This window comes from Hyla sarda, chromosome 5 (assembly GCF_029499605.1).
Source record: "Hyla sarda isolate aHylSar1 chromosome 5, aHylSar1.hap1, whole genome shotgun sequence".
In the NCBI taxonomy this organism is placed as follows: Eukaryota; Metazoa; Chordata; class Amphibia; order Anura; family Hylidae; genus Hyla; species Hyla sarda.
In genome coordinates, this window is record NC_079193.1 from 211,436,046 (window position 1) to 211,703,671 (window position 267,626).

Below are 267,626 nucleotides of genomic sequence, written 5' to 3' on the forward strand. Positions count from 1 at the left end.
TGGGAGTGTCCCCTATTCGGAGGGTGCAAATACATTAACTCTTATGGGACTCTACAAGGGAATAAAAAACTATTCGCTATTGGAAGGTGTCCCCTATTGGGAGGTGTCCGTTAATGGAGATTATGCTGTACAACTCCCACGAAATCACCACTGCTGGCTGATCGCTGGCTACTATAACTTCGACCAGTCTGCCACTGCCTGCTGACTAAAACTCCCACCAGTTTACCACTGCCTGCTGTATGCTAACTACTAGTATCCCCACCAGTCCACCACTGTCTGCTGTCCTGTCTGCTGGCTACTACAATCAGTCCACCACAGCCCATTGTCTATAAATACCACCAGTCCACCATCACCCTTGCTGTGATTTTTTTTCTAATCAATTAGTGCCAGAAAGTTAAACAGATGTGTAAATTACTTCTATTTAAAAATCTTAACCCTTCCAGTACTTAGCTGCTGTATACTACAGAGGAAGTTGTACAGCTATTTTCTGTCTGATTACAGTGCCCTCTGCTGACACCTCTGTCCATGTTAGGAACTGTCAAGAGCAGGAACAAATCCCCATAGCAAACCTCTCCTGCTCTAGACAGTTCCTGACATGGACAGAGGTGTAAGCAGAGAGCACTGTGTTCAGACAAAAAAAAAAAAACTATACAACTTCCTCTGGTAACCCTAGTAGGCTTTAGAGCATTAAAGGGGTACTCCGGTGAAAACCTTTTTTCTTTTAAATCAACTGGTGGGAGAAAGTTAAACATATTTGTAAATTACTTCTATTAAAACATCTTAATCCTTCCTGTACTTATTAGCTGCTGAATACTACAGAGGAAATTATTTTCTTTTTGGAATGCTCTCTGATGACATCACGAGCACAGTTCTCTCTGCTGACGTTATTATAATAATAATAATAACGCTTTATTTATTGCTGTCCTTAGTGGGATTTGAACCCAAGTCCCCAGGACTGCAAGGCAGCAGTGCTAACCACTGAGCCACCTTGCTGCCCTTAGCATACATCTGCTATGCATGGTTGCTAAAATGGACAGAGATGTCAGCAGAGAGCACTGTGCTCGTGATGTCATCAGTGTTGCAAAAAGAAAGGAATTTTCTCTGTAGCATTCAGCAGCTAATAAGTACTGGAAGTATTAAGATTTTTTAATAGAAGTAATTTACAAACCTGTTTAACTTTCTGCCACCAGTTGATTTAAAAGAAAAAAAAGTTTTCACCGGAGTACCCCTTTAAGGAAGTCTTAGACACGTTTTTAGGCTGAATTTATTGCCGGTTCACAGAGAACCTGTTTGGCGTGAACCAAACTCTTGAAATGTTTGCTCAACTCTATTAAGTATGAGCAACATCGGAAGTTGGCACCTCCCGACATGCAGTACCTCCTGCTGCTTACCTTGGCAGAGCCGCACACGGCTTTTCCTCCTCGCTGCAGGCTCCAGACTTCTTTCTGTATTGTCGCAGGCTGGGGCTGCATGTAGTGTCTTTAATGAGTTTCCCCGCTCCCCAGCATCCGGAACATTAAGTTCCGAACGCTGTGTGCGGGCTTCTGTGTTCACGACCTCCCCGTCGTGACGTCACGTCCCGCCTCCTCAATGCATGTCTATGGGAGAGGCTGTGATGGCCATCGCCCCCCTTCCCATAGAGGGGGTGGGGTGTGACATCACAAGGGGGTGGGCGTGAACACGGAAACCAGCACCCAGCATTTGGAAATCAATGTTCCGGACGCTGCGGAGCGGAGTAACCCTTTAAGGGTTAATGCATATCCCTGATTCCTGCCCTCAACCAAACACTGCCAGACTCCATCTATATAACTCTGCATCATCCGTTCTCTCATGCTTGAGTAATATTATGCACTCACATAGCGAATGTATCTGTCTGTTGTTCCTGTGATCCTGATCTGAGCCTCTTTTCTTTACCCTGCTTGCGTCTGATCCCTCAGTACCTTGCTGATCTGATTCTCTTGTGTAGGACCTAGACTGTCAACAACACCTCTGCATTCTTAACTAGCTACCACCACCTAGCAGATTCTGAGCTACTCAGCTCTGCTACAAACCCCAATTCAGTTCTGCTACATCAGACTCTGTTTACTGCACTATTATCATTTACAGCATCAGCTTGCCCTCTTCCCCCTTGTATCACCGATGTCAGCTGCCACTTAACCTGGACCCGTCTTGCGGTAGCGACCTGGTATCTCCCTTGCAGCTAAAGTCCAGCTTCCGCATCCTGTGGGAGTGGGAGGTGTAAAAAGCAAAGGAATACTTAGATTCTGTGGCCCAAAGCCAAACCGGTAAGTGGCATAGTGGGGCCACACTGGTTGGGGTGTTACGTTATACAATAGCAAAGTCTAAACACAGGATTTTTTTTTAATTAGAAAATGTATACTTTCTATTATCAAATATTTTGTTCCTTTAGTGAAAATTCCTTTAGTGTAAAATGAGAACACCATACATTAAAGGGCATTGTTCCATATATTTCTGTCATTAGTTCAGCTTTAAAGGAAATCTGTCATCAGAATCACCCGCACTAAACCTGTTACACAGGCTTGTAGTGCGGGTGATCCTGATTAAAACGCTTCTTACCTCATTAAAAACTGTGCAGCGGTTCGCCAAATATCTTCATTTTTAGTTATATGGTATTCCCAGGCTTGGGACTCAGTGGGAGGTCCGCAGCATCAGCACGGACTCGCTTACGTCATTTTCACCGGGCGGAGCGGCTGCCCGGCTCATGAATATTCATGCCTGCCTCATCGCAGTCTTCCTCCTGGTGTAGGTCACGTGGGTAGCTCCGCGCATGCGCCGTACACCCGGAAGCGGCGTTCTCCTGCATAGATAGATAGATAGATATGCAGGAGAATGCCGCTTTCGGGTGTACGGCGCTACCCACGTGACCTACACCAGGAGGAAGACTGCGATGAGGCAGCCATGAATATTCATGAGCCGGGCAGCCACTCTGCCCGGCGAAAATTACGTAAGCGAGTCGGTGCTGATGCTGCGGACCTCCCACTGAGTCCCAAGCCTGGGAATACCATATAACTAAAAATGAAGATATCTGGCGAACCGCTGCACAGTTTTTAATGAGGTAAGAAGCGTTTTAACAGGTTTAGTGCGGGTGATTCTGATGACAGATTTCCTTTAATGTTTTGGACTTCCTGCCTAAATTACTTGAACAGAAGTTACTTGAAATGCAAAATATTGTTGGAAATGTTTGATTCTTTGCTCAAAGCAATACACAAGTGAATTTTGCCAGTGTAAAAAAAGCAATTTTAAGAAATTCTGCTGTGTTTTCCATAGACATTTTTGGTGTCTACCTCTGCCTTTCATTGCATTTTCATCAAAACCCATTCTTCAGGTGATGAAAGGTACATAATTACAGTGCTGAAAAGCTCAATGGCATCACAGTTCTGTCAGTATTGCTGTTCTAGATATTCTGAATAATGAAATTCTAATAAATATATTTTAGGGGAACTCAATTTGTCATCACTTTCTGACACTTCTACAAGGTATGCTGCATTAATACTTCCTTTAAGACGGGGGGGGGGGGGGGGGGGGGGGAGAGAGAATTTCCATGATATTATTATTTGTTCACAAGCAGGTTAAGTGTGTATGTACATATGAAGCCTCCATCTGACTGACTGTGGACAGATATTACAAATAAAATATTCAACCAATAGGGCTAGGATTGTTTTCACTGGTCAGTAGTGGAAGCATTATATTTCAACCACAAAGCCATATATTGGGTTATATTCTCATAGTTTTTTTCTGCCATTTTTTTTGAGCTTCAAAAAACAGCTGAAATTGCTTATGGTCTATTTTTTTAATGCGCAATTTGCTTACTAAAGTGACCAAAATCTATGTGTTAACATTACCTTACTTTGCAAATTAAAGGGAACTAAACCCAATACACTGGGTTATAGCGTGGGTGAACAGGAGTACATAGATTTTGGTCCAGCCATATCTGAGATATAGCCCCCATTGCTAAAATGCTAATAAATTTCTTTGCGCAACAGAGGCGGGAGCTGCTGAGCTTTCCCGCCTCTGTCCTCTTTGCTCAGCTAAGCCATTTGCTGAAATGGTTTTTGGGGGGGCATGTCACATTTAGAAAGCCCCTATGGTGCCATAACAGCAAAAAAATCCCCCACATGGCCACTATTTGGGAAACTACACCCCTCATGGAACGTAACAAGGGGTACAGTGAGCCTTAACACCCCACAGGTGTTTGACGACTTTTCGTTAAAGTTGGATGTGTAAATGATTTTTTTCCCCTAAAATGCTGTTTTTTCCCCAAATATTACATTTTTACAAAGGGAAATAGGAGAAAATGCCCCCCAAAATTTGTATCCCCATCTCTTCTGAGTATGAAAATACCCCATGTGTGGACATCAAGTGCACTGCGGGCGAACTACAATGCTCAGAAGAGAAGGAGCCACATTTGGCTTTTGGAAAGCAAACTTTGCTGAAACAGTTTTTGGGGGGCATGTCGCATTTAGGAAGCCACTATGGTGCCAGAACAGCAAAAAAAAAAAACACATGGCATACTATTTTGGAAACTACACCCCTCAAGGAACGTAAAAGGGGTCCAGTGAACCTTAGCATCCCACAGGTGTTTGACGACTTTTCGTTAAAGTCGGATGTAAAATTATTATTTTTTTTCACAAAAATGCTGGTGTCTCCCCAAAGGGGTAATAGGAGAAAAATCCTCCCAAAATTTTTAACCCCATTTCTTCTGAGTATGGAAAAACCCCTATGTGGATGTAAAGTGCTCTGTGGGTGAATTACAATGCTCAGAAGAGGAGGAGCGCCATTGGGCTTTTGGAATGGAAGTCAGGGGCCATGTGCATTTACAAAGCCCCCCATGGTGCCAGAACAGTGGACCCCCCCCCACATGTGACCCTATTTCGGAAACGACACCCCTCACAGAATGTAATAAGGGGTGCAGTGAGCATTTACACCCCACTGGCATTTGACAGATCTTTGGAACAGTGGGCTGTGCAAATGAAAAATTACATTTTTCATTTTCATGGACCACTGTTCAAAAAATCTGTCAGACACCTGTGGGGTGTGAATGCTCACGCTACCCCTTATTACATTCCGTTAGGGGTGCAGTTTCCAAAATGGGGTCACATGTGGGGGGTCCATTGTGCTGGCACCATGGGGGCTTTGTAAACGCACGTGGCCTTCAATTCCAGACACATTCTCTCTTTCCAGAGATGGCGCTCCTTCTCTTCTGAGCCCTGCAGTGTGCCGCAGAGCCCTTTACATCCACACATGGATGCATACTCAGAAGAAATGGTGTTACAAATTTTTTTTTTGGGGTGGGGGAGGGGGGGGCTGGGGGGGGGTTCCTATTACCCCTTGTGAAAATGAAAAATTTGGGATAACACCAGCATTTTAGTGAAAAAATACTTTTTTTTAATTTTCACGTCCAGCTTTAACGAAAATTCTTTAAACACCTGTGGGGTATTAAGGCTCATTATACCCCTTGTTACATTCCATGAGGAGTGTAGTATCCAAAATGGGGTCACATGTGGGGTGTTTTTTTTTTCCATTTAGGTCAGAACCGCTGTAATGATCAGCCACCCCTGTGCAAATCACCTCAAATGTAAATGGTGCGCTCTCACTCCTGAGCCTTGTTGTGCGTCCACAGGGCACTTTACGCCCACATATGGGGTATTTCCGTACTCAGGAGAAATTGCGTTACAAATTTTGGGGGTCTTTTTTAAAAAAAATGAAAAGTATGGGGCAACACCAGCATGTTAGTGTAAAAAATAAAAATATTTACAATAACATGTTGGAGTAGACAACAACTTTGCCTTTTCATAAGGGGTAAAAGGAGAAAAAGACCACCAAAATTTGTTAAGCAATTTCTCCTGAGTACGGAAATACCCCCATATGTGGCACTAAACTGTTGCCTTGAAATACGACAGGGCTCCGAAGTGAGAGAGCGCCATGCAGATTTGAGGCCTAAATTAGGGATTTGCATAGGGATGGATGCAAGAATGACACTTCAATCCAATACTAAAATTACCCTACGGCAGTGTTTCCCAAACAGGGTGCCTCCAGCTGTTGCAGAACTCCAAGCATGACTGGACAGTCAATGGCTGTCCGGCAATACTGGGAGTTGTTGTTTTGCCACAGCTGGAGGCTCCATTTTGGAAACAGTGCAGTACCACGTTTTTCATTTTTATTGGGGGGAGGGGGGGGGCTGTGTAGTGGTATATGTAGTGTTTTACTTTTTATTTTGTGTTAATGCAGTGTAGTGTTTTTAGGGTACATTCACACGGGCGGGGGTTTACAGTGAGTTTCCAACTGGAGTTTGAGCTGCAGCTGAAAATTTGCTGCATCTCAAACTTGCAGTGAGAAACTCACTGGAAACCCGCCTGCGTGAATGTACCCTGTATATTCACATGGGGGCCAAACCTCACGCTGTCGCAAAACTACAACTCCTAGCATGCCCTTTGGCTGTCCATGCATGCTAGGGGTTGCAGTTATGCAAAAGCTGGATGCACACTGGTTTCATAACAGTTTGTTACTTAACTCAGTGTTTCGCAACCAGTGTGCCTCTAGCTGTTGCAAAATTAGAACTCCCAGCATGTACGCTTTCAGTGCATGCTGGGAGTTGTAGTTTGCAACAGCTGGAGGCACAATGGTTGCGAAACACTGAGGTAACAATGTTTCCCAACCAGTGTGCCTCATGTTTTTGCAAAACTACAACTCCCAGCATGCCCAGACAGCCAAAGGGCATGTTGGGTGTTGTAGTTATGCAACAACTGGAGGAGAACAGTTTGGAGACCACTCTATAGTAGTCTCCAAACTGTAGCCCTCCAGATGTTGCAAAACTACAGCTCCCAGCATGCCAAGACTATCCAGGCATGCTGGGAGTTGTAGTTCTGCAACATCTGAAGGGCCATATATTATAGAACTACAACTCCCAGCATGCCCAGACAGTCCAGGCATGCTGGGAGTTGTAGTTCTATAACATATGGCCCTTCAGATGTTGCAGAACTACAACTCCCAGCAGTTATACAACATCTAGAAGGGCACAGTTTGGAGACCACTGCACAGTGGCCCCCGCAGCCATCATCTTCCCCTGCCCTGACTTCCAGTGGAGGGCGGAGCAGGGGAAATGAACTGTCATCCCCTCACCCCTGCGATTCGCTAGCCAATCGTAGGGGATAGGAGGTGGCTGCACCCCTGCCACCTCGCTACTATCCTTCTGTATGGTCAGAGCTGTCTGACAGCTCGGATTATCCCTATTTTCCGGGTTATCGGGGACCAGAGACCCGATCAGCCCAAAATCACCGATCTCCCCTGCCCCCCCCAGGCATTTGCACTGGATGCCTGCTGAACCGGACCGAAATTCCCACGGGCGTACAGGTACGTCCTGGATCCTTAAGTGCCAGGGACCCAAGGTCCTTAAAGGGTTAAAGGGGAACTCTGGTGGAAACAAGTAGAAAACAAATGTTTTCAAATCAACTGGTGCATGAACATTAAACAGATCTGTACATTAATTCTATTTAAAAAAAAATTATCCTTTCAGTACTTATTTGCTGCTGTATACTACAGAGAAATGTGTGAATTTCTTTTCTGTCTGATCACAGTGCTCTCTGATGACACCTCTGTCCGTGTAAGGAACTGTCCACATTAGAAGCATATCGCCATTGAAAACCTTTCCTGCTCTGGACAGTTTCTGACACGGACAAAGGTGTCCGTAGAGAGCACTGTGGTCAGAATGGAAAGAACTTCACCAATTTCTCTGTAGTATACAGCAGCTGATAAGTACTAGAAGCGTAAATATTTTTAAATAGAAGCGATTTACAAATCTGTTTAACTTTCTTGCACCAGTTGATTTGAAAACTTTTTTTCCACCAGAGTACCCCTTTAAGAATTATAAATATTCACAAAATAGGCAAGAAAAGCTGAGCAGAGAAGACACAGGCAGGGGAGCACGGCAAGCCTGCCCTCTTATCCATTGCACATAGGAGGTAGTTTGCATACTAGCAACATCTCAGATGACGGGACCAATTTTAGTAAGTAAAACATCTTTTACTCAGGTTCACCTGCACTATAACCCAGTGTGTTGGGGGGGGTATGGGTGATGAGCAGTCTGCTCCGAATATAGGGTGTAGCAAGGAGCAGAGTGCTCATAATCCCACCCCCACTCCTCCCACAGACTCTTATGTCACAGAAGGGGGAAGGCAGGGGAGTGAATTGACGAGGCAGGGGAGCTGGTTAAGCTGGCTCCCCTTCTCTATTGGGCGTTAGAGCAAAATATAAATAAAAGCACAGGACTCTGCACCCCCAAAAAGAGTAAGTGACCCTTTATTTTAAAGCTTTTCACTGGCACTGTAACCCAGTATATTGGGTTTAGTCTGGGTGAACCAGCAGTCAGATTCTCTTATGGGATGGGAATGAGGCACGACCAAGCAAAGCAAAATTTGCAGTAATGTGCACTGTATGTCGCTATTTCTCTATAAGATGGGAGACAATGAGGTTTTCGGGCCAGGGCTGCTTTTTAGTCCCACTCCAGCCCTCTTAGGCCATGTTCACACGGCAGAATTTCCATGCGGATTTCTGCTGCAGCAGTCCCATTGATTTGAAAGGGATTCTGCTGCACTGTGCAGACAGCGGAATTTCCCTATTTCGGAGTCCGCACGGAAATGCATTGCAGTCTATGAGACTGCACATTTCCGACCAGTCCTAGCATCGGCATGTTCTACTGGAGCTCTGCTGTTGGTGAAATTTTTTGTTTGGCTATTCCACTGTCTGAACATAGCCTTAGTCTGTATAGCCAATGCTGAATCAGAGTACAGCGCAGTGTCCCCCATACACCTCTCGTACAGCGCAGTGTCCCCCATACACCTCTCGTACAGCGCAGTGCCCCCCCTCCCCCATACACCTCTCGTACAGCGCAGTGCCCCCCCTCCCCCATACACCTCTCGTACAGCGCAGTGCCCCCCCTCCCCCATACACCTCTCGTACAGCGCAGTGCCCCCCCTCCCCCATACACCTCTCGTACAGCGCAGTGCCCCCCCTCCCCCATACACCTCTCGTACAGCGCAGTGCCCCCCCTCCCCCATACACCTCTCGTGCCTCGCAGTGCCCCCCATACACCTCTCGTGCCTCGCAGTGCCCCCCATACACCTCTCGTGCCTCGCAGTGCCCCCCATACACCTCTCGTGCCTCGCAGTGCCCCCCATACACCTCTCGTGCCTCGCAGTGTCCCCCATACACCTCTCGTGCCTCGCAGTGTCCCCCATACACCTCTCGTGCCTCGCAGTGTCCCCCATACACCTCTCGTGCCTCGCAGTGTCCCCCATACACCTCTCGTGCCTCGCAGTGTCCCCCATACACCTCTCGTGCCTCGCAGTGTCCCCCATACACCTCTCGTGCCTCGCAGTGTCCCCCATACACCTCTCGTGCCTCGCAGTGTCCCCCATACACCTCTCGTGCCTCGCAGTGTCCCCCATACACCTCTCGTGCCTCGCAGTGTCCCCCATACACCTCTCGTGCCTCGCAGTGTCCCCCATACACCTCTCGTGCCTCGCAGTGTCCCCCATACACCTCTCGTGCCTCGCAGTGTCCCCCATACACCTCTCGTGCCTCGCAGTGTCCCCCATACACCTCTCGTGCCTCGCAGTGTCCCCCATACACCTCTCGTGCCTCGCAGTGTCCCCCATACACCTCTCGTGCCTCGCAGTGTCCCCCATACACCTCTCGTGCCTCGCAGTGTCCCCCATACACCTCTCGTGCCTCGCAGTGTCCCCCATACACCTCTCGTGCCTCGCAGTGTCCCCCATACACCTCTCGTGCCTCGCAGTGTCCCCCATACACCTCTCGTGCCTCGCAGTGTCCCCCATACACCTCTCGTGCCTCGCAGTGTCCCCCATACACCTCTCGTGCCTCGCAGTGTCCCCCATACACCTCTCGTGCAGTGCCCCATACACCTCTCATACAGTGCAGTGCCCCCCATACACCTCTCATACAGTGCAGTGCCCCCCCATACATCTCATGTACAGTGCCCCCCATACGCCTCTCGTACCTCGCAGCGTCCCCCCCATACGCCTCTCGTACCTCGCAGCGTCCCCCCCATACGCCTCTCGTACCTCGCAGCGTCCCCCCCATACGCCTCTCGTACCTCGCAGCGTCCCCCCCATACGCCTCTCGTACCTCGCAGCGTCCCCCCCATACGCCTCTCGTACCTCGCAGCGTCCCCCCCATACGCCTCTCGTACCTCGCAGCGTCCCCCCCATACGCCTCTCGTACCTCGCAGCGTCCCCCCCATACGCCTCTCGTACCTCGCAGCGTCCCCCCCATACGCCTCTCGTACCTCGCAGCGTCCCCCCCATACGCCTCTCGTACCTCGCAGCGTCCCCCCCATACGCCTCTCGTACCTCGCAGCGTCCCCCATACGCCTCTCGTACCTCGCAGCGTCCCCCATACGCCTCTCGTACCTCGCAGCGTCCCCCATACGCCTCTCGTACCTCGCAGCGTCCCCCATACGCCTCTCGTACCTCGCAGCGTCCCCCATACGCCTCTCGTACCTCGCAGCGTCCCCCATACGCCTCTCGTACCTCGCAGCGTCCCCCATACGCCTCTCGTACCTCGCAGCGTCCCCCATACGCCTCTCGTACCTCGCAGCGTCCCCCATACGCCTCTCGTACCTCGCAGCGTCCCCCATACGCCTCTCGTACCTCGCAGCGTCCCCCATACGCCTCTCGTACCTCGCAGCGTCCCCCATACGCCTCTCGTACCTCGCAGCGTCCCCCATACGCCTCTCGTACCTCGCAGCGTCCCCCATACGCCTCTCGTACCTCGCAGCGTCCCCCATACGCCTCTCGTACCTCGCAGCGTCCCCCATACGCCTCTCGTACCTCGCAGCGTCCCCCATACGCCTCTCGTACCTCGCAGCGTCCCCCATACGCCTCTCGTACCTCGCAGCGTCCCCCATACGCCTCTCGTACCTCGCAGCGTCCCCCATACGCCTCTCGTACCTCGCAGCGTCCCCCATACGCCTCTCGTACCTCGCAGCGTCCCCCATACGCCTCTCGTACCTCGCAGCGTCCCCCATACGCCTCTCGTACCTCGCAGCGTCCCCCATACGCCTCTCGTACCTCGCAGCGTCCCCCATACGCCTCTCGTACCTCGCAGCGTCCCCCATACGCCTCTCGTACCTCGCAGTGTCCCCATACACCTCGCGTACAGTGCAGTGTCCACCATACACCTCGCAGTGCCCCCCTACGCCTCTCGCACAGTGCAGTGTCCCCCATACACCTCTCGCACAGTGCAGTGTCCCCCCCATACACCTCTCATACAGTGCAGTGTTCCCCATACACCTCTCATACAGTGCAGTGCCCCCCCATACACCTCTCATACAGTGCAGTGCCCCCCCATACACCTCTCGTACAGTGCAGTGCCCCCCCATACACCTCTCGTACAGTGCAGTGCCCCCCCCATACCCCTCTCGTACAGTGCAGTGCCCCCATACCCCTCTCGTACAGTGCAGTGCCCCTCATACACCTCTCGTACAGTGCAGTGTCCCCCCCATACACCTCGCAGTGTCCCCATACACCTCTCGTACAGTGCAGTGCCCCCCTACGCCTCTCGCACAGTACAGTGTCCCCCATACATCTCTCGCACAGTGCAGTGCCCCCATACACCTCTCCTACAGTGCAGTGCCCCCCCATACACCTCTCATACAGTGCAGTGTCCCCCATACACCTCTCGCACAGTGCAGTGTCCCCCCGCCATACACCTCTCATACAGTGCAGTGTCCCCCATACACCTCTCGCACAGTGCAGTGTCCCCCCGCCATACACCTCTCATACAGTGCAGTGTCCCCCATACACCTCTCCCACCTTTCAGTGCCAGCCCATACACCTAACGTACATTACATAGCTGACACACAGCGCCATATAGCGTCATTCTGTAGCAGACAGAGCCCAGGCAGCCGCCCGTCCGACACCACGTACTTCACCCACATCCCCTCACATAACACTGAGCAGCTGCTGCACGCTGACCAACTCTCTACTGATGAGCGGTCACATGGAACGCTCGTAGTAAGGTCACGTGGTGATGATGTCATCAAGAGTCTTCTAAACTACAGGAACTACGGCTGCCAGTTTTCCAAAAGGTTGTCACATGGTACACTGACATCATGGTCATGTGACCGGACGTCATCAAGGTCCTAAACCTGGAGGATAGAACCTAGCCACTGCCTATTATTTACGTTTTAGCTCTAGTTTATTTCCTGCAGACATGTCCCGGGTGCGGCAGCCTCCTCTGGTGACTGGCATCTCCCCCAAAGAGGGCATCTCCTGGACCAAGGTTACCATCAGAGGGGAGAACCTGGGCACCGGCCCCTCAGATCTCATAGGTAATGTAACAAGCTGTCACTCCTGGTGGATCCCCCTTATCAGCTGTCTGCAGATCCAGGCCTATGAGGTGCTATCCTATGGGGGGATCTGAGGCCTCATTGGGGATCCCTTCTGTCTTGTGTTATCCCTTTGGTAATGGACATTGTCAAAAGGAAATGTTATTGATTCTGCATTCTTACTATTTGATCAACGAGAACTTGCAGCCGTTTCGTGTTTACAGCTCCTGTGCAGAACTATGTGTCTCTGTGGCTACAGAAAGCTCGGGTACATTTATTACAAGTGTTTAAAGTAAAACCATGTCTGTTGCCCATAACAACCAATCACAGCTCAGTTTTCATATCTTAACTGGTAAAGTGAAAGCTGGGCCCTGATTGGTTGTTATGACAGTGTTTCTGTAAGACACTATTAATCTTCTCCACTGTCATGTTGTCATGTTGCAAATTTGCAAAAGGTTTGTCTGGTGTTCAGAAAGAAGTCCTTTCCGGTCCAGCTCATATCTCAAGGGATATTTCAGTAGAGCAGCTATTTCTCCATCTTTTCCATCTTCCTCTCCTCAAATTTTATCTTGAGGAATATTCCAGAACACAAAAACCAATATATATATATATTTTATTTTTTTATTTTTTTTTAAACCAAACTAGCATGAAGCAAGATTAGCCAATCACCCGCTGTAGTAGTGACCCTTCTCATCCAGTAGTTTCCTGCATGTCCAAGATGAAAGCATTGTGCAGCATCGAGCGTCCAGGCAACAACAACAAGGGTTTGGGGCAGGTAGGTATAATGTGGGGACACCTGTCCAGAGGAAAAGTTGCTGAGTTGCCCATAGCAACCAATCAGATTGCTTCTTTTATTTTTCAGAGGACTTTTAAAAAAATGAAAGAAACAATCTGATCTTTTGATTGATCTGGTTAATATGGGCAACTGGCCAACTTTCCCTCTACGCAGGTTTTGATAAATCTCCCCCCATGTCTTTGTTATTTTTAAGACCGTCTAGGACAAAAAAACATCAACCCTTTTAAGTTGGTCCTACATTTCTGCCAACTGCTATCTGTACCCCCCTCGTAGACTTGCATGCTGACTTTATCCTGCATGTGTTATGAATGGATGGCGGGAAAAGGCTGCTGCCAGACATCTCAGGACGCGGCTTGTCATGCTTGCAAACAATTGTCTTGGACATGTTGTAATACAAGTGTTTGATCCTGGGGGTCTGTCCTCTGGGATGTCCATCTCGATCTCCAGAATGGGGCTCATTCCACCCGCAGCATGTAGTGTTGGGTCAGCACATGCACAAGCACTGTACTCGGGCTGTGAGCAGCCACAAGAGATCTGGTAGGTGATGATGTCATCCTGTAGATGACAGGAAGTCAGCTGACCTAGGACTGACTTTCTTTGACACATTAAAGGGGTTATCCAGGCAAAAACTTTTTTTTTATATATCAACTGGCTCCAGAAAGTTAAACAGTTTTGTAAATTTCTTCTATTATTTTTTTTTAATCCTTTCAGTACTTATAAGTTGCTGAAGTTTAGTAGTTCTTTTTCTATATATGCAAATATTCATCCCCCTCCCTCCGGCTCTCCCTCACCCCGCCGCTCCTAACTGGTCTTCACTGCGCTTGTGCCCCTTCCTGACATGCGCAGTGGAGACCAGTTAGGAGCGAGAGCTGGAGGGAGGGGGATGAATATTCATAAGCGGGCGGTGCTGCGGACGGGCGGCACTGACATCACTGACGTCACGTGCCACTAGGCGCCTGAAAACCGCGCCCGTGCCAGTTTCAGCCACATTTGCATGTATAGAAAAACTAAGATTGCGGGCGAACGGTCTGATGGATCCGGGAAAGGCAGGGATCATATGAATCCGCGTCCCCCACACTATCTGTCAGTACATGTGGTTAGGAGTGAACATGTGACAGTTTTCCTTTAAGGGGTACTTCAGTGTTAGGATGTTTTTTTTTTTTTTTTTTTTTTTTTAAATACCCAGCCTGTCCCTTTATTAAAAAACAAACAGACCTTGATTTACCTCCTGCACTCCTCTGGTATCTCTTCTCCAGTCCCCTGTGCAGTCCTTTTTCTGGTTTTGGTGGTTGATGCATCACAGTGCAGATCAGCTAATCGCTGGCCACAGTGGTGTCCCGAGAGATTATATGATGGAAAGAAGACCAAGGCTGGGACTCAATAATCACATTATCTCTTAGCCAATCACTGGCTTAGGTGGGACACCATTATTCGCACTTTGATGCCAACCAGCACCAGAAGAGGATCACACCAAATGCTGGGAGCAGCGATACTGGAGGCACTGGGGATGCGCAGGAGGTAAGTACAGGTTTGTTTTCATTTATAAGGGACAGGCTGGGCATCTTTAAAAGGAAAAAAACAATGCCCTGCTGCAGGAGTATCCCTTTCATTTCACATGCAAAAATGCAATCCTGTTCAGCACTTCTGCCAGTGCTTAGAGCAGTGCCACAAACTCACTGCAGCTTTCTTAAAGGGGTACTCCGGTGGAAAACTTTTTTTTTAAATCAACTGGTGCAGAACGTTAAACAGATTTGTAAATTACTTCTATTAAAAATCGTAATCCTTCCAGTACTTATTAGCTGCTGAATACTACAGAGGAAATTATTTTCTTTTTGGAACACAGTGCTCTCTGCTGACATCATGACCACAGTGCTCTCTGCTGACATCTATGTCCATTTTAGGAACTGTCCAGAGTAGCATATGTTTGCTATGGGGATTTTTCTCCTACTCTGGACAGTTCTTAAAATGGACAGAGTTGTCAGCAGAGAGCACTGTGCTCGTGATTCAAAATTCTGTTTCTGTGTTCCAAAAAGAAAAGAATTTCCTCTGTAGTATTCAGCAGATAATAAGTACTGGAAGGATTAATATTTTTTAATAGAAGTAATTTACAAATCTGTTTAACTTTCTGGCACCAGTTGATTTAAAAACAAACAAAAAAAAAGTATCCACCGGAGTACCCATTTAACCCCTTAACGACATGTGCCGTAAATGTACGGCGCTGCATAGTGTCACTTCGCACACAGCGTAGTACATTTACGGCACGGCTGTCATGCGAGCGCAGGAGATGCGCTTGCTTCATTGCCAGTGGGTTCCGGTGGCTGTCAGCAGCTGTGGACCCATCGGTAATGATGAACATCAGCTGATATCTGCCATTAACCCCTCAGATGCCTTGATCAATACAGATCACGGCATACGCGGCAGTGCGGCATTTATAATAGTTGATCTGATCCCCGCGGCACTGCCGTGGGGATCAGATCAGCCAAGATGGCGGACGGAGGTCCCCTCACCTGCCTCCGTCTGACTCCCGTGGTCTTGTGATCTACCTTTCAGCAGACCAGAGCAGAAGATCGCCGATAATACTGATCAGTGCTATGCCCTATACATAGCACTGAACAGTATTAGCAATCTAATGATTGCTATAAGTAGTCCCCTATGGGGACTGAAAAAGTGTAAAATAAATGTAAAAAAAAGTTAAAAAAAATAAAGTGGAAAAATCCCCTCCCCCAATAAAGTTTTAAATCACCCCTTTTCCCCATATTAATACAAAAAAGTGTAAAAATACAATAAATAATAAAAATATTTGGTATCACCACGTGCATAAATGTCCGAACTATAAATATATAATGTTAATGAGCCCGAACGGCGTTAGCGTAAAAAAAATAAATAAACATTTTTGCAAATGTGGTACTAAAACAAACTACAGATCATGGCGCAAAAAATGAGCCATCACACATCCCTGAATAAGGAAAAATAAGAAAGTTAGAGGTGGTCAAAATAGGGCAATTTTAAACATACTGATTTTGTAAAAAAAAAAAAAAGTTTGAGATTTTTTTTTACAGCAGTGCAATAATAGAAAAGTATGTAACCATGGGTATCATTTTAATTGTATTGACCCAGAGAATAAAGAAAACATATCATTTTTACTGCAATGTGAAAATGAACCCCCCCCCCCCCCCCAAATTAGCAAAATTAGATTTCCGTTTAAATTTCCTTACACAAAAAATATTTTTGGGGTTTACCATACATTTAAGGATAAAATGAGTGATGTCATTACAAAGTACAAACGATCATGCAAAAAACAAGCCCTCATATGGGTCTGGCAATGGAAATATAACAGTTATGAATGCGAGGAGGAAAAAAAGAAAAAAGCGCCACTACAGCTGATTGGTCCTCCGGTCCATCTTCTTCATACTTCCGTGTGAACGAAGTGTCACATGGCACTCAGCCTATTATGGGCCAAGGCAGAACATCGCGGCGGCCAGCGATAGGCTGAGCACCATGTGACGCTTTGTTCACAAGGAAGTATGAAGAAGATGGACCGGAGGACCGATCAGCTGTAGTGGCGCTCCGCGGGTACCCAGGAAGGTGAGGGATGGTTTATTTTAATTTTTTTTGCTGGGCGGAGCAGGAGTCGTACTCCTTTAAGGTAAAAACGGTCTGTGTCTTTAAGAGGTTAAAGGTGTTATCCAGGAGTAGAAAGCCAGAGCTACTTTCTTTCAAAAACAGCTCCATGTCTGTCTCCAGGTTGGGTGTGGTTTTACAACTTGGCTCCATTCACTTCAATGGAACTGAGCTGCAGAACCACACCCAACCTGGAGACAGACGGGAAGCTGTTTTTGAAAGAAATTAGCTCTGTTTTTCTATTCCTGGAAAACCCCTTTAACAGGTTGCCGTCTAAGGACGAACCCGGCTCGTCCTAAGATGGCAAGCGGTTTATGGTGCGGGCTCCTGGCTCGAGCCTGCACCATACCGGCCGGCCCCCAGCTGATTTTTGGAGCTGGGGGCTGCCATCAATAGCCGACATGCAGCGATCAAAGTTGACAGCGGCATCTAAAGGAACCTTTAACCAGTCCCTGGTGGTCCAGTGGGGTGGATCGCCCCCCCCCCCCCCTCAGAGACTAAAAGTGTCAAAAACAAGACACACATTAAACCCTTCCATATTAAAAGTTTGAATTACCCCTCTTTTCCCAAATTCCATATAAAAAAAATATGTAAACATAATGAAAATAAACGTGGTATCGCTGCATTCACAATTGTCCAAATTATAAAAATATAACGTTAATTAAACCGCATGGTCAATGGCGTGTACGTAAAAAAAATACCAAAGTCCAAAATTGCATATTTTTGGTCACTTTGTATACCTTAAAAAATTTTTATAAAAAGGGTTCAAAAAGTCTCATAAAATTTTGGTGCATGTAGTTATCATTTTTTTTAGTTAGTAAAATAAAATAAAAGTTATATAAATTGAGTATTTTTGTAACCGTATGGACCTACAGAATAAAGATAAGCTGTCATTTTTAACAAATAAGTGCACTGTGTAGAATCAAAGCCCCCAAAAATTACAAAATGCCATTTTTGTTTTTCAATTATGCCCCACAAATATATTTTTTTCTGGTTTTGCCGTAGATTAAGTAAAATTGGTGGTGCAAAAAAATTTTTTTTAAAAGCCCTCATGGGTCTGTAGGTGCAAAATTGAAAGTTTTATGATTTTTAGAAGGTGAGAAGGAAATAATGAAAGTGCAAAAATGAAAAACGGTCCAGTCCTTAAAAGGGTTAATCGAATATGGTATACACTTTTACACTTTCAAGATCTGCTCTCTTCTGGCTAAACTACATACAGGGAGCCTTTTGCCTGCTAACAGAGACCAGTACAAGAGATGTGATGAAAAGCAACTAAATGCTGTCAGTGCCAACCTTTCACTCAATGTCTTAAAGTGGACCCGTGGCATATTATGCCCTGTCTTAAGTAAATGCTGGAATGTTCCAAATATAACAATTCTGGTATATCTTATCCTAAAGCTCTGTGATGTCTTATTCTTCAGTTTTTCTTACTAGAAATGTATGACTAAATTGCCAACTGGGTGTTACCAGTTGGGTGGGGTGGCCCCACACATTTTGACACCATCCAATCAGAGCTGGCAGTGTCAGACTTGGACTTGTAACACCCAGTTTCCTACTGGTAACACCCATTTGTCTATGTTGAAAGCTTAATTGACAAAAAAGGAGATTTTGGATTTTGGGATCTAGTATTGTTGCATAATATACAGGTGGAAGGCAAATATCATACTCAGTGCAATGTAGAAGTCAAATGATATCTGGGTGGCTATGGCTGTTATGGGGGCCATGTGGATGGCATATTTACAGGGGTCCTGACCTTTGCATCACAGCTCTCCTAACCTTCCCTCCCCCCCCCCCAAAAAAAAATTATTAGCCCAGTGATGCGCTGTACTACTCACGTCACCCACAAGCGATGCCCTCCTCGTCCTCCTGTTTGTTGCGGCCGCCGGTGCTGACACTCTATACTGTATCCCTATGCCCGGGCTGCAAAAGGTAAACAAAAATAAACTTTAACGCATGTTCCTATGTTGGCCTTACGCTCTTCCTGGGGACGTGAATGAGATCCGTCAGCCTATCACCGGCCGCAGCGATGTTCCGCCTCAGCCGGTGATAGGCTGAGCCCACTGTCATGTAAGAAGTTTGCTTCTTACATGACAGTGCGCCCAACCTATCACCGTCCATGGCGGAACATCGCTGCGGCCGGTGATAGGCTGACGGATCTCCGACGTTCCATTCCCTAGGAAGCTGGTTCGTACCGAAGGGGAAGGTGAGTCAAAGTTTATTTTGTTTTCCTTTTGCAGCCCGGGCATAGGTATACAGTATAGAGCAGTGGTCTTCAACCTGCGGACCTCCAGATGTTGCAAAACTACAACTCCCAGCATGCCCGGACAGCCAACGGCTGTCCGGGCATGCCGGGAGTTGTAGTTTTGCAACATATGGAGATCGAAGACCATTGGTATAGAGTGTCAGCGCCGGCGGCCGCAACGAACAGGAGGACAAGGAGGGCAGCTTGCGGGTCACATATGTGAGTAGTACCCCGATGGGGACAGCACAGCGCTGGGCTGATAATTAATTGCGGGGGGGGGGGGCAGAACAGCGCTCGCGGGTCACATATGATTAGTTCCCCGATGTGGGGACAGCGCAGCGCTGGGCTGACCACTCATTCCCAAGCGGGAGGGGCCAAACCGGTATTGCGGTATGGGTTAAAATTCATATCGTGCAGCACAAAAATTCGCTATGAACGGGTATACCGCCCAGCCCTACTTGTAAGTTTATTATAGTAGTGGTCTCTGGCAGAATGACACCTATTTCATCCTGTTATGTGCAGGACTAAGATGGTCTCTGCCTATAACCAGTCTAGAACGCCTCACTTGGCTGGTACAGATTACTCAACTGTTTCCTATGGTCCTTCCAGTAATACCCTGCACTTATTGGCACTCCTGAACGTTACAGCACACATGTGCATTGTCTTAACCTTAAATTAAAGCAATGATCTCTCATCAGGCACCAGGAAAGAGAAGTCATTTGACAATTACAGTAATAACAAGTGAACTGACATAAGCCTTCATTTATTAACCGTATACAGTGTCAGGTTCCCACTTATGGAGGCTTGTTGAAATCATTCAACAGAAAGTCATGGGCACTTGCAACCCGAACCTGTCACACCTAAAACACATTTAGCTTATTTTGGTTATTAATCTGTCATTTCCAGAGCAGAGGTGGTGGTCAGAAACCTGGACATATTGGATGCCATTGATCCCTCAGCTTTGAAGACCTCTGAATAGAACATAGAGGTGTCTTTTTGGAAAAGTACAGTCAACATAAATCATTCAGAAAGCTCTACCACACAGTCCTTGATAGGACACGTTTACTTTTTGTCCTCGTTCTAGGAAAAGAGAGTTTTCCAGGGATCATTTCTCTGAGAATAGGCTGAACATGGACTTCTATTTTTTTTTTTTACACCTTACTACAGTATGGTATTCACTCTTTCATTGCTCTAGCCCGTCAGTGTATTTACCATTAACTTATTTACTGACTGAGACCACCAGGGAATTTACTACTAAGCTCTTTAAAGGGGTACTCCCGTGGAAAACTTTTTTTTTTAAATCAACTGTTGCCAGAAAGTTAAACAGATTTGTAAATCACTTCTATTAAAAAATCTTAATCCTTCCAGTACTTTTTAGGGGCTGTATACTAAAGAGAAATCCAAAAAAGAAATGCATTTCCGCTGATGTCCTGACCACAGTGCTCTCTGCTGACCTCTGCTGTCCATTTTAGGAACTGTCCAGAGCAGAATATGTTTGCTATGGGGATTTTCTCCAGCTCTGGACAGTTCCTAAAATGGACAGCAGAGGTCAGTAGAGAGCACTGTGGTCAGGACATCAGAGGAAATGCATTTCTTTTTTGGATTTCTCTTTAGTATACAGCCCCTTTAAAAGTACTGGAAGGATTAAGATTTTTTAATAGAAGTGACTTACAAACCTGTTTAACTTTCTGGCACCAGTTGATTTAAAAAAGGAAAAAAAGGTTTCCACGGGAGTACCCCTTTAAGGTCTTAAACCACAAGGGAATTTACCTTTTACGCTTTTAATTGCCATAGACCACCAGAGAATTTAACATTAACCTCTTCACCACCCTAGACCACTAGAGAATTTACCACTTACCTAGTCGCTGCCATAGACCACCAGATAATTTACTATAATCTCTTAAAAGCCTTCAACAACTAGCAAAATGTATTCATATTGTGTCCCCTAGTGGGCAGACCAACCGCATTGTAATATACAATTATTACCTTTACTGGGTCGTTTTTCCTGTAGGATTATGCTGTGACCGGCATAGAAATGAAAAAGTGAAGAAAACCCTGTCATCCTCGTTCCACTCTGCTCTTTCCCATTCCTCACCCCCCAAATGAGACAGAGATCATGTGACACTTTGTAATGGAATTCAGCTTCCTTGCATTGTAAGCCACGCCCTTTCTGGCATCATATGACAAGCCACGCCTCCTTTCTAGCATTGTCCAACCAAGTCATCTCCTCTCTATCATAGTTTTCTGTCAAGCCCCCTTCTGACATCACTGAAAGCCTTGTCCCTTTTCTAACCGTCTTGGCAGTGAGCACTGCTGGGAAATGTAGTTTTAACAGGGTGTGCAGGAAGAAGGAGCGGAGCGGAATTGAAGCAGTGGGCAAAGGACGGTGCATTAGGGAGCAATGAATGATGCTAGAAACAAGCCTGGGGCGACTATGTTATTACATCCCACACCATGTGAAGTATGTTTATTATTTTTTTTTCCCCTAAGTCCCTGGATAACCTCTTTAACATGAACCACTTTATTGCACTAGACCATAAGTAATACTAACAATAACCCCATCACCACCCTAGACCACTAGGGATTTAACTATCACCCCTGTTACCACCCTAGACATCCAGTTATGATGAACTAAGGGAGTAGTCTTGTGATTTATTTTTATAATTGTACTCACCTGCTGTGGTCCCATGCCGCCGCTGATCTAACAGTGGTCATTCCCTGCTACTTGCCATTTCCGGTTCTTCTCTGGACAAAGGAAGTTCCCGATCAGCCAATTACTGGATTGGCCAGAGATTGGTAGAGCGGGAAGTTGCTTGTATCCAGACAGGAGCAGATGGTGAACTGTGGACACAGACCACCAGTTAGATGGTGGTAGAATTTAGTGGTGGAGGCGGCAGAGTGATGTATATCATTGTCTGCTTCTCCATAGTCAGCTTTCTTATAGAAATAGGAGCAGTCTGCTGGCACACAAAGGCTGCATCATTATACCGAACAGCACTGCAGTAAGCACATTATGTGTTGGGCATCCATTGTCATCATTACTATGTTTTATTAAAAGCTGCTCAACCTGTTTAAAGGTCACCAGGTATTGACACCATCTAACTGTTTACCACCCTCAGAGGCGGCTCTAGACTTTTTGAGGCTTAAGGTGAAATTTGATCATGAGGCCGCCCACTCCCACCCATTTGAATTTACGAGAGTGTATGCATCGGCGCTCATATGGGGCCCATGCAGGAATTTCTCAAAGATTAGGGTTTAGAAACGTAAAATAATGCCTCCACACCAGAACGACATATGACTACTGCAGTGACAAATACCATCATATTGTTATTAAAGAAAACCCACTATACAGAAACCAATATCACCTCTATACGAGGGGCAAATAATTGCACCACAGCCTGACTACACATTACCGCTATATAGTGACTGGATAATACTGATACCAAATAAAACCATACTGACACCATACTGATATTGAATAAAACCACTATACACAGACCAGTATTTCTATTAACACCACCATTTAAGGGACAACTAATACTGCTACAGCATGGCTACACATTACCCCCACATAGTGACTGGATAATACCACCATACTGATACTGAATAAGAACCACTGTACTGTAGTGACCTACACAGGCTCTGCAGACCATATTAGTGATTACATACAGTTACATCATGTGATTCGCAGGTGACTTCTTCTTCAATTTAAGTCGTTCACTTTCCCCTTTTCTTCTCCATCCGGCCCAGACCGTCGGAGCAGTTTCTTTCAGCTACAGCTCCTCTCCACAGAACCTGCCAGACGAACATTTTAGGCTGAGGCCCTCTTTAGGTAGTAAGGTCAGCTGCCGCCCCCCCTTAGGTAGTAATATCAGCAGCAGGCCCCCTTTAGGTAGTAGGATCAGCAACGGTATCCCCTTTTGGGTAGTAAAAACAGCAGTGTCCCCATTTAGGTAGTAAAAACAGCAGCAGCAGTCCCCTTTAGGTAGCAGAAGCAGCAGCAGCCCCCTTTGGTAGTAAAAGCAGCTGCACCGGTCCCTTTATATACTAAACGCAGCAGTATCAGCCCTTTTAGGTAGTAAAAGCAGCAGACCCCATTTAGGTAATATAAGCAGCAGCAGCCTCCTTTAGGTAATAAAAGAAGCAGCAGCCCCCTTTAGATATTATGAGCAGCAGCCCCCTTTAGGTGGAAGTAGTATGAGTAGCAGCCCCCCTTATGTGGTAGTAGTAAAAGTAGCAGCCACCTTTTAGTAGTCCTCTTTTGTCAAGTAGTGGCTACATAGCCTTGTGTTCTTTTTTGGATTGTTATCCGCATACTAGATTGAAGGACATGTGGGCACCAAATGCTTTGATGGCTCTGCTGGTAAACTATGCCATCAATTCTGTATAAATTGCTTACAGTGTCACTAGAAAAGCAGCCCACACTATCACATTCCCTCACCAATGTTGTACGGTGTGAACCACACCTTTTGAACCACCCATCCAGACATCTATTCACCTTCTCTCCGTTTCCTGAAGACACTGCAGTTTTAACCAAAAATATCAAATTTGGACACATCAGTTTAAGCCAAAAATATCAGATTTGGATTCATGAAAGTAAAGGATAGCTTTCCATTGGTCTGATGTCCACCGCCTGTGTTTCTTGGACCAGACTTGTCTCTTCCTATAATTTGTCTCCCTTAGAAGTGGTTTTCTTGTAGCAGTTCCTCTATTTCAGGCCTTACTCATGTTGTCTTCTCTGAGCCATAGATGTTGAGATTTGTCTGCTGGTTGAAGGATTTATTATTTAGAGTTTAATCTGAAGATCCAATATCAATTTATTCTTTTTTTTTAATATAGTCAATGAGTGTTTATTCAAGTCACCAACCCAAGAAATCATAATGTGCCAAAGAGGAATGGTTGGAAAAGAATTAAAGATGTGCCTGAAAGTTAAACAGATTTGTAAATTACTTCTATTGAAAAATCTTAATCCTTCCAGTACTTATCAGCTGATATATGCTCCAAAGGAAGTTCTTTTCTTTTTGAATTTCTTTTCAGTCTGACCACAGTGCTCACTGCTGACACCTCTGTTCATGTCAGGAACTGTCCAGAGTTAGGAGCAAATGCCCATAGCAAACCTATCCTGCTCTGAACAGTTCCTGACATGGACAGAGGTGTCAGCAGAGAGCAATGTGGTCAGACTGAAAATAACTACACTTCTTGTGGAGCAAACAGCAGCTGATAAGTACTGGAATGATTTAACAATTTTTAATAGAAGTGATTTACAAATCTTTTTAACTTTTTTGGCACAAATTTATTTAAAAAATTTTTTTTCCACCAGAGTACCCCTTTAAACTTTTTTACCAGATTTATCAGTTTGCCTGAAACCAAATCTCTCTGTTTTTTCCAATCACAGCTCAGGATTCATATCTTACCAAGCTCTTGTAAAATGAAAGCTGAGCTGTAGTTGGTTGCTGTGGGAATACCTGACCATTTTGGTTTCACGCAGATTGATACATTTGGTCCTTTGTATGGATGTAGTGATACTATATGTAGGTGATTACAATATTAGAGTGAAAGGACACGTTTATTGGAGTGAACTGTACATTTGACTAGTACCCTGTTGGGTCACCTCTAGTCTGGATAATGATAAGATATGATTGGGCATGGAGGCATACAAGTTCCTTAAGTTGCAGCTGGACCTGTAGATCCTGCACATCGGTGGCTGTCTGTCAGTGGCAGGACACATACTGGGCCATATAACACCGAATTTCCTTCTGCACCTGAAAATGGTCTGTGTGAGACAATGGAGTAAAATGAAGGTGTCACTTGTGTCTGGATGGTACATAAGAAAACTGGGGGTTGCCTGTACTTGTCGTCAGATACTAAAGGTCAGTTTCGGCTGTTCAGAGCCATATTTGTGTGCCCTTACATAACCACTGCTCCCAAAACCTCCTAACAGCATGGACAGAATGGCTTAGATGGTGGGTAGTTCATCGGAAAGACCACCCTGCTTCTCTTAGTCCAGTGATGCATGCCCTTTTAAAGTCTTTCAACTGGGCAAAATCTCTTTAAGTTCATAGTAGAGGTATGTCTAGTAGTCAGTGATCTCTCACCAAGAGTAGTCTCTTAGAATCTTTATTTAATATAGCGGGGAAACACTTTTACTTGCTCTTTTGGCAAGACCCTGCGGGAAATTCATGATAACCTGTGCAGAGGAAAAGCTGACCTGTTGTCCTTGGCAACCAATCAGAGTGAATCTACAGTAGGATCTGTTGAATCTACAGTAAGATCTGTTGAATGTAAATTTACCCCCTTAATGATGCAGGACTTAAATGTACTTCCTGGTGCGGTGGTACTTAATGCAACAGGATGTACATTTACATCCTATACATGACCGCGAGCACCGGAGTGGTGCTTGCGTCATGTACGGCAGGTCCCGGCTGCTATCAGCAGCTAGGGACCTGCCGGTAATGGCGTACATGAGCAATCCGAATCAATACAATGCGGCAGTGTGGTCGGTAAAATGGATTCTCGGATCTCTGCTGCGGGGATTCCATCATCCATGATGGCGGACGGAGGTCCCCTCACCTGCCTCCGTCCGTCTCCAGAGGTCTTCTGCTCTGGTCTGAGATAGAGCAGACCAGAACAGAAGATCCCCAATAATACTGATCAGTGTTATGCTCTATGCATAGTACTGATTAGTATTAGCAATCAAGCGATTGCTTTAAATAGTCCCCTATGGGGACATAAAAAGTGTAAAAAAGTTAACAGCTTAAACGTAAAAAAAGAAAAAAAAGTCCAAAATTGATGCTTTTTAGTCACATCATATTAAAAAACATTTAATGAAAAATGTTATTAAAAGTTTAATATACACAAATGTGGTACCAATAAAAAGTATAGATCGCGGCGCAAAAAATGAGCCCTCATACCGCCGCTTATACGGAAAAATGAAAAAGTTATAGGTTGTCAAAATAGAGGCCTTTTAAACCTAGTAATTTGATTAAAAAGTTTGAGATTTTTTAAAGCGGTACAACAGTAGAAAAGTATGTAATCATGGGTATCATTTTAATCGTATTGTCATTTATACCGTAAATTGTACAGCGTGAAATCGAAACCTTCCAAAATTAGCAAAATTGCTGTTTTCTTTTCAATTACTCCACCCAAATAGTATAAAATGAGTGATGTCATTACAAAGGACAACTGGTCGCGCAAAAACAAGCTCTCATACTCATCTGTGGATGAAAATATTAAAAAGTTATGTTTTTGGAAGTCGGGGCAGAAAAAACGAAAATGCTAAAATAAAATTAGCCAGGGTTACTCCAGTGGCAAACATTATTTTTTTTTTTTATCAACTGGTGACAGAAAGGTAAACAGATTTGTTAATTACTTCTATTAAAAAATCTTTATCCTTCCAGTACTTCTTTAAAAAAAAAAAAAAAAAAAAATTATTTTAAATATATTTTTAGTAAACAATTTCTGAAAATAACAATACATAAAACAATCAAACAACATAATTGTGTGGACGCTTCGCAGAGCGACCCGAAACAGTCATAGGTCCCCATCAAAGTCCGTGAGATGTATACGTACTCATACCGAGCACCGTCCCACCCCACCCATAGGCCACAGAGTCCCATACATGTGCACCAGCCAACAATGAAAGGTATGATTAAGAGTCCACAATTTCTCCATTTACGACACTCAGTAGCAAGTGACCCAGAAACCTGCAAAATCAAAGCGATGCAATGACAGGCTAGTTCGGGAGGCGCAGTGCACCCAGGGTATCATGTAGCGATGTCATGTTATACCACTCCGTCCAGCGGAATGGCCTGACAAGATCCCTAATCTCAGATTCTGAGTAGTGTGTGACTATAAAAGATTTCCATTTAGAAAAGAATTTCTTAGTGCCTGTAGTTTTGTGGCGTTCTGTGTCTAGTCTGTCTATCCCACAATATAGTTTTAGCTGAGAGACCATAAAGGAAATATCAGGGGGTGTAGGAGATATCCAGGAGTGAAACAGGCATCTAAGCGCTATATGTAAAACAATGTGAATGATTGACGGAACGCTGGGTGGGACCGAGCCTCCCAGCTCCGCCTCAGGAGGTCTTAGTTGGTGGAATAGGACAGCCTGAGGAGTCAGAGGAACAATTATATCCCAGTGTGTCCGTATATGATCAAGTACAGAGATCCAATAAGTATTAGTCATTGGGCACATCCAGACTCCATGCCACATGTTTGATAGAGGTTGAGAGCACTTTGGGCAAGTTGTGATTCTGTCAGGGAAGTGTGGGGTAGGTAAGATGTTGAAACCATATAGAGCCTTGTGTGCTATTTTAAAGAAGGTCTCACGCCATCTTTCATTAATTATGCATTTACGTACAGTGAGCCAGCCCTGGAGAATGCATTGTGAAATGCTTTCGTCTGGTATCCACGTTCGCCATGCATCGAAAAGAGAGTCCGGATCCACTTTCAGGAAACGGTCCCTCATTGCCCGATACAGGTCGGAGAGGGATGTTCTACGAGGTGTCGTGCCTAGAATACCATCAAGTGCGTGAGTTGGGGCCTCCCTGTTAAGATCCCGCAATCTCCCGTGGCAAAAGGAGAGAATCGGGTTGACTGCCATTGTGTGTGAGGAGGGAAGGTCAAAGCGATCCATGATCGCCCTGGTAGAGCACCATTTCCTAGCAGAGACATCCATGAGATCTCCCGCTACAAGAAGACCCCTGTCCCGCCATACAGATTGTCAAGGAAAACTAATGTCCCCGGGGAGCTCCGGGTGATCAGTAAGGGGCATGTGTTTTGAGAGGAGGAAGGGCAACCGGAATAACTTTCTAATTTCTTTCCATGTAACTAAAGTGTCACGGAGTAATATAGAGCGTCTGACTTGGGGTGGTAAGAGGGAATATGAGGTGTGCAATAACGCCGTTAGGTTCCACGGTGCCGCCATTGCTTTTTCTAGGGGAACATTAGCATAGTATGAGGAGCCATGGATCCAACCCACGACATAACGGAAAAGACAGACTAGATTATACCCTCTAATATTTGGGAAATTTAAACCTCCCACCAATTTACCGAGCATTCATTTTTGTAAAGCTATACGGGGTCGCTTGCCCGCCCATATAAAAGAAGTAAAAGCCGAGTTCAGTGAACAAACATCAGCGTGTTTCAATAGTAAAGGCAGAGTTTGTAATGGATAGAGTAAGCGGGAGAAGCTCACCATTTTTATGAGGTGACAACGACCCAGGAACGATAAGGGAAGATTAAAGAGTATAATGAATCCGAGGTTTTGCCTATATGTATGCCTAGATAGATGATTGCTGTGGTCGCAACCTTGAGGCACAAGTGAGCTATGTCTGGAAGCCATCGCTGGGGGGGGGAACCTACCTATAGGTAACAGCTCAGTTTTGTCTATGTTAATTTTATAACCCGAGAAAGCCCCGTAAGACTGCAAGTTCTCAAGTAGGGTAGGTAACACCGTCGTGGGATTGCTGAGAAAAATTAACACATCATCAGCAAACATTGCTAATTTGACAGTTTCGGAGGAGAGCAAAATGTGCTGAGCCAGAGGCTCCAACACCAGATCGAAAAGGAGCTGTGACAGGGGACAGCCTTGCCTGGTCCCCTTGAAAAGAGAGAATGGAGAAGACAAGATCCCCGGCGTGTGTATCCTGGCCCTAGGGGAAGAGTATATACCCGATAAATAAGTCCAGAACGCCCCCGTGATGCCAAATCTGTCCAACATCAAGTCAAGCCACGCCCAATTAACATTGTCAAAAGCCTTTTCGGCATCTAGTGACAAAAGGGCTGGTTGAGCCATGGGCTTGGGCTGATGCTGCACAGAGTCAAGCACAGCAGGGACCTTGCGGACATTGAAGGTAGCTGAGCGATGACGGACAAACCCAACCTGGTGAGATCCCTCAAGTCCCGGCAGAAATCTTGCTAGACGGTTAGCTAACATTTTTGAGAGCACTTTAACATCTTGATCAATAAGCGAGATTGGTCTATAGGAACTCGGACATAACGGGTCCTTGCCCGGCTTCGGTAAGAACTTGATATAAGCCATACTCGCCGTGTCAGGGAGCCTACCCGTGTGCAGGAAGCCATTAAAGACCTCCCTTAAACATGGGACTATTTGATTCTCCAGGATACCCGTCTGGACCCGGGGCCTTACCATTGTGGAGAGTCTTTATCGTTGAGCGAACCTCTTCTGCTGTGACATCAGCGTTCAGTTCAGACCGCTGAGCGTCAGTAAGGGACGGGAGGGACAGGTCGTCCAAAAAGTCCAGGCCTGCTGAAGAGTCCGTGTTGGGGCTAGCATACGTCTCATAAAATCCAGCAAACACACCATTAATGCGGTGAGGATCCGTTTGCACCGTTCCCGAGCTATCCCGAAGTGCCGAGATCATTGGGGGCAGTGAACGACCCTTGGCTAACCGTGCCAATAGCCTTCCTGCTTTGTTACCATTTCGGAATAGTTCAGTATCAAAGTACGAGCGGTGCAAACGTTCACTCCTATCAAGGCGCAACTCAAAAGTGGCCCTCGCTGCTGACCAAGCGAATCTATGCGAGTCCGTGGGGTTGTGAAGATAAGTGGCATACGTGGAACGTAAATTATCGCTAGCGCGTTGATAGTTGAACTGGGCTGTTCATTTCAGGGATGCTACATGAGCCATAATCTTGCCGCGCATGACTGCTTTCACAGCATTCCAGTAAAGCTGTGGGTCTGTCCTATGTGAGCGATTGTCTGCTTCGAACTCCAGCCACCACGCCTGTAGTAGGTCAAGAAATGACTCATACTTAACCAAGAAGGAAGGGAAACGCCAAATAAAGTCTGTGCCTTTAGGACAGGAGGGCTGGAGCTCGAGGAGAACCGGGGCATGATCCGATATTACCAGATCCATGATTTCAACTGTAGCCACCTTACGTGTTAGAGACTGGCTGAGGAGGAGATAATCCATACGTGACCCTGCCTGGTGAACACTAGAGTAGTATGTGAAGTCGCGGGAATCTGGATTTCTCATGCGCCAGACATCCTGCAGTCCAGTCTCTTCCAGGAAGACTGGGAGGACCCTGTCATGTAACCGAACTACCGGCGCCGAGTTTGCGGCATTCTTCCTGTCGACTAACGTGTCATGCACCGTATTGAGATCGCCACCCATAATCATGTGATGTGCCCTCACCCCCTGAAGAGACCGTGACAGGGTGTGGAAAAACGTAGTGTTTGTATCATTGTAGACATTGTGAATACTATAATGTTCCCCCCGGTGATCCAGAAGTAGATGGGAGACCCTCCCCTCATCATCTGCCACATGGGAGAGAAAATTTATAAGAGAAAGCTTTGTGTAAAAGAGTAAGGACCCCCGCCCTACCCTCCATAGCTGGCGAACCGTATACTTGACCCACCCATTATTGTTGCATGCGGGCAAAGTCTCCTAGAGACAAATGGGTTTCCTGCAATAATGCGATATCAGGTTTAAGGCGTTTGAGATGTCGTAGGACCATTCGACGCTTGTGAGGGGATTTAAGCCCCTTCACGTTCCAGGTAACTGGTGATCATAATGTGCATATGTATCGGGGGAAACGAGCCTGAGAGAGTGAGAGTAAATGTTGGCACTGGGGAAGAACAGGATGACATTTGTGGTCAGACATTTGGAGTGAGGTGCGTAGGAGATGGCATTTGTGGTAGAGTAAGGCGTGGAGAGCGGGAGGGGAGGCATCTCTGACTGAGATGGTAAGGTGGCCATGTTCCGCACTAGGTAACATATATAAATGAAGGGCACAGAAAGACAGTGATGTAAGTGAATGAGAATTAAACCAAAAACAATCTAAACATAAAAATAACCCCTCGGGTTGCAATAGGAGGCTAGCTCTCCCCGAGACTTGGGAACGAGACTCCCTTTTTTCGCACACATAAGGTTCCCCAAGGCTAAGGCCCTCCCCCCGCCCCCAGCAAATGGAAGTTCCTATAGTGCACAAAGAGAATGAAAGATAAAATTGACAATAACTATAAATGCAATTGCATGATACAGGAAGGTGCACACTAAGCTAAAGGCACGTTTCGCCACTTCAACAGAGTAGTCCTCAAAAAGCAAAAGTTTCATGCCCTTGATAATGAGAGCGTCTCCTGTAGGCCCTTAGTATGTCCACCTTGTCATTAAAGTCCAAAAGTTTAAATATGGCCTGGTGCGGTCTCTCAGCCAAAGCTTGGGAAGAGCCACGTTGCTTTTCTGGAGCAGGGCCAATGCGATGGGCCCGTTCCACACGAACTGGGTGTGATAAGCCAAGGGACTGTGGCCGATCCCTTTCACAGAACGACTGCAGCTTTGGAGAAGCAATGTCCTCTTTTACTCCAACCATACACAAGTTATTGCGTCGAGAATGATTTTCAAGATCCTCCAATTTTTCACTCATTCTGATCAATTCCACCTCCGCACTGCATAATTTAGATTTCAGAACAGCATCCACATCTTCCCTGGCCTGGACCCTGTGTTCCACTTCATCCAATCTCGTTGCATGAGACGTTATTTCGAGTTGTAGTTGCTGGAGAGAATAGCGCACTATGTCCTGGAGAATTTTTTGCACATTAGGACCAATGCGTTTGGCCACTTCTGCAGCCATGTAGTCCATGGAGGCAGCTGAAAGAGAGCATAGCTGCTGCGGTGAGAAGGGTGCTTCAGGCTTTGGAGCTGTGGGCTGGGGTGCTGGTGTGAGGGAGGTGGGGGCTGGAGCTGAGGCACTGCAGGTTGCGATGGCTGTAGCAGGGGAAGATGCAGGCCCCTTACTTTCTGGGGGGGGGGGGGGTAACAGTGTGGGGGGCCTTGCAGGGACCAGCCAGGACTGAATCCTGTCCCCCTTCTAGAGTGTGCTGGCTGCCAGGGTGAGGGTGAGCAGGGGCCTCTGGCAGCTCATCCAAGTCCTCCTGGAGGAGCTCTGCGGTGGAGGCTGAGGAGAGAGGCACGGGCGCCATCTTTGGGTTCGCGGGCAGCTGCGCCGGCCGGGGCTGTGAGGAGGAGAGCGGCAGCTGCGCGGTCCGTTGCAGGTACCGCTCCATTCACCGGAGGCTTACCCGATGTCCCTGGGTGGAGCGGACTCCGGTGTGACCCTTGGCGCCGGGTAAAATAGCAGGTAAGTGCGGCGGCAGGGAGGAGGTTCGCCTCTGCCCTGCTTACATGTGCGTGCCGTAACCGGAAGTCCTTCCAGTACTTCTTAACGGCTGTATATTACAGAGAAAGTTTTTTTTGTTTTTGGACTTTTTTTTTTTTTTTCTGTTTACAGTGTTCTCTGCTGACACCTCTGTCTGTATCAGGTACTGTCCAGAGCAGCATATGTTTGCTATGGGTATTTGCTCCTGTTCTGGACAGTTCCTGATACGGACAGAGGTGTCAGCAGAGAGCACCGTGGACAGAAAAAAAAAAAAGTAATCCAAAAAGAAAAGAATTTTCTTTGTGGTATACAACAGCTAATAAGTACAGGAAGGGTAAATATTTTTTAATAGAAGTAATTTACAAATCTGTTTAACTTTCTAACTTTCTGGTACCAGTTGATTAAAAAAAAATGTTTTCCACTGGAGTACCCCTTTAACCCCTTAAGGACACATGACGTACTGGAACGTCATGTGTCCACTCCCGATCTATAACGCGGGGCCACGGCGTGGCCCCGCGTCATAGCGGTTCGGGCCCGGACCCGTGGCCGGGACCCGTGGCTAATAGCGCGCGGCATTGATCGCTGTGCCGCGCGCTATTAACCCTTTAGACGCGGCGTTCAAAGTTGAACGCCGCGTCTAAAGTGAAACCGAAAGCATGCCGGCTAGCTCAGTGGGCTGTTCGGGATAGCCGCGGTGAAATCGCGGCATCCCGAACAGCTGACAGGACAGCGGGAGGGCCCCTACCTGCCTCCTCGCTGTCCGATCGCCGAATGACAGCTCAGTGCCTGAGATCCAGGCATGAGCAGTCATGCGGCAGAATCATCGATCACTGGTTTCTTATGAGAAACCAGTGATCAATGTAAAAGATCAGTGTGTGCAGTGTTATAGGTCCCTATGGGACCTATAACACTGCAAAAAAAAAGTGCAAAAAAAAAGTGAATAAACATCATTTAACCCCTTCCCTATTAAAAGTTTGAATCACCCCCCTTTTCCCATAAAAGAAAAAACACAGTGTAAATAAAAATAAAAATAAACATAAATGGTATCGCCGCGTGCGGAAATGTCCGAATTATAAAAATATATCGTTAATTAAACCGCACGGTCAATGGCGTGCGCGCAAAAAAATTCCAAAGTCCAAAATAGTGCATTTTTGGTCACTTTTTATATCATGAAAAAATGAATAAAAAGCGATCAATAAGTCCTATCAATGCAAAAATGGTACCGTTAAAAACTTCAGATCACGGCGCAAAAAATGAGCCCTCATACCGCCCCATACACGGAAAAATAAAAAAGTTATAGGGGTCAGAAGATGACAATTTTAAACGTATAAATTTTTCTGCATGAAGTTATGATTTTTTCCAGAAGTGCGACAAATTCAAACCTGTATAAGTAGGGTATCATTTTAATCATATGGACCTACAGAATAAAGGTAAGGTGTCATTTTTACCGAAAAATGTACTACGTAGAAACGGAAGCCCCCAAAAGTTACAAAATGGCGTTTTTTTTTTTCAATTTTGTCTCACAAGGATTTTTTTTCCCGTTTCACCGTAGATTTTTGGGCACAATGACTGACGTCATTACAAAGTAGAATTGGTGGTGCAAAAAATAAGCCATCATATGGATTTTTAGATGCAAAATTGAAAGAGTTATGATTTTTTAAAGGCAAGGAGCAAAAAACGAAAATGCAAAAACGGAAAAAACCCCGGTCCTTAAGGGGTTAAGGCCAAAATGGGCTGAGTCCTTAAAGGGCTACTCCAGGGAACTAAACCCATAGGCCATCCTTTCCCTCACACCAACCTATGTATTTGTCTAAATATCATTCATTAGCTATATATAGCAGTTTAGCTCTTTCAGCTGTCACTTACAGGCAGGAAATGAGAGAAAAATGTAATTCTAAAATCCACCTTGACTTGGGGTAAACCCCTCATTGAGACTAGCCCCCCTCCCTTCTGGACAACACCACCTGATTTCTGTCTGATTTCTGTTTGAACTAGAGCACTGGCTGTACAGCCACACCTCCCTTCCCCCTCCCCTCCCTGTGTGAGGAAAACGGTGAAGATTCATAGTCACAACCGAGCACATAGCTGCTGTTTTTCTGCTGAAAATCTAATCACTGGCTCCTGCTATGCAGAGCACAGCATGGTTTATTGCTGGAGGAAGGATAGTATGAAAGAAAAGACACATACAGTGTGTGTGAGCTGCAGTGTAAGCCTGCACACAGATAGTGAAAGCAATTGGCTGGCAGCAATTACACAGAGCTGCACTGACTTCTGGAAATTGTAGTCTGTGCTCCAAACAAAGAAAAAGTATTTAGGAGTCATCAGGGGCCAAAGGAGATGCCAAAACCACATGGATAACTACAGGGGACACAGAACAGGTATTATGGTGGCTTTGGGGCATTTTTATTTTTCTTAACTTCCCTAGCGTACCCCTTTAAGGGGTTAAATGGACACTGTCTGGTTTAAAAACTTTTTATATGTTGTGCATCTTGGCAAAACATTAACCTTTCTAATATACTTCATTAGACAATTGTATTCCCTTTTTATATAAATCATTGCTTATAAAATCATGGCTTTATCCAAGCTGAAGCACAGGCATGGACAAAGTCCAGTAAGTGAAGGTGTGCTAGCACTCCTTTGTGCTATATCCTGTCTGATAGCACTCCTCTGTGCTCTCTCCTGTCTGATAGCACTCCTCTGTGCTCTCTCCTGTGATAGCACTCCTCTGTGCTCTCTCCTGTCTGATAGGACTCCTCTGTGCTCTCTCCTGTCTGATAGGACTCCTCTGTGCTCTCTCCTGTCTGATAGCACTCCTCTGTGCTCTCTCCTGTCTGATAGCACTCCTCTGTGCTCTCTCCTGTCTGATAGTACTCCTCTGTGCTCTCTCCTGTCTGATAGCACTCCTCTGTGCTCTCTCCTGTCTAATAGCACTCCTCTGTGCTCTCTCCTGTCTGATAGCACTCCTCTGTGCTCTCTCCTGTCTGATAGCACTCCTCTGTGCTCTCTCCTGTCTGATAGCACTCCTCTGTGCTCTCTCCTGTCTGATAGGACTCCTCTGTGCTCTCTCCTGTCTGATAGCACTCCTCTGTGCTCTCTCCTGTCTGATAGCACTCCTCTGTGCTCTCTCCTGTCTGATAGCACTCCTCTGTGCTCTCTCCTGTCTGATAGCACTCCTCTGTGCTCTCTCCTGTCTGATAGCACTCCTCTGTGCTCTCTCCTGTCTGATAGCACTCCTCTGTGCTCTCTCCTGTCTGATAGGACTCCTCTGTGCTCTCTCCTGTCTGATAGCACTCCTCTGTGCTCTCTCCTGTCTGATAGCACTCCTCTGTGCTCTCTCCTGTCTGATAGTACTCCTCTGTGCTCTCTCCTGTTTGATAGCACTCCTCTGTGCTCTCTCCTGTCTGATAGTACTCCTCTGTGCTCTCTCCTGTTTGATAGCACTCCTCTGTGCTCTCTCCTGTCTGATAGCACTCCTCTGTGCTCTCTCCTGTCTGATAGCACTCCTCTGTGCTCTCTCCTGTCTGATAGAACTGGGACCCCCCGCAATCTCCCTGCAGCACCCGCGTTATGTGCGTTTGGATAGGAGATAAAATGTCTAAAGCCGGAATACCCCTTTAACGCTATTCAAAAATTCTCCAAATCAGAGAAACCAGCATTTCGTTGCGTTGATTTTAACTTTTGACTGGTATTGTAAACTGGTCAGACAATATCGTAGTGCACACAGTTTTTACAGGCCCAGATAAATAGTAAAATAGTACTAAGTATGAAGAACTTATACATTTCTATTTTGCTGTTTTACAGGTTTAACCATATGTGGACACAATTGTCTTCTGACAGCAGAGTGGATATCTGCCAGCAAAATAGTTTGTCGGGTTGGACAAGACAAGAATGATAAAGGAGACATCATTGTTACAACAAAATCTGGAGGAAAGGGGACTTCAACTGTATTTTTCAAGTTGGTCAAGCCTGACAAAATTGGTAATTTATTTTTATCTGTCAAATTCCACTGTTTGCTGTAAAACTGTAAAATACACTTATCATGATGTCTGTATTTTTCTTTCTTTTATTTGTTTTACATTATTTGGCACTTCTTTTATTTTTGTCACTTGTGATTGTACACGGAATTATCTTATGTACAGGGAAAGGTTTGACACCTTATCCTTTGACTGCTTGTAGTCCATTTGTCACCTATCTAAGAGCTTGGCTGTCAAGTACTAGGCAAGCAATCCTTCACACAAGTAAAGGTCAATATAGCTAGGTAGCAAAATTGTCATTACATACAATGCTATAAGACAATATCCAAGAAGCAGTCAGAAATGCTGGCATTTTAAAGTTCACTGCCGAGATTCTTACTGTTTGTGACTATGAGGAGCATTTATCAAAACTGAACTTGCTTTTAGTTCAGTTTAGATAAGAAAAAGTTGCGGGCAAAGTGACGTCCGTGCGCCAAGTTTATCAAATGGCACATGGACGTTGATGAATGCCTGCTAAACTGCTCTGTTTAAATGTCGCAGAGCAGTGGCGGGCGTTAATACAGATGTTGTATGGAGACATATAGGGCAGGGTTGAATTGCCCTGTGAATTCTTCTATATCTGGGCTGTGTGACTTTTCTGCAACTTTTCGCAGAAAAGTTGCACATGATTAATTAGTGACCACTGCACAAAGTGATCTAAATCAGATCACTTTGTGGTCATCAAAAGTAAACAGTGTAATGAAATGTTGAAGGAAAAGTTGCACGGGACCAGCCTGCAACTTTTTCTGCCATAAATATAGACGAAAAAAGCTGTCTTAATTGTTTGATAAATTCCCCTCTATACCATATATACTCGAGTATTAGCCGACCCGAATATAAGCCGAGGCCCCTAATTTTACTCCAGAAACCCAGGAAAAGTTATTGACTTGACTATAAGCCTAGGGTGGGAAATACATCATCCCCCCATGTAATCATCCAGACCCCCGTCATCATCCCCCCCTTCATCATCACCGCCTGTCAATCCCTTCATCAGTGGCCTTCAACCTGCGGACCTCCAGATGTTGCAAAACTACAAGTCCGGGCATTCTGGGTGTTGTAGTTTTGAAACCTCTGGAGGTCCGCAGGTTGAAGACCACTGCAGCCCCCCCCCCCCTTTGTTTTGTACTCACCTCCCCTCGGCGGGAAGTTAGGGCCATTTATGCTGCAGGGACCGTCTGGTCGGGGTGGTTAGTCGTTGCAGGCTGTCCATTTTCACCGTGGGGGGGGGGGGGGGGCTCTTCTCCGCGCTTTGGGCCCGGACTAGTGCGTTGCCTTGACGACGACGCCCAGGGACGTTGCGCATGAATGTCCCTGTGCGTCGTTGCCAAAGCAACGTCACTACTCCGGGCCCGAAGCGCGGAGAAGAGGCCCCCCTGGTGAAAATGGACAGCCCGCAACGACTAACCATCCCCACCGGACGGTTCCTGCAGCATAGATGGCCCTGACCAGCTCACCCTAACTTCCCGCCGAGGGGAGGTGAGTACAAAACAAAAGGGGGATGATGACGATGGCTGCAGTGGTCTTCAACCTGCGGACCTCCAGAGGTTTCAAAACTACAACACCCAGCATGCCCGGACAGCCGATGGCTTTCCGGGCTTGCTGGGAGTTGTAATTTCGCAACATCTGGAGTTCCGCAGGTTGAAGACCACTGATGAAGGGATTGACAGGTGGAGAGTATAAGCCGAGGGAGAGTATAAGCCGAGGGAGGCGTTTTCAGCACGAAAAATCGTGCTGAAAAACTTGGCTTATACTCGAGTATATACGTTATATCTAAATGATGATCTAGAAGTTTGGACTTTTGGATTCTGTATTTACTGTGTAATGTTATAGATACCATACATGATATTGTTCCCCTATGTATTTGTTCACTTTACATTTGCATGTATGACGGGAAAGTTACACTAAACATATAGGCCCAGATTTATCAAACTGTGTGAGAGAAAATTTTTTTTTTGTTATTTAGCCACAGCAACCAATCACAGCTCAGCTAATGAACTGTGGTAAAGTGAAAGCTGAGCTGTGATTGGTTACTGTGGGAAAATCACTCCATTTTTTCTCTCACACAGTTTGATAAATCTCCCCCTTAGTGTTACACTAACCAAGTTAAGGCCAAAAGAGAAAGGTTGGTATACAGCAAGAAAAACAATATGGAAACTGTGCTATTCCGCAGAGCAGTACCTAATAGATTTTACAGTGGTACAACCTATGGCTGGCAGATGCTTTTCTGTGGCATTCAACCAAGGCCTTTTTTTTTAACTCATACACTGGAGATCAAAATTAGAGAACAACACACAATTTCCTAAATGTTAAGGTCATAGTGTAGTCCTATGTGAATATATCCTAACATGAGTAAAATAGCAGTATATTAAGCTTATTTCATAAATTGTATTTATTGTAAAGCACAGAATAAAAATGTAAATTAGATAATTAAAAAAGAACACTGATCAAAATTAGAGAACACTTTCAGATACCTGCAAGTTATTGGTGCTAATCTGGCAATTGGTGCCAATTTCCTTAATGATCTGACAAACCCTATTTAAAGGGGTACTCCGGTGGAAAACCTTTATTTTTTTATTTTTATTTTTTTAAATGAACTGGTGCCAGAAAGTTAAAAGGTTTGTTAATTACTTCTATTCAAAAATCTTAATCCTGTCAGTACTTTTTAGCAGCTGATTGCTACAGAGGAAAATCTTTATTTTTTTAATTTCTTTTTTGTGTTGTCCACAGTGCTCTCTGCTGACACCTGATGCCCGTATCAGGAACTGTCCAGAGCAGGAGAAAATCCCCATAGCAAACCTATGTTGCTCTGGACAGTTCCTGACAAGGACAGAGGTGTCAGCACAAAAAAGACAACACAAAAAATAAATTCAAAAAGTAAAGAAGATTTTTTAATAGAAGTAATTTACAAATCTGTTAAACTTTCTGGCACCAGTTCATTATTTTTTTTCCACCGGATTACCCGTTTAACTGGCAGCCTAACTTTCCAGTTTTCTACTCATTGGTGACAAAAAATGTAGAGGTCATTGTTTTCTGATGCTCCCCATCTGATTTTGTTGTTTTCTTGGGGGTATGTGTATTTTATAGGATGGGTCATTTTAATGGGAGTGCTATTTTTGTCATGTATCATTTTCAATAAAGATTCTGTATTGATAATATTACAGTGTCAATCTTTTGTAGGTTAGGAGCAGTAGAAATCTCTGCTCATTTTTGGCTAAGTAGTCAGGTGGGTGGTTTTACTTTGTGATGTACAGCTATTTGTGTATGTGTGCATATATAGAGCTGTCAATCACTGATTAGCACCTCCCCGGTGACTGCTTAGTCCAGAATAAGCAGAGATTTACATGAATAAATGATAAGTTATCCTAAAACTTTTCCCACAAATCTATATATCTGCTCTGCTCCTTCTGCTCTAAAACATGATGCCTGCATGTTATACGTGACTGGTTCCCTTTAAGAGGCATCTGGCTATGGTATTGTTGCCTAAAACAATAAATTGTGAAAGTGCACAGCAAACTGGATTGATTAGGAATGTGTTATGCATTATTTCACTTTTTCCTGTAGGTATTTTGGATGCGTCAGCAGTATGGGTAGAAGAAATGAATTATTATGATTTACGCACAGATAGGAATAAAGGGATATCTCCTCTATCTCAAAGACCTGCTAATCCCTTGGGTATCGACATCGACAGGTAAGACATCTTTTTATATAATCTGTAGCAAATGAACGTGGTCGTACCTTCCTTTTAAGTTAATGGCCCTTATTTACTAAGAGTGTTGTGTAGGTTTCTTTGTGGGTTTTAATTCCCTACAATTTTTTTCCACGGTATCTGCTAAGGTTTCCCTACATTTTCCACTTTCCCTATACTTTGCTTTTTTTACACATGTTCTGATCTGTGGGGTTTTCCTCAGCTCCAATCCACCACATTTTCTGTGGAAACCTTAGGAAATATGTTGGGTTTTTGACGGGAACACGCCCCCTTTCGGTGACCATGCCCCCTTTCCACGACGGCCACGCCCCTTTTTGGGGTTTTCTAAGTAAAATGGAGAGTTAGTCGAGTTTTTTTTATTTATTTTTTCAATTCTGGCGCACATTCTGGCGCAGACAGAATTTCTGGCCATAATCTGGCGCACAACCCGACAAAACATATCGGGTTTACAATATTAAAAGAGGGCCAATATGTTTGATGGTAGTGTTAGTGCAGTCTTTTGTTCTATGCTGGAAATGTAAAGTTTGCATTGTGATATTACCGAATGCCGAGTGGATGAGCATGAGGGAACCTACTCACCTGGTAACTGCTGAAGAGGTTGCTCCTTTTAAAGAGTGGGAAATCTAGTGCTTATAATACTTATTGTGCAAAACATATTTTATTATTTATAGGTCTCTAAGATATTAATGTCTGTAAATGTACTTCAGATGAAGGAATATAGGAATATTGGGGGAGATTTATCAAAACCTGTCTAGAAAAAAAGTTGCTGAGTTGCCCATAGCAACCAATCAGATCGCTTCTTTCATTTTTCAGAGGCCTCAGCAACTTTTCCTCTGGACAGGTATTGATAAATCTTCCCCATTGGGCTGACCTGTAAGTTAGTTTCTTTCTGAATCACATCCAGGTATTTGTAATGTAACCAACTTATAAAATAAAATGGCTAATAGTAAAGCACTTGTACTAATTAATCTTCTCTACAGCAAGAGGAGGCTTTGCGGGTGACCTAGTATAGCAATCTATCCATCCTCTAAGCTTTTGTATTTTCAACTGTATGTCATATGTTTAACAAGTGAATCACTTGTTGAAATGTAGCATGTAGTGTCCTGGCTGCATGCCACATCTCTTTGTGTCCTCCTGATTGTATCTCTGTGTGTACAGAGCCGTACATAACTGACTATATATACTTCCCGCAGACAAGAGGCTGACGTCAAGGTACGGCTTTCATTACACATCTGAGGTAAACATGGTATTGTTGAACATGAGGGTGTTACTATTTGCAGGTGGTTAAGTGTTTTGATCCTCTTTGGTCGTTTTTTTTTTTTTTTTTTTTCGTGTAATTTTGTGTTTTCGTTTTTTATTTTCTTGTTTATTTTTTGTTGTGATTTCCAAAATCACAGTAAAACTGCAATGTTGCCCCCTGACAAAGCTGCAAAATGTGACCAGTTCCTAAAAAAAGTTGCCCAATAAAACATAGTTTGTAGCATAAACACATGGTTTATGGGGTGAAAAAGAGACATCTATCCATCTAGTGCTTCAGCCTATTATATTACAATGTTGATCCAGAGGAAAACAAAAAAAATGAGGTTGAAGCCAGTTTTCCTCACCTTAGGAAAAGAAACATTCCTGACTCAAAATCACTTGATCAGCAGCCCTTCTCCAAATAACTATAACATGCAATATTTTTACATTCAAAAAATGTATATGGGCCCCTTTTGAACTCTTTTATTGAGTTCACCATAACCACTTCCTCTGGCAGAAAGATCCATAGTTTTAATGCTCTTACAGTAAAGAATCCCTTTTTATATTTAAACACAAACCTTCCTTCTTCTAGACAGAGGGGATGTCTCATCGTTATATATAGCTTCCTGGGTATGTATAGATCATGGAAGATATATCTGTTTTGTCCCATGATATATTTAAAATAGGCCTTTTATCTAAGGGTATAAAGTAAGGACATGACTTTATAGGGCTTTTGACCATGACTCTGTACATACCTCTCATTAGTTAATTGACCACCTTCGGTGCAAAGAAAAGAAATGTAAATTAGACATTGGTGCCAACTTGGTGTTCCCTTTGGCTCCTAGAGCCAGAACAGTTCACCCTCTAAACTATTTAGTTACTCCCTTGTCATTTGGGGATAGAGAATTTGACCAGTGCAAAGATGAGTGACTTACTGGTGAAGGGGAGGGAGGGACTAGCTGCTAGGAGTAAATGCCCATTGGGCTCTAATGCCCAATTTGCATATCTCTTCAAATCTCTGCACTGGAGGGGTCAGTTGACTAACGAGAGGTATTTACAGACTCAGGGTCAGAAGTCCTATACAGCCATGTCCTTACTTTATATCCTAAAAACCTACTGACAGGTCAATTTCAAAAATAGTCATTAGGTCGCCCCTCAGACATATTTTCGCTAAACCAAATAACCCTAACTTTCATAATCTTTCTTAGCACTGTTGTCCTCGCATTGCACTTATTACTCTTGTTGCTGCTTTTAAACTTGCTGAAGATCACTGTATCACTTTCTTTTGTGCACTAATAGCCAAAAATGTACTTTATTTTAAATGTGTTATCCGGCCAGTGTTTTGTAGTACCATGTTCTAATTATGTGGATGTGTTCCTCTTTCATGGACCACATGATCTTATTTGCCTTGTCAGCAGCTGCCTGACACTGGTTGCTATGGTTCAATTTACTGTTAAGAGTTATCCAGGAATAGAAAAACAGAGCTTATTTCTTTCAAAAACTGCACCAATCCTATTCTCAGGTTGTGTGTGGTATTACAACTTTGCTACATTCACTTCAATGGTACTTTGCTGGAATACCACTAACAACATGGGGACAGGTGTGGTGCTGACAGTTGTTTTTCTTATCCTGGATAACTCCTTTAACTAAATTTTTAAAGTCCGTTTTCATTTCAGTTTTACCTAGTTTTTTCACATTTAATAAGTAATGTTTGCATGTGTTTTAGTTTCCTATGTGCACCCCCTTACGTTTGTCAGTGTTAAAACTCATTCACCACTAAAATAAATTTTTGTTTAAGCAAACATATCAAATTGAAAAGGCAGTCTTTTCGGCAGGCTGTTTTATAGAGCAACTGCTGAATTAATTGATATCTTTTTTTTGTATGAAAGTCAAGAATATAACGGGGGTTAAAGACAAGGTGATTCCATACACCCTATGAATTAGGAGTAGCACATCGTTCCAAAAAGAGACAAGGTGGGGACAATCCCACATCATATGTATTAGATGAGAATTTAATTGACCGCACCTAGGGCATGCAGAGTCAGCTCTTATACCAATTCTATGCAGTAGTGCTGGTGTCTTGTATACCCTATGCAACAGATATAACTGAGACAATCGATTTGCCTCTGAGAGAGACAAATAAGGAGTTAGGGCCAGAACAGTAGACCAGTCATCATCAGACAAGGGACCCAAATCTGTTTCCCATTTACCTCGCACTAACAGAGGGAAGCCATCATGATAGGAGCCCAGTAGTTCCCGGTATAAGCAGGAAATGACTCCCTCTTAGTAACCACCGACTCCAGAACTGCGTTTTATTGGCTATCCAGCGAGCCCGACCTACCCTGCACCTCATACACATGTCGTATTTGAGTGAGGTAGTCCGAACTCAGTCTGAAGGTCCCCAAACGATCTTACCACCCCCTCAGTACACAGTTGATTAAGAACATACTGCCCCTTCGACTCCCAAAACACAGCATCATGAAAGGTAAAAAATTCCTGCAGCCCTGGGTTATGCCATAGAGGAGTAATTTTTGTGCAGCCCGCCAATCCCAGAATACTTTTGGCCCACCCCCACAATTTGCAGAGTAATCTAGTGGTAGGAGAGTCATCCGGAGACCTAGTAAGTGCTCCAATTTCTTGAATGTGCAATGGGACCCTCCCACCATATTTGGCCATAAACAGCTTACCCACTGGACCAGCAGTAGCCGTTCCCGCCCATCCCCTAATCTGGTGTAATTGGGAAGCAAGGTAGTATATCCACAGGTTAGGAAGAGCCAGCCCACCAGAGGACTTACTCCTCTGCAAAGTTTCTACCTGTATCCTGGCCGGTTTCCCCCCCCCCCAGACAAGCAGCCAAAATAGTTGCTGTATTCTGTGAAAATGAACCACCGCAATCCATACCGGGGAGTTTTGTAGAGCATATAAAAGCTGAGGCATCAACACCATCTTCACTAAATTAGTACGTCCAACAACCGACAGGGGTAACTTATTCCAGATTGCAACCTTTTGTGCACTCTTATCAAGAAGAGGAATCAGATTACACTGCACATAGTCATGTACCGAGGAAGTCACCTGAATCCCCAAATACTTAAATTGGGAAACAACCTGGATATTAGAGATTAAACAATTTTATAACTTAAAATCGTATGAAATCGTATATAAAGTCGGATCCATTGACCTCCATAAAAAAATCGGATCCATTACACTCATCCGATTTGATCCGCGTCTGATTTCACACGATTTTTGTTCAGGTCTGAAATCGTGGTCAAACCCATTTCAGACCCGGACAAATATCGTGTGAAATCAGATGCGAATCAAATCGAATGAGTGTAATTGATCCGATTTTTTTAATGGAGGTCAATGGATCTGACTTTATATACGATTTTAAGTTATAAAATCGTGTACTCAAGTCAGATGGAGAAATCGTGATGTGAACGCTGCCTAAGTTGAACTGTGTTTTGTTCAGTTTTGCTGTTTGTTGTCATCAGTGCATATTAAAAAGTCTTGTTACATTTACAAGACTTTGTCACAAGACAACAGAACAGATTCTGTGTAGCCGATAGGCTGGCATTTTCCTAGGGCTAACCACTTACATTTTTACTTTCGCTTTGGCAGCAGCACTGTTCATTCTATTCATTCATTTTAAATTTGGTGCCTAAATGCCTGAACGGAGCGCCATTTTCCCCACCGTATATAACAAGGCAATAAGACACGTAGCTTCATACCCTTTCTCCACAGCACCTGTCTTGAAAATTGTGCTCCATCCAGGCATTTTCATGGCAAATGTTAAATTCTTGTTATTTAAAAAAATTACGCACAGTCATTTGTAAGAAGCAAAAAAATTGAATGGCTGCTTTAAACCAAATAATTTAGTAAACCGAGCTATATATAGTTTTAAAACAAATTAAGTACTTTTGTATACTTTTTTGTCAACTATTTTTGGTTGAAATTAAAAGTTTAGTTCTTTGCAAAAAAATAAATAAATATATATATAGATATTATATAGTACATTTTAGCTGTATTAGTATATATATATATATATTTATTTATATAAAGTAATACTTAAAAAATTACTTAAGGATATACATAAACACATACACACACACACACACACACACACACACATATATATAATCATTTTATTTAGTTAGTTTTTGCAAACTTCCCCAAAAAATTTTTGCATCAACTTCAAATAGGGTTACCTAAGAAATTACATAAAAGCTGGGTATCCACATAAACCCTGTCCAGTGCTTAAAATATCCAGCCTACAAAAATAACACACTATAGGACAAAAATAAATATATACAACTTTATACTTAGTATGTCACATCAGATACATTTAAAAAAATATATATAAATAAGTACAAGCTCAAGTTTATGTCCACCAAAAAATAACAAAAAAATGCAAGTTTTGAACAATTATATATAATCTTTCGTCCGTTTGGATAACTGTGGTCCATTGGAACACGTTTATGGCACGTGTGAGTCCAAATGATTCACATTGTGCATATTACTGATGAACATTTGGCACACCGATAATTTCAAATCACCTACTCCTTCCAAGACGTGACTCGGATTACCCAAGCCGTATTTCGAATTTACATGGTATACATGAGGCAAACTCTTAATCCCTTTTTGATTTTGCTTATGCTGAGCTGAATGGAAGCACATTCAGAAAATCTATTTTCCTCTATTTCACTTTGAAACTGATGAACAGAAATAGTTTAAAAACAGTGCGGTTTCTCCCCAGCGTGGCCAAGCGAAATCAAATACACAGATATTCTTCTGATGAATGTCTTAAAATAAAAGCCAAGGAAACACCCTGCTTGAAGGTAAAGGAGCCTTTAGTCATTTGAAGGGGAATGTTTATGTAAAATGTCCCATAGCTGACTGATAGAAAATCCATTGGGAATGCAGGACAGTGCATTTGTAGACTAGCTGGGTGGCCCAGGTCTGGGGATCTCAACCTTAACTCTTCCCAGTGCAGTCCTCAGTGGTGTTTTATTGTTTTAATTTGTCCACATGCTGCTTTTTTTTTTTTTTTGGGGTCTGCGAGACTGCGAAGGCGCCCACAGCTCTCTTTACACAGTATTGTATATTTAAATGTATCTAATATTGTTTTAAATAATATAAATACACTTTTTCTTTAAATTTAGTTTTTTAAATAACATATCACCAAGTAGTTGATTTGGCACGTAAATATCGGTGTTGCCTTTTTCTTTGTCATTCTTTTTTTCTTTCGTGCTTTTTAGAGTTTATTTTGTGACAGATTTATTAAATGTTGCGAGGCGTAATTCTTTTTGATCCAAGCACGTAAGGAGGTTTTCAGGGACTTTTAACATTGTTTGTGTCACTTAGGGTACGTTCACACGTGAGTACTGTGCTGCAGGTTTTCACAGCAGTAAATCTGCAGCAAAATAAGCCCATGTGAATATACCTTTAGGATAGGTCCTTAAAACCCCAAAAGATGAACTTATTAAAGGGGCCTAAGCAGTCTGTAAATTCTTTAAAGGGGTATTCCAGGCAAAAACTTTTTTTATATATCAACTGGCTCCGGAAAGTTAAACAGATTTGTAAATTACTTCTATTAAAAAATCTTAATCCTTCCAATAGTTATTAGCTTCTGAAGTTGAGTTGCTGTTTTCTGTCTAACTGCTTTCTGATGACTCACGTCCCGGGAGCTGTGCAGTTCCTATGGGGATATTCTCCCATCATGCACAGCTCCCGGGACGTAACATCATCATTGAGCAGTTAGACAGAAAACTTTAGAAGCTAATAACTATTGGAAGGATTAAGATTTTTTAATAGAAGTAATTTACAAATCTGTTTAACTTTCCGGAGCCAGTTGATATATAAAAAAAAGTTTTTGCCTGGAATACCCCTTTAACTTTCGTTGCAAGTCACAGCTCCGTAAACTGTAATGCCTGTGCTTGGTACGACTCCTATCTCAGTCTCATTCACTTAAAGGGGTACTCCCCTGAAAAACATTTTTTCTTAAATCAACTGGTGCCAGAAAGTTAAACAGATTTGTAAATTACTTCTATAAAAAAAAAATCTTAATCCTTCCAGTACTTATCAGCTGCTTTATACTCCACAGGAAGTTCTTTTTTTTTATTTCCTTTCTGTCTGTCCACAGTGCTCTCTGCTGACACCTTTCACCATTTTAGGAACTGTCCAGAGTAGGAGCAAATCCTCATAGCAAACCTATCCTGCTCCAGGCAGTTCTTAAAATGGACAGAGGTGTCAGCAGAGGGCACTGTGGTCAGCCAGAAAGGAAATTCAAAAAGAAAAGAACTTCCTGTGGAGCATATAACAGATGTACAGGAAGGATTAAGATTTTTTAATAGAAGTAATTTACAAATCTGTTTAACTTTCTGGCACCAGTTGATTAAAAAAAAAAAAAAATTTTTTCCAGGAGGGTAACCATTTAAACAAAACTGAGCTCTGATCAGCTGCAGTACCAGGCACAGCCATTGCAGGATGTACTGCACTGGTAAACAACGAAGGGATGAGGGGAAAACTATGCATCAAACTACCAAAAAAACCTTGAATAAACTCTAATACAGCGTAGTTATACAGATATATCATACCCAAAATTACTCATATTACACTCCCCAAATTGGGCTTTTATTTGAGGCTCATTAAATACTCCCATGGGAACAAAAATGATTAAATAATGAATGACTACATTCAGACATATATCCATTTAGTCTTCATGAGTTTATAGGTCAGTCATATGCTCAAAATATTTTTGGGGTTCTAGAATGAATAATAAGAATATTTTTACTAAAAAATGTTTCTCCCATTTGACTTGTAAGTTCTGGGGATCCCACTCTTATGTATCGTGAGAAAATAAAGAATTAGACAACCTCCTCATAGGGAACCTGTCATACCTGTCGTCATTAGACCTTCTATATGCAAGATGGGACTTGGATTACCAAAGCCAGATTTGGAGTTTACATTGTATACATGAGGCAAACTCTTACACACCAGGGGCACACTGTGGCAACTGCTCAGGGACAGAGCTCCATGTACCCGGGGCAGGCTCTAGCAGCATCGTCCCTATTTGAGTATAGTCAGTAGATAATACATGATCAGTCTTAGGGCCATCTATTCTCCAAAGTAGACTTTTGTAAGAAGTGAAGAAATATATTTGCATCTGCATCAACGGACTAATATGGCTACTCAAATTTACTACATGAGAAAAAGATAAAGACCTGAGGATTTTCTACAATGTGTGTCACGATGCCGGCTGGCAGGTAGTGGATCCTCTGTGCCAGAGAGGGATTGGCGAGGACCGTGCTAGTGGACCGGTTCTAAGCCACTACTGGTTTTCACCAGAGCCCGCCGCAAAGCGGGATGGTCTTGCTGCGGCGGTAGTGACCAGGTCGTATCCACTAGCAACGGCTCACCTCTCTGGCTGCTGAAGATAGGCGCGGTACAAGGGAGTAGGCAGAAGCAAGGTCGGACGTAGCAGAAGGTCGGGGCAGGCAGCAAGGATCGTAGTCAGGGGCAACGGCAGAAGGTCAGGAAACACAGGCAAGGAACACACAAGGAACGCTTTCACTGGCACTAAGGCAACAAGATCCGGCAAGGGAGTGCAAGGGAAGTGAGGTAATATAGGGAAGTGCACAGGTGATTACCCTAATTGGAACCACTGCGCCAATCAGCGGCGCAGTGGCCCTTTAAATCGCAGAGACCCGGCGCGCGCGCGCCCTAGGGAGCGGGGCCGCGCGCGCCGGGACAGAACAGACGGGGAGCGAGTCAGGTAGGGGAGCCGGGGTGCGCATCGCGAGCGGGCGCTACCCGCATCGCGAATCGCATCCCGGCTGGCAGCGGGATCGCAGCGCCCCGGGTCAGAGGACGTGACCGGAGCGCTGCAGCGGAGAGAGTGAAGCGAGCGCTCCGGGGAGGAGCGGGGACCCGGAGCGCTCGGCGTAACAGTACCCCCCCCCTTGGGTCTCCCCCTCTTCTTGGAGCCTGAGAACCTGAGGAGCAGACTTTTGTCAAGGATGTTGTCCTCAGGTTCCCAGGATCTCTCTTCAGGACCACAACCCTCCCAGTCTACTAAAAAAAAATTTTTCCCTCTGACCTTTTTGGCAGCCAAAATTTCCTTGACCGAGAAGACGTCCGAGGAGCCGGAAACAGGAGTGGGAGGAACAGATTTGGGAGAAAAACGGTTGAGGATGAGTGGTTTGAGAAGAGAGACGTGAAAGGCATTAGGGATACGAAGAGAAGGAGGAAGAAGAAGTTTATAAGAGACAGGATTAATTTGACACAAAATTTTGAAAGGACCAAGATAGCGTGGTCCCAACTTGTAGCTAGGGACACGGAAGCGGACATATTTAGCGGAGAGCCATACCTTGTCTCCAGGGGAAAAAACGGGGGGAGCTCTTCTTTTCTTATCCGCGAACCTCTTCATGCGTGAAGAAGCCTGTAAGAGAGAATTTTGGGTCTCTCTCCATATAATGGAAAGGTCACGAGAAATTTCATCCACAGCGGGCAGACCAGAGGGCAAGGGGGTAGGGAGGGGGGGAAGAGGGTGACGGCCGTACACCACGAAAAATGGGGATTTGGAGGAAGATTCAGAGACCCTGAAGTTATACGAGAATTCGGCCCATGGAAGGAGATCTGCCCAGTCATCCTGGCGGGAGGAAACAAAATGTCGCAAATAATCACCCAAGATCTGGTTAATTCTTTCTACTTGTCCATTGGACTGGGGATGATATGCAGAGGAAAAATTTTATTTAATCTTGAGTTGTTTACAGAGAGCCCTCCAGAATTTAGACACGAATTGGACACCTCTATCCGAGACAATCTGCGTAGGCAACCCGTGAAGACGAAAAATGTGTACAAAAAATTGTTTAGCCAACTGAGGCGCAGAAGGAAGACCAGGAAGAGGGATGAAATGTGCCATTTTGGAGAATCGATCAACGACCACCCAAATAACAGTGTTGCCACGGGAAGGGGGTAAATCAGTAATAAAATCCATACCAATCAGAGACCAAGGCTGTTCGGGGACAGGCAGAGGATGAAGAAAACCAGCGGGCTTCTGGCGAGGAGTCTTATCCCGGGCACAGATAGTGCAGGCTCGCACAAAGTCCCCAACATCCGTCTCCAGAGTCGGCCACCAATAGAAGCGGGAGATGAGTTGCACAGATTTCTTGATGCCCGCATGACCTGCGAGATGGGAGGAGTGACCCCATTTGAGGATTCCGAGGCGTTGGCGTGGAGAAACAAAGGTCTTCCCTGGAGGAGTCTGCCTGATGGAGGCAGGAGAAGTGGAGATCAGGCAGTCAGGTGGAATGATGTGTTGCGGAGGGAGATCAACTTCTGAGGCATCCGAGGAACGAGAGAGAGCATCGGCCCTAATGTTCTTATCGGCAGGACGAAAGTGAATCTCAAAATTAAATCGGGCAAAGAACAGAGACCACCGGGCCTGGCGAGGATTCAGCCGTTGGGCAGACTGGAGGTAGGAGAGGTTCTTGTGGTCGGTGTAGATAATAACAGGAGAACTTGATCCCTCCAGCAGATGCCTCCATTCCTCAAGTGCTAGTTTAATGGCTAGAAGCTCTCGATCCCCGATGGAGTAGTTCCTCTCCGCTGGAGAGAAGGTCCTAGAGAAAAAACCACAAGTGACAGCATGCCCGGAAGAATTTTTTTGTAGAAGAACAACTCCAGCTCCCACTGAGGAGGCATCAACCTCCAATAGGAAGGGTTTGGAAGGGTCAGGTCTGGAGAGGACGGGAGCCGAAGAAAAGGCAGACTTGAGTCGTTTAAAGGCGTCTTCTGCTTGAGGAGGCCAGGACTTGGGATCAGCACTTTTTTTGGTTAAAGCCACGATAGGAGCCACAATGGTAGAAAAATGTGGAATAAATTGCCTGTAATAATTGGCGAACCCCAAAAAGCGTTGGATAGCACGGAGTCCGGAGGGGCGTGGCCAATCTAAGACGGCAGAGAGTTTGTCTGGATCCATCTGTAGTCCCTGGCCAGAGACCAAATATCCTAGAAAAGGAAGAGATTGGCATTCAAACAGACATTTCTCAATTTTGGCATAGAGTTGGTTGTCACGAAGTCTCTGAAGAACCATACGGACATGCTGGCGGTGTTCTTCTAGATTGGCAGAAAAAATTAGGATATCGTCCAGATATACAACAACACAGGAGTATAACAGATCACGAAAAATTTCATTGACAAAGTCTTGGAAGACGGCAGGGGCGTTGCACAGTCCAAAGGGCATGACCAGATACTCAAAGTGTCCATCTCTGGTGTTAAATGCCGTTTTCCACTCGTCCCCCTCTCTGATGCGGATGAGGTTATAGGCGCCTCTTAAGTCCAATTTAGTGAAGATGTGGGCACCTTGGAGGCGATCAAAGAGTTCAGAGATGAGGGGTAAGGGGTAGCGGTTCTTAACCGTGATTTTATTAAGACCGCGGTAGTCAATGCAAGGACGTAGGGAGCCATCTTTTTTGGACACAAAGAAAAATCCGGCTCCGGCAGGAGAGGAGGATTTACGGATAAAGCCCTTCTTTAGATTCTCCTGGACGTATTCGGACATGGCAAGAGTCTCTGGGGCAGAGAGAGGATAAATTCTGCCCCGGGGTGGAGTAGTGCCCGGGAGGAGGTCGATAGGGCAATCATAAGGCCTGTGAGGAGGTAGTGTCTCAGCTTGTTTTTTGCAGAAAACATCCGCGAAGTCCATATAGGCCTTAGGGAGACCGGTTACTGGAGGAACCACAGAGTTACGGCAAGGGTTACTGGGAACCGGTTTTAGACAGTTCTTGGAACAAGAGGACCCCCAACTCTTGATCTCCCCAGTGGACCAATCCAGGGTAGGGGAATGAAGTTGAAGCCAGGGAAGTCCAAGGAGAATTTCCGAGGTGCAATTGGGGAGGACCAAAAGTTCAATCCTCTCATGATGAGATCCGATGCTCATAAGAAGGGGCTCCGTGCGGAAACGTATGGTACAGTCCAATCTTTCATTATTTACACAATTGATGTAGAGGGGTCTGGCGAGACTGGTCACCGGAATGTTGAACCTGTTGACGAGAGAGGCCAAAATAAAATTTCCTGCAGATCCAGAGTCCAAGAAGGCCACAGCAGGGAAGGAGAAGGCAGAGGCAGACATCCGCACAGGCACAGTAAGACGTGGAGAAGCAGAGTAGACATCAAGGACTGTCTCACCTTTGTGCGGAGTCAGCGTGCGTCTTTCCAGGCGGGGAGGACGGATAGGACAATCCCTCAGGAAGTGTTCGGTACTAGCACAGTACAGGCAGAGGTTCTCCATACGGCGTCGTGTCCTCTCTTGAGGTGTCAGGCGAGACCGGTCGACCTGCATAGCCTCCACGGCGGGAGGCATAGGAACAGATTGCAGGGGACCAGAGGAGAGAGGAGTCGAGGAGACGAAACGCCTCGTGCGAACAGAGTCCATATCTTGGCGGAGTTCCTGGCGCCTTTCAGAAAAACGCATGTCAATGCGAGTGGCTAGGTGAATGAGTTCATGTAGATTAGCAGGGATTTCTCGTGCGGCCAGAACATCTTTAATGTTGCTGGATAGGCCTTTTTTGAAGGTCGCGCAGAGGGCCTCATTATTCCAGGACAATTCTGAAGCAAGTGTACGGAATTGTACGGCATACTCGCCAACGGAAGAATTACCCTGGACCAGGTTCAACAGGGCAGTCTCAGCAGAAGAGGCTCGGGCAGGTTCCTCAAAGACACTTCGGATTTCCGAGAAGAAGGAGTGTACAGAGGCAGTGACGGGGTCATTGCGGTCCCAGAGCGGTGTGGCCCATGACAGGGCTTTTCCGGACAGAAGACTGACTACGAAAGCCACCTTAGACCTTTCAGTGGGAAACAGGTCCGACATCATCTCCAGATGCAGGGAACATTGGGAAAGAAAGCCACGGCAAAACTTAGAGTCCCCATCAAATTTATCCGGCAAGGATAAGCGTATCCCAGGAGCGGCCACTCGCTGCGGAGGAGGTGCAGGAGCTGGCGGAGGAGATGACTGCTGAAGCTGTGGTAGTAACTGTTGTAGCATAACGGTCAGTTGAGACAGCTGTTGGCCTTGTTGCGCTATCTGTTGTGACTGCTGGGCGACCACCGTGGTGAGGTCAGCGACAACTGGCAGAGGAACTTCAGCGGGATCCATGGCCGGATCTACTGTCACGATGCCGGCTGGCAGGTAGTGGATCCTCTGTGCCAGAGAGGGATTGGCGAGGACCGTGCTAGCGGACCGGTTCTAAGCCACTACTGGTTTTCACCAGAGCCCGCCGCAAAGCGGGATGGTCTTGCTGCGGCGGTAGTGACCAGGTCGTATCCACTAGCAACGGCTCACCTCTCTGGCTGCTGAAGATAGGCGCGGTACAAGGGAGTAGGCAGAAGCAAGGTCGGACGTAGCAGAAGGTCGGGGCAGGCAGCAAGGATCGTAGTCAGGGGCAACGGCAGAAGGTCAGGAAACACAGGCAAGGAACACACAAGGAACGCTTTCACTGGCACTAAGGCAACAAGATCCGGCAAGGGAGTGCAAGGGAAGTGAGGTAATATAGGGAAGTGCACAGGTGATTACCCTAATTGGAACCACTGCGCCAATCAGCGGCGCAGTGGCCCTTTAAATCGCAGAGACCCGGCGCGCGCGCGCCCTAGGGAGCGGGGCCGCGCGCGCCGGGACAGAACAGACGGGGAGCGAGTCAGGTAGGGGAGCCGGGGTGCGCATCGCGAGCGGGCGCTACCCGCATCGCGAATCGCATCCCGGCTGGCAGCGGGATCGCAGCGCCCCGGGTCAGAGGACGTGACCGGAGCGCTGCAGCGGAGAGAGTGAAGCGAGCGCTCCGGGGAGGAGCGGGGACCCGGAGCGCTCGGCGTAACAGTGTGTTTGTGTAGATAATAGCTTTCAGGCTGGGTAATGGAGTAGATATGTAGGTAGGCATCAACAGCCCGTCAAAAAATAAAGGATGCCGGCGTATACCGTAGCTTACTGCTGAAGCCCTTTTAGTTCAATGGTCCGAATGTGGTCAGCTAGTGATTTTCATTTGGGGTATTTCCCATGTGTGTATATGTTTATTTAGTGGGGCTCCCTAGATCATGCTTTGAGGATGCCAATTTATACTTATGACAGACTTTATAAATACAGTGTGATCCCAGCCTTTGTCTGACGTTCAGGCTGCACAGGATTGTGCTATATACAGTATATGGACAGAAATATTGTGCTCCACCTCTTTATCATTCAATTCATGTGTTTTCATTGGTACAAGTGTATAATATCAAGCATCTAACCATGCAGTCTGGGACCCTTATGGCATGGGTTTCTATGGCCGGGCAGCTACATGCAAGCCTCACATCACCAAGCACAATACCAAGCATCAGATAGTGGTGAAAGTACACCACCACTGGATTCTGGGCCAGTGGAAATGAGTTTCATGGAGTGACCACACTTCTTTCTGTCAGTCTGATGGATGAGTCTGGATTTGGTAAATGCCAGGAGAACGTTACCTGCCTGACTGCATTATGCCAAATCTATAGTTTGGTGGAGGAGGAATAATGTTATGGGGGTGTTTTCCAAGGGTTGGTAACAAAGTTCTTAGTTCCAATCAAAGAACATCATAATGCTTCACGAGTTCCGAACGCTGGAGTTGGCGCCGGGAGCTCGTGACGTCATAGCACCGCCCCCTCACAATGTCACTACCTGCCCTCTCAATGCAAGTCTATGGGAGGGGGCTTGACAGTCGTCACGCCCCTTCCCATAGACTTGCATTGAGGGGGCGGGGCGTGATGTCATGAGGGGGCAGGGCTATGGCTTCACGAGCTCCCGACTCAAGCATTCGGAACAGTTTGTTCCAAACGCTGAGCAGCAGAGTACCCCTTTAAGACAATTTGACCAATTGTATGTTTATAACTTTGTGGGAACATTTTGGGGTCAACTCCAAAATCTTGTAGAAAGTGTGCAAGAGTGGAAACTAGAGTTTTTTAATGCGTATAGAATTAGAATAGTGTTGTCCATATAGCGTACTATTGCAATTTTACAGTCACTTTTTTTCATTTAGTCTTTTTTTCTTTAATTAAACTGGTAATAAGAATGTATTCATCTTAGATGATGTTTACACCAGCACCTTGGCTTTGACAGCTACGATGAGCCAATAACATGATGGATTTGAATTGTTCACAAAACCCCTTTTTATATGTGAACAGAGCCCTATTCGTAAAATGCAGGTATTGAGGTTCTCAAGTACTAGATATGGCCCTAGCTGCTTACAATGTAGAGGGGCTTGTGGGAAACACTCAGATATTCACTTTGCCTTTCTTAAAATGTAGATAAGTGAGTGATAGCCATGTTTTATAGCATTCCACTCACATTGCATTCTTCACTGAATGCGATTTATTCCTACCTTGTTCTACAATATGATTCTGCATGTTCGGGGACATTTAGCATGATTTGTCCGTCAGATTATACTTCACTTTTGTCTTGATATTCTTTTTTCCATCGGAGATTTCTTTTTGGAACAGCTGTGCCTTACAACTGCAGACCCAGCACACGTTTTATTTTTTCTCCTGCCAAATTATGGAGATGAAGTCACTCCGATCCAGAGCAACACTCTCCATACACTGTGGTCAGAGCTCAAAGCAATGTTTGTTGTTGTGTATGTTGCACCGGGTCAATACCAGAGATCAGACCCAGTAATAAAAAATGAATTCTGAAAAGTGAAGTAGGTTCCAAGTCATTTTTTAGCCACCCACTTATTGTCAAAGTAGATCTTCCCACGGCCCAGTGCTTTCCTATTTTCTGGTATGACATTGCCATCTACTGGAGCATTTACGTAACTTGAGTTAGGCCGCTCGCTGCACATTTTCAACATTGCGGACTTCACTGCAAAATTGTGCTGATTTTATTTTAGAGCTTGTGGATTTTGTGCTGTGCGTTGTGCTCATCCTTAATAACTGAAGTTTAACTATTTAATAGTATTGTTTATCATATAATCCAGTTAAGAGCTTAGATTTTCTTTTTATATCACAACTCGCATTAAAATTTTGAAATGTACTATAGGTTTTCCTCTTAAATGGGCACTGTCAGATAAAAAAAAATTTTGATATGTTGTAAAGCATACAAAACAAATAGGTTTTGCAATTTCATACTGAAAAAGCCAGTCAAACATATGCCCCCCTGCCTGCTCAGACACATACTAGTCCTGCTATGTCCATGCATCATCACCCATGTCATGGACACACTTCCTTGATTGACAGCTGTGAGCGCAGGGCTCATAGCTGGAGGTCCCAGGCTTGTGTCCCACTGCTGTCAGCGAGGACAAGCTGGAAGTTGCAGTTTTGCTAATGCTAGGGGAGATGTGCGCAGACAGTATACTGAGGGAGGGGGCAGAGACCTGCACAATGAGGCCACACCCCCTCCCTTTCAGAGGAATTCAGACTAGTGAGCTAAATTAAAAGTGTAATAAAAAAAAAAAATAAAGATGATAGACACATAAAAATTAGATGTACATGGTCAGGATTAGGAGTGATATATAAAAAAACATTTCTTGGATCTGACGGGTACGCTTTAATAAAGCTTTAGTGAAACATTTAGAAATGAAGCTACTTTGTTTTATTTGTAATCATCTGAGAGATAACCTAAATATAGATATGATCCAAAAAAGAATAACGGAGCACTCACCCCAATTTCAGTAGACATGTGGGTACTTCTTTATTTCATAACTCATGTGTCGGCAGGAACATCAAAAAGGGAAGGCAGACAAGCTGGTAAGCGAGGGGTTCTCAGTCACACGGGGCGACGGTCCAGCTAGTCTGCCTTTTCTTTTTGATGTTCTTGCCGGCACATGAGTTATGAAATAAAGAAGTATCCACATGTCTACTGAAATTGGAATGAGTGCTCCATTATTCTTTCTCGATTGGATCATATGGCTGTTTGCTGTTTTCTACGTGTAACACCACCATTACAAGTGGAATACTAGAGGTGTGAACAGGACACCTTCATTACCTGCACCTATTTATTCTCTGCGAGTGGACTGTAACTTAAATATAGAATTGCTGGCCTTACACTTCACATTTATGTTGCCCAAACCACCCATGTGTATGGGGGGGGGAGGGATTGGGAGAGGGCTGCAGACTGACAGCTATCTGAAGTTTTTTCCATAATGTAATCAAGCATGTTCCCATTCACTAACAGATCTTGTAAGTGGCGATTTACGTATTTTTTAGGAATTTTCTGGGAGTCAGATGGAAAAGTTACTAGTGTTGCCTAAACAGACATAGTGGCTGGTCTGTATGGAAGTACATGTGTTTAGCACTGCAACTTACTGACTGATGGCCTATGCTCAGAATAGGTCATCAATTTCTCATCTGTGGTGGTCCAACACCCAGCACTTTATAGCACAACTATATCACCTGCATACACCGAGAACAGAGCCAGAAGCAAACAACCTTGTACGCTATGGCTGTGCTGGGTTACAGCAGCTCCGTTTATTACACTTTGGATGTAGCTGACTGCTTCTGTCTCTTTTTACTCTGGCAAACAGCTGATCTTGATCCTAGGCGTTGACCTCTCCTCTGTTCTGTTGGTGTCTATCAAGTTCCTGAAAAACACTTTAATGTTGATAATGCATAGCCTCTTTAAAAGCATTATTAAATTATTTATAAATAAAGTGGAAAGGGTGCCATAAAAATAAAAAACAATACCTACTTTCTTCCATGATCCCTCACTGCTTCTTTTCGAAATGCATCTGGCTCCCGCTGCTCACCATTTCCTGGTTACATTCCAATGCACAGGAAATGTCTGCTCCTCCTTTCTGTGATTGGCTCGGTGGGCATTTCCAGAAAGCAGGAGTAGTCCAGCTAAGAAAAATGTATCCCCCCATCCAAAGGATAGGGGATGAGTCTCGGATTGTGGGGGGTCCGACCGCTGATATCCCCCATGATCTCCTGCCTTGCTTCCCGGCTCTCCTCCTGCACAGAGCTCTGTCAACCGCCGCACAAATCACTGGGCCACACGCAACCTACATGCATCTCTATGGCAGAGCCAGAGATACCCAAGTACATTGCTTCGGCTCTACCATAGAGATAAATGGAGGGCGCATGCCATCCCCTGCTCTGTGCAGGAGGAGAGCCGGGGTGCCATGCGAGGAGGGATATCTCATATCCTTTGAATAGGGGATATGTTTTTCTAAGCTGGAGAACCCCTTTTAAGGAGCAGCTACTTTATTCTTTACATGCCTTTTTATGTGTCTAGTGTCTGCATTTGGCTCACAAATCCCTCTGTACTGCTGCTCACTCATACTGATCTCCACTGCTCAGGAAGGGGTGTGTCCAAAGCCCCTTCCTTGCTCACCATGCATTCACTTCCTCCCTGGGTCTCTTCTTCCAATCACTCCTGGATGCGCTGTAACTTCCTCCTCTCTATTTTCAGACAGGAGTCTGATAGACAAGACAGGAGTGAGCACAAAGAACTGCTAGTCCAGCTCTCACTTGTGGACTTATGCCCTGCCTGTACTTCAGCTGGGAAAAAGATGATGCTGCAGCCGGACAGAATCATGTTCTAGATGGTGTGGGGACCTAGAGCTGGGCGGTATGACCAAATATGTCTATCACGGTATTTTTGTAACTTATGGCGATTCCACGGTATATAATGGTATTTCTTTCACACCCCCCCCAAATCATGTTACCCACCAGCACTGTTCTGCTCCCCCCACCAGCGCTGTTCTGCTCCCCCCACCAAATCATGTGACCCGCCAGCGCTGTTCTGCTCCCCCCTCCCCACCAAATCATATGACCCGCCAGCGCTGTTCTGCTCCCCCCTCCCCCCCAAATCATGTGACCCGCCAGCGCTGTTCTGCTCCCCCCTCCCCCCCAAATCATGTTACCCACCAGCGCTGTTCTGCTCCCCCCCCCAATTAATTATCAGCCCAGCGGGGTACTACTCACATATGTCACTCGCAAGCACTGCCCTCCTCCTCTTTGTTGGGGGCCGCCGGCGATGGAACTCTATACTATATGCTAGTGGTCTCCAACTGCAGACCTCCAGATGTTGCAAAACTACAACTCCCAGCATGTCCGGACAGCCAACGGCTGTCCTGTCATGCTGTGAGTTGTAGTTTTGCAACTGCTGGAGGTCTGCAGGTTTGAGACCACTGCTGTACGCTGTATCCCTATGCCTGGGCTGCAAAAGATAAAGAAAATGAACTGTAACTTACCTACATCGGCCTCAGGCTGGGGACGGGAACGTCGGACAGCCGTCAGCTTATCACCGGCCGCAGCGATGTCCCGCCCCGGCCAGTGATAGGTTAAACGCACTGTCATGTAAGAAGCCGGCCAGAGCTCCTCACATGACAGTGGGCTCAGCCTATCACTGACCGGGGTGGGACATCGCTCCGGCCGGTGATAGGCTGACGGGTGTCTGACGTTGCCGTCCCCAGCGTAAGGCCGTCGTAGGTGAGTTACAGTTCATTTTCTTTATCTTTTGCAGCCCGGGCATAGGGATACAGCGTACAGCAGTGGTCTCAAACCTGCGAACCTCCAGCTGTTGCAAAACTACATCTCCCAGCATGTCCGGGCATGCTGGGAGTTGTAGTTTTGCAACATCTGGAGGTCTGCAGGTTGGAGACCACTGGCGTACAGTATAGAGTTCCATCACCGGCAGCCCCCAACAAAGAGGAGGAGGGCAGTGCTTGCGGGTGACATGTGAGTAGTACCCCGCTGGGCTGATAATTAATTGGGGGGGGGGGGGAGCAGAACAGGGCTGGTGGGTAACATGATTTGGTGGGGGGAGCAGAACAGCGCTGGCGGGTAACATGATTTGGTGGGGGGAGTAGAACAGCACTGGCGGGTCACATGATTAGTTCCCCGATGTGGGGACAGCGTAGCGCTGGGCTGATAATTCATTGATTCCCAAGGGGGAGGATCCCAACCGGTATTGCGGTATGGGAAAAATTCATATCGTGCAGCCCAAAAATTTCGGTATGAACCCGTATACCGCCCAGCCCTATGGGGACCCCTAGTGATCTTTTTCTTTTTTTTTTTTTGTAAGCCATGATTTCTTCAAAAAAGGAGATAAACATTTTTTTAATGTTTTGCCAAGACGGACAACATATAAAAAGTTTTTGACTCTGACAGTGTCCGTTTAACCAAGACTATGCCGTCATTGTTTCGGGAGTGTAAAATGGCAAGCTTTTGTATCCTTTTTTCCCGTGCTGTTCTCAGTAATATACTACGCTCTGACAAGTTAACAGCCTTTTGCTGTGATTTAAGCACTCCCTGAGTCACTTCTTACCATTTGCCAAGACTGTAAATCGCCTAATACAGAGGAGACCAAATAAAGCTCCTTTTTCCTAAATAAGCGATTAACCAATAAGCCAGTGTTTCCCAACCAGTGTGCCTCCAGCTGTTGCAAAACTACAACTCTCAGCGTGCCCGAACAGCCGAAGGCAGTACAAAATATCAGCACTGCAACCACAGAACACACAATGTATTACTATAATAATGCAATATTTACTATGAAATGAATATGGCAGCAGAACATGTGGGCAGTCCTGTAATGGGATCACTTTGTAGCATATGTAATATATATAGTCTTTCTTATGGAATAAGCACTACTGAGCAGTGACTTACTTACAGAACTATTTAACCATCCCTTTATTAGATGTCAATCACCGCTCTCCCTATATAAATGCAAGCTGCGGCTCAATGTTAAGCGGTCACGTGATTCCTGTTTTGTCTTTACACATTACATGATCTGGCCGCATCGGTCCCATTAGGATTGCCCCTTGGAGCATATCCTTTCTTTCCTGAGTGTTAAAGTTCTCAGAGAGGAACATGTCAGCAGTGAGCTATGAAAACATGTATATGTGGGAGGCCTGATCTCCTGTGTATGATCTCAGCCAGACACATCCACGCTGTAATCCAGGTTACTTTTCTCCCGTTGCAATTCCCAAGGCTGCATGGGAAGCGGAGAAACTCGAGTTCACGGGTCTGCGGGTAATGCACAAATTCCTTAATCTGATTTACTAGTATGGCTGCATAGGGAAGAATTCAGACATATTCTCTTCAGACATGAACAGCTGTTATGAAACACTGTTTCTCGTACTGTAGTTATGCTAATGGTCTATTATAGTGAATGGGCTTTTTAGAAACTCCATTTAAAACAGTTTTTACCTACAGACTTCTTCACATGGACTTTTATTACTGAGCGATAAGCGCTAAATACCACCATGTGGTGCCTATGTAATTTACTTTCAGCAGTGCCAACCGAATCCCACCATGCGCTGCACATAATGTTCCCTAGAAGCACCAAATACCAAAGATCGGCACAAAGTATCTCACCAACAGTGCCGAACATCCTATTGTGGCACAAAACACCTCTCCAACACTGCCAATTACCACAGTGCAGCACAAAATGCTTCCCTAGCAGTGCCAAATGCTATAAAGCAGCACCAACGGCAGCCGCCCTGTCCCCATTTCCAAAAGATTCAACTCCCAACTATTATTTTGTCCCGTTCCCAACCCTCCCGAACTAAAAGCAGCATTGACCATCTCTTTTAATGGCTGCAACTCTCTCTCCATTCCTACCTGTGTGAGGAGCTCCAACCACTTCTGTAGTCTCCTGTGCTTTCCAGAGCTGACTGTACTGCCCCCTAGGTGCAAGACCTTTAAAGCCATGGTCATAAATCTTATATTGTTATCAGAAAGACTGCACTAATAATGAGTTTTTGCTAGTTCCTGCTTCCTGTCAATGGCAAACACCGCTATAAAAAGAAAGAAAAGCACTCCATAGCGTAACACACCAGAGGAAAGGTAAGAATGATCACAGATCAAATGCCACTTATCCTGGATGGTTGTGTACAGTCATGCACAACAATGAAGTGCGCCTGTTGCTAGATTAATATTGGTCACGTCTGCAGCCTCCGAACGATAGAGTAATAGAATTAGCTTCAGTAGACCCACGCCAGGATTGCAGTGGCGCTGACCGTACCAAATGACACAACCGAAACGATGGGAGGATAGTGGATACGTTTATTTACCAAGACGCAACACGTTTCACTGTGCATGCGCAGTTTCCTCAGGCAAACACAGGCAGGGACTCTGCACCTTACCAGATAGTGATCCATTTCTGACCTGTATGGGGAGCACCTACTCTATTTATCTGGATATTTTTCTGTATCAAAAGACTACAAACTATCGCTTTACAGTGAATGCCAGCTAACTGATGATGATCTGTAGCCTGTGGTATGGGTGACTAAAATTATACTTGATATAAACCTTATTTTTTTCCAAAGGTGTTATCGCGTGACAGCTTGTACTTTACATTTATGTCAATTTTCATTAATAACCTGGATGTTGACCCAGTCTACTTTACTCTTTATAATGCTCATGTTTGTGCTTTTGCAGGGGAAAGGTACCACATTCAGACTTTGAGGCATTGTTTCCGGGAAAAAGTGGGGACTTCAACAGCGAGAAGTTTTCTGCCACATGGTATCTCATAGAAAACCACTCAACAGCAAGGTAAATCGTCCTTTCTTGGCAAAACTCTGCACATGAATATGTCTGATTTATTTAGAGAAATCTATGTGGTCCCCAGGCCTAACACATCGGCCCCAGGACCTGACATGTAAGGAGAACAGTGCTCCAGTACTGTTCTACTGAGCTCTTTGCAATTCCGCAAATAGGGGATGCACCACTTCTAGTCATGCTAGCCATGTTCTCCTTCCACCAGTCAGGCTTAGGATTCAGAGCTTGACAGTGTTCACAAGCCACATGAACAGAGTGCCGTCTTCACCTGCACACTGAGCTTTGTTCATTTTGACACATATTTCACCTCGGTGTTAAACAAATGCATTCATACCTTTTTTTGTCGATTTGGTTGCTGTGTTCCAATATAAAAAGTATTTTATGCTAAGTAAAGTAGAGAAAACAAATCCAGCAACTCCCCGCATAACTAGTTTTTTAGCACGTAGAGACCGTCATGGGAATCCGGGGATGAACGGGAGGCTCAGAAGCAACAACCGGTAGTTTCGTGCAGATGCACTTCTTCCGGCCTCTTCAGAGGCCGGAAGAATACCTATTGATGGCGAAAGCCCAAGAATTTTCAAAAAATGGCATGCCTGGTAATGTGTTAACAATTTAATGACTATATATTAAGTGATAAGTGCACTTTAAGCTTTATGTACATCCCCTTAACCCGATAAGGTCAAGGCCTCTTATGGCCTTCAGGACAGGGCATTTTTTTGCTTGTTTTTTTTTTTTTTTTTTTTTTTTATAGTTTGTTCTTTTTATGGAACCTGACTGCTTTTAATAATCGATGAGGGTCTGAACACCCAGACCCGGACCGATCAAAACTTATGTCAAAATGTTTTTTAGATAACAGGGACATGTTAAGCTTAGCCAAGTAGAAACATTACCAAGCACAGGTTTCTGTATAAACTTGCATAACAAAAATAGTAAAGAAAAAAGTATGAATTCCCAAAAATATCATTGACAAAAATATCATAAGACACATTGCAAGTATAAATAGAAGGTACACTATATTTTAAGCTATATTGTATTTTACTCTAACATCTGTTTTTTCGCCATCCTTTCACTCTTGTGGCCTGTATTTAACCCATGAAAACATGATGTGGAAGGTATTTTGGGCACTTGTGTTTTGCTTTTGCTTGCTTATGTTTTTTCCTTAAAGGAAATGTCTTGTGTCTGGTCTGAAAAACTACTTTCCTGGTTTAGCAGACATTGCAGACGATGGAAACAACTATTTCACTTTTCTAGGTCCTTAAGTCTTGGCATTGTCTTTAGTGTGTCCTTACTGATGTTATTGTTTGTACTACTCATGGAAGATTCCCGGTGGGCTGCTTTACTAGCTCCCTCAGTAGGCTGCCTGTTAAATGAAATCACTTAAATCACTGTCTCAAAGTTGGCAGCAGCAGGGGTGGAGGTGAGGTGGTGATCTCAGATCCCACAGTGATATTTTAGGAGATGCAGAGCAGAACCGTCAGGCTGCTGCTATCTATCTCATTTAGGAGGCACTACCTGCACACATCTTCAGCATACAGCTACTTGACTTTGTGGTGATTACATCAGTAGCGCCCCCTAGACTTTTCAGTGCAGTTCTGTTTGCACTGTAAACTTTCTCCTCCTCTTTGCTGAGGTGTTTCTGTGTGTCAGCCCTGCACCCCTCTACATGCAGATTTTCCCCTGTCCTGCACCTCTCTACCCCCTTTAAAAATTACCTGTCACCAAATAAACTTTTCTAAACTTTCTCAGGCTATGTTCCCTAACTACTCATAACAGTCCTCCCACCCTTAAAAAAATGTCAGACCTTTAAAAAGCTGTGTTTGATACCTTTTATTATTGCTCACATAGTGCAATCTCCCAGTAGGAGAAAGTGGGCATTTCCCAGCAGGCATGACATCACTGAAGCCTGCTGGGGGGCCACTTCGGCCCTCACATATTTGCAGTGCTGTGATGAATAGAAGACCTCAGGGTCTTTCCATGTTTCAAGGAGGCTCTATGCATGTTTCAGTTAGTCTCTTTGCATGTTTCAGTGAGGCTCTTTGCATGTTTCAGTGAGGCTCTATGCATGTTTTAGTGAGGCTCTGTTCAGCTGTCAATAAAGCTCAGTGCATAGAGAAACACTTTCTTAGTTTGGACTCCTGCCAGGCCGGGAGGAGACCAAACTCGCTTTATTAATTGTGGCAGGGAACAGAACAGAGCCACCTAGTGGACGTTTTTTTCTATTACATTTTAAACATATTTATGTTGATAATTTTAAAAGCAAGTGAATGGGAAAGTGTCTGCTAATTACACAAGGAACACTATATTAAAAGATTTATTTGGTGACAGGTACTCTTTAATCCCAGCACTGAATGCAGGCTGTTATCACTAACTGCTCCCCCTGCTGTCCCAGGATCTGCAAAAACTACTAAGGATCAGGCTTCCAGAAGGGGGTAGTCTCCAGAAAGGGAGAGGGCGGACTGGAGTGTCTAACTGGTGTGTCGTGTGTATGCTGTCATGTGTGTATGTTTGTTGACATGTGTACCATTTATGTCTGTTGGCAGAGTATGCGTATACAGTATGTGTAGTGTATGCATATATTTGGTGTATAAAAGCAGTGTGTGTATGAGTGTCTTTGTGTGTATATATGGGTGTACGGTCTGGTATACATGTGTGTAGTATGAGCATAGAGTATTTGTGTGTATAAATGTAGTGTGTATGGGGAGATTTATCAAAACTTGTGCAGTTTAAAAGTTAACCATAGAAACCAATCATATTTCTTCTTTTTTTTTTTTTTCAGAGTCCTTTTTATAAATTAAAGAAGCAATCAAATTGGTTGCTTTGGTCAGCTGGTAAACTTTTCCTTCAAAGGGTTTTGAAAAATCTCCCCTATGTATATATTTGCATGTATAAATGCAATGTGTGTGTGAAGTCTGGTATACATGTGTGTGGCATTAGTGTACAGTATTTATGTGTGTATAAATATAGTGTGTGTGTGTGTGTAGGAGACTTGTGCAATATCAGTATATTAAATGTTCATTGTATGGTGCCATCATTTTTTGAGACAAATAGAAAAGAAGCATGCAACCTCTGGCCAACACATAGGCACGCTTTCATCCCCATGCAGCAGCTGTGACGTGGGAATGCACCCTAAGGGTACGTTCACACGTACAGGATTTGCTGCATATTTGTGCTGTATATTGGGTGCAGCTGATTTTACTTTCCATTGAAGTTAATGGGTAGCAAAAACAGCTGCACAAAATATGCAGCAGATCCTCTGTGTGAACGCACCCTAAGGCTTAGCATGGTATCTTATTCACCCTTAATGGCCATGTGAGTAGCGGTTTTATGACTAAAACTACTGGTTAACTGCAGAATTGTGAATAGACTCTATGGATGCACAATTTTGCAGGTAAACCATCTGGCTATTTACCCTGAATAGAAAACCTTCTGCAGAAGTGAGAGACCAAATATGTCTGAGCAGCCAGTCATTAGAAATGATCTTAGTTGTCTGGGTTATTAAAACAGAAATATCAGGAGAGCGGACACATTTGCCCAGATTTATATTCGAGAAACTAAAACTGTCCGAATTTAGTAAAAACACCAACCACAGCTCAGCTTTTATATGTTATCTAGCTGAGTACCCGGCTGCCCGGTTTTTCCTCCCTAATCCCTGGAGGGAACAAAGGAGGAAGCTTTTGTCCTCATATCGCGTCCTCAGAACCTGACCCCATATCCCCTCCTTATATCCCAACCCCAAATCCCGACCTCATATCCCGTTCTTATATCCCGACCTCATATCCCCTCCTCATATCCTGTCCCCATATCCCATCCCCATATCCTGTGCACACATCTTGTCCCCATATCCGAACCTCCTACCACGTCCTCTAGAGTTGAGCGAACTTACAGTAAATTGGCTTGTAGTGAACCTCACAGCTCGGCTGTTGATTACTTTAGTCTGTGTAAATTAGTTTAACTTTCCTGGGGCCTGGAAAAGTCCAGGATGAAAGTCTTAGGTCTCCTAGGTCTGTATACACCTTTTCCAGGAAACTGGAGCCCTTGGAAAGCTGAAAGAATTGATGCAGACTAAAGTAATCAACAGCCGAGCTGCGAGGTTTGCTACGAGCCAATTTACAGTAAGTTCGCACAACTCTAACGTCCTCATATCCCGTCCCCATATCTGACCTTATATCCAGACCTCATATCCCTTCCCCATATCCCATCCCTATATCCCATCCCCATAGCCTGTAACCATATCCTGTCCCCAAATCCCAACCTCATATCCCGATCTCATATTCCATCCCTATATCCCATCCCCATATGCCGTCCCCATATCCTGTTCTCATATACACACAGATGACTGAGTATTATTGAAATATCTCCAGCTGTTTGGAAGTTATGCAGTAACATATATTTCCCATAGACTTGTATGGGACTTTAAACAAAAACCCTGACCCTCGCAAATGGGGGTGGGTAAGGGTTAAAGGGATATGCCAGGATTTTTTATTTATTTGACTATGCTACAGGGGCTGTTAAGTTAGTGTAGTTCATAATATAGTGTCTGTACCTGTGTGACGGTTTTCTCACAATTCTTCTGTGATTTTCACTCCAATTTTTATTTTTATCACCATACAAAATGTCTGTTGTCTCAGATTTTTCCCAGGTTGCAATGTGGGCGAGACCTGACTCACTAGTCAGCTGATGACAGGGAGCCTGTCTGCTTCAATGGGTGGAGGGATCGCTTGGTGGGAGAGGGATCAATCTGCAACTAATGCAACAGCTGTAGGCACCCTGATTGAAAACCACAGGTCTTTGAATGGATGCAGCTCATTTATGTTTTAACCCCTTAAGGACGCAGGACGTAAATGTACGTCCTGGTGAGGTGGTACTTAACGCACCAGGACGTACATTTACGTCCTGTGCATAACCGCGGGCATCGGAGCGATGCCCGTGTCATGCGCGGCTGATCCCGGCTGCTGATCGCAGCCAGGGACCCGCCGGCAATGGCCGACGCCCGCGATCTCGCGGGCGTCCGCCATTAACCCCTCAGGTGCCGGGATCAATACAGATCCCGGCATCTGCGGCAGTGCGCGATTTAAATGAACGATCGGATCGCCCGCAGCGCTGCTGCGGGGATCCGATCATTCATAACGCCGGACGGAGGTCCCCTCTCCTTCCTCTGTCCGGCTCCCGGCGTCTCCTGCTCTGCTCTGTGATCGAGCAGACCAGAGCAGAAGATGACCGATAATACTGATCTGTTCTATGTCCTATACATAGAACAGATCAGTATTAGCAATCATGGTATTGCTATGAATAGTCCCCTATGGGGACTATTCAAGTGTAAAAAAAAATGTAAAAGTAAAAAAAAGTGAAAAATCCCCTCCCCCAATAAAAAAGTAAAACGTCCGTTTTTTCCTATTTTACCCCCAAAAAGCGTAAAAAACATTTTTTATAGACATATTTGGTATCGCCGCGTGCGTAAATGTCCGAACTATTAAAATAAAATGTTAATGATCCCGTACGGTGAATGGCGTGAACGAAAAAAAAAAAAAAAAAGTCCCAAATTCCTACTTTTTTAATACATTTTATTAAAAAAAAAATTATAAAAAATGTATTAAGTTTTTTATATGCAAATGTGGTATCAAAAAAAAGTACAGATCATGGCGCAAAAAATGAGCCCCCATACCGCCGCTTATACGGAAAAATAAAAAAGTTAGAGGTCATCAAAATAAAGGGATTATAAACGTACTAATTTGGTTAAAAAGTTTGTGATTTTTTTTTTAAGCGCAACAATAACATAAAAGTATGTAATAATGGGTATCATTTTAATCGTATTGACCCTCAGAATAAAGAACACATGTCATTTTTACCATAAATTGTACGGCGTGAAAACGAAACCTTCCAAAATTAGCAAAATTGCGTTTTTCATTTTAATTTCCCCACAAAAATAGTGTTTTTTGGTTGCGCCATACATTTTATGATATAATGAGTGATGTCATTACAAAGGACAACTGGTCGCGCAAAAAACAAGCCCTCATACTAGTCTGTGGATGAAAATATAAAAGAGTTATGATTTTTAGAAGGCGAGGAGGAAAAAATGAAAACGTAAAAATTTAATTGTCTGAGTCCTTAAGGCCAAAATGGGCTGAGTCCTTAAGGGGTTAATGGGTGGGGTGGCTGATGTGTGGAAGGAAGGAAAATGGAATTGTGGGATTTGTAGTCAGAAAAAGAAAAGTCAAACAGGAAATACTAGTTCACAAAAAGCTATCCACAGTGTTATGGTAATCTCACAACATAGCCATTTAGCCCCGAGACAAGTGTAGATCCTTCCTAAGCATGTCCATTACTGTCAGCCAGGTACGTACTATAATCACCTTATGGTGGATAACCCCTTTAAATTACCTATCCTATGTTTGTTGTTGACATATAAGTAACATGTGTGCCAAGTTTCATGTTAATATCTTCAGCCATTTGGAAGTGATGCTGGAACATACACACATACATACACACATTGGGGGAGATTTATGAAAACCTGTCCAGAGGAAAAGTTGCCCAGTTACCCAAAGCAACCAATCAGCTTGCTTCTTTCATTTTTACAAGGCCTCTGCAAAATGAAAGAAGCAACCTGATTGGTTGCTGTGGGCAACTAGATAACTTTTCCTTTGCACAGGTTTTGATAAATCTCCCCCATTGGCCCTGATTTACTAAGAGCGAAGTGTAGGTTTTGTTGAGATTTTTGCTGTTCTGACTTTTTTTCCGTGGTATTTACTAATTTACCCGTATTTTTCGCCGTATAAGACGCACTTTTTCTTCCCCTAAACGAAGTTGGTGCGTCTTATACGGCGAATATACGCCCGAGGCTGCTGTGGGTGAGAGCGGGAAGTCAGCGGTAAGTACAGAGGCTGCTGTGGTGCGGTACATCGCTGACTACCCGCTCCCCGCCCGCAATAGCCTCATGACCGCCGGTGAATTTTTCACCTCACACCGGCTATGTTTATTGCCCTACGCCTGGAACATACAGTTCCGGGCGCCGGGCAAGTGAATTACTAATAACTGTAGACTAAAAACCAGGGTGCCTCCAGCTGTTGTGAAACTACAACTCCCAGCATGCCCGGACCGGCAAAGGCTGTCCGGGCATGCTTGTAGTTGTAGTTTCACAACAGCTGGAGGCACCCTGGTTTTTAGTATACATGAATTAGTTTTTACCTGCTCTGGCCTGCCCCCGCCTGCAGCCGCACACAGGAGCCCGGGCAGATAATCATAGGTTTTCCTATGCCGGACATCCCTGTGTCCCGAAAAATCTTTTCGGGACATAAGGATGTCCGCGGGTCACTAACCATTCCCCGGCCGATGCGCGTCCTCCTCCGGTCCTCCTGCGGTCTTCCTGCGTTCCTCCGCCTCTCTATGGTTGTACGCACAGGACCTCAGTGACGTCCCGTACGTACAACCATAGAGGCGCAGGAGGACCGGAGGAAGACGCACGCTGGCCGAGGCCTGGTGAGTGACCGGTGGCGCGTAATCTTCAGTGTTCCAGTCACCACTCCTCCAGTCCCGGCACCTACTGCTATGGTCCATAGGCCATAGCAGTAGATTATGACACCGGGCCAGAGGAGCGGTGACCGGAACACTGTGGGGGCAGCACACAGACATGCAGCCTCCAGCCGTACACTGTATATGGCTGGAAGCTGTATGTCTGTGGGGGGGAGCTGCCTACCATTGTTGGGGGGGGGGGGGCTGCCTACCATTGTGGGGAAACTATACTGCCAACTATTGTGGGGGAACTATACTGCCAACCATTGTGGGGGGGGGAAGCTGCCTACCATTGTGGGGGAACTATACTGCCAACTATTGTGGGGGAACTATGCTGCCAACTATTGTGGGGGAACTATACTGCCAACCATTGTTGGGGGGGGGGGGGGGAGCTGCCTACCATTGTGGGGGAACTATACTGCCAACTATTGTGGGGGAACTATACTGATATAATATTTTACTACAGTATTTGGTTCAGAATCTTTTTCTTTTTCTAGATTTTTCTCCTTTAAAATTGGGTGCGTCTTATATGCCGGAGTGTCTTATATGGCGAAAAATACGGTACTCCTCTTTCGGAAACTTTATACATGCTTTAAAGTGTAGGGGTTTTTTACCAGAAAATTCCCATGATTTTCAGAGGGGTTTTTAGAAAAGACGAGTGATTTTGGATGAAGGGAACACGCCTCTTTTTCCCGAAAATCACGCCCATTTAATTTAATTTTATTAAATTTTTTTCTTCACTCTGAGTGTTTCTGATTCTGTCAGGTTTTTTCTGTCACAAATTCAGAATTTACACAGAATTTAGGCGCACAACCCGACAAAAAGAGTCAAAATGCTGTTAGTAAATGAGGGCCATATATATATGATTAGTATTAATAAATAATTTATTTTCTTTTGTAAATTTAGTCTTGAACAATTGAAAATTGCAGCCAATAACCTGAAAAAGCAAGCAAGCAAGAAAAATGAAGGGAACGTTGCCTATGTGAAAGGAGGACTTAGTACATTTTTTGAGGCTCAGGATGCATTAGCAGGTAAAAATGTTATCTTATTTCTTCCTGAAATTCTCAGACCATAAAATAAATGCTATAAATCATCATTAATATTATTATGGTGATGGTTGTTGCTTATAATAATAATATTATTATTATGTTTTATACATATTTATAATAATAATTATTATTATTGTTATCATACATATGTATAAAAACTATCAGAAAAAACTTCAGGGGTATTCTGGCGTAATATTTCTATACTTATTTATATAGTAATGTAAAAATAGAAAACAAGGGATACTTACCTACCACAGTCCAGGGCAGCTTGTCTCTTCTCCATGTTTTCAAGATGAGGAATCTGAGCTGCCAGTGATTGGCTGAGCGGGGAGGTCCTGTTATGACTCCTAGTCTCAAAGAGATGAGCTGTTGGGTACCAGGAGTATCACTTGTTTCTTTTTAATTATTTTTACAACATTCCCAGCAAAATATAAAAATTATTATTACGTCAGAATACCCCTTTTTAAAAAGCTTAACCTGTATATTCTACAGTGTTGTAAGAAGAAATTATATTATAAAATATTTACAAAAATGTGATATGAGATAATGTATTTTTGGAGTAAAAATACAAATTACAAAAATAAATTAATTCTTTTAAATCAGAAAGGCATTCATGGTTAAGCAGGGATTTTATACAATAATGTGTCGTTTGTTTTTTCATGTGTACGTCACAGTGAAACCCAAGTGAGGATAGTGAGGATCAAAACAAAAAATTTAATATTGTAAGCAGACACTATCTGTTTGTAAACTAAAAAATAAGGTGCAGCTCACAACAGAAGGACCGAGGCAATTGAAGCTAAAGCCGGACCCCACCGGCAACAATATTGTAAATTAATAAAAACCTATAGCTTATGCCTCTAGGACCTCACCAATGGTGCATAATGATGTGGACAAAGATAAATATAACAGCGTTTATTCAAAAATTGCTTTTAATTCAGATATAAAATGTAATATATATATAAATAAAATAGTAGCAAAATATCACATTATACTGGCATTTATCTAATGAAGATCTCACTGGGCCCTAGTGAGGTATCAAAGAATATGTGAATAAATTAATATTTAAATAATTCCATGAATCTGCAGATAAAAAAATATAAAAATAAAAATACCAATAAAAAAAATAATAATAATTCCGTAAATACATTTTTCACGGAATCATTATTTTTTTATTGGTATTTTTATTTTTATATTTTTTTTTATCTGCAAATTCATGGAATTATTTAAATATTAATTTATTCACATATTCTTTGATACCTCACTAGGGCCCAGTGAGATCTTCATTAGATAAATGCCAGTATAATGTGATATTTTGCTACTATTTTATTTATATATATATTACATTTTATATCTGAATTAAAAGCAATTTTTGAATAAACGCTGTTATATTTATCTTTGTCCACATCATTATGCACCATTGGTGAGGTCCTAGAGGCATAAGCTATAGGTTTTTATTAACTATCTGTTTGTAGGCCAGGAGTCATGAACAATGTTACAAAGTATACAATAATAATAATAATAATAATGATAATAAATAACTAATACAATTTCCATAGTAGGACCCTTTTAGTACTCTTTGTATGTACTGAAACATTTCGTTAATGGGAGTTAAATTTACAGACTCAATATTATGCCCTCTTAGTAACATCGCTCAGATTAACAAGGCAGCTGGCAGGCCAGAGGACAAGGTAAATCTGATAAAGCCATGGTGTTTAGCAGGAAATTAAACTAGCACTCTGGATAGCTGACCAACTTGACCTTTTACTTTCTGTGTAAACATTTCTACATTTCAGTGCACAAGTGACATCTTCATTACAACCACATTTACTCCCATTGATTCCAACCAGGATAAGTGAAAGGTTTATTCCAGTCCAAAAGTAACAACTCTGGACAGGCAGCAATATCAATGAATGGCTGAGACCTGGATAGACAGAAACTCTATTATGAAACGATTGATGTGTTTTAGTGGCTAATGTATTTAAATGGAAGATCACATGGCTTTGATTGTTTTCTGTACTATTTAATAATGATCTTTTAGATGGTGTGCACAATTACATATCAACATTTACAGATAATACTGAACAGGATGAAGCATCCTATAGACATGAATAGTGCAAGTGATTTCCGGTCCATCCACACAGCAGATGCTGTGGGTGCGACAAGTCCGATGTGTGGTCACATGGTGTAACAGTCAGAATGACAGTGTTTCTGTCTCTAAAATAGTGTCGTTGGTATGCGACTTGCCATTGTGGCCTTTCTTGTCCCCAGATTACTGACAGGCTGTGCAAATAATATTTGCCCAGACAGCTGCTTTAACACAGATAAATGTAAAGCTATGCACTCGAAAAGAGAAAATCCATGCCAAGATGACTTACTATAACGGAAACCCCCTAGTAAAACTGACATGGAAAAGGACTTAGGCTCTTAAAGGGGTACTCCCGAGCAGCGGTCGCGACTTCACGGCCACGCTCCTTGTGACGTCACGCCAAGCCCCCTCCATTGATGACTATGGGAGGGTGCGTAACACCCCTGCCATAGACATCAATGGAGGGGTGTTGGCGGACGTCACGAGGGGCGTGGCCATGATGCTCCAAGCCTTCTAAACTGGATGTTCTGAAGGCTGGGGCACGGGAATATCACTTTAAACTAACTACAATTTTAATCTTGGCTATCAGTGTCAGGCAGAAGCTGCTAAGGCAAATAAGTTGGTGGAGGCCCTGTTCACATAGGAGATAGGAGCTTCTGTCAGTTTTTTTTTATTACTTTTGGCAAAAATAGCACTGTACATATCAGAATCCTGTATTATTAAAGGAAATATGTCATCAGTGTCACCCTCAATGACCTGTTCTACAGGCTTGTAGTGCGGGTGACACTGATCAAAATGATACTCACTTTGTCCCGTTCTGTCGTTTTGCGGTTATTCCATTTTTTCTTGGTATGGTAATAAGCTGCTTAGGGCATGGGCGGAGCTGCCGGGTATGTGCTCTGCCCGGCTCATCAGTATTCCAATTCCCCCTTCCCTGCTCTCTCTCTCTCTCTCTCTGTCATAACGGCAGACCATATACTTAACAGCTTTAGAAGCCTTGGATATGAATATTCGCAAAGTTTTGATGCAGAAAATGTCTGCACCAGACCAATGCGACAAATGTAGAGGAAAAAAAAACTCCAAACATGATAATAATTTCTCTTTAGACTATGTTCACATGCCAGAATTTCGGTATGGAATTCTGCATGAATTTATAGCCAATACACTTTAATTGGATTCCGCTGTCCCATTCACACAGCAGAATTTCCGCTTCTGTAATAGAACAAATGTGGAAGGGGTTTTCCGGTGGGATTTTTTTTTTAAATCAACTGGTGCCAGAAAGTTAAGCAGATTTGTAAATTACTTCTATTAAAAAATATTTTTCCTTCCAGTACTTCTTAGCAGCTGTATGCTACAGAGAAAATTATTTTCTTTTTGAATTTCTTTTTTGTCTTGTCCACAGTGCTCTCTGCTGACACCTGATGCCATATCAGGAACTGTCCAGAGCAGGAGAAAATCCTCATAGCAAACATATGCTGCTCTGGACAGTTCCTGACATGGACAGAGGTGTCAGCAGAGAGCACTGTAGACAAAAAAGCAATGCAAAAAGAAAAGAATTTCCTTTGTAGCATACAGCAGCTAATAAGTACTGCAAGGATTAAGATTTTTAAATAGAAGTCATTTACAAATCTGTTTAACTTTCTGGCACCAGTTCATATAAAAAGAAAATTTCCACTGGAGTGCCCCTTTAATGTCATTTTTCTTGTTGTATTACTATTTAAATTTTTTACATATCACTGCCCATTCTGTAATAGAAGGTGGCTATCTTTTTATCTGGAAATGTTGCTTGTAGCTATTACTCCAGTAGTCAAAAGACTTACTGTATGTCTGCCAGTTTTTACTTTCACATTCATATACAGCCATTAGTAGTGTCAACAGCAGCGCACATAATATCACCGCCCTATACTAGAACAGGAAAGTTTTAATCAGCTCCCACATTAGTGTCGTGCGCTGGGTGATTGGTTTGTTTTTAGATTGGTTCCTTTCATATTTATTACACTCCAGACTTCAGTCGGATTCTAAAATTGCCTGTTTGACAGTACAATTTCGGATGCTAGAGATTCCCAAGGGACTGGACAGGAAAATCGGAAATTGACATATTAGTTATTTTACTATTAAAGGGTATCTGGCTTTTCTCCTCACCAGGTACCATAACAGAGAATGTTCTGTAGAAAGGTTTAGATTCCTACAGCAGTTTAAAACTACATTACCTGTTGAGTAATTTTATAAATATTTTTCTAGACTTATTTTGTAGGGAATCTCAGTTACAGGATATTTTATTCTCAATTCCAATATGAAGCTAAATTCAAGATTAGGCTGCTTTCCTGTTACCAGAGAGAAGTGCATGCTGGGACCTTAGATTGAAGTAACAATAGAAGCAAAAAATAAATCAGTCACATGTCTGAATAAGTGGTTTGTATATAAACTGTTGTCTGTCTCTAAGGACAACCAGCACAAATATGACTACTGCTGGATGAAAGACTGGGTACATTACAGTAAGTACGGCAAAAGTATTTGCAGAGTTACTCGACTTATAATGTAGACCCTTTTTATTTACTATTTATTTTTTGTGGGCGTGGGTTATATGTATTGTCTTAAAAAAAAAAAGAATCAATAAAGATTAATGGGAAAAAAAAAACATATAATTTTAAGCAGAATTTTATTTTATACTTTAGAGCATGTTTTTTGTTTTAGATAATGTTTACACTACCATCAGAAGCTCTGTTCAGAGACTTTGTCAATAACTCTGTCAATTTAGAGGGGAAGGAAAGCTCAGCATACCATAAGAGATTTAATGGGTACTCCATTGCCCCAGCGTTCGGAACATTTAGTTCCGAAAGCTGGCTGCGGGGTTGTGACGTCACCGCCGCGCCCCCTCAATGCAAGTCTATGGGAGGGGGCGTACGCCCCCTCCCATAGACTTGCATTGAGAGGGTGTGGTGTGATGTCACAAGGGGCGTGGTCGTGATGTCACGACCCCGAAGCCAGCACCCAACTTTTGGAACTACAGTCATGGCTGTAAATGTTGGCACCCCTGAAATGTTTCAAGAAAATGAAGTATTTCTCACAGAAAAGGATTGCAGTAACACATGTTTTCCTATACACATGTTTATTCCCTTTGTGTGTATTGGAACTAACCAAAAAAGGGAGGGAAAAAAAAGCTAATTGGACATATTGTCACACCAAACTCCAAAAATGGGGTGAACAAAATTATTGGCACCCTTAACTTAATATTTGGTTGCACACCCATTGGAAAAAATAACTGAAATCAGTCTCTTCCTATAACCATCAATAAGCTTCTTACACCTCTCAGCCGGAATGTTGGACCACTCTTTCTTTGCAAACTGCTCCAGGTCTCTTATTGGAAGGGCGCCTTTTCCTAACAGCAATTTTAAGATCTCTCTACAGGTGTTCAATGAGATTTAGATCTGGACTCATTGCTGGCCACTTCATAACTCTCCAGCGCTTTGTTGCCATCCATTTCTGGGTGCTTTTCAACGTATGTTTGGGGTCATTCTCCTGCTGGAAAGTATAGGGGATAAGATGTATGATCGCAGGGGTCCTGCCGCTGGGGACTCCCACGATCTGTGTCCACAGAATGCCAGAGGCTGCACCGAGATCGCCAGGGTCCCCAGGGGATAAGATGTATAAAGTTGAAATACCCCTTTAAAAGGGAGGGCTGTTTTTTAGTTTATCTAACTCTTAGGTAATGATTCTCCTTGTAAAGGTCCGGCTTATAGTCAGTCTTTAGAAGCACTGTGAGAAAAAAAAAAAGGCTACTGAGAATGCACAGATAGTGGCTCGGAGATCGCCAATACAGACTGGTAATATTCCAATTATCTGATCATTGAAATGACATATAATATAACCCATAAATCATAACCGTGTAGAGCACATGCAGCAATGTCATGTTTACATGTGATCCCTCATTGAGTTTTATTGATGCGTGTAAAATAAAATGAAACAGCACAGTGTGCTTTGGGGTATATGTAATGTTTTAGGAAATGTTTTTATGTCTTATTTTATGCACTCGGTTGGTTTGAAATAACCCAGTGGAAATGTACTACATGTTTGAGAAATACCACCCAAAGAAATCTTACAGATGGCCTATATAATGTCCCATTTCATCATTCCTCTAGCAGTATATCACTGTTTGCTTGCATTTGCCATATTAGCTTGAAAAGTTTTAGCTTTTTAAATACATAGCTTGGTTTCTACTAAGTTGACATATTTATATCCCTCCATATACATGGCTGACTTTAACATGACTGGTTACCCTTGAAAACAGAAATCACTTTATTTCCTCATTGCTGTCATCAGACACTAGTGTCATGGGAGCTCCCACAATGCATTGCTATCTGTTTACCAGCTATTGGTACAGACAGACATTTCCGAACACCTTTCTTTACAGTTTGACTTTTGTTCCGCTGCATACATACAATCAACTGACGTTTGGTAAGACCTCTTTCACATTGCTGTCGGGCTTCGCTATGTGGATCCCCATCGTCAATTCTGTCAAAATCACGAGAGTTCAGCGGAGGAAAAAAAAATTGTGCATACACTATTTTTTTTTATCTCCAACAAACTATCGGATCCCCAACACACCCCATTTAAGTCAGTGCGATCTATCTGGGATCTGTCCGGTGTTGACGTGGTGGAGTCAGTTTGGCTCCGATCCGTTTTGGGAGCCGTTTGGCACAAAAAAAAAGAGCTGAAGCGGCCCAGAACGGGACTGAGAAACACGGCAATGTGAAAATTGCCCAACATGTTGATAACCTGTTAGGCAAGAAAATCCTGTGAAAAGTACAAATAACTTTTAAAAAGTTCAGTAAACTTGTATGGTATTTGGTAAGCTATGTTAAAATTGTCATTTACCCAATAATATGCCATACTGAAGAGGTCAGTGACTTTCAGATTTGCACTGATCATGGGATGCCACCTTTCTGACCGATGGAACCCCTGCAATCTCCTGCCCAGTGCCCCTATGGTCTGAAGCTTGTTTTGAGAACACTGGCTCTTTTCTCGCTCATGGTGGCCGTGGCAGACACACCCTTTCCATGTATCTCTATGTGAAAGCCAGAGATACAGCGCTCGTGTATCTCCCTCTCTCCCATAGAGATACAGGGAAGGGGGGGTGCGCTTTGTGCAGTGGTCAACAGAAATCCGGCATGAAGCAGATGTTGCTCCATGCATAAGGAGAGCCGGTGTACTGAGCAGGAGATAGCGAGGGGTTTCAGCTGTCGTACTTGCGCGATCAGGCATAGTCAACCTTCGGGACTGCAGATGCTTTGAACTACAACTCTCATGATGCTTTGTCAGCATTTTGGCTGTAAGAGTATCATGGGAGATGTAGTCCAAATCATCTGCAGTTCTTAAGGTTTCCTATGCCCACCCTATCCTGTGGCTAGGGCATAAGATGTAATATACCGGAGTTCTCCTTTAAGAAGGCTGTCACAAGGAACAGTTAATGCAGCCCTATAGGGTTAGATGATATTAAAAGAGGTTACAGGGATGGAATTTTTTTTTTACAAATCAACTGCTGCCAGAAAGATAAACAGATTTGTAAATTATGTCTGTCTGAAAATCTTAATCCTCCAAGTGCTTATCAGCAGCTGTATACTACAGAGGAAGTGGTGTAGTTCTTTTCTGTCTGACACCTCTGTCCATGTCAGGAACTGTCCAGAACAGGAGAGGTTTGCTATGTGGATTTGCTACTACTCTGGACAGTTCCTGACATGGACAGAGGTGTCAGCAGAGAGCATTGTGGTCAGACTGGAAGAAACTACACAACTTCCTCTGGAGCATACAGCACCTGATAAGTACTGGAAGGATTAAGATTTTTTAATAGAAGTAATTTACAAATCGGTTTAACTTTCTGGCACCAGTTTTCCACTTGTTTCCCACCAGAGAACCCCTTTAAATTTAGTTCCACTAAATCTGTTTGTTACCATACGTTAATAATAAGTAAAGTGCTGACTTCTTGTAGGTATGTGTAGAAGTCTAGATAAAATGAGCTGCAAACACTTTCTAATTATCATCTATTTTCCAGCAATCCATCAAAAACTGGAGGCGGATGGCACGGAAAAAGTAGAAGGGTCAATGACGCAAAAATTGGAGAAAGTTCTGAAAAGTAAGTGTTCTGTTCCCAAGCAAACATCTCTTAACAGCTAAACAGCTTCCTTTCATTTCTCTCCGGCAAAAGTTTTGCCTATTTTACATAGAAATTCATTTAGAAAGCAGTGACTCAAACTCATTATGCGAGAAAAGCTCGATCCGATGATGGAGTGTCTCCGACTTTATAGTCACCGTGTAAGGAAACTTTTTTTTAATGTTGCGCTGTTTTGCCAATGCATATAGCTAAGAATTGAGTCCTCTCTTTTCACTTTGATATTGATATAACAACTTCCTAAGTTTGTTTGGCTTCTTTACTTCTTGGTTCAGTCGATGACTTAGAAAATTCCACTGTATAAAGAGAGCTAATATGGCACCTGCCTTTTGTATGAACATAAATCTCAGGTAGTTTTATGATACTGTTACATATTAAAGGGAGTTCCAGTTTTGGGTTAATAAAGCTGAATTATTATATAAGGAATATTTACAGCTTGTGCTGCCCTTGGCACTCGGAGTGAATACACCCTATTAGGGTGATTTCACATGTATCAGAATTGCTTTCATGTAGATCTATCAAAAAATGCATACATTACATGCGGACGGTGTTGCTGATTCATTATGGATCTCACTACACTCAAAGTGGTGAAATCACAAATCTACAACAGAATGAGTGACGCAAATCTGCAGGTGACTTTTGCAGCAGTTCTGACCAATGTGGATTCCAAAGGGGGGGATTTGTTTGTCTTGAGGCATGGTGACACTTAGCCTAGAGGGTTTCTAGTGGCACAAGCCTCAAAACACTGCATAGATAAAGATCAAATAAATGGCATACTGGCTAGGGGAGGGTAAGTGATACTGTGAATATATTAGAATTCATATTAGCGCAGTGTGCTCCTTAGCTCCCTCTAAGGCCATGTTCACACAATGAATTTTCAAGCGAACGAAATCCTGCGGGGACAATTCTGCTTCAAATTTCCTTTGCAACAGAGTCCCATTACTTTTAGTGGGATTCTGCTGCACCATGCACAGGGTGCAAAGTCCATAAGAGAATAGACCTCCTTGCCTCCTGTTCTGTTAGTATGTCTCTTTTTGGGGGAGATTTATCAAAACCTGTCCAGAGGAACAGTTGTGCAGTTGCCCATAGCAACCAATCATCTCGCTTTTTTTCTATATTAACAGGCTCTCTGCAAAATGAAAGAAGCGAGCTGATTGGTTGCTATGGGCAACTTGGCAACTTTTCCTCTGGACAGGTTTTGAAAATGTTTATTAAAAAAGATATATTCACATCCCATATTGGTTTCAATAGAGATCTGGTTACTGATGTATAATTAATGTATTGCTATGTGAAAAATGTACAAGTGATTGGAGAACACAATTTATTATTGAACAATGGAGGGAATTCATCATTTATGGGTTACTTTCCGTGCAGGTTCAGAACACAAATATTGCTGTGATTTTGACATGCGGGCAACAAATTAATCAAAAGTCGCACACACATCACTTCAGCATGGTGCCAGGTTAGAGGCTTTTGTAGGGCTGGTGGGAGTTAGTCAGAGTTAGTGTGTAAAAAAGGCCATGTGCAACAAATTTGTGTCTTTTTCCAAAAAGTCGCACTTGATAAATAACTAACCAACGCAAAAACTCAATGCAAAAGCAGTCCACATGTGGGTATGGTGTTAAAATGCTCTAAATAAAATGTCACACGGGAATGGCCTGCGACAATTTATTAGACAAATTTTGACTAAAACAACCAGGGTAAACAGTTTGATGAATTCCCCCCTAATATGTGTAATTTGGCTTGACCATGGAATCGCTATGAGCCATACATGAACATGCAACTAGTCAGTGTAAATCCTACACCAAAATCTTTCACGACTGTCATGTGCTGAATCAATATAGTGCAGCCTGCCTTCAGTTTTATTATGTGGAACAACACTTTTACGCTTTATATTTTCTTTTTTTCACACCACTATCTGTACTTGTATACTTTTTTTTATTTTATTTTAGAGCTGAAGGCTCCTGCAGAGTTGTAACTTTGTTCTCATATTGAACAATTATTTTAGCCAGTGTGTTCAACTGCTCGGGGGCCACCCACAGTGCTGAGGAGAGTATATGGCACGCAAGCCACCCAGAGAGGCTGATGTAATTTCTTCATCTTTGCTTAAAGTATGGTCACTAGACCAGATAATGTAGAGACTTTCTGCTTGCAGTGATCAAAACCTTTCCAGTTTTTCCTCTTATTTTCTTTGGGGTAAAGGAATAATTAGGATAATTCACGGGTAGAGAAATGTGTGCTATTTACAAGCTATGTATATCCTTATGTATAAATGGCCTTCTTTATAAGGTCATCACAATAGCACCTTTGTAACCTTTCAGGGAAACTGTGTGTTACATGAAGACATGTGAATAGTGATTTGTCAACCATCATGATGCACTCCAGGGATCACCAAACCTGAAAAGAATAAAAATATATATCTGGCTGTGGTTCATTTGTCATAAGCCAACTGCATCTTAGTAGGTTTTCAGAAGGAATATAGAGATTGATTCTCCGCAGCCCTAGGTTCAATGTAAGAACTTGACTTCTGTACCAAAGACACTGCTTTCTGTTGTCAGGTGCAAGTACCACAGCGGATACTCTGTTTCAAGAAGTGCTGGGGAGGAAGGATAAAGCGGACTCCACTCGAAATGCGCTGAACGTTCTGCAGAGATTTAAATTTTTATTCAATCTGCCCCTCAACATTGAGAAAAATATTCAGAAGGTGAGTACCTGTAACCATCTGTATTTAAGGCTATTATATGCATTTATTTCTTTTATTTATTTTTTTTTTTTTTACTATGGCTCCATTTATATAGAGATTCACCGATATTTGAGGATATTTATACTTATATGACCCAGTTGTAGCAGTTATGTAGCTTTTCATGTTCCATCCTTGATGTAACAGTGAGCGTCTTATATACTGTAGTTTATAAGTAAAGAATGTTCACAAGTACAACATTAAAGCATTAGGTAGAAACAGAGAGAGAGATTTTTCAAATAAAATGCATACCCCCTACTCCCCATGATGGGCCTGTTTAAGATTTGCCATGTTAATTGGTACGGCTCTCATGCTGGTGTGTGGGTGCGCCTTGTAAACCTTATTTCACCTTACCCATCACTAAAGGGGTTTTCTAACCACCCCTTTTAAAATGTGATCATTTCCAGATAATTTTTCCAGGAGTTAAAGGGGTATTCCGGGCAAAAATATTGTATCCCCTATTCAAAGGATAGGGGATAAGGTGTCTGATCACAGGGGACCCGCTGCTGAGACCCCCCGCGATCTCCCTGCAGCACCCGCATTCTATGCAGGTGCTGAATCTCCAGTTTCGGAAACCTCCAGGTTTCCGGGACTGGGGACGTGACGTCACGCCACGCCCCTCTCCATTCATGTCTATGTGAGGGGGCGTGATGGCTGTCACGCCCCCCTCCCATAGACGTGAATTGAGGGGCCTGGTGTGACGTCACGTTCCCAGTCCTGGAAACCCAGAGGTTTCCGAAACTAGAGACGCAGCCCCCGCATAGAATGCGGGTGTTGCAGGGAGATCGCGGGAGGGGGGGTCTCAGCAGCGCCCCCCCCCGCGATCAGACATCTTATCCCCTATCCTTGGATAGGGGATAACATTTTTTGACCGGAAAGGGGTATTTCCCCTGTCACATCAATAACGTTCCTTGTAATACAACAATCCACCCCCCCCCCCCCCCCCCGACATCCGTATGCCTTGATGGGGCAAATGGCCTGACTTTACTTTGAGACAATTTCCTTAAATATTTAAAACTACAGACAGTATGAGCTATGTGTATGTCATGACTGGTTGACACTGTTGTGCTTCCCTTTGTTTAGGGTGATTATGATGTTGTTATTAATGACTATGAAAAGGCCAAATCCTTGTTTGGAAAGACTGAAGTGGATGTATTTAAGAAAGGTGAGAAAGTTCTTATTACAATCTTAAAAGGAAAATCCTATAGAGGAGGTGACTAGTGCACAGACTAAGTGGTGAAGAGGACAATCTTTTCTGGACTGTAGCACCCAAGGGAAAAGTTTAATATCTTTTTAAACTCTGATCTCTCTGCACTGGAAGGGTCAATAAACAAATATTCCCAGGCTGTGTTTTAAAATAAAAAAGCCTCTACTTACCTTCCTTGAACCCCCCTGCAGCAGCCTCCTGTGGCAGTGCCAGGTCTCCACTATAGTTCACTGCCTGCAGTGGTGTCCCGCCTCATCCAATGATTGGCGGAGCAGTGATGTGACGTATTTTCTGCAGCTTCGGGAGTTGAAGTGTGGTGGAGACCCCCGCCATTACCGAAGGTTGCTGCTGGATCACGGTAGTTTTTTTTCATAATTTTAAAACACAGTCTGTGCACATTAGTTAAAAAAAAAAGAATTCACTGGATAACCCCATTAACAAATGAGAGGTAAGTGCGGCTTAAGAGTCAAAACCCCTATACAGCCACACCCTTTCTTTATAACTTAAAAACCTGCTGACAGGTCTGCTTTAGTGTGCGAATGTTGTTCTGATTATTGTTTCATTTAACAGTTAAAAAAATCTAAGTCCTGTAATGACTATAGAGTAATAAAGCTGGTACAAGTTAAATCACATTGACTGCATATCAGGTGCCTTGATATAATTCATCTACAGGCAGGATAAAGATTAATGATGATAAATCAAAAATTATCATAAATATGTGTCATAAATTTATCATAAACAAATATTATGTAATTTTATTCCTGGTGGTTAAAAATGGGCTCACCCGCTGATCAACTGTTTGGGCCAGCCATGGTGCTAGAAATGATATATGGGAGTCACAAGCCTTGGCTCCTATGGGGGTGGTGTCACCAGGTAATGCAGCACAGCTCCCCACATCATGGCAATCAGCTATTAAGGACCTTTCCTGTGGATAAGTCATCAATAATATGAACATATCTTGAGTAAAATACGGTAAAAAAATATGATCAGAATAAAACCATACATCTCACTTCCTCACCCACGTACCAATAGATGGCTTTTTTCAGTATGAGAAATTTCTCGATAGCTTGTCACTTTGTTATTGATAAAGCAAGTTGACAAAATCGCAGCTGGCTTTCAGGTTTTACTAGTATGGCAGCACTTCCTGTGGTTTTGTACATATGGCTGCAAAAAGATAAATGGGCACTGTCAGACATAAAAACGTATTTATATATTGTACATCTTGGCAAAACATTAACCTTTCTAATATACTTCATAAGAAAATGTTATTTCTTTTTCATAGAAATCATGGCTTATAAAAAAAATGGCTTTGTCCAAGCTGAAACACAGGCATGGACAAAGTCCAGTAAGTGAGGGTTGGCTAGCACTAATAGGACAGGAGAGAGCACAGAGGAGTCCTATCAGACAGGAGAGAGCACAGAGGAGTACTATCAGACAGGAGAGAGCACAGAGGAGTACTATCAGACAGGAGAGAGCACAGAGGAGTATTATCACACAGGAGAGGGCACAGATGAGTACTATCAGACTGGAGAGAGCACAGAGGAGTCCTGTCAGACAGGAGAGAGCACAGAGGAGTCCTGTCAGACAGGAGAGAGCACAGAGGAGTCCTGTCAGACAGGAGAGAGCACAGAGGAGTCCTGTCAGACAGGAGAGAGCACAGAGGAGTCCTGTCAGACAGGAGAGAGCACAGAGGAGTCCTGTCAGACAGGAGAGAGCACAGAGGAGTCCTGTCAGACAGGAGAGAGCACAGAGGAGTCCTGTCAGACAGGAGAGAGCACAGAGGAGTGCTATCAGACAGGAGAGAGCACAGAGGAGTGCTATCAGACAGGAGAGAGCACAGAGGAGTACTATCAGACAGGAGAGAGCACAGAGGAGTATTATCACACAGGAGAGAGCACAGATGAGTACTATCAGACTGGAGAGAGCACAGAGGAGTCCTGTCAGACAGGAGAGAGCACAGAGGAGTCCTGTCAGACAGGAGAGAGCACAGAGGAGTCCTGTCAGACAGGAGAGAGCACAGAGGAGTCCTGTCAGACAGGAGAGAGCACAGAGGAGTCCTGTCAGACAGGAGAGAGCACAGAGGAGTCCTGTCAGACAGGAGAGAGCACAGAGGAGTCCTGTCAGACAGGAGAGAGCACAGAGGAGTGCTATCAGACAGGAGAGAGCACAGAGGAGTGCTATCAGACAGGAGAGAGCACAGAGGGGTCCTATCAGACAGGAGAGAGCACAGATGAGTATTATCACACAGGAGAGCACAGAGGAGTCCTATCAGACAGGAGAGAGCACAGAGGAGTGCTATCAGACAGGAGAGAGCACAGAGGAGTGCTATCAGACAGGAGAGAGCACGGAGGAGTCCTATCAGACAGGAGAGAGCACAGAGGAGTGCTATCAGACAGGAGAGAGCACAGAGGAGTGCTATCAGTCAGGAGAGAGCACAGAGGAGTGCTATCAGACAGGAGAGAGCACAGAGGAGTCCTATCAGACAGGAGAGAGCACAGATGAGTGCTATCAGTCAGGAGAGAGCACAGAGAAGTGCTAGCAGACAGGATAGAGAACAGAGGAGTGCTAGCCAACCCTCACTTACTGGACTTTGTCCATGCCTGTGCTTCAGTTTGAATAAAGCCAGGATTTCTTCAAGATGGAAATACAATTTTCTTATGAAGTATATTAGAAAGGTTAATGTTTTGCCAAGATGTACAACATATAAAAAGTGTTTGAATCTGACAGTGCCCATTTAAATGCCAATTTCTTTGTATTCTTATGTAAGAATATAATGAGTGTTTTCTCTTGTTTCTTGTAAAGATAACCATGATATCTTCTTTTCTCTAGTTTATGCTGAAGTAGAAACCAGAATTGATGCTTTGAGAGAATTACTTTTGGCTAAACTTTTGGAAACCCCTTCCACTCTGCATGACCAGAAGCGCTACATCAGGTGACAGCTGCTTACAAGTCCTGTAATCTTTTGTATATCTAAGGACACCTTTTTACAATCTGCTTGTGGCATCATATCAGGTGCTAGTGCTGACTGTGGTTGGGATGGGTCTTATCTTAGCCTTCAAAAATAGCTACACGTGCAAAGGTAACATAATACCAGCTGTGATCACTCCGCTAGCCACTGGCTACTTAGTGAATGGCATTGCTTATATTAGTCTTCATTCAATGTATATGTAACATTTTTAAGCATTGTGCTCAGTTAAATGGAGCTCCGCTGACTAAGTCAGTTAAAACTACGGGATTTGAGCGGGTGAGAAAAAAAAAATACTGCAAGCTGAAATTGTTTTATCCACTTAACTCCTGTGATACAACAGACACATGACGGAAACCCGCCGGACCCCATTCAAAGTAACTGAGATCCAGTGGTGACCTTGGTACTTCGACCTGTGCACCGTTTGTTCAGCACAAAAAGCATAAAAAGGTCTAAAGGGATGGCGCACACTGCTGATAACTTAGCATACAATATAGATTTTTTTAAATGTTTAATACATTTTCACTGTTGACATAAGTAGAGTCCTAAACCAAAAAAAAACCCATAAAATCTCTAAAAAATTCCATGCAAATTTTATATACTACGTGTTGTTGGGATTTTGTATTGTAACTTTTAGCTGATTTTGTGGTTAGTAACTTTTTTTAATGATTTGTCACAAAAATTAACAAAAAGCAATAAGTGCATGTAGCCCCTTGTGCTAATATTTACATAAACATGCAGAATTCCTCATCTTTCTGCATATACGCAGAGTTTCTGCGGAATTCATGCAGAAATTCTGCATGAATTCTCCGTGCACAGAAAATTGGGCTTTTCTTTCATTGCTTTGGTTAAATTTCGTGCGGAATCTGCCAGAATTCCGCAAAAAAATTTCATTTTTACTTCAGTGGGCTTCCGTATCAGAATTCCACCAAAGTTTAGGACAGGACTTTTTCTTTTTACAGAATGTGGAATGCAGAGTTTTCACAGCAGAAAGACCGATGCGGGAATTTTTCAGTGTGAATGGCCCTGCGCAATCCCATTGAAGTTCATAAGGCTTTAAACACATCCATGCGGAAATTCTGGCGTGGTAGCATAGCCTGTTGATTGCTTTTTTACTAGTTGCCAACCACTCACTGACTTAGTGTCCCACCTTGAAAGTGTACCTCTAATGTTTTGGGCACTTTTATGGAAAATGACTTCATGCAGCACTGCGCACAATAGTAATAAAAAAAAAAAAAAAAAAAAAAAAAAAAAAGCTTCCCTCTCTATAGCACCCATCGTCATCACAAGAATCGCACAGTAGAATCACATTACACTGGGTCTCGAGCTGGAAATGGGTCCTATAAAGACAGAGAGAAGCTCAGTTTCCTAATGCACAATTTTAAGCGTCAGGGAGAATGTGCACTCGGTGAACGTATTCCAGCGCCAAATTCAAAATGGAAAGGATTTATAAAATGACTATTGTGCACAGTGCTGCACTACAGTCAGCTTTCATAAAAGTGCCCACAACATTGGAGGTACACTTTAAAATATCTGGGCGATTGGCATCAGCAGGGACAGGTTATTACCAGCCCTGTATACACAGTGCTCCATGAGGGCTTCTATTTAGCTGCAGTGAGCTGCTGGGTTTCCGCAGACCAGAATCCGTTCTGTAGAGCAGTGTTTTCCAAGCAGTGTGTCTCCAGCTGTTGCTAAACTACAACTCCCAGCATGCCCGGACAGCCAAAGGCTGTCCGGGCAGGCTGGGAGTTGTAGTTTTGGAACCGTTGAAACACACTGTTAAAAAAAGACTGCTGTAGAGATTGCAGAAGGCTGCATTTCCCTTGTAGCTGATGCTAATATGTCAGACCCAGTTACAGGGGAAATTGACAATAATCTGCCGAGATCTTTTATGACCTTATGGTGGGTATGATATGTTTAAAAAAAAAAAAAAAAAAAAAAAAGAGAAGAAAAAATATGTAAAATTAAATTGAATTTGTGATAAAAAACAAACTAGAGTCTGGCCTCTCCCCCATCTCTTATGTGAATAGAAATTACCATTACATAAAGGGGACATAATGTAAAAAATAAAATAAAAATAAAAAAGATTTTAGCAACACTTTAATAAAAATAAAATCAGATAAATTGAAATTTATTAAATTAGACAGAAAAATAAATCCTGATGTGTCACAGAAAGCGCATAGCCATCACGCCTCCTCCCATAGACATAAATGGAGGGGCGTAACTGCTGTGGCCATCATGCGGCACGGAGCAGAGTTCGCTCTGTGCAAAGGATGACTGGGGTGCCGTGCCGGAGATCTTATCCCCTAAGATGTCTAGGGGTGGAGTACCCCTTTTAAATCCACATCTGCTAAAAAATAGAATTAAAAAAAAAGCAACAAAAAAATAACAAAAATGTGTCTGTTCAGTAAAGGGGGATAATAAAGCCTGGTCTAGAAGTTGTCAATAAATCGTGATAGATCATAAGTATTTTCTTCAGAAAGCTTTATTTTCTCATATAGCTAGAAGATGAATACGAGTGGGAGATATTTGGTTTAAAGGGGTACTCCTGTGAAAATCTTTTTTCTTTTAAATCAACTGGGGGCAGAAAGTTAAACATATTTGTAAAGTACTTCTATTAAAAAATCTTAATCCTTCCAGTACTTATTAGCTGCTGAATGCTACAGAGGAAATTCCTTTCTTTTTGGAACACTGATGACATCACGAGCACAGTGCTCTCTGCTGACATCTCTGTCCATTTTAGCAACCGTGCATAGCACGATGTATGCTAAGGGCAGCATGGTGGCTCAGTGGTTAGTACTGCTGCCTTGCAGTGCTGGGGACTTGGGTTCAAATCCCACTAAGGACAACAATAAATAAAGCCTTATTATTATTATAATAACGTCAGCAGAGAGAACTGTGTTAGTGATGTCATCAGAGAGCATTCCAAAAAAGAAAAGAATTTCCTCTGTAGTATTCAGCAGCTAATAAGTACAGGAAGGATTAAGATTTTTTAATAGAAGTAATTTACAAATATGTTTAACTTTCTGCCACCAGTTGATTTAAAAGAAAAAAGGTTTTCACCGGAGTACCCCTTTAAACACTTTCTTTAGTGAATTCATGTCTAAAGAGTTCCTTAGTAAATGCTACATGTACATTAATGTTTAAATCGTAGTTTATGGACTAAAAAATATTTCATAAATGAGTGGACAGTCTTTACAGCTAACCACAAAGTGCCATGGATCCAGTATGTGAATACCTTAAAATTTAGCACAGACCAAAAAAACTAAAACAAAATAAAGCTTGCAGTGTGGTGCCGATTACTGTGGAGCTTTGTTGTTGTAGTCAGCAGCTGATCTCTGATCCCTGATTCTTTTCTTGCAGATATCTTTCCGAACTCCACGCTCCGGGTGACCCGGCTTGGCAGTGTATTGGAGCACAGCACAAATGGATTCTACAGCTCATGCACAGCTGTAAAGACGGCTATGTGAAAGAACTAAAAGGCAAGCATGCATATGATAATATGAAAACACTCATTATCCCATCTGTCTTTCCCAGTAAAACACTTACAGATACCAGTGTGAAAGTTCATGCAGCTCCATAGCTTTTTTTTTTATTACATTGGCGTGATGTGTTTATGCTATAGCTAGAGCACTTTTATTTTGTTACCCATGTTTAGTGAAGTAAAAATTATACTTCAATTTGAGGAAATTAAAAGCAATATTCACTTGGTCGTTCTTCAAATTTAACACATAAAAGAAACCACAGTAAAGGGGTATTCCAATCTCAACTAACCTAATTAAGCTTGTAGGGCACATTAAGTTAAATGTCTTTGCAAACATTCATTTAGCAACTCCAGTACTAGAGCGGTGCGGTGGTCTGGCTAGTCAGGCCAACCACTGTGGTGGTCCGTAACCTATGCACACAAAGAAAAAGCTGGAGTCACTTGTTTTATAAGAAATGGTACACCATTATATTAATATTAACATGTAATTACATTTAAAATAGGAGAACATCCACCCGGGGGTGGGGGGGGGGGGGGGGGGGGAGGGGGGAATGAGAATCAAACAAGGGTGTCACTCAAGTATCCTACAAAAAAAGTGCCTGCATGCTAGCCTTGTTACATACAATGCACTAGGCACTTTTTTTGTAGAATACCTGATTGACACCCTTGTTTGATTCTCATTCCCCCCAGGGTGGATATTCTCCTATTTTAAATGTAATTACATGTTAATATTAATAATATTGTGTACCATTTATTATAAAACAAGTTACTCCAGCTTTTTCTTTGTGTGCTTCTTATATATATGAGGTCACGAAGCACAAGTTACATAGGGGGCCATTATGATATATGACATATTTAAATAGTACTAACGCTTTACAAACTTTTGTTTGTTTCCCCCCCCCCCCCCCCCCCTCTTTTGGTATCTGAAAACTAAGCGTGGTCCGTAACCTAGACAATGAGCTCAATAAGGGGAGGAAAGGAGCAGCAAATCTGCTAAATTAATGCAAAAACATTTACAGTGAAGTTTCTTTTGTGTGTTAAATATAAAGAACAACCTAGTGTTGGTTGCTTATTATTTTCTCAAATTAAAGTATAATTGTAAGTAAAGTATCAAATAAGATGTCTTTCTATGGATATACTTACCATAGTTAAGTATGGTCTATTGCACTGACCTCTAGAACAAAGGGACATCAGTTTATTGTTTTTACCTGCACAGCACTGCTTTGACCAGTCTATAGGAATTACAGAAAGAGGCAAACAAGCAGCACTCTACACCCTCTGTATCTTCCACAGACTACAGTACAGAAACTACCCAAATATGCAGCCATCACTCTATTAACCTCAAATAGGAAAGTGGCTGCTTTGAATTGGTAAATGGGGGCACCTGCATACTTTCGATAGGTTAGGATCCCAGAGGCAGGGCACGCTCCTGTTTTTATTTATGGTATAAACTGTGTGGATATTCCAGGAATACTTCTTTACTTAAAGGGTAGACATCTTATCCCCTATCCAAAGGATCGCTGGTGGGTCCGGCAGCTGGGACACCCCCCGCAATCTCTTGGCCGACACAGGGGCGTTCTGAGCACGGAAGCTTCATAGCCGTCACTCCTTTTACCATAGACATGAATGGAGGGGGCTTGATGGCTGTGGTTGTCTGTAATGACTGGGGTGCCGCTCCTGGGATCGCAGGGGTCCCAGCATCTGGACCCCCATGATCAGACATCTTATCCCCTATCCTTTGGATAGGAGATAAGATGTCTAGGGGCGGAGTACCCCTTTAAGGGAGCTTTGTAGCTTTGAAAAGGTTATTTTTGCTTTTCAAATTGATGGCCTCTCCTGGGGATATGCTGACTTTATTAGATTGTTCGGGTCATCACCTCTGTTGGAAACTTAATATAGCAAAGAAAAGTCCAAAACGAGGTTGCACTCACCATCCACTGGTTTATTCAACACGGTACAGGCATAGATGAGCGGAAGCAGGGGCACACCAGGACAAGTTGGCAAGTTGTTTCGCGCTGGTTTGCGCTTCTTCTAGCCGAAGTGTCACACTTCGGCTAGAAGAAGCGCAAACCAACGCGAAACTTGCAAACTTGTCCCGGTGTGCCCCTGCCTCCGCTCATCTATGCATGTACCGTGTTGAATAAACCAGTGGATGGTGAGTGCAACCTCGTTTTGGACTTTTCTTCGCTACATTATGTTTACTTCTTCTGAGGTGCACTGCTGAGGTCCACATTTTGCCTTACCTGCATTCACACCTGTCCTTGCTTACACATACTGCCCTAGTCCTGAAAGTGCCGGACCACCACTACTCCTTCCCTTATCTGTTGGAAACTTAGGCAAGTGCTGCAGCTTCATTGTTCTCATTTATGTTTACATCAACTTTTATATTGGTGCCTACTTGCACACTTTTTATAGCAGCTGTCCTAGATATTGCAGCTTTGTCCCATCCAAGTTAATGGGAAACAAATCTGATCTCAACTGTCCTGTAGAAAATCAATCCGTCATACAGCTAAGTTAATGAAAAAAAATTATGTGTGTCAGAAAACCACATTGGCCAAAACTATGATCTCAGACCACTGCTGATTTTCAAAACGTAAGAACCCTATATAGTGCTTAAAATCCTTGCAGCCCAGCCCAGAGATTGCAGTTACTGGAAATCTGACATGAACTACATCACACTGACACAATTTTTCCAGACCAGTAACTGTATCATCCTTATGCTGGCTACCTCTCCCTAGAAAAAAAATATATAAAAAATTAAAGTTGGAAATGATGCGTCATAAGCCAAACAACAAAATATATAAAAATACATATACACATACAAGTCTGTGTCTGTGTTATATATAAGCAGAATCAACAAGGGTAAAAATATATTACAGCTTATAAATGGTTATTTCATTTATTTAAAGGGGTACTCCAGTTATGTAAAACTTATCTTCTATCCACAGAATAGGGAACAAGTTTCTGATCGCAGAGCGTTAACCTGATCTTGTACAGATAAGACATTATTATCCCAAAGATTATCCATTTGATACATATATTTTTTTTATCAAAACACTAGCTGAGTACCCGGCATTGCCCGTTTTTTCCTTCCTAATCCTTGTTGGGGAGGAAAATAAAGGACGAAGCTTTTGACTTCATATCCCATCCTCATATATTGTTGCCATATCCCGACCTCCTATCCCGACCTCCTATCCCGACCTCCTATCCCGACCTCCTATCCCGACCTCCTATCCCGACCTCCTATCCCGTCCTCCTATCCCGTCCTCCTATCCCGACCTCCTATCTCGAACTCCCATCCCAACCTCCTATCCTGACCCGTAATATGTGTACCAGGTATTGAAATATGTCCAGCCGTACGGAAGTTATGTACATACATACATTCCCCATTGATTTGCATGGGACTTTAAACAAAAACCCTGACCCTCACAAATGGGGGGTAGTAAAGAGTTAAATTAACTATCCTATATTTTAAGTGGACATATAAGTAACATGTGACCAAGTATTATCGAAATATCTCCAGCCGTTTGGAAGTTATGCAGTAACATATATTTCCCATAGACTTGTATGGGACTTTAAACAAAAACCCCGCCCCTGGCAAAGCGTTAAATCACCTATCATATGTTTGTTGTTGACATATAAGTAACATGTGTGCCAAGTTTCATGTTAATATCTTTAGGCGTTTGGATGTGATGCTGGAATATACACACAAACATACACACACATTGAGTTATATATATATATAGATGTGCAGAGAAAAAGTTGACCAGTTGCCCATAGCAACCAATCAGATCGCTTCTTTAATTTTTTGGGGACCTTTTTAAAAATGAAAGAAACCATTTGGTTGCTGTGGGCAACATCTGCCTGGCATTTATATGTCCTCCTTGCATTTGCTTGGTTTCTTCTGGGTACTCCACTTTCCTCCCACACACTAATAACACTAATAAAATAATTGGCTTCCTATGAAAATGGCTGTAATGTGTATCCAAGACGGGGAAAGGCTAGCCTATTGGGCACAGGGACTGACATGAATGGTAGCATTCTCTACTATGTAGCAGACCATGTTGGTGTTGTATAATCAACAGGTAATAAATACCTATGCATTAGCTTATTATATTAAATCCCAATATTTTTATTCAATAAATCCCCTGACAAATGGGTGCTTATGTGGGGTCCTGCTACTGGCAACCAGTGTTCATTTTGCAGGGAAAATGAAGCATTATACAGTGACTGTTAAAGACTATACATGGATGAGCATTGTCTTCGAGAAGGAGACCCATTTTTGGTCAACGAATCCCCTTTAGCAAAACAATAAACCCTTATAGGGTATTTAACCCCTTAAGGACCAAGGACGTACCGGTACGTCCTTGGTCCTGCTCTTCTGATATAACGCGGGGTTACACAGTAACCCCGCATCATATCATGGCGGGCCTGGCGTCATAGTGAAGCCGGGACCCGCCTCTAATAGCGCGCAGCGCCGATCGCGGCGCCGCACGCTATTAACCCTTTAGCCGCGCGCTCAAAGCTGAGCCGCGCGGCTAAAAGTGAAAGTGAAAGTTCCCGACTAGCTCAGTCGGGCTGTTCGGGATAGCCGCGGCTAATCGCGGCATCCCGAACAGCTGACAGGACAGCGGGAGGGCCCCTTCCTGCCTCCTCGCTGTCCGATCGCCGAATGACTGCTCAGTGCCTGAGATCCAGGCATGAGCAGTCATCCGGCAGAATCGTTGATCACTGGTTTCTTATGAGAAACCAGTGATCAACATAGAAGATCAGTGTGTGCAGTGTTATAGGTCCCTATGGGACCTATAACACTGCAAAAAAAAAGTTTAAAAAAAAAGTGAATAAAGATCATTTAACTCCTCCCCTATTAAAAGTTTGAATCACCCCCCTTTTCCAATAAAAAAAAAAACACAGTGTAAATAAAAATAAAAATAAACATATGTGGTATCACCGCGTGCGGAAATGTCCGTATTATAAAAATATATCATTAATTAAACCGCTCGGTCAATGGCGTGCGCGCAAAAAAATTCCAAAGTCCAAAATAGTGCATTTTTGGTCACTTTTTATATCATTTAAAAATGAATAAAAAGTGATCAATAAGTCCTATCAATGCAAAAATGGTACCGTTAAAAACTTCAGATCACGGCGCAAAAAATGAGCCCTCATACCGCCCCATACACGGAAAAATAAAAAAGTTATAGGGGTCAGAAGATGACAATTTTAAACGTATTAATTTTCCTGCATGTAGTTATGATTTTTTCCAGAAGTCCGACAAAATCAAACCTATATAAGTAGGGTATCATTTTAATCGTATGGACCTACAGAATAAAGATAAGGTGTAATTTTTACCAAAAAAATGTACTACGTAGAAACGGAAGCCCCCAAAAGTTACAAAACAGCGTTTTTTTTTCAATTTTGTCGCACAATGATTTTTTTTCCCGCTTCACCATAGATTTTTGGGCAAAATTACTGACGTCATTACAAAGTAGAATTGGTGGCGCAAAAAATAAGCCATCATATGGATTTTTAGGTGTAAATTTGAAAGAGTTATGATTTTTTAAAGGCAAGGAGCAAAAAACGAAAATGCAAAAACGGAAAAACCTCCGGTCCTTAAGGGGTTAAAGGACAACTGTAGTGGTCAAAAATCCCTGCCCAAATGTTCCCCAAACAAAAGTTATACAATTCAGTCAATTAGTCCTATTTACCTATATGCAGCCGTTTCTGAGATATTAGAGTTGCCAGCATAGCCCAGTAGTCCTGCGTCCGTCCCCTATTCATTACATTGCAGTCGCCATCTTGGGGACGGAGATCTCTTCCTCCCAGCAGTGTTTGTGCTCCCCCTAGCCTCTGTCAGGTCCTCCCTCTTATGCATATGCATGAGCGGGTGCTTTCTGAGGCAGCCATAGGCTCATCCTCAGAAACGCCCCTATCTATAAGATTCAAGCAGGGGGAGAATGAGGACGTCCACAGCTCCTCCCCCCTCCCCTGCTCTGTCTACATAGGACCTCACTTATCACGGGGAGGTTTCATGTTTTCATGGGGGAAAACACAGAGCAAACCACAGAGCAGGGAGGGGAGGACGTGTGTGTGAAGGAGACATATTACACTGCACGGGCTGGTGGTGTATAGACTACAGGGAATAATTATCATACTGGAGATGATTCTGTGTGTGAGAGGGGGGGGGGGGGGACTACTGAATGACACATGCTGGGAGTTGTAGTCCCTGTTATGTGTGTGTGTATGCCAGTGTTTCCCAACCAGGGAATGCTGGGAGTAGTAGTTTTGCAACATCTGGAGGCACCCTGGTTGGGAAACACTGGTGTATGAACTACAACTCCCAGGAGACTACAGAGATACAATAGAGGTGTTGGTGAACTACAACTCCCAGGAGACTCCTGATACAATAGAGGTGTTGGTGAACTACAACACCCAGGAGACTACAGAGATACAATAGAGGTGTTTGTGAACTACAACTCCCAGGAGTCTCCTGATACAGTAGAGGTGTTGGTGAACTACAACTCCCAGGAGTCTCCTGATACAGTAGAGGTGTTGGTGAACTACAACTCCCAGGAGACTACAGAGATACAATAGAGGTTTTGGTGAACTACAACTCCCAGGAGTCTCCTGATACAGTAGAGGTGTTGGTGAACTACAACTCCTTTATACACTCAAACAGCAGAAAGCTGACACGACATGCTTGGATGTATAGTCTTACAACAGCTGGAGTCACCTCTGCAACTCCAAGCATGCACATACAGCAGAAAGGGCATGCTGGGATTTGTAGTCTTGCAACAGCTGGAGGCACCACTGGAATTCCCAGCATGCCCGAACAGCATATAAAATAACTGGGCATGCTTGGAGTTGTAGTTGTGAAAAAGATGGAGGGACCAGTATCAGGACAGTTTTATAGACAAACAATTATGTTTTTTTTTACCATTTTTACTTTCACTCTCCACTCTCCAGAGCCCACACTACACTGAGCACGGAGGCAGCTGCTTCATCACTGGACAGGAGCAGCATGGGGAGGGGGAGATGAGCAGAAGAGGAGGGTGTATGCATAGGGAAGGGAGATGTGGGCGTTACAATATAATAATTTGCTCGGGGGATAGAACAGGGGGAGGGCAGCAGCTTACAGGAAGTAAGCACAAGGCATGATGGGAAATGTAGTTTTTCTTTCACTTGTCCTCAGTAATTCATGTGCTGATAACGGGAGAACGACTGGGCCAATTTTGATGGGGGAGACATCGTTGGAAAGGTCTTTCAAAGACCTATCAAATGAGGTAAAAAAAAGTTTTTTTGCCCAGCACTGTAGATGTCCTTTAAATGGGGAGGGGGGGGGGGATTGAAACCAGAGAGTCAGCTTTTAAACATGAATATTAGATGACATTAAAGGGGTAATCTGCCCCTAGACATCTTATCCCCTAGATAAGGTGTCTGGTTGCGGGGGTCCTGCAGCTGGAGACCACCGTGATGTCCCTGTTGCACCCGGTGTTGGCTTAGAGTGTTGGATGCAGTGCTGGACCGCCAGAGGCTTGTGACATCATGGCCGTGTCCTGCTCATGATGTCATGGCCACGCCCCCTCAATGCAAGTCTATGGGAGGGGGCGTGACGGCGTCACCCCCCCCCCCTCCCATAGACTTGCATTGAGTAGGCATGGCCGTGATATCACAAGCCTCCGCACCGCCAGTCATCCGACACGGAGCAAAGTTTGCTCCATGCATCGGATGTCTGGGGTGCCGCAGCCAAGATCGCAGGGGGTCCCCAGCGGTGGGACCCACGTGATCAGACATCTTATCCCCTAACCTTGAGAAGATGTCTAGGGGCAGAGTACCCCTTTAAGACCATCAAGGCAATTCTTAGTAAATGTGGTTGTGAGGCTAGCACTGAGTCATCCTTGTGATGCTCGTAGTCTATTAGTATGACAGGCCTACACTATAGTAGATTCCAGGAGGTCACTGAAAGGAGTAGGACAACTTAACCTGCAGTACATCCAGTAAATCCACGCTGTCAGCTCTTCCTGGCACACATTGCTATGGAGTTTGCATTAGAAGCTTGGTTGTAGATATGGGCATGTCATTTACAAAAACATCTCTTATCTTTATCCTGCTCTTTTTATTGGACAGCCCAGTGATGAATAGCAGAGGACTAATCCCAGACAGTGCTGAAATTGGCTCATGGAGCTGCAGTAAAAGAACCATCTTACAGTCTGTGTGTGTCCATGCGCTGGGCGAGACTTCCCAAATTACAGAAAAACCTATGGTGGTCTGGGAAGGAGAACAAAGAGTAGGAGAGTTTAGAAACTGGTCTGTTCAAACAAACAAAAGTACAATCAAGATGATATTTGCAGACTGGGACTGAAGTGGAGAAAGAAACCACTTAAAGTGTAATTATTTAAAGGGGAGTCTTGGCTGTTTGATTACAATGAGGAATCTATTTCACTCACATGTTTGTTTTCCTGTTGCGTCTTGTAAACTTAACCAAATCGAAAAATTATTGCAATTGAAGCCTATCAGGCTGGAAGGTAATAGATGGTACATGTTTGAGGAAAAGTAATACCCTTGTGTATACACTACATTGTGAATTTTGAAAAAAGATTTCATATACTTTCCTATTTTAATTGTTATATGCTGATTTTTTTTTAAATACTTTTAATTATCATTGACTTTACTGAAAAGAGAACAGAATTAACAAGGTTCTATAATACCCAAATGTGACTGAGCCTTTGGACTGTGTGAGATTAATGCATAGTAACTAATATCTATGCTTGTTATTCCATGATGTACAGTGAAACCTCTTTGAAGGGAACTCCCAAAAATGCATGGAAAAATGCATGCTTTTTTATGTCGGGGCCATCGCATAAACGGCTATCCGGCAGCGCTGACTGCTTCAGCTGCCACCGGATAGCCATTTACGGTGCCCCGTGTGCTGCGGTGATGGTCACTCACCTGTCCTCGGGGCTCCGGACCGCCCTCTTCGGGATCCTCTGCATCATCGGCGCTCTCCATCGACGTCATTACGTCGCTGCGCACGCCGTCCCGTCATCCAATGGGAGCGGCATGCGTAGCGACGTGATGTCGGCAACGGAGAGCGCGGTTGCCGTGGAAGCAGAGGCCTTGCGGAAGCGTCGGGGACACCCCAGTGAAGCGGCGACAGCAATGGAACGCGACATCCCGGGCAGCGGTGACGGTCCAGAGCGGCGGGGACACGTGAGTACAACTTTCTCTAACAGTGGTCTACAACCTGCGGACCTCCAGATGTTGCAAAACTACAACACTCAGCATGCCCGGAGTTGTAGTTTTGCAACATCTGGAGGTCCGCAGGTTGTAGACCACTGTCCTATACTTTACATTGCATGGATCCCTCAACATATGATGGTTTAAACAAACGGTGATCTGATTGGTTGCTATGGGCAACTCATCAATGTTTCCTCTGTACAGATTTTGATAAATCTCCCCCAGGGTCTTTTAGAGAGGTTTAACTGTATGTTCTTTGTTTCGAAGTTGTTGTTTTGGTTTTTTTTTTTACGGTATTTGCATTTTTTTAAATAGTTTTATTAACCTCTTTTATTTATACAATTTTTATGGTTACAGTAAAAAGTATAAATGGTCTCGTATAATAGGCATATGTCCTTACAGCAGTATTTCACTAAGCTTAGGTTAGTTGATTTAAGGCTTAGTTATCCCCTAGCCCCACCTATCTGTTCATAAGGGTTTCTGTACTCTGGCATCTCCGCGATCACAACAGCAGCATTCCCTTGTCAACCTAAGTGACTCGAGCGTCAGTGATCGTGCTCCAATGGCGCTGAATTCACCCTCGGGGTGGGGGGTGGGGGGGGGGGGTTCAGGGGGCAAAGATCCTCCATTGTCATGATTTTTGTGGTTCCCAGTAGTCGTACCTCCCAGAATCAACTAGTTATTCCCTCTTCTTGTGAATACGTGATAACTTTAACTCTTGGACCTTTAGTTTGGTTGTTCGAAACATACAGTAAATGTCTTCCAAATATATAGTAAAATTATGATCATGGGAGGGCCATGGTATTACCATGATAAATGTTGTTACTTTTGTATTTATTTATTTAACTTTAGTTTTTTTTATTTCCACGGGGGCATGGAGTAGCAGGGAACATATATTTTTTTATATGTGTTCTATGCTCTTACTAATAAAACTGGTCTAATGGTAACAGCCTCTTTAGATCACAGGCTTTCCCAGCAACCACCCAAATACGGAAGCAGTGCTTTGCTTCTGCATTTAACAGCTCAGCACTCATTTATTTCAGTTTCCTATCACAGTACAGTGCAGCCCAATCCTGCCCAGGGCTCTGGGTACAGGTGCACACAGGGCTGTCAAATTTAACCTTTAATGGACTGCAAGCATCGGCGACCTGTTCTGCATCTCAATAGTTAGGGCAGTCTTCCTGGGGTTAAAGGGTGTATCCAAGAAATTATTTTCATGTTTAAATGTGCTCAGGCTGGGGTAAAAACAACTTGGTCAGCAACAATGTTTAGGTACTGTAAGTGGTATGTGTTAGAGTAACATCCACAGGACCAGGACCCAAGGTTTGTAGCTGAACATTACATGTGCACTCTGAAGGGTATACAAGGCCTATTAATAGCAGGCTGTTAGGCACTGTGTGTGCTGACATTTTCTATCATAGCCAGCATTAACCCTTTTCAGCCATTATTGCTACAGTAGGTGATCTGTGGCTTTGGACCAGATGAGCTAGTTTTCACTCCCCATGCCTTGTGTGCCCATGACCCTGTCTCCTGGTTACAGTCATTGTCCTTCTTTGGGCCACTTTTGTTGTGTAATAACCATGACATACTGAGACCACAGCCGTATTTGGAGATGCTCTGATCCAGTCGTCTAGCCATGCAAATGTAGTCATTCTTACAACTGGCTAAATGTGTAATATATCCCACAACTTGACAAGCTTCTCAGTAGTCACCTTATTTACCTTTTAAACCAGATGTAAAAGTAGCCCAAGCTCTGTGCTCCTTCCCTGACAGAAAAAAAAAATGTGTTAATCTCCTTCTGACATGCACTGCAGGATTCTTAAAGGGGTACTCCGATGGAAAACATTCTTTTTTTAAATCAACCGGTGCCAGAAAGTTAAACAGATTTGTAAATTACTTCTATTAAAAAATCTTTATCCTTCCAGTACTTTTTAGCCGCTGTATGCTACAGAGGAAATGCTTTTCTTTTTTAATTTCTTTTTTTTGTCTTGTCCACAGTGCTCTCTGCTGACACCTGATGCCCGTATCAGGAACTGTCCAGAGCAGGAGAAAATCCTCATAGCAAACCTATGCTACTCTGGACAGTTCCTGACATGGACAGAGTGTCAGCAGAGAGCACTGTGGACCAGACAAAAAAGAAACTCCTCTGTAGCATACAGCTGCTAATATGTACTGGAAGGATAAAGATTTTTTAATAGAAGTCATTTACAAATCTGTCACCAGTTCATTTAAAAAAAAAAAGTTTTCACCAGAGTACCCCTATATGAATCCTGCAGTTTGAAAACAATTCAGCATTTTTAGGAATCCAATAGCCTTACCTGCTGATAAAACAACTGATACGATTCTGTATAATGTACCTGGCCTGGTTACAACTTTCTTCTGTCTCATCTGTAAGGATGGACAAGACAAGATGTGCGTAACTGCAAATTATGTAACAAAAGCAAGGATTGCCTTCTAAGGTTAGGGTCAATCGTGCTATATTTTGCTGTGTATTTGCTGCTGCAGATTTTTTCACCCCTTGAGGTTAATGGGTAACAAAAATGCAGCTGATTTTGCTACCCGTTGACTTCAATGAGTAGGAAAATATTCAGCAAAATCCGGCACATGTGACTGTACCCTAATAAATTTTATCAGAACAACACAAAAGACAAGTAAATGAAAGGTCATGTCTTATTTATTTTGTCCTTAAAGGGGTACTCCGGCCCTTAGACATCTTATCCCCTATCAGAAAGATAGGGGATAATATGTCTGACCGTGGGGGTCCCTCCCCCTCCCATAGACTTGCATAGCTGGGCGCGGTGTGACGTCACACGGGGGCGAAGTCGTGACGTCACGATACTCCGGCCCCGTGGTCGGCACACGGCAGTTTGTGAGCTGACAGCGCGGCGTGCAGCTCAAAGAGGTGGGTGCCGAATGCAAGATTGCGGGGGTCCCCTGTAGCGGGACCCCCATGATCAGACATCTTATCCCCAATCCCTTGGATAGGGGATAAGATGTCTTAGGGCCGGAGTACCCCTTTAACCTTAAACATTTCAGAAATAGTAAAAGAAAGAATTAATATTTTTCAGTCACAGTAAGAAACCTAAATCAGCACATCGGTCGAAGCCCTGATAGAAACTTTTTCAGCTCATTGTTAAGTCAATAGAGCCCATCAGGATTCCTGAGTAGCTTTTGTCCAATAGATCCAGTATAGCTGTCATGACTACATTATCAAAGAAATCTGGGATGCTAATGTGATCAGAGCCTTCTACTGGGTATTTAGCGCACTATTCTCAAATGTATACATTAATATAACACTTTCAGATTTTAAAATCAATGAATTGAATGAAATAAATTTTTTAGGTCAGAATGAAAGCAGAGTAGGGGATAAAGTTGCATATGAATTCCAATTGTAAATGAATAAATCAGTTTTAGCTTTGAAATTGTCCTATAAGATTACATTTCAAGTTTTTCCATAGTTAAAAAAAAAAATTAAAAATGTCCTATTTGTTTAAAATGTCTGCAGTTGTGTTGTGATTGTACCCTACATGCACATCACATACATCTTCATTATTATTGCCTTGAATAGGCTTATAGGTATTTACGGCATTAGACACAGGCATTTACGCCGATGTCAAAGGAGTCTTGTTATCCAAGCAGCTGGCTCCCTTTCGTTTGCCCTCACTTACTGTACATCTGGTAAAATGCTTTTTCCAGCTGGGAGCCATTTCATGTCTAAACCACATCCCTCAGGCTTAGTAAAAATATTCTCCTGACAGTGTGAGCTATGCTTAGCATTAATAGGTGGACGCAAATTAAAATGTAATTGTGTAAGCGGCAGAAAAGCCAAACTTTCATGACTTATCAGTGCTTTCAAATTATATTTTTCCTACATTTTATTATTTTTAATATGTGACTTTTTAGATTGCCATTCTGGTAATGAGAAATAGTTTACTGGTTGAAAGTTTTAATGTATGTTTTAACTTTTTTGGCCTTGTTAGGCATTTATGAAATGTTTCTTCATAGAATTTAATATAGACTGCTTACTGTAAGAAAATGGTATGCATTATAAAATCCGGAATGAGAAGCATATGGCTGTAGACAAAGCATCCGGGTCCGGAAGAGTCCGGGGTTTTCGATATCTCCTAGATGGTTTTCCTGAGAAGGCAGATTTCCTAAAATAGCATTTATCAGCCCTAGAGAACATCCACCTGTCTGTTGGAGTTTGGAGAACATGAACATATTGAGGGGAGATATTCAAAACGTTTTGTGCCAAAATTGAGGCGCGAAAAGTTTCCACCAAATACAGTACTCAAATCTCATGATCTGAGGTTTACACTATGCATGTCAGTTTTTCACAAGTAGGCGTGGTGATGTACATTTCATGTTTTACATGATATTTTCAGGATGACATAGTTATAGGCAAAATAAACACAACCTATTCTTTTGAAAAAATTTTTGGACAACAAAACATGATTTCTCACTCCTGAACTCTTATTGTTTTGGAAACATGACACCTTCATCAGTGTTTTTTTTCTGTGAGTTGTTTTTACATTACTCTACAAGCGCTTTTGGTCACCTTGTTGTATGGTTTTATAAAACTATTAAAAAAAGATTGAAATTAAAAATCTTAGGGGCGTGGTCTGGCTGCCTAGGTGAATGTCCGCATAGCGCTTGAGCTCCGGCTCTTCCACCTGAGAAAGCCACTTTAACCCCTTAAGGACCAAGCGTTTTCCAGTTTTTGCACTTTCGTTTTTTCCTCCTTAAATTTTAAAAATCATAACCCTTTCAATTTTGCGCCTAAAAATGCATATGATGTCTTTTTTTTTTTTTTTCACCACCAATTCTACTTTGTAATGATATCAGTCATTTTACACAAAAATCTACGGCAAAACGGGAAAAATAATCATTGTGCGACAAAATTGAAGAAAAAATGCCATTTTGTAACTTTTGGGGGCTTCCGTTTCTACGGAGTTCATTTTTCAGCAAAAATGACACCTTATCTTTATTCTGTAGGTCCATATGATTAAAATGATACCCCACTTACATAGGTTTGGACTTTGGAATTTTTTTGCGTATACGCCATTGACCACGTGGTTTAATTAACAATATATTTTTATGGTTCAGACATTTACACATGTGTCGATACCACGTTTGTTTTTATTTTTATTTACACTTTTTTTTAATGGGAAACGTGGGGTGATTCTGATTTTTATTAAGGAAGGGGTTAAATCCCATTTATTAACTTTTATTTTTTAAACTTTTTTATGCAGTGTTATAGCCCCCTCTAGGGGCTGTAACATTGCATATACTGATTGCAGGCACTGTTCAATGCATTGCCATAGGAATGCATCAATCAGTGTTTTCTGCGCTTGATTGCTCAAGCCTGGATTTCAGGCTTGGAGTAATCAAATGCTGATCGAACAGCCGGGAAAAAGGTAAGACACCTCCCGCTGTCCTCTCAGCTCTTTGGGATGCCACGATTTCACCGCGGCGTTCCCGCACAGCTCCGCTGTACTATCCGGCACTGTATTCTCCTGTTTTAGATGCTGCGATCAACTTTGATTGTGGCGTTGAAAAGGGCTAATACCAGCCATCAGCCTGATTGGCGATGTCCAGTATTGGCTGTGGGTCCTGGTTGCTGATAGCAACCGGAACCCAGCATATACGAAGCGTGCTTCACAGATCGGGAGCCGACCACAGGTCGTTAAGGGGTTAAAGCTCACCCAGCTTTCCCATCTTCTACATATACCTGCCGGAACATTCCCCCGACATGGCTGGCAGGCAAAAAAGGCAACAGAAGCAAGAAAAGCTAACAAAATTCAACTTTACCAGGGAGGCGGCGGGACTCCCTCACAGACGTGGCAATGAAGGAGATGATTCTAGGAGATGAAGGAGATGCTTCTACTACAACGCTGCTCTATGTTACTGGATCTGCAATCCGCCCTCTCCCCTCTGCAAGCAGAAATAGACAGCATTGGAGGCAGAGTAGACCATCTAGAAAATAAATTTGGAGACTTCGCCAATTCTCACCATACTCTCATAGACGCGCATATAGACCTGGAAGAAGAGGTGGCGCGTCTGAAATCTAAAATGGCCGACCTTGAAGCTAGAGGTCGGCGCAATAACATTAAACTCCTGAATCTATCCCACCTAAGGATATCCCAGAATATGTCAAATCTCTTATTAAGGTTGCCCTACCCTCCTGTTCAGATGGAGAACTTGAGATAGACCCATCTCGAAACACGTGGAAGATACGGTGTAGTGGCGCGGGTGCACTTTTACAGTTAAAGAACGACTGATGTCTTATGCCCATTCCTGCACCTTACCATAAGGTACAGATTTCTGTAGACTTGTCTGCCATGACTTTACAACTCCGGAGAGAACTGCTACCAATAACTCGCCAAACAAATCTTCAATACCACTGGTTCCCAGTCTGTCTTCTTGTTCGCCATGAGAACGAACTCCATGTCATAAAATTGTTGAATGAAGGATGTGATCTTTTGCAACGTTGGAATGGTCCGATATGCCGTCCTGATGGTTGTTCACCTCCTCCTCCCCTGGACCACCATACACTGAGCTGGAACTGTGAACACTTTCTGGCTTTCTTAGGTGTGGAGCTGTGTTCCTGTGGACTTGCTGGGTATATCGGCCTGGGCTATGGTATGAACATTTCTCCAGGATGATGTGATCCACGTGCCGTTGCACACCTTGGATCACTTGTTCTATGTTTTCTTTTGTTTGTTTTTTGTTATGTTGTCTGTCTGGTTCCCGTCCTCCTTAATGGTGACAATGTGAGCTTATACTTTGACCATACTGTTGCAGCTGGTTGGATATCGGCACCCTTGCTGGGAGGCACGCAATGTCCCATTTCTATAGTACCTCTACTATTTCACTACATGATGTTTCTCTTAGTTTACAATGTTTATCTCTCTCTGTAGCCTAAATGTTAATGGCCTCAATAGTCCAATGAAACGATTGTTACTTTGGAAAACAACTGAAATGTGATATACTATGCGTCCAGGAAACGCATCTGATTAGTCAGGATGCCTTTAGATTCAATCATGCTGCCTTTCCCCCCGTATTCCACTCTCATTATCACACTCAAGTCGAGTGGGGTTCTGATTGCTGTGAAAAACTCAGTGGCCTTCTCCCTTGTGGAACACCATATTGACCCTCTAGGTCGCTATGTGAACTTAGTATGCCTTCTCAATAATGAACTATGTACTCTTGTCTCCCTTTATTCTCCCAACAGGGCTCAGCTGTTTTTTTTCAGGATGCTGGTAGGGAGAATCAACAAAATACGTAAAGGTAAATTACTAATATGCAGAGACTTCACATCACTGCAGACCCATTAGTTAACACTACAAGCACTGTCACAAGACATACAGAGTCATTGGCTTACGCCTTATGGAGAGGGAAACTGTACGATGTGAGGTGTATACACCATACATCGGAGAGAGATTGTACATATAACTCAGACCCACACAACATGTACTCTCGCTTAGACATGTTTTTAGCAGATAGACTTCTCCTCCCTCATATTGCTACTTCCTCAATAGAACCTGTCCACTGGACAGATCATGCAGTCATCACTCACTATCTCTGAAACTTGCGATCTCTGAAACTCTTCCCCTACGTATCACTATCTCTGAAACTCTTCCCCTACGTATCTCTGGCGTAGCAATCCTTACCTCTTATCCCATACCCTTCATGAGACGTGCATAGCCCGAGACCTTAAGGAATACTTCCAACTCAACACTGCCACTGACAGTGACCCCATAACCATTTGGAATGCTCATAAGGCTTATATACGTGGCTCTTTTATTAAACAAGGGGCTATCCTTTAAAAGAAAAAAATGGAGTACCTTCTTGGGCGGATACAGTGAACGGAATCGCTTAATAAGGAGAACCCATCTTCCTTCTTAGCGGCAGAACTTAAGGATCTGCGACAGGAACTGAGTGGCATTCTGCTGGACTTGTACGAGAAGGCCTTCCGTAAGGTCAAGGCGCAATATTATTCACAAGATAAGAAGGCAGGCAAGTTACTAGCGTCCTGCCTCAAAGCCCGTCATCTTAAAAATAGGATCCCACATATTCTACATCCACTACCCAAGAGAAACTATACTCCCCTATGGTTATTTCCAACTGCTTTAGGGATTATTATTACAAATTATATGATTTAGCTGACTCTCCCCCCTCAATTGATATTTTGGAAACAATGACTCAATTCTACTTGTCGAATCTAGACCTCCCTGTTCTCCAAAACTCCGATCCAAGCTCCTTAAATTCTCCCATTACCACGATGGAAGTAGAGGCAGTGATTGCTTCACTGCCAAATGACAAAGCTCCAGGCCCGGATAGCTTTGCAGTCCACTACTACAAACACTTTGGGGGAGATTTATCAAAGGTTTTAGACTGGTTTTTCCCGTCTAAAATTGTCACACAGAAAGTCGCAGTCTAAATACATGTTACTTTTTCACAACTTTTGCTTTAGAGGATTTTTAGAACATGATGCATTCTAGTCTATTTTAGATGGAAACATGCATTGGTACTGAATTTATCAATAGCGACTTTTCAGCGAAAAGTTGCATCGGCCGAAAGTACGCTGAAATGTCAGACTAGGCTGAAGCAGGTTTAAATACTGTGTAAACCGTAGATCCTGAAGTCCATGCACAGAATTTATCAAGAGCCGTGCGACTTTTGATAAATTTAGAGCACAATAGACCAGCCTTACAGAGCTGTATGCAGCTTTGATGAATCCCCCCTCCCTTAAATCTGATCTTGCCCCATACCTGAGAGAGTTCTTTGCTACGGCAATGGATAGAGGTTCCTTCCCAAAAGAGAACATGCAAGCCCTCATTATAACCCTCCCAAAGCCGGGCAAGACTCCGACCGCCCCCAAAACTTCAGGCCTATATCCCTGTTAAATCAGAAGATCAAGATATTTGCAAAATTGCTGGCCAACCACCTAACCGTCATCCTCCCTACCATCGTACACATAGATCAGACTGGATTTGATTACTAGTATTTTAATACTATACGTATGTGAGTATCTTCCACCATGTACATTCGCGGCTAATTCCCACACTTGCTCTGGCTCTAGATGCCGAGAAAGCGTTCGACTGCCTTCGGTGGTCGTTTGCCTTCTCAGTCCTCCGCAGGTTTGGTTTTTACTGCCACATATTATCAGCAATACGGGTCCTGTATGTCACACCCTCTGCCCAGACCTTTGTTAACGGAGGCCTTTCAGAACCTTTTGTGCTAACCAATGGCATGCGACAGGGCTGCCCCCTATCCCCTTAAATTTTTATTGTATCAATGGTACCCCTAACACAGGCTATTAGAGCTGTATCCGGTGTAAACATCGGGGGACACTCACACAACATCTCTCTTTATGCGGATGATGTGTTTTTGTCTTGACCAACCCTGAAACCTCTCTTACACCGATAATGGTGCAAATCTCACTTTATGGCTCTTTATCATACTATCGCCTTGACTCAGCAAAAGCTCAGGCACTCTCTTTACACATCATCCGCCTTAGTTACAAAACTTCAGACCAAATATTAATTTGATTGGAAGTCACAAGGAATTGACTACCTAGGGATCACATTAATTCCTTCTCCCTCTTCCTTACTGTCCTTGAATTATGACAGTCTCCTCACTGACATAACAACCTCAGCGTCTCTATTTATATAATCTCCTGGATTGGGCGTATTGAAACTTTTAAGATGTTCATTCTACCCCACTTCCTATCCCAGTCCCCAGGTGCTTCTTAACGAAGACACAATCCATGCTCACCAGATTTGTTTGGTCCAACAAACAACCCAGAATAGCTAGGCACATACTCACCAGGGGCCGTCATTTGGGAGGTCTGGGTCTCCCTGAGTTACACAGATATTATCAAGCCAACTTAGTCTCAATGTTTTGAGGATGGTGGCAGGGCCCCTCCTCTATACCTTGGATTCAAATAGAGAGCACGATGGCACACCCATTTACTTTAAAGGATCTCCTGTTTGTGCCGTTCTGGCAGACCCCCCTTCGGGGACCCTGAACCCAACGATTTAGGCCTCCTTGGAGGCATGGCATGGAAGTCCATTCACACATTAGCTGATGGAGATTATCAAATTCCCCTGGGGTCTATGCCGTTCACATACTGTGTTGGGGAGCACTTCTCCCCCACACAGATTTAAGACTTTGCTCTGGGGGCGGTGTGGATACCATTGGAGACCTTTTTGAATTGGAGACTTTATCCACATTTCAGTCATTGAGTGGTCTGCTATCCCTCCCTCCTACTGAATTTTTAAGTACCTCCAAATCTGTCATGCTATACAAGGGTTGATGGTGTCGGGTCTAAAAGCAGATAGAACTCTATTCCTATACCTCTCAAGTTCTCAAAAGAGTTTGAAACCAATATACACCCTTAGCATAGAACCCATTCACTTTGTCAAAACTCATCCCCTGAGGAGCTGGGATGGGGAATTGGCCTTGAAACTGATGGCTCAGGACTGGCTCGGCTCTTTCCAAATGATTCAGCAACATCTCAAATGTTCATCTCATGTAGAATCAATCATGAAAACAATACTCAGATGGTATTATACACCAGATAGGTTGGCATAGATGTACAGCTCAGTCATAAACACTTGCTGGCGGGGATGTGGATGTAGGGGTATTTTACTACACATTCTATGGAGCTGCCCCGCAATACAAACTTACTGAACTTCCTGCAGGACTCTTCTCGCCGGCATCCTACCCTCCCAGCTGAACTGGACTCCCCAGTAAGCACATTGGTGGTGGAGATAAATCTTCTCCCCATGACCTTGAGAGCCTTTACATGTATCTTTTTGTGGTGGCTAAGACCTTATTACACATATATTGGAAGACAGCTAACCTACCTTCCATCCGGGAAGTGATTTCTGAAATGAATCTAACTATGTCATTTGAAAAGGTAATCTCCTTAGGTAACAATTCAGATAAGCAATTTACTGTAAAGTGGCAGGCTTGGTTGATATTTTCCTATTGTACACCCCCTTAAATATCTATTATGTGAATTCGAGACTCATTCCAGTTCCTCTCTAGAACATATCATACCCTCTCCCACTCTCCCCTCCTTCTTACCTCATCCATACAACATGGGACCTGGATTGTAACTTGGGCCTCATCCCTGGATTATTCATGGCATCCCTATCTGTTAACTGCATTCTCGGTATGGTTACCCACTCATTCTAAAATGTCTACCTAGCTCAGTAAATATCCAGTCAATAGGTTTTTATTTTATGATTGTCACCTTATTACCTTGTTTTAATATTGTGTTGGCTTATGCCTGTTCGCCGTGTATGCCTGGCTGTTTGGTTATGTATGTGTTTACAAAATGGTAAAGCTCAAAAAAAAACAAAAAAACTATTGAACTAGAAAGTAAAAATCTGGTGTGAATTTTACACAAGTTCTTCGCTAGTGTGATTTTTTGTTCATTTATGCACTATTTTTAAAAGAATGTTATTATGGCATTCACTGTATGGTAAAAATTATGTAATATTTTTCTGTGGGACGGTACGGTTATGGCGATACCCAATTTATATAGCTTTTTATGTTCTTTTTCCTTTTCTCAACAAAATCCTTTTTTTCCCTTTTTTGTGTTGTCATGTTCTGACAACCATAACTTTTCATCCAAATTTTTCATCCAGCCCTCTCATTGTGTGAGGGCTTATTTTTTGCGTAACAAGTTGTACTTTTTATTGGTACCATTTTTTTAAATTCATGCTACCTTTGATCTTTTTTTTTATTCAACTTTTTGGACCAAAATTTGAGTTTATTTTTTTTTGTGTGTTTTTTTTCCCTTGCGTTCAATGTGAGGGATAAACACCATTATCGTTTTATTGTACTAGTCATTACAAAAGGCAATACCTATTATGTATAGGTTTGGGCATTTTTTTTTTTTTAGGGAGGGGGAATTATAATATAGAGTTTTATTTGGAAAGGGACATTTATAAAAAAAAAAAATTACACTTTATTAATTCATTTAAAAACCTTTTAATTTTTTTACCTTTCATTTTTTATAGGTTATGCTATGCTGCGATACATTTGTACTGCAGCACAGTATAACTGTCAGTATCACACTGACATGCAGCCTGTGCGATCCAGCCTGTGGACCTCACAGGCTGCCGTACTAGGCAGACAGGAGGCCATCACCTGGCCTCCAGCTGCCATGGCAACCAACAGGATCCCAGGATCGCCGTTGGTGAACAAAGGGAGCCCCCTCCCCCTGTGAACCCCATAGATTCCGTAATCAGGACTGATCACGGCATCTATGGGGTTAATGCTGCCGAGACCGTCGCGATCCTGTTCTCGGCAGCTGCGGCGGGACCCTGGCTGCTATTGACAGGCGGGTCCCGCTGGCGATCTCCTGCAGCGCATCGTGCTGTGCAGGATATCACCAGGATGTATGCATACGTCCAGTTGCGCTAACTAGTTAGCAACTGGGACGTATGCATACGTCCTAGGGTGGGAAGGGGTTAAAGTCCTTTTTTATTACTTGTTTAGAGGGAGCAGTAGCAACCACAGTTTGGCAATGTAAACTGACAGGTACATGTCAAACTCTCAAAAAGGTGACTTGCAAAATAAGAAACTCCATAAAATGACTTTATTATTGGAAATACTCTCTATAGAAAGGGGATCTTTAAATAACAAACTTTGCATTAATTAGGATATACTGTTAATGTAAGAGAACATTTAGAGAAAAAAGCCTGTTCTCTGCTTATGAGATTCCTCTCCTCCTCCCCTCTTCTAAACTCATAATATGCTCTAAACAGCTCAGGTCCATCTTATGAGGGGAGATAGTCTGTCATGCTGCCCATAGCAGATATCGATATGCTGTAGAGATACAGTGGTCCCTCAACATACAATGGCCTCAACATACAATGGTCTTTTCTGGACCATTGAAACTTAAAACCAGACTCAACATTCAATGCTACGGACAGTCCAGATCTGTGAAACATGTCAATGGCTGGAAGAACTGACCAATCAGAATGGACATTCATTGGTATTACCTGTATTACTGAAGTGTATACACTGGTTTCCTGTCTGGTAACGCCCCCTACAGTACAGGGAGGTACTACATGTTCTGTACTACTCTTTACCTGTGCCAGGGATAGCTACTCCTTTGGACACCAGGTAATGGCGTCTCCATTTTACTTTATTTTTAGGACATTGCGCATACTGTACAGGACCCTGAAGAAGCTTCTGTCCTCTACATAGACAGTGATTACAGCTCCCAGCAGATCTTTCTTACTTATACTGTAAATGTAAGGATTTGCTTTATCTATATTAATCTACTTATTTTTCTTTAATCTTCACTTTATTCCTATTTTTGGATGACGTTTTGGTGGCTTCAGAAGCAATTACCAGGTTTCCATAGAGTTATGGTCTCAACATACAATGGTTTCAACTGATTAATATTGTAACTTGAGGGACCACTGTATAGAGGAGCAAGATCCCCCTTCTGTGTGTGTGCAGTGTATGGGAGACCTCATAGAGATTAGGCTCAGCCCATTAGATCAGAGACAACTGAAAATTTTAGCTGAAGCCGGCAGAGGGGACAACTATGGAACCATGTACAAATGATACAATAGGCAGAAATAATTCTGTTCCACACCAGTTTATCCTGAAAAGTTACTTGAAATGACAAATACACTTAATATTATAAAAATGTATAGACTCAAAGACATTTTAATTCCTCAACCACTGGCCTGAATATCTGTCCACAAACTATTGCAGTGTGTTTTAGATCACCATAAAATATCTGATGCTCAGCTGAGTTTCCCGCTCTTTCTGCAGTAGACCGATCCCACTTACTCACTCCTCAACATTAAAATTGCAACACCAAGAATATATATGCATATATTCACATTCAGTGACTCAGGACTACCACTGTATTTTACATAGAGCACCTACACATAACCGTGGCACTCTGTCCAAAAAATCTGTACCACATGATTTCATGCAAGATATTTCATTTATTGATACAGACTCAATGAAGGTGAACATATTGGGAGATCATTTTGTAATACATTGTGGGTAAGCTTTTTGGAATTACCGTATTTTTCGCCGTATAAGACGCTCTTTTTCTTCCCCAAAACTGGGGGGGAAAAGTTGGTGTGTCTTATACGGCAAATACACATTAAAACCCTGTCCTATCGCGGCGGTCCCTGCGGCCATCAACGGCCGGGACCCGCGGCTAATACAGGACATCACTGATCGCGGTGATGCCATGTATTAACCCTTCAGATGCGGCGATCAAAGCTGACCACCGCGTCTGAAGTGAAAGTGACACTAACCCGGCTGCTCAGTCGGGCAGTTCGGGACCGCCGAGGTGAAATCGTGGCATCCCGAACAGCTTACAGGACACCGGGAGGGACCTTACCTGTCTCCTCGGCGTCTGCTCCGTGCCGGGATCCGCTGCATGGCCGGCGCTCTCCTTCGTCGTCGTCACGCATGGCGACCCGTCATCCAATAGGAGCGGCGTGTGTAGTGACGTGATGTAGTGACGGGCAGCAGAGATGTTCCGGAGCGACGGGGACACCCCCGGGGCGCACGACAGCGATGGAGGGCGACATCCAGGGCAGCGGTGACGGGTCCGGAGCTGCGGAGACACGTGAGTATTACCTCCTATACCAGTGATCTTCAACCTGCGGACCTCCAGATGTTGCAAAACTACAACTCCTTGCATGCCCGGACAGCCAACGGCTGTCCGGGCATGCTGGGAGTTGTAGTTTTGCAACATCTGGAGGTCTGCAGGTCGAAGATCACTGTCCTATACTTTACATTGTATTTGGTTCAGAATCTTTTTTTTTTCTAGATTTTCATCCTTTCAAATTGGGTGCGTCTTATATGGCGAAAATACGGTAGTCTATTTCCCTACCAACTCTTACCCCTGTTACTTCTTTCTAACATTCTTTATTACATAGCCTCTAGCTCCAGTGACCCCCAACTGGTGGCCTAAAACCAACAAGCGGCCCTACCAATCTGTTACATGGCCTGGTGCCAAAGACACATCAGTCACAAAGGGAACAGCTATTTTACCGCTGCCAGAGTGATGATGAAATGATGATTCCATTCCTGTACACTCAATGGGGGAGAATTAGCAGAACCTGCCAAGCGGAAAAGTTGCTGAGTTGCCCATAGCAACCAATCAGATCATTTCTTTCACTTTTGAAAAGGCCTCTAAAAAATAAATAAAAAATTATCTGATTGGTTGCTATGGGCAACTTTTCCTCTGGGCAGGTTTTGATAAATCTCCCCCAAAGAGTATAATCTCTCCATCGTACTGCTGTGGCATTCACATTTAAGAACACCTTTTGGTAGAAAACAGTGGGTGTAATTCCCCCCCCCCCCCCTTTTTTTTGACAAGACAATGGGGGGGGGGGGGGATTTATCAGTTTTGCCTGTTGACAGTTTCTTTTTACCCTTTTTTTTTCACTTTGGTTTTTGTGGACATGCACCAAATTTATCATTTGGTGCAAGTTGTTAGTAATTTTGGCTCAAATGTTGAAATCAGCTGTTCACATCGCCTTTTACACAGAACTTACCGCCACGGAGGACGCGTATTTTACCCTGTAGAGCAGCCATTTCGGGGTCCCTCCTGCAGTATATCAGCAAGCGACATGAGTTATTTTCTTTTGTGGGGTATATATATATACATATATATCATGTGAAATGTATTTTATTTTTAACTTGAGGTTTTTTTTTTTGCTTACTTTAGTGCAGTGGTCTTCAAACTGTGGCCCTCCAGATGTTGCAAAACTACAATTCCCAGCAGGCATGCTGGGAGTTGTAGTTTTGCAACATCTGGAGGGCCACAGTTTGAAGACCGCTGCTTTAGTGCTTACCTTTCCTGAACCTGTGTGGCCATGTCCAATGCTGGCTCAACGGAGGGTGAAGGTCCCTCAGAGACAACCATGTTGCAGGACCGTAGTGCGCATCCCCGGAGGTGTCGATGCTTTCACAAAAATGTTTTTTTTTACGTATTTTGACACCTTTACATTTTCTGACATTGCTATGTGTGTTTTCCATGTACAAAATTTCTTGGTGGTGAATTGCACCAAAAAAAAAAACCCTAAAGGTGTAAAATTGCGCCAAAGATCGATTGTCGCAAATGATGAATTACTGACCAAAGTAAAAATCACACACAGGACCGTGTGATTTTGAGAAAGTTGTAAAAATGACAGTGGAGAAAATGCGCTACATTTTGGTGCAAAAAGTCACTGTGCCAAAGTATTGCGCCAAAGTTACGGGGAAAAAACACATAAATCCTTTGATAAATACCCCCCAATATGTCTTGGAAACAGAGACAAAAATAGCATCTTTTCAATTATCAATTTTCATGTATGTGCCTATTTCTTGTTTAGCCCCTTACTGGTTGAATGTTGACTGATCTGTGATAGTGGGACCTGTTACAGCTGAGGCCACAAAAAAGAATCAGAGTGACCATCACCACTCTAGATAATACATTTAACATACAATAGTACATCTTCTCCATTTTTTTTTTTTTTTATTCCGTTATTTTTTTTGGTCTTTGGTATCAAAAATACCAGTAGCCCAAAATAATCTTGAGCATTGTCCCATTACATTACTTGAAATAACTTTCTAAAAAACACTTGTAAATACTAGTGGCACATGGTAGTAACAACCATTCAGCCAATGAGCATCTGGAGAATGATTGGGAAGCTGACACAGCCATATTTCAGTCCATATTAATGGCTAAACTGGTCATACAGTACATGATCTATGATCCCAGATGCAGGAAGAATGATGTTTTAATTGGGGAAACATTTTTTCATAGGATGATCATTCCCATAAAGGCCAACTGTTCTATATACACCAAAGGACAAAAAAAATTCAAACATGGCTGACTTTCAGACAAGGACGGTCTGTCATCAGTAAAACAAACTTTAAGAGTAAGGTCACACATAACCGATCCGCAGCATATTTTACGCTGCGGATTGGCCGGTGACCTGACCCATAGTGTGCCTCCAGCTGTTGCCCTGCCCCCAGGCCTGCTCACAGCGGCAATCCACCGCTCCGAACAGCCACACAAGGGCCTGCGAGTCGCCAAGCACATCCAAAGTGTACTCAGACATCGCGGCTGCTTCCAGTCCTTAGCTGCTCCTGTGTTGTCCCTTCTTTTAAACTCTTATCTCAGAAGCAGAGGGAAGACAGAAACAGTGGAGGACTGGAGGAAGATAAAACCGGAGCTGCAGCATGACCTGTGGGGGTGGGTAAGTTATTTATTTATTTATTTATTTATTTATTTTTTTTCTACAGCACTATATCACTTATTTTATAATGACAGAATACCTCTTAATCTAATATCTATGGGCACCTTAAAGGGGTATTCCAGGCCAAAACTTTGTTTTATATATCAACTGGCTCCAGAAAGTTAAACAGATTTGTAAATTACTTCTATTAAAAAATATAAATCCTTCCAATAGTTATTAGCTTCTGAAGTTCAGTTGTTGTTTTCTGTCTAACTGCTCTCTGATGACTCACGTCCCTATGGGGATATTCTCCCATCATGCACAGCTCCCGGGACGTGACATCATTATTGAGCAGTTAGACAGAAAACTTCAGAAGCTAATAACTATTGGAAGGATTAAGATTTTTTAATAGAAGTAATTTACAAATCTGTTTAACTTTCCGGAGCCAGTTGATATATATGAAAAAGGTTTTGCCTGGAACACCCCTTTAAGGCCATGTTCACACAACGTAAAAAAAACAAACTGCCGTATTATGTTTTGTGGATGTTTTTTTGTTTATAGCTGAAAAAAGATGGACGTAAAGCAAAAAATTGCCATTTATAAGCCATTTAAAGGCTTTTGTTTCCTTTATGGTGTGTGAACGTGGCCTAAGAGTTCGGTAGAGTTAACTAGCAGTGTTTTACACAAATGAGGGCAGGTAGCGGATCTGTGGGTCCATTGAGAATTTTACAATGATGACTGCATGTCCCATGTCACCATATAAAAGATTTGCCACAGGACTTCAAACCCATAGTGACACGTGTATAGGGACTATTGAACAGTATGCAAAGATTTAGGTGGAGATATCATAATTCATCTCCATCTGTGGTCATTTAAATTTGATTTCTTTTTTTACGAAGACAATTAAACCAATGTTCCCTTATTCATCTAGCCCAGAGGATTTTCTGTCTGGTCTGACAGTGACAGAGCTTCTGGGCCCAAGAGAAAATTAAATAACATTTCTCATTGTTGACACAAGTATAATTTTAGACGGTCTTGTTATGCTGCCCTGTTTTCTTATCTCAGAAGAGTGAAATATGCGTGTGCAAATGATTCTCCTTACGTAGGGAAGGAATCCTATATCCTAGTTGTATCCGCCGAGCTCCCAAGTACTACATGTTTGGTCAACAAGCAACAGTGGGTGGTCAGACTGTAGCACAGGACAAGGACCCGCTGTGCACAGGAAAAAATGTTCAAAGGTATTTAAGGGTGGTAAGGAAGTCTGACAGGCTTCAGAAAGTCCTGAGGCTACGGATCTGAACTCCCTCTGACTATTGTAGGTTGTGAGAAAGCTCAGTATGAGATACATGAAGAGGATGCACAGCTTCACCTGCATTCACATCTGCCACCACAAACAAGTGGTCTATATAAAGGAAGCAAACAGTACCTTCAGTGGGGTCCTAGTATACTTTTTATAAGTTTTGGAAAGGACACTTGTCGAATAAGAAGTGTCCAACCTCATTTTAGATCTTTTGGATATTTATGCCACAATTAATCTGTGTAGCATTGATTTAGGAAACTTCAACACTGGAACAAAAATATTTGGTGCTATGGATGAGCCGCAAGTTGATTGTCTTATTAACACATTTTAGCGTTGAATGGCTGTATTGTGTGGGTGCGATATTTAAGAATTAATAGGCCTTGTGTTGCTGTGATAGATGTTTTTTTTGTTAATCCTGCCATACAAAAACAGCAATAAAAAGTTATCAAAACGTAGCTCAAAATGGTTCCAATGAAACTACAGGTTGCTCCTCAAAAATCAAGCCTGAAAAATAAAAATGTTATTGGTATAGGAATGTGGGGACTCAGAAGTAAAAAAACATAAAAAATGATGTAGAACAACAAAAAGAAACGTAGGTGCACTCACCGCAAAGTTGGGACTGTCACATCTGGGTGTCGGGTGGCCGGGTCACGGCATAGGCGCTGGTATCTTGTGGCGCTCAGAGGCGTAGCCTCTGAGCGCCACAAGATACCAGCACCTATGCCGTGAACCGGACACCCAGATGTGACAGTCTCAACTTTGCGGTGAGTGCACCTACGTTTCTTTTTGTTGTTCTATTTGATGCTTCATATCTGTTTATGTGCACTCCACAGGAGACTCTTATCGGAGGTCGCCGAGGACCCTGCTGTATACGTCATTAGGTGATATAGTTCTCCATGTGTGCTCTCCATACATTTCTATCTTAGAATTTGTCATAAAAAAATTATGTATTGAGTATCTAGTAATCATACTGGTCCAAAGAATAAAGGTAACATAAAACTAAACCCTAAAAAAAACTATATAGTGGACTTGGTGTTTTTTTAAACATAGCATAGATCTAAGTATGTGTGGTCTGAGCTGGAGTTCTATTGGAGGGAAGTGCGCAAAACCTTGTGACTGGTTTAAATAGTCTCATTTATAATTATCAACTACCACTGCAAAAGTCAAAGCACATATGACTTCATCCTAAGGAGCTTTGCTAAAATATCTTAAGCAAAAAAAAAAAAAGCGAAATTGTAGCGCTTGTGCAACAAACTTACGCCAAAAAAAGCAATGAAAATTTCACTCTATAGATTTGAAGAGTAACATTGTGGCTCTCTGCAGTCACCACTAGAGGGAACCATAGTAGCTCAATGCAGAAAAGGAAGAAAATCCAGCTCAAGGATGCTTCAAATCACAGCTTTATTTCAGGTCAGTGCACATAGACAGGTAAACAATTGTCTACCTGTCTATGTGCACGGGCCTGAAATAAAGCCGTGAATTGAAGCATCCTTGAGCTGGATTTTCTTCCTTTTCTTCATCACATTGTTGTGCCATCCAGCACTTGCATCCGTGCACCGGCCATTATGTTGGGGTGAGCTGGCGTAGCTTTCTTTTTCCATAGTAGCTCAATGCATCGTTTTTTATTATTAACTTCAGTGAATCGCCAGAATGTTAAATGCCGCTATCCTCCTCTAAGCTTGAAGCTTTCTATTAAAAACAGAGCTTAGACCACCATGCATATGTAGTAAGTGAACACTCTAGAACAGTGTTTCCCAACCAGGGTGACTACAACTCCCATCATGTCTGGAACGCCAAGTGCAGACTTTTACTACTATTCCCAGTTAAAGGGGTATTCCCGTGGAAAACTTTAGTTTTTTTTAAATCAGCTGGTGCCAGAAAGTTAAACAGATTTGTAAATGACTTCAATTAAAACATTTTAATCCTTCCAGTACTTTATAGGGGCTGTATGCTACAGAGGAAATGCTTTTTTTGGATTTCTCTTCTGTCACGACCAGAGTGCTCTCTGCTGACCTCTGCTGTCCATTTTAAGAACTGTTCAGAGCAGCATATGTTTGCTATAGGGATTTTCTCCTGTTCTGGACAGTTCCTAAAATGACAGCAGAGGTCATCAGAGAGCAATGTGGTCATGACAGAAGATTAATTCAAAAAAGAAAAGCATTTCCTCTATAGTATACAGCCCCTAAAAAGTACTGGAACGATTAAGAATTTTTAATAGAAGTAATTTACAAATCTGTTTAACTTTCTGGCACAAGTTGATTTAAAAAAAAAGTTTTCCACAGGAGTACCCCTTTAAGTACATAAAACTAGACAAGATATTTTACAGTAATATTCTGCTCCAAAATAATGTTGCACACCTTTTTTCAATCCTGAAATGGTGCAAAGGTGTCTATAACTCTGGTGAATTTTGCTTACTGTATTAGTTGTGATGGTATTTATAATGATATTTCAGTACTAGAGACTGATCCCCTTTTTGTATGTTCCGGTAATAAACCTTAATTTTAAAAATGTTTTACTATTTTCATCCCAGATTGTACTTACGGCACCAGGACGTACATTTACTTCCTAAACATGACCTTGAGCATCGTAGCGATGCTCAGGTCATGTGCGGCAGGTCCCGGCTGCTACTAGCAGCCAGGGACCCGCCGGTAATGGCCGATATCCGCGATCGCACGGATGTCCGCCATTAACTCCTCAGATGCTGTGATCAATACAGATCACAGCATCTGCAGCTCTGTGGTCACTAGAATGGTTGATCGGATCGCCCGCAGAGCTGCCGCAGAAATCCGATCAGCCAGAACAGTAGACGGAGGTCCCCTCACCTGCCTCCGCTGCCTTCTCCCGGGGTCTTCTGCTCTGGTCAGAGATCGAGCCGACCAGAGCAGAAGATGACCGATAACACTGATCAGTGCCATGCCCTATGCATAGCACTGAACATTATTAGCAATCGAATGTTTGCTATAAATAGTCCCCTATGGGGACTATTAAAGTGTAAAAAAAAAAAAGTGAAAAATTCCCTCCCCCAATAAAAATGTAAATTGTCAGTTTTTCCCCTTTTACCCCCAAAACGTGTAAAAATATCAGAACTATTAAAATATAATGTTAATTATCCCGTACGGTGAACAGCGTGAACGTAAAAAAAAAAAAAGTTTGCAAAATTGCTGCTTTTTTATAACCATATGCAGATGTGGTATAAAGAAAAATGACAGACCCCGGCGCAAAAAATGAGCCCTCATACTGCCGCTTATACGGAAAAATGAAAAAGTTATAGGTCAGCAAAATAGAGGGATTTTAAACGCACTAATTTGGTTTAAAAGTTTGTGATTTTTTTTTTTTTAAAGCGGTACAATAATAGAAAAGTATGTAATCATGGGTAACATTTTAATCCTATTGACCCACAGAATAAAGAAAACGTGTCTATTTTACCGTATAGTGTACAGCATGAAATCGAAACCTTCCAAAATTAGCAAAATTGCGGTTTTCTTATCAATTTCCCCGCACAAATAGTATTTTTTTGGTTGTGCCATACATTTAATGGTAAACTGTGTGATGTCATTACAAAGGACAACTGGTCGCGCAAAAAACAAGCCCTCATACTAGTCTGTGGATGAAAATATAAAAGAGTTATGATTTTTAGAAGGCGAGGAAGAAAAAACGAAAACATAAAAAAATTGTCTGAGTCCTTATGGCCCAAATGGGCTGAGTCCTTAAAGGAGTACTCTAGTGCAGAGTATTCCTGCTCCGTCCTGCCCGGGCTGCAAAATAAATGAACCATCACTCACCTCCCTGGGTTCCCGCGGAGCGTCACTACAGCTGATCGGTCCTCCGGTCCATCCTCTTCATACTTCCGGGTGTAACGAAGCGTCACATGGCGCTCAGCCTATCGCCGGCCGAGGCTGAACATCACGACGGCCGGCGATAGGCTGAGCACTATGTGACGCTTCGTTACACCCGGAAGTATGAAGAGGATGGACGGGAGGACCGATCAGCTGTAGTGACGCTCTGCGGAAACCCAGGGAGGTGAGTGATGGTTCATTTTAATTTATTTTGCAGCCCGGGCATGATGGAGCAGGAATACTCTGCACTAGAGTACTCCTTTAAGGGGTTAAAGAGGTACATCGGTGGAAAACTCTTCTTTTTTTTTTCTTTTTTTTTTTTTTTTTTATCAACTGGTGCCAGAAAGTTAAACAGATTTGTAAATTACTTCTATTAAAAAAAAAATCTTAATTCTTCCAGTACTTATTAGCTGCTGAATACTACAGAGGAAATTCTTTTCTTTTTGGAACACAGTGCTCTCTGCTGACCTCACGAGCACAGTGCTCTCTGCTGACATCTCTGTCCATTTTAGGAACTGTCCAGAGCAACATATGTTTTCTATGGGGATTTTCTCCTACTCTGGACAGTTCTTAAAATGGACAGATATGTCAGCAGAGAGCACTGTGCTCATGATGTCACAACAGAGCTCTGTGTTCCAAAAAGAAAAGAATTTCCTCTGTAGTATTCAGCAGCTAATAAAGGAATGATTAAGATTTTTTAATAGGAGTAATTTACAGATCTGTTTAACTTTCTGGCACCAGTGGATTTAAAAGTTTTTCAATGGAGTACCCCTTTAATTTAAATATTCTACATGAACAGTAAGGGTATGTTTACACATACAGTAGCTGCATATTTTATCTGCATATTTTTCTGATTTTGCTGATTTTTCTACCCATTGACTCCTTGAGTAGGAAAATACAACAGCAGAAAATATGCAGCAGATACTGTATGTGTGAATGTACCCGAAGGGTCCATGTACATGTACAGTATCCTGCACTTATTTTATGGGCAGGATTTGAAGCTGCAGATTTCAAGCTGTGTTCAGTCATTTAGTTTACATTGAAATCTAAAGCATCAAATCTACAGCTTTAAATCCTGAGCATCAAACATGTGCAGGATACTGCTTGTGTGAATACACCCTAAAAAATCAGATGGTTGTTATACTGTAATGTATTCCTTTTGTAGAGAACGAAAATGTAATAGGTTTTGTAGAAATAAACTAGATTACTATAATGTACACATACTTGACTTTACACTGGTGTTATGTTGCCCTCTAGTGACAATTTAAATTATGGTCGTTCTAATTACACGCATTCCAAGTTTAGTCACCAGATAAGCACATAAAAATTAGTTGACCTCTGTTGCATGTCCATGATTTTTATCTAGTGTCTTTGGGAAGGTTTAAAAGTCCAACTACTACGTAATCTTGTGAATATAGTATTACATACAGTATTTTTGGGAATATTTGAAAATGTTAACTTAATTTTAAGATATTCGGGTTGCCATTTGAAAATATATATTTATTTGAACCCTATATTAGATATTGTGCTTTTTTTCCCCTTATAACGCTCTGATACTAAGACCAAATAATTATTTGTTTCTCTTTTAAAGGAAGCACATGTCTCCAGAGTCCAATGCTCGATATTGATAGCGATGACCGTCCATCTCCAATTGCCCGGCTCAGCCAGACAGCATCACTGAAGAGAGGCAGCAGTTTTCAGTCTGGAAGAAATGACTGTAAGAAAAGGGAAAACGGCTAGCTTGAACACATGGGTTATTTACATATTTTCTTGGGAAATACATGGGGAATGGTAAAAATCATTTAGGTAATTCTAGGAGTCTAACTATTTGTCACGTGCATATTTTTCACCAGTCGTTTGAAGGGTATACACTGGTAGCTTGGAATCTTTATTTGTTTAGGAAACTTTTAAGAATAATTTACACGTCAAGCCAAATATATTTTGGGGGTTCCTCTGTTTCCTAGACAGTAATTTATGTGTCCATTCTTCGTTGTCGACACTGCTGTTTCTGTTCCGTTTTTATTTCTTGCTTTACAAACTTATAAATAAATAAATAAAACCTATTTACCCATAGACGACACAGGTGATACATGTACAGACCAGCTGCCTGGTACTTAACTCACCAGGGTGTACATGTACGGCCTGCAGTGCATTCTGTCTATAAGGCGATGTCAGGAGCTGTGCGTGCTTTATAGAATGCTAGGGGCCGCTTCTATTAGCAGCTGACATTCATACTTGATCACGCCGATGTCCACCTTTTAGATGCTGTGATCAATGCCTCATCTAAAGGTGAAAAGTGCCTGTAGGTTTGGGGCTATTATCTGGCACCTTCTGTGTGATCACTGGGTCAAATGAGGTAAAATTCCAACCTCCTTAGACAGACTATAATAGCAGAGTGCCAGTGACACTGGGAAATGCTATGCAACCCACTTTTCTCATTTTACAAATAAAAAAAAAATATTTATCTATGTAAATAAATAAACATATTTGGTATCTCAGCGTGGAGAACTATCGGAAATACTAAAGTTAAACCGTCAGCCTGTTCACCCACACTAAAGCTACAAAATACACTGGGTTATAGTGTGAGTGAACAGGAGTCCAACGAGGGGTCACTTACCAAAATATGTCCACTAGGTCCTGAGATATGTCCCTCAGAAGATCCTCTGCTTCATTCAGTGAATCGCGCACAGGGGGCGGGGCTACGCCGACTTATTTTACATATTAATTGTCTGTGACTCCACTTTCCCTATGATGCAAAGTCACAGACAATGGATGTGTAAATTGAGTGGGCGGGGCCTTGCCTCCAGCAGAGGATCTTCTTGAGGACATATCTCAGGACCTACTGGACATATTTAGGTAAGTGACCCCTCGTTGGACTCCTGTTCATCCACACTATAACAGAGTGCATTGGGTTTAGTATGGGTAGACAGGCCGACAGTATAATTGAAAATATAATTTTTAGTATCCCACACAGTGAATGGTGTAAACATAAAAAAAATATATATATATATTAGGGATGTAAGAAAAAATCGATTCTCGCGATAATCGCGATTTTTCATTTGCCGATACAGAATCGATTCAAAATATTTTTGAATCGATTCTTTTAGGGATGTGGAATTTTTAATAAAACGCACTTTTCTTACCTGCCAACGAGCCCGCGGAGCTCCGGTACAGGTGTTCGGTCCCCGGGCTGTATTCTTCTTACTTCCTGTTAGTCCGGCACGTCACATGGAGCTTCAGCCTATCACCAGCCGCAGCGATGTCCCGCCTCTGCTGGTGATAGGCTGAAGCTCCATGTGACGTGCCGAACTAACAGGAAGTAAGAAGAATACAGCCCGGGGACCGAACACCTGTACTGGACTGTACCGGAGCTCCGGGGGCTCGTTGGAAGGTAAGATAAAGTGTGTTTTATTTTATTTTGCAGCACCGGAGTACTAGATCGCCGCTGTCAAAGCTGACAGCGGCGTCTATTGGGATCTATGAATGCTCCCAGGTGGGCGATATATCGCGATGTATCGTCACCTAGACGGTATCGCGATATATCGCGATATATCGAATCGCCACACTGGTATCGCGATTCGAATCGAATCGCCAAATTCTTGGCGATTCACACCCCTAATATATATATATATACAATAGATAGATAGATAGATTTTTATTCACATTATATATCAGAAAGAAATGAAGTCTCAAAAAAAATGGTACAAAGCAGTTAGATAGCAGTACCCCTCCTCCTCTTTAGTGTAGGGTCCCTTGTAGCTGTGTAGCTGCACAGGTTTCATATATGGTATGTCTGCCCCTCTAATAACAGCTTGTTATAGCACTTAAGACTACAGTTATGATTTAAACAACTTTTGACATGTCATAGTGAAAATGACGTGTGGTGGTCAGGCTTTGAGAGCTCCTGTAAACTGGAAGTTTGTTCCTCTTTATGCTTATGATCAGTAAAGGGTTTCAGCATGTGGCCCATGACAATGAATAAGTAGATATGAAGTTGCTAATAGCAATTCTCAATTATATTCTAAGTAAGGAAAATACTTTCTTGTATATCTATCTATATATACATATATATTTGGAGATTAGCTTCATAGACCCAGGCAAATGGGAGTCAAACAAAAAAAAATACAGCGTTCACACTCTCGGGCATAACAAACAAAATGAATCCTGCTTGTCCAGCACTATCTATACAGTAATCGTCCTTGTCTATACAGGTGGCTTACTACAAGCCACCAAATAAAGTAGACAACCACTGTGTTACTCACACCAGTCACAATGTCCCCTTTTTGAGGCTGTAGCCTTAAGGGTTCAAACTCCTATCATAGGGACAAGTTTCTTACAGCCTCTGCTTGCAGACTGAGTTACTCCTAGTTTTAAAGCTCAGTAACTTGCTATCTTCAGCACCTGTGCTGATTTGGGTCAACTAAAAAACCTGGACTTGTGAAAGGAAATGAATGGCCCCACTGTCAAACCTGCTTTTCATCACATATTATTTTTTTTTTTAATTAGAACTAAAGTTGTGGTCTTGTGCATGGAGTCTTGTTCAGGATTTTAGTAAGTTCTTTCATTTAGATTAAGGGTGGTATAGTGACTGAGGGTGTTTTTTAAAAGTATGGCCATTGTTTGGTATATAAGAAAACAAATCTTTACTTGCCTCCAGCGCTTCCGCAATGTCTCCGGAGTTCTGCCCCGTCCCCCACAGCATAGTCTTGGAAAGCACCTGGCAAATTGTGGGGCAGGACATCACTGCTTCAAGCAATTTGCTGAGTGGCAGTATAGTACTCTGGGCCTGGGGGCTTACCGGGCCCAACACTTCACGCTACAGCCTAGGAAGTCGACTGCTGTGGGAACCGGAGCAAGACACCGGAGACATTGCAAGAGCGCTGGAGGTAACTAAAGGTTTGCTTTGTTATGTATCACACAATAAGCATACTTTTGTATAACGCCCCCCTCAATCTGGTTTCACTGTCACGTATGCATGCTGTAGGAGTCATTACCTACATGAACGTTCTGCTTGAGATGCAGAGCACAGGCTCCACTGACTCTCTACACCCTGGAGTCACGTGGGCAAAGACTCTCACGGCATCTAGATGTGACAGTAAAGCCAGATGATTATTCAAGACAGGGGAGGGCCTATCAGAACATGGGGGAGGGCCTATCAGAACATAGGGGAGGGAGAATGGGTTTCTAGCAAAGCAAAAGCCTTCCCCCATTGCGCATATAACTAAATTTGCATATTAGCAAAACTAAGTATTATTGTGGAAAGGCTGGAATGATTTAAAAGGTAACCAGTCTTTTGATCAGGATCACCCGCACTGTTAAGCTGTGTATCCAGGCACATGCGGGTGATCCTGCTGTCAGATCCCTTGAATAGCAAACTATTTTGCACCAAAGCATTCTCCCAGGTCCTATAGACAGATGGGTAATACTCCAAACTCGTCTTCTGTCTTGAATTAATAGAATTAGTATTTCCAAACGTATTATTTACTCATTTTAAATGACCAGTGAATATTGCTAAAAATATGCCCGTTTTTGTTTGTTTTTTCCAGCTTGGAAGTATAAAACGCCCCCTCAAGCAGAGTTTGTGGAGAAATTAACAAAAGTCGTGGTGTCTCAACTTCCAAACTTCTGGAAACTCTGGATATCATATGTAAATGGAAGTCTTTTTAGTGAGGTATTGCAAAAAAAAACACCTGTGAAGAAAGTCATGTGATTGTTACTGCTTTTTGCGCCACCAACTTCATATGTTTCATTCCAGGTTATGAAATAACACTTTAAAGGGGTTCTCCCTTGTTTATACTGTTTTTTGTTATTATGTTTGTGTGTTATGTGTGTATAAGTATGTGTTTTTTATGTGTGTTGTGATTATGTATATATGTATTTTCTTACCTTTTGTGAAGATCCGGAAGCTGGCCCCTTTTTCTTCCAGCGGCTTGCTGTGTAACCTCGGCCTCCGCCATGTTGTGTTCGGTAAGTGGGATGTCGGGGGGTGTGTTCTTGCTTCTGTCCTTCCTATCTTCTGACGTCCGAGGCGAATCTTTTCTTCCTGTTTCTTCCGTGGCTCAGCGACGAATCTGCGGCCTCTTCCGGCGCATGCGCAGTTTTTTTTTTTTTTTACCAATAAAGTTTTTTTTGTCTAATTGACAAACTGTCTGCGCATGCGCGAGTACGCAAGTGCTACGCTAACAGCGTAGCGTACGTTAGGTCTACGCTAATAGACAGTTTGTCAATTAGACAAAAAAAACTTTATTGGTAAAAAAAAAAAAAAACTACCTGCGCATGCGCTGGAAGAGGCCGCAGATTCATCGCTGAGCCACGGAAAAAAACAGGAAGAAAAGATTTGCCTCAGACGTCAGAAGATAGGAGGGACAGAAGCAAGAACACCCCCCCCCCCCCCCCCCGACATCCCACTTACCGAACACAACATGGCGGAGGCCGAGGTTACACAGCAAGCCGCTGGAAGAAAAAGGGGCCAGCTTCTGGAGAAAATACATATATACATAATCACAACACACATAAAAAAACACATACTTATACACACATAACACACAAACATAATAACAAAAAACTGAATAAACAAGGGAGAACCCCTTTAAGGAGGTGGTTTTTTGTACAGATGCACTGAATTTTCGGTGCTTGGAGTTGTAGTTTTGGTTTGGGTCAGCAGAGCCATAGATCATAGAGTTGTAGTTAGTAACTAATGCAACTCCTAGCATGCCCTGACACAGCTTATGGCTTTGCAGCAAAATCGAAACTAGTACTACAACTCCCAGCATGTCCTGAAACAGCCTAATGCTCTGCAGCTGAACAAAAACTAGTAGTTTTGGGTCAGCCGCAGAGCTTTTTTTATATAATCTGTCGAGTATGTGTAACAAACTAATCTTCTACAAAAACGTATTTGTTTAAGCAATGCATTTTCAGTTTTAGTTTTTGGCCAAGCACAGCCTAAATTGTGGGCCCAAATTTGTCATTTTGGCGCACCACTTATTTTTGCGTGTTCTGTAAACAGATGATCATACCACATTTACAGAGGTATTCCAGGAATTAACTTTTTTTTTTACAGTAATGCTAAGGCAGGTATTAAAATAAAAAAAAATAAATAAAAAAAAAAAAAAAAATATATATATATATATATATATATATATATACTCCTCTTTCCCACTCCTCCTGGCACCACTCTTGTCATGAAGCTCTGGTCATATGAATTTACCGCTCCATCAGTTGATTGGCTGAGCACAGAAGTTGTGGAAGTCTATGATAATAGTTACGTTGAAGCGAGAAAAGTGTGTAATTTTGTGGGTTTTTTTTGTTTTTGTTTTGTTTTTTACAACAGCACTACTGTGCCTTTTTATGGCCCTGGCAAACAGATGATTTTGCTAGTGAATATTGCGACTGGTTTTTCAGTATGAGGCAGTACAGTACTCAATTTCACCAGAACAGGAAATGCTTTTTGTAGCTGGCTCTCTATTATGGCTCATCATTTGGGGGGGGGGGTCGGGTTATGTAGCGGATCCTCTGTAAAATATCATATGCACAGAATTAAACAACCCCTTTTTAATATCACTACAAAAACAGTAGGTTTTAAATATTTTCGAACTTTGTATTCATTTATTTTACTTTGTTTTTAGTTACAGAGGATATTGAGTTCAGATAATCAGATAACGCTGCTTATGTTCTTGTATTATTGGTTGCCAATAACAATAGTACAACGAACTTCCGGTTCCGGCGCGGGTGATGGCGGCAGCACAGTAAGGAGGCTCCCGCTCCCCCCAGATTTTCCCGGCTATTTTACTCGCCCATAGCTGCTGACACCCGCTCCGCTTACCTCCCCGACATCACAGTGGCCCCCACAATGGATTGCTTTGTGCAGTGGTGCAGACCGCAGTCTCCCTCTGCGCCGCTGCAGCTCCCAGCATTACATCCCAGCACTGTTAAAATTGCCGCCGCACTTCCAGGCTCTGCATTGACTGAGGCAACTGCTGTTCTTGAGGCCGCACCTCCCTCCCTAGTGAGCGCTGATGCCGGAGCTGAAATGATGGAAACCGCTCCAAGCCTTCTTTCTGCCCCAGCACCCACTTCTACCTCAGGTGGAGGCTCTCACATACAGGGGCAGATGACCCTCCCCATCACTCAGGACAGTGCCCTGCCTGTCAGCTCCAGCCAGGGTCACCAGGCAGACTACACGCAACTGGCAGCTGAAGTAGCACAAATAATCTCCCCCAGTGTGCAGCGCATTGTGGAGATCTGCATTCCAGAATCTACAATTAGAAGTGGCTGACCATTCCAGCCGCCTTGGTCAGGCTGAACATTGTATTTCATCATTGGAAGATGGGGATACCGCGCTGCGGTGGTGTGTACAGTCTGCTGAATATGATCTTTCCCGCATGAGTGAGAAACTGGAAGACCTAGAAAATAGGTCGAGGAGAAATAATTTGCGCATTGTGAGCGTTAAGGAGTCAGTGACTTCAGTAGACCTGCAAAGTTTCTGTGATGGGGATGTTCCTAAAGCCCTGGGCTTATCTCATCCCTGCAGGGTTGAACGAGTACACCCTATTGGATCAGCTGTTACCTCTGCCCCAAGGCCTGCAGCACTGGTGAACCGGCCTCGGCAGGTCATTCTTCGTCTCTAGTACTATCTGCACCTCCCTCTATAAATCCAATTGTTGCTTCAAGCTCCAATATGCAGTGCCGTGTTCCATGCTGATGGATCCATCTTGGTTTACAAGACTCCGGAGGCCGCTACTGCAGCCCTAGACCGTGCTCCAGAGTCTTCTTCCCCACGGTGCTCAAGACGAACTACGAGTAGATCCCGCTCTCCGCATGAGGACCGTCACTCCAGGCCTGCCACCAGGGATGGTTCCCGCTCACCAATACCACTGGACCGTCGCAGACCACGGAGCCAGCATGACAATAACAGGTGCTACTCACCTGGCTGAATTTTCATCCTTCCAGTTACTTCCATGTCAAGTTTACCGGACTACACCACGTTCTTCTGCTGAACCACCGGGTGCCCCGTTTTTCTTGGTCGGTTTGCCCCCTTTTCCTTCATTTTATCTCTTATAAGACTGGGGACTAGTGCCTTATTACCATATTGACCTGGGGGGAGGAGGAAAAAAGGGAGTCTCATACCCAGATTGGTCACGCCCTGCGGTTTGCTAGGGCATGTCCTGGGTCCCTGTGATGTTTGATTTTTGTTTTTTTTATGTTCCTTTTGTTGTTTTATGCCACATGTAGGTGACATTATTTTGCTATGTGCTTATGTTCTCTCTCTTTCTGCCATTTTTATGACCCGTACATGCTACATTATGTTTCACACAATGCGTGATGCTCTGCTGCTGCTCCGGTGCTGCCTCTCTATTTGTTTAGCTCACAGGTCCCACTTGTACTACTATTATGGAAAATTTTGTAACATGAAATGTCAGGTCTCCGCTTACCTCATAAACGCAGGCTCTTGCTTCGCTACGTGAAAAAATCTCACCCAGATATTGTCCTGTTGCAAGAGACCCATTTGTCCGGCGAGGATTTCTTTCGAATGCAGCAGCAGTGGGTCGGGCATGTTTATGGTTCACCAGCTGGGGAGGGTAAGGCTGGAGTTCTAACTTTAATACACAAAGCTTTCCTATTTACGTTACTCTCTCATGTAGCAGATTCAGAGGGGAGAGTGTTCCACCTTCAGTTGGAACACACTGGAAAGGTATTCAGCATTTATAATGTGCCTAACGGGGAAAACTGCTCTTTTTTGGGGGGAATCTAGCCGACCAGATTCAGCCTGACAGCTCCCCTTGTAAAGTTATAGGGGGTAACTTCAATTGTGTTTTAGACCCCTAGGAAGGGGACTTCTTGGGTGATGCAGATGCCTAGACCCCTTACCCTTTGCTAGATCGTCTTGACTTGACGTTTGGAGGGTGTCCCACCCAGACGATAGGGAATTCAGTGCTCGTTTGGGCGCTCAGATACGGGCTGTGAGCATTGGTGAATTGATTATTGCGGATCGTTCACCAGTGACCTTCTCCCTCCAACCCACCTGCCCAAGGGGCACTGACATATATTATGGCGCTTCCCATCCCTCTTAACCAGGGATGAGTCATTCATAGACCCATTGCGGGGGCGGAGGTTGGAATTTGAAGCACACTACATCGTTCAGACCCTCTTCTCTACTGAGAAGCAGTTATGCAAGGCAAACTGATGTCGTACCTCAACTCCCTTAAACATACCTCGCATTCCAATTTTATAGCTGCTAGCGCTCGCCTGCATCAGGTGTATACCCTCTTTTTCCACTCTCCCACTGACTCTGCTAGGGAGGCATGGAAGGTGGCCAGAGCTCAATTTGAATTATGGCTAGATAAACGGGAGAGATTGACTCACTCCTATTTCGAAGTGGAACTTTTACGCCAGGGAAATAAAGCAGGCCGCTTGTTGGCGACCGGGTGAAGGGCCGCCGTCAACCGGCCCATGTCACTAAACTAAGGGGCGAAGATGGAATGCTACATACTGACCCTCACTCCGTTAATTAACCTCTTAAGGACGCAGGGCGTACCTGTACGCCCTGCGCCCGGTCCCGGTATTTAAAGCGGGATCACGTCGTGACCCAGCATCATACCATGTCGGTCCCAGCGGCTTATGCTAGCCGGGACCCTGGGCTAATAGAGCGTGGCACCAATCGTTGTGCCAAGCGCTATTAACCCTTTAGACGCGGCGATCAAAGTTGATCGCCGCGTCTAAAATGAAAGTAAAAGCTTCCCGGCAGCCCAGTCGGGCTGATCGGGACTATCGCGATAAAATCGCTATGTCCCAATCAGCTAGGACGCGAGTGGAGGTCCCCTTACCTTGCTCTGTCGGGTCCGATCGTCGTTTGATTGCTCCAAGCCTGAGCTACACGCTTGAGCAATCAACCCCCTTTAACGCTGATCCATGCAAAGCTATGGCTTTGCAGGGATCAGGGTAAAAGATCAGTGTGTGCAGTGTTAGTGTGTCCGATCTATAACAATATATCATTGATTAAACCGCACGTGCAATGGCGTACATGCAAAAAAAGTCCAAAATAGCGTATTTTTGGTCACTTTTTATATCATGAAAAAAATGAATAAAAGCGATCAAAAAGTCTGATCAATACAAAAAAGGTACCAATAAAAACGTCAGAAGACAGTGCAAAAAATGAGCCCTCATACCGGCCCGTACACGGAAAAATAAAATAAAAGTTATAGGGGTCAGAAGATGAGAATTTTTAACGTATAAATTTTCCTGCATGTAGTTATGATTTTTTTCAGAAGTACGACAAAATCAAACCTATATAAGTAGGGTATCATTTTAACCGTAGGGACCTTTAGAATAAAGAAACGGAAGCCCCCAAAAGTTACAAAATTACATTTTTTTCAATTTTGTCGCACAATGAATTTTTTTTCCGTTTCGCTGTGGATTTTTTGGTAAAATGACTGTCACTGCAAATTAGGATTGGTGGTGCAAAAAATAAGACATCATATGGAATTTTATGTGCAAAATTGAAAAGGTTATGATTTTTAAAAGGTGATGAGGAAAAAATGAAAATGGAAAAATAATCTCTGTTCACCTATAATGCAAAATTATACCAAGACACCCCTTCTGATGTCTCTGTAGGGGCGGACTTTCTGAAGGGTCTTGATTTATCCTGTTTGACATCAGACCAGAGGGATGTCTTAAATGCCCCAGTGGCTGAGGAGGAAATTCAGTCAGCTATCCGTTCTCTCCATAATGGCAAAGCCCCAGGGCCTGACGGCTACTGGGGGGAATTTTATAAAGCCCTTCTTCCCCAATTGTCCCCTGTACTCTGTGATGTTTTTTCTCTCTTTATGACCATGGGAAGGGTGTCCAAAGAGGCATCGATGGTCTTTATCACGGTTTTTCCTAAACCCAGCAATGATGCGAGTGACCCTGGACCCTACCGGCCCGTATCCCTGATAAATCAGGATATCAAATTGCTTTCTAAAATTCTAGCGGATAGGTTATCTCAATTTATGCAGACTTTGGTGGGGCAGCATCAGGTGGGCTTTATTAGAAATCACACGGCCACCATGAATATTCGGGCGCTGATGACAGTTCTGGAGAGATTACAGCATCAGCTCCAGCCGGAAGATCAGCCGGCTCTTGTAGCCTTAAACGCCGAAAAGGCTTTCGACAATGTCCGGTGGGAATGGCTGGGGCTGGTGGTGGATCACTTTGGAATCAGGGGGGCCTTTAGAGATAATGTAACGAGGGTGTATTGGGAGTCGATAGCGAGAATAAGTACCCCAGTGATTCTCTCTGCCCCCTTTTCACTCTGCAAGGGTACTAGGCAAGAGTGTCCGCTCTCACCTCTCCTTTTTGATCTGGCTATAGAGCCGCTAGCTAGACACCTATTGTCGTCCGATCTGTATGAGGGCATTAAAGTGGGCCCTGAAATGGTTAAGCTGACTATGTTCGCGGATGACATTCTGCTATTTATGAATGCGCCGGGACAATCTTTGCAGAGGGTTCTCGATTTTCTCACATATTTCGGTAGTTTTTCAGGGTACTAGACAAATGTCACTAAGTTAGAACTACTTCCCTTGGGCACTTCTCCCCCACGCTGGTTGCCGTTAATCTTAGGGCTTAAAAAATGTAAATTTCTTCCTCCTCGATCACCTACTTAGGCATTAGGGTGGGCAAAACACCGGACACGTTATACCAGCTGAACTATCCCCCTCACTTTAGCAAAATACAGGGTTTGCCACTCACGTTTATGGGTCAGTGCAACTTAATTAAAATGGTCAGCTTTTCCTGCCTCCTATATCCCCTACAAACACTACCCCTCCTTTTGCGTCATGGTGATGTCCGTCTGCTGAACTCCGCATTTACTAAATGTATCTGGGCGGGTAAAAGGCCTCGTATTGTACTACAGAGGCTCATGCTGGGTAAACAGGAAGGGAGTTTCAATTTCCCTAACCTTAGGAGCTATAATCTTGCTTGCCTGTTTCGCTTTGTAGAGGACTGAATCCACGGATCTTCCTTCCATGCTATCACTGGTCTGGGGGGTGGTCTGGCGTCCCCGTGGCGACTTTCCGCATTACTGCACACGCCTGTGAAACACCGTCTGTGAAACACTCAGTTCTGTTTAGTGCTTGGAAAGAGGTTCGCAAATGGCACCACCTCTCGTTCCTGATGTTCAAACATTTCCCCCTCCGAGGACAGCCAGTTTTTCCCCAATGACTTCTCTCTAGGACGCTGAAACTTTGGGAGGGTTGCGGACCGCGGGTGATCTTATGGATTGCCCTACTAAATGCTGGCTCTCTCCTTCTGCGCCACTGACTAAATTTCAACTCCCCTCTACTCACCTGCTTCCCCTCAATCACGTCTACTCATTTTGTAAAGATAGACTGCCCAACCTTGATAAGGAAGCCCCTATACACATGGTGGATAACCTCATAGGTTTCTAATCCTCATAAATTCACTATCTCCACTCTTTATCCAGCCCTTAGAAAAGTTCTCCTGAAAATTTACCCAGATACCCTTTTTCCTCTTGGGCCAGCTGGATTCCTGATGAAGATATTTCTGAGTGTATCTTACAGGGCTGGCATAAGGTTCGCAAAAGTGTCATCAATAAGAGATGGTGTGAACCTATTTTAAATTGGCCCATAAAGCCTTTTATGGCTTCAATATACTCCCCGCTCCTGCTTTCCCTAACATGATCACGGCTTGCCCAAAATGCTCTACTCCACTCACAGATACTTGGTTGGCATGGGGTGTGGACCTGTCCTTCTACAGTTGATTACTGGCGCATGGTCCTAGCTTACATACACAATACGTGGGATATAACCCTTCCTTTCGCACCACTTTCCCTTCTTTTTCACCAGTTTCATCCTCCGGAACAGGTTTCCTCTCCTCTCCCCAAGATACCCCAACTAATACATGTAGTCCTCCTGGTCGCTTTACGCTGCCTGTTTGCCTCATGGTTGTCCTCCTCATCCCTACCCATACTATGCTACTTAACTCAAACTATTTTGCACTGTCGATAGCTTGGATACAGAACGGCACAAGACGACATGCACACAAGTTTTTCGTTACTTCTGCATATACAGAATCAGAAATAAAGGACATATTGAGACCCTTTAGTCACACAGAATGGTATTGTTGGGGTGCTCTGGGAGATACGTTAGGGGCCTTACGTCTTCCCATGCAGTGAACGCTGGTAACTTGCACCTTTTGTTTTACGTTCACCTTTACTGACAGTGTGCTTTTATATTTCTGTGACTCTTGATTTTTTTTGTTTTCTATAAAGCGAACTTTTACTGACGTGTTCCATAGGCCTTTGTACTGGCAGATGATTGACCTTGTATGCCTTATCTTCGTTTTCCTGTTTTTCGTCTCACTGACGAGACTGTTATGTTTTTTTTATTTTTGTTTTTCTACTAAGAAAATTGAATAAAATATGTTAAAAAAAATTAATTTAAAAAAGGTTTGCAAGGTACCAAAAGCTACAAAGCCTCCTGTGAATAGTGCATCACATGCAGATATTAGTAACCGTTTTCAGTTGTAACTGGTTTCTGTGCTGTATCCTTTTAAGTCATGAAGTCGAAAAGTGAATCCGTTGGGCTAACCACAGAACAGTTCAGTTATGTCTATGCAGGATAGGGTTACACTACTCATCTATCACTATCTAAATTAAAGAATTGTAGAAGTTTCATACTTTGTTTACTTTCTAACAGACATTTTGCACAGGCGGCCACACTCCAGGCTAATATGTTTCTGCGTTAGGTACACTGTCTTTGTAACAGGCATTCCTTTGACATATTTGTGTCTCATGGGAAAACATTATTTTCAATACTAGTAATTAGAATTTGAGTCCACTTGTTGCCAAATGTTAAAGGAGAAGATAGCCGAACGGCTCTCCCATAGAGATATATGGAGGGGGCGTGGCGGCCACTGCTTCGTGCGGGGGTCATGACGAGCTGCTCCCAGACACAGCCGAGGCCCCCGTAGAGGAGATTGCAGGGGTCAGACCCCCCCAAGATTTAAAACTAGGGGACTTCTCCTTTAAAACAGTAGGCTTGTACATCAAATATAACTTTCATTATAAAAGGAATGCTGATATATTACGGTTCAGATATGTGATGAGTTTTCTTGGGTATCAGCCCTTTCCCTCCTATAGACCTACTAGCATTAAAAATGCTTGCAGTTTCTCATTCTAAGGTTCCTTAACCCACTTCTGTACAAATCTTGTTTGGGAGGGGGCATGCTAAGAATACAGCTTTTTTTTTCCATGTTTTGTATGTATAAAACAATATACTTTAGATTCTCAAGTCTCATAGTGGATTATGCTTCAATCTGGACTTCCCCTTTTAGTCTCATTGACTTTAAATATAAAAGATAGTCATGGACAAAAACTCAGAATGATGTTTGTTTGTTTGTTTGTTTTTCTGATTAGCTGCACATAATAGTTGTATGAATGTATGCGCCCTTTATGTTGTAGGAAATTCATCTTTTTTTTCTTTTTTTTTTTTTTTTTTGTGGTAGGTAGGAGAATTGAAAATGTGCCTGTTGGTCCCAAGATGTGGCTATTTACATGCTGGCCTAATTTTTTTTAAAGTTTTTAAAAAGAACAGTATTTTATCGACATCTCTATATTTTAAATGTATGACAATTCTATTAAATTTCAAAATATGGCAAAATTTAAACATAATACCAGCACTTTAAGAGAACATTATATGTCAAAACCAAATGGTCTTTTCCAATATGTGTGCCTGAGTCTGGTCAAAGTGCATGTAAGCATCACGTACATTTGTCCCAGTCATAGAGATTTAAAATTTCAGCTGTGAAAAGGTGGAAAATGGGCCTATTCCTGACCCTAGTGCAGCCCTTTACCTAGCTCTTTTAATGCCCTAATAAACAAATCCCTTCCCAATCTACTTCCATTTCATCTACTCACCAGCATATGGAAATACATACGTACATAAATAAAGTGAAAAGTAGCACTCTGGGCACAGCTGCAATGTAGAAGAACTGTGTAAATCGGCAAAAAGCATTGTGGCATCTATACTAGGAGCGCAGTGACATCCCCACACAAGTCTGGGTAAGCAAAGTATAATACTATGTATAGTTTTCTGTGTGTGCATTATATCATGGTACCAAGACCCCGACCTTGGCTCTGTCATTGAGGCTCTGTAAGTCTAAGATAGCACTAGACCCTTAAGATTAATCCGTCAACTGCGTATCCTCACTGACATGTTACCGACTGCAGGGATTGAGAGGCATGTCACTATTCCCGAGGATAATGGGACATCCTGTGGTGGTCCCGCAGAAGAGGTGTTCACATGCCATGTTCTCTTTCTGATTACATTTAGTTGGTGGGCTCCATCAGTAGGACTCTCTATGAACAATTTATCATCGGAGGACCCTTCTAACAAAAAACGATTGTTCCGATCAGCCTGCTATTCAATGGACTTATGAAAAAATGTGGTACAATGTGAAATCTTTCTTATACATTTGTATTTGTTATCCTATTAGACTGCAGAGAAATCTGGACAAATGGAAAAATACCGAAAAAATGTAAAACAAAGACCAAATGATTTTAAGGTAAGAAGTTGAAAAAAAATCCCTCAAGTATACTTATATGTTATAACCATGTACTGGTGTCCTATTTAAAGGAAAGGACCTTGATGTGAAAATAAAACATATAAGTCTCTTTGGCTTCAAAGTTAAAAAAGTAGGGCAGATATAAAATGGAGAAAAAATGAGTAAGATTCTAATAATCGTTTTCCAGGTTATATGATGAAATCAGTAACGAGATTTGGTTGCCATGGACAGCGGCTCCACCTTCTGTGTGGGCTTTATTCCTATCTCATTGCTAGAATATAATCACTTTATGATCAGTGCGGGTCTGAATGAATTTCAGCCCCTTCACTGTCTTCCCTGGGGGTCTCAGAGGTTGGAACCTTTAAAAAGGATCTGCGGTCAGTGCAAAGAAAAAAGTTTTTGTTAAATACATTTTATAGTCTTGAGTTCCCTGATTCCAATGTTTATTTTTCTGCTTGCTTGTTTATTATCTTTTAAAATTTGTTTAACGATCTATCTTTTTCTTGCCTTTTGATATTGCAGAATGTGATGTAAATGCAAAGCTAAGAGTGTGTGATTTAGAAGCCTATAAAGCCTATAACCCCAAAAATTACTCGCACCGCTTTAGCCTTATATTTACACCCTCTAAGCCTAGCAACCACATTATATTATGTAGTGAAGTTCCTGCCCAGGGAAGGGGGTAACAACAAAGGTAATAAACACTATTTGAATAAGAGCACCCAAGGCTGCACAATTAAATTAAAGGGGTACTCCACCCCTAGACATCTTTTCCCCTATCCAAAGCATAGGGGATAAGATGTCTGATCGCGGGGGTGGTGGGGGATGCGCAATCTCCCTGCTGCACCTGGCGTACGTTTAGAGCATCGGGTACAGCGCCGGAGGCTCATGACGTCACGGCCACGCCCCCTCAATGCAAGTCCCCTTCCATAGACTTGTATTGAGGGGGCATGGCCGTGATGTCACGAACAGGGTTTGACCGTGAGGTCACAAGCCTCCGCCCAGCATTGCCAGTCATCCGGCAAAGAGCGAAGTTCTCTCCGCGCACCAGATTTCTGGGGTGCTGCAGCTGAGATCACGGGGGTCCCCAGCAGCGGGACCCCCGCGATCAGACATCTTATCCCCTATCCTTTTGGATAGGGGATACGATGTCTAGGGTCAGAGTACCCTTTTAAAAACTCAACACGTGTCCTGAGCTAACCACAGGCCCTCTTAAAAAAGGTTGAAAACCAACCAATCAGACATTGGAATCATATCCTAGCAGTATGCCACTAGTGTCTATGATTACCACCGTGACAAACTCTTAAAGGGGTATTCCTAATTCATTAAAAAACAAACAGCTGCTTGAAAAAAAAAAAAAAAAAAAACTGCTCCGGCACACTCAGGTCCACTCTTGTGCCTCTGTTTCTTCTCCTGATGGGATTCTGTATGGTTTTCCTGATACTGCTCCAAACCCACTAGCTGCAGTGTTATTGGAATATCATGAAGAGATCCTGTACAGCGTGCCATCAGGTGAAGTAAAAAGCAGTATGTACAGAGTGTTTTATTATTTTACAGACCTAGCACAGATCTCTTAGTTTTTTGATGAATTCGGAATACCCCTTTATGTAAGCATCCAATGTTTATTTTAAATTCTATAGTAAATTATTCCTACCTGTCATTTTTCAATTATTTGAAAACCGTATTGCTGTTTATGCTTCCTATGTTAGAAAGGAGGAAGGGATATCACTTGATTGTGATGCCCCAAATACAAGCCTTACAGTGCACATGTAATACACATTCCTATGTTATAGCAGATTGTTCCTTTTCTTCCTCTACTATCCTGTTCTCCTGTGTTGCAGCTGAAGGATCTCTAACAATCTTACCTTCAGTCAGCAACCAGTTTTCAATTCCAGTCTGTTAATAGAGTAATAAGAAGTGCTCAGCCAGCCCCCTACAATGTTGGCATTCTACACTTTATTCATTGACAAGTTATTACGAAGGATAGATTGGATTATGAGTTTATGAATTATCTACTGCACATGATATCTGCTGACGTATCTCAATGATCTTTAACATTAATACATAATAATAATATACCAGTCGTTGTGAATTATCATTTTTTTAGTTTTTAATATGTATTTTATGTGTCTCAGAAAATGATACAAGAAGTGATGCAGTGTTTGGTGAAGCTCATCCGTGGAGCCTTACTCCCAACGTCTCTGAGTCAAGAGGATGTGATGGTTTATGGAGGTTGGGGATCGAAGGCTGAGTTATCCGGGCCTTGGTTAGCTCATGTCGTCCAGACTGTGAGGTGGGTGGATGATGTTTATCGTGTTAATCTTACATTTAGGATGTTTCTATTGCTTATCTGGGGCAGAACCAAAAATGTTTTTAGAAAGCTACAACTATTTAGAAAAATCCAATTTGAAAGCTGAGTCATAGTCAATTCCCTGCGTCAGCCCTGCTGTTGGTCAGTCTAGTCATATCCTCTGCTGTATAGGCCATAGAGAGAATTGGTTTGTCATTTAGGAGTGTGGGAGACTGTGGGGCAAGTAGTTGTGCTGCCTCATTTTATGGCTGTTATCCACACTGCCTGGACACATGTTAAAGGGGTTATCCAGCCTTGTAGAATTGATGGTGTATCCTAAGGATAGGCCATCACTAATATATTGGCAGGGATCCAACTCCTGGCACTCTCATCAATTTGTTGTTTAAAGGGGCTGCATGGCTTGGGCTACAGTCTCTGCAGTGTTTATCTTGACTTGTGCTTGTATTGCTATACTATTGGTAGTGGCAGGGCATGATACTGCAATGTTGCTATGTTTACGTGAGTGGGAAAATACTGCACTAATGTGCACTGCAGCTACTCATTATATGCCCATGCAAGGCCAATAGCAGTAAACAATGAAGAAGCCGCTGCTCCTTCAAACACTAACGGTGGGGGGGCCAAAAAATATTTGTTTCAGAAATTCTCAGAAAATTCCATTAGTTGCCACTAGATCCAAGAACAGTACTATTAGTCATGTTTAACTTTTTAACTTGTACCACTTAAACACACAGCCCATTTGGGCCTTAAGAACAAAGCCAGTTTCATTTTTGAGTTTTCGTTTTTACCTCCTGACCTTTTAAAACACATTTTTTTTTTCAATCCACAGACCCATATGAGGGCTTGTTTTTTTGCATGACCAATTGTACTTTTTCTTTTTTTTTACCATAAAATGTACTGCACAACCAAAAATATATATATATCTTTTGTGGAGAAATTGAAAACAAAAACTTTACAAGCTAAAAAAAAAAAGAGCACTTTACGGTAAAAATTACATGTTTTATTTATTTTGTGGGTCAATAAGAATAAAATGCTACCCATGTTTACATGCTTTACTATTATTGTACTACTTGTCAAGGGGTTATCAAGGAATAGAAAAAAAGAGCTAATTTATTTTAAAAACTGCTCCCCTTCTGTCTCCAGGTTTGGTGTAGTCCTGCAGCCCAGTTCCATTGAAGTGAATGGTGCCAAGTTGTAATACTACACCCAACCTGGAGACAGAAGTGGAGCTGTTTTCGAAAAAATTTTGCACTGTTTTTCTATTCCTGGATAACCCATTTTTAAAACATCCAACTTTTTAAACACTTTTTATTTTATTTTTATTTAATTTTTCTCGGATGTGATGTGGCCAAAAAGTTGCAATTTTGGATTTTTTTTTTACGTTTATGCAATTCACTGTACGGTATCATTAACATTATATTTTAGACATTTAGGCATGCAACGATACACAATAAGTTTTTTATTTTATTTTTACACTTCTATGAGTAAAATAGGGAAGAGGCGCAATTTTTATTGGGGGAGGGGCTTTTTCACTTTTTTTTTTACATTTTTGATGGCCTATGGCATAGCACTGATTATTATTATCAGCAATCTTCTTTTCTGGTCTGCTCAATGTCAGAGCAGAGGAGAAGACCCCAGCAGGTGAGGGGACCTCCGTATGCCATCTTGCTGTGCTGCGGGTGATCCGATCAGCCACTTAAAGCACTGCATTGCTGCAGATGCTGTGATCTGTATTGATCACAGCATCTGAGGAGTTAATGGCGAACATCAGCACGATCGCTGATTTCCGCCGTTACCGACGGGTCTCTGGCTGCTGATAGCAGCCGGGACCTGCTGTGCATGGTGCTCTCGTTATGTATAGGACGTAAATGTAAGTCCTGGTGTGCCAAGTCCAAGCACATCAGGATGTACATTTACGTCTATTGTCCTTAAGGGGGGTTAAGAAGCTGTCACGTGTACTTTTATAAGACTAGAGGTCTTCCAGTTATGTATGACTGGTGAATATATTTTATATTTGTTATCTTAACATGAATAGTTTTTATATGTTATTTATGTGTTGATTTCTTTAGGCATACATATGAATCACTAACTGCTCTAGAGATCCCCAATGATATTCTGCAGTCTATACAAGACCTCATATTGGATTTGCGAGAGACTTGTGTAAAGGTCACTTTGCAGCAAACTGCCGAAGGTAAAGAATGTGTTCTACTCTAATACATGGGATATCTGGTTTTCCTTTAATAGTATAGTGGATTTGAGCTTAGTCATGGTTTTTTAGCATCTTTTCATTTGTACAGTATTAATTGGAGGAGACTGAATATGCAGTGACTCAAGTGACTACATTAGTCTCTTATTAATCAGTCTATTCAAACCACTATCCAAAGACTATTCATGTAAAGAGTCATGAAACTGTAATGCTATGAGTTGGCAACAGATTGTGGTTTAGTGAACCAGTTAGTCACTACTTGTCTGGAGACCAATAGTCAAACTCTGTTCAGATCTATAAATGCAAATCAGTTGGGCAGAATTACTATTGCAAACGCACCAAAAATCAGCTGTAATATGCATAAAAAACCTGGCTTTTATGACTTGCACCATATTTGCCGTGAGTTTTAACCACTCGTTTGGCCCATCTGATAAGGTGTGGCTTCACTGGAAAGGGTGATGTCCCCGTCTTGGAGGCCGCGCCCGGCACAGAATGCTGGGGGCTGCACCGAGATTGCCGGGGGAACCCAGTGGCGGGACCTCTGTGATCCTTTGTATAGGGGATAAGATGTATAAAGCCGGAATACCCCTTTGAAACCTGTGTGGAAGAGACATTGCAGAGAGAGAAGAGAAGATTGGTGCAGTTTCCCATAGCAACCAATTCTTTAATATTTCAAAAGCCCTCTGAAAAGAAAGAAGCGATCTGATTGGTTGCTATGGGCAACTGCTCCACTTTTCTTTTGCACAAGTTTTGATTAATCTCCCCCTGTGTGCACAATTGTGGCATAAAGGAAGACAGCTGATACTTGTGCTAGACAGCCTAAAGATGCACCGGATTTATTAAAAAGGCTACGCTACTGTAACAAACCTGACACAGCCTTAGACTGTCTAGTCTAAGTTCACACTAAGAATTAGACTGTTTTAGTAAATGTGCTGTAAAAATTAAAGTGGAAAAAAAAATGGCTTACATTTAAGATTATATGCTTTTTCTTAAAATAATATGCACCTATGTATAGAATAGCCCCTAGATATACGTATTTTAAAATACAATAGGAGCAGTGCAAGTGAGGATAAGAAAATAACATGCCAAGTGGAATGGAATATGCTATAATTTAGCACAAAGTGTTTTTCCTCAGTTCCATCAGATTTGACTAGAAAGTGCCGCATGCTGTGCTATTTTTCCCCATCAAAATGACCGACACAAGGACAAACCCTGGTGGACCCCATTATAATTCAGCGGGTTCCGTCATGCACACCTATTGTCTGTTATTTGATGGATCTGGCGCTACAGTGATTTTGTTGTTTTAGAATGTCAGTGAAAACTTGTCAGTGGGTTTTTACCAGTGAACTTTTTCTTCTTTAGAGGTGAAGAAGCTGGCTGACAAAGAAGATTGGGTGGTGGACAATGAAGGTTTAACATCTTTGGTATGTATATTTATTAATGTTGAATACAGTGCATTTAGATAATGTCAGACTCCTTCTCTTTTTTCCACATTTTGTTATTTTTGGAAAAACTAAACTATTACGTTGACATAAGTATTCAGACCCTTTACTCAATACTTAGTTGAATCACCTTTGGTAGTGGTTACTGCCGCCTGTCCTTTGCCACAAGGTTTTCACATCTGGATTTTCTGCCATTCATCTCTGCAGATTCTCCCACGCTCTGTCAGATTGAATGAGGACCTTCGGAGGAAATCATTTTCATGTCTCTCTAGAAATGTCCAACTGAGTTCAAGTCAGGGTTTGGCTGGGCCACGCAAGATCATTCACAGAGATGTCCCTAGGCCACCCCTGTGTTGTCTTGACTGTGTGCTCAGGGTCATTGGCCCAGATTTATCAAGCAGTATAAGAGAAAAATGGTAATAGGGTGTGTGCAGCTCACAGAAAAACTATGCGAGGTTAACTGAGATGTTCTCACACCCCAATGAGAATGAGGGAAAGAAAAAAAATATACAAAAAAGTAGATTACTCAGTCCTCAGCTATATCACTCAAAAAAAGAATGTATGATGGATGGATAGTTTAGGTGGAAAACATTTATAGACTTCCAGACCAATAAATATTAAAAAATTTAATAAAGAAGATGACAAAAGGAATCACAGTCGTAGGGCCCTACGGCTGTGTGACAATTATTAAAATAATGGCATAAATATCTATCACAAATAGTGGATAAGCCCTGGGGAGTATAAGAATAATCACATATAATGGATTGAATACAGTCACATGAAACAATGTTATCAATAAAGTTGTATAATGTAACCCTGTAAGAGAATGTGTCAATATAGCAATATGGCAATGTGTCTATATGCCGGCTTATTGTTTCAAAACCTGTAAATAAAAAATGACAAACATAAAGCAGGCAAGACCGGTCTTTATATTGGTCTCTGGGATATCAACGTTGGTCCTAAAAGAAAAGTAGATGGTGCAAGTCCTAGCAAAGAAAGTTCTGTCAGTTCTGACTTTCTTTGCCAGAACTTATTTACAGGTTTTGAAACAATAAGCCGGCATATAGACACATTGCCATATTGCTATATTGACACATTCTCTTACAGGGTTACATTGTACAACTTTATTGATAACATTGCTTCATGTGACTGTATTTAATCCATTATATGTGATTATTCTTATACTCCCCAGGGCTTATCCACTATTTGTGATAGATATTTATGCCATTATTTTAATAATTGTTACACAGCCGTAGGGCCCTACGGCTGTGATTCCTTTTGTCATCTTCTTTTTGTTATTTTCTTTATAAAATTTTATAATATTTATTGGTCTGAAAGTCTATAAATTTTTTCCACCTGAACTATCCATCCATCATACATTATTTTTTGAGTGATATAGCTGAGGACCGAGTAAACTACTTTTTTGAGTATAGGATTAAAACTGGAGTGATTTTCCCACAGCAACCAATCACAGCTCAGCGTTCACTTTACCAGAGCTAGTTAGCTTAGCTGTGATTGGTTGCTGGGGGGAAATCTCTCTATTTTTTCTCTCACACAGTTTGATAAATCTGGGCCATTGTCTTGTTGGAAGGGGAACCTTCAGCCAAATCTAATGTCTAGAGCACTGGATAAGGTTTTCATTATGAATATATCTGTACTTTGCTCCCTTCATCCTTCCATCAAACTTGACCAGCTCCCTGTCCTAGCCTCTAAAAAAAAACACCCCTACGATACTGCAACCACCATGCTTCACTGTAGAGATGGCATTGGGCAGGTGATGAGGAGTGGCAGGTTCCCTTCAGTCAGGAAGCTTAGAATCAAGGCAAAAAAGTAAAATCTTGGTTTCATCAGACCAGAGAATATTGTTTCTCACAGTCCAAGAGTCCTTTAATTGCTTTTTATGCAAACTCCAGGCAGGCTTCCATGTGTCTTTTATGGAGTAGAAGCTTTTTTCTGGCCACTCTGCCATAAAGCCCAGATGGGTGAAGTGCTGTAGTGATGGTTGACTGGTTGCAAATTTCTCCCAGCTGCACACAGGATCTTTGGAGCTCAGCCAAAGTGACTATTGGTTCTTGGTCACCTCTCTCTCCAAGGCCCTTCTCCCCTAAAAACCAGTAGTGTGCCATCAGAGCGGGTGTTTAGTGTGGCCGGGGCCATAGTCACCCCAAGGCGAACTCTTCTGTCCACAAAAAATGTGGAGAGACTGACCTTTGTGAAGATGAATCAGGGACAGATCAGTCAGGATTTCCAGCCACCAATGCCTAATGCCTCAGAGTAGATTGACCATGGTGCTACACCAATACTTCACAATTATGGTTATGAAACCCTATTAGGTTATCAATTAGGGTTATGAAACCAGGAGGTGTGACATAATCTGAAGCCTGCTTAGGAGAACTTCCTCCCTCACTCTGCTACACACATGGACGGTGATGGTCCGAGAGCACGAGAGCACCCCCCCCCCCCCCCTCAGCTTTCAGAACTCTACTTTGCACTCTATACACTGTACTGAGCTGAAGTCCCACCTGCATTTCCTGACTTTTGTCTCTGCCAGGCTGCTGCTGGGGACACTCACCTTGAAGGTGGCCAAACTTTTAGGGGATTATTTAACACATAAAGTTACAAAATTTTATGAAAAAGTATATTAGAAAAGTAATTCAAATTGGCTAAGCACTCCCACTTAAAACTACTTAGATAACCACCAATGAGGTATACTGGCAATTTCTGTTTCAAAACATGTCATGAAATCTGTTTCACTCACTAGTTGTAGAAAGATAGTTGTTTAATGTTTAGAGGCTTTTAGAAACTTTTTGTTTTTGTTTTTACTGTAAATATTTTTATTTTTTTATTTTTTTTATTTTAAGGGCGCTTTAACACTATAAAAATTCACCCGTTATAAAAAGAGGGGAAAATCTGCAGTTATACGGCCGGTACAAAATCACTAACGGCTATTAGAAAATCCCATTATAGTCTATGGGATTTTTCTAATAGCCGTTTTAACCCGTTATCGCCCGTTATTAATAATAGCCGTTATTTTGTGACTGGCGAATGAATGGGAGAAATAGACTATAATGGGATTTTCTGATAGCCGTTAGTGATTTTGTATCGGCCGTATAACTGCCGATTTCCCCTCTTTTTATAACGGGCGTTCATAACGGGTGCATTTTTATAGTGTGAAAGCGCCCTTAGTTTTACACTAGCCTACTACAATCTATATGTAGGCTGCTGACTTTAAAGGCTAATTTGCCTCCAGAAGGCTAAAATAAAAATAATAAAAAATACCTAAACACAGTAGGTGGGGGAGCTGGGCTTACTAGACTTTCTATAAATGTACAGGAAGCTCATTCATTTCAAATATATAAAATATGGACTGTATTAATAAATATTAAAGTGAATCTAACACTGATACACAGGGTTATAGTGCAAGTGAAATGGTCTAAAATGAAGTGGTCTGGTTTCAGAAATAGACCCATTATTAGCAGACATTGTGCAATGGTGGCCGACCCGGTATATCCAGCATCCCTGTCTCTGTGTGTCTCTGTGTCCCACCTCCATTACGCAAAGTCAGCGATTAACATATTAGCGATGCCGACTAAAAACTGCTCTATCTTAGCAACCAGACCATGGATACAGGTAAGTGATACCTCATTTTAATACGGTTCGCCTGCACTATAACCATGTGTTCTGAGTTTTAGTGCTTGTTAACCAGCTGTCAGTTTCCCTTTCAAGGAAAGTTTTTAAAGTAAAGGCTTTCTGTCAGGTTTTACCCTTCATCCCTTACCCAGTTTTCGGAAATTCTTAAACGTAAACGTATATTCTATAGTATACATTTTACATTGTTCCAGTATCTCAAGACCTTACAGCTGTGTATCCTATCTAGGTAGTGACACTATAGGACTGGCCTTACAGTGTGTTGGTATTTTTTTTAATACTAATCTAATTTTTGTTTTATTTTAACATTTTGTAGCCATCACAGTTCGAGCAGAGTGTTACTCAGGCTCTGCAGTCACTAAAAGGTGTCATAGAATGTAAACCTGCTGAAGCAAGTGTAAGTATACAAATGCATGAGAGTGGATCATACTTGTTTTCTTTTTTCTCTTGTGTCTTTTGAATTGTCAGTCAGGTCTACCTGTGTCAGGTTGTCCCGTATTCATGAGGGTTTTTTTTTCTTTCTTTTTAAATTCTATTTTTTTATATGTAATTATTTATTACATATGGCAAGTGCGGCATAGCTCACTCGGTCACCCCTCCCGCGTCCCGGACAGAACCGGACCTTGGTTCACGTGTAAATGATAAGAAGCAGATGTCCAGCGCGGATGTCAAGCAATACGAAGTCTTACAACGGCCGTTGATTGTGGCCGAAACGCGTCACCTGTCATCACTTTGCGTTATGGTTGAATAAAGAAATGTCGTATTGCTTGACCTCCGCGCTGGACATCTGTTTCTAATTACTTATTAGAAATGTTGCGTGACTGCATTCCTTAGTTGAGAAATCTCATTACTCTGCCAAAGTAGAGAGTGGCTACAAAGAGCATCCATCACTCTGGAGGACCTGCCTTGTCCTGCATTACACAAATAACCCCTTAATCTACACTGGCATGGTGTAATGTTGGATTTTCTCCTGTGGTGGCGCTGCAGGAAAGAATAAACACTGACAGGTTTCCTCACAGATATAGCGGATTGCTGGCGATCCCAGGAAAAGGACACTTATGACAGTGACCGTGCCCCATCCCGCTGTGCAACACTTCCTGGTCTTAGTCCCGACACAAGGAAATGTCCACTCAGACAATTGGTAGCCACAGCATTGACTCACCTCAACCAGTGATTGGCTAAGCGGGCACTTTCTTACGTTAAAACCAAAACAAAGAAGTGCCATGTAGCAGGTCTGGCACCGTCAGAGTGATGGGGAATTGGGTCAGAATAGTACAGGTTTTTGTTTTTTTTGTTTATATTCCAGCCCGGCCACATATACAGCAAAAAAGGATTTTTTTAAAGAACCAATTAAAACTTCCAGGAGATTAATATGTTATATATATATATATATATATATATATATATATATATATATATATATATATATACATATATATACACACACACACACATATATATGTGTGCTTGTTTTCATTTGTTTTAAAACAAGTGGGTGGTGTATAGTACTGGGTAATTGTAAAATTTGGATGGCCTTTCTGTATTATGTCTTTTTATTGTAATAAAAAATGCCTTTCTCACTCATTTGCTGTCTTACTGTATACAATGGACATGTTTTTATATATATATAAAAAAAAATTTTAACAGGTTTTTCAGAATCCGAAAACACAGGATCATTTGTGCACTCTCTGCATTAACATAATCCAGGTCAGTAGAAATTATTTTATTAGTTCAGTGCAGTGTTTCCCAACCAGGGTGCCTCCAGCAGTTGCAAAACTTCAACTCCCAGCATGCCCGGACAGCCAAAGGCTGTCCGGGCATGCTGGGAGTTGTAGTTTTGCAACAGCTTGAGGTACCCTGGTTGGGAAGCACTGGGTTAGTGTTAGGAAAACTCATGGTCCGTGTAATTTCACTTCACAAGGTATGGAATATCTGCTTTATGACAAAAATAATGCTATAACACACTTTACCCCATTATCAGCAAATATGTGAAAATTCTACTCTACCTTACTTTATAACATGTTAGGTTTATACTTTCATATTTGCTTTCTCATTATTGATATATCAAGTTATCTTATACTTAGTTTTATGTGTTTATTTATATCAAGGCTTTTATATCTACTCTTGAATACCTAAGTAACAAACCCGAAGGAGATGTGGATACAATGCAGTAAGTTACTCAACATTGCTTTGTTTTCTGCTTTTAAAAGGTGACTAAAGTTCTTTTTCTGACATATTATCTCTGCCTAAATTACATTTAAACAGGAATTTACGCAGAATTTATATGTACATTTTACTGTAATATCCATTTAAGCAAACAGATAAAAAAAACAAAAAAAAAAAAAACGCTGGGCCCCAAGGGCACTTTCGTTGCCAATCTTTATATGCCAACACACAAGACCATACTGATACCCATATCGACCTATGTTGTACTTTACATCATCTTTAAGTCAATAACTTTCAAAGGGTACCTGAATAACAAATAATAACGTATTTTTTTAATGTAAAATTAGGTTTCGGTAATGAGTTAATCCACTTTTATGAAATATGTAAATGAGCCCCAAATGCCTAGTGGGTAGGCCTGATCGGGACAAGTGCCCACAGCCTTACCCTGCTGTCACAGCCTTGATCCTTACCCTCTGACTTGAGTGACAGTTCCTTTGCACTGTGATTGCTAGCATGAGTGTCTTTGACAGCAAAGTGGCCATCTATCAAGACAGTAGAAAGTGCAGAGAAAGCATAGTGGAGGAGAGAGTGGGCACTTGCTGCGATTTGGCCCACTGGATGGTGCATTTACATATTACATGAAAGAAATATTTTGAGGTTTCAGGAGACAGATCCATCATAACTAAAGTATAAAAGGGATTGTCAAGCCAAAACTACCGTATATACTCGAGTATAAGTCGAGTTTTTCAGCAAGATTTTTCGTACTGAAAACGTCCCCCTCGGCTTATACTCGAGTGAACAAAAAAACTTTTCTGGCTTTAGCTGTGAGGGGATGGTCCCGGTCATCGACTGTCCGGGCATGCTGGGAGTTGTAGTTTTGAAACATCTGGAGGTCCGCAGGCTGAAGACCACTGCGGCCTTCGTCATCATTCAGACCCCCCTTTTGTTTTCTACTCACCTCCCCTCGGTGGGAAGGGTGAGCTGGTCCGGGCCTTCCATATTGGACCTCCTATGCTGCAGGGACCGTCCAGTGGGGAGGGTTAGTCATTCCGGGCTGTCCATCTTCACCCGGAGGCCCTCTTCTCCGCTCCGGGCCGGCCCCGGACTAGTGACGTTGCCTTGACGCCACCGCGCAGGCATGTCCGTGCGCAGCAGACGTCCCTGACGTCCCTACGCGGTGGCTTCAAGACAGCGTCACTAGTCTGGGGCCGGGCCCGGAGCGGAGAAGAGGGCCTCCCGGTGAAGATGGACAGCCCAGAACAACTAACCCTCCCCACCGGACGGTCCCTGCAGCATAGGAGGTTGAATATGGACGGCCCGGACCAGCTCACCCTTCCTTCCCACCGAGGGGAGGTGAGTAGAAAACAAAAGGGGGGTCTGGTTGATGACGAAGTCCGCAGTGGTCTTCAACCTGCGGACCTCCAGATGTTTCAAAACTACAACTCCCAGCATGCCCGGACAGCCGATGGCTGTCCGGGCATGCTGGGAGTTGTAGTTTTGCAATATCTGGAGGTCCGCAGGTTGCAGACCACTGGGATTGACAGGCGGAGATGATGAAGGGGGGGGATGATGATGACGGGGGTGAGGATGACGGGGGTGAGGATGACGGGGGTGAGGATGACGGGATGATGATGACTGGGTGATGATGACGAGGTGAGTATCTCGGGGGGGGATGCTGACGGGGTGGTGATGACTGGGTGAGGATGACGGGGTGAGGATGACGAGGGGGATGATGACGGGCTGAGGATGACGAGGGTGATGATGACGAGGGGGATGACGAGGGGGGATGATGACGAGGGGGGGATGATGACGACGAGGAGGGTTGATGACGAGGGGGGATGATGACGAGGGGGGTGATGATGAGGGGGATAATGACGGGGGTGATGATGACGAGGGTCTGGATGATGACTTGGGGGGAGGATGTATTTCCAACCCTAGGCTTATAGTCGAGTCAATAACTTTTCCTGGGTTTTTGGGGTGAAATGAGGGGCCTCAGATTATATTTGGGACAGCTTATACTTGAGTATATACGGTAAGTTATCCCCTTTCCACAATATAAGGGATAAGTAGATGATAGCGTGGGAATCCAACCACAGGGACCCCCAGAGACCTCTGGAACAGGACCCCGCCTCTCAGTGAGCAGTGCGAGTGGTAGACAGTATGCACTCTATTCATTTATTTGGGAGCGCTGAAGAGACCCAAGTACAGCACTCGGGCATCTCTGACGCTCCCACACAAATGAATGGAGCACGTGCCGTCTACCGCTCGCACTTCTCACTGAAGCCTATGGGGCCTGTTCCATAGACCATGGAGAGTCCCAGCGATCAGACCCCCGGCGATCAGTTAGGGGAGATAAGTTCGTTTTAGCTGGACATCTTCTTTAATAAAAGTGCACAATGTTTTCTCGAATAGTCTTTATTTTCTTAATTATGTCTTACTGTGGTCATTTCACAGCAAGCTGTTTATGTAGAAGAGTTAATTTTCCTACATAGCAGGTAAAACAAACAACTGTTTTCAATGCATTCAGCATATTTTAGTGATTAACAATCTCTACATCCTACAGGGTCAGAGCTACCTAAAAACAAGTAGCACATTTCTTTAAAATTGCTTGGCTGTAAATAAAATTCCTAGAAAACATAATAATAGTCACGAGATACGTATGACCGCATAGTCAACACTTTTCGGGACTTTTTTGTGCTTAAATGCTAACTGAAATGTCAATTTGTCGCTTCCTTGTATTTCTTAACTAATTTTGTATTTATTTCTTAGTGTTTCAGCTGATATTTCATCTCCTGACTTATTCGGAAGTCTTAATGAAGAGCCCACAATATCCTCTGTACGTATTTAATTGTTCATTTGATGCTTTTTTGTTGCTTCAGAGATTTAGATTTACACGTAACACACTAACTCGCACTAACGCTGGGTTATGGTGCCGGTTGAACAGGAGTAAAATGCGTTTCAAGATATGGTCTCCATTGCTAGAATGTTTATTAGGTTTATTGAGCAATTGAGGTGGGAGCCGGCCTACCGAGCATCCTTGACTCCATCCTGGATGCAGCGCTATTCCCACCCATTTATGCATATTCATTATTCTTCCCTCTCATGTCCTAGTTACGTGAGAGCCTACTTTGGGCGCTTTGGTGTTTTTGCATGCGCCACTGGCTTATCTTTCCTTTTATATCATAATGACTAGGACGTGAGAGTGAAGAATAATGAATATCCATAAGATGGGCGGGCATAGCACAGCATACAGGACAGAGGCAGGGAAGCTCAGCAAGCCCACTCCAGCCTCCATAACGCACTAGACCTAATTAGCCTTCTAGCATTGGGGGCCATATCTTCTAAATGCTTTGACCAATTTAAGTAAGTAATGCATCATTTTACTCCTGGTCACCCGCACTATAACCCAGTGTATTGGATTTAGTGTAGGTGAACAGCCTGTCAGTTTCCTTTTAATAAATTGCAGAGGATCTACAAGGTCCATATCAACTATTGTATAAGAAGCTTTCAAAATATTGCAGAGTGTCTCCATTTTTCATAGTAATCTACTGTAATTACCATTCATGCCGATTCATTGAGTGCCATACATTACATTCACTCTCTCTTCCCGAGGGCCCTATTAGATGGGCTGATATGGCCGCTGTAAACAAGCTCTGATCTCGTACATCGGAGCTTGTTTTAAGGCACTCTTACTAGGCTTGACTACTGTGTGGTTAGGACCAAACATACGATCAGTGAATTATTCATTAATTGCATACATACACTTAAGTAAAAAAAAACATTTGCACATGCTACATATACACAAAGGAGAAGATTTATGTTTTGTAATAGTGTGCAGTACCTATGCATTAGCAGTATATAAGGTGTAAGAACACGGGACTGCCGTGCTATAGTATTTCTCAAAACACACATTGGCTGCTGCATGGCTCCTGGCTTCCCTGCATGCTGTATAGTCTGTATTCAGTAGTAATACTGATTTCTTCTAGACAACAGCATGACAGCAACATTCAGCAGTCAATATGTATATAATACTATATGATGTCAAATTCTCTGGTCATTGCTCAAGTCCTGCAGGAACGCGTGGGAACTGAGTTCCTGCACTTTTTCCACAGCAGGAACACTGTTCCCATTAGCAGGATTCCTGCAGGACCAGCCCTTGAGTGAAAATCTTGGGTAAGTTCCCACACTTTTTTTTCCCCTGGACTTGACCCCTGACTAAGGTCCCGGCTTCCCTGACCTCCTAACTATTGCTCATGTCTCAAAACAAACATTATTCTGGCCCAATAAGTTCTTAGGAAAAAAAATGGTCCAAGAGGAAAAGCTGTATCTTCACAACTCTGACTACTCATGGCTAATTCAACAGTATTAACAATTAACAATTTTGTGGTGTTAAAGGGGTACTCCAGTGGATTTTTTTTTTTTTTTTTTTTAATCAACTGGTGCCAGAAAGTTAAACAGATTTGTAAATTACTTCTATAAAAAATGTAATCCTTCCAGTACTTATCAGCTGCTGTTATGATCCACAGGAAGTTGTTTTCTTTTTGAATTTCCTTTCTGTCTGACCACAGTGCTCTCTGCTGACTCCTCTGTCCATTTTAGGAACTGTCCAGAGCATGTAGGTTTTCTATGGGAATTTGCTCCTACTCTGGACAGTTCCTAAAATGAAAAGAGGTGTCAGCAGAGAGCACAGTGGTCAGGCAGAAAGGAAATTCAAAAAGATAAGAACTTCCTCTGGATCATACAGCACCTAAGTACTGGAAGGATTTTTTTTAATAGAAGTAATTTACAAATATGTTTAACTTTCTGGCAACAGTTGATTTAAACAAAATAGTTTTCCAGTGGAGTACCACTTTAAGGCATCCTGGACACTGAGCAACATGAATGTATTCTGTCCCTTCTATCTGCAGATGCTGGGACTTTTTAACAAGATTTTTTTCTTACTAAAAATGGCATCTTATAGTGTAAAAATTCATTATCACGTCAAATATGCTCCTACCCATTAATATTAAATTTTGTTTCTTTTTTTTTCATTTTTTTTTTCATATCTCATTTCAGGAGAAAAAGCTCCTAATTGTTTTAAGCAATTGTAACTATCTGGGACGACATACTTTGATAAACATTGCTGACCATTTTGAGAAACATGGCTTTCAGGGAATAGAGACCATAACAAAGGTATTGTCCGCATTGTTCTTCAGTGTATCTCTACTCCACCAGAATGAAATGTGTCAATTGTTATCCCCTTTAAATGTTTTACATAAGCAATAGGCTGAATTTTTATTTCTGACTATACCTAGGATATAATGAGCAACTAAAGCCCCCTTTCATCCCTATGGATCCAAGGGTTAATTGTGAACACTGAAAGGCACACTAAAGCCAAAACCTGAACAATAAAATATATAATGGATTCACACTGTGAGATTATCTCTATGTCCATTAAAAACAAACTGTTTATAGAAATCTTATAGAACAAGAGACCAGCCAAACTTAGGACTTCCTGGGACGCATTTCTTGTTTTAATACATGATAGGATAGGATCTAATTCATGATAGGACCTGTACAACGCTTTCTAAGACATTTTGCACAGTTGACAGACAGAGGGTCCTTATGATTGGACTGAGAGAAGCAGGATGGTCATTTTGACAAATTGCCCACCATCTAAGCCAATCTGTGCATTGGTTACGTGAGGTCAGGCATACATAGAGAACATTCTCATGATGGGCCAGACAGATCAATATTAAGAGAGAATTGGTTGATCCACTGACAAGCACAAGCTGCAACCACAGGTTTAAAGGGGTACTCCACCCCTAGACATCTTATGCTCTATCCAAAGGTAAGGGAATGAGGTGTCTGATCTTGGGGGTCCCGCGGCAGGGTACCCCCGCGATCTTCCATGTGCACCCAGCATTCGTTTAGAGCATTGGGTGCAGCGCCAGAGGCTTGTGACATAATGGCTGCACCCCCCTCAATGCAAGTCTATGGGAGGGGGCGTGACGTTCGTCACGCCCCCTCCCATAGACTTGCATTGAGGGGGCATGGCCGTGACGTCACGAGCAGGTCGTGACCGTGGGGTCACGAGCCTTCGGCCTGCATCGCCAGTCATCCGGCACCGAGCGAAGTTCGATGTCTGAGGTGCTGCAGCCGGTATCGCGGGGGTCCCCAGCGGCGGTATCGCGGGGGTCCCCAGCGGCGGGACCCCCGCGATCAGACATCTCCTTTGGATAGGGGATAAGATGTCTAGGGGCGGTGTACCCCTTTGATGTTTCTTTGTCAATGAGAGCACTGTATGTCTATTGTAGGGGATTGATTTCACAAACCATTATTTGTGAGTGTAAACTATTGCCTTGGTCTGTGAGCTTGGCTAAATGAATAAAATGTCATTTATTCCAAACAGAGGTTAGTAAAATCTCAGTGTAATTTACTAGGTACATGCACATATTCTTTTCAGCAGCTGTATATGCAATTCAACAGTTATGTAAAGGTTCAAGTCTTTCTCTCCTACACTACTCTCCCTTACTACAGGTAAGAGTTCCAAATAACAATTTATCTCACAGATTATACACAGTACTAATCCACTTCCTGCCTTCAGATTTCTACTTAAGGTTTTTGGCACGCAAAATATTCCGTGTCAGCATCTTACCCTTCAGATCATAATCATCAAAGAAGAAGTATCAATAAAGTCTCTGCCTTTGCTTCTCCTTTATGAGTTATAAATGGGATTATTTCTCATAACATGAAAATGTCAGAGTGGGCGACATTACATATCAAGTTAAATTATGTATTTTTTCTTGTCATGTTATCTCTGGTGACCTATCAAGAGTGTGATCAGAGCTATCATATTTTTCCGTAGATGTCTTGGCCATACTCGTCTCTGTGTAAAGTACACTTTTTAGTCTGAGATTGCTGACTTTCTGTTGTGATACCTTGTACTCAAGCATAACAATATATATCATGCTATTCAGATAATGTACATGTACAGTGGTACAATATTAATTGGTTCCAGGAGTACATATGTCTGTGGAAAACTGGTACAGTAATTGTTTCTGGAGCCCCAGAACCATTGTTTGCTGCGTACATATCTCTATGGAAAACTGGTAATTGATTCCAGGACAACCATTGTATGTTGAGTGTATGGGGAGTGTTTAACAAATCAGTGTGCCTCCAGCTGTTGCATAACTACAACTCCCAGCATGCCTGTACAGCCATTGACTGTCTGAGCATGCTTGGAGTTGTAGTTTTGCAACTGCTGGAGTCACATTGGTTGGGAAAGACTGCCTTACACATCTAGCTGCTGGGGTCCAATTCTGCAGATTCAATTGTAATGTGACTTTAAACCTCCTCTCAGGATATCTCCTGACCCTCATGTGTGAATAGAGTAGTGCGGATTCTACAGTTCTGCAACTTCTCTACCCCAAGCTGTAATATCATTAACAGATGTTCCCCCTCTCTCACAATTATGCAATCCGCCCCATCCAGGCATCATCCACGGCTCCCTGCAAAACCTCACACCTGCCCGAGCATCTCCTCTTCTCACACCTCGCGCTCTGCCTAGCGTCCATGTGTGGGTACTGCCACTCAACCACTCCCCCTGATGTCTCCATCTCCCAATACCTGAGCTAACAATGGCTGTCCCCATGCCTGGCGGGCGGGTCCTGAAGGTCCAGTTCTGTTTGTCTGCCCTGTCACTGTGGACAACGGGTATGTAGCAGACACATTCCACTACAGACCCCACTTCTACAGCTAGTACAGTCATCACGGGAGCTGCATCTGGCAAGGCGGTGACCACCGGGTCTGCGGGTCGGCTGCTGAGAGTCCAGCTTCTCAAATTCTCACCGCTCCCAGGTCTTAGTTCCGGGGCACCTTACAATGCTATCCCACTGCTGAAGCAGTCAGCACTGCTGGATAGCCATTTTTGCGATGGCCCCGACACACAGTAGCATCGTATGTTGATGCTGTCTTCAACATATGATGGGCTCCGAGAGGCCATTTTATGTTGAAATGATCGTATGTCGGGAGACCACTGTATGGAGACTCTTTTTGTAGGTAATTTTTTTTCTTCTTTTAGGGTACATTCACACATACAGGATCCTGCACAGGTTTGATGCGCAGGATTTGTAACTGCAGATAAGAAGCTGTGCCCAGTCATTTAGTTTATATTGAAATCTGCAGCAGAAAATCCTGTGCATCAAATCTGCGTACGTGTGAACGTACCCTAAAGATGTTTTAACATTTTCATGAACAGCTGTGTTTTGGACCTTCTTCATGGCCAGACCAAAAGTTTTTAAATGTTTTTGTTTCTTTTATTGGCATTGTTTACAATTGGAGAAGATATCAATTAATTATTTCAGTTTCCTGTTACAGTACAGGATTGGGATGTCAGTGTTATAGCCTGGTCCTGCTGATGGTCATGCGGTAGCTGGAGAAGAACTTCCAAATTCAGCACCAGAATAAATGGACTGCAGACACAAATTTTTTATTTATTTTTTTAATCAACAGGTGCCAGAAAGTTAAACAGATTTGTAAGTTTCTTATTTAAAAAAAATCTTAATAATTCGACTACTTATCAGCTGCTGTATACTACAGAGAAAGTTGAGTAGGAAGTTGAGTCTGACCGCCATGCTCTCTGCTGACACCTCTGTCAGGAACTGTCAGGAGCAGCATAGGTTTGCCATGGGGATTTGCACCTGTTCTGGACAGTTCCTGACACAGACAGAGGTGTCAGCAGAGAACACTGTGGTCAGACAGAAAAGAACAACTCAACTTCTACAAAAAAGAAATGCAAAAAGAAAAGAATTTCCTCTGTAGTATACAACAGCTGATAAGTACTGGAAGGATTAAGATTTTTTAATGGAAGTAATTTACAAATCTGTTTAACTTTCTGGTTAGTTGATATGAAAAATTTTTTTTTCCAATGGAGTACCCCTTTAATTGCAAATCTGTCTTGTCATGCAGTGATCCTCAACTCCTGTATCATTGTACAGGTAGACAGATGTGTAATTCAGGTCTGTAGAACAGTTGGGTTTCAGTTACCATTGTAATTGTGTTCCTAGATGTCACTCATTTGCAGAAAAATTTGACTGAATAGAATTATTTAATAACTTAAAGGAGTACGCTGGGCAAAAGCTTTTTGTTGTAGACAATTCTGTTTTTAAATTCATGGAAGTCCCTAATGTATTCCAGTTACAAATTTTGCATGGTTCACAATTGAGGAACTCTTCTGGAAGTACTGCAGTCTCCCAGCATCACGTCCCCACTCTGTGGCCACCCCATTAGGTGAAATGATGTCAGCAAGCTACTGTATATGCTCAGCGTTGGCTTGACATTCTTCAGTTTCCTCAGGACATGTCACGGCCCTGCTCCCAAGATCCGGTATAGTTCTGAAAGCTGCAGGAATGAGGAAGCCTGTTCCTCATTCCTGTATTGGGCAGCTTGGTGAATACAGGAATGAGGAACCATCATATTAGTCTCCCGGTATTCCAATGGCTTTCCAAAATGTTGAAACAAGCTTCAACATACTTTCTATTCAGCAATGGAGTCTTGTGTGGTGAATGTGCATACAGGCCATGGCGGCGGAGTGCATTACCTACTGTTTTCTGTGAGACAACAGTACCTGCTAATTCCAGGCCTTTTTGAATCTCTCCACAAGTGATCATTGGCTCTTGGACAACTCTTTTGAATATATTTGTCACTCATCTGTCAGAAATCTTGCAAAGAGCACCTGGTCGAGGCAAATTTATAGTGAAATGATTGTCTTTCCTCTTCCATATTATGGCCCCAGCAGTGCTCACTGGAACATTCAGAAGCTTAGACATGCGCCTGTAACCAACGCTATTATCATGTTTTGCAACAATTAGGTTGTAGAGGTCTGAAGACAGCTCTTTGCTTTTACCCATCATGAGATGTGTCTTGTGTGATATCTTGGCAATGGAACCTTTTTTGTAGGCCATCAGTTGGGACTGAACTCGCTGATATTAATTTGCCCTGACAAGGGGCTGGTTTGCTTTTTAATCCCTGATAGATTTCACCTGTTGTCTTAGCTTTCCATGCCTTTTGCATCTCCCTTTCTCCATGTGTTCAATACTCTTTCCTTGTGTCTTTTAAAATTATTACACAGAACTTAATTTCTGAGCTTATTTGTTTTGGTTTCCTTGTATGGTTGGAATACTAGGGTTGTTACCAACATCTGGTGAACATTTCAAGTCAAACAAACCTATGGAAATATATCTAGTGAGGAAAATGGTGATATGTTTAATACTTATTTCACCTGTTGTGCATGTGTATGTGAATATATATAGATAAATAGTTTTCAATGAAGGTGGCTGCAGCACACCAGAGTAACACAAAGATAGTTTAGCTTTAATCCAGCAATACAAGGGTACAACATTGTACGTGAGACCACAGAAACGTTGTACCTTTGTATTGCTGGATTAAAGCTACACTATCTTTTTGTTACTCTGGTGTGCTGCAGCCACCTTCATTGGAAACTACATTACTGGAACTATGACCAAGGTTCCTTAGACCGCCTGCACCCACAACTCTTCTGGTCATTTTGGAGTGCTGCTCTTCTCCTATTTTTGTTATTTATATATATCAAACGGTAAGACTGCAACGGGGACCGACCTCTTTGCATGTGGTTGCCAAGGCTGCCAGCCAGGGAGAATAATACAACAAGTCCAGAAATCACCACACAAGCAGGTCTTGGATCAATAAAAGCTGGGGTTTTTATTCCCAAATAAGGTGCAACGCTTCGGCAATAGTAGCCTTTATCAAGCATGGTAGATCATTGATTGGACTGAAGGGTGCTGCGCTGATACTCTGGTAACGCGTGCGCAGATGATTTGTTTACAAACACAAGTGCAGATCATCACGATCTACTTAGGCTAAATGGACGAGCGATCCATAATCGAGGTAGACTGAGAATGAAGGTATCTGTATTGATCATGTTTAGTAGATTTTTAACTACGCAGAATACTATATATTGATTATGTACTCACTTTTTATATTTTGTTACCATACCAACCTGATGTCATTTTGATTGACAGCATTTTGCACCAATGGATATACCTTGTAGGTGTGGTTATTAATGATTGTATATGTATAACACTTTTGTTGTAACCAATGAAAATTGTTTGATGTGTATAAATAAATGTGCATTACTCTTGTATTCACCATGCTTGATAAAGGCTACTATTGCAGAAACGTTGCACCTTATTTGGGAATAAAAACACCAGCTTTTATTGAGCCAATATATATATATATATAGTATATATATATATATATATATATATATATACACACCAGAGTTGTTTAGCTATAATCTGACCACAAAAGTCAGCAGTAGTAAATTCAAACTAAACGTATGACCAGATCTTGTTGCACGTTCATTTGAATGGCTGCTATGCAATACTGCATTTCTTCTGGCTGTGCGGCTTCAGCTGGTCACCACAGAATTTAAGAAGCTGGGCTTGTGGTGCTCATATAAAAAGGCCACATGATCATTGATTTCAAAACAAGCTGCAATATCACAGTGGCAGATACAGCATATATCAAGAGAAATGCTAAGCAGTGGAGTATAGCAAATATAGAGGACTCTCTCCAGAATAAATATATTATTAAACAATAAAAATAATCTATACAAAACATTTAGCATTAAAGGGGTACTCCGGTGGAAAACTCAATATATAAATATATAATAATAAATTATTATAATTTGTAAATCACTTCTATTAAAAAAATCTTAACCCTTCCAGTATTTATCAGCTAACCCTTCCAGTACTTATCAGCTGCTGTATACTACAGAGGAAGTTGAGTTGTTTTTTTTTTCTGTCTGACCACAGTGCTCTCTGCTGACACCTCTGTCCATGTCAGGAACTGTCCAGAGCAGGAACAAATCCCCATAGCAAACCTCTCCTGCTCCAGACAGTTCCTGACATGAACAGAGGTGTCAGCAGAGAGCACTGTGGTCAGACAGAAAATACATTTAAAAAGAAAATAACTTCCTGTGGAGCATACAGCAGCTGATACATACTGGAAGGATTAAGATTTTTAAATAGAAATAATTTACAAATCTGTTTAACTTTCTGGCACCAGTTGATTTAAAAGAAAAATATTTTCCACTGGAGTACCCCTTTAATTTATGCAAAAAAAAATATGTATCTGCATATATAGGAGCCTTAAACCAGTGATTTCTGTATGTATTGTCTTATTGCCTCTCGTGGCATTAATGGTGTGCCCAACCATTGATTGTTTGTTGTTGGCATTTCATAGGCCAGCACAGAGTCTCTAAGGGAACTGGACCAAAGTTTATTTGAAAAATTTATCGAGACTAAAGCAGACCCTATTGTTGGATCTCTGGAGCCTGGTATTTATGCTGGTTACTTCGACTGGAAAGACTGCCTTACTCCCACAGGTAATCCTCTAGTGTATTTTGTGTTGTTACTTTTGCATAAGAGGTGCAAGTTATATGTGGTTTTTTTTTTGGTTTTTGTTTTTTCAGTTTTGTTTACTTCTGTTTGTTAGTAAAAACAACAGAAAAAGTATCATCTCAACCATAAAGACATAAGAACGGGGTTTGTTACAGTGTGTCACCCCAGTAGTAAGGAGTTTACATTAGTATTATACTTGCCCACAGGGCTTATCTCAACCTTATAGTGGCAAATATGATTTAAAGGGGTATTCCAGGAAAAAACTTTTTTTATATATATATATATATATATATATATCAACTGGCTCCAGAAAGTTAAGCAGATTTGTAAATTACTTCTATTAAAAAATCTTAATCCTTTCAGTACTTATGAGCTTCTGAAGTTAAGGTTGTTCTTTTCTGTCTAAATCCTCTCTGATGAAGCCTGTCTCAGGAACCGCCCAGTTTAGAAGCAAATCCCCTTAGCAAACCTCTTCTAAACTGGGCGTTTCCCGAGACACGTGTCATCAGAGAGGATTTAGACAGAAAAGAATAACCTTAACTTCAGAAGCTCATAAGTACTGAAAGGATTAAGATTTTTTAATAGAAGTAATTTACAAATCTGTTTAACTTTCTGGAGCCAGTTGATATATATATATAAAAAAGTTTTTTCCTGGAATACCCCTTTAAAACTCAAGATAAGCATTGTGAAAATGGACAAAGTCCCCAATTCCTATTGAACCCCTGGCGACTGCGTCCCTTGCTGGATCCTGACAATTAGCAGAAACATTCCACTCTACTGTCACCAATAATTATTGAACCATTCTGCCCAACCAGAACGAGGTGCAGCTGTTACATGGCCTCACAGTTACATATATCCTGCATTACACTGCCCATTTAGTGTCACTGGGGGGCAGGGAGGAGCAACTGAACTCCATTATCTTTAGACTAGCCCTCATTTCCTGTCACAGTAATATTATTTAAATGTTATAAGGTTTTTAGGGATTGTGGTAACTAATGAGTTATGGTAAGTAATGAGTAATAAGACCTTGATTTACTTGTGTAAATTTCTACCTATAAATCCTCTTCTGCGCTAGCATTTCTACATTCTCTCCTCTTTTTGTAAATTTAGAGTTTTCTTCATTATAATAATTGCACATAGCACTGTATTGCTTAGAAATATACAATATATATATATAATATTGAAAGTAGACTTGTACAATGTACAGTAGAAAACGGCACAGTGTAGATGGGATGAAATCTTCTCTTTATTGTACCATGTTAAAAGTGTTGGGCTTCAACGGGAGATTAAAGCAGAGAAAAATACGGACAGGACAGCGGTAGCTGATTTGAGCGTTCCATGCGCTTCATTAGGCCTAATAAAGTATTAAAGATTTCAACGCACCTACACTGGTGAATGCCGCTTTCTACTGTACATTGTACAAGTCTACTTTCAATATTGGATAAAGTTGTTATACCGCTGGTTCATTTTAAAGCAGAGCACCTCCATAACAACTATAACTCCTAATTTTTGCATATATGCACTGGTCACTTTGGAATAATACTTCGTGGTCAGGTAGTGGCCAACTCATTACACTTTTTTTCTAGTATTGATATACATTATATTTAATTTGCATAATGAATACGCACTAAATGGCAGTATTTTTGTGCACTGTGTAATTATATTATTTAGACAATATATGGATTTATCATTTAAGCTTTTCTTGTAGACTTGGATATGAATATAGGGGGAAATTTATCAAAATCTTTCCAGAGGAAAATGTGCTGAGTTTCCCATAGCAACCTGTCAGATCGCTTCTTTCATTGTTCAGAATCCTTTTCAAAAATTAAAGAAGCAATTTTATTGGTTGCTATGTGCAACTCAGCAACTTTTCCTCTGAACAGGTTTTGATAAATCTACCCCACCGACCTTTTCAGCTTTTAAATTCTGTGTGTAAATTATGAGTGGAGTTGTCCTACTTTGCATTTTAACTGTGCCCCATTTTTTTTTATTTTTTTTATTTTTTATTTTTTTGTAACTAGCTGTGTCAGTGCTACTGATGCAAATTCTGTTTCCATGGGTTTTACATTAGTGTAACAAGTTCTGTCTTCAAATGATTCAGTGTTCCCATCAGGGGTGTTGCTAGCATCTAAAAAGGTCTGGGTCACGAGCCATATACACAGGTTATAAAACACAGGCTTAGACACACCATCTCATTATCATATAGATATTACTTTATCATAAAACCTGTACCAATAGATACATCGCCCCTGCTCCTGATTGATTTGTATACCTCTGGATAATACAATACTGCACTTAATAATGACACTTTAGAAAGGCAAAATAATCTTCACACACCAATAAAACCAATATTCCTCCCTCATATAGTCACCAAGATATCTGGGACACCGTGCCAAATATGAGATGTTGTTGCTAATAATACCCATGATTCCCATATAATCTAAGAGCCCATTAAGTAGAGGATGCCACTCTCAACTTTAATGAGCTTGAGGAGAGTTAACCCCACCCCATGCTCAGCCAAAAACTTCCATCTCTATGCTAGATCCATGACCTGAAGTCACACCACCTGGGCACTCCAGGTGAGCAGCATCGCAACTCTTTGTCCTTAAAAGCTTAGAAGTTTACAAGCCCCTGGCACCCTAAAAACCTTTGTTCACAGCAATAAGCATTCTTCTCACTAGAATACGTATTTAAAGGGACTCAATGTTAAGGACTTTGTGATCCACTAATATAACTTAAAGGAGTACTCCGGTGGAAAACTTTTTTTTTTAAATCAACTGGTGCCAGAAAGTTAAAGGAGATGTCCGGCGCAGACTTTTTCTATTCCGTCCTGCTGTCTGCTTCCTACTTCCTTTAGCCCGGTACGTCACACGGCGCTTCAGCCTATCACCAGCCGCAGCGATGTCCCGCCTCGGCCGGTGATAGGCTGAAGCGCCGTGTGACGTACCGGGCTAAAGGAAGTAGGAAGTAAACAGCCCTGCCAACCGATCAGCTGTTGCGGAGCTCCGCGGCAACATATGGAGGTAAGTGAAAGTTTGTTTTGTCTTTTTTTGCAGCCCGGGCAGGACGGAATAGAAAAAGTCTGCGCCGGACATCTCCTTTAAACAGATTGGTAAATTACTTCTATTAAACAAATCTTAATCCATCCAGTACTTATTAGCTGCTGAATACTACAAAGAAAATTATTTTCTGTTTGGAACACAGTGCTCTCTGCTGACATCACGAGCACAGTGCTCTCTGCTGACATCTCTGTCCATTTTAGGAACTGTCCAGAGCAGCTTTTCTCCTACTCTGGACAGTTCTTAAAATGGACAGAGATGTCAGCAGAGAGCACTGTGCTCGTGATTCAGCAGAGAGCTCTGTGTTCCAAAAAGAAAAGAATTTCCTCAGTTGTATTCTGCAGCTAATAAGTTCTGGACAGATTAAGATTTTTTAATAGAAGTAATTACAAATCTGTTCAACTTTCTGGCACCAGTTGATTTAAAAAATAAAAGTTTTCCACCGGAGTACCCCTTTAAGTCACAGTCCAATCAGGCATAGCTCACTTATTGTGACATAAGCAATGTGCTCATAAGCTTATTTGGGAAGATTGATCAAAACATGCAGAGGAAAAGTGGTGCAGTTTCCCAAAGCAACCAATCAGATTGCATCATTTTTAAAAAGGCCTCTGACGAATAGAAGAAACATTCTGATCCAGTTGCCATGGGCAACTTTACCATTCTTCCTCTGCACAGATTTTGATAAATCTCCACCATTATGTCTCTGTGACTGTGTCTTTGGTAACAATTGGTATGGTAAACTATGAAATAGATACAGCAGTCTTAATATGACTTTATTTTGTTTATCGAGATCATTGTTGGGTCGCAAGGGGAAATATTTTTCCTTAAATTCCACATGGTTTATAATCACTATAAATAATCTCTGTGTACTGTACAAAAACATCTTGGTTGGATTCAAGCCTTCTTTATTGAGTGATGTAAGGTTTTCCATATTCTCCTCCTCTAAACTTATCTCGATGTAGTCGGACTGGCAGTCGGCACAATGCCAGGCTTAGACATGCAAAAATACCTAGGGAATCCTTTGGGAAATCAATTGAGACTATAATCAGTTTTTTTCAATTCGGTCATATCTCTGGAGTTGAAAGTCCATTTCTGCCTGTCATCAGTCTTTTTATTAAAATGTTGAGGTAGGATTGGACTTGAGATAGTAGTGGACTTGTGGTATAACCCGCTGTGTAACCAACCCATCATTGGCACAAGATCTTCAGAGTCTAACAGGTCAGAAGTCTATGATTGCTTTGTGCAGTATCTCTACCATTCATACTAATAGAAGTGTGGACTACTGATTTATGTTCTTGCCACAGAGGAAAAAGTAGGTGTTACTGACTAGAAATCAGCCATTTCTTTAAAATAAACATTGACACATTGGCACTACAGCTACCACATATCATTTTAAATAAATCAGCCTTAAAACAACAATATTTAATATAGAAAGATATATCTCCAAGTGCAGAATGGAATACTGGGGTACAATTAAACACCTCTGAATATTATACGTATTTTCCCCGTAAAATAAATGGTTTCGGTTGTGTGTGATAAATTCTTTTATGGTTACCAGCTGTGTATCTGCATATGCAGCAGCTGGTCAGTTTCTGTGAGAAGAGAGGGTATAGACAGGTGGGACACACCTCATAGACTGAATTCACATGGTATAAAATAGAAGCAGAACAATTGAGGGCAGAAACAATTCTGAAATGTACACATGTATTTTAGAGGCATTTTTCATTTGTAAGTTTAGGTTTTGAAGCGTATGTGTATTAAAATGTGTCACTTCCTATACCTACACTTAAAAAATGTCATATGTATCTGGCCATATGAATGCACCATATTTATAAACTATGATGGAAATTTAATAAGACAAGTAAAATCTTGTGGCTGTAGGATTTGGCCTTATTATATAGAGGCGAATGCCCCTTGTGCAGCATATTAAAAGTTACTTTGACTCCAAGCAAGCATATATTTCAGCTGCAATATACACTAGCTATCTAGCATACATGTAGTCAATTTGCCATGCAATTAGACCATGCCCACTTTTATGTTTAGTCACGCACACTTAGTTTAACGTGGCATAACAGGTGTAAACCTGTTGCACATTTTTACGCAAGTTCCTGGGTGCAAGTATTTTATGCCAAATCATAGGCACATAATTTTTATAGATTCCCCTATGTGCCCAGTATATTCTCTGTTCACTCCTATAGGCCAAATAGCACAGTATTTTACAGTGTTAGAGTAAAGGCACTAAGTCCGTTTGTTTGAAGTGTGACTGTTCTGTCCCACAACAGTTGCACTTCTCTAGAGAAGAGCAATTTTAAGCTAAAAAGGAATATTCTGGTTAGCTAAACTGAACCTCAGGTTCCTGTGCAGAATGACAACTGTCTTTGCACGTGACTTTGTTCTGATGAGAATTCTGTAGGTCCTAGTATCCATAGGACATAGTCTTCTTTATTTAAAGAAAAATAAATGGCTGCGCTACACATTACCCCATGAGCACCATTGTACAGATTATATAATAATATCATCTATATAAAATGCTGAGTAACTTTGTAAATACAGCTCAGGTTAAAGGTTAAAACATGTTCTCTCAGTTATGCTTCGGTCTTCTTGGGTATGGTGCTGCAAGGTTTGCTCACCTGGATTTGGGGATTTTCTGCCATTCTTCTCTGCAGATTTTCTCAAGTCCTGTCAGGTTTGATGGGGACCATCAGTGTACAGCCATTATCGGGTCTCTCCAAAGATGTTTGATTGGTTTCTAGTCAGAGCTCTGGCTGGGCCACTCAAGGACATTCACACAGTTGTCCCTGAGATACTCTTTTGTTGTCTTGACTATGTGCTTAGGGTCATTGTCTCATTGAAAGGTGAACCTTCGACCCAAATTAAGTTCCAGAGTACTCTGGATTAGGTTTTTATTAGGAACACCTATGTACTTTACTTTATTCAGCTTTCCCTCAACCCTGACCAGACACCCTGTCACACTTGCTGAAAAACACCCCACAGCATGATGCTGCCACCCTCATGCTTCATTGTAGGAATGGTGTTGGACATGTGATAAGCAGCGCCTGGTTTCCGCCAGACATGACATTTAACATTGAGGTCAAAAAGTTCAATCTTGGTTTTATTACACCATTGGTTTAATCACCGTCTCAGTCACAGTCTCCAGGCAGGCTTTCAGGTTCTGACGGGCCACTTCCCCATAAAACCCAGATTGGTGGAATGCTGCAGTGATGGTTGGCAATCTGCAAGTTTTTTCCCATCTGCACACAGGATCTTTGGAGCTCAGCAAGGGTGACCATTGGGTTCTTTGTCACGTTTCCTCCTCGATTACTTAGTTTGGTAGGGTGGCCATCTCTAGGAAGAGTATCTGTTGTTTCAAACTTCTTCCATTTAAGAATTATGTAGGTCACTGTGCTATTGGGGTATCCTTCTCCAGATCTGTGCCTTAACACAGTTCTGTCTGTAAGCTGTACAGGCAATTCTTTCCTCCTCAAACATTGGCACAGCTCTGTAAGGTACGCATCTATTCAGCCCATGTCAAATTGCTGTGAACATTTGACATGGACTGAATAAATGTACACTTTCTGTATTTACAATTGGAGTGCTGTGCCATTGTTTGAAATTTACTAAGGAGTGTTATCAAATCTGGGAAGCTGGCATCATCCTTCTGACTGGCTAAGTAGTGATGTGTTTATTGTGTTTATATATATATATATGATTTTTATTGCAGTTTTTTCTGCTGATGTCACTCTACCAAGATGGGATGGTACACAATGTTTTCATTGTACTAAGAACCTCAATTTCATAAATAGAAAGTATAGAGTTCCGATTCAGAGGGTGGAAAATGCCGACTGAATCAGTCGACACAAAGACTGTGTGGACATTGCTGTTCCTATAGACGGCAGCGTATTCCACACAGATTCTGCCAAAAGAATTAAAGAGGTTATCCAGGAAAAAAACTTGTTTATAAATATATATATATATATATGTATATATATATATATATATATATATATATATATATATTCAACTGGCTTTAGAAAGTTATACAGATTTGTAAATTACTTCAATTAAAAAAATCTTAATCCTTTCAGTACTTATGAGCTGCTGAAGTTTAGTTGTTCTTTTCTGTCTAAGTGCAAATCCCCATAGCAAACCTCTTTTACTCTGTGCAGTTCCCGAGACAAGCAGAGATGTCAGCAGAGAGCACTATTGCCAGGCAGAAAAGAGCAATTCAACTTCAGCAGCTGATAATTATTGGTAGGATTAAGGTTTTTTAATCAAAGTAATGTACAAATCTCTTTATCTTTCTGGAGCCAGTTAATATATAAAAAAAAGTTTTTTCCTTGAATACCCCTTTAACATGATCCGGCGCTGAACTTCCACACTGTACTGTGCAGCGGAATCCCATTGAAAGCAATGGGATTCTGCTGCATCGGAATTCGGCTCTGACATTCTGTAGTGTGAACCCAGCAACCCACTCATTCTGTTACTAAGCAACTCTGTTTAGATATATGGAACATATTTTCTAAATATTTTGCAACCAATCTGCCATATGTCATCTAGTCTAAATACTACCCAGTGTTCTAGTACAGTGCTGTGCTCCTGGCATTTTACAGTTGTTAGGCGGACATACAACATCACGACTGAGCTCTTGATATGCAGTTATTGTACAGGACATAAGATGGTTGTACAGAGCCTGGTGTCTGCACAAAATAAAAAAATCTCCTGAGCATAATCATTGAAAAGTCTCATAGGCAGTTTCATTGCTAATGCTTGCAGAATTATGTATACATCTCTGGATTGTACTGGAGGAAATAACTACAAATCTGTACAATATTCACAATATTCAGATTACTAAGCTTACATTTGGCTCTGGGTACTATAAAAAAAAAAAAAAAAAGTCATACTCCCCTTCCCCAATCCCCATAGCTGCTGTGCCATCAGTTCCTGGTCCCTGCTGCTACCAGCTGGTGCCGGTAACATGATTTCACCTCCGGAAATCCCCATTCAGCAAATCACTAGTCATAATGGTGACCTGTCTTAGCCAATGACTGGCTGAAAGGGCAGATCCAGTGAAGACAGTTTATCACAGCAGCTGGGAACCATCAGAATGGCAGCTGGAAAAGGGAATGTAAATATGGCTTTTGTATTTTTATAGCATCAAAAGCAACATATATTAAAAATGTGTGCCACCATAATACACCTTTTTAATTGTTCCTGTGGTCTGTAACATTGTGTTCAAATGATGACCGGCCAATTAAACTATTATTGTACAGTACATTACATACATATCGCCCTCATCTTGGACTTTTCTAACTTCATATTTATTTCATTGTGCTTTTATGTAATAGGCCTGCACAAATAAGTCTATCATTTGGAAGTGGGGGGGAAATATTACATGGATTTCAAAATCGCTTACCAAAAAAAAAAAAAAAATCTGAAGTGTTAAGTGCATATGTATTCACTCCCTTTATTGTGAAAACCCTAACAAAGATCTGGTGCGACCAATTGCCTTCACAAGTCACTTTGCAAGTCACATAATCACGTTATTAGGGTCCACCTGTCTGCAATTTAATCTCAGTACCCATACACTTGTTTTGTGAAGAGAGCATTGCTGAACAAACAGCAGCATAAAGACCAAGGAGCTCACCAAACAGGTTAGGAATAAACTACAAAGAGGGGTTAGGTTTAAAAAAAATTATAAATACCCCAAGCTTTTAACATCTCACAGAGAACCAAAAATTCATCATCAGAAAATAGAAAGAATATGGCACAATGGCAAACCTACCAAGATTAGGCCATCCACCCAAACTAACATGCTGGAAAAGGAGAAAATGAATCAGCAACCAAGAGGCCCATGGTAACTCAGCTGAGGTGGGAGAATCTGTCCACAGAACAACTATTAGTCGTGTACAAATCTGGCCTTTGAGGAAGAGTGACCAGAAGAAAGCAGTTGTTGAAAGTGAGCCATAAGACACAGCAAAAATGTGGAAGAAGGTGCACTGGTCAGATGATACCCAAATCTTATCAAAACCTGTGTTAGGAGAAGTGGTGCAGTTGCTCATAACAACCAACAGATTGCTTCTTTCATTTTTCAGGGGCCGTTTTAAAAATGAAAGAAGCGATCTGATTGGTTGCTATGAGCAACTGCATCAATTCTTCTTTATTCTGGTTTTGATAAGTCTTCCTCTTATGTGTGGCAGAAACTCAACTCTTCCCATCACTTCCCATGATTCTGCAGAAGACATGAACCTCCGTCACAGTCTCATCTTTAAGCCAAGGTAAAAAGTAAGATGTCTGTTTTCTCCTCCCCTGCACGAGCACCCGAATCCTTTGCTGCATCCCGCTGGTTTAGGTGTACACCACACGATCAAGTTTTGCAATAAAGAATAGCGCAGATGAACATCAGCAATTGTGTGGTGAGTGCATTCTTCCATTTCCTTCACCTGGATTTGAAAAAGTAAGATTTTCTGGCACAAGCAGTTTGAATGCTTTTTAAGGATTTTATTTACATCCGCAAAGCAAAGGCATTTAGGTTTCCACCTTTACCAGTTGCATATTGATGCAATTGATAAAGGGGGAAGCCCAAAAAAAGCATTTAAACAGCTTGTGCCAGGACATCTTACTTTTTACCTTGGAATTTCTGGGTCTACGAGCACGCCATTATCACTCGAGTGTTGCCCTTTCCCTATCTTCATCTATAAGCCATACTGCCAGAGCTACAATGGAATGGTTTAGATCAAAGTATGTTAATGTCCTAAAATGGCTCTGTCAAAGCCCAGACCTAAATCTGAAAATCTATGGCAAGACTTGAAAATTTCTCCATTCAGTATGACTGCACGTCAGTTTTTTTTTTTTTTTTATCAATAAGAATAGACACACATTTCCATCCCTATGTGTGCAAATCTGGTAGAGACATACCTTATCCCCTTAAGGACATAGCGTTTTTCTGTTCCTGCACTTTCGTTTTTTCCTCCGATCGTCATTTTACCCAAAAATCTATGGCGAAACCCCCCAAAAAAATCATTGTGCAGCAAAATTGAAGAAAAAATGCCATTTTGTAACTTTTGGGGCCTGCTGTTTCTACGCAGTACATATTTCGGTTAAAATTACACCTTACTTTTATTCTTACCTTTATTAATCCATACAATTAAAATGATACCCTACTTGTGCGTACGGGGCGGTATGAGTGCTCATTTTTTGCGTAATCTGAAGTTTTTATCGGTACCATTTTTATTTTGATCAGACTTTTTGATCACTTTTTATTTAAAAAATGTAACTTTGGAATTTTTTTTGCGCATACGCCATTGGTCGTGCGGTTTAATTAACTATATATTTTTATAGTTCGGACATTTACGCACTCGGCGATACCACATATGTTTATTTTTATTTACACAGTTTTGTTTTTTTTTAAATGGAAAAAGGGGGGTGATTCAAACTTTTATTAGGGAAAGGGTTAAATCATCTTTATTAACTTTTTTTCACTTTTTTTTGCAATGTTATAGCTCCCATCGGGACTATAACATGCATTGTACAGATTGCAGGCACTGATCAATGCATTGCCATAGCATAGCATTGATCAGTGTTATCACCACTTGACTGCTCCTGCCTTGATCTCAGGCACAGAGCAGCCATTCGGCGATCGGACGCAGATAGCAGCCGGGACCGTTCAGGTATGATGCGAGCTCAGTTCCTGAGCTCGCTTCATAACCCTGCCATGCCACAGCACCGTTTATAAACTGTGTTTTGCGTCAAAGGGTTAAAAAGTAAAAATTTATTCTACCAAGTATTGACTCCAACAGATGTCAACTTTAAAAGGAGTATTCCAGTGGAAAATTTTTTTTGTTAAATCAACTGATGCCAGAAAGTGAAACAGATTTGTAAATGACTTCTATTTAAAAATCTTAATCCTTCCAGTACTTATCAGCTGCTGTATGCTCCACAGGAAGTTCTTTTCTTTTTGAATTTAATTTCTGTCTGACTACAGTGCTCTCTGCTGACATCTGTCTGTGTCAGGAACTGTCCAGAGCAGCAGCAAACCCCCATTGAAATCCTATCCTGCTCTGGACAGTTCCTGACACAGACATAGGTGTCAGTAGAGATCACTGTGGTCGGACTGGACAGAAATTTGAAAAGAAAAGAACTTCCTGTGGAGCATACAGCAGGATTAAGATTTTTAAATAGTAAAAGTAATTTACAAATCTGTATCACTTTCTGGCACCAGTTGATTTAAAAAAAATAAAATAAAAATTCCACCGGAGTACCCCTTTAATGTTCTCATTATTGCTTGTGTCACAATAAAAGGTGTTTTGCACCTATATGCAAATGGTCAAAGTCTATTTCAGTTTATTTAAATTCCAGTTTGTAACAGTACCAAAATGGGTAAGAAGTTCAAGGGGGGATTACTTATGCAAGGCACTGTATATAAAAGAAGTACATTCCAGCATTACAAGTTACTCTACTCTGTGGGCTATCTTCTGTGTACAACAAGCCCTCTTCAAATTCCCCTTTAGGGCATGAAGGGTTAAATTAAGTGACCACTCCAATGAGTTAACCCGTTTATCAGTCAGAGTGGATATTCACACCAGAGAGCATCTCTTCCACTAACGTGCCATGATCACTATATAGCACGCATCCATTATTCTTGCATAATGCATAGAAGACATTAAACTCTATCAGAAAAGAAAACATGCTATAGATTTTTCATTTCTGATACATTTCCATCATGGACCTGTGGACACATCTGCAGCAGACTATGTAAATGTCAGTGTGTCGCATGCTCATCTGTTTGCTTCTGTTTCTTACAAATGATAGCGTTTACAATAAATTGAGGAATTGGAAAAGGTGCACATCATGATAATGTTTTGGAAAATAAGTGACTTTACTTATCTGCTCTTCACCTCAAAAAGTACCTACTTTATTTATATCACCCTTTGATTCTAATTTTAGCGCAAGCTCTAATAGACAATTTGTAAAGATGAAAAACAGGACGTGTGGTTAAAGATGTGGGCATGTTCCAAAAAGGTTTCCAAAATTGTGCATAAAAAATGAATGAAACGTGAATGAAACTTCTATAGCTTCTCGAAGTACCGCTTGTACTTTCTGAACATTGCTGTAAAGGGAATTTAGAGTAATTTAAGAGCATTATCGATCAGCCGGAGTCAATCCTTCAGACCAAGATGCCTTATTAACCCCTTAAGGACTCAGCCCATTTTGGCCTTAAGGACTCAGACAATTTAATTTTTACGTTTTCATTTTTTCCTCCTCGCCTTCTAAAAATCATAACTCTTTTATATTTTCATCCACAGACTAGTATGAGGGCTTGTTTTTTGCGCGACCAGTTGTCCTTTGTAATGACATCACTCATTATATCATAAAATGTATGGCGCAACCAAAAAACACTATTTTTGTGGGGAAATTAAAACGAAAAACGCAATTTTGCTAATTTTGGAAGGTTTTGTTTTCACGCCGTACAATTTATGGTAAAAATGACGTGTTCTTTATTCTGAGGGTCAATACGATTAAAATGATACCCATTATTACATACTTTTATATTATTGTTGCGCTTAAAAAAAATCACAAACTTTTAAACCAAATTAGTACGTTTATAATCCCTTTATTTTGATGACCTCTAACTTTTTAATTTTTCCGTATAAGTGGCGGTATGGGGGCTCATTTTTTGCACCATGATCTGTACTTTTTTTTGATACCACATTTGCATATAAAAAAGTTTTAATAAATTTTTTATAATTTTTTTTAAAATAAAATGTATTAACCCCTTAAGGACCGGAGGTTTTTCCGTTTTTGCATTTTCGTTTTTTGCTCCTTGCCTTTAAAAAATCATAACTCTTTCAAATTTACACCTAAAAATCCATATGATGGCTTATTTTTTGCGCCACCAATTCTAATTTGTAATGACGTCAGTCATTTTGCCCAAAAATCTATGGTGAAGCGGGAAAAAAAATCATTGTGCGACAAAATTGAAAAAAAAACGCTGTTTTGTAACTTTTGGGGGCTTCCGTTTCTACGTAGTACATTTTTCGGTAAAAATGACACCTGATATGTATTCTGTAGGTCCATACGATTAAAATGATACCCTACTTATATAGGTTTGATTTTGTCGGACTTCTGGAAAAAATCATAACTACATGCAGGAAAATTAATACGTTTAAAATTGTCATCTTCTGACCCCTATAACTTTTTTATTTTTCCGTGTATGGGGCGGTATGAGGGCTCATTTTTTGCGCCGTGATCTGAAGTTTTTAACGGTACCATTTTTGCATTGATAGGACTTATTTATCACTTTTTATCCATTTTTAAATGATATAAAAAGTGACCAAAAATGCACTATTTTGGACTTTGGAATTTTTTTGCACGCACGCCATTGACCGAGCGGTTTAATTAATGATATATTTTTATAATTCGGACATTTCCGCACACGGTGATACCACATATGTTTATTTTTATTTTTATTTACACTGTGTTTTTTTTTTTATTGGAAAAGGGGGGTGATTCAAACTTTTAATAGGGGAGGAGTTAAATGATCTTTATTCACTTTTTTTTTTCACTTTTTTTTTGCAGTGTTATAGGTCCCATAGGGACCTATAACACTGCACACACTGATCTTCTATGTTGATCACTGGTTTCTCATAAGAAACCAGTGATCAACGATTCTGCCGGATGACTGCTCATGCCTGGATCTCAGGCACTGAGCAGTCATTCGGCGATCGGACAGCGAGGAGGCAGGAAGGGGCCCTCCCGCTGTCCTGTCAGCTGTTCGGGATGCCGCGATTAGCCGCGGCTATCCCGAACAGCCCGACTGAGCTAGCCGGGAACTTTCACTTTCACTTTTAGCCGCGCGGCTCAGCTTTGAGCGCGCGGCTAAAGGGTTAATAGCGCGCGGCGCCGCGATCGGCGCTGCGCGCTATTAGAGGCGGGTCCCGGCTTCACTATGACGCCGGGCCCGCCATGATATGACGCGGGGTTACTGTGTAACCCCGCGTTATATCAGAAGAGCAGGACCAAGGACGTACCGGTACGTCCTTGGTCCTTAAGGGGTTAAAAAAGTAGGAATTTTGGACTTTTTTTTTTTTTTAGTTCACGCCGTTCACCGTACGAGATCATTAACATTTTATTCTAATAGTTCGGACATTTACGCACGCGGCGATACCAAATATGTCTATAAAAAATGTTTTTTACGCTTTTTGGGGGTAAAATAGGAAAAAACGGACGTTTTACTTTTTTATTGGGGGAGGGGATTTTTCACTTTTTTTTTACTTTTACATTTTTTTACATTTTTTTTTACACTTGAGTAGTCCCCATAGGGGACTATTCATAGCAATACCATGATTGCTAATACTGATCTGTTCTATGTATAGGACATAGAACAGATCAGTATTATCGGTCATCTCCTCCTCTGGTCTGCTCGATCACAGACCAGAGCAGGAGACGCCGGGAGCCGGACGGAGGAAGGAGAGGGGACCTCCGTCCGGCGTCCTGAATGATTGGATCCCCGCAGCAGCGCTGCGGGCGATCCGATCGTTCATTTAAATCGCGAACTGTCGCAGATGCCGGGATCTGTATTGATCCCGGCACCTGAGGGGTTAATGGCGGACGCCCGCGAGATCGCGGGCGTCGGCCATTGCCGGCGGGTCCCTGGCTGCGATCAGCAGCCGGGATCAGCCGCGCATGACACGGGCATCGCTCCGATGCCCGCGGTTATGCACAGGACGTAAATGTACGTCCTGGTGCGTTAAGTACCACCTCACCAGGACGTACATTTACGTCCTGCGTCCTTAAGGGGTTAAAATAAAATCTACTGGTTAAACATTATTGTCTGGAAGCTACGTACAGACGTAAAGATTGAAAGGGACCATACAACTTTTGCACATCCTCTTGTAGAGTCACTGCTGAAATGATCTAAGTAAAAGTACAAAGACAGTAGTATCCAGAGAGAAAACTCCTGAACGGAGATGATGCAAAACTCTAGGTAGGATAAAAAAAAAAAAACTTCCAGCTTTATTTGTACAAAGTTAAAATGTCCGGTGGACTACAAAAATAATGGGTAAAAACAAACACGTTTCGTTAACTTCTTTTTCAATTCCTCGAAAAAGACGTTAATGAAACGCGTTGGTTTTTATCCTACCTAGAGTGCAGATACTACTGCTTCTGCAACACGGTTGTGTGATAGTGTTCTGTGCACCTGGGTCTGGACACTGCATCAACCCTTTCTAAACCTTTTTCTATGTGCCTCTGAAAATACAAAAACACATCTATCATCTGTAATGATAAATGAAGCAAATATCTATAAACTGAGACCGATCATAACATGCCCATAAATATAGGCTTTGACAAACGTGTATGTAGGTACCATAAGAGATCCCTTTTACATGTAAATGTTCTTTATTTATGTCCATTTCCTGATTATCTGCAAAAACAGACATATGCTACCCCTTAACGGGGCTGTATTTTACATTAGGTATCCATAGGCCTGTGCCTAGGGCAGCAGTGTTGAGGGAGGCAGAACTTCATTTAGAAACAAAAATGATAAATACTTTTATGTAGCTTCTGCTGCCATGATGTGGCCTGGAGAAAAAAAGATTTTCCCCTTTTGGTTGAATGCCTATGAAACGTACCTGCAGATTTGCAGCCACAGCATGATCTATATGTTGTGGATTAGTGATTGTGCTGTATATCAGGGTGAGATCCACGCTAAATCTGCAACAAAATCCACAAGTAACACATGCTGTTTTTCACCTGTGAAATCACCCTAATGGGGTGTATTCAGTCGCAATGCCTAGGGCCTCATGAGCAATAAATACGGCCATGCCCCTACAGAAGGATAGGATACCTACAGGGGTGAATGAGCTCTATACACATTAATACATTGAAAGCTGTCCATGTTTTTGTTCAACAGAAGATGCTTAACTTGGAGCAAGCATTTTTTTATGAATATAAATAAATGCACCATAAAATACAATAAAACCTAGATAGACCAGCCCTTAGCACCATTTACTCTCTCCATATGTTAGATAATACAGCATAGTAGACTTAAAGGAGTAGTCCAGTGGTGAACAACTTATCCCCTATCCTAAGGATAGGGGATAAGTTTGAGATCGTGGGGGGGTCCGACCACTGGGGCCCCCTGCAATCTCCTGTACGGAGCCCCGACAGCCCGCGGGAAGGGGGCTTGTCGACCTCCGCACGAAGCGGCAGCCGACACGCCCCCTCAATACAACTCTATGGCAGAGCCGAAGCGCTGCCTTCAGCAATCTCCGGCTCTGCCATAGAGATGTATTGAGGGGGCGTGTCGGCCGCCGCTTCGTGCGGAGGTCGACACCCGCTATCTGGCTGGAGAGCCTGGCCCCGTACAGAGAGATCGCAGGGGGCCCCAGCGGTCGGACCCCCCGCGATCTCAAACTTATCCCCTATCCTTAGGATAGGGGATAAGTTTTTAACCACTGGACTCCAGGAAAAAACTTTATAAAGTTTTTTCAACTGGCTCCAGAAAGTTAAACAGATTTGTAAATAACTTGTATTAAAAAAATCTTAATCCTTTCAGTACTTATGAGCTGCTGAAGTTGAGTTGCTCTTTTCTGTCTAAGTGCTCTCTGATGACACGTGTCTTGGGAGCTGTCCAGAGTAGAAGCAAATCCCCATAGCAAACCTCTTCTACTCTGTGCAGTTCCCGAGACAAGCAGAAATGTCAGCAGAGAGCACTGTTGCCAGACAGAAAAGAACAACTCAACTTCAGCAGCTGATAATTATTGGAAGGAGTAAGATTTTTTAATAGAAGTAATATACAAATCTGTTTAACTTTCTGGAGCCAGTTGATATATAAATTTTTTTTTTCCTGGAATACCCCTTTAACAGGTGTTCCTTAAAACTCCAATATTTAAAATATATTTCTAAAGGTTTAAAACAGATACAAGATATGTATAAAGACTTATTGTAACTACTTACATAGGTTTTTCTCCTCTTGGATCATTTATGCTTTTCACAGTATAGATGATATTACTGTAAAAAGGGACCACAGCCTATACTAGTAACCTAATTGTTAAGGACAATAGCTATGGGCTTTTACTTTACAGTTAGAAATGGTATTAGTAAAAAGTTATGTCAATCACAATGGTTTACTGAATCAAAAGCGAATGACCAGGGAGTCAGGAGTTTGTCTGGCGCAGAGAGGAACCATCAGACAGCCAAGTAAAATCAATGGATTTATTGAATGCAACGCGTTTCGCTGCGCATGCGCAGCTTCATCAGGCTTACTGAAAGCACACTGTGATATAATGTCCCGTAACTCCTGACATCACCAATATACACCTTTCTTTTATTCTAATTTACAGTGGCAAATAGTGAATCAATGTTTTGCAGCTAATGCACGCCACTTCCTAGCCACAACTATGTTGTTTCCTTTTGTATTATAGAGAAGAAAGCAAGGAGTCTGCTGCTGCTTAGTGTAAGTTTTCTCCATTATAGATCTTCCCTTTCTGCTTATTGGATTTGCTATTAGTTACAGTTTCCTGGAACAGAGAAATGGAGCAAATAGCAGAGTTGTTATTCTTATTATTTCAGGCCTGGGGAAATCCCGCACTGACACAGACAAGTAGGCGAATTGCTGGGATGTGTGGGTGGGGGCACTTCACTCAGACGTGACATCATGATAAACAGGTAGAGTTGCTGACCACCTGGTGAATATCTTGCTTTTAAAGGTTAGGGATTTCTAGCTGTTTGCAAGCCCTGAGAACTGTTGTGTAAGATGTGCAGCACTTTAATCTTCTTACATTTCGGTTAGGCTGAACCAATATGAAAACCATAATATAACTGTGGCCAACACATGTAGATGTGGGAAATGAACTCATTTTGTATTATGGGCTTTCTTGCTAAATATCCACTAGACTTTATGCGAAATTGCATAACAGGAATTGTTGCATAGACTACACACTATAAATACATGTTTGCAGACAAAGGGACATATGCCAAGTTGCACAGCATTATGAGGAGTTTTCTAATTTTAGTCTAAAATTGGTAGAGTTTTGGCAGCTTACACCCCTGCTGTTCTTGTTTTCTAGAAATCCATTGAAGAGCTATGTAAGCATAAGGCCTCTTTTACACTGCCTTTTAACCTTGTTATATGCAGCTCCGGCGGCCAGTCCGTCAGGACTATGGGAGTTTAGCAAAGGAACAAATAGTACATGCACTATTTCCCCCCGCTAATCTCTGGTAAACGACCTGATCCCCAGCAAACCCCCCATTCAAGTCAATGTGATCCGCTGAGACCATGTGGTGTCAATTGTACACTGACCCGTTTTGGGTCGTTTGGTGCAAAAAAGAGCCGTACAGACCACACAGCAATGTAAACTTAGCCTAAGGAAGTGCACAAAGCTGAGGAGCATTGGATATACAATTTTAATAGTGCAAGTTAGTTCTGGTCTGTATACAAAGTACTCCTGAGTAAAATATGTTGAATTTGTTAAATGGTGCACATCTTTTAATTGTCTGTGCGAGAAGAGCAAATCTACGCCAGTTATGGGCATTTGTGCCATAACACCAATTTGTGGCACTACTTATGTTAAATCTGTTGTTCCACAGGAGGCTAAGCCCCTCCCCTTTTATTGTCACTTAAAAAAAAGTTGCATAAATAAGTAGAAGTTTGACACAAGTTGTTCCAAAATATGCAACTTGGGTTAGTAAATACTGCCTGGTAATCCTAAAATAAATAGATGCCCTAGACGCTTGGTTCAATTGCACAACCCATTTTCTGTAAAGTGATATCAATACAATCCCTCACACCCTACTTCTCTTACCTCTTGGAATCTCCCTTCTGCATGTTCTGATATTGTGAATGCTTTCCTGACCGTGCTGTCATTTCATGAAATAGACACAGTGACCCATATTTCTCGAATTGTGTATGCCATGTTTTGGCGTAAAGCATGACTTTAAGCAACATTTGTTCACTAAGCTAAATAAATGGTGTAAACCTACTTAAAAAAACAACAATACTATACAGTCCTACTAGGTTGAGAATAGAAAAGGAATAAAGGAAAAGATATACAGTAGAACAAGTCAGATGTGGTCTAAAATGATTTATTGGTTAATAATTATGCTACGGTGTCCTCTGCAGGGCCCTTGCATTGGACATAACAGACAATTTAAAGAAAAGCCCGAGCCATCTACATCAGAGATGGACCATCAGACACACAGTCACAACATCTCTAGTAAACTCTGCTACTTAATTTCCACCTATTAACCTATAGGGCAATCACACTATAGTGGGGGACAAAAAGAGTGTACTTGCAGCGCTGCATATTGACTTTAACGTAATCACGCTACAGCAAGATACGAAAGTGTGTATCTACAGCGCGACCCATCAAAGAGACATTGCTAATACTATAAGTAATTTCTTACCTTTTGAGGAACTAGTTGTTTGCTATTTAATCAAGTTCATGATTTTTTTTTTTATAAATGCCATTTTTATTGCTTTTATTTAAATTGTTATGTTATGTCCAATGCAAGGGCCTTGCAGAGGACACCGTATATGCGCATTTTTGGTCACTTTGTATACCCTAAAAAAATTATAAAAAGTGATCAAAAAGTCAGATCAAAACAATCATGGTACCAATAAAAACTTCAGATCACGGTGCAAAAAATTAGCCCTCATACTATCCCGTATACGGAAAAATAAAAAAGTTATAGGGGTCAGAAGATGCTAATTTTAAACGTACTAATTATTGTGCATGGAGTTATAATTTTTTTTAAGTAGTGAAATAAAGAAAACCTATATAAATTGGGTGTCATTGTAACCGTATGGACCTACAGAATAAATATATGGTGTCATTTTTACCAAAAAGTGCAAAATGGCTTTTTTTTTTTTTTTTTACATTTTCCCCAACAAATATATTTTTTTTCTTGGTATGCCGTAAATTTTGTGGTGAAATGATTGATGTCATTGCAAAGTACAAACGTGGCACAAAAAATAAACTGTAGGTGCACAATTGAAAGTGTTCTGATTTTCAGAAGGTGATGAGGAAAAAAATTTGTGCAAAAGCGGAAAAACCCGTGGTCCTTAAGGGATTAAATAAAAGCAATAAAAATGGCATTAATAAAAAATCATGAACTTTATTAAATAGCAAACAACTAGTTCCTCAAAAGGTAAGCAATTACTTATAGTATTAGCAATGTTTCTTTGATGGGTCGCGCTGTAAATACACACTTTCATATCTTGCTGTAGCGTGATTACGTTAAAGTCAATATGCATTATCGGCTTATCGGCAAGGTAATTGCCGATACCGATAATGACCAAAATCTTTATTATCGGCCGATAATATCGGCCATACCGATAATCGGTCCATCCCTAGTAATTTACTAATCTGTATAACTTTGTGGCACCAGTGGATTTAACAACATCTCTGTACTTTGCTCCATTAACTTTTCCTAAACTCAGACCAGGCTCCCTGTTGCTACCACCCGAAAAGCACCCCTACAGCATTATGCTGTCACCACCATGGCCCACTAGTACTCCGCTGCTAGACATCTTATACCCTATCCAAAGGATAGGGGATAAGATATCTGATCGCGGGGTCTGATCGCGATCTCACACAGCATTTGTTTAGAATGCTGGGTTCTGGCGGCAGTGGTCGTGACATCATGGCCACGCCCCTCGTGGCGTGACATCACACCCCCAGGGCTGTGGCCTGATGTCACGATCACGGCCACCCGCTCCAAGTGTTCTGAACAAAATGTTCAGAATGCTGGGACACAGGAGTACTCCTTTAAACAGATGAATAGCAGTTCCTGATTTCATCTAGACAGTGCTTAGAATTGAGGCCAAAAGTTCAATTTTGGTTTCCTTAGACCAGGAAATCTTCTTTCTCACAGTCTAGTAGTCCCTGAGGTACCTTTTGGCAAACTCCAGAAGGGCTTTAATGGGTCTTTTGCTGAAAATGCGAAGAGGTAGAGAAAGAAGGACCAACGATTTTCCAGGCGCTGCTAGCTCAAAAACACCGGAGGCAGATGCTGATCTGAGGAAGAGGGGTTTACCCTCGAAACGCGTTATCTGTACTTTTGTTTTTTTTTAATAAATATGATCCCTGCCAGGATCTTTCATCTATAACTCATGCCTCCGGTGTTTTTGAGCTAGCAGCGCCTGGAAAATCGTTGGTCCTTCTTTCTCTACCTCTTCGCATGCTTCAACAGGACAGGTTCACCTGCCTCCTGCGGACCCTCCGGCTGAGCAGCCTGCTCCACCTTTATACCTCTGATTGAGGTGATATGCCCTATTTCTCCTTCTCCAAGGTGAGCAGCCACTTTTAAAGGGCTTTACTTCTCCATACCTACTCTAAAGGGTAATACACGAGGCGCCGTTTGCGGTCTTTTTCTTTTTTTTTTTATATTACCACATTTTGCTGAAAATAGGCTTCTTTCTGGACAGAAAGCCTAGATTGTGGATTGCCATCTGCACACATGATCTATGCAGCTCAGCAAGAGTGACCATTTGGTTCTTTATCACCTCTCTTACCAAGGCCCTTCTAGAAAGAGTCCTGTTTTGTCCAAGCATCTTCCATTTAAGAATTGTGAAGGCAACTTGTGCTCTTGGGAACTTTAAGTGCAGCAAAAATTGTTTTGCTCTGATATGCATTGTCAGCTGTGAGACCTTATATACATAGTGGTTTGTCTTTTCAAATCCTGTCCAATCAACTGATCTGTGCTTCACCAAACACATAATCTGTTCAGGAGACTGGCAAAGCTGTGTTGCATACATACTGCATACATCCACCTTTCCCAGTATTCTGAAGCCGCTGCAGTGATAGGCTGCTTGTCCTCCCTGCACTCCATCGCTGCCATGTCCCCTCTCTGCCCCCTGCATTGATGTATTCTCTCCCCCCTCACTCTTCTCTCAGTCTACAATAAATCTTTACCCCACCCACTCTGTCCCCTCCCCACAGCCCCCACACTGACTTTTTCTGCAGGTGCCTGCTGAACAGTTAAATCATACTTTATCATGATATTGGACCGATGACAGGATGAATAACACGGTCCAGAGTTGTACTGGTAGACCCATAGACTTGCATGGGGCTTCGGGTACATCTCCTGATCACGTTACTCTTTGGCTGCAAAGATTGTTGGTATCGGGACATGCACAAACCGTACTAGTAGTATCTGACATATTCAAAAAGATTTGTACTAAGTTTAGTGGAAATATCTCCATCTGAAATTATCCATGGTGAAGTGGAATCTGTTAGGAAAGCAAAGATATAGTAACTGCCTGCTGGGTTAAAGAGTATGACAACTGCATGTCTGAGAAATTTTGCTAAAAAAAATATTTGCAAAACCAGTAGTTTTTGTGTTTAGTGACATCTCAACACATATAGATGTAAACAGTAATTCTATAAAATTCTGTTTATACTGGAGTAATACTTTTTTATTTTCCAGATCCTGACACATCCCATTAAATTATGATGAGTCTCAGTTTTTGTTTTTTTAAGTTTTTTTTATAATGGTAATGTATCATAAAAGCTTTAGTCGTGTCTTACAAAGGGTTCCATTAATCACTAAAACAAAGGAACAGAATCCCTAACCTGTGCTCTGTGCCCATTTCTTTCTTTCCTCATGGGGGGAGATTTTTCAAAACCTGTCCAGAGGAAAAGTTGCTGAGTTGCCCATAGCAACCAATCAGATCGCTTCTTTCATTTTTTTACAGGCCTCTTTAAAAATGAAAGAAGCGATCTGATTGGTTGCTATGGGCAATTCAGCAACTTTTCCTTTGGACAGATTTTGATAAATCTCCCCCCATGGTGTACAGATCTATAGGAAATGAACACGCTTGGCTTTCTGGCTGAGGAGAGTCCAGCAAAGCCAATCAGAAAGAAGGGCCCACAGCCGTCAGCTTACCAATTGTGCTCCTTTGTTTTGTCGATCGGTGAGGACCTCCACAGGATCTCCTAAGCATGCTGCCATGCCCCCTTTATTAAATATGCCCCCCGCCCCTCTCCCCTGCTACAGTCACAATCATGCTGTACAGGTATGGGATCAGCCCTTCACCCTTATAGCCATGTTCAGGTTACCGTATATACTCGAGTATAAGCCGACCTGAATATAAGCCGAGGCCCCCAATTTCACCCCAAAAACCCAGGAAAAGTTATTGACTCGACTATAAGCCTAGGGTGGGAAATAAATCATCCCCCCATGTCATCATCCAGACCCCTGTCATTAACACCCCCATCATCATCACCCCTTCATCATCACCCCTTCGTCATCATCCCCCCCTCATCATCACCCTGTCATCATCCCCCCCTTCATCATCACCCTGTCATCATCCCCCCTTCATCATCACCGCCTGTCATCATCATCGCCTGTCATCATCCAGACCACTGTCATCATTTCCCCCCTTCATCATCACCGCCTGTCAATCCCTTCATCAGTGGTCTTCAACCTGCGGACCTCCAGATGTTGCAAAACTACAACTCCCAGCATGCCCGAACAGCCATTGGTGGGGAGGGTTAGTCGTTCTGGGCTGTCCATCTTCACCGGGAGGCCCTCTTCTCCGCTCCGGGCCCGGCCCCGGACTAGTGATGTTGCCTTGATGACGACGCACGGGGACGTTCATGTGCAGGGACGGATGTCCCTGTGCATCGTCGTCAAGGCAACGTCACTAGTCCGAGGCCGGGCCCGGACCGGAGAAGAGGGCCTCCCGGTGAAGATGGACAGCCCGGAACGACTAACCCACCCCACCGGACGGTCCCTGCAGCATAGATGGCCCGGACTAACTCACCCTTCCTTCTCACTGAGGGGAGGTGAGTAGAAAACTAAATGGGGGGGTCTGGATAATGACGAAGGCCGCAGTGGTCTTCAACCTGCAGACCTCCAGGTGTTTCAAAACTACAACTCCCAGCATGCCCGGACAGCCGATGACTGTCTGGGCATGCTGGGAGTTGTAGTTTTGCAACATCTGGAGGTCCGCAGGTTGAAGACCACTGAGAAAGGATTGACAGGTGGAGAGTTCACTCGAGTATAAGCCGAGGGGGGCGTTTTCAGCATGAAAACTCGTGCTGAAAAACTCTGCTTATACTCGAGTATATGCAGTACTCATTTTTCCAGAGTCCTCTTTAAAATGAAAGGTACTCCTCAGTGAATAAAATAATACACCATCCTGTGCTAGTGTTACTGACAAAGAGAAATGGAAAATAATGGAACACTAAACAGGGCCTTATTCAGTTCACTCTGTAAACCAGAAAATGACAGTGTGCCTCCAGCTGTTTCAAAACTACAACTCCCAGCATGCCTGCACAGCCTTTGGGAGTTGCAGTTTAGCAACAGCTGTAGGCTCCCTATTTGGGAAACACTGACAGACAATATAGAGATCTGCAACTCACATGCAACTTACCCATAAAAGACTTAAAAGAAAAAAGGTCATATAAGTTACATTTCTTTAAAAGAACTGTCCTGAAATAAATACAATCGAATGCACATTGTACATGTTACTTTGTTTTTCAATGACTAAACGTTATGCTTTGTTGGAGAGTATGCAGATACTTTTTGTTAATGTGAAAGTGTTTGTATTAATGAACTTCTTTAAAACGTGCCCACAAGTCTGCTCAGACTGTCCTGCTTGAAACCCGTGAGAGTACAGAAATGTCTGAGGTAACCCCAAGCATGAAGTAGAGGTGCATTACAGGAGCTCTGATCCGCCTTTAAGTGACATGAATGCTGTGCATAAAAACACTGCTGCCTCTATGTAGAACGTTTGGATAATAATAGTAATCCATCCAAATTATGTAAACAAATTTACACTTGGCCAACCACGCATGACACTGTATTCATGTTGCAAAAAAAACATTAAAATTGAACAACTGTGGATGACAGTTATTAAACCTTGTGCAAAGGATACAACATTTATCCTAAAAAAGGCCTCGGAAAACTGGAATCTGGTTGCTATGGGCAACTGCTCCAGTTTCTCTGCTCAAGGATTGATACATCTCCCCCTGTGTGTTTGTCAGTGTAAGGGAAATGTTAAATATTTTAAAATGCAGCCTGGTCTGGAATATATAGTGGGGTTAAATGGAGTGTCTGGTTTACACCAGAGAGCGTCTATATAGATTGTCTCTTAGACTGGAGAACCTGGCATATCCCTGTATTACACAGACAGCACATTGATTTCAGCAGGAAATGTGTAATGCTTCATTTGCCCTGTGGTGACGCTGCAGGGAAATTAAACATTTGTGTTGTTAATTCCATTCCAGCCTGTTGACACTGTTATACTGTGTGACATATGTTGTCTTGGTATGTTATCTTATTAAAAAAATAACAGTAATGATAAAGTAACAATAGGTTGTACATATTCTGACTCTATGGGGGAGACTCATCAAAACTTGTGCGGAGGAAGAGTGGTGCAATTGCCGTTCGCAACCAATCAGATTGCTTCTTTCATTTTTTAAAAGGTCTCTAAAAAATAGAAGAAGCAATCTGATTGGTTGCTTTGGGCAGCTGGTCAACTTTTCCTCAGCTCTTGATGAATCTCCCCTATGAAACATTTTCAATCGCCTCCTCTTTCCAGTTTGATTATATACATGCATGCCTCCTCAATTGCATCAGTTTATTTTAAATGTGGACAAATGACCAGCTTGTTGAAATCCAACTTTTCCAATCCCTCTCTTCCCCGACATCTGTCATTAAGGAGAATTGAATGACCCTTATACACATTAGGAAGTCCGTTTTTGTTTGTGTGGGGTTTTAGGGTGACTTTCAGGAGATCAACTTGCTATTTGTTTTCCTTGGTACTTACTGGCTTTTTAGCTTAGCTGTGATCTGTTACTACAGTTTGACTACAGTGCCTACAGGAAATCTCAGGTAGTCTGAAGCACACCTCTTGTCTTATAATTGGTTTAGGCTGATGCCTTGCCCCACCTTCCTGTAGCTCTGCTTCTTCAGATTGGCTGCTGTGCATAAATACAAATGTATCACATAAACTAAAGTACTAATCTAATATGGACCATGGAACATCTTAGCTATGAGGAAAGATTAAAATAATTACATTTGTTTAGTCTTGAGAAGAGACGTTTAAGGGGGGGGGATATGATCAACATATACAGTGCATAGTGAATGTATTCGGCCCCCTTGAACTTTTTGACCTTTTGCCACATTTCAGGCTTCAAACATAAAGTAATGTCTGTAATTTTTTGTGAAGAATCAACAACAAGTGGGACACAATCATGAAGTGGAATGAAATTTATTGGATATTTCAAACTTTGTTAACAAATAAAAAAACTGAAAAATTGGGCTTGCAAAATTATTCAGCCCCTTTACTTTCAGTGCAGCAAACTTTCTCCAGAAGCTCAGTGAGGATCTCTGAATGATCCAATGTTGACCTAAATGACTAATGATGATAAATAGAATCCACCTGTGTGTAATCAAGTCTCTGTATAAATGCACCTGCGCTGTGATAGTCTCAGAGGTCCGTTTAAAGTGCAGAGAGCTGGCAGGTCCGAGATACTGTTGTGGAGAAGTTTAAAGCCGGATTTGGATACAAAAAGATTTCCCAAGCTTTAAACATCCCAAGGAGCACTGTGCAAGCGATAATATTGAAATGGAAGGAGTATCAGACCACTGCAAATCTACGAAGACCTGGCCGTCCCTCTAAACTTTCAGCTCATACAAGGAGAAGACTGATCAGAGATGCAGCCAAGAGGCCCATAATCACTCTGGATGAACTGCAGAGATCTACAGCTGAGGTGGGAGACTCTGTCCATAGGACAACAATCTGTCGTATACTGCCCAAATCTGGCCTTTATGGAAGAGTGGCAAGAAGAAAGCCATTTCTTAAAGATATCCATAAAAAGTGTTGTTAAAAGTTTGCCACAAGCCACCTGGGAGACACACCAAACATGTGGAAGAAGGTGCTCTGGTCAGATGAAACCAAAATCTAACTTTTTGGCAACAATGCAAAATGTTATGTTTTGGCGTTAAAGCAACACAGCTCATCACCCTGAACACACCATCCCCACTGTCAAACATGGTGGTTGCAGCATCATGGTTGGGGCCTGCTTTTCTTCAGCAGGGACAGGGAAGATGGTTAAAATTGATGGGAAGATGGATGGAGCCAAATACAGGACCATTCTGGAAGAAAACCTGATGGAGTCTGCAAAAGACCTGAGACTGGGCCGGAGATTTGTCTTCCAACAAGACAATGATCCACAACATAAAGCAAAATCTACAATGAAATGGTTCACAAATAAACATATCCAGGTGTTAGAATGGCAAAGTCAAAGTCCAGACCTTAATCCAATCGAGAATCTATGGAAAGAACTAAAAACTGCTGTTCACAAACACTCTCCATCCAACCTCACTGAGCTCAAGCTGTTTTGCAAGGAGGAATGGGCAAAAATTTCAGTCTCTAGATGTGCAAAACTGATAGAGACATACCCCAAGCGACTTACAGCTGTAATCGTAGCAAAAGGTGGCGCTACAAAGTATTAACTTAAGGGGGCTGAATAATTTTTCACGCCCAATTTTTCAGTTTTTTATTTGTTAAAAAAGTTAGAAATGTCCAATACATTTCGTTACACTTCATGATTGTGTCCCACTTGTTGTTGATTCTTCACAAAAAATTACAGTTTTATATCTTTATCTTTGAAGCCGGAAATGTGGCAAAAGGTCAAAGTTCAATGGGGCCGAATACTTTCACTATGCACTGTATAAGTATATAAATGGCCCATACAAAAAAATATAGGGAAAAACTGTTCCAGGTTAAACCCCCTCAAAGGACAAGGGGTCACTCCCTCCATCTGAAGAAGAAAAGGTTTGGTCTGAAGGGGCGACATGCCTTCTTTACCATAAGAACTGTGTATTTTTGGAACAGTCTACCTCAGGAACTGGTCACAGCAGGAACAGTTGAAAGCTTTAAAACAGGGTTAGATACATTCCTAAAACAAAATAACATTAATGTTTAACGTTATCGGTATCGTCAATTACCTTGCCGATAATGCCCCAGCCACTTCTTCTGGGCCGCGGGGGGTGGAGAAATAGCCGATAACTTATACCGGAATATCGGTATAAATTATCGGCTATCGGCCTGAAAGGCCACAGATCATCGGTATCGGCCCTAAAAAAATCGATATCGGTCAATCCCTAATGCTTATGCAGAAATATAATCACATCCCTTCCCTTTAATTCCTTGGTTGAACTTGATGGACGTATGGCTTTTTTCGACCATACTAACTATGTCAACTATAATGTCACTGCCTGGAGAGCAAATATTAAACGCAGACTACAGAATATTAGACATGACTGTTAAGTAATTGTTGCACATATATTGTGGTTTTAAGGGTTGCTTCAAAGGTAAAGTGTCACCTACATTTTTTTTTACCGATTAGAGGCAGATACTAAAACCTGTTGTGTTTTTTTCCAATAATTCTTGTTTCTATGTTTTTATTGTAATTTTTTAAAATTACATTTTGTGTACATTATTATGATGGCTGCCATCTTGCCTCAGATGTTTTTAATAGTATTTAGTAATATGCTTTACTGAACCACAGACAGCAATCGACAGGACCTTTCCCATTCAGATGAATTGGAGACCTTTTTAGTAATTATTCTACAGGGAGGGTGGATGCAGATGTCTCCTGTGAATGGAGGTGCATCAGGTGTTATCTCTCAACTGGTGTCACATTTACTGTTCTCTTAAGAAGAAAGGCATTCCTGGGAAATTTGTACAGAACCGGAAGTCTCAGCTTAGTCTTAGCCCCAGTGGCCAGAATGGAAACTGTAAGATTTCTAGGATTATTATAAAATATAGATAGCAAAATGGAAAATTATAATAATCATTAGAAAAAAAGGTTAACATAAATACCTGATTTAAACAAAACAATAGGTCATTTTCTGATGACACATTTCCTTTGAGTTTTGGGATCCTGGAGCTTAACTGGATAGTACTGTACTTCATATTGATTGACAATGAAAAAGGAATTTGTACTGTACCAATAACTTCTTGTTCTCTTTATACACTTAGGTGTCAGAAATTACTTAAAGGAAGCGTTAGTGAGTATGATTGTTGTACATGCAGAGGTAAGTATATTTCAGATTTATGTCTGACTTCTACTGACTATATACAGTATCTCATTATTAAAGCACCCAGGCAGACTGTAGGCTTCTATGTTTTCAGTATGATAAAGGACTATACTTAAAGGGGTACACTGGTGGAAAACAAACTTTTTCAAATCAGCTGGTGCCAGAAAGTTAAAAATATTGGTAAATTGCTTCTATATAAAAAATCTTAACCTTTTCAGTACTTATTAGCTGCTGTATTCTTCACAGGAAGTTGTGTATTTCTTTCCAATCTGACCACAGTGCTCTCTGCTGCCACCTCTGTCCGTGTCAGGAACTGTCCAGAGCAGGAGAGGTTTGCTGTGAGGATTTACTTTTACTCTGGACAGTTCATAACAGGGACAGAGATGGCAGTAAAGATCACTGTGGTCAGACTGAAAAGAACTATAAAACTTCCTCTGGAACATACAGCAGCTGATAAGTATTGGAAAGGTTAAGATTTTTATATAGAAGTAATTTACAAATCTGTATAACTTTCTGACACCAGTTTATCTGAGAAAAAAAAAATTCCACCGAAGTACCCCTTTTAAGGATGTTTTAACCAGGGCAGCCAAGAAGTAAATAAATGTTCATTCATCGGCTGATTGATGGGATAGTGGAAATAGTTTGAAACCCCTATTCTATTGATTGTGGGAGTTCCAGCGGTGGGGCCCCCTAGTGAACAGACATTTATTATCTATAATGTGATTTGATTATACATTTTTTCACATTGATGTTTTCAGGTCTTCTCTATTTCTAAACAACTAGTCCCAAGAGTAATGTCAAGAATTGTGGAAGCTGTAGGAGAAGAGCTTTGTCGTCTCATGCAATGCGTATCTTCGTTCAGCAGGAATGGTGCTTTACAGGTATGTTCATTATAATACATTCTTGTTACTGATATAATAGTTTTATAACTAGGCCTCTGGAAGTGCATTGTGCAATATACATAATATTACAGTAATGCTTTACTTGCAGTCAATTTAGAACAGTAAACTAAAATGATCATAAGGTTGTAACATTTGAGCACAGAAGAGCTGTAATTGGTTTTTGTTTATGATATCAGCATTAATAAGGGATTCATTTTTGTTTTTAAATCCATATGTGGGTCGAATGTAAAATTTTGGTTTATTTTGATAGGCACGCCTTGAGATTTGTGCACTGAAAGACGCTGTATCTATTTATCTAACTGATGAGATCAGGTAAGTTTGGCAGTCTTTCAGCCTGTGCTGATTTGACTTCAAGTAGACACAACCACACTTTGATATATACAGTCATCGCCATAAATGTTGGCAGCCTTAAAATTTTTCAAGAAAATGAAGTATTTCTCACAGAAAAGGATTGCAGTAACACATGTTTTGCTATACACATGTTTTTTCCCTTTGTGTGTATTGGAACTAAACCAAAAAAGGGAGGAAAAAAAGCAAATTGGACATAATGTCACACCAAACTCTAAAAATGGGCTGGACAAAATTATTGGCACCCTTAAAGGAGTAGTCCAGTGGTGATTCAGTGGTGAGCAACTTATCCCCTATCCTAAGGATAGGGGATAAGTTGCAGATCGCGGGGGGTCCGACCCCTGGGGCCCCCCGCGATGTCCTGTACGGAGCCCCGACAGCCCGCTGGAAGGGGGCGTGTCGACCTCCGCACGAGGCGGCGGCCGACACGCCCCCTCAATACAAGTCTATGGCAGAGCCGAAGCGCTGCGTTCGGCAATCTCCGGCTCTGCCATAGCGATGTATTGAGGGGGCGTGTCGGCCGCCGCCTCGTGCGGGGGTCGACACCCGCTATCTCGGCGGAGAGCCGGGGCCCCGTACAGAGAGATCGCAGGGGGCCTCAGCGGTCGGACCCCCCGCGATCTCAAACTTATCCCCTATCCTTAGGATAGGGGATAAGTTTTTCACCACTGGACTACCCCTTTAACTTAATATTTGCTTGTACACCCTTTGGAAAAAAATAACTGAAATCAGTTGCTTCCTATAACCATCAATAAGCTTCTTACACCTCTCAGCCGTAATGTTGGACCACTCTTCCTTTGCAAACTTCTCCAGGTCTCTCTTATGGGAAGGGCGCCTTTTTCCAAAAGCAATTTTAAGATCTCTACACAGGTGTTCAATGGGATTTAGATCTGAACTCATTGCTGGCCACTTCAGAACTCTCCAGCGCTTTGTTGTCATCCATTTCTGGGTGCTTTTTGACGTATGTTTGGGGACATTGTCCTGCTGGAAGACCCAAAATCTCGGACGCAAACCCAGCTTACTGACACTGGGCTAGACAGTGCGACCCAAAATCACACATTCAAGGCACCCAATGCCAGAGGCAGCAGAACAACCCCAAAACATCATTGAACCTCCACCATATTTCACTGTAGGTACTGTGTTCTTTTCTTTGTAGGCCTCATTCCATTTTCGGTAAACAGTAGAATGATCTGCTTTACCAAAAAGCTCTATCTTGGTCTCATTTGTCCACAAGACGTTTTCCCAGAAGGATTTTGGCTTACTCAAGTTCATTTTGGCTAAATGTAGTCTTGCTTTTTTATGTCTGTGTCAGCAGTGGGGTCCTTCTGGGTCTCCTGCCATAGCATTTAATTTTATTTAAATGTCGACTGACAGTTCTCGCCCACACTGAGCCTGCAGGACAGCTTGAATATCTTTGGAACTTGTTTGGGGCTGCTTATCCACCATCCGGACTATCCTGCGTTGACACCTTTCATACATTTTTGCCATGGGTTGCAAACTTCTTGATAATGTTGCGTACTGTGGACAAAGGCTAATCTAGATCCCTGGAGATGGACTTGTAACCTTGAGATTGTTGATATTTTTCCACAATTTTGGTTCTCAAGTCCATTTCTCTTCTCTTTCTGTTGTCCATGCTTAGTGTGGCACACACAGACACACATTGCAAATAGTAAGTGAACTTCTCTCCTTTTTTATCTGCTTTCAGGTGTGAGTTTTATATTGCCCACACCTGTTATTTGCCCCAGGTGAGTTTAAAGGAGCAACACATGCTTGAAACAATCTTATTTTTCCACAATTTTGAAAGGGTGCGAAAGATTTGTGTGAAATTATGTCCAATTTGCTTTTTTTCCTCCCTTTTTTAGTTTAGTTCCAATACACACAATGGGAATAAACCTGTGTATAGCAAAACGTGTTACTACAAACCTTTTCTGTGAGAAATGCTTCATTTTCTTGAACAATTTCAGAGGTGCCAACATTTACGGCCATGACTGTATATAAATATATATATAGATATAGATAGATATGTATATATATATAGATATATATATATATATATATATATATATATATATATATATATATATATAATGTAGCTGTCGGGAAAAAAATCACAATCCCACCTTAGGCAGTTGCATATATGTATCAAATTTTGTGCCCTGTGAAATGTTGTGTATAACCTGAAAAATGTTGTGTCTTTTCTTGTCATTTGCATCATATTGCTCATTGTTCACTGCTTTGATAGCTGGCTGTTTCTGGTGTTAAGCTGGAGGGCTTCCTATGTGCTCTGACTAATCAGTTGTCTCCTACTTGCTGCCCCCTTCTAGTCTCACGGCATTAGTCTTCTACAGACAGTGGAGCAAATATATTGCTGTAGCTTGTCCCTCTACATTCTTTAGTATTATCTGTTCAGTGTATTTACAAATGCAAACAGTTCCACTGTCACAGCACCAAAGACTTAGTGGGAGATTTATCAAAACCTGTGCAAAGGAAAAGTTGCCCAGTTGCCCATAGCAACCAATCAGATCACTTCTTTCATTTTTATCAAGGCCTCTGCAAAAGGAAAGAAGCAATCTGATTGGTTGCTATGGGCAACTGGGCAACTTTCCCTCTGCACAGGTTTTGATAAATCTCCCCCTTAGACTCTGGATTAATTCAAAGCTGTTGTTTTATTAGTTCCCCAACGTGCAACGCTTCAGCTGCTTTAGTCTAATGCAGCCAAAACGTTGCACATTGGGGAACCAATAAAATAACAGTTTTAAATTGATCCAGCGTTTCCGTATTTATATAATACTAGATGAGTACCCAGCGTTGCCCGGTTTTTCCTTCCTAATCCTTGTTGGGAGCTTTTGACTTCATATCCCGTCCTCATATATTTTTGGCATATCCCAACCCCATATCCTGTCCTCATATCTCAACCTCATATCCCAATCTCATATCCCGTCCTCATATCTCAACCTCATATCTTGACCTCCTATCCCATCCTCATATCTCGACCTCATATCCCGTCCTCGTATCCCGACCTCCTATCTCAACCTCATATCCCGACCTCCTATCCTGTCCTCCTATCTCGACCTAATATCCTGTCCTCATATCCCGTCCTCCTATCCCGTCCTCATAAACCGTCCTCATATACCATCCTCATATCCTGTCCTCTTATCCCATCCTCATATCCTGTCCTCAGGTGTGGACTGATTTGTGATGAAGGTATTGTAAGCTGAAAATACAATGGGACGTGGCTTTGTGGGACTGGGCGTGATTTGCAAGCCAGACCGATGCACAAAAAGGGTAGCTAATAAAAGGGATGGGGCATAAACTGTGGGCGTGTCTTTGTGAGATGGGGTGTGGCTTGCAAGCCGGACTGACACATTCACCAGGAGATTCAGAGCAGAGCTTGTAGAGTAAGGTACTGGAAGTCCCATATACTTGCATTGGACTTGAAACAAAAACCCATCTTTTATATAAGGGTGTAGGTAATGGTCAATTTAACTATCATATCTTTTTATTTGACATATAAGTAATATATGTACCAGGTATTATTGAAATATCTCCAGCCGTATGGAAGTTATGTGGGAACATACATTTCCCATTCATTTGCATGTGACTCTAAACAAAAACCCTGACCATCACAAATGAGGGTGAGTAAGGGTTAAATGACCTATCCTATATTTTAAGTGGACATATAAGTAACATGTGACCAAGTATTATCAAAATATCTCCAGCCATTTGGAAGTTATGCAGTAACATATATTTCCCATAGACTTGTATGGGACTTTAAACAAAAACCCCAACCCTCGCTAATGGGGGTGAGTAAGGGTTAAATCACCTATCCTATGTTTGTTGTTGACATATAAGTAACATGTGTGCCAAGTTTCATGTTAATATCTTTAGCCGTTTGGACTTTATGCTGGAACATACACACACACACATTGAGTTTTATATATATATATATATATAGAATGAGTACCCGGTGTTGCCCGGTTTTTCCTTCCTAATCCTTGTTGGGGAGGAAAATAAACAAAGGAGGAAGCTTTTGACTTCATATCCCATCCTCATATATTGTTGCCATATGCCGACCTCCTATCCCGTCCTCCTATCCCGTCCTCCTATCCCGACCTCCTATCCCGACCTCCTATCCCGACCTCCTATCCTGACCTCCTATCCCGACAACACTCCCTTTTCCCTGGTGTGTGCAATCCCATCCATGTGTATGCTAATTACTATACCTGCAGCTTACTAGCAGCATTGTGACCTTTTATGCACTATCCATACTTACTTCCAGTAAGAGTATACAGGCTCTCTCACCCCAGTATCCACCCTATACCTTGTGTTTTATATATGTACTTTTAACTGAATTGATTTGAATTGATTCTGTAGTCATATATATATATATATATATATATATATAATGTTTTTTTTTTTTTTTTTTTTTTTTTTTATAAGTGATTATGCTTGTTATAAATTATTTTAATTGGGGTAAATTCACAGTTTTTCGTGTGGCCTCTACTAATGGCCAGTTGACAAAACAAACTTTAAAACCGTTACCTCACACCACTGCCACTTGTCATAAAGTCCACTTTTTGATGCTACTTTCATGAGTACAATTCCCATCTGAGTGTCAGGTTCCTCTCAGCCTTACGAGCAGATTAGCATTCAGCTAGTTTAAACAAAGAGTAATCAGCTGAATTCAGCACCTGTGATGATCAGGGCTCATCCGGAAACCCGGCATGGCCAAGGAAGCAGAATGAAAGACCCCACTGACAGTTTTGACATTAATTCTATAGAAAACAGGGCCCAAAAATAGGACTTACCAAAAATCCCTAGCAAGCTAAGTTGTGCTAGAGATTTAACTCTCCTGGATCTCTCATATCTTTGCTGAAACCTGGTTGTTACATATGACCGGTACCTTTGGGAAATATAGTGATTCCTGACCAGCACTACTGATACTGTCTGATAATACCTACTGGAAACTCCTATTATATGTAGGTCACTTGCAAGGGTTTAACTAAAACAGATCTAAATTTTTAAATCTTTAGTAACAGAAATCCCCTTTTTTGCCAATCCTACTTCTTGACTTAAATCCTTTCTGCTTTTTTCACAGGTCTACGTTTGACCAAGCACTGGAAGCCATTCCCCAGCTTTCAAATGGAAGTGACAAAAAGTAAGTATTGTCCATTATTTCTTGTGGAGAAACTAGTTGATATTTAAGCATCTCTCTTCATACATTAAATATGAAGAGAAATTGCGTTAAGGTCTATGATGTAGTTTGCTATGATAGGTTGCATAAAACATGCTCTTTTTCATACAGACACGTTGTCATGCTTTATAGGTATTTCCCTAAGATTTGATGCATGATATTCAAAATATTTTCACAACAAACTGTTACTTTTAAATGGGAATAACACTAAACCATGTAGCAAAAAATTTACAATTTTATTAAATCCTCATTAAAAAAAACAATAACAATACTATAAATAATAAGTATCAATACAAAAGACTACATATGTTATTACAAAAATATAGGGACTAATAAATGCTCGAGAACAAATGATACATTCACATTATGTGTCAATTATGACTACATAAATAGTATAATAACTTTTGAAACCTAACTGCTCAAAAGAGCCAATAGAGTTAGGGGCATTTCTCGCAGTTTCATGTAGCTTTGAGGTCCATTTTATATTATCTCACCAGAAACAAGGTGACTACGATATTATGGGTAATGTCTTTACTGGATGATAATAATTAATAATATTTTGTATTGATACTTATTATTTATAGTATTGTTATTGGGTTTTTTAATGAGGATTTAATAAAATTGAAAATTTTTAGCTACATGGTTTAGTGTTATTCTGGTAGAAAATAGCTATAGGACACTAAAGTGTCCAACTGTCAGTGATATTATTATTATTTTTTTAACTTTTAAATGCCTGTGCATGCTATCTGGTCATTTGTATGGAGTAACTTTAATAAAATAAGTTCTCAAAATAAAAATAAAAATTTACCCCCATGAAATCCATATTTTAGACAGGTAGGAAATGTTTAAAAAAAATTGTAATTGGGGGTACTTCTGTTTGCCTATGGTTCTTAAGAGCCAGTATTAAAGGCTAGATGACAACAGGTAACATTCTCCCCAGGCATATATGGTTATTAAAGGGGTACTCCGGTGGAAAACGATTTTTTTTTTTTTAAATCAACTAATGCCAGAAAGTTAAACAGATTTGTAAATTATTTCTATTAAAAAATCACATTGTTCCCAATACAGTACTTAGCAATCATCTAGGATGGTAGTGATGACTCCGGCCAGAAGATGGCAATATGTACGGTAAATGGCAGTGTGTAAGGTTAGGTTTACACAGTCTTTTGGTCATTATAGGTTTTCTCAGTATGTGTTTCACTCATGGTTTTGGCTTAAAATATTGACGAAAATATGTGTGAACCCAGCCTTTAGCAGTGTTTGACCCTTAAAAAAAGTGGGGATACATTATTTGGGGTTATTGTCCAAACCAGAAATTCTTTTAAAGGTTTGAGGACCAAACTGTAGACAGCTGTTTTAATTGTAGACATCAGAACAAAGCAGGATGCTGCTGGCTGGGCTGGCCTTTGGCATGCATATGGACATGTTTTTATTTGGAGAGACTGCCAATCTGGCAGAGGCACTCTATAGATCTAAGAAATACTGGACTTTATATAGTTTTATACCTATGTACATGTGAAAATGTATTTTTTATGAATCAGAAGACTGGACAGGTGCACAGGATTAAATGCCAGCTTAGATTTAAGGAAGGAATCTGTAGAGAATCACCCAGAGAGATTCCAGTACCACCTTTGTTAATTAAAAAGTCAAAAACTTTATTCAAAAATGTTATAGACACTCTTCTTGTGTGCACTACAAATACAGGCGTCAACATCAACGTTTAATGTTAATTAGTTCTGGGACGACCATTGTTTAAACCATTGTATGTTAAAACCATTGTATGTTTTTTTTTGTTTTTTTTATTAATTTATTTTATACATAATCATAAAAAGGTAAAAATACAATGAATCCTTATTTAAGTTATTAAGTTATAAGTCCCTTATTTGTACTCATTATCAGTTTGTATATAATGGATATATGATTTTTTTTTATCCTGTACGTTAATATCTTTTCCAATAGGATAGGGTAAATGGAGTATATCTTTCCCCCATTTCTATTATATTCCCTGAAAATTTATTTGAGACTCGTATAATTCAAGCACCCTCCTTCTTTTATTTTAAGTCTCTCTTTAAATACATTCCAGTCTATTATATTATCATTCTCCCAGATTTCTTTAATCGTTATGTTATTTCTGTAGCCGATTGTACCTAAATTATCTAATAGGTTGATTTCATCTAGTTTATTATTATCAAACAGGGGGGCGATGCCCAGTATACCTTCTATATCCAATTCTTTTTTTTATGTTTTCCATGTTTTGACTATCCCCCTTACCAAGATATTTTTTTTCCATAATCCCTCTTCCAATTTTCCTGATTCCAATAATTGGAATAGGTCTACAAATATCCCCCTGCTTTTTGACAACAAATATCCAAATAAATATCCAATAAAATAAATCTGACTTGACAAAAAATATCTAAATATGTCCGGTATTTCAATACCACCTTTTTCCTTAGATTGGCATAAATAATCTAATTTTATCCTTACCCTCTTCCTGCCCCAAATCAGGGAATTGAAAATAGCTATAATTTTTTTAAATATCTGACATTCACACCAGATAGAGACAGAGCTAAATATATTCATAATTTTTGGCATAAGTACTGATTTGATCAACACTATCTTATCTGCTCTTGACAGGTTCATCTCATTCCATATTTTTTTCCTTTTTTTCCATTACTTTGAGAATTTTTTGAGAGTTTATTTGATGAAATCTATTTATGTCTCCCGAAATTACAACTCCCTCTTCTTGTTTTATTATTTTTAGGCCATATGATGGTTCTATTACGTGTCTGCCTAATGGCATAAGCACATATTTTTTCCAATTAATTGCTAGTCCTGATAATAATATCCATTATTATGGGAAGAGATTTTGAAGGGTCCTCTAAAAATAGCAGCATATCATCTGCATACAATGTAATTTTGTCTCCTCTCCCCCCTGTGCCAAATCCCGCAACGGCATAATTCCTTCTTATTCGCGCAGCCAATGGTTCTACTGCCAGTGCGAATAACAGGGAGGAGAGGGGACAACCTTGTCTTGTCCCTCTGGACAAGCAAAAGCTGCCAGAATTACTTCCATCTATACTAACTTTTGCAGTAGCATCCTGATACATTAACTTAAAAAAATTTGGAGTGGGGGGGGGATTCGATTAAATTGATTAACACCTCCCAAAGGTATTCCCACTCCACCCTGTCGAACGCCTTTACAGCATCCAGAGACAGGATGGAGTGGGATCCCCTCTCCTCAGTCATCTGAATATTAGACATAACTCTATGTATATTTTGTCTGGTGGATCTATCGGGGATAAACCCACATTGATCCGTATGTATAATTTCAGATATAATGTTTTTTAATCTATTTGCTAGGGTCTTAGCTATTATTTTTATATCCGTTAGTAAGAGTGATATGGGCCTGTAGGATTCTAGTTCAAGCTTATCTTTCTCTGGTTTTAATATAAGTATTATCTTAGCTTCCTTCATGGAGTTTGGTAAATTACCTTTTTGTAATGAGCTATTTATGACTCTCACCATAGCCGGTATTAGGATTTCACCGTATACTCTATATATCTCAAATGGTATGCCATCTAACCCAGGCGTGGTGTTCCCTTTAATTGTGGCCAGGGTATTAAATAATTCATTTGTTGTAATTGGGCCATTGATCATCCCTAGTTCATATTTTGGGATGCTTGGAAGTTCTGTGTCCTCCAAGTACTTAACTATTTGTGCATGACTCCCTGTAAGTTCAGAGCTATATAATTTACCAAAATAACTTTCAAATTCCTTTTAATATTCCTTCTGGGTCATTTATAATATCCCCTCTAATATTTTTTAATGCTTGAATAGATTTATTACCCTGTTGATTTTTTATTAAGGCTATTAATCTTTTGTTTGGTTTGCCCGCCTCCATAAATTTATCTTGTCCTTGAAAAAACGCTTTATTACGGCTTTTTTCAGTTAAATAAGTTTCTAATTTAACTTGCTTGTTTTCCCAATCCTTTTTATTAACTTCACTTTGCTCAAATATAAATTTATTCTCTGCCTCATTTGTTTCTACTATTAATTCTTTTTCTATTTTAATAAATTCGTTTTTTTTTTTTTCCCCCTAATGGCATGCATAATTTCTCCTCTTAGAAACGCTTTACCAGTGTCCCAAACTATATGGTCTGGGGCTGAGTCCCAGTTTCTTTGAAAAAATTCTATTAGGTTATGTTTGATAATGTTGTTATCTATTAATTTTATCCAGTGCACATTAATTTTACCATAGCTTTGATAGTTTGAATTTCCTGTTTCTAATTCCATACGCAGTATAGAATGATCAGAGATATATCTTGGGCCATAATAAACTCTTTTAAGTTTGTTAAAGGCGATCCCCTCGCCCAGGCATATATCAATACGGGACATCGTTTTGCTGGTTTTATTCCAGCAAGAATACATTTTCCTGTCCGGGTTACGTGCTCGCCAAATATCCATTAGACCCGTTTCCTCACAGAATTTACTCAGGGGGATTGGATTATCTCTGATCATTCTATTTTCTAATCTCAAACGATCTTTATTTTCGTCAAATACTCAATTCATATCCCATACTATATATAGAGGGCATTTTTCTTTTGTGTGCCAGAAACTCAATATAATTTGTAAGATACAGGAAGAGTAAGGTGGCGGGATATACACAAATCCCAACATACGTAACAAGTTACCTAATCGCCCATATAATATAATAAATCTCCCTTCAGTGTCTATTACTTTATCAATTAATTCAAGCATATAAGATAAGAGGAGAGACAAAAAATATATATATATATTTTTTTTAATAAGAAACCACGTTCCATTTACCCCCTCTGCCTGTGGAGACCTTGTTTCACCTCCCCCCCCCCCCCCCCCAACCCCCAATTGACCTGTCCCGTATTTTGGCAAGTCCCTAACCTAACATGTCCCCTCCACCACTTCCCCACAATTTAGTTGCCATGGCCTGTTACCCGTTACCCAGCCCTGTTAATTTTTCAGGTCTTGACTATTCATCCAGGTTTTGAAAGAATTGAACTGCATCTTTGAAAACAACTCTCAGTTTGGCTGGGAACATTAAAGAGAATTTTACCCCATTTAAATGTAATCTTTTCTTAATTTCTTTATATGCCATGCGTTTTCTTTGTGTGTCGTATGAGTAATCTGGAAACACCATTATCTTATTATTGCTAAACATTACATTATTTTTTTCCCTCAAGGTATGTAAGATTTTCTCTCTGTCCCCCTCATTGCGCAGTTTCAATATTAAGGCTCTTGGGCGACTACCCGGTGGTAGCGGATGCAGGGGTACCCGGTGTGCTCTTTCCACTCCAAAAGTGGGGGATAATTTATCCTCCCCACATTCCTCCTTTAACCATTTCTGGACAAATTCCACCCGGTCCCTGTCCTCCGCTCCCTCCGGGAAGCCCACCAGTCTAAGGTTTCCTCTTCTGGCTCTATCCTCCATCTCTATGACTTTCTGGGACAGCGTATTATTATCTTTCTGCAAAGCGTCCACTTTCTTTTTCATTTCAAGAGTTTCATCCTGTAAGTTGGATATCCTCTCCTCCATCTCACCACATCTTTCACTGAGTTTTGTCATCTCGTCTTTAATTAGGGTTATGTCTAAACCAATATTTCCTATCTGGGTGACTAGACCCTCAACTGTGGAGTTACATTTGCCCATTGCATCAAACAACATTTTTAATGTAATTGTGTGTCCCTCCTCTTCTTCCTCAATCAGAGTTTCTCTAGATTCCTGTCTACCCTGTTTGTTCCTATGAGACACTATTGGGGATGACATATATCTGTCCAATCTACCCTTGCTCTCTTTGGTTGGACTAATGGATCTTCTTTTGGGTGCCATGTCCTATGTAATATAATACGGAAAAGAGGGACAATTATATCAGTTATATCCCTATGCAAGTCGACATACACCCAATTATGCTCTGAATAACCAAGCACACAACTCTAAGATGTACATTTACATTCAGAAATCCCAGGTGTATTGGATATAAGCCCTGTATAACGTCTTGTGTGCACAAGATCACCATAACTTGAATCAGCAAAGCAGTCCTTACTATGTTACTGAAAAGCAAGAGATGGAATATAATAATTAAGTCCTTAGTTTTTTATAAGTCACATAGCAGTTTTTACAGTACTTGGTGTTGAAAAGCAAAGTTCTTCGTGACTAAAGACGACACAGATCCCAAGTCCTGTAAATCCGAGGTGTAGAAAAAACAATCATATCCTTTAAGCTTTAACATGAGCAATACTGCGACCCCGCCATAAGTGGAAGCTGGGTTCAAAGTTGCTTAAACCATATACCACCCACTTTAAGCTAGGATCACAGCGGCTATAGATTTCAAACTTTGGGCTTAAACTGCTCTGCTTTCACAACCCAGAAAGTCAAAATTCAATTTTACAAGAATGGTTCAATATGAGGGTTAATAACAGCTTAGCCTTTTGTAATTGCGTATGGAACAGTCTCACCCATCCAGACCGCGAGATTCCTCCAGACGGCAAGGCTCCTCCAAGAATAGCAGGGCTCCTCTAGAACAGCCAGGCTCCACCAAACCACGGCGGTTTCCTTACTGACCCGCTTCGCTGTGCTGTCTCCCTCTGCCGAGACGTCCACCTGCTGCTGTGCCGTCCACACGGAGCTACACGCCCTCCCCAGCCGGGGTTCAGCGTTGCTCTACACCGCCAAGTCACCGCTCGCCTTGCGCAAACCGGGCGCTGGTGTCCCTCTGCGGCGCCGAGCTCCACAAGGAACTCGCTACCACTGAGGGGACTCCGCACCCGTCGCAGCCTCCTTGGCGTCCCACGTGACCGCTGCCTCCACAGCCTCACGATCAGTGTCGCACGTGACCGGGGGCCCCGCTGGATTCAAATTCCGGACAAGTGGGCGGCATCTGGTGAGTCCTAGCAGATGTGTGGGTACGTGGTGAAGGGGGGGCGGAGCGTGTCCTAGCTTCCTGCCTCCATGTTCCTCCATGGTAGGGAGGAACAAAACCATTGTATGTTGAGTCCATGACTCTATGAAAATCTGGTAATTGGTTCCGAAGCACCCGAAATGTCAGCCCAGTGTAAGAAAACATAAAGAATAAAGAAAAATAAGCATAAAAATATATGTATATTGTAAGCAAAATAGCTGTTTTACCATTGAGTTTAAGCAGTTTTTGTCCTTTTTCTTCTATAAAACTGACATTTTATGGGTGTAAAAATGTCCAAAAATATGTTGTGTAAACATGGCCGAAAAAGCAGTCAGGCCATGCTGGGAATTGTAGTTCTCCAACATAGGTAAGAGTGCATTGTTTTGAACATATGTTCTACTGTACAATACCTATCTGGGTGATACAAGTTGAACTTCTGGGACACTAGCAATAACTGTAGGGATGCACAGCAATTCTGTAGGGCTGCACTGCTCACTAGGAAGTGGGCTAGCGGCTCAGCAAGAGCCATAGTGATTGGATGCTGCAGTCTGATTGGACATTGCTGTGTGTCACTGAAAGGGAGGAGGACTGGGGGTCTTAGGGAGAGGGGGGAGCTGCTGATCGGACATAAGACTCAGAACTTCTAGAGGCACAGTTACATTGGGGGAGATCAAAACCTGTCCAGAGAAAAAGCTACTGAGTTGGCTTTAGCAACCAATCAGGTTGCTTCTTGTATTTTTCAGAGATCTTTTACAAAAATAAAAAACACTCTGGTTGCTATGGACAACTCAGCAACTTTTCCTCTGGACAGGTTTTGATAAATCTCCCCCTTGTATGCAGTGGTGCACGACAGTGAGGCACCAAAGCAGCCTGGTGGCAGCTAGAGTTATCAGCTTTGCCAAAAAGCTGCTTCTGTACAGTAATGGCCCCAACATACCAAAGTGAGTGTAGCCTTCGTAAGTTGAATAAATTGTATGTTGGGTCATTGTATGTCCTAATAGCGTCAATGTAAGAGACAAGTTGTCAGTCTTCTCTGTGTTGTTGAGACAACATGTCTATCATCAACTAAACTGTCCCTTATCCCCCCCCCCTATCTGTCCCTGACTCTCGCTGACTCTATCTTGTTCTATATTTTTACCCAAAACCCCATATAAATACCTTTTTAGATCCCCTTTGGCTGCTCAGGCTCCTGCCACGAGCGAGGTAGGAAGAGGGCATGGCCCGGCAGGTGACATCATCTGAAGCCTGTCAGTCCGCCCTTCTCCCTCTTCAACATCACATAAACATAAATACAATAAATCTGTCAGAATAGGTCTCCCCGGCAAGGGGAGTTAGCACAGCAGCATGTCGGGACTGGTGCTTTCTGTGTCCCATAGTAGCACGGCAGCACGGCGGGACTGATGTGCTCTGTGTCCCGTAGTAGTCAGTTGGAGTCTTTTGTAGGAACCTGGTTAATAAGACCTCGATCAGACTCGGGAAAGTACGATCCTCTTTTGTGCAGCGCTGCACTGACATTTGGCCAGCCGGATGAAGCGGCAGGCCATGTCAGGAGCACCCGTGCTGTGGGCACAGCGCTAGCTCCCACCTGTCTGATTGACAGGCAGGGACCTGCGCTGTGCTCCTCAATGCCAGCATGAGTCCGAACTCTATGCGTTGGGACATGTAGGGAGAACCCCTAGTGGTAAAAAATAAATAAATATAAAGATACATTTTTGTTAATCACATGTAATTAGAAAGTTGTTTCTATTACATCGATTAACAAAATATAAAAAGTTTTTTTGGGTGACAGTTACCCTTTAACATGTTTAAGAGAATTAGGACTCAAAATGCAACAGATGGGAAGGTCTTTAATGATTTTGTAGTGCACACAAGAAGCGCGTTTTCAACTTTTTTATTTTTCACTTTTTAATTTACAAAGACTCTGTGATGTTGGACTGGTCTTTTTTTGATTTGCTACAGATTTCTAAATGTCATCAATGAATAGGTGGAGACAAGGCTTTAGGAGCCAAGCCTGGGACAAGGACTGAGATAGGGAGACATGCGTGGGACCTGGAATGAGATGTTGACCCATGCTTCAGTCCATGAATAATATGGAAAGCCATGCATGGGGCTTAGAATGAGTTGGGCAGTCATGCGGGGGGGGGGGGGAACATAAATGAGATGTGCAGCCATGCAGGTGACATGAAATAAGCTGGGAAGTCATGCATGGAACCAGGAATGAGATGGGATGCTATTCTGAGGATCAGGTGCAAGACATTAAGCCATTCTGTGGACTAGGAACGAGATATGGAGCCATGTTGGGGACCAGGGAAAGAAGCAGAAGGGAGCAATGCTAGGAGCAGGATTGAGATGAGGAGCTTTGCTGTGAAGCAGGAATGAAATGAGGAGCCATACCTTGGACTAGGAATGAGAAAGGGAGCCATGCTGGGAACCAGGGATGAGATAGATGGCCTTGCTAGGGATTCTTAATTTAAAAAAATCATGATGCTGGGGATAAGGAATGTAAGGGATGCAATAGTTAAGTTTTGCTCTTTTATCATTATTTGTGTTCTGCACATGCATGCTGACTTAATTATACAAACAAGCATTGTATATGACTATGCCTGTAAAAGGCCACATTTTTGTACACATTTAGGTGATTTGTTCAAAAAGGTTTATTTGAATAATAGATTAAAGGGGTATTCCTGTGAAAAACAATTTCTGGCCCCAGAAAGTTAAACAGATTTGTAAATTACTTCTATTAAAAAAATCTTAATCCTCCAGTACTTTTCAGCTGCTGAAATTGAGTCGTTCTTTTCTGTCTGACAACAGTGCTCTCTGCTGACACCTCTGTCTGTCTAAGGAACTGTCCAGAGTAGGAGCAAATCCCCATAGCAAACCTCTCCTGCTCTGGACAGTTCCTGAGACAGACAGAGGGGTCAGCAGAGAACATTGTTGTTAGACAGAAAATAACAACTCAACTTTAGCAGCTGATAAGTACTGGAAGGATTACGTTTTTTTAATAGAATTAATTTACAAATCTGTTTAACTTTCTGGAGCCAGTTGATATGAAAACAAATGGTTTTTAGAGTTCAATCTATTTTTTATTTATCTTTGCACACACAAAAAATAATCAAAATTTACATCTATACAATTCCATACAAAAAACTGCGAAATTGGACATAATACATAAGACAAGACATACACAATAGAAAAGACACACTAGGATAAGGGTATTTTCCTCTGGCTATTATAATTATATAATACTTGATGGTCTAGCCAATCCAGCACTGCCCCAGAATTCCTAAATAGAGACCACTTTGTCCATATTTTAGTGAAGTCCTCCATTAAGTCATTATCTCTAGCTCTAAGTTCCTCCATTCTCTGGAGGTCTTCTACAGCCTCCAGCCACATGATCTGGGTTAGTGGTGTATTTGATTTCCAAAATATAGCTATAATTTGCCTAACTGCTATAATAAAGAAACCTAATATATCTCCTTTTACGTTTTTATATGGAATTAAAGTTATTGAAATTAAGGACAGTGCTGGTGTTGGCGAGGCACTGCTCAAAAAAATAAAGGGAACACTTAAACAACACAATGTAATTCCAAGTCAATCACACTTCCGTGAAATCACACTGTCCATTCAGGAAGCAACACTGATTGATTGACAATCTATTTCACATGCTGTTGTGCAAATGGAACAATCTCCCTGGGCGTGGACGGAAGAGAAAAATTGATGAAAGGTGTCAATGCAGGATAGTCCGGATGGTGGATAAGCAGCCCAAACAAGTTCCAAAGACATTCAAGCTGTCCTGCAGGCTCAAGGAGCATCAGTATCAGCGCGAACTATCCGTAGACATTTAAATTAAATGAAACACTATGGCAGGAGACCCAGGAGGACCCCACTGCTGACACAGAGACCAGAAAAAGCAAGACTACATTTTGCCAAAATGAACTTGAGTAAGCCAAAATCCTTCTGGGGAAACATCTTGTGGACAGATGAGACCAAGGTAGAGCTTTTTGGTAAAGCACATCATTCTACTGTTTGCGGAAAATGGAATGAGGCTTACAAAGAAAAGAACACAGTACCTACAGTAAAATATGGTGGATGTTCAATGATGTTTTGGTGTTGTTTTGCTGCCTCTGGCACTGTGTACCTTGAATGTGTGCTAGGCATCATGAAATCAGAGGATTACCAACGGATTTTGGGTCGCACTGTACAGCCCAGTGTCAGAAAGCTGGGTTTACATCCGAGATCTTGGGTCTTCCAGCAGGACAATGACTCCAAACATACGTCAAAAAGCACCCAGAAATGGATATCAAAAAAGCGCTGGAGAGTTCTGAAGTGGTCAGCAATGAGTCCAGATCTAAATTCAATTGAACACCTGTGGAGAGATCTTAAAATTGCTGTTGGCAAATGGCGCCCTTCCAATAGGAAAGACCTAAAGCAGTTTGCAAAGGAAGAGTGGTCCAACATTCCGGCTGAGAGGTGTAAGAAGCTTATTGATGGTTATAGGAAGCGACTGGTTTCAGTTATTTTTTCCAAAGGGTGTGCAACCAAATATTAAGTTATGGGTGCCAATCATTTTGTCCAGACCATTTTTGGAGTTTGTTGTGGCATTATGTCCAATTTGCTTTTTTTCCCCCCATGTTTGGTTTAGTTCCAATACTCACAAAGGGAATAAACATGTGTATAGCAAAACGTGTTACTGCAATCCTTTTCTGTGAGAAATACTTCATTTTCTTGAAAAATTCCGGGGGTGCAAACATTACGGCCATGACTGTATTTAGTAAACGGGGTAGAACATCTATTTTTATCACATTTATTCTACCGAACCATGATAATGGAAAGTGAGTCTATTTATCCAGATCTTTCTCTATTCGATTTATCGTGGGTATATAATTCAAAGTATATAGTTTGTTCAAGTCTGAAGGAATTAGTACTCCCAAATAACTAATATGAGATTCTGTCCATTTAAATGCATAATTACGTTCCAACTGTTCTCTATCGTGTTGTGTATTATTTAAGTTTAATATTTTGGTATTTATTATTTCTGTATATTTACTTTAAAGTTGCTTAATTTACCGAATATTGTTAATAGGGATCGGCCGATTATCGGATTGGCTGATAATGCGCCCAGCGCGTGCGCCTCCAATGAATATATTTGTGGCCCGGACATCCCTGTGTCCCAAAAGATGTTTTTGGGACACAAGGATGCCCCCGTCAACTCTCTGCGGCCCCGCGTTAAGTTTAAAAATGCATGGGCCACCGGGAGATAGCGCACGCCGGGACGTCACTGACGTCCTGTGCGTGCGCCCATAGCAACGGAGGAGCGGAACATGGAGGTGGAAGACGCACGCTGGCCAGCATGGTAAGTGACCAGCGGCACGTCAGCTTCGGTGCTCAAACGACCGCTCCTCCGGTCCCGTTACCTAGTGCTATGGCCGGACCAGAGGAGTGGTGGTCAGAGCACTGAAGTGGGGCAGTACACAGGCATACAACCTCCAGCCATACACTGTATATGGCTGGAGGCTGTATGTCTGTGGGGGAACTATACTGCACCTAATGTGGGGTAACTATACTGCACCTAATATGGGGAACTATACTGCACCTAATGTGGGGGAACTATACTGCACCTAATATGGGGGAACTGTACTGCACCTAATGTGGGGGAACTGTACTGCACCTAATGTGGGGAACTATACTGCCAACCTAATGTGGGGAACTATACTGCCAACCTAATGTGGGGAACTATACTGCCAACGTAATGTGGGGAACTATAATGCCAACCTAATGTTGGGAACTATACTGCCAACCTAATGTGGGGAACTATACTGCCAACGGAATATCGGTATAAGTTATTGGCTATCGGCCTGAAAGTTCACAGGTTATCGGTATTGGCTATAAAAAATCAATATCGGTAGATCCATAATTGTAAATTCATGCAGAACAGAAGGAAGACTCAGGTGATGTAACCAATCAGGTGATGTAACAAATATTAATAAATCATCTGCGAATATAACTAATTTATGTTTTTGTGGGCCAATCTGAATCCCTGGGATTAACTCATTTAATCTTATAGCATTTGCTGAGGATTCCATTACCAGAATATATAGGTATGGGGACAAGGGACAACCTTGTCTTGTTCCTGAAAGAACTCCATTTACTCTAACTGTAGCACTTGGCTCCTTATATAGGGCCATAATCAAATTTTTCATTTTCCTCCCCATCCCCATTTCCACAAGTGTCTCCTCCAGGAAACCCCAATCTACCATATTGAAGGATTTTTCTGCATCTACTGTTAGTAGGCATGTTGGGGTCCCCTGGAGGAGAGGCCGTGAAATCAGGGCCATTGTGCTAATCACATTATCCCTGGCTTCCTGACCCAATATGAATCCAACTTGTTCTTTATTTATCAACCTTGAGATGATGTTTTGTATTCGATTTGCAATAATTTTAGAAAAAAAATTCATATCTACCGTATATTGATTAAAGCGATTGGCCAATAATTTAGTGTTAAATCCTTTTTAATTTTAGGTGCCACTACAATATTTGTCCGTAAGGACTGTGGTTTAAATAAACATGTAGGTGAGATAGAATTATATACCTTTGTCATAAACGGAGACAAAATCTGGTCAGATTAAAAAAAAAAAAAAAAAAAAAACAGATGTTAGCCCTGGACTCTTCACGATTTTTAATTGCTTTATCACCGTTTCAACTTCAATTTGTGTAAAGTCCTGTTCTATTTCCTCATTTTCCTCTAAAGAGATTTTTGTTAGATTTATATTCCTCAAATAGGCTGCTTTCGCTTGTGTAGGTGCCTGTTGTTCACCTCCAAATAAATGATAGAGGTCTCTATAATATTTATAAAACTTTCCGACTATCTTCGATGGGTCATGTACCATTGATTACTACATTTTGTATGGCAACAATATGCTTTTGTTCTGTACGGGGATGAAGGACCCTAGCTAAAATAAGGCCTCATTTATTATCATATTCAAACCCTCTCTGCCTAATTCTGTCTCTTATACATAATGAACATTGATCCAAATGTAACAATATGTCTCTCAAATTTGAGATTTCTGCTTTCAATTGGTCATTGGGGCTCGCTTTATTATTATCACCCTTTATCCTTAGGCTATCTAATAGGAATGTAAATTTTTGAGTATTCTCCTTTTTTAACCTACTACCATGCAAAATAAAAATCCCCCTTAGTACACCTTTAAGTGCTTCCAATTTTATTGGGAGAGGAGTTATGTCTTTTTCATGTATTTCAAAAAATTCAGAAACTACATTATTAATTTCCCTTATGCATTAATAGTCCCTTAACAAATTATCGTTTAAACACCATGAGTATGTTTTAACCCTATTGCCAAAATGTTCTAGTTTCGCACTTAGGACCCATATCTAGTAATTCTTGGGTTACAAAAATATAGTCTAACCTCTCATAACTATTATGTGACACCGAATAATGTCTGTAGTCTCTAGTTGTTGGATGTAATATTCTCCATAAATCTACAAGGTTCAATAATGCCAATTCTCTTTTAATGTTTTTCAGTGATAGTGTAGATAATGTGGCTTTACCTGTCGATAAGTCTACGACAGGGTTCAAGGGTGTATTAAAATCTCCACCCATTCTTATCTTAGCACCTGACACATAGTTTCCCAAGTCTTTCAATACTCCGGAACCAAACGGCACTTGCCCTGTATTTAGAAAACATACATTTGTCAAAACTAAACATGTTCCTTCTATCCTCATTTTAATAAACAGATATCTTCCTTCTGGATCTATTTTCGTTCCCAAAATATCATATTGAAGTGATTTATGTAATGTGATTGATACTCCCCCTTTTTTAGCAAAGGATGTGGGCATAAAACCAGTTGGGATAACTACTATTATTACATTTAGGGACTTGTTTTGCCTTAAAATGGATCTCTTGTATAAATAATAAATGAACCCCTTTTTTTCTGGAAACTCCACATTATGTTTTCTTTTTTGGGAAATATTTAGGCCCCGCGCGTTATATGTACTAAAGGTTAGCCCCGCTAATGGCATATATCAATTTTAAATCCAGATACATAGCATATATCAATTTTATATCCAGAGGTAGGAAAGGGGAATACACATTCAACATAAAACACAACAAAACAGGCCACAGGCCTACCTATGATAACTAACGACAACCTGTCTATACGCCACACCTTGCTGCGGTCCCTACTGTAGAGTGACAGGTATTTGACATTTAGTGGTCAGCTTTTGCTTCTTCCAATTATCAATAGAATAATATTTTTAAATTATAAATCTGGAGCGCAGGCGGCTGTAGGTGAGCAGGGAGAGAGAAAAAAAGGGAGGGAAAAACAAAAATGGTTGTTATAGGATATCAAGTCTCGGTTCCAGGGAAGCCTACATATTTCCTTATGAGCTTGTCTACAAACATTATGTTGATAAAACAATGAGAGTCTCAGCTGATACTCAAAAAAAAAAAGGGGGGGGGAGAAGAAAAATATTGTAAGTGGATTTATATATATTTTTTCATATATCCTTTTTTGGACTTAGTTAATCTTTCTTTCTCCAGTTTTTTTCTTCATTTGCATATTTTTTTAGCTGCCAACAACTTAGGAATTTCCCCGCTTCCCAGAGTCATTTCTAGGGGGAAAACAGACCAGGTTATATTATGGAGTTTTCTGTTGACAGGATATTATGTCTCACTGGTGAGGAGCTTCTAGGAACGCTTGTCGCACTCCCCATCTCCCCTATAATTGGGGACATGTTTGCTTGTACAGTAGCCTGTAATTCACCAGAACTCTGGGAGCATATGCTATCAGCTTTATCATCCATATTTGAAGGACACAGTGGTATGTTCCCTTGTTTAACTCTTCCCTCATGGGGTTTTTATTTGTTTTACTCTCAAAATATTTGGACCCAATGTTTCCACCACCTTTTCTTAAATAATGTGTTATGGAAACTAAATCTAAGTCCATATTGATTTGGGGTAGAGCTGTTTTCTTTTTCCCTCTCTGCATGACCCCTAAGGGTTTTCTCCTTTTGTTTTATATAGATAGTAGGTGCAATATACATTATGGGAAAGATATAAGTGGCCACAAGTTTGTCTTTCCACTATATTTTTCCTTTTTTTTTTCTCCCTTTTTTTCTTTCCCATTTTCTTTCTCTCTCTCCTTAAATTCCCAGCTTTTTCTTTTTTTCTTTTAAAGTCACAATTATGTTATATTTTATTCCTCTACACTTTTACTTCCCTTCATGCACAGGTATATAAAAAACTCAGGGGCAGACATATCACGTGTGCAACATGTTCAACTGCACAGGGGCCCAGCGTGAGAGGGGGCCTGTCAGCGGCAGACCCCCTCTCATGCTGGGCCGGCCCTACCATGGGACCTGAATGATGCAGGAGGCATTTGTATCTCTCGTGCAGGGCCACCATCAGGGGGGTACAGCCAGTACTCCAGTAAGGGGCCCCATCTCCCAGGGGGGCCAGGCCCCTGCTGCACCCCCCTGCAGCAGCCCCAGCACAGAATACTGCTGTTTAAGCAGCATCCTACTGCTTTCACTGACAGCTGCAAAATACTTGCTGCCATCTGTCCTCTCCTCCCTGGATAAGGCTCTTACAGACGACAGCAGCACAAGGGAGCGATAACTGCCGAACATCGGGCTGTGTATGGGAGGCAGAGGACCTTTGGTGATGTCATTACCATGTGATCAGTCACATGGGTGGGAGGAGCCTGACTACTATGCAATGGAGGCCCAGGAAGAAGTTCCTGTATAGGGGAATGTGTATCATGTGAAGGTAACCTATACTACATACTAACACACAAATTACTATGTCTGTGTTTTCCAAACAGTGTGCCTCCAGCTGTTACAAAACTACAACTCCCAGTATGCCCAGAAAGCCAACAGCTGTCTGGGCATGCTGGGAGTTGTAGTTTTGCAACAGCTGGAGATACATTGTTTGGAAAACACTGCACTATATAATTCCCACACACTGCATTTAACACACCCACCACATTTATTGATTTAAGAATCAATAAATAAATCTCCAAACTATTCCAATATAACGTTAATTATCCCACACGGTCAATGGCATAATTGTTAAAAAAATACCAAAGTCCACAATTGCTAATTTTTTGTAATTTCATATACCATAAAAAATAAATAAAAAGCGATTGAAAAGTCGCATCAAAACAAAAATATTACCAGTAAAAACTACAGATCAAAGCGCAAAAGATGAGCCCTCACACATCCCAGTATATGGAAAAATGCTAAAGTTATAGGGGTCAGAAGAGGATGATTTTAAGTATACTATTTTTTGTATAAATGGAAGCCCCCAAAAGTTGCAAAATGGCGTTTTTTTTTTACTGTGTATTTCATGGTAGCATGATTGATGCCATTACAAAGTAAAATTGTTGGCACAAAAAGCAACAAGCCTCATATAGGTCTGAAAGTTGAAAATTAAAAGTATTATGGTTCTAATACACAAGTGGTATAAATATCATGGTCGCACCTGTCACAATCATGACTGAGCCCCCTGTGACCGGCCACCACTGCTGCCACAATATCTGGCTGATCTGCCGGCGACTGTAACTGTAAGGGTAAAACTCCAAAACAAAGTACCTACACAAAACAAAAAAAGGGTCCACATATCGCTAAAAGATTATTTTGTGAACACCAACCAAATTAAAAACATGTATATGAGGCATCAGGAGAAAACCACAAGTAAGCACAGAGGCTACAACACACATGAAATTCAGAGATAATGGGGGAGATTTATCAAATCCTGTGCAGAGGGAAAGTGGAGCAGTTGCCCATAGCAACCAGATTGTTCCTTTCTTTTTTATTTTTTTATTTAAAGGCATCTGAAAAATTAAAGAAGCGATCTACAACTGCTCCACTTTCCCTCTGCACAGGATCTGATAATTCTTCCCCATTATCTCTGAATAAAGTGGCAGGGGGGGGGGGTCAGTCGGGGGGAACAAAGTGGCAGCGGGGGATCGGGGGGAATAAAGTGGCAGGGGGGATCGGGGGGGATAAAGTGGCAGGGTGGATCAGAGAGTGGAAATAAAGTGGCATGGGGAGGATCAGGGGGGTGGCAAATGATATAGCACAGTGGGGAGTGGTTGAAATGGCACAGGAGGTTGATCAAGGGGGAGAATGCATGGGGGTAGCAGCCCAATTTGTAATGCTGATACTGGTATCATGTTATACGTCGTAGGACATGCAACGCGATATGTGCAATTGGCGGTACTGTGAGGGGTGTCCAGGGGGCCCAGGCCTGAGCTGTGTAAGGGGCCCCAAAATTTCTGATGGCAGTCCTGCTCTTGTGTGCCGACGCCCGGGACATGCAGTTCCAGGGCGCCGGGCAGGAGATTTCTGCTAATAGCTACTTACATCTGCCTGCGGGTCACGGATGCGGGTACTTCCTGGTGGAGGTGCGCGTAGTGACGTCATTGCAAGCGCAGCGCTGCGCCGCTACACCGACTTCCTGCGCGGCACATGCGATGAAGTGCACACATCAATTATAGCGCGCACCTCCAAGAAGTCCCCGCATCCCGCGACCCGCCGGCAGATGTAAGTATGCTGCCAGTGCCTGATGTGGGGGCTCTAAATATCTGCTGCCTAAAGGCGATCTAAAGCTATGCTGCCTAAAGGGGGGTTCTAAATCTACAACATAGATTTAGAGCCCCCCTTTAGGCAGCATAGATTTAGAGCGACCCCTTTAGGCAGCATAGATTTAGAGCCCCCCTTTAGGCAGCATAGCTTTAGATCCCCTTTAGGCAGCAGATATTTAGAGGGACTCTAAATCTATGCTGCCTAAAGGGGGGCTCTAAATCTATGCTGCCTAAAGGGGGGCTCTAAATCTATGCTGCCTAAAGGGGGGCTCTAAATCTATGCTGCCTAAAGGGGGGCTCTAAATCTATTCTGCCTAAAGGGGGGCTCTAAATCTATGCTGCCTAAAGGGGGGCTCTAAATCTATGCTGCCTAAAGGGGGGTCTAAATCTATGCTGCCTAAAGAGGAGCCCTATATCTACAGCATAGATTTAGAGCCCCCCTTTAGGCAGCATAGATTTAGAGCCCCCCTTTAGGCAGCATAGATTTATTTGCATTTATATGTTATGGCACATTTTTTTGCACAGGGGCCCTCTGCTGTCTGTGTCCGCCCCTGAAAAAACTGTTCATACCTTTTTAAGTTAGCAGTGATCTCTGGGGTATTTTCGGCTTATCAGGTGATACTCCGCAGAAGTCCCGTTAGTAACAGACTATATGTCACACAGACCGTGTTCGGTCTCAGGCCATCAACCCCCTCCGTTTTTTTCACAGCGTGATACCTGACTTCCTTCTGGCTCCCCTTGGTGGCTCCCTCGCCTCCTCGTGGCTTACTGGACTGGGCTCTCTCACAGCCCTGCAGGTACACGGTTCCACCACTGCTTTACTCCCGCGCTCCAGGGTCGCATACCCCTGCTCCGAGCTTCAGTCTGTCTCCCCCAGTAGACGATTCTCCCGGTGTTCTCCCACGGTCAGCGCCTGAGGTGTTCCGAGCTTCGGCTCGGTGCTGGCTTTCACCAGTGCGCTGGCTTCCTCACACGGAAGAAGGATTTGAAGGATTGTGAGCGCTCACGCTACCACGTCAGCACGCCTACATCACATGCACAAAGGGTTTTTACTGGAATACCCCTTTAACTGCAGCCTAACTATACTGGAGTGTGTGTAAAATTTAGAAAATCTGCATCAGCTTTCTATTATTTATGCAAGGGATGCAAGAAATACAGTTTCAGCAAATACTACGTTAGAAATTGAAGTGTAAAACTAAACAGCCACAAGTGTGGCACAAGTGGTAACCCATGTAATAGTAGCCCCTAGAATTATATGATAGAAAAATGGAGATTCCGTAGTATATTGTATATTGATAGATTTTCTGTGACTAACTTAAGACAATTCAAATTCTATTATTTGTGTGTTTTCCCCAGAGGAAATAAGCTATTTAAATGGTGTCGCTAATAAAATCACTTTGTGTCACAAGAGCAGAAGTCCCCTTGTCATACATACAAAGTAGCCCAATGACACCATGCCCTACGCATGGTTAATTCTGTATTTACAGTATATACTATCTGTATGATATTGAGTTTGTGTATCTCTCCACAGGTCACTAGAGCAGCTGATGAATGAATTTAAGAGCAGTATGCACTTACAACTTGTGTGCTTCCAGCCTTCCTCCAACTATGAGAAGAAGACCTGAGCAACCAGCATATCCTATGTCTTCTCATTGCCTGTGCAGGTTTACTGTAGCCTCAGTTTTTGCCATGTCTGTATTACGTTTTGATATTGAAACAAAGCTCCTTGTTATTACTAACTGTTGTTCCAGAGATATGCACTACTCTTTGTTATGTACCACTAATGCTACATTATGTAACAACATGAAATAAAAGCTTGTTTTCTCCTAGAAGTCTCAAGTATGTTTTACAAATGAAGTTAAAAAATTAAGTTTTTCTCCATTAAATTTTATAGGAACATTTTTTCCAGTACACGTGTCTTTTAATTTGACAGCTGTAGTGACGAAAGCCATAAAACTGTTTTTTTTTGTTTTATTTTAAATTAAAAAAAATTGCTGGTTTTATTATAGCCCCACCCAAATGGGTGTTAAATTGGGGAGCAGTCAAATGAGCAAAAATCAGACAAAAAATTCCCAAAAACTGTCCAAATGGGCAGCATAAAATAGGGACAGGTTCCCTTATTCCAATGGTGTATGATTCATTCTTAAATGTTGCAGGGTTTCAGAATCATAATTCTAAAACCTGCCAGCTATGAGTCATTGGGGCACTCTTTGGCAGCTTCTCTCCACCCACCAACTTCCTGTACCCAAACAGGTAGAGGTCTATCAACCAAAGGCAACAGAGACTGCCCTGATAACTCGAGCCTGGTTCCCGGCAGGTTTTGTAACTATTATTCTTCTGCAGTGTTTCAGAGTTCATTATACATCATTATAATAGAGCCTGTCCCTGTTTCGTTCTGCCCGTATTCTGGTGATGGCAAGTTCCCTTAAAGGGGTACTTTGGTGTAAAACTTTTTTTTTTTTTTTTTTTAAATCAACTGGTACCAGAAAGTTAATCAGATTTGTAAATGTTTTCTATTTAAAAAAAAATATTTACCTTTCCAGTACTTTTTAGCAGCTGTATGCTACAGAGGAAATTCTTTTATCTTTTAATTAATTTTTTGTCCTGTCTACAGTCCTCTCTGCTGAAACCTGATGTGTGTATCACAAACTGTCCAGATCAGGAGAAAATCCCCATAGAAAACCTATCCTGCTCTGGACAGTTCCTGACACGGACAGAGGTGTCAGCAGAGAGCACTATAGACTAGACAAGAAAGAATTTCCTCTGTAGCATACAGCTGCTAAAAAGTACTGGAAGGGTTAAGATTTTTTAATAGAAGTCATTTACAAGTCTGTTTAACTTTCTGGCACCAATTGATTTAAAAACAAAATGTTTTACACCGGAGTACCCCTTTAATGTTTAAATAAAAAATGGTTGCAATGTTGTGCAAAGCATCAAACTGTGAGCTGATGCTGATAAAACAAATATGATCGATTTATTACCTATGCAATTGAAAGGTGCCTTTGTATCCTATGTCACAATTGAACTGAGTATTTTGCTGAATGCAATGCATGTACTTATCTAAGATTTAATTCCATCAATAGGCTCTAACATACAGCCATTTTCTCCGTAAGTAAAATAGTGCTGCCTTTTATAAGGTCAAGACTGAGTACTTTGTAACGCAAATGCACGTTTCATCAGAAAACCATAAACCCCAAAGGAGATTACTCACATGTCCTGAAAAGGTATTTTCCCCTTGTTATCTACTTTTTTTTCTCTCTCATGTAGTCAACAAATAATTTATCATTTTTTTTTTTTCTCTTTTCATATTAATGTCAGTACGATTGGGAGGAACATAAACTTTACACTTAGAAATAGCTTTTTTCCTTTATCACTTTTGATTTTTTATGAACCCACCCCAGTGATTGGTGTGGTAAACCTCCTTCTACAGCCTATTTCCTTCCTCTGTGTGCACAGGATAACTTCTGCTTGGGTCTCTTCCTGCTCCATTACATGCAGTTATTCAACAAATATAAGTAAAAGCACCATGTCAACAAACAAAAGAATGAAAACTAAAGCCTGGACTTACTCTTAATGTGAGGAAATGTAATTTGTAAGTATATGAGTTATGCACATTACTCCTTCATACCAATGTGGAACAACTGTCACTATGAAAACAATGATTTAGCACACAAATGTACTTTCTGGACCAGTAGCAAGCTGGGGACCATAATATAGATTTATTCAACACGGTTGGACTTAGGTTACAATAGTTTCAACATGCAATAGCCCTCCTGGACCATTGTAATAAGAAAGAGTAGCCTGTCAGTAGGGTCTGTACTGCTGAAGTCCTGCTTACCAATAGTCCCAATGTTTATTGAAACACAAAAGGAGATATTTATGAAAACTTCAACCAAAAGTTGACATTTTGGGGGCATTCCTGAACAGTTCAGAGGTGTTCCGGGTGAAGTAGATGCCCATTGGCTTACTTATAGCCCCTCTCTGAAGAGCAGTATTGCATGCTCTGTCCTAATCTCTGTGTGGTAGGACAAGCTGCTCCTTTGGACACCAGGTGAGGCTGGCCCCATAGTATTCTTACTGTGTTTTGTACAAAAGCCTGAAGATGCTGAACAGGAAGTGATTCACTAGTTCCCAGCAGCACATCCTGACTTATTGGATCTGTATTAGTGATCTGCTGAATTGTCTTCAATCTGACATTAGCAGTGGCTATGAGTCCAGTTCTGGTTATCCTTAGAGCTAAGGTTTAAAAATTAATTTATTTTATAGCTTCAAGGGCAGCTGTCACAGATTTGCATTATTAATTCTGAAGACTTAAAGGGGTACTACCGTGCTGACAAATTATCCCCTATCTAAAGGATAGGGGATAAGTTGCCTGATCACATGGGGACCCCGCTATCTCGCACGCAGCACCCCGCTCTCATCAGGCCCTGGAGCCTGACGACGTCTGATGATGGGGCTGGTGATCGTGACGTCACGTTCCGCCCCCTCAATGCTCCCCCCCCCCCCCACAGCTGTCTTGCCCCTTCCATAGACTTACATTGAGGGGGCGGAGCGTGATGTCACATGGGGCGGAGCCGTGACGTCGTTATACTTCTGATGAGAGCGGGGTGCTGCGTGCGAGATCGCGGGGGTCCCCAGCGGCGGGACCCCGCGCGATCAGGCAACTTATCCCCTATCCTTTAGATAAGGGATAAGTTGTCAGCACGGTGGTACCCCTTTAAGAGATGCAGTCTCCCACCTGTCCTTGCTGGCACAATGTCTGCATGCAGGGTACACTTGTGATTTACTCACTGGAATGGTACCCTGGTATTTCTAGGCTTACTGAGAAGAAAAAAGTGCAGATATACTAAAATAGATTATAAATTATAAATACATTTTGTTTGATATCTTCTGTTGAATGTGAATCAATGACCCAGATTTATCAAACTGTGTGAGAGAAAAAGTGGAGAGATTTTCCCACAGCAACCAATCACAGCTCAGCTTTCACTTTACCAGAGCTTGTTAGCTGAGCTGTGATTGGTCGATGTGGAAAAATCACTCCACGTTTTCTCTCACACAGTTTGATAAATCTGAGTCAATGTGTTCTGCCCTATTGTGTCATTGACACTGGAACTGTCTGAATTTGTTTATTTAGTCATTTTTACGCAATGAATGCAGAATTTTCTTTATATATAAGCAGACATTTAAATGTATTGATTTATTCATAATGAATGTATAATAAATATAAGCTTTAAAAAGTATAGAGCCAGGCTTTACAAGCTCGCCGATGATACTGATCAATAAAAAAAAAACACAACATATTTCTATTAGGGATCGACCCATCATCGGTATGGCCGATATCATCGGCCAATAATCACGATTTTGGGCATTATCGGTATCGGCAATTACCTTGCCGATAAGCCAATACTGCGCCGCCCACCCCACCGCCCCCACCGCGACCGCACCCCCCGACCCGCCGCACCGCGTCGCACCCCCCAACGCCCCGCCCCGGCCCCATTGCCTCCCCCATCCCCGGTTTTATAATTACCTGTTCCCGGAGTCCACGCTACTTCTTGCTTCGCCGTCCTGCGTTACGCTGTGCGCAATGACGAGTGACGTGCGCGATGGGACGTCACCGTCAGTGCGCACAGTGACAGCTCAGGAGGACGCCACCGGAGCCAGATGTAGAGTGTAGAGTCGCGGTGCGGCGGGTCGGGGGGGGGGGTGGTCGCGGTGCAGTGGGTCGGGGGGGCAGTTGTGGTGCGGCGGGGCGGGAGGGCGGTCGCAGTGATAGGACTCAGGACCCCCAGACAGGCAGGGGGAGAGAAGCGGCGGCGGCCTATGGCACCGCAAAAGCCACTGCAGTGCATTGATTTAAAGTGCCCGCTGTAAATCAATGATCTGCAGCGGTGTCACGGGGGGATAAATAGCTGATAACTTATACCGATATTCCGGTATAAGTTATCGGCTATTGGCCCTAACCTCCACCGATTATCGGTATCGGCCCTAAAAAAACGATATCGGTCGATCCCTAATTTCTATCACTGCTTGCAGAAATGTCTAAACTATTAAAATATTTTGTTTATGACCCTGCAAAAATGCTAAACGCCAGAACTGCTGATTTCGTTCACATCATATGTCAAAAAAAGGAATAAAAAGGGATCAAAACATTCCATCAAACAAAAATGGTACCAGTACAAATCCCGGCACAAAAATGAGCCCTCATACAGCCCTCTATATGGAAAATTAAAAGGATAGGGCATAAGATATTAGACCACAGGGGTCCCGCCACTGGGGACCCCCGCGATCTCCAGCTGCAGCTTCCGCGTTTGTGATGTCACGCCACGCCCTCTCCATTCATGTCTATGAGAGGGGGCATGGCGACTAGTACATAGCCGTCACGTCTCCTCCCATAGATGTGAATGGAGGGCGGCTTGCATCGCCAGTCATCGGGCACAAAGCAGAGTTTGCTCCGTGCACCGAATGACAGGGGTGCCGCATTAGATCCCCTGCGATCTAACATCTTATCCCTTGGATAGGGGATAAGATATTTCCAGTGGAGTACCCCTTTAAGGCCCAAATAGACTAGTCATTAAGGGGTTAAAAGCCATAACACTTTCAAATTGAAAAAAAAAAAACAATTTTGCAACTTTGGGTGACGGGTTTGTTTTCAAGCAGTGCATTTTGCGGTAAAATGACTAGTTTTTATTGTTCTGTATGTCAATATTATTGCAAGAATACCTAATTTATATGGGTTTTATTTTATTTTACTTTTTTTGTATGCTTAAAATTGCCCTATTCTGGCCCCTGTAACTTTATTTAGTTTTTTGTTTATGGGGCTGTATGAGGGTATATATATAAAATAAGCAATCCTGAGACAGACTGTACAAGCAAAGCAATGACCAGCAGCATGGAGGTAAACAGATTGGGGCAGCCACCCAGTGGAGGTCCCGATCAGAGCTCCAAAACATGTCATTTTACCTTTTATATGCCGTGATCAGCATTGATTGCAGCATGTTAAGGGTTTAAAGGGGTACTCCAGCCCTGAGACATCTTATCCACTATCCAAAGGAATTGCTGATGTCCATCATTAGCAGTGCGTCCAGACTTCTGCTAACAGCTATGAAGAGAGTTCAGCTCCTCAGCTGGCTACCATGCATAGGACAGGCACGTTTGTCCTTTGTCATCTAAGGGTTAAAAGGGTACTACAGTTTTTTTAGATTTTTATTCAATAAATTAATTATTCCTTGCATCATACAATTTACAAATGTTTATCAGTATCGGTTCACATTACTGACACATATTTCTGCTTGCTGTCATTTTGTAGAACCCTTCATTGCTTCCAGTCTTGATAAAGTGATCACACAAGTGCATGGTGCTTGTTACAATTCAGTTTACAGAGCTGTTTGATGTCACATGACCAGGACAGACTTTTATCGACTTAAAGTAAACAATTAAGGGTTCTATTGGCCAACAGCAAGCTGAGATCTTGAAGACCGTGACCAACTAATACAAGATATATGGTTTCATTATAAAGTAAATATTTGCTGAAACTGTAATACATTTTTAAGCAATATTATGACTGTATAGTTAATACTTGGGAAAAAATTGTCCTTTTTTTACATTGTGTAGGTTTTCATTTTCTTTCCTGTCACGTGAAGAAAGATAAGTATGAAGCAGGGTTGTTGTTTCAAAAGACATTCATTCTCTTTCAAATATGGAAAAATCGAGTAGGAAATATACCTGAGCGGATGAATGAATCTTCATGCTGTACATGTAAAGCTGTGAAGGATGTTTGTATGAAAGACTAATTCCACTCTGTATTTAAGGTTATAGTTACCATACAGGAAACCCCAATCATCAAATACTCCATTATAGGTATGTATGTTGTCACCAACAATTAGTGGTGTAGGTATTATGTCAATTGTGTATATTGCGCTCTGTTTTGGACATTATGAATGAGATTTATCAAGCTCCATAGTAGTTTTTATTTGCGTAAAAAAGTCGCACGTACTTGCGCACGTGCGACTTTTCTAGACATGCTGCAAATTTTTGTTTTTTGCTTATTCCAAAGCACATTTCTGAAATCTGTTCACATAGTAATTTTTTTTATTTTTTACTTTGCGGTAGTCATGTATTTATCAAATGCAGTAGTCGCTACTTATGAAGAAAAAAGTTGCATCTCCATTTAAAATTAGCATATGTATTCCAGTAGGGAGGAATCAAGCAACTATAGGCCAGTAAGTCTGACATCAATAGTGGGGAAATTAATGGAAACCCTACTAAAGGATAGGATTGTGGAACATCTAAAATCCCATGGATTGCAAGATGAAAAACAACATGGGTTTACTTCAGGGAGATCATGTCAAACAAATCTTATAGATTTTTTTTTTGACTGGGTGTCTAAAAAAAATAGATAGTGGAGGGGCAGTAGACATCACATATCTAGATTTTAGTAATGCTTTTGACACTGTCCCACAGAGAAGACTTATCAATAAACTGCAGTCATTAAGCTTGGACTCCCATATTGTCGAGTGGATTAGGCAGTGGCTTAGTGACAGACAACAGAGGGTTGTAGTCAATGGAGAATATTCAGAGCACGGTCTTGTCACCAGTGAGGTACCTCAGGGATCTGTACTGGGACCAATATTGTTTAATATCTTCATTAGTGATATTACAGAAGGTCTCGATGGTAAGGTGTGTCTTTTTGCTGATGACACAAAGATATGTAACAGGGTTGATGTTCCTGGAGGGATACGCCAAATGGAAAAGGATTTAGGACAACTAGAAGAATGGTCAGAACTCTGGCAACTGAAATTTAATGTGGATAAGTGCAAAATAATGCACTTGGGGCGTAAAAACCCTCAGAATATAGAATATTTGACACAGTCCTGACCTCAGTATCTGAGGAAAGGGATTTAGGAGTAATTATTTCAGAAGACTTAAAGGTAGGAAGACAATGTAATAGAGGAGCAGGAAACGCTAGCAGAATTCTTGGATTTATAGGGAGAGGTATAAGCAGTAGAAAGAGAAGTGCTCATGCCGCTGTACAAAACACTGGTGAGACCTCACTTGGAGTATTGTGTACAGTACTGGAGGCCATATTTCCAGAAGGATATAGATACTCTAGAGAGAGTTCAGAAAAGAGCTACTAAACTAGTACATGGATTGCAGGATAAAACTTACCAGGAAAGGTTAAAGGACCTTAACATGTATAGCTTGGAAGAAAGAAGAGACAGAGGGGATATGATAGAGACTTTTAAATACATAAAGGGAATCAACATGGTAAAGGAGGAAAGCATATTTAAAAGAAGAAATACTACCACAAGAGGACATAGTTTTAAATTAGAGGGGCAAAGGTTTATGCAGTAATATCAGGAAGTATTACTTTACTGAGAGTGTAGTGGATGCATGGAATAGCCTTCCTGCATAGATGGTCGCTGCAAATACAGTGAAGGAGTTTAAACATGCATGGGATAGGCATAAGGCTATCCTTCATATAAGATAAGGCCAGGGACTATTCATAGTATTCAGATTATTGGGCAGACTAGATGGGCCAAATGGTTCTTATCTGCCGACACATTCTATAACAGCTGTCAGTCTGGTTCATCAGACCGGTGATCTAGCTGAGTTTCTATTTACTGAACCGCATTTCTTGAAAAGTATTAACCAGAAGTACTTTTGATATGTTGCTCAAATGGTTTATAGATACACATAATAATATAATTTTATTTAATCTAAATTCAATATAATGCAACCATATGGAATTTACAGTACAAAGACCTCTTACATTGTCTGTTTTGTCATCACGAAAGAACTCTCAGACTAGAGACGATGGGCAGAAAATATAAAAAAAAAAAAAATTCTGTATCTTTCGTCTGTAGATAAACTGTCTGTAAATATTTCTTATTAATAATCCGTTCTGATCCTTGATTAGATTATACATATTGGTAATATCTTCAATTCACAGTAAATGTGTGGGAAGTGTGAAAGATGAGAAAACAAACCAAATTACAAGAAATGTAAAGGAGACACCAAAGGCTTAGTGAGCAATAGGACAACAAGAACTTCTAAGAAATGACACATGGAGAAGTCAGACGGACATAGAAAAATGGTGAGAAGCTTAAAAAGATACATTCTTCCTGGAAATCATCACTCCAATGTTACAATAACTAAGTGTACAAACAGCATACTGTACACTACCTACATAGATTTCTGTTCTTGTAATCCAGGCCACTTATACAAACATAATGCCGCCAAAGAGAGGCAAAGTGAAATACAGTACATCATTCAAATAATATTCCTATGCATCACCTACATTATGTCATATAATGATCATTTAATACTGCTATTAAATGTTTGGCAGTATAAGGTAGAGAAGGTGTTAACGGATACATTCTCGATACATTTTAATTATATGGACAGCTTTGAATGCATTTTTATTAATTCTTTGTAATTATCATGGTACATCATTTTCTTAATAGCTCTTAAAAAAAATTGCTCAGTTTCTATTCTGCAGCCTTTTTGTTTTTAACATATGGGCAGAATGCAGTGTTATCTTCCTTATGAAAACCATTGGAAGCACATTGATCAGGTCATATATCAGTTCAGAAGAAAGTTCAGTAGGAGAGATTAGGGCTGGAGGCTGAGCCTGTCAGGATTCTGACAGATTTTACTGTGAACAGGACAATGAAGCCAGCACTGGAAAAGAAGGAGGCCGTAGAAGAGAAACTAAGATACAGTAGTCAAAACAGCACAGTTATATAATCCACATTAAGGTCACATGTGTAAGTTGTCATATGATTGAGGAAAACAGCACATAAAATCTTACATAGAGTAGATAATTTACTGGAATATATAAACATATGAAAAAACACCACTTGTAAATTGTGTTAATTTTTATTTATTTATTTATATAGCGCCTACAGATTCCGCTGCGCTTAATGTACATAACCTAAAGAAAATTTCTGTATAGTGTACATATCACCATAAAAAACCCTTATGTGACTGTCATGCAAGAGATATTTGGTCCCTATGTGTTACTTGTATCCAAACATGTAAGTAGAGGAGAATTTAGATGCAAATTGTTTAACAGAAAGGGGAACATTTATCAAAGTTAAAGAATAGCTTGAGTGTACAGGAGAAATGGAGCCGGCACATACGAGAATAAGCCTGTGGAGGAACGCAAGGATGCACAGGTGGATGCACTGATTAAACAAGCCTGCGGGAGTGGGGCTCAGCCCCAAAAGAAGCAGCAAATTCATGGTGTAAAGAGAAACAAAGGAGGCGACACTCACCATGCAGGGATTCTTTATTCACTCATTGGTGGCTGGAGGCAGGTGTCAGGCGGGGGAGTAACAGGGAGGACAGGGATGCCGGGACAAGTTGTTTTGTGCACCTTGCGCACTTCCTCTAGCCGGAACTGCAACCTTCTGTTTTTTATACTCTGTATTTGCTACAGCAGCTTGCACCCGTGTATTAGGTAGTTGTGCTGGATGTTTTTTGTGTTTTTTTTTTTTTGCAATGCAAGTTAGGGGGAGTGGCACCCTCCATAGCCGTGCACCCCTCCATGTTCACAGGAGGTTTTCAAATTGATAGTCGATTCTGCATGTCACCCAGGTGAGTAGAATGAGCGTGTTAGGGTCCCATCTGAAGTGAGGCCACTTCCACGTGGTTGATGAGGGACACGTTTTGATCAAAAAGTGTGCTAAGAGGCTCCATTTTTTGACCAAGAGTGCTGCTGCAACCTTCTCTTTGCACGTGATAAATATTGTGCTAGTACACATTTTTTTGAAATATCACTTCAGAACAACAAAAAAGCAAAGGAAAGTAAGGTAAGGCACAGTGGAGGACTTATAGTCCAGAGTGGGTGCACAAGCTCCAGGGGTCCGACTCAAGATCCCAGATAATTGAAGAAAATACGGAAGAAGCGGCACTCCAGGGATTGTAATCCAAAAAATAGTTTTATTCACCCATCAGTGAGATGCAACGTTTCGATCCACAATCCGGATCTTTATCAAGCACTTCAGAACAACACTTTGTATGACATTTGTAAGACATTTTCACCTGCTGCAACTTTTGTTCAACTTTTTAAAACTGCTGTCTGCAGCCATGTTCTAAGCCAGGTCTGGACTGGTGTATGTTTGTAGTATGATTGAAGGTATTGCGTCATAAATCAGCTACCACTGAAAAGTGAAATAGCAAAAGTGTGTACCGAAGTCATTCTATCCTGGCTGCTCAGTCGGGCTGTTCAGGACCGCCGCGGTGAAATGGCGGCATCCCAAACAGCTTACAGGACACCGGGAGGGACCCTACCTGCCTCCTCGGTGTCGGATCGGCGAATGACTGCTCCGTGCCTGAGATCCAGACAGGAGCAGTCAAGCGCCGATAACACTGATCACAGGCGTGTTAATACACGCGACTGATCTGTGTAAAAGATCAATGTATGTAATGTTATAGGCCCCTATGGGAGCTATAACATTGCAAAAAAAAGTGTTAATAAAGATCATTTAACCCCTTCCCTAATAAAAGTTTGAATCATCCCCCTTTTCCCATTAAAAAAATAAAACCGTGTAAATCAAAATAAACATATGTGGTATCGCCGCATGCGTAAATGTCCGAAATATAAAAATATATTGATAATTAAACCGCACGGTCAATGGTGTACACATAAAAAAAATTCCAAAGTCCAAAAAAACTATTTTTGGTCACTTTTTATACCATTAAAAAAATCAATAAAAAGTGATAAAAAAAATCCGATCAAAACAAAAATGGTACCGATAAAAACTTCAGATCTTCAGATCACGGCACAAAAAATTATTCCTCATACCGCCCTGTACATGGAAAAATAAAAAAGTTATAGGGGTCAGAAGAGAACATTTTTAAACATATACATTTTCCTGCATGTAGTTATGATTTTTTTCCAGAAGTACGACAAAATTAAACCTATATAAGTAGGGTATCATTTTAACCATATGGACCTACAGAATAATGATAAGGTGTCATTTTTACCAAAATATGCACTGCGTAGAAGTGAAAGCCCCCAAAAGTTACAAAATGGCGTTTTTTCTTCGATTTTGTCGCACAATGATTTTTTTTACGTTTAGCCGTGGATTTTTAGGTAAAATGACTAATGTCACTGCAAAGTAGAATTGGTGACGCAAAAAATAAGCCATAATATGGATTTTTAGGTGGAAAATTGAAAGGGTTATGATTTTTAAAAGACAAGGAGGGATTAAGGGGTTAAATCTTAGACAGGATTTAATTCTGACCTATAATGAGTTACCCCTTAGTTTTTCCTAAGGCCGGGATTACGTAGCAGAATTTCTGCACTGAATTCTGCATGGAAATTCTGCATGAATTTATATAAATTCACTTCAATGAAATTCCTGCAGCCGAAATTCTGCTGTGGGAATGGGACAGTAGAATCCCATTAAAGTGTATTGGCTATAAATTCACGCAGAATTTTCATGCAGAATTCAGTGCAACTATAAAAATTTGTATAGGCTTGTTTTATTTTGCTTATATTGAGTGCATTGAGAAAATATCATTACATTGTTATGGTGATTCTTAAGGTGATATTTATTCTACACAGAATTTTCTTTGGGTTATGTACATTGACACGATTTACAAGTGGTGTTTCTTTAATATGGATATATATTTCAGTGATTTTTCTACTCCACACCAGATTTGATGTGCTGTTTTCCTAAATCGTATAAAGTCTTACACATCTGACCCATCGGACTAGGTTTCCACCCATTTTTTTTTTCTAGTGTTTTCTTGGAGTACTGCCAGTCAGAAGTGGATCCAGTAGGAAGGGAAAGTATAACTCCCTTTATATTTCCCATTCCATTTAAATATACTTCTGGCTTTGGTTTATATACTTCTGGCTGTGTGGAAACCTAGCTTAATGGAAATTACATGGATGTGTTGTTTTTACTATTGTCTTGGTAAACGGGTCATACCGATCCGAAACACAACAGATAGTTTTTTTCCTGCATGTTGCTTACTGGTTGAAATAAAGAGTTCCTGTTTTACCACATCAAGAGAACTGGATACTGTTTTTTTCTGGATTTGTGCTGACTTGGATCAGAGACGCTGCAAAAAATACTGCATTATTTTAACTCAGAGAATTATCGTAATACAAAATAACATGTTGTCACAAAGTTCAGCACTTTAACATTTTATGCACTTATGGTTTTGTTTTAATCACATAGACCCAGATTTATCAAATTGTGTGAGAAAAAAATACAGTGATTTTTCTCACAGTAACCAATCACAGTCCAGCTAGCGAGCTCTGGTAAAGTGAAAACTGAGCTGTGATTGGTTGCTGTGGGAAAATCTCTCTATTTTTTCTCTCACACAGTTTGATAAATCTGGGCCATAGTTCAGACATAAATTACACAGATATTATGGGTTTACAAATATAGTAACATAGTTCATGAGGTTGAAAAAAGACCAGAGTCCATCAAGTTCAACCTATAACCCTAATGAGCCCCTACTGATTTGATCCAGAGGAAGGCAAAAAAAAAAACTCATACTAGAGGTAAAAATTCCTTCCCGACTCCAAATATGGCAGTCAGAATAAATCCCTGGATCAACGTTCTGTCCCTATAAATCTAGTATACATAACCATCAATGGTATTACTCTCCAAAAATGCATCCAAACCCCTTTTGAACTCTTTTACAGAGTTCACCATGACCACCTCCTCAGGCAGAGAATTCCACAGTCTCACTGCTCTTACAGTAAAGAACCTCCATCTGTGATGGTGTAGAAACCTTCTTATCTCTAAACGTAAAAGATGCCCCCTTGTTATAGATACAGTCCTGGGTATAAATAGATCATGGGAGAGATTTCTGTACTGCCGCCTGATATATTTATACATGGTTATTAAGCCTTCTTTTTCTAAACTAAATAAACCTAATTCTGATAATCTTTATAATAATAATAATACTGTAGTCCTCTCATTCCCCGTATTACTTTGGTTGCCTGTCTTTGAACCCTCTCCAGCTCCACTATATCTTTCTTGCACACTGGTGCCCAGTACTATACACAGTATTCTATGTGTGGTCTGACTAGTGATTTGTACAGTGGTAGAATTATTTCCTTGTCATGGGCATCTATGCCCCTATTGATGCACCCCATGATTTTACTTGCCTTGGCAGCAGCTGCCCGACACTGATCACTACAGCTAAAATTACTGCTGACTAAGACTCCTAAGTCCTTTTCCACATCCGTAGTCCCAAGTGTGCTCCCATTTAGTACATAATCCAAGCCCGGATTTTTCCTACCCATGTGCAGAACCTTACATTTATCAGTGTTGAACCTCATCTTCCACTTCCCAGCCCAAACCTCCAACCTATCCAGATCCATTTGTAACAGATCACTGTCCTCTATAGTGTTTACCGCTTTACAGAGTTTAGTATCATCTGCAAAGATTTCTACTTTACTATTCAACCCCTCTACAAGGTAATTAATAAATATATTAAATAGAACAGGACCCGAGACTGACCCCTGTGGTACCCCACTAGTAACAGTCACCCAATCAGAATAAGTACCATTAATAACCTCTGTTTCCTATCATTGAGCCAGTTACTTACCCACTTGTACACATTCTCCCCCAGCCCCATCCTTCTCATTTTATGAACCAACCTTTTATATATGGTAAAATCTCAAGGTTCCCTTTAAAAAATACAAGTTTTTAAATACACAGCTATGCTAATGGGAGAATGTTATGCCATTGGGGTGCAGTGATAAAATAAGAAAATTGTTGTCCTCACAGTCCAAAATAGCTGCTTTCGTAAAGTAAAAGCCTTAATAAATTCAAGATTTTCAAACTAATCACTAATCACAAGTCAATGAGCAGTCTGGGGCATTTTTAGCACCACAGGGAAAATTTCCCTGACTCTTTATAAATAAGAACAATAATAGATTAAAAGAAGAGTTTTTTTTAGACTAATACACTGTGCTGTACACTTCCACAGACTACAGCTTTTGTCTACTGTTGGTCTTTTTAGTTTTACATTTTGCTATACTTTGACTGGCCATCACTGTCATGGGATACAGTCATGGCCGAAAATGTGGGCACCCCTGAAATTTTTCTAGAAAATGAAGTATTTCTCACAGAAAAGGATTGCAGTAACACATGTTTTGCTATACACTTTGGCGCAGATTAATCAAACTGTGAGAGAGAAAAAGTGGAGTGATTTTCCCACAGCAACCAATTACAGCTCAGCTTTCACTTTACCAGAGCTGGTTAGCTGAGCTCTGATTGGTTGCTGTGGGAAAATCACTTCACTTTTTCTCTCACACAGTTTGATAAATCTGGACCTTTGTGTGTATTGAAACTAAACCAAAAAAAGGGAGGAAAAAAAGCAAATTAGACATAATGTCACCCCAAACTCCAAAAATGGGCTGGACAAAATTATTGGCACCCTTTCAAAATTGTGGAAAAATAAGATTGTTTCAAGCATGTGATGCTCCTTTAAAGGGGTACTCCGGTGTTTAGACATCTTATCCCCTATCCAAAGGATAGGGGATAAGATGCCTGATCACGGGAGTCCCGCCGCTGGGGACCCCCGTGATCTTGCACGCGGCACCCCGTTTGTAATCAGTCCCGGAGCGTGTTCACTCTGGGTCTGATTACCGGCGACCACAGGGATAGGATAGGGGATAAGATGTCTAAGCCCCCGGAGAACCCCTTTAAACTCACCTGGGGCAAGTAACAGGTATGGGCAATATAAAAATCACACATGAAAGCAGATAAAAAGGAGAGAAGTTCACTTAGTCTTTGCATTGTGTGTCTTTGTGTGCCACACTAAGTATGGACAACAGAAAGAGGAGAAGAGAACTGTCCGAGGACTTGAGAACCAAAATTGTAGAAAAATATTAACAATCTCAAGGTTACAAGTCCATCTCCAGAAGTCTAGATTTGCCTTTGTCCACAGTGTGCAACATTATCAAGAACTGTGGATAGAAGCAGGATGGAAAACACACTCACACTCTTAATCGGATGAATCAATCTTTATTGCAGCGTGTAGTTCATAAAATCTTCAGGTACAAGCGTGCACAGGGAGCTGAAGATGGACGCGTGTAGGGGGCAGCAACTAGTTTCGCGCACGTGGGCACTTCCTCTGGCTCGCACTGACACACAAGGCGTCTGGAGGAGGTACTTATGGATTGAGAAAATCAAGTTGCCATAACAACGTACACAGGTGAGGGGAAACAAGATAACGTGTTTAAAAATATATAATAAATATATACATATCCATAAGAAAGCTCTATATACAGTCCTGGGAGGCGACATTATGAGAGAAAGGCACCAATTTCATTTTATTTATTAAGCCCCAGTGGTCCAATCGCATTTAAGCGGATTATCCACCGGGCTTCTTTCTTTTTTTTTTTTTTCCAATTCAAAAGGAGTTTATTAAACACAGTAAGTAGTACATAAGTAAGACATAAGAGGATACAGTAGACAAAACGACCTCGGGAGGCCTAGACATAATATTGGTTAACAGTGAGCACAAAATACAATTTGGTAAGCAAGGTAACAATACCATCATATAACAAAAAAATAACAATCAAATAGCAATGTAAGATGGCACAGGGTGGAGAACCGCTTCATTACCCTACCCCTATATAACCAAGCCAAGTAGGTCAGCTAATAGAACATTGGAAGGGGGAGGGGAGAGGAATAAGAGAGTGGAATATGCAACAAGAGAGAAGCATTAAATATGAATGCAGTGCAGTAGGTCCACACCCATAAGTCACAAAAACAAAACAAGAAGAAACACAAGTAGAGACAAAAAAGATAAAGGGGGAAGGAAGCAGCAGAGATCTTGGGGGAGAGAGAGAAAGAAAGAGGATGAAAAACTGAAGAATGTCCCGATGCAGGACCCAACGAGCCTCCCACCACATCACCCTCCCCGTGGGGGGGATATTAGCAGTTAATCGGCCGAAACCGGGCAACAAAGGGTCCGAAATCGGGGAGATGAGCAGAATTGGGACCACGGGAGCCAAGTGGCACCAAACCGGTCCACCTCCAGGGGGAGGACCGCCAAAAGTTCCTCCATTCTGTGTATACGGGAAACTTCAGCCATCCATTGTTCTAAGGAGGGAGGGGTTGGATCCTTCCAACGCCTGGGGATAACCGTTTTAGCAGCCTGAAGCAGGTGATGTGTTAGTGACTTTTTGTAAGTGGATTGGGCCATGGGGAACATGTAAAGCAAAACAGATTCAGGAGTAGAGGGAATCCTCACCCCGTGACCTCAAATATGGTCTGTAGGACAGTGCGCCAAAAGGGAGCCAACTTAGAGCAGCTCCACCAAACATGAGTCATCGAGCCCACCGCCATGTCACATCTCCAACACTGATCAGATACCGAGGGGTACCATCTGTGAAGGGTCTCAGGGACCCTATACCACCTAGAAATAATTTTATAACTAGTCTCCTGAGCTTTGGGGGCAATGACAGCCTTATGAGAGAGAAAGAAGCATTTAGTCCACTGCTCAGTAGTAAAGGTGGAGCCCAGTTTGGCCTCCCACGCGCGGCAGAAGGCCGGAAGGGACTCCGACCTGGAGGAAATCAAGAGACCATATATAATGGAGATAGAGTGACGAGGACCCGAGGAGGCCAGACAGAGGTTTTCGAATGGAGGGAGGGTACGGTGCAGGGAGTGGTCCGCAGACAAGGACGAGTAAAAGTGTTGTAACTGAATGTATGCGAAAGGACCCCGTCTAGAGGAAGGACGTTCCTCCAAGATGGTCTCCAAGGACTTCAATGAGGTCGTGGTCAGCACATCAATAAACCTAAGTGGGGCCGAAAGGGAGGCCCCCAAAAATCCACCATTGGAAGTCAACCCTGGGGGAAACAATAGGTTGTCCGTTATGGGCAAGAGGGGGCCCTACGGTTGACCAGTGCCAATGGCCCCTTGAACGAGTGCAAGGAGGCTAATATATGTCTCACAGAAAAAGGGACAAAAAGCCCCTCACGTGAAGACGGGGACCAGGTCCACGGGAGGGTGGAGAGGGCTCTGGGACAAACCGCCTGTGCCAATCGAACCCACAACTTGGCGTTCGAGCCATGAAAAATATCCAGAGCTCTAGAATATGCACAGGCCAGGTAGTACAAAAAACAGTCTGGGAGGCCCGTCCCACCCAACAGTTTGGGCCGAGTCAGCGTCATCCTGTTCAACCGCATGCGGGCGGAGGACCAAACAAAGCGCCCAAAGCACTTCTGGAGTTTTCGCCAGTAGGACATGGGGATATGGATAGGGACAGTTTGTAACAAATATAGGAGCCTAGGCATCAGAGTCATTTTGAGAATACTGATTCTACCAAACCAGGAGAAATCTTTCTTTGTCCAAGAGGCTAGGTCCACCTTGAACCTATCGAGCAATGAGGAATAGTTCAGGGGGAACAAGTCAGAAAAGTCTGGAGGAATCACTATCCCCAAATATTTGATGCCTCTCGGGGGCCAAGTGAAGGAAAAGGACGTCTGTAGAGATTCTCTTGCACGCTCTGGCAAAGAAACACCCAACGCTTCCGACTTCGTGAGGTTAACCCTAAAATTGGACCACCTTCCAAATTCACGTAGGCGCGCCATCAAGTTCGGAAGGGAAGTTATTGGGTCATACAGATACACCAACAGGTCATCTGCAAATGCAGAGCACTTATAAGTAAACCCTCCAATATCTAGGCCATGAAGGTTAGGGACCCCTCTAATACCAGCCAGCAAGTGCTCCATCTCCAGAACGTACAAGAGAGGGGAAAGGGGGCAACCTTGGCGAGTGCCATTTCGGATAGAGAAGGGGTCTGACAGGGAGCCATTGATTTTGAGACGTGCAGTGGGGGAGTGATGCAAAGCCAAAACCTTGGCCATGAAGTTAGGGCCCAAGTCCATGTGTTGTAGGGTCTGTGCCAGGGAGGACCAGGAAATTCGATCGAAAGCCTTCTCGGCGTCGAGTGAAAGGACCATAGTAGGAAGTTTATTGGAGCGAGCATAATGCAACAGATCCAACGTTTTGATGGTGTTATCCCTGGCTTCCCTCGCAGGCACAAACCCCACCTGCTCCAGATGAATAAGGGCAAGGAGGACAACATTCAGTCTATTGGCCAATAATTTGGAGTAAATTTTAAGGTCCACGTTTAGCAAGGAGATGGGCCTATAGCTAGCGCAAGAATTGGGGTCTTTCCCTGGTTTAGGGATCACCACCACATGGGCCAGAGTAGATCCAGAAGGGATGAGGTGGGTTGGGGAAACTGAAAGCGGCAAGCATAATGGGGGACAAAGAATCTAACAGGGTCTTATAAAATTTAGCAATGAACCCGTCGGGTCCAGGGCTTTTCCAACCGAGAAATGCTTAATCACATGAGGGGAGCTCCAGGCCCAACACACCATACTAGCAAAAGTACTAAATAGGCTGAGAACTCCCTGGCGATTAAACAAATAAAAAAGTAAGTAGGTTAACTCACTCAGAAATAAAGAATGGAGGGGGAGGGAGGGGGCATACCCACACCAGACTTTATGTCCATACAGGACTGGGAGGCGAGGGGGGATATAAGGAAGGGCGGGGGAACAGCAGAACAATGTGTGACACTGGTTAGTAAAAATTGGTACAATACATACCCAAACCATCCACCCACCCCCAAACAACAAAGGTACCACACATCCCCGTCTGCATAATAAAACACAATGTAATAAGAAAACGATAAGCACACCGGGAACACAGCGGACAACAACCTGCTAAGAAAAGGTCAGTTAGATCATACTTGCAGCTACATGTCCATAAGTTCAAGGTGCAGAAAGAGAAGGACCCGCTGATGAGGAGGGACCCCGTGTTCGGTCGAGGTGGGACCGACTCCCATCTAGTGACAAGTCGCTGACGACGGTTGGTTCTTGGCAGTAGTCCCCGTCGAGCTTGTTTTTCGTGCCCTTGAGGTGAGTGCACCCAAGGCCACTTGGCACCACCTGTAGAAATGCCGGGCCAGTCAGGCAGAGAGAGCAAGGGCAAATCCAGGTCCCGAAGGAACCCCGGAACATCCTCCGGGGATCTAATGGAGAAAGATTTCCCGTTTTTCTGTACTAGGAGGGCAAATGGGAAACCCCAACGATAAGGAATGTCCCGCTCATGAAGCACTTCCAGAATCGGTTTCAGGGCCGCCCTCTGAGCCAAGGTGTGGCGTGAGAGATCCGGGAAAAGTTGTATTTGTACATCCTTATAGAGAATGCGCCGGCGCGCACGAGCTGCTCGAAGAATGTCCTCCTTAATGCCATAGAAATGCACCCTGCAAATCACATCTCTAGGACGTTGATCATCTGGGAGGGGAGGTCTAAGTGCGCGATGAACTCTGTCCAATTCAATATGGGCATCCGGGGCCCTCTCCAGAAGGTCATTGAAGATAGGTAAGGTTGCAGAGTACAAGTCCTCAGGGCCCACCATCTCTGGCATGTTGTTGCGCCTGTTCCTGTTCTCCACATCGTCCAGATGTTGTTGCAAAGTGAAAAGCTGCTCCGAGTGCGTATGAACAGCCGCTTGCAGAGCCTGGATGGTAGAAGCGGACGTTTCTTGGGCTGATTCCACAACCGCCATTCTATTTGAAACTGCAGACAAGTCAGTGCGGATTTGTGCGAATTCCTGCTTGCACTCCGCTTAAACTTGTTGGGATAGTGAAGAAAAGTCCTCCTTTGTAGGCAGGGATGCAATGAGAGAGCAGAGGTCAGCCAGAGTGACCATCTGATCCCCAGCCCCAGGTGCACAAGGGGTCTGGGGGGTGGGCCTCAGGGGCGCCGGAGCGCAGGATAGTCCATCAGGGCTGGCAGGAGAGGTCCCAAAGATAGGGGGGGTACCCTGCAAGCTGAGAGGAGGGCCCTTAGGAGATCATGTCGGGACCACAATCTGGGAGCACAGGACAGACACTGAAGAAGCAGGAGAAGATAGGCCCACTGTACATAGAGAGGGGTCCGCCAGGCCTCTGGGGGAGGAGGACCAGGAGGACCCTGAATGCCAACAGGGGGAGGCAGGATCAAGGGCCATGCGGGGTGCAGAGCCCATCAGCGCCACTGGGCCAAAAATTGCTGCCGGGGGGGGAGTCCTGGACTGGAGGGAGAAAGGGCCAGTCCCCGTTCATGTACCGAGCAAGCTGCTGTGCAGGGGAATGGATGGATGCCTGGTGCTTGAGCAACTCAGGGACAGGGGCTGGCGTGGGAGCTAGAGATGACTGTGCCTCCCGCCCTGTCCCCCGTGAGGTCTGCAACAGTGGAGAGCCAGGAGCCAGCTGGGACCAGTCCCCATGGGCCCCAGGCACAGAGGAGGGGGCCGGGGGAGGTGGAGAAATGGCCATCATACCTCCTATCTGTGCCGGAGCGCCGCCGTCCATCAGAGAAGGGGAGCAGGAACGGGAATCATGGCGGCCCTCAACCCTGGCACCTGATTTTGCTGGCACAGGGGAGGCTGCCGGCTACAGCGGGGATCCGAGTTGCGGCTCCACTCCCGGGAGCGAAGCCGCCAGCAAATCCTTCGGGCAGGCAGCAGGAGGTGAAGCCCCGGAGTCAGAGAGGCCTGGAGAAGTCGCGGCGCCCCCAGCAGGAGCGGGAGACATGCCCGCCGCCATGAGGCCCGGAGGTACGGAGGAACTTCTGCGGGGCTGCGACCGCGTGAAGTAAGTGGACAGGTCCCGGTGTGGTGACAGGGGTCTGGAGTGGGCTTTAGCCTTGGCTTTGCGGCAGGTCATCCCCTCATAACACGCCATGGAGAAGCTAGAGAAGCGATGCGGGCCCGGAGCTCCAGAAAATGCTGCCTTACGCCGCCATAGCTAGTAAAACCTGGTACCTGTCTACTCAATTTGACGGAATATTGATTCTTTCCAGCAAACATCACACTGGTGGGATCCGCTCCATGACAGGTGCGGATATGGGAGATAAAATGCGTAGCTCCCACACCAGTGCGAATGGAGCGCAAATGTTCCTTTACGCGCATCTGTCATTTTCTTATAGTTTTGCCTACATAATAGTAACCGCATGGACAAATTAAACAGTAGACAATGTAGTTAGTTTGACACGTTATCAACTGGTTAACTATTATCTGTGTGTCTCCTAGTCTGAACATGGACTTAGCTAAAGTCTGTCGGCAAATGCTACAATTGTGACACTTGTAGTTACCTGTCAGTGGCATATCAGTTAACCAGTTAGAGGAGTTAGATTTGTTCTGGGCCTTGGTTTTAAGTGTTTTCAAGAGGTTACCTAGCGTTTTGTTTCGTTTATAGCTAATTATGAGATTCTGAATAAGTTCTTTAGCTCTTCATCTTCTTGCATTATATACCAGTTTTTTCTTAAGATGGTATTAATAGTATTGTTCATATTGGAATTTTTTAATGCAAAGATAAATCTGGAATTTTTGTCACTCTCAATAGATGGATCTAATTTATTTTTATATAGTAGTTTCTCCCTTGTTTTTAGTTAGATTTTTATTAAAGGCTTTTTTAATTATTTTATCTGGGTAGCCTCGCTTCAACAATCTCCCTGACAATGTTTGCGCTTCTTTTTGAAATAGGTCTGGTTTGTTATTAATTCGTTTCAAACGAACAAGTTGACTGTATGGGATACTTTGTTTAATATGTATGGGATGGGAACTGTCGAAGTGAAGAAGTGCATTACGTGAGGTATTTTTACGAAATGAGGTGGTTGTCAGCATGTTATCCTGGACCATAATTTTCACGTCCAGGAATTCCAATTGTTGATCTCCAAATTGAGAAGTAAAAATCATTTTTTGTCATTAATGGTGTTAAAGTAATGAACAAAAGCAGAGAATTCATCTTCACCTCCATCCCAAATGACGAATATATCGTCTACAAATCTTAAAAAACACTGGATATGATGAATAAAGGGATGAGTGGAGGTGAAGACAAATTCTCGCTCAAACATTGCCAAGAATACATAGGCATAAACACATCAGACAGGGGTCCCCATTGCGGTCCCCTGTTTTTGGATGTACCAATCTTTGTCAAATCTGAACGCGTTATTTGTGAGCACAAATCTCAGGGCTTCACAGAAGAAGGCTGTAAAATCAGCCGACTTATTAGTGGATTGGAGGCATTCCTCCATGGCCTGTATACCCGCCTCAGGGGGGTTACGGGTATACAGGCTTTCAACATCTATGGACGCAAGGGACAGACCCTCTCTCCACTCAAAGTTTTCCAACTGAGTGATGAGGTCGCCTGTGTCACGTAAGAAGGTGGGAAGCTCCCTAAGGATTGGAGACAAAAGCCAATCCAAATATCCTGACAAAGATTCGGTCACCGAGCCCTCCCCGCTATGATAGGACGCCGAGGGGGTCGGCTCAGTGACTTATGAATCTTTGGCAGGATATACTTATACGGAAATTTTTGAGTAGGTGGTAGAGTAACAAAAATTCCAGATTTACCTTTGCATTTAAAAATTCCAATATGAACAAAACTGTCAATACCATCATAAGAAAAACTGGTATATACTGCAAGAAGATGAAGAGCTAAAGGACTTATCAGTTCAGAATCCCATAATTACCTATAAACGAAACAAAACGCTAGGTAACCTCTTGAAAACACTTAAAACCAAGGCCCAGAACAAATCTAACTCCTCTAACTGGTTAACTGATATGCCACTGACAGGTAACTACAAGTGTCACAATTGTAGCATTTGCCGACAGAATTTAGCGAAGTCCATGTTCAGACTAGGGGAGACACAGATAATAGTTAACCAGTTGATAATGTGTCAAACTAACTACGTTGTCTATTTTTTAATTTGTCCATGCGGTTACTATTATGTAGGCAAAACTATAAGAAAATTACAGATGTGCGTAAAGGAACATTTGGGCTCTATTCGCACTGGTGTGGGAGCCACGCGTTTTATCTCCCATATCCGCACCTTTCACCAGTGTGATGTTTGCTGGATTGGAAAGAACCAATATCCCGCCAAATGGAGAAGACAGGCACCAGGTTTTACTTAAGAAAGAAGCCCAATGGATAATATGCTTAAATGCGATTGGACCACTGGGGCTTAATGAAAAAAACAAAATGGGTGCCTTTCTCTCATAATGTCGCCTCCCAGGACTGTGTAAATTGTCTGCGTCCTTAAGGCCCAAATGGGCTGAGTCTTTAAGGGGTTAAGACACACAAATCACCAGGCCCAGATGGCATCCATCCCAGGGTTTTGCAGGAATTAAGTACCATGCTAGACAGACCTTTATTCATTATATTTAAAGATTCTATTATGACAGGGATTGTTCCACAGGACTGGCACTTTGCAAATGTGGTACCAATATTCAAAAAGGGATCCTGGGAATTATAGGCCTAAAAATGTAAACATCTGTTGTGGGTAAGATTTTAGAGGGTTTTCTGAGAAATGCTATTCTGTAATATCTTAATGAAAATAACTTTCTGACACAGCAACAACATGGGTTTATGTGGGATCGGTGTTTTCAGACTAATCTGATCAGCTTCTATGTGGAGGTCAGTTATAGATTAGACTGGGGTGAAGCTGTGGATGTTGTATATCTGGACTTTTCTAAGACATTTGCTACTGTGCCACACAAAAGGTTAGTACATAAAATGAGGATGCTGGGACGGGGGGGGGGGGGGGGGGGCCTATGTAAATGAGTTAGCAACTGGCCCAGTGACAGGAAGCAGAGGGTGAGTATCAATGGTACTTATTCTGTTTGGGTGACAGTTACTAGTGGGGTACCACAGGGGGTCAGTACTGGGTCCACATCTTTTCAATATGTTTATTAATGACCTTGTAGAGGGAATACAGAGAAGAATTTAAATATTTGCAGATTACACTAAACTGGGAAAGATGATCACCTCAGAGGATGATAACATAATATTATAGAGGGATCTGGGAAGCTGGAGGCTTGGGCACAGACATGGCAAATGAAGTTCAATGTGGATAAATGTAAGGTTATGCACTTGGGCCATAAAAACAATATGTACAATTATGTGCTAAATAATAAGACATTAGGTTAAACTACCGAAAAAGACTTAGGGGTACTGGTGGACAGTAAGCTAAACTTTAGTGATCAATGCCAGGCAGCGGCTGCAAAGGCTTACAAAGTCATGAAATGTATCAAGAGATGCACAAATGCTCGTAACAGGGACATAGTTTTGCCGCTGTATAAATCTCTAGTCAGACAAAATATGGAGTATTGTGTCCAGTTTTGGGCCCCTGTGTATAGGAGGTACTGGAGGGGCTGAACTGGAGAGGGTGCAGAGGAGGGTGACCAGGATAACTGATGGTATGGGAGGATTACAGGACCAAAGCAGGTTATCAAGCTTGGGGGTATTTAGTTTAGAGAAAAGACATCAAAGCCTAGAGGACAGTGAGGGAAGGATGTAATGAAAGTTATTTCTATATTAAAATTACTAGTCATTCATCTAATATTAACCTTCTTAAAGGAGTAGTCCAGTGGTGATTCAGTGGTGAGCAACTTATCCCCTATCATAAGGATAGGGGATAAGTTGCAGATCGCGGGGGGTCCGACCGCTGGGGCCTCCTGCGATCTCCTGTACGGAGCCCCGACAGCCCGCTGGAAGGGGGCGTGTCGACCTCCGCACGAGGCGGCGGCCGACACGCCCCCTCAATACAACTCTATGGCAGAGCCGAAGCGCTGCCTTCGGCAATCTCCGGCTCTGTCATAGAGATGTATTGAGGGGGCGTGTCGGCCGCTGCCTCGTGCGGGGGTCGACACCCGCTATCTCGGCGGAGAGCCGGGGCCCCGTACAGAGAGATCGCAGGGGGCCCCAGCGGTCGGACCCCCCGCGATCTCAAACTTATCACCTATCCTTAGGATAGGGGATAAGTTTGTCACCACTGGACTACCCCTTTAATGACCACGGACGTAAATGTTCGTCCTGGTTTGGCGGTACTTAGCGCACCAGGACGTACATTTATGTCCTGTGTATGACCGCGAGCATCGGAGCGGTGCTCGCCTCAAACACGGCAGGTTCCAGCTGCTAGCAGCAGCCGGTGACCCGCCGGTAATGGCTGACATCCGCGATCGCGCCATTAACCACCATTAACCGCTCAGATGCTGTGATCAGTACAGATCACAGCATCTGCGGCAGTGCGCATGTTAAAATAGATGATTGGATCGCCCACAGTGCTGCCGCGGAAATCAGATCATCTGTAATGGCGGACGGAGGTCTCCTCACCTGCCTCCGTCCGTCTCCTGCTCTGGTCTGGGATCGAGCAGACCAGAGCAGAAGATGACCAATAACACTGATCAGTGCAATGCCCTATGCATAGCTCTGAACAGTATTAGCAATCAATTGATTGCTATAGATAGTCCCCTATGGGGACATAAAAAGTGTTTTAATAAAAGTTGAAAAGTGTAAAAAGCTAAAAAGTTGAAAAGTGTAAAAAACAAAAAATCCCCTCCCCCAATAAAAATGAAAATTGTCAGTTTTTCCCATTTTACCCCCAAAAAGCATACGTTTTTTTTATGAACATATTTTGTATTACCGCATGCGTAAATATCCAAGCTGTCCAAACTATCAAAATATAATGTTAATGATCCCGTACGGTGAACAACGTAAATGTAAAAAAAAAAAAAAAAGTCCAAAAAAGCTGCTTTTTAGTCACATTTTATTCCAAAAATGTTTATAAAAAATTATCTAAAAGTTTTATATATGCAGATGTGGTATAGATAAAAAGTACAGATGACGGCACAAAAGTTTAGCCCTCATACCGCCCTATATACGGAAAAATGAAAAAGTTATAGGTGGTCAAAATAGGGCGATTTTAGATTACTGATTTTGTACAAAAGTTTTAGATTTTTTTCAAGTAGTACAAAAATATAAAAGTATCTAGCCATGGGTATCATTTTAATCATATTGACCCACAGAATAAAGAACACATGTCATTTTTACTGTAAAGTGTACAGTGTAAAAATGAAACCCTCCAAAATGTGCAAAATTGTGGTATTCATTTAAATTTCCTCCCTACCATTATATGGTAAAATGAGAGGTTTCGTTACAAAGTACAATTGGTCACACAAAAAACAAGCCCTTATATGGGTCTGTAGATGGAAATATAAAAGAGTTATGGATTTTAGAAGGCGAGGAGGAAAAAACGAAAACGCTAAAATAAAATTGGCCTGGTCCTTAAGGTGAAAATGGACATGGTCCTTAACCACATAGGGACCCAGGGCATACAGGTACGCTTTCAGTCCCTGGTACTTAAGGACCCAGAGCGCACCTGTACGCCCGTGGGAACTGGCGGGGACCGGACCAGGGGGGGACTGCTGATATTGATCAGCAGGCACCCCGCGCAAATGCCCATGGGGGTCATCAGACATGTTGGCAATCGGCGCAAATCGCCGGTGAATTCACACCTGCGATTTGCGCCGATTCCGGGTCATACGAGTCTATGGTGTCCCGGTGACACGGAATATAAGGGGGATTGCAGTTTTCCAAGACACCCACGGTCCCCCTGAAGGGATAGGAGTGAGGTGGCAGGGGTGCCACCCCTCCTATCCCTGTTATTGGTCATCAAGACGCGACGACCAATAGCAGATCGGGGGCAGGGGGGTTAACTTTCGGTTTCCCCATTCTGCCCACCCACAATAGGCGGGGCAGAACGGCGAAACCGTCAGGGACCGGCGGCAGAAGAGCCACTTACCCATCCGGAGGCTGCGGGCGACGGGGATCAGCGGGTGGCGATGTCGTGCGGCTGGCTCACTGGATCCTACGGAAGCCGGTGAGTTGCCTAGCAACATCTGGAGGGCTACAGTCTGAGACAACTATACAGTGGTCTCTAAACTGTAGCCCTCCACATGTTGCAAAACTACAACTCCCAGAATGCCCAGACAGCTGTTTGCTGTGTGGGCATGCTGGGATTTGTAGTTTTGCAACAGCTGGAGGGCTGCAGTTTGGAGATCACTGTGCAGTGATCTCCAAACTGTAGCCCTCTAGATCTTGCAAAACTACAACTCCTAGCATGCCCACACAACAGTTTGCTGCCTGGGCATGCTGGGATTGGTAGTTTTGCAACATCTGGAGGGCCACAGTTTGGAGATCACTGTGCAGTGGATTCTAAACTGTAGCCCTCCAGATGTTGCAAAACTGCAAATCCCAACATGCCCAAACAGCAAACAGCTGCCTAAGCATGCTGAGAGTTGTAGTTGCGAACCTCCAGCTGTTGCATAACTACATCTCCCAGCATGCCCTTCGGCGATCAGTACATGCTGGAAGTTGAAGTTTTGCAACAGCTGGAGGCACACTGGTTGGAAAATACCTAAAAATGAGTTAGGTAACAGAACCTAACTGAAGGTTTTCTAACCAGTTTGCCTCCAGCCGTTGCAAAAGTGCAACTCCCAGCATGCACAGTCTGTCAGTACATGCTGGGAGTTGTAGTTTCGAAACAGCTGGAGGTTTGCCCCCCCCCCCCATGTGAATGTACAGGATACATTCACATGGGCAGGTTTACTGCTTGCTCTTTCTGAGTGTTGCTGTGTAAGAGGGGGCGTGAAAGAGGAGTTTCAAAAACTGTGATTATCTGTTGTGCGGAGTGAATCTGTGGAGTGGGTGCGACTGCCTATAGCCCACATTCTTATTTTGGGGGGAGGAGGAGTAGATTGGGCACAGGTGTATAAATCTTAGCTTGGGACTCTTATTGAGAGCTTGCTCTTTTTGAGTGTTGCTGTGTAAGAGGGGGCGTGAAAGAGGAGTTTCAAAAACTGGAGTTTGAAAGCAGGAGGTTGAGATCGCTGTGAGTTTTAATTTTTGAACCCACAAGGTCTACAAAAAATTTTAAGTGTCATTTTGACTGTCTGTTTTTTCCTATACATTTGTGAAATCCCCATAATTAGATGGCCTCCATGTTGGAAAATGCAGTCCAATGTACATCCTGTTCAATGTATGCAATCCTTGAACAACAGTTTGAGGGTGCATATTGTTGTGCGAGATGTGTGCTAGTTGTCCGTTTGGAAGCCCAGATCCTGCATCTAGAGGGGCGACTGGCAACAATGAGAAGCATTAACAACATGGAGAGGAGTCTCCTGCTCACTGAGCAGGCACTCTCGGGAATAGAGGTGGGGGAGGACAGTGGGACGGAGTTGCAGGACAGTCAGGCAGTTAGCTGGGTTACAGTTAGAAAGAGGGGTAGGGGAAAAAGTGTCAGGGAGGCTAGTCCTGAACTGGCACACCCCAACAAGTTTGCCCGCTTGGCAGATGAGGGGGATGCCATTACAGAGCTAGCAGAACTGCAGCAGGATACCGCCTCTGACCGCCAGGGGGGTGTCTGCTCCAGTAAGGAGGGAGGGAGGAGTACAGGGCAGGCCAGACAGGTACTAGTGGTGGGGGACTCAATTATTAGGGGGACAGACAGGGCAATCTGTCACAAAGACCGGGATCGCCGAACAGTGTGTTGTCTGCCTGGCGCACGAGTTCGGCACATCGCGGATCGGGTTGACAGGTTGTTGGGCGGGGCTGGAGAGGACCCAGCAGTCATGGTACATATTGGCACCAATGACAAAGTAAGAGGTAGGTGGAGTGTCCTTAAAAATGATTTCAGGGACTTAGGCCGCAAGCTTAAGGCAAGGACCTCCAAGGTAGTCTTTTCTGAAATACTACCAGTACCACGAGCCGCACCAGAGAGGCAGCGGGAGATCAGGGAGGTAAACAAGTGGCTCAGAAGCTGGTGTAGGAAGGAAGGGTTTGGGTTCATGGAGAACTGGGCTGACTTCGCTGTCGGTTACCGGCTCTACCGTAGGGACGGGCTGCACCTCAATGGGGAGGGTGCAGCTTTGCTTGGGGAGAAGATGGCTAGAAGGGTGGAGGAGTGTTTAAACTAGGGACTTGGGGGGAGGGAACCTACAGCAAAGAGGGGGAAGATAGTGTAGATAGAGAGGTGGGAATTATAAATGTACCTGGGGGTGGAGCGGAGGGAGGGGTTAGAATAGTTAATAGGAATAGGCTTCATAGGAAAATAAAACTTACACCCTTGAATCCCATTAACCCCAATAACATAAAGGATGGAAATGTAAAGTGTATGTTCACAAATGCCAGAAGCCTAGCAAATAAAATGGGGGAGCTTGAGGCCTTGATACTGGAGGAACATATTGATGTAGTTGGGGTCACTGAGACATGGCTGGACTCCTCGCATGACTGGGCTGTCAATCTGCAGGGGTTTACATTGTTTCGCAAGGATAGAATGAACAGAAAAGGTGGTGGAGTCTGTCTGTATGTAAGAAGTGGTATGAAAGTCAGTGTGAACGATGCCATAGTGTGTGATGATTCTGAGGATGTGGAATCATTGTGGGTAGAATTACAAAAGGAGGGAAATACTGAAAAAATAATATTTGGGGTAATCTACAGACCCCCTAATATCACTGAAGAGATAGAAGTTCGGCTTCATAAACAAATAGAGAGGGCCGCCCGGGCAGGTACAGTGGTAATAATGGGAGATTTTAACTATCCAGATATAGATTGGGGTCCGGGGTTGGCTAAAACTACAAAGGGGCGACAATTCCTAAATTTATTGCAGGATAATTTTATGGGCCAGTTTGTGGAGGACCCAACAAGAAGTGATGCCTTGTTGGATCTGATCATTTCCAACAACGCAGAGCTGGTTGGTAATGTAACTGTGCGGGAAAACCTTGGTAATAGCGACCACAATATAGTTACTTTTGACTTAAAATGTAGAAAACAAAGACAGGCGGGGAAGGCAAAAACATATAACTTTAAAAAGGCAAATTTCCCTGGGCTGAGGGCTGCACTACAGGACATAGACTGGGGGGAGGTGTTGTCAAATACTGATACAGAAGGTAAATGGGACATCTTTAAATTAACTCTAAATAACTATACAGCTAAATATATACCAAAGGGGAACAAATATAAACGATTAAAACTAAATCCTACATGGCTGACACATGATGTTAAAAGAGCAATAAACAGCAAAAAAATAACCTTCAAAAAATACAAATCTGATGGGTCAGCTATAACATTTAAACAGTACAAGGAGCTTAATAAAATCTGTAAAAATGTAATAAAAACAGCAAAAATTCAAAATGAGAGACAGGTGGCCAAAGAAAGCAAAACTAATCCTAAATATTTTTTTAGATATATAAATGCAAAAAAACCAAGGACAGAGCATGTAGGACCCCTTAATAATGATAATGGGGAGGTTGTCACAGGCGATCAAGAGAAGGCGGAGCTACTGAATGGGTTCTTTAGTTCTGTATACACTATGGAAGAAGGAGCTGACATTGGCCAGGTCAGTGCTGGTAACACATCATGTAATGTACTGAACTGGCTTAATGTAGAGATGGTACAAGGTAAGTTAAGTGATATAAATGTAAGCAAATCCCCAGGACCGGATGGACTTCACCCAAGAGTTCTTAGAGAGGTAAGTTCAGTAATATCTGTACCCCTATTCATGATATTTAGAGATTCTCTGGTGTCTGGTATTGTGCCAAGGGACTGGCGCAAGGCGAATGTGGTGCCAATCTTCAAAAAGGGCTCTAGGTCTTCCCCAGGAAACTATAGACCGGTAAGTCTAACGTGCATTGTGGGTAAATTGTTTGAAGGACTTATAAGGGATTACATACAGGAATACATAGGGGATAATAGTATTATAAGTGATAGCCAGCATGGGTTTACTAAGGATAGAAGTTGTCAAACCAATCTAATTTGCTTTTATGAAGAGGTGAGTAGAAGCCTTGACAGAGGAATGGCTGTGGATATAGTGTTTCTGGATTTTGCTAAAGCATTTGATACTGTCCCTCATAGACGTCTGACAGGTAAGTTAAGGTCTTTGGGTTTGGAAATTTTAGTTTGTAACTGGATTGAACACTGGCTCATGGATCGTACCCAGAGAGTGGTGGTCAATGATTCGTACTCTGATTGGTCCCCGGTTATTAGTGGTGTACCCCAAGGTTCAGTACTGGGACCGCTGTTGTTTAATTTATTTATCAATGATATAGAGGATGGTATTAACAGCTCTGTTTCTATCTTTGCAGATGACACCAAGCTTTGTAGCACGGTACAGTCTATAGAGGATGTGCATAAGTTACAAGATGACTTGGATAGACTAAGTGTCTGGGCATCCACTTGGCAAATGAGGTTCAATGTGGATAAATGTAAAGTTATGCATCTGGGTACTAATAACCAGCATGCATCGTATGTCTTAGGGGGGATTAAACTGGCAGAGTCACTGGTAGAGAAGGATCTGGGTGTACTTGTAGATCACAGACTACAGAATAGCATGCAATGTCAGGCTGCTGCTTCCAAAGCCGGCAGGATATTGTCATGTATCAAAAGAGGCATGGACTCAAGGGACAGGGACATAATACTCCCCCTTTATAAAGCATTGGTACGGCCTCACCTGGAATATGCTGTTCAGTTTTGGTCACCTGTCCATAAAAGGGACACTGCGGAGTTGGAAAGGGTGCAGAGACGCGCGACTAAACTAATATGGGGCATGGAACATCTTAGCTATGAGGAGCGATTAAAGGAGTTACAATTGTTTAGTCTTGAGAAGAGACGTTTAAGGGGGGATATGATAAACGTATATAAGTATATTAATGGCCCATACAAAAAATATGGAGAAAAACTGTTCCAGGTTAAACCCCCCCAAAGGACGAGGGGGCACTCCCTCCGTCTGGAGAAAAAAAAGTTTAGTCTCAAGGGGCGACACGCCTTCTTTACCGTGAGGACTGTGAATTTATGGAACGGTCTACCTCAGGAACTGGTCACAGCAGGAACAATTAACAGCTTTAAAACAGGATTAGATACATTCCTGGAACAAAATAAGATTAATGCTTATGAAGAAATATAAAATCTCATCCCTTCCCCAATATCGCGCCACACCCCTACCCCTTAATTCCCTGGTTGAACTTGATGGACATATGTCTTTTTTCGACCGTCCTAACTATGTAACTATGTAACTATGTAAGTTTGGGCTGCGGGAAACTCACCGTAAACGCCCGCCAGTGTGAATGTACCCTAAAAACACTACTCTACACTAACACAAAATAAAGGGTAAAACACTACATATACACCCCCTTACACTGCCCCCCCCCCCAATAAAAACGAAAAACGTATCGTACGGCAGTGTTTCCAAAACGGAGCCTCCAGCTGTTGCAAAACAACAACTCCCACCATTTCTGGACAGCCACTGACTGTCCAGGCATGCTGGGAGTTTAGCAACAGCTGGAGGCACTCTGTTTTGGAATCACTGGCATAGAATACCCCTATGTCCACCCCTATGCAATCCCTAATATAGTCCTCAAATGCGCATGGCGCTCTCTCAATTCGGAGCCCTGTTGTATTTCAAGAAAACAGTTTAGGGCCACATATGGGGTATTTCCATACTCGAGAGTGATTGCACTACAAATTTTGGGGGGCTTTTTCTCCTTTTACCCCTTATGAAAAGGAAAAGTTGGGGGCTACACCAGCCTGTTAGTGTAAAAAGAATAAAACATTTTACACTAACATGCTGGTGTTGCCCCATACTTTTTATTTTCACAAGCGGTAAAAGGAAAAAAAGACCCCCAAAATTTGTAACGCAATTTCTCCTGAGTACAGAAATACCTCATATGTGGATGTAAAATGTTCTGCGGACGCACAACAAGGCTCAGGAGTGAGAGTGCACTATCTACATTTGAGGCCTAAATTGGTGATTTGCACAGGGGTGGCTGATTTTTACAGCGGTTCTGACACAAACGCAAAAACATAAATACCCACATGTGACCCCATTTTGGAAACTACACCCCTCATGGAATGTAACAAGGGGTAAAGTGAGCCTTAACACCCCACAGGTGTTTGACAAATGTTCATTAAAGTTGGATGGGAAAATGAAAAAAAAAATTTGTTTCACTAAAATGCTGGTGTTACCCTAAATTTTTCATTTTCACAAGGGAAAATTGGAAAAAAGCCCCCCAAAATTTTTTCTTCTGAGTAAGAACATACCCCATATGTGGATGTAAAGAAGGAGCGCCATTGGGCTTTTGAAGAGAAAATTTGTCCGGAACTGAAGGCCACGTGTGTTTACAAAGCCCCCATAGTGCCAGAACAATGGAAACCCCCCCCCACATGTGACCCCATTTTGGAAACTACACCCCTTTTTAGAGCAGTGGTCCGTGAAAATGAAAAATTTAATTTTTCATTTGCACAGCCCACTGTTCCAGAGATCTGTCAATCACCAGTGGGGTGGGGTGTAAATACTCATTGCACCCGTTATAAAATTGGGGTGTAGTTTCCAAAATGGAGTCACATGTGGGGGGGGGTCCACTGTTCTGGCACCACGGGGGGGCTTTGTAAATGCACATGGCCGACTTCAATTCCAGACAAATTCTCTTTTAAAAAGCTCAATGGCGCTCCTTCTCTTCTGAGCATTGTAGTGCGCCAGCAGAGCCCTTGACGTCCACACATGGGGTATTTCCATACTCAGAAGAAATGGGGTTACATATTTTGGAGGTCATTCTCTCCTATTACCCCTTGTAAAAATTTAAAAATTTGGGGTAAAAACAGCATTTTAGTGAAAAAAAATATTTTTTTTTCATTTACACATCCAACTTTCGCAAAAAGTCGTCAAACACCTGTGGGGTGTTAAGGATCACTGTACCCCTTGTTAAGTTCCTTGAGGGGTGTAGTTTCCAAAATATTATGCCATGAGTTTTTTTTTTTTTTTTTTTTTTTTTTTGCTGTTCTGGCACCATAGGGGCTTCCTAAATGTGACATGCCCCCCAAAAACCATTTCAGCAAAATTTGCTTTCCAAAAGCTAAATGTGACTCCTTCTCTTCTGAGCATTGTAGTTCGCCTGCAGAGCATTTTACGTCCTAACATGGGGTATTTATATACTCAGAAGAGATGGGGTTACAAATTTTGGTTGGGCATTTTCTCCCATTACCCTTTGTAAAAATTAAAATTTGGGGGAAAAACTGCACTTTAGTGAAATTTTTTTTTTCATTTACACATCCAACTTTAACGAAAAGTCGTTGCTCACTGTACACCTTGTTACGCACCTTGAGGGGTGTAGTTTCCAAAATAGTATGCCATGTGGGGGTTTTCTGCTGTTCTGGCACCATTGGGGCTTCCTAAATGTTACATGCCCCCCAAAAACCATTTCAGCAAAATTCACTCTCCAAAATCCCATTGTCGCTCCTTCCCTTCTGAGCCCTCTACTGCCCCCCCCCCCCCCCCCCCCCCCCCGCCAGAACACTTGACATACACATATGAGGTATTTCCTTACTCGAGAGAAATTGGGTTACAAATTTTGGGGGGCTTTTTCTATTACCCCTTGTAAAAATTCAAAAACTGGGTCATTGTAAAAAATGATGATTTTGAATTCTCTCCTTCACTTTGCTGCTATTCCTGTGAAACATCTAAAGGGTTAACAAGCTTTCTGAATGTCATTTTGAATACTTTGAGGGGTGCAGTTTTTATAATAGGGTCATTTATGGGGTATTTTTAATAAGAAAGCCCTTCAAATCCACTTCAAAACTGAACTGGTCCCTGAAAAATTCAAATTTTGAAAATTTTGTGAAAAATTTGAAAATTGCTGCTGAATTTGAAGCCCTCTGATGTCGTCCAAAAGTAAAAACATGCAAAATTTTCAATCTTTTCATAAAATGTTGGAATTTTTCATCAAGAAATGATGCAAGTATCTGCGAAAATTTACCACTAACATAAAGTAGAATATGTCACGAAAAAACAATCTCGGAATCAGAATGAAAAGTAAAAGCATCCCAGAGTTATTAATGCTTAACCCCTTAAGGACCAAGGACGTACCGGTACGTCCTTGGTCCTGCTCTCCCGATATAATGCGGGGTTACACAGTAACTCCGTGTCATATCACGGCGGGCCCGGCGTCATAGTGAAGCCGGGACCCGCCTCTAATAGCGTGCAGCGCCGATCGCGGCGCCGCACGCTATTAACCCTTTAGCCGCGCGCTCAGAGCAGAGCCGCGCGGCTAAAAGTGAAAGTTAAAGTTGCCGGCTAGCTCAGTCGGGCTGTTCGGGATAGCCGCGGCTAATCGCGGTATCCCGAACAGCTGACAGGACAGCGGGAGGGCCCCTACCTGCCTCCTCGCTGTCCGATCGCCGAATGACTGCTCAGTGCCTGAGATCCAGGCATGAGCAGTCATGCGGCAGAATCGTTGATCACTGGTTTCTTATGAGAAACCGGTGATCAATGTAAAAGATCAGTGTGTGCAGTGTTATAGGTCCCTATGGGACCTATAACACTGCAAAAAAAAAAAGTGAATAAAGATCATTTAACTCCTTCCCTATTAAAAGTTTGAATCACCCCCCTTTTCCAATAAAAAAAAAAAAACACAGTGTAACTAAAAATAGAAATAGACATATATGGTATCAACGCGTGCGGAAATGTCCGAATTATAAAAATATATCATTAATTAAACCGCTCGGTCAATGGCGTGCGTGCAAAAAAATTCCAAAGTCCAAAATAGTGCATTTTTGGTCACTTTTTATGTAATTTAAAAATGAATAAAAAGCGATCAATAAGTCCTATCTATGCAAAAATGGAACCGTTAAAAATTTCAGATCACGGCGCAAAAAATGAGCCCTCATACCGCCCCATACACGGAAAAATAAAAAAGTTATAGGGGTCAGAAGATGACAATTTTAAACGTATTAATTTTCCTGCATGTAGTTATGATTTTTTCCAGAAGTCCGACAAAATCAAACCTATATAAGTAGGGTATCATTTTAATCGTATGGACCTACAGAATAAAGATAAGGTGTCATTTTTACCGAAAAATGTACTACGTAGAAACGGAAGCCCCCAAAATTACAAAACAGCGTTTTTTTTTTCAATTTTGTCGCACAATGATTTTTTTTTCTGTTTCACCGTAGATTTTTGGGCAAAATGACTGACGTCATTACAAAGTAGAATTGGTGGCACAAAAAATAAGCCATCATGTGGATTTTTAGGTGCACAATTGAAAGAGTTATGATTTTTTAAAGGCAAGGAGCAAAAAACGAAAATGCAAAAACGGAAAAAACCCCGGTCCTTAAGGGGTTAAAGTGACAGTGGTCAGATATGCAAAAAATGGCCGGGTCCTTAAGGTGAAAATGGCCTGAGTCCTTAAGGGGTTAAGGGGTTAAAGTGGCTCCACAGTACAACAAATATCGGTAATATAGATAGTTCTGTCATTGGCATTTAGATTCTCCAACTTTCACTTTCCATTGCTACAACCATAGATGCAGACATGCTGAAGAAATGCTACAGAAAATAGTGTCATGTTTTAGTTTCATTCCATTCATTATTGGTTTCATTTTGGGAGAGGTGTATTCATCTAGTAAAGCAAAACTAGCTGTGATTGAAGCAGGTTGAAAAGAAAGGACATAAACACAGTCAACTCAGTGATGTTACAGTATCTCACATAATTGAGTCCACCCCTCACATTTCTGTAAATATTTTATTCTATCTTTTCATGTGACAACACTGAAGAAATGACCCTCTGCTACAATATAAAGTAGTGAGTGCACAGCCTGTATAACAGTATTTAATGTTGTTTCCCCTCAAAATAACTCAACACACAGCTATTAATGTCTAATAGTCATGTACAGAAGAAAAATTATCGTTTTTTTTTCCGTTTCGTTTTTTATAAAATTTTCGGTTCAGTAATATTTTCAGTTTTGATTTTCAGATCCATTCGGTATTCGGGTGTCCAGGTTTAATTTTTTTCGGATACATTCAGTATTCGGGTGTCCGAGGAACACATTTTTTCGGATACATTCGGGTGTCTGGGTTTGATTTTTTTCGGATACATTCGTATTCGGGTGGGTTTGATTTTTCGTATACATTCGGTATTCGGGTACATTCGGGTAAATCTTTTTTAAGCAGGGGACCATTATCAGGAGTGTGTGCAGGAAAAGAGGGCAGCCGCAGAGATCGGAACATTGGAAGACAGGTAAGATAATATAATTTTATGTGATTTATATTAATACATAATGTAATGTTGAATGAATGAATGAGTAAATGAATGAATGAATGCTGTATGAATGATTGATGTGTTTGATCGATGTGTTTGATTGTCGGGTGATTTATGTATAACATGATGTTATACATAAATCACCCGACAATCAAACGCATCGATCAAACTGTTGCAAAACTACAACACCCACCAAGCATGCAGCTGTCTGGGCATGCTGGGAGTTGTAGTTTTGCAACAGCTGGAGGCATACTTTGGCAAACACACGCATTCGCGCAATGCTTTTTAATTCATTTTCAAATTCCGCTGGCTTTTGTCAGAAAAGGGTTACCAGGTCAATGACATGCATAGTAATTGCCATGGGAACATTTTTCATTCATAAAACCGCAGACTTAATTGGATAATTGCAGTGTAGAATGTTTGGTGTCCTAAGCGTTCTACACGGCAATTATCCAATTAAGCCTGCAGTTTTATGAATGAAAAATGTTCCCACGGCAATTACTATGAATGTTATTGACCTGGTAACTCATTTCTGACAAAAGCCAGCGGAATTTGAAAATGAATTAAAAAGCATTGCGCAAATGCGTGTGTTAGCCAAAGTGTGCCTCCAGCTGTTGCAAAACTACAACTCTCAGCATGCCCAGACAGCCGCATGCTGGGTGGGTGTTGTAGTTTTGCAACAGCTGGAGGCACACTAGTAACAGTAAAACAATAACTAACAATCAGAAACAGTGTAGCGCAAGGAACAATAAAAAAATTAGAAAAAATTATTTACTTTAGTTTTTTTACCGCATGCATTCGGTAAATAATTAATGCATTTGTTTTCGGATAACGAATGCATTCGCTTTTTTACCGCATGCATTCGGAGAATAATGAATGCATTCGTTATGTTGCTATTCGTTTTATCTTTGCTATTCGGAAATATTCGAAAAATGTTTTTGTGCATTCGGAATGGCCCGAATGCACAAAAACGGCAAAATTCGGTAAATTTGACATTCGTGCCGAACCGAATTGCACATGTCTAATGTCTAAACCTTGGCAACATAAGTGAGTACAAAGTGGAAAGGTCAAAATTGGGCCCAATTAGCCATTTTGCCTCGCTGGAGTCATATGTGAATTCAGGTGTGAATGGGGAGCAGGTGTCTTAAATTTGGTGTTAATGCTCACATGCTCTTTAATATTAGTCACAGGAGATCAATATGGCATCTTATGGAAAAGATCGCTGAGGATCCACACACTGCATCAAATTGGTTTGCATGGCTGCTGTCCCTGAAGGAAGCCTCTTCTAAAGAAGATGCACAAGAAACAACAATTTGATAAATAAAAGCAGACTAAGGACATGGGTTACTGGAACCATGTCCTGTGATCCAATGAGATCAAGGAAAACTTGTTAGATTCAGATGGTGTTATGTGTGTGTGGTGGCAACCAGGTGAGAAGTACAAAGACAAGCGTGTCTGGGGTTGCATGAGTGCTGCTGGCAATGGTGAGCTACACTTCATTGAGGGAACATGAATGCCAACATGTACTGTGACATACTGAAGCAAACATGATCCTCTTCCTTTGAAGACTCCAGACCTAAACCCTATTGAGCATCTGTGGGACATCCTCAAACGGAAGGTGGGGGAGCTCAAGGACTCAAACTTCCAACAGCTCTGTGATGTCTTCATGGAGAAGAAGAGGACTCCAGTGGCAACCTGTGAAGTTCTGGTGAACTCCATGCCCAAGAGGCTTAAAGGAGTACTCCAGCGCAAAATAACTTATCCCCTATCCAAAGGATAGGGGATAAGTTATAGATCGCGGGGGGTCCGAGTGCTGGGGCCCCCCGGGATCTCCTGGACCGGGCAGCGGCAGTCTGCCAGAAGTGTAGTTTCGTACCCAGCAGAAAGCCGGAGCAGACACTCCCCCTCCATGTATCTCTATGGGATTCATAGAGGGGGCGTGTCGGCTGCCGCGTCATGCGGGTACGGAACACCCCCTTTCCTGTATATTGCCACGGCCCCGTACCGAAGATCGCGGGGGGGCCCAGCGCTCGGACCCCCTGCGATCTATAACTTTATAAAGTTATTTTGCACTATAGATCTCCTTTAAAGGGGTATTCCGCCCATAGACATGTTATCCCCTATCAAAAGGATAGAGGATAAGATGGGATAAGATGTCTGATTGCAAGGTCCCACCACTGGAAACCCCTCTGCGATCTCTGTGCAGCACCCGGCATTCTGTGCTGGGTACTTCTCCAGTCTCAAAAACGCTGGGTTTCCGGGACTGGAGACGTGATGTCATACCACGCCCCCTCGTGACTTCATGTCATGCCCCCTCGTGACGTCACGCCCCCTCCAATTAAGTGTATGGGAGGGGGCGTAATGGCCATCATGTCCCCTCCCATAGACATAAATGGAGGGGATAAAATGTCTATAGGCAAAGTACCCCTGGAAGAGAGTGCTGGAAAATAATGGTTTAGACCAGTGATTCCCAACCAGGGTGCCCCAGCATTTTGCCGTCAAAATAATTTTATTAAAATTTTTTTACATTTCCCGCCCTGGCCTGCGCGCCTGTGACTCACCGCACTGCAGGGGGGAGGGGGGGGGGGGAAAGTCTGTGTGCTTTGCTGTGCGTGCATTCCCCAGCATCCTCCAGTGACCCCTCCCCCCTGCTGCCCAGTGAGTGAGTGCCCTGCCAGAGAGGGGAAGAAGGCGGGAGCTGCGCCGGACCGGTGTAGTGACCCATGCCCCAGCATCCCCCTCCACCCTGCGGTGCAGTGAATGAGTGCCCTGCCAGAGAGGGGAAGAACGTGGAAGCTGCGCCAAATACCCATGCTGGTGTAGTGAAGAAAAATAACTTGCTTATGGTACTGTACCCTTTCCACCCCTCTGTTACCCCTTCTCAACCCTGTCCAAACCCCCCCTCCCATCACCCATGTCCATCCCCCCTCTCACCCATGTCCACCCTCCTGTCATCCATGTCCACCCCCCTGTCCATCCCTGTCACCCACGTTCACCCCCCAGTCCACCCCATCACCCATGTCCACCCCCCCAGTCTACCCCCTGTCACCCATGTTCACCCCCCCTGTCCACACCCCAGTCTACCCCCTGCCACCCATGTCCACCCCCTATTCACCTCTCTGTCCCTTTGTCACCCCTCTTTTATCCCCCTTGTCATCCTTGTCCACCCTCCTGTCATCCCTGTTCACCCCCATATCTCCCGTGTCCACCCCTCTGTCACCCCTGTCCATCCCCCTGTCACCATGTTCACCCCCCCCTGTCCAACCCTCTGACCACCCCCAGTCTACACCTTTGTCACCCATGTCCACCCCCTTATCAACCCCTCTGTCCCTTTATCACCCCTGTCCACCCCTCTTTTAACCGCATGTCACCCTTGTCCACCCCTCTTACCCCTGTCTCCCATGTCCACCCTCCTGTCATCCATGTCCCCCTTGGCCATCCCCCTATCCACCCCTCTGTCATCCCTGTCCAACCCTGTGTCACCCATGTTCACCCCCATTGTCCACCCCTCTGACCGCATCTTTGTCACCCATGTTCACCCCTCTGGCCCTTTGTCACCTCTGTTACCACCTTATCACTCTTGTCCACCCTTGTCAACCCCAAAGCCCTCCCTGTCATCCATGTACACTCTTCTACACCCATCTGTCACCCATGTACACCCCTCTGCCATCCATGTACACTCCTCTACACCCCTCTGTCACCCATGTACACCCCTCTGCCACCCATGTACACTCCTCTACACGCCTCTGTCACCCATGTACGCGCCTCTGTCCCCTCTCTGTGACCCATGTACACTCTTCTACACCCATCTGTCACCCATGTACACCCCTCTGTAATCCATGTACACTCCTCTACACCCCCAACACTCCTCTGTCACCCCTTTACACCCATCTATCACACCCTACTCCCCTCTACCACCCATGTACACTACTCTGCACCCTCAACACCCCTCTGTCACCCCTGTACACCCATCTATCACCCCCTAAACCCCTCTGTCACCCATGTATACCCCTCTGTTGTGCATGTACACTCCTCTACACAGCTGTCACGCATGTACACCTTTCTACACCCCTCTGTTATCCCTTTACACTTATACACCCCTGTATTCCTCTTCACTTGTAAAAGGGGAATCTGGAGGCTAATGCTGGTAAAGTGCGGAGCCTAATAGATTTGTTTTGCATGTTTAAGGCTAGGTTTCCACATAGTTTTTCTTCTGGCATTTTTTTTTTTGGAAAACTGCCACTGCAGTTTTTGAGCCAAAGCCAAAGGTGTATTTAAAAGGAATGGGAAATATAAAGGAATGACATATACTTCTCCTTCCTACTAGATCCACTTCTGACTTTGCCTCAAAAACTGCAGTGGCAGCTTTCCAAAAAATAAACCTATGTGTAAACCTAGCCTAACGGTGAAGAGTTGCGGCTGGAAGAAATGGTCAGGACGGTCCGGACCAGACAGAGAAGAACAGGGAACGACGCTGATCAGAGAAGACGTCATATGTGAGTTGCTGTATAAGGCAGGACTGTAAACTACATACCCACAGATAAATAGATAATGGATATTGTGCATTGCGGCTTTTTTCCCTTTTTTTTTTGGCTCGTCAACTTCAGTAGGGGTGCCCCGAGCCGAAAAAGGTTGGGAAACACTGGTTTAGACATTAATAGCTGTGTGTTAAAGGGGTTATCCAGGAATCGAAAAACGTAGGAAAATTTCTTTCAAAAACCACTCGAATCCTGGATAACCCTTTTAAGTTATTTTAAAGGGACACAACATTAAACACTATTTTACAGGCTGTGCACTGACTATTGTACATTGTAGCAGAGGATATTTTTTTTGTGTTGTTACATGAAAAGATAATAAAATATTTTCAAAAATGTGAGGGATGGAATCGCCTATGTGAGATAATTTATGTACTCAGGGGCGGACTGACCGGCCGTTACGATCGTACGTTGTCCGAGGGCCCAGCCGGGTTAAGGCCCCGCTGCTACTGAGGACCTGGGACACTCGTCCCAGATCCCCAGCAGACAGCACTGCCTTCTCCGGTATGTGCGATACACGCACATACAGGAGAAGGCGTCCCCTCTGCCGCATCTGCAGCTTACACAGAGGAGACGTGACCTCTGCCCCCACACAGCATGCAGTACAGGCACCGATGACACCACTCATCGGCGCCTGTACCGTGGAGGGGAGAAGATGCGGGCCCCTGCTGCTGAGGAGATCGCTGCGTGGGATATCAGGTGAGCATCACTATTTTTTATTTTTTTAACCCTGCCTATACCTATGGGGAAGAGGGGGGTAACTCTTCCTATACCTATGGGAAAAGGGGGAGTAACTCTGCCTATACCTATGGGGAAAGGGGGGGGACTCTGCCTATACCTATGGGGAAAGGGGGGGAACTCTGCCTATACCTATGGGGAAAGTGGGGAACTCTGCCTATACTTATGGGTAAAGGGGGGGACTCTGCCTACACTTGTGGGGAAAGGGGGTGGACTCTGCCTATACCTATCGGGAAATGGGGGCGGGAACTCTGCCTATATCTATGGTGAAAAGGGGGGACTCTGTCTATACCTATGGGGAAGAGGGGGGTGGTGAGTAACTCTGCCTATACCTATGGGGAAAGGGGGGTAACTCTGCCTATACCTATGGCAAAGGAGGGGGGGAATTCTGCCTATACCTATGGGGAAAGGGGGAGAACTCTGCCTATACCTATGGGGAAAGGGGGGGAACTCTGTCTATACCTATGGGGAAAGGGGGAACTCTTCCTATACTTATGGGTGAAGGGGGGAGACTCTGCCTATACTTCTGGGGAAAGGGGGGGGGAACTCTGCCTATACCTATGGGGAAAAGGGGGGGAGACTCTGTCTATACCTATGGGGAAGAGGGGGGGGGTGAGTAACTCTGCCTATACCTATGGGGAAAGGGGGTAACTCTGCCTATACCTATGGCAAAGGGGGGGGGGGACTCTGCCTATACCTATGGGGAAAGGTGGGGGAACTCTTCCTATACCTATGGGGAAAGGGGGGTATCTCTGCCTTTACCTATGGTGAAAGGGGGGGAGACTCTGCCTATACCTATGGGGAATGGGGGGATTATGCATATACCTATGGGGAAGGGGGTAACTCTGCCTATACTTAAGAGGGAGGGGGTAACTCTGCCTATACCTCTGAGGAAAGGGGGGGGTAGCTCTGCCTTTACCTATGGAGAACGGGTAACTCTGCCTATACCTATGGGAAAAGGGGGGGACTCTGCTGCCTATACCTAAGGAGAAAGGGGGTTTAACTCTGTTCCTATACCTATGGGGAAGGGGGGTTAAGTCTGCTGCCTGTACTTATGGGAAAGGGTGGGGGGCTAACTCTGCTGCCTATACCTGTGGGGGAGGTGGGTTAACTCTGCTGTCTATACCTACAGGGAAGGGGGTTAACTCTGCTGCCTATACCTACAAGGAAGGGGGGATACCTAACTTTATACCTGGATGCCTAACTACTTACCTACATACCAGGCTATCTAACTACCTACATACCCAGCTACCTAACTATGTACATACCTGGCCTTCATACGTTGCTGCCTAGCTAGCCCCCTACCTACCTGGCTTGTCACCTACCTACATATCTGGCTTCCTGATCTACCTACCTAGTTACCTGTTTACCTGGCTACCTACCTACCTGCCCTTTTACTGTGCAGGACACTAAGGAGGGCATTATTACAGTTGATGAAAAGATTTTGTAGAGGAGGGGTGGGCACTGGAAAAATGCAGAGTCTGACATGTTTGTCCTGCAGATGTTAAAAGATCCCCATAGCGGTCTGATACGGATGGAGAAGAAAAGGAAAGAGGACGCCGCTGATCAGAAACTATGTAATTGTGAGTCCCAAAATGTAACTGTAATCACTTATATGGTATACAAATCCTGTGTACAGCTGAAATCTACCGCCATATGGTCCTGTATATAATCACTTATATTGTATACAGATCCTGTATGGTATACTGGTCTGTATATAGTGGTTTTATACAGTATGGCGTTATTATCCAGTTATTGTGTGGTGGTATATATTTACTCCTTGTATACCAGTATTATTGGTCATGGAAATTTACCTACATTAAAGTGTTTCTTACATATTTACATTTTAGTTTATTGTGTGTGGGATTTGTGTGGAATAGGGGCATGGCAGAAAATTAACGAGCTGCAGAGCCTAGCAGGGGCCCTTGCCTTTTTTTGGTCCGAGGGCCCTAAGTGTTGACAGTCCGCCCCTATATGTACTGTGCTTCATTACATCTATTCTTTTGGATTTGTGCACTTTCATTCTTTACCTTTAATATTACATATGGGTTATCAAGGAATAGAGCATGTCAGAGAAAAATTTAAATAGATGCAACTATTAGGTAATGATATTAATGTCTGTGTAATTTACTATGCTGGTATTAAAATTCAGGTTTATTGCAATTTTATGCAGTTAAGTTTAGTAGCTTCTTACCTTTCAAATCTGTTGTGGGCCTTTTAATGGAATGTAGAATGTTGCAATGCATTACTATTGACCATCAGGGCAGTTATGAATGAATTCTTTAACTACCCAAGGGTTATAAACCTATGATTCTATGGAATTGTATGACTTGTCCTGTTTAATTCGAAAACTAAATGCAATATTTTTCAATTTTCTTGAAGCTACATACAATATTTTTTGATGTTGTGTAGTAAAACCCTTCTACAACGTACACTGACTCGAAGCTGCTGGTAAGTTGGACAACTGTTTTCTGGTCTTGAAAATTTGTATGACCTTTATATTGTATGTACCATTTGCTTCATTTAAATACAGTAGATGTTCTTCCAGGAGTCATTTTGATAGGTTTCCTGTTGTCAAGTGGCTAACCACACTTCATAGTAAATGAATATTATAACATATGGGACTCAACTATATAAAGTAGTGCAGCTGAATTCATTGGTTTTGTCCATAACGCCCATGCTGGCTGCAACGTGAGAATTTGAAAATGAAAGAGATGGTGTGAACTGACATTATTCTGTAGTACTTTCTGCATAAATAAGTCTTTGTATTACTTATCATGTTCAGGAACTGTAAGAAATGAGACAAAATTAGACAGAAGTGTTTATCCTTATTACTAAAAAGGTGCCAAGTGGCTGCTATCATCTATCAACAACAGTATATCTTCAGATGTCCCTTCCATCATATGAGATCTGTGTGCCAAGAACATCAGTAGCCTATGCCATATTTGACTTCTTTCCTGGATTTCCCCAAAAGAAATCCTGACCAAACTTCTCGTAAAGCAGGCTAGTTATTGTCAGTCAGTAGTCTAATCTGCTGGACTCTCTGTGGGGGAAATCTATACAAAACCTAGGCAGCGGAAACGTAGAGCAGTTTCCCATAGCAATCAGATTACCGTATTTTTCGCCGTATAAGACGCACTTTTTCTTCCCCAAAACTGGGGGGGGGAAAGTTGGTGCGTCTTATACTGCGAATACACACCTATCGGGTTGGTCCCTGCGGCCATCAACGGCCGGGACCCACGGCTAATACAGGACATCACAGATCGCGGTGATGCCCTGTATTAACCCTTCAGACGCGGCGATCAAAGCTGAACGCCGCGTCTGAAGCGAAAGTGACAGTAACCCGGCTGCTCAGTCGGGCTGTTCGGGACCGCCGCGGTGAAATCGCGGTGTCCCGAACAGCTTACAGGACACCGGGAGGGACCTTACCTGCCTCATCGGTGTCTGCTCCGTGCCGGGATCCCCTGCATGGCAGCGCTCTCCTTCGACGTCATCACGTCGTCGCGCACGCCATCCCGTCATCCAATAGGAGCGACGTGCGTAGCGACGTGATGACAGCGACGTGATGACGGCGATGGAGAGCGTGGATCCCGGGGAAGAAGACGTCCGGAGCATCGGGGACACCCCGGGGACGCGGCGACAGCGATGGAGTGACATCCAGGGCAGCGGTGACGGGTCCGGAGCGGCGGGGACACGTGAGTATTACCTCCTATCCAGTGGTCTTCAACCTGCGGACCTCCAGATGTTGCAAAACTACAACTCCCAGCATGCCCGGACAGCCAACGGCTGTCCGGGCATGCTGGGAGTTGTAGTTTTGCAACATCTGGAGGTCCGCAGGTTGAAGATTACTCTTGGGTGCAGAATCTTTTTTTTCTAGATTTTGCACCTTTAAAATTGGGTGCGTCTTATATGCTGGTGCGTCCTATAGGGCGAAAAATAGGATACTTCTTTATTTTTATTTTTTAAAAGGCTTCTGAAATTTTTTTTTATCTGATTGGTTGCCATGGGTAACTGCTCCACTTTTCCTCTGCACAAGTTTTGATAAAGCTCCCCCTATAAGATGATAGTTTAAGTTCATAATGTAAAGTCTCCAGTCTCCAGTCTCCAAATGGGCCAGATTTAGTAAAGTATACTGGGCTGATCTAAATATCTGGGGTATCTGACAACTATGTGGTCTAAGTTTAGACCAATTATAAGTTTGCTTACTTCAAACCAGAATTGTATACCAAAATTCTTGTGCATTTAGGCCACCCACCCCACATTTTTATACTAAGGCCATGCCACCAAGGGCACTATAGATATGATGGGACCACTGTGTCTGTAGTTCTGAGGGCCTATCAGAACTTTTTTCAAGCACATATAGGGCTCATGAAGTCTCTATGGGTCTGTTTTGAGGACCTGAAGGTCTTCTGTGTGCTGCTACTTGATGTCTATGAGGCACTGTATTCTTAGCAAGAAACAGCACTTCTTGGAGAGAATAAAGCTGTAGTGTCGAAGAAAAAGATTGTGTAAGAAAAGAAAAAAAACATGTTCTTCCGGATAAAATCAACTCCATAGCAGGTTACATTCACTGGGTTACAAATCTGTACCACGGGACTTCATAATACAGCTATGTGCATGAGGCCTCATTCACTAAGGCTCCCAAGTAGATTTTGTAGTTTTTTGTGTTTCGTGTCATACGCTAGAATTTCTGGAAAAAAAATCAAAAAAACCCTACTGACTCTCCACTTTACACAGAATACCCTAAAAAAGGGACATGGATGCCAGGGAAAGGGACATAGCCACTGAAAGGGGCATATACCCAACATTTTTGAAAAATCTCCATATATTTACTAATGTTCCCACATAAAATGGGGTAGATTTCAGCTCTGGAAAACCCGACAGCTCAGAACAGTTGTAAAAAAGCAAAAAAGACACGGGACTTGGGGGTGAGGGGGGTGTTTTTTTGTGGGTGGGGGGACTTTTGTATTTGTGTATTGTTTGTTTTATGCAAAAAAGTTTAATAAAAAATTTGTGATAAAAAAAAAAAAAAGCAAAATGCAGGGAAAAGCAAAATTAAGGATTTTTTTTTTTTTATAAAAACCATGGAAAATACCTGAAGGGAAAACTAAACTCCACTCTTAGTAAATGAGGGCCATTTTTGCTGTCTAAAACACAACACATCTAAGAATATATCAGTGCCAAACCATGCTCTGTAACACCACTCCCCTGTATTATACATGCGTATCATATGTTTTCCAGTTTTATTTATTTTTTTAATAAAAAATGCACATTTTACAAACAATAAAACATGTTAGTTTTTACATAAAAATAAAGTTTGATTCTCCGGATTATTGTGAGGTGTTAATGTGGTGGCCCAGTATGGGAGGTGTTACCATGTACCTTCACTGCCCTGTCAGGCAGCATCCTTCAGTGTCCCCAAGGCCCCCTGCATTAGTTGCCCCATTATAAATATATTGTACTGTATAAAATGTGTTATCACTTTAAGAGTAATACCATGTGATATACCATGTTATTGTTACCGAGGAGGTATCAGTGACCAGCTGACCCCAAGAGTGACCTATGGGCTCCCTGCTAGTTTCCCTCATGTAAGCCCTGGGTGGAGCTAGCTTCTTTTTCTCTTGCACCAAGTCTTTGCTGAGGTCAGTTGTGCCTAGTGTGTGTGTCCAGAGTATTGGAGGCCTCAAGTCATGTCCTGCAGCCACAGTCAAGTGCAAGTAAGCTAAACCTGCAGCATTGTCCGACATCAGTCAAAGTTAAGTCAGTCTCTGCCAAATTGTCAAGCAACATGGCCTGAACTAAATTGCCTAGTCTTACTACAAGTCCCAGCAAGCCCTTAAGGTCTCTGAGTTACTGGTCACTTCCCTGGGCCCTGGCTGAACTGTATAGACTTTACCAACTGTCTACCCTCAGTAAAGCTACCGTTGTCCATAACTTGGCGTCAGAAATTCCCCCCGTGCCTAGCCCAGGATACAGCGGTATACCTTCGGGTGGTTATAGGCTAAACCACACCCTGGCGTCATGAATACAAGGGGTAAATGCCATCTGCCCCTAGGGTAACAACATCTGCCCTGCACCTCACACCCCGCCACCACATTAAAAAGTAGGATTTACATTCATTGTCAGTAAACATGATTATATATACCTGAGCTTATAGCACAACTAGCATGAAAAAAAATAAAATACTACTGTATCCAAACTGAGCTCTAGTAATGTAGGGTCACATCTTGTTCCAGTTAATAGGAAATAAAAGCTAGAGGCTTTTCTTCTAAGCATTTCAGCAATATTTTCTATCATTAGGCAAAATCTTTTTGCCCATATAGCAGCATTATTAAAAGAAGTAGTAGGGTTACATCATGTTTACACATATATTCCATTTTCAGTGGAGGCACATTTATGGGATAGTAAGGCATTGTTGTGTCCATTGTACGGTCACCGGTCCCGGGCTGGCTGCAGGTCTCACAGTCAGGCCATAATACAAAAGAAAAAATCATCTTTAGTTCAGGTAGGGGATTAACTAACTACACTACCCAGTGATAATATTAGATCTGACATTATCATACTTTATCATTATTACTTTATTATCATAGATTTCATAGATAGCAGCATACGTGAAAGAAGTAACACATACTGAAGTCTATAGGTTACATTTCAGTTCCCCAATGTATGTTTGCTTTACATTCACAGGCCCATATCCCCTACATATTTAAAGGGGTACTCCGGCCCTGAGACATCTTATCCCCTATCCAAAGGATAGGGGATAAGATATTTCACCGCAGGGGTCCCGCCGCTGGGGACCCCCGCAATTTTGTATTTACCACCCACCTGTTTGAGCTGCACGCCACGGTGTCAGCTCACAAACAGCCAGGTGGCGACCACGGGGCTGGAGTATCGTGACGTCAAGACTCCGCCCCTGTATGACATTAACCCCCGCTATGCAAGTCTATGGGAGGGGGCGTGACATCACACGGGGGCGGAGTCTTGACATCACAATACTCCGGCCCCGTGGTGACCACCCGGCTGTTTGTGAGCTGGCTCAAACAAGTGGGTGGCGAATACAAGGTTGCAGGGGTCCCCAGTGGTGGGACCCCTGCGGTGAGACATCTTATCCCCTATCCTTTGGATAGGGGATAAGATGTCTCAGGGCCGGAGTACCCCTTTAATGACATCTCAGCAATGCCCTGTGA

The 267,626-nt window shown here is 42.5% G+C and overlaps 1 protein-coding gene and 1 long non-coding RNA gene across 3 annotated transcripts; one reads left to right on the top strand and one right to left on the bottom strand.

The window, feature by feature from the left end:
• Positions 1–12,095: 12,095 nt before the first annotated feature.
• Positions 12,096–218,092, top strand: EXOC2 (exocyst complex component 2). 2 transcript variants are annotated; one of them, XM_056521044.1, is made up of 28 exons: positions 12,096–12,370; positions 35,950–36,126; positions 39,723–39,849; positions 62,491–62,604; positions 71,023–71,147; positions 79,301–79,381; positions 81,976–82,121; positions 83,241–83,322; positions 86,194–86,296; positions 89,693–89,811; positions 118,412–118,459; positions 123,006–123,131; positions 126,961–127,085; positions 137,906–137,974; positions 140,107–140,264; positions 142,349–142,470; positions 143,848–143,909; positions 147,892–147,972; positions 149,223–149,282; positions 149,684–149,745; positions 152,511–152,577; positions 154,797–154,913; positions 162,006–162,147; positions 191,222–191,277; positions 192,039–192,161; positions 192,433–192,494; positions 197,629–197,688; positions 217,792–218,092. In XM_056521044.1, exons 1-28 carry the CDS (start codon positions 12,253–12,255, stop codon positions 217,883–217,885), a joined length of 2,826 nt encoding a protein of 941 aa, XP_056377019.1. In that variant the 5' UTR covers positions 12,096–12,252; the 3' UTR covers positions 217,886–218,092. The 2 variants fall into 2 exon arrangements, with proteins under 2 accessions (XP_056377019.1, XP_056377020.1); XM_056521045.1 differs by lacking the exon at positions 118,412–118,459 and having other exon boundaries at positions 12,098–12,370.
• LOC130273755 (uncharacterized) lies at positions 99,691–114,211 on the bottom strand. Its single transcript, XR_008844113.1, has 4 exons — positions 114,105–114,211; positions 113,446–113,664; positions 101,366–101,435; positions 99,691–100,813 (listed from the first exon to the last, which is right to left on the bottom strand). It is a non-coding gene; the product is annotated as an uncharacterized LOC130273755 (long non-coding RNA).
• Positions 218,093–267,626: the final 49,534 nt, after the last annotated feature.

Bases quoted from the DNA above. Each gene is read 5' to 3' on its own strand.
- EXOC2 (XM_056521044.1), top strand. From the start codon at position 12,253: ATGTCCCGGGTGCGGCAGCCTCCTCTGGTGACTGGCATCTCCCCCAAA. The intron at 154,914-162,005 runs GTATTGTCCGCA...GGCATTTCATAG, and splicing joins GAATAGAGACCATAACAAAG to GCCAGCACAGAGTCTCTAAG. The intron at 192,162-192,432 runs GTATGTTCATTA...TTATTTTGATAG, and splicing joins GCAGGAATGGTGCTTTACAG to GCACGCCTTGAGATTTGTGC.